Source organism: Pleurodeles waltl, unplaced genomic scaffold (genome assembly GCF_031143425.1).
Source record: "Pleurodeles waltl isolate 20211129_DDA unplaced genomic scaffold, aPleWal1.hap1.20221129 scaffold_68, whole genome shotgun sequence".
In the NCBI taxonomy this organism is placed as follows: Eukaryota; Metazoa; Chordata; class Amphibia; order Caudata; family Salamandridae; genus Pleurodeles; species Pleurodeles waltl.
Window position 1 is genome coordinate 2,770,229 of NW_027150389.1, and position 288,358 is coordinate 3,058,586.

General features: G+C 47.6%; 1 protein-coding gene and 1 long non-coding RNA gene across 2 annotated transcripts in view; one reads left to right on the plus strand and one right to left on the minus strand.

Moving 5' to 3' along the window:
* Window positions 1-19,086: 19,086 nt before the first annotated feature.
* Window positions 19,087-188,640, plus strand: LOC138279158 (vomeronasal type-2 receptor 26-like). The gene is made up of 6 exons (XM_069219379.1): window positions 19,087-19,439; window positions 37,776-37,989; window positions 54,952-55,155; window positions 72,953-73,189; window positions 74,520-74,643; window positions 187,732-188,640. The coding sequence occupies exons 1-6, from the start codon at window positions 19,087-19,089 to the stop codon at window positions 188,634-188,636; spliced, it is 2,037 nt and encodes a 678-aa protein (XP_069075480.1). The 3' UTR covers window positions 188,637-188,640.
* Window positions 188,641-246,372: 57,732 nt separating this feature from the next.
* The window catches only part of LOC138279159 (uncharacterized), a 331,260-nt gene continuing 289,274 nt past the window's right edge, over window positions 246,373-288,358 (minus strand). The window contains exon 5 of the long non-coding RNA XR_011200870.1: window positions 246,373-246,562. This is a non-coding gene — a long non-coding RNA (uncharacterized lncRNA). The remainder of the gene's footprint in view (window positions 246,563-288,358) is intronic.

Here is a 288,358-nt window from a genome sequence, read left to right on the forward strand (position 1 = left end):
CGCTGAACCGCAAGGTGGTGTCTTGAGACCAAGGAACGCACCTTCCCCATAGGTCGTTCCACCTCTTCCTGATGTCATCCCGATTTTATGGGTGCTGTCCCACTGCGTTCACCCTGTCCACTATTCTTCGCCATAGCTCCATCTTCCGTGCAATGGAGGTGTGCTGCACCTGTGATCCGAATAGCTGTGGCTCTACCCGGACGATTTCCTCCACCATGACCCTGAGCTCCTCCTCCGAGAACCTGGGGTGTCTTTGCCGTGCCATGGGGTGGTGTGTGTGGTGATAAGTGTGCTGATATGTAGTGGGGTGTTATGTGAGGTGCGTGGAAGTTATGTGGGTGATGGTCTGGTGTGCCTGTGGATGCTAGTATTGTTGATGGTGGTGTCTCTCTCTGTGCTTCTTTCACAATCGTTGTCGTAGGGGTTTGTGGGTGATGTGGGTGTGTGTTTTATATTGTATTGGGTGTGTGGGAGTGGTGTGTGTATGTGTATCAGGTGTGTGTATTTTGAATTGTCCAATGTGGCTGTGTTTTGTATGTGCGTGTGTATTCTGAGCGCGGTGGTGTGTACCGCCAATAGAATACCGTGGTTGAAAGACCGCCGCGTGGAATTGTGTGTTGTGATATTGTGGGCGTATTTCTGTTGGCGTGGCAGTGGAGGTTTTATTTTCGCCAGTTTATCAGACCTTTGGTGTGGCGGACTTGTGTACGTGTCTGAATTTTGGCGAATTCCGTGCTGTGGGTCATAATAGCTGTGGCGGATTTCCGCGGCAGTGTGTTGGCTGTCTTTTGCATGGCGGTAAGTGGCTTTTACCGCCAATGTTGTAATGAGGGCCATAGTGGATTATGTACTTGGCCTAAGATCCAGAATGGCTGAGTACATGAAAAAGGCCAGTAAAAACCTTCAGGCCAGCCAGGAGCTGCAAAAGCAATGACATGACCAGAAGGCTGTTCTGATCCAGTACCAACCATAACAGAAGGTGTGGGTATTGGAGCCTGTGGCCCAAGAGCACTCCAAGACAAATGGAGTGGACCCCATATAATTGTTGAGAAGAAGGGTGAAGTCACCTACTTGGTTGACTTAGGCACTGCCAGGAGTCCCCTTAGGGTGCTCCATGTCAACCGCCTGAAACCCTACTATGACAGGGCTGATCTCACCCTGCTCAAGGCAACAGCTGAGGGACAGGAAGAAGTGACCCTCTCCCTGATCTCTTCTCCACCACTGAAGCAGATGCCTTACTGGAGGGAGTAGTTTTAGCAGATTGTATGACTGCAGAACAGAAAGACAACTGCATCAATCTCCTAAGCCAATTTTCAGACCTCTTTTCTATTGTACCAGGTACCACATCTTGGTGTGAACACACAATTGACATTGGAGACAGACTGCCTGTCAAAAGTAAAATTTATAGGCAGCCTGACCATGTCAGAGACTGTATTAAACAAGAGGTGCAGGAAATGTTGGATTTAGGGGTGATTGAACCTTCTGAAAGCCCATGGGCTAGCCCAGTGGTGCTTGTACCAAAACCTCACACCAAAGATGGAAAGAGGGAGATGAGGTTTTGTGTAGATTACAGAGGGCTCAATCAGGTAACAAAAACAGATGCTCACCCTATACCCAGGGCAGATGAGTTCATTGATACACTGGCTTCTGCCAAGTATTTTAGCACTTTTGATCTGACTGCAGGGTATTGGCAGATCAGATTGGCAGAAGATGCTAAACCAAAGACTGCATTTTCTACCATAGGAGGGCACTACCAATTCACAGTAATGCCCTTCGGTTTGAAAAATGCACCTGCCACTTTTAAGAGGTTGGTGAACAAGTCCTGCAAGGGTTGGAAGCTTTCAGTGCAGAATATCTTCATGATATTGCTGTCTTTAGCTCAACCTGGGGTGAGCACCTGGTCACTCTTTGGAAAGTTTAGGAGGCCCTGCAAGAGGGAGGCCTCACTATCAAGGCCTTAAAGTGCCAGATAGGGCAGGGGAAAGTGGTTTATCTGGGCCACCTGGTAGGTGGAGAACAGATTGCACCACTACAGGGGAAAATCCAGACTATCATGGATTGGATTCTCCTTACAATTCGGACCCAGGTGAGAGCCTTCTTAGGCCTCACAGGGTACTACAGGAGATTCATCAAGAATTACGGCTCCATAGCAGCCCCTCTTAATGATCTCACTAGCAAGAAAATGCCTTAGAAGGTGTTATGGACAGCTAGCTGTCAGAAAGCTTTTGAGGAGCTCAAACAGGCCATGTGCTCTGCACCTGTCCTAAAAAGCCCATGTTACTCTAAGAAATGAATTGTTCAAACTGATGCATCTGACTTAGGGGTAGGGGCAGTCTTATCACAACTGAACTCTGAAAGACAGGATCAACCAGTTGGTTTTATCAGCAGAAGGTTGACCCCTAGAGAAAAGCGTTGGTCTGCCATAGAGAGGAAGGCCTTTGTTGTGGTCTGGGCACTGAAAAGGTTGAGGCCATACCTGTTTGGCACTCACTTTATTGTTCAGACAGACCACAAACCTCTACTTTGGCTAAAACAAATGGAAGGTGAAAATCCTAAATTGTTGAGGTGGTCCATATCTCTCCAGGGAATGGACTATACAGTTGAACATAGACCTGGGAGTACCCACTCCAATGCAGATGAACTCTCCAGATATTTCCATTTAGACAATGAAGACTCATCTGGACAACGCTAGTCTTATTGTCCTTCATTTGGGGGGGGGGGTTGTGTAGGAAAGTACCATCTTGCATGGCATGTTACCCCCATTTTCACTGTATCTATGTATGTTTTAGCCCCTGTGTGCTAGGCAGGACCCCAGTGCTCATAGTATGTGCCCTGTATGTGTTCCCTGTGTGGTGCCTGTAGGAAAGTACCATCTTGCCTGGCATGTTACCCCCATTTTTCACTGTATATATGTTGTTTTAGTTGTATATGTCACTGGGACCCTGGTAACCCAGGGCCCCAGTGCTCATAAGTGTGCCTGAATGTGTTACCTGTGTAGTGACTAACTGTCTCACTGAGGCTCTGCTAATCAGAACCTCAGTGGTTATGCTCTCTCATTTCTTTCCAAATTGTCACTGACAGGCTAGTGACCATTTTTACCAATTTACATTGGCTTACTGGAACACCCTTATAATTCCCTAGTATATGGTACTGAGGTACCCAGGGTATTGGGGTTCCAGGAGATCCCTATGGGCTGCAGCATTTCTTTTGCCACCCATAGGGAGCTCTGACAATTCTTACACAGGCCTGCCACTGCAGCCTGAGTGAAATAACGTCCACGTTATTTCACAGCCATTTTACACTGCACTTAAATAACTTATAAGTCACCTATATGTCTAACCTTTACCTGGTAAAGGTTAGGTGCAAAGTTACTTAGTGTGAGGGCACCCTGGCACTAGCCAAGGTGCCCCCACATTGTTCAGAGCCAATTCCCTGAACTTTGTGAGTGCGGGGACACCATTACACGCGTGCACTACATATAGGTCACTACCTATATGTAGCTTCACCATGGTAACTCCGAATATGGCCATGTAACATGTCTATGATCATGGAATTGCCCCCTCTATACCATCCTGGCATAGTTGGCACAATCCCATGATCCCAGTGGTCTGTAGCACAGACCCTGGTACTGCCAAACTGCCCTTCCTGGGGTTTCACTGCAGCTGCTGCTGCTGCCAACCCCTCAGACAGGCAGCTGCCCTCCTGGGGTCCAGCCAGGCCTGGCCCAGGATGGCAGAACAAAGAACTTCCTCTGAGAGAGGGTGTGACACCCTCTCCCTTTGGAAAATGGTGTGAAGGCAGGGGAGGAGTAGCCTCCCCCAGCCTCTGGAAATGCTTTGTTGGGCACAGAGGTGCCCAATTCTGCATAAGCCAGTCTACACCGGTTCAGGGACCCCTTAGCCCCTGCTCTGGCGCAAAACTGGACAAAGGAAAGGGGAGTGACCACTCCCCTGACCTGCACCTCCCCTGGGAGGTGTCCAGAGCTCCTCCAGTGTGCTCCAGACCTCTGCCATCTTGGAAACAGAGGTGCTGCTGGCACACTGGACTGCTCTGAGTGGCCAGTGCCACCAGGTGACGTCAGAGACTCCTGCTGATAGGCTCCTTCAGGTGTTAGTAGCCTTTCCTCTCTCCTAGGTAGCCAAACCCTCTTTTCTGGCTATTTAGGGTCTCTGTCTCTGGGGAAACTTCAGATAACGAATGCAAGAGCTCATCCGAGTTCCTCTGCATCTCTCTCTTCACCTTCTGCCAAGGAATCGACCGCTGACCGCGCTGGAAGCCTGCAAACCTGCAACATAGTAGCAAAGACGACTACTGCAACTCTGTAACGCTGATCCTGCCGCCTTCTCGACTGTTTTCCTGCTTGTGCATGCTGTGGGGGTAGTCTGCCTCCTCTCTGCACCAGAAGCTCTGAAGAAATCTCCCGTGGGTCGACGGAATCTTCCCCCTGCAACCGCAGGCACCAAAAAGCTGCATTACCGGTCCCTTGGGTCTCCTCTCAGCACGACGAGCGAGGTCCCTCGAATCCAGCGACACCGTCCAAGTGACCCCCACAGTCCAGTGACTCTTCAGCCCAAGTTTGGTGGAGGTAAGTCCTTGCCTCACCTCGCTGGGCTGCATTGCTGGGAACCGCGACTTTGCAAGCTACTCCGGCCCCTGTGCACTTCCGGCGGAAAACCTTCGTGCACAGCCAAGCCTGGGTCCACGGCACTCTAACCTGCATTGCACGACTTTCTAAGTTGGTCTCCGGCGACGTGGGACTCCTTTGTGCAACTTCGGCGAGCACCGTTTCACGCATCTTCGTAGTGCCTGTTTCTGGCACTTCTCCGGGTGCTACCTGCTTCAGTGAGGGCTCTTTGTCTTGCTCGACGTCCCCTCTCTCTGCAGGTCCAATTTACGACCTCCTGGTCCCTCCTGGGCCCCAGCAGCGTCCAAAAACGCCAAACGCACGATTTGCGTGTAGCAAGGCTTGTTGGCGTCCATCCGGCGGGAAAACACTTCTGCACGACTCTTCAAGGCGTGGGGGATCCATCCTCCAAAGGGGAAGTCTCTAGCCCTTGTCGTCCCTGCAGTATTCACAGTTCTTCAGCCTAGTAAGAGCTTCTTTGCACCAACCGCTGGCATTTCTTGGGCATCTGCCCATCTCCGAGCTGCTTGTGACTTTTGGACTTGGTCCCCTTGTTCCACAGGTACCCTCAGACAGGAATCCATCGTTGTTGCATTGCTGATTTGTGTTTTCCTTGCATTCTCCCTCTAACACGACTATTTTGTCCTTAGGGGAACTTTAGTGCACTTTGCACTCAGTTTTCAGGGTCTTGGGGAGGGTTATTTTTCTAACTCTCACTATTTTCCAATAGTCCCAGCGACCCTCTACAAGGTCACATAGGTTTGGGGTCCATTCGTGGTTCGCATTCCACTTCTGGAGTATATGGTTTGTGTTGCCCCTATCCCTATGTTTCCCCATTGCATCCTATTGTAACTATACATTGTTTGCACTGTTTTCTAAGACTATACTGCATATTTTTGCTATTGTGTATATATATCTTGTGTATATTTCCTATCCTCTCACTGAGGGTACACTCTAAGATACTTTGGCATATTGTCATAAAAATAAAGTACCTTTATTTTTAGTATAACTGTGTATTGTGTTTTCTTATGATATTGTGCATATGACACTAAGTGGTACTGTAGTAGCTTCACACGTCTCCTAGTTCAGCCTGAGCTGCTTTGCTAAGCTACCATTATCTATCAGCCTAAGCTGCTAGACACCCTATACACTAATAAGGGATAACTGGGCCTGGTGCAAGGTGCAAGTACCCCTTGGTACTCACTACAAGCCAGTCCAGCCTCCTACAGTGCCTCTCTGTTCCCTGTTTATGCTCTCTCTGCTTTCTAAATTTGTCACTGCAGGTTAGTGACTAAATTTCCCAATTCTCATTGGCACACTGGTACACCCATATAATTCCCTTGTATATGGTACTTAGGTAGCCAGGGTATTAGGGTTCCAGGAGATCCCTATGGGCTGCAGCATTTCTTTTGCCACCCATTGGGAGCTCAGACAATTCTTACACAGGCCTGCCTCTGCAGCCTGAGTGAAATAACGTCCACGTTATTTCACAGCCATTTTTCACTGCACATAAGTAACTTATAAGTCACCTATATGTCTAACCCTCAATTAGTGAATGTTGGGTCCCAAGTTACTTAGCACTTAGTGTGTTGGCACCCTGGCACTAGCCAAGGTGCCCCCACATCGTTCAGGGCAAATTCCCCGAACTTTGTGAGTGCGGGGACACCATTACATGCGTGCACTGTACATAGGTCACTACCTATGTATAGCTTCACAATGGTAACTCTGAACATGGCCATGTAACATGTCTAAGATCATGGAATTGTCACCCCATACCATTCTGGTATGGGGGGACAATTCCATGATCCCTCGGGTCTCTAGCACAGAACATGGGTACTGCCAAACTGCCTTTCCGGGGTCTGCACTGCAGCTACTGCTGCTGCCAACCCCTCAGACAGGTTTCTGCCCTCCTGGGGTCCAGGCAGCCCTGGCCCAGGAAGGAAGAACAAAGGACTTCATTTGAGAGAGGGTGTAACACCCTCTACCTTTGGAAATAGGTGTGAAGGCAGGGGAGGAGTATCCTCCCCCAGCCTCTGTAAATACTTTGATGGGCACAGATGGTGCCCATCTCTGCATAAGCCAGTCTACACCGGTTCAGGGATCCCCCAGCCCTGCTCTGGAGCAAAACTGGACAAAGGAAAGGGGAGTGACCACTCCCCTGACCTGCACCTCCCAGGGGAGGTGCCCAGAGCTCCTCCAGTGTGTCCCAGACCTCTGCCATCTTGGAAACAGAGGTGTCTGTGGCACACTGGACTGCTCTGAGTGGCCAGTGCCAGCAGGTGTGACATCAGAGGCTCCTTCTGATAGGCTCTTACCTCTCTTGGTAGCCAATCCTCCTTCCTAGGTAGCCAAACCTCCTTTTCTGGCTATTTAGGGTCTCTGCTTTGGGGATCTCACCAGATAATGAATGCAAGAGCTTATCAGAGTTCCTCTGCATCTCCCTCTTCACCTTCCGCCAAAGGATCCACTGCTGACTGCTCAGGACGCCTGCAAAACCGCAACAAAGTAGCAAGACGACTACTAGCAACCTTGTATCGCTTCATCCTGCTGGCTTTCTCGACTGTTTCCAGGTGGTGCATGTTCTGGGGGCAGCCTGCCTCCTCTCTGCAACAGGAGCTCTGAAGAAATCTCCCATGGGTCGACGGAATCTTCCCCCTGCAACCGCAGGAAACAAAAGACTGCATCACCGGTCCTCTGAGTCCCCTCTCAGCATGACAAGCTTGGTCCCTGGAACTCATCAACTCTGTCCAAGTGACTCTCACAGTCCAGTGACTCTTCAGTCCAAGTTTGGTGGAGGTAAGTCCTTGCCTACCCACGCTAGACTGCATTGCTGGGTACTGCGTGATTTGCAGTTGCTCCGGCTCCTGAGCCCTCTTCCAGGATTTCCTTTGTGCACAGCCAAGCCTGGGTCCCCGACACTCTAACCTGCAGTGCACAACCTTTTGAGTTGTCCTCCGGCATCGTGGGACTCCCTTTTCTGACTTCGGGTGGACTCCGGTTCACTTTTCCTCTAAGTGCCTGTTAGAATGCATGGAGGTAAAGACTGATAAGATGTGTGTTGTTAGGGGCCCAACCTTCTGGGAGATACCAGTCTTTATGGGGTTCAAATAAAGGTCTGAGGACAGAATTACATTTTAGGATTGCAAACTTTATCTGAATTCTATGCGAGTGCATGGAGTCTGATCATCAGACGTTTCCTCAAGGTGTGACCAACTGCAAGGGATCTGATTTTTTAGTAGGAAGAGAACTGAGACAATTTATAGAACTAGTTTTTTAGGCCAAAATTAGATGAACACTAAAACCTGTGATTTGTGAGATGTTAGAAAGATTTGGAGGCCAGGATTGAGACTCAAAGGCAAGAGGGAGAAAAACCGAAGTTACTTTCCTTTACATCACCTCATCACTCAGTTTCTTTACCAACTTTAGGTAGGTGGTACGGAGGGGATGAAGGAAGTAGGTTTGATTGTGGAGAGGTGGAGAGGTTTGAAGAGCATTTTGTGTGTGGAGCACGGGTGAGCAAGGCGTTGATTGATGGAGGTGATTTGAGTTACATTTTCAGGCTGCATCCGAGATTGGTGCCGTGCACACTGTACTGTTGGAACCAAGCTACACCTGTCTGATGAGCTAAGAGTGAGACTTCCGGCCAGATGTACAAAGCATTTTTCCAGTCTCAAATGGCACATCAGGCGGTTTGTTACCAAACAAATGCTATTTGCAATCTACCAAAGGCAAAACGTGACTCAGTAACTTATTACTGTATCATATTTTGCTTCTGCTATTCAGTATTAGGGAGTGGCATGTTTGGGGCGTCCTTTCCTATTACCAAATCACACTGGCATGTCTGAATATTTTGCAACCAGAATGCGGTTCAAAAACGTACATACTTTACCAACTCGGTGAAGGGGGTAACCATTCGCAAATAGGAAGGCGTCCCCAAGGGACCCCTTACCCGCTGTGAGTGGGGGTGGTAACATTGTCCCCATCCAGCGTGTTTGATTTCTGCTCCCACATAAGTATCTAAGTCTGGCAAGAAGTAACCCAGCAGATTGATCAATGAATGAAGGGAGACGTTTACAAGAAAGTGGCACAGCGCCACAGTGCGCCACAAGTGGCATCACTATGCTGTGTCACTTCAGAAATGCAGGGATGCACCGCATTTATGAAAATACGGCTCACCCCTGTTTTTCCCCTAGTGCTGAAGCTAAATGTAGCCTCCAACACAGGCATCCCTGCACCATAGTACAAGGGTGTCGTGTTGCAGGGAATGATGGTTTATGTGCAGGAAGGTTTGCCTTCCTACACGTAAACAATCAATAATGGTGATTTGTTACTCCTATGTGTGCTGCAGAATGCAGAGGGGGAGGAGGTGGGGACCACCAGTGCCCCCCTGTGAGCCTGATGCAGAGATGAGTGGCTGGTTCTTCTGAGACCCAGGGAGAGGTTCAGGAGAGACTACAATAACACCAGGGACAGGTCTGAGCTCTGGGTACCTGAAGCAATGGCACTGGCTGCAGTTTTTGTGTCACTTGTCAATTTATTGAAAGTTGGTTGAGCTGTGTGAGCGCCCCACCTATGCCACTGTATCCACCACTAACACATACAAGTGCTCTTCCGATGCCTGTCCAACATCATTGTGAAACTTCAAGAATTCAAACAATGAATTTCAGAAGTAAAGAGTGTCTGTCCATTCAAACTCTTTGGACAATAGTGAAATAAACATTAAAAAAGAACATCAGGCATGTCTACATCTTGTTTTCATTCTCTACAGTCCACAAGTGATTGACCTGGTGTGGGTTTGGTTTAACTCTGGTCACATCTCACTTTAGGCCCAAACCCTTCAATATGGGGGTCCCCACTCCAGGGGTGACAGTAATCCCAGGGGAGGGGGCACTCCCCTGAGGCTCTGTAAGGAATGAGGAGTTACGAGGGGTACCGGTAGTGTCATGCCCGAGTTCCCTGGTAATTCCTAATTTTCCTGTGCTTTTATATCTTGGTTCTTTTCAGCCACTGAAAGGGTGAAAGGAAAGGATGTGATGTGTTCCCTCTAATGTCACTTCAGAGGAACCTTGTATCTGACACCAACGGGAATGAAGAGGCCACTGGTGATCCGGGTCTGAGAGGCAAGGACTGTGGTTCCTAATTATGAAATATGTTCACTCTTTAGAAAGGCAGCTGGTGAATATTTTTTTCTGTCTTTTCATCTATCACACCTTTCCCATCCCTTCATCATTTTGTCTGTCCTAAGAGTAACCAGTGAAAATGGGCACTTGGTGCTGAGACAGACACATGTAAACTGCTACACAAGAGCACAGCTGTAGATTTGACATTCCTTTTCTCTTGACCTCATAACATTTACTTGGCTTTGAGCCTCAAAGGTTCAGAACCACACCAAGAGGCCTCACTGGTTCCCATTGCTTTAGTAAAAAGTGTTGTCACCAAACAAAGCCTTAGAGGCCACTGAGGAGGTGTTTGTGTGAATCAAGAATGTTTTTTTTATCCAGACCCTAAGGCTATAAACACCTGAATGTCCCTTTGCTGCTGCCCCCTCCTGAAGGGCCATTTCAGGCTCTGTCTGGGGAAGGGACCTCTGCACAGGACCAGGAGACAGTCAAGGAAAACAGGGTTTAATGAGACATGTGTACCTAAGCTCTCATCATCCTGTCTATTCCTGCACCAATCTAGAGGGAAAAACACCCACAGGTGTCAGAACCCTGCTTGGAGACTTCAGGTGTAAACATGTTTGTGAGGTGGTTCTTCTCCCAGTGCTTCTGTACATTTTTTAAGAACAGTGTTTGTGTTTTTACTTTAGGATACCTGCTGCCACAGCTGAGGCCCTGAGACACATACCTTAAGCCTACATTTAGCACAGGACACCCATCAACACCTCCCACTGACTCTCTTTATAAGAGCAGCTCCTGGGTTTACATTCACAGAGATGACCACAAGACCCCCAGTCAAGGTCACTCTCAAGGGGGCAGCAGGGAGAAGAAAAGAAGTCTGAGACCAGAAGATACAGGAGCCGCAATCTCAATGTTTGAGGACAGAACACACGACACTGGAGTGAACTAAATCTTCAATGTTTGAGGACAGAACACACGACACTGGAGAGAACTAAATCTTCAATGTTTGAGGACAGAACACACGACACTGGAAAAGTCTTTGTGATCTGGGAACAGAACACACGATACTCTAGTAACTTAAAGCTTTGGTGTTTGAGAACTGAACATGTGACATTACAGGCTGGGACTTCTACAAGGTAAGCTCATAATCTGACTTATCTAAATGTTTTCTCGACATGGCTCCTTCTGTTAGTAACACAGGCTTGGTGGTGATCTCACTACCTTCATTTCTAAATTCAGCAAAGCAATCTCCATATGGCTTGTAGTTGGGGGCCAGAGCCTCACAGGATGATGCTTTATAGATTTAGGGCCTCATTTACGAGGATGGTAGTGCAAGGCTACTCTGCGCCCCCGGGTAAGGGCAGAAATGTGGTGTATCTAAGATATGGTGCATTTCTGTCCTCTCCTCCTGCACTGGTACACAAATTACTGTTGTGCGCCTGCTCAGGTACCCTTGCACCATAGTGCAAGGATGCCTGCGTTGTGGGGACGATTGTTTTTGTGCAGGAAGGGGAGGTGTTTCCCTCTTTCTATCTCTCCCCGTTCCTCCCTTCTACACCACCTCTGAGGTGGCGTGAGAATCTGACGCATTCCCAGCTTTGTAAATCTGGAAATGCGTCAGATTCTTTCTGGTTCCATGGGTGTTGCATGGGAGCACCCCAAGCAACACACACGGAGCATCCCTTTCACGCAGATTTATGCATGAAAGGGGTTGTTGGCTTTGTGTGGCCCAAATATGGGTTGGCTCCGGGCCACCGAAGCATAAAAAAAGATTAAGCTCCGGTGGCGCAGTGTGCTGCTAGAGCATTGTAAATGAGCCCCCTAGTGTGTTGTGACTGGGCTATAGATAGTTATGGCACTTAAATATTGAGATTTGTTTCCAGGACTGGAGCGTTCACACTGGTAGGCCCCATAGAGAGGTGACTGGGGGGGATGTAGTCTATGGAAGGAAGCTGGAGAGCTCCAGGGCTAAACCAGTGCCATTGTAGAGAGTACAAGGGTAGCAGAGTTCCTGGGCACCACAGTATCAGGGTGCCAGAGTACCAGGCCACTACAGTCCCAGGGTACCTGAGAACCAGTGTACCACAGTACCAGGGTACCTGAGTACCAGTTGACTACAATATCAGGGTACACGAGTACTAGACCACCACAGTGCCAGGGTATCTGAGTACCGGTTTACCACAATGCCAGTGTACCTGAGCACCAGCCCACCACAGTGCCAGGGTACCTGAATACCAGTCAACCACAGTGCCAGGGTACCTGAGTACCAGGGTGACACAGTACCACAGAATAGAGAGTGAAGGGAGATGGACAACAGAGGAAGAACACAGGAAGAATGCAAATACAACTTAGAGAACACAGAGGGACAACAAACAGAGAACAGAGAGAGAACAGAGAGAGAGCAGAGGGGACAAGTGGGAGAGCACTGAGAGTGCAGAGCGAGAATTAAGAAAGAACAGAGAGAGAACACAAGGTAAACAGAGAGGGAGGAAAGGAGAATCATGAAAGGACAGAAAGACAACTGATAGAAAATGGAACAGAGGCAGATCAGGAAGAACAGAGAGAGAACAGTGGTAAAACACAGGGTCATTACTGAAATAGCTAATGTCATTCCAATACCTCTTACCTTAGGGGCCCAGATAGAGTCACTGAGATCTCTTACCTTTGAGACTCAGGTACTGTCTCTGAGATCTCTTACCTTTGGGGCCCAGGTACAGACTCAGAGATCTCTTACTCTCAAAACTCAAGTACAGACTCAGAGATCTCTTACCTTCAGGGCCTCGGTACAGTTTCTGAGATCTCTTACCTTCGGATCAAGGTACAGTCTCTGAGATCTCTTCCCTTCAGGGCTCAGGTAAAGACTCTGAGATCTCTTCCCTTCAGGGCCCAGGTACAGTCTCTGATATATCTTACCTCCAGGTCCCAGGTAAAGACTCTGAGATCTCTTGCCTTCGGGGCCCACATACAGACTCAGAGATCTCTTACCTTTGGAGCCCAGGTATGGATACTGCGATCTCTTACCTTCAGGGCCCAGGTACACTTGCTGAGATCTCTCACCTTCAGGCCCTTGTATAGACTCAGAAATCTCTTTCCTTCAGGGCCCAGGAGAAGACTTCGACATCTCCTACCTTTGAGAGTCAGGTACAGACTCTAAGATCTGTTATTTGTGGGGCACAGGCACATGGGTTTCTTTGGCCAGGCATCTTAAAGACTCTGAAATGTCTTATTTTTGTTCATCCAGGAACACTGGTTTATTTGGTATCTCATGGACTAGACAAGACCAGAATCTAAGCCTCAGAGTTCTAATGTTTTGACTCATAATTACATATTTCCTACAGCAAATATTTGGGCTTTCTCACTTGAGGCTGCTTCTGCTAGAAACTCCATGTGCTGCTCTGCGACTCATGAAAGAGAACCTGAAGATTACCAGCTACAATGTGTGCCAATGAGCTGCACTCATCGCCTCGTGACATTTATTCATATTTGCAGCTTTGGGACTGGTCGGATGATGGAAGTGAGGAGATAAAATGTGGGCTCCTGATGAAGTCTTTCAACTGGAGCCTCTGTGATGGATTTGCAAGGCTTGTCCCAAGCCCTACCTCCTTCAGGTACATCATGATTCTTTTCATCTTATTCTCGATGATGCTTCAATGCACTGCCGGAGACGTTTCTGAGCACACACCCCGGTGTAGCCTCCAAACCAGCAAAGATCTGGGCATGTACAAGGCTGGAGACCTCATGATTGGGGCGGTCATACAGCGCCATATGCACAATTTGCAGTACTGGAAAGGATTCAGAGAGTTGAAATATCCATGGAAATGCTTCTGGTGAGTAGGGACAGACCTTTCCTTCATGTACTGAGTTCCTGCAGTTATAACATTGCCATCAGTAAAATTAAACTTGTAGTTTGTGGATTTCAGAAAAATAGTAAAGTAACAGGAAAGTGTGGTTTATCTTTGTGAATCAGCCCGGAGTGTGTCCCAAGCTGTGTCCCGGAAGCCTGACCATGCTGAGTGTTCATGGGACACCACACTGTGCTGCTTGCATGCTGAAACAATGTGAACAGCATGCCTCTTACATGAACACACAGCTTGACAACCTCATTGCAATTTATTACTTCTAGCCATGCAACATCCATGGCTTTTGACACATTCTCACATTTACGAGAACTTGCAAACCTGAGAATGTGTCAAAATGGTACGCCTCACCAGAAGAGGTGTAACAGGGAGACATTTCTATATATCTGCTAATTTTTTACTCTTTCTTCGTGTGCTACGGAATGCGGCAGACATAGAAAGTGGATTAAACTAGGACTAAACAATTTTCTTCTCAATACACCTCACCTGGGGAGGTGAATCTCTTTGCTGCATTACCAGGTTTGGAAAATCTGGGAATGCATCACAAACTATGGGAATTGCATCAGAAAATAAGTGTGCAATGCCCATGGACCTCCTCCCTTGCACAGAGTAATTGTAGACATCAATCTGAGCTGCACTCACTGATTCTAAAGTTTTAAATGCATTCAAAGCCTTGGAAAATGGCTTTACAGGCTTCACAAATATGATTTAGAGATTTGTGTTACCCATGTAACATGTTGCGGGGTGCAAGCATGATGCAAAGCTCTCATAAATATGCCCTTTACTGTACTACACACCAGGGATGAGGCGCTGATACTGTATGTGTTTTGAGATGCTGCAGGGCCGAACCCTTATCACACTACTGTAATATTTGGGACAGTACAAAGCTGAGTTGCAGTGTTATGGTTCACTGTCCCACATTTGACATCCTGTGTGTGGTGATGGCACGCAAGATTGAACATTACACCAAGTCATTCATGGGCTTACCTTTCCCAGGGGCCTCTAGTGCAGAAAAGATTCAGCTTTCCACTCCATTAACACAAATCAACAACAGTGGAACCTGATTTTCAGTTACAATAATCCTCATTCACCTCAGTGTCCCTGATCTCCCCGCACTCTTCTCTTCACTTCCATATAAAGGAGGGCTAGGAGTGAGCATAAGGCACTGTACAAAAACGTGCTTTGCATAATGTGGGTATGCACTTGCCCGGGCTAGGAGCCGGGCTGCCAGGTGAAGGAATGATGCTTCATGCACAGACAAATTATCAGAGAAATGAATATTTACCAAAAGGACATGTGAAACCAATGCACAGAAGACAGTCATTCACATGGTTATTCTGACTTGTAAAATATCTCAAAATGAAGGGGCTTCTACGCTGACCCTAGAATGCATGGGGTTAGCCACTGCTTACCTCATTAGTTAAATATGTACTTCATGGCTCTATAGTGCCTTTTCTGACATTCATATTATATGTTTGCAGTAAAAAAGAATTGTTTGCATTCAAACTTTGCTGTGAGATCACTTATGGCCAGAATTGCACAGGACTTGTGTTGCTTTTGCATCACCCAATCCAACCTATGGCAATTGAAGCCATCAAGTGGGATTTACTAATCCACACCAAACCACCTTGCATGGCTCTGCATGGGTTTAGTAAATCCAGGATAACACAAGGCTGCACATTCCATTACATTCCATTACCTTGCAGCAGAGAGGCATTCCATGCGTGGAGTGTGGACAGTCCCACGCATCCACCCATGGATTTTGGCACAGTCCCAGATTTACAAAGAGTAGTAAATCTAGGAATGAGTTGGAACGGTGCAATTTCCAGACCCAGTGCAGGGTGGAGAAATATATTTTTTTCTCCTTGTTAATTCCTTTTTCTATGTGTGATGCATTACGCATCACACATAGGAAAAGGAAAATGCTTTAAGGATTGTTTTTGTTTAGGAAGGTGTCCCTTCCTGCACAAAAACAATTGAGTTCGTAATGCAGGCACCCTGGCACCATGGCACAAGTGTGCCAGGGTGAGCGCTAGGCAGCACACAGTGCACCAGCAAAAGGTGGCAGCAGAAATGTGCAATATCTTTCTAAATATGGGGTATTTATGATGTCCTTCTTTCAAGCAATGCCTCACAGCACATTGCCTTGCTGGGCTGCTTAGCTCGAAAAGTTAGCTAATCTGCACATATATATATATGTTTCTTGTTGCATGCAGAGAAATGCTTTGTTCTCGGAGTTGGAGGTTTAAATAATCCCAGCATTGCTACTGCCCAAACGCTAACTGTATTGTTTCCTAAAGAGCTGAAAGCCACCATTCTCCTGACATTTATCTCCTCACTACTTCCTCCTACCACATCTGCATCTAGTACCATTGCCTTGTGGCATTGATCCCACTTCCATGTGTTCCTCTCTCATCAGTCTGTACTTTCCTCTTCATCCCAATGCATGTATCCACCTTCTTCTCTTCTCACCCACATACCCCATGTGTACTCTACTCCTCATTCTGTTGTATGTACCCCTCTGCCTCTGTTCTCACCAACATACCCTATCTGTGCACTCTTCATCCCCTTGCATGTAACTCACTTCTTCTGTTCTCACCCATATGCCCAAATCTGGGTTCTCCTCTTCATCTCACTTCATGTGTCCCACTGCTTCTATTCTCACCCACATGCCCCATCTGTGCCCTTCTCTTTAACCCTCTGTATGTATCTCACTGATTGTGTTCTCACCCACATACCCCATATGTACTCTCTTCTTCATTCCACTGCACGTATCTCAATGCGTTTGTTCTCACCCCGTGACCCATCTGTACTCTCCTCTTCATCCCTCTGCATGCACCCACTGCTTCTGTCCTCACCTAGATGCTCCATCTCTACTCTCCTCTACATCACACTGCATGTATCCCACTGCTTCTGTTCTCACAAACATCTGTACTCTTTTTTTATCCCAGTGCATCTATCCCACTGCTTCTGTTCACACCCACATGCCCACATCTTTGCTCTCTTCTCCATCCCACTGCACATATCCAACAGTGTTTGTTCTCACCCACATGCCCCTCTGTACTCTCCTCTTTGTCACACTGCATGTATTCCAGTTTTTCTGTTCTCACCCACAAGCCCCATCTGTACTCTGCTTTTCAACCCTCTGTATGTATCCCACTGATTCTGTTCTCAGTCATATGCCCACATCTAGATTCTCCTTTTCATCTCACTGCGTGTGACCCACATACCCCATCTGCACTCTCTTCTTCATCCCACTGCTTTTGCTCTCCCCCACATGCCCCATCTATACCCTCCTCTTTGTCCTACTGCATGTATCCCACTGCTTCTGCACTTACTCCCATGCCCCATCTGTGCTCTCCTCATCATCCCACTGCATGTATCCCACTACTTCTGTTCTCACCCACATGCCCATTTGTACTCTCTTCATCCCACTGCATGAATTCCACTGAGATTGTTCTCACCCAATAACCCATCTGTACTCTCCTCTTCATCCCTCTGCATGCATCCACTGCTTCTGTCCTCACCCAGATGCCCCATCTCTACTCTCCTCTACATCACACTGCATGTATCCCACTGCTTCTGTTCTCACAAACATCTGTACTCTTTTTTTTATCCCAGTGCATCTATCCCACTGCTTCTGCTCTCACCCACATGCCCACATCTTTGCTCTCTTCTCCATCCCACTGCATGTATCCAACAGTGTTTGTTCTCACCCACATGATCCTCTTTATCACACTGCATGTATTCCAGTGATTCTGTTCTCACCCATAAGCCCCGCCTATACTCTGCTCTTCATCACACTCTATGTATCCCACTCCTTCTATGTTCAACAACATGCCCACATCTGTACTCTCATTTTTATCCCACTGCTTCTGTTCTCACCACATACCACTCTGCACTCTTTTAGAAAGTAGGCATTTTTTTACTTTAACCATTCTGTGACTCCGCCTGTTTGTGTATTCCCTGTCTGGGTCAGACTGACAGTTGAGCTGTTTGCACCTCTCCTCTAGACAATGTCACAAAGGGACCTGGGATGTAGCCTGCATTTCCTGATGGGCTATCTGAGCTAGAGTAGATGGAGGAGTGGTCACTTACACCTGAATGGGCTGTGCCGGCCCTCACATAATGCAGTCTCCAACCCCCTGGTGTGTGTCTGGGCCCAGGCCTGTGCAATGCAGGATCTTGTGAACAACAGAGACTTTCCTTTGAAGTTTGCCTTCTTCAAAGGCAGAAACGGGTATACGTAGTGGACCCCAAACCTCGGACTTTAGATTTCTTCAATATCACTTTTTGATTCAAGAGGAACCTCTACCAAAGAGAAAAGCTGAAGAGCTGAGAAGAAGTGCTGAGAAGTGCTGTCCCTACCTGTGACTGTGCTTTGTTGGGCTATCTTAGAGTTGTTGCTTCTGCCTGTAAAAGGTGTAGGAGGCAGGCCTGGTTTGTGGTGGGTACCTGTAGTACTTACACCATATTCCAGGTACAGTTATCACTTCATTAGTCACATGTAGTCAGTGTCTAGAAGCAAGGCTCTCTAGTGGTAGTGTGGATGAGCAGCCAAGGCCTAACTAAAGAAGAAAACGAGGGACCCTCTCACCTTCGAGTAAGGAATCTACACATCACTGACTTTTTCGATGCTCTCTTGCCCTTGCGGCTTTATTTTTGACACAAAGAGGGTGCTTTGTGTAACATCAACGTTTCCATTGTTTTCTATTGAGTAAGACTCTTAGGCCCAGATTTATACATAGTATTGCGCCACATTTGCGTCATTTATGACGGTGTAAACTTAAAAAGTACAATTGTATTTTGTAAGTTTACGCCAGTTTTATGTCCAAAAAGGATGCAAATGCGGCGCAAAAAAAGTTTAAATCAGGGCCTTATTCTTTTGAAAAGTCATAACTTGACTTGATTTAGATAAATATTGCTTATTTTTCTAAACTGGTGTTGTGTCTATTTGTAGCATTTTCACTGTATTACTGTATGTGTTGGTACAAATACTTTGCACATTGCTTTTGAGATAAGCCTGACTGCTTGTGCCAAACTACCAAGGGGGTGAGCAGGGGTTATCTAAGTGTGTATCTCCATTGCCCTGACTCGAGTGAGGGTCCCAGCTTGGACAGAGTGCAAATTTACTGCCAACAAGAGACCCCATTTCTAACATTGGTGATCAGCAGTGAGGATTATACTTGTCTTTGTACTTGTCATACAGTGATTAAGTGTACACTACTGTTTTCAGTGCAGACCATTACGCAACCATATACTGTTTTTTCTCTCATGTTCTCTGTTGTCCTCCTGGAGGTATTGTGACTTTTTGGACTCTGTTTTTTGGTTACACCTGTGAGGCCTTTGCAGAATGGAAGTCAATGTTTGGCACTTGGAGATCTATTCACTGAGGGAGCTAAAACATTTCTGCAAGGAGAGGGGGCTGGCTGTGAGGAAAAGGTCCCAAAGGTGGGTTCTTGAGACACCTCTGTTTCAGTATGAGATGAAATGCTGGGAAGCAACCATACCAGATGATTCTGAGGAGGAGGACTACTCTGATGAGGAGGGCAGTGGACCTGAAAGGGAACGAATGAGAAAGGAATGGCTCCTAGCTCAGGAACAAAGGCTGAGAGAACTAGATGAAGAGCTTGAAAGGGCTGAGGCTGAGAGAGCCTTAGTTCTGGAAAAAAAAATGTTTGTAGCTCATGAGCTGAGCCGTGAAGACCTGAAGCTGGAAGCCATGAGGACTGAGCCCAATTCAGATGGTGGCGGCAAAAATCATATATCCAGTACTGAAGAAGTGCACATGCCCATAGACTTGGTGCCCAACTGGAAGGAGGAGGTTAGCATACACCAGTAGGCTCAGTGGGTATGAGGTAGCTCCGGTGGTGTGCAGGTCCATGAGGTGGATTGGGGAACTGGCATGGGGAGTCATATTCCTTGTAGTGGGAGGGACACTCTACTGGCTCTAGGTGAGAGTGACAGGGACAGTGGTTCCCCCAGGTGGAGTTCCTGGTTGTGGAGTGTAGAGACACCCCAGAAGAGTGCGGGTTGAGTGTCAGGTACTGTCTCACCAGTCTTAGGAGGGTGATGTGGGGTTTTACTTTCCAAAGCTGAATCACTGGATGGTTGGATGAAGGGTAGTTTGGTTAACTCATGTGAGGGGCTGTGTGATGTGATTGCTGGAGAGGATATGTTCAGTCCTTCTTTTCTAGAGCTACGCCAACAATAGGTGGAGTGTGAGTTCTCTGACCCCAGGGAACTTGCACTTGAGGCAGACCTCTGAATGAGTACCAGGGAGTCTGAAGATGCATTTGGGGGTTATCTTGAAGGGAGTGTCTTAAGTACTTCCCAACAAGGTGGGGTGGGGAAGGCTTGCGGTGTCCCAGGTAGGTCCCAATGTAGTGGGATGGGCGAGGGATCCCATGTCTAGTCTCAGAGGAGAGGGAATGGAGTGGTTGAGTCCCAGGGTACCCAAGATCCAGTCTCAGAAACGGGAGGGTTCCATGCGTGAATACCAGGAGGGGAGCCTAGCCTGTACCATAGAGTCATCTGCTGAGAGACCTCATAGTTTCAGGAGAACTTGAGGTGTTGCTGTAGCCAGCGTCCCACCAGTTCTAGTGTCAGGCAGTGCCACTCCTAGGGAGTGGGTGCAGAAGTCCAGACAGAGAGTTGAGAAGGGGTTGTGGGCACCAGTGGAGAACCTGGAGGGTCAGCTCTAGGTCAGAGCTCCAGAGGAATGACCTTGGTAATACCATTTCTGGGCTGGGGGGAATCCAGGCTCTGCCAGGTGGGCAGGGGTCAGGGGACCGGCACCATCCAGACTCTCATGTAGCCCTTGGAGAAGATGTTTCCCTTGTGAGGTGGTAGGTGTGATCCCCAGGAAGTCCTGGATTGCTAGGCAGTGGTCCAGCATGAGGGTACAGACCTGGGCCTAGAGGGTCAGGAGCAGGGGGTAAACTCTGACCTGATGGGGGGCGGTTTGCCCAATCACTCCAGTTCAATCCAAGGGTACAGATCCTGGATTAAAGGGCTATGTTCAGGGTATCCCCCCTGACCTGGAGGGAGGGGCTACTGCTGACAGTGCCCCTATCATGTTGGATTCTGCAGGGGCACTCCTAGTAGGTGGGGTGCAGGACCCCAGAAGGAAGGATAGGGGGAGGGAAGCCTCACCCCTGGCCCTGGTTCATCCTGACGGTACAGACCCCAGGTTGGAAGACCAGTTGCAGGTTAACATCCCTGCACTGGTGGGAGAATTGAGCAGGACTACTTCCACAAGCACCTTGACAATTCTGGGGGGTCTGTTCCTAGTGAGGGGTGCAGGACTCCAGAAGGAGGGGAGGGCTGCCATGCCCTGACCCCTAACCAGCCTAAGGGCACAGACCCTGGACGGAGGGACAAGTGCCAGGAATCTATCCCTGAACGGGCAGGAGAATTGTGCAGGACTGCTTCTACTTGCAGCCTGACAATTCTGGACTCTGGGGGTGCCGTTTATAGAGGAAGGGTACAGAGCCCCAGAGGGGCGAAACAGTGTCAGACTGTTATCCCTGATCTGGTGGAAGGGAGAGTGGTCAAAGGGTGCCAGGCACCTGGAGCTACTTCCTTCCACTCTCCAGAGTCTCAGTGGTTGATGAGCCCTGAAAGGCCTTTGGACTGCTCTCATCCCTGACAGCTGTCAGGTGCCACTGTGCTTTGCTGTCCTGGTGGACAGAGTTGCCCCTGGGGGGAAGGAGTCACACCCGGGGGTGGAGTGGGCCACACCACTATGTTGGCCCTGGTGGTACTATCTACCCCCTGGGATGCATCTTTGAGCAAAGTAAGGTCAGGTGCTGCACAGATAGTATCCACAGGGAGGGGTTCCCCATGGGTTAGCTTAGAGGGCCCTGTAGGAGGCTGGCCTGGTGTGTGGTGGGTACCTATGGTACTTACACCTTATACCAGGTAACCCTTATTAGTGTAGTGTGGTCATTGCCTAAAAGCCAGGCTCTCTAGGGGTAGCTGTGGATGAGCAGCCAAGGCTTATCTAGGAGACATGTAAAGCTCATGCCACTGTACCACTGTAGTCAGACTTAGTACTCACACACATCAAAGAAAACACTCAGGGGGTCATTACAACCCTGGCGGACAGTGTTAAAGCTGCGGTAAGACCGCAAACAGGCCGGTGGAAAAAGGGAATTATGACCGTGGCGGAAACCACCAACATAGACACCCACTTTAACACTCCGACCGTCACAGCGGTACAGACAAGCAGCACAGCTGTCACCGCCAACAGACAGGCGGAAGACAAAGTACCGCCCACAATATTACAACAGGCCAATCCGCCACCTTTTCCGGGGTGGATTCACCGTGGATAAAAACACGGTGGAAACAGCTTTTGCAATGGGAAAACGCTCACCTTAACACACCCCACGAGGAAGGAGGGCACCATGGAGCCGGAACGCCAAATACTCACTGCGATTGTCTTCCTGCTCCTCTACGAACATCAGCAACGGCGGTGCCGAAGACAACGGTGAGTACTGCACCTACGACATAGGGGTGGGGGGGGGCAAAAGTCAGGCACACACACACGCAACACCCCCATCCCCACCCCGACCCTCGCACACTACAAAACACACACCAATGCATTTCCAAACATCACAGTAACAACCCCCAACCCTCCCGGAAGAATGCAAAGACAAAAGGAAATGAGTACAACCATTGTATTGTATCAAAATAGAGTATGCTCATATATACATAAATATATACACATTCAAATTATATACATCAGGATTAGTAGTGCAGGTATGCACAATTCAATGTCCAAGGACCACTGGGCCCAAAATGCATGGGCAAGGCCCACACACGATACCTGTCCAGAAACGGAGAGAACACTGCAGGGGCATCAGATAGAAATACAACAGGCACCTCAGGTGGAAGGGAAGGGGGGGCACCTTAGCCGGATGACAGCACCACGCCAGATCCACGACGGGGATCAATGCCCATTGATGTATCCTGGGGAGTGCAAAGCCACAGTCTCTCAAGTCTCTCCAGTGGGTGGTTTGCCCACTGTTTTATCCTGGGGAGTGCAAAGCCACAGTCTCTCAAGTCTCTCCAGTGGGTGGTTTGCCCACTGATTGGTCCTGGGGAGTGCAAAGCCACAGTCTCTCAGGTCTCTCCAGTGGGTGGTTTGCCCACTGCTTTATCCTGGGGAGTGCAAAGCCACAGTCTCTCAAGTCTCTCCAGTGGTTGGTTTGCCCACTGATTGGTCCTGGGGAGTGCAAAGCCACAGACTCTCAAGTGGATAACATCCTCCACTGGTTCTGGAGGGGGACTGGTGCCCAGGGTGCTTTATCCTTTTATGGACTCAGGTATTGGATGCTGTTCTTCACTGGTTCTGGAGGAGGACTGGTGCCCAGAGTGTTTCATCCTGTTAAGGACTCAGATAGTGGATGCTGTTCTCCACTGGTTCTGGAGGGGGACTGGTGCCCAGAGTGCTTCATCCTGTTAAGGACTCAGGTAGTGGATGCAGTTCTCCACTGGTTCTGGAGGGGGACTGGTGCCCAGAGTGCATCACGCTCCCCGTGACGGTCCCAGTTCCGTCACTGTCCCAGCCGCACATGGGCTAACAATGCTTGAGTTGGCGGTGCTTGCCCTTTTCAGTGGTGCTTGCAATGGCGGTCTTTGCCCTGTTCAGCGGTGCTTGCCATGGCGGTCTTTACCCTGTTCAGTGGTGCTTGCCCTGTTCAGCGGTACTTGCCATGGCAGTCTTTGCCCTGTTCAGCGGTGCTTGCCCTGTTCAGCGGTGCTTGCCCTGTTCAGCGGGGCTTGACTTTGCTGTCTCTGACCTGTGCAGCAGTGTGTGCCATGGCGGTCCCTCATTGCCCAGCGGGGCTGTGGCTGCCGGGGCCCTCCTGGGCACTGACGCTGGCACTGGTACCCGGACCAGTGACGATAGTGCTGCCCTCCTGGGCACTGACTCTGGCGGTGGTCTCTGGACCAGTGACGATAGTGCTGCCCTCCTGGGCACTGACTCTGGCGGTGGTCTCCGGGCTAGTGACGATAGTGCTGCCCTCCTGGGAACTGACTCTGGCGGTGGTCTCCGGACCAGTGACGATGGGTCTGGCGGTGGTGTCCTGGCCAGCGGGGAGGATGGCAGCCTTCTCCGCCGTGCTGCTCTTCCCAGACTTTGGTGACTTCTTCTGCCCCTTCCCCACCTTGGGAGGAGTCACAGCTGACTCGACACTCCCCCCGGGACCCTTGTGAGCGGCTTTGCCGGCAGGAGTCTTCCCCCTCTTCCGTCGTCCAACTTCTGGTGCTTCACAGGGGGTGGACTGACAGTTCTTTGGCTCCGTGTCACACTGGCTGCCCTGGTGCCCGGTGCACTCCACATACCTGTAACAGGCACAACTGGCACCGGACTTTTTTTGGCTGAGGTGCTAGTACGGGACCTATGAATTGGAGGCGGGTGTTGTGGGACAGAGGTCAAGGTTGCTCAGGAAAAGTTTCTGACGAACACTGGGACAGGTAGCTGGAGGGGGTCTGGGAGTGGAAGAAGAGGAGGTGGTTGTAGGAGGTGTAACTTTAGATGATTTGGGTGCAGGTGCATGTTCTGGAGGCTGTCGTGAGATGGATGGATGTTGGGTGTGTGTGTGCCCGCGTTTGTGTACTTTGGAAGGGGGCGTCACAGACACACTGGGAGAGGACACAGGGGACGTGTAAATGGTAGTGGGGGTGGTGAGTGCAGGTGAGCGGGGTGTGCTGGTGGGTGTGCTGGTGTGGGACATAGTGGCTGTAGTGGTAGTGCATGCAGGTGAGAGTGTAGACGACACTGGGAGGGAGAAGGGAGACGACGAGGAGGGGGACACAGTGGAGGCAGTGGATGTTGCTGTGTCTGTATGTGGGTGATGCTTGTGTGAATGCCTGTGGGATGTCTGGTGCTTATGTTTGCCTGAGCTGCCCTTGTGTGTTGACGTGTGTGCAGGCTGGTCTGATGGTGTGCTTGGGATAGGCTAGGGTACAGGGGATTGGGTCTGGGTGGAGGAAGTTGGAGGGGCGAGGCTAGACACAGGGTCAATGGCTGCCATCAGTGCTGAGGCCAGAGATTGCAGGGTTCGATGTTGGGCAGCCTGACCAGAATGAATGCCCTCCAGGAATGCATTAGTGTGTTGCAACTCCCTTTCTACACCCTGGATGGCATTCACAATGGTAGACTGCCCAACAGTGAGTGACCTGAGGAGGTCAATGGCCTCCTCACTGAGGGCAGCAGGGGTGACAGGGGCAGGGGCTGAGGTGCCTGGGGATGCCTCCACCCTTCTGGATGAGCGGGCACGGAGCGAAGGCTGAGGGGCTGCTGGGAGGGCGGTGCTGGTAGGGGGGGTGGCGGCTGTACCTGTAGAAGTGGGGGGCACAGATGGTGCCACCACCACAAGGAAGCTCCCATCGGAGGACGAGTCCATGTCGCTGGTTGCAGATCCGGTGACCGAAGTGAAGCTCCCCTCGCCCTCCGTCCCACTGGTGTATTCTGAGTCCGTGGTGTGGTCCTCCATGGCCATGTGGGATGCAGCCCCCTCGTGCTCCGGTGCCACTGTACCTCCGCCTGATGATGCTGATGCACAAAAGAACAGGGAGAGCACAAAAAGGGGTGGGGAAACAGAAGAAAGACAGGTTGAGTGCATGGCCTACCGCTACTTTTGGTGGACAATACAGACACAGCATCCCCCTGCACTACGCCGTGCTCTTGGCCTCTACAGATGCAGTTCCTGGGATATGGCCTACATGGGTATGAGTGTCATCTGCACACATAGATGACACAGGGGCATGTATACCTGTACTTGGCACTCTACAGAGGTGGGGTGGAGTGCCACATGGCCTGCATTACGGAGGGGCCTAGCCTACGGAACTCGCCCTGGCCTAGGGAAACCCACAGCCCTCCTCCCCCACCCAGACCCCTCCACTGAGCGCAAAGTCAGCAGAATGAGAGTGTACTCACCCCCCTTGTGTCTGCTGTGATGCCCTCATGCGCCCATCCAACTCAGGGTAGGCCACCGCCAGGATCCGGAATATCAGGGGGGTCATGGTGCGACGGGCACCCCTCCCACGTTGGGAGGCCATCCCCAGCTGAGCCTCCCCGGTCTTCTTGCTCCAGCGGCGAATGTCCTCCCATCTTTTCCGGCAGTGGGTGCTCCGTCTGTGGTGGACCCCCAGGGTCCGGACGTCCTTGGCGATGGCACGCCAAATATCCTTCTTCTGGTGGGCGCTGACCTACATGACATGTACAGGAGAAGAAGAGAAGTCATTAGCAACTGCACCGTCGAAGTGAGTGGCCCACATCCCTGCCCTTGCCACGTGGCACATGCAATCACACTCCTTCATGCTTGCAGAACTCTGCCCCCTTCCTAATTACATCCAGCCCTCTCCACCCAGGCATAGCCCACACAACTTGCACCCTATGTACTCACCTGTTGGTCAGGAGGACCGTAGAGTAGCGTGTACTGGGGGAGGACCCCGTCCACGAGCTTTTCCAACTCCTGTGCAGTGAAGGCAGCGGCCCTTTCCCCAGACGCATGTGCTATCATCTCTTCCAGACCGAGGTCACAGCAGCACTTGCAGTGTAGGTCCTCTCCTGTCGAAGATCAGGTATTGAGTGATTGAACAGATAGAAAATGGCGGTCACGTCCGCGGCGGTGCGTATCATCACCGCCGGCGCACTTTGTCATTGGTTCCTGGGACCCATAATGTCCAATGTTAACCAATGCAGCATTGCGCCGCGGTCTATGACCGCCTACCGCGACGGTGTACAACAGCAGCGCAGTTACCTCACATCCCATTGTCCCACTTTAGAGGTCAGGCATCTGCCATTTCAGGGGCCCACATGGCTTCATTTACAACTGCGTCACACATACCTAGGCCTGGACTCAACACACATACAGGAAGATTTTTGTATTTTGTGTCGTGTTCTGTGTAGCTGTGGGTACATACCTCAGAATTGGTTGACTCTGTGGTCGCTGTTGTCCTTCCTAGGCACCGTCAGCTGGGACATGTGAGGAGATGGCGGAATCCTCCGGTCTACCGACCGCTGGTGGACCTGTTGACAATGAAGGAGCGACATTTAATCATCACCTACAGGTTTGACCGTGCCACAATCCAGGAACTGTGTACCCAGTTGGAGCCAGACCTTATGTCATAAATCCGCCATCCCACAGGAATCCCCCCTCAAGTGCAGGTGCTATCAGTGCTCCATTTCCAAGCAAGTGGGTCATTTCAAACAACAGTGGCCATGGCATCAGGGAAGTCCCAGCCTATGTTTTCCAACGTGTTGTCCAGAGTGTTGTCTGCCCTGCTGAAACACATGAGGAGCTACATCGTTTTCCCTCAGGTGGAGGATTTGGCTACTGTTAAAGATGACTTCTATGCCCTTGGGCATATCCCTAACATCATAGGTGCCATTGATGGGACCCATGTAGCTCTGGTCCCCCCCAACACGGGTGAACAGGTGTACAGGAACCGGAAAAGTTATCATTCGATGAATGTACAGATGGTATGTTTGGCAGACCAGTGTATCTCGCAGGTAAATGCTATGTTCCCTGGCTCAGTGCATGACGCCTACATCCTGCGGAATAGCAGCATTCCTTATGTGATGGGTCAACTCCAGAGGCACCGGGTGTGGCTATTAGGGGACTCTGGTTACCCCCACCTGTCATGAATACTGACCCCAGTGAGGAATCCCAGGACCAGGGCAGAGGAACGCTACAATGAGGCCCATGGGCAGACTAGGAGGGTGATCGAACGCACCTTCGGCCTCCTGAAGGCCAGGTTCAGGTGCCTGCATATCACAGGTGGTTCCCTATTCTACTCACCAAGGAAGGTGTGCCAGATCATCATCGCCTGCTCTATGCTTCACAATCTTGCTTTGCGACGCCAGGTGCCTTTTCTGCAGGAGGATGATCCAGATGACGGTGTTGTGGCAGCTGTGGAGCCTGTGGACAGTGATGAGGAGGAAGCTGAGGAAGAAGACATTGACAACAGGGACTCTGTCATACAGCAATATTTCCAGTGACACACAGGTGAGAACACTTTCTTTACTAGTACATTTACTTTCACACTTCTACCTCTATCCTGTCTGTCACTTTGAAGCAGTATTTGGTAACTGAGTTGTACATTTCCATTACAGTTTCACAGGTGTGGTTACCAACGTGTGTCATCTGCTTGTAGCCTTCATGGACTTGTGATGTGTGACATAGGTATGTTGACATTACATTTTCGAACTGATTTTGTCATTGTCATAGCTAATACACATTTTCAAAATCACAGACTGACTCCAGATTGTTTTGTGCTTCAAGGGTGTTTATTAAAGTGCTAATTATTAGAGGGGGTGGCAAAATGGTGATGGGTGATGGTGGAGGAATGTCCATGGCAGAGTCCAGTCAATTAGTCTCACAGGCGCTTTGCCCATATGGGCATAGGAAATGGAGTTGGGGCTGTTCCAATATGGACAGGGTCAAAAAGTGGGACAGTGGGATGACAATCAGGGTGGTCTCATTTCCTGGCGGGGGTCTTGCCATCTTGCTCTGTCCTGTTCCTGGATGTCAGGGACCACTTGCGGGGTGGTTCTCCGTCTGCAGGGGGTGGGGTGCTGGTGTGATGGTCCTGTGGCAGGGCGTCCTGTCCACTAGCACCGGCGGAGGTGGTGAGCAGTTCATTGTCCAGGCTAGTGTCAGGGGCCCCTTGAGTACCACGGTGTCCCTCATGGTCTTGTGTATGTCCTTCAGCACCCCTACGATGGTGCCCAGGGCGGAGCTGATGGTTCTGAGTTCCTCCCTGAACCCCAAATACTGTTCCTCCTGCAGACGCTGGGTCTCCTGAAACTTGGCCTGGACTGTAGCCATCGTCTCCTGGGAGTGGTGGTATGGTCCCATGACTAGGGCCTCGTGGAGAGTGGGTTCCCTTGGCCTGTCCGCCCCCTGTCGCACAGCAGCCCTCCCAGTTCCCCTGTGTTCCTGGGCCTCCGTCCCTTGGACCGTGTGCCCACTACCACTGCCCCCAGGTCCCTGTTGTTGTTGGGGTGGTGGGTTATCCTGAGTTCCCTGTAGTGGTGGACACACAGCTGATTGACGTGTCCAGGGAACGGAGGTATGGGCCCGCTGGGTGGGTGCTGTGCTGGTGTTACCAAAGGGTGGAAGGTCAGTGTTGGTCTGTGCCTGTGCGAGGGGAACCGACTGTCCCGAGGCCCACGATGGTCCGGGCTGGTCATCTGGATCCAGTTGGCCGGAGCTGCTGTCATCACTGTGGGTCTCTTCTGTGGGTGGGGTAGAGATGTCTGGACCGTCCTGTCTGGTGACGTTACGTAGTGGTCCTGCAGGGGTATAAAAGCATGATTATTGCATCTGTGTGTGTCATGGTGTGCAATGGGTGGGTGAGTGTGTACCCCAGTGCAAGTATTCCTGTGTGGGGGCTTGTGTGATGATGGTTAGGGGGTGTTATGGGTATGTGCAGTGGGCATGCTTTAGTGCTGGGTGTCCATGCTTTGTTGTGTCATGCAGGGCTTGGTGTTGGGATGGGTGGTTTGTGTTATTAGTACATTAGTGAGGAGTTGGAGTGATAGGGGAGGGGGTGAGTGTGGGGGTGTGTGATAGCATGCAGGTAGGGTGGGGGATATGATAGTTAAGATTTGACTTACCAGTGTTCATTCCTCCACCGACTCCTCCGAGGCCCTCTGGATGCATAATGGTCAAGACCTGCTCCTCCCATGTTGTTAGTTGTGGGGGAGGAGGTGGGGGTCCGCCGCCAGTCCGCTGAATCGCGATGTTGTGCCTGGAGACCACAGAACGCACCTTCCCCCGTAGGTCGTTCCACCTCTTCCTGATGTCCTCCCGATTTCTCGGGTGCTGTCCCACTGCTTTGACCCTGTCCACGATTCTTCACGATAGCTCCATCTTCCTAGCTATAGAGGTGTGTTGCACCTGTGATCCAAATAGCTGTGTCTCTATCCGTACGATTTCCTCCACCATGACCCTGAGCTCCTCCTCCGAAAACCTGGGGTGTCTTTGGCGTGCCATGGGGTGGGGTAGGTGATGTGTGGGGTGGTGTATGTGGTGATGAGTGTGGTGATGTGTAGTGGTGTGGGGTGTTTTGTGCGTGGATGTTGTGTGGGTGATGGTGTTGTGTGGCTCTGTGTGGTGGGGTTGTCTATTGCTGTGCTCTCTCTCTGTCGCCTTCGTCTCTAATTTTTGGTCGTAGGGGTTTGTGGGTGATGTGGGTGTGTGTTTTATATTGTATTGGGTGTGTGGGAGTGGTGCGTGTATGTGTATCAGGTGTGTGTATTTTGAATTGTCCAATGTGGCGGTGTTTTGGAGATGTGTGTGTATTTTGAGCGCGGCGGTGTGTACCGCCAATGGAATACCGCGGTTGAAAGACCGCCGCGTGGATTCGTGGGTCGCAATAGCATGGGCGTGTTTCTGTTGGTGTGATGGTGGAGGATTTGTTTTTGCCAGTTTATCACTGACCTTTGGTGTGGCGGACTTGTGTGGGTGTCTGAATTTCGGCGGATTGCGAGATGTGGGTCACAATAGCTGTGGCGGAATTCCGCGGGCGCGGCGGTGTATTGGCGGTCTTCTGCACGGCGGTAAGCTGCTTTTACCGCCAATGTTGTAATGACCCTCTCAGTGTTACAAAAATAAAAGTACTTTATTTGGGTGACACAAATACCAAATACCAGATATACCTAAGAGACTTAGGAGGTAAGTAATACACAAATTATGTACACCAGTATGCAGAAATAGACATAAAAACAGTTAGAAAAAAAGTGCAAATAGTGAAAATCACAATAGTTAGAAATGAGCCTAGGGGGAGCACATACCATATACTAACAAAGTGGAATGCGAAAGTCGGTCCCCCAACTAGGCAAGTGTACTGTGTAGAGGGGAGCTGGGAATACTAGGAAAGCCCAAAGGTAAGTACCACAACCAAACCCAGTGACCAGGAAAGCAGGAGTAAATCACAGTATCTTTCCCAGAACACAGACAGAAACGAGGAGAAGAAATATGCAAAACCCAGAAGAGACCGCAAGACACCAACAGTGGATCCAGGACAAGAAGACCTGTGGAAGACGGGGACCAAGTTCAATAAGCACAGAAGATTCCTGGAAGAACAGGAGCCCCTGCTAACTCGGATGATGGTGCAAAAGAAGAACGAGCTGTGGAGAAAAGACATCAATACTGCACCCAAGAAGACCAAGTTGGGTTCCTGAAGGGTGCAAGTGGTGTCCCACACCAGATAGAGGATTGCAGTTGGATTTGCGTCGTCGAAGTCTGCCAACAAGCCTTGGCACACGCTAAGCTCGTTGTTAGCAGGAAATGTCGCTACCGGTGACCAGGAAGGACCAGGTGACTCTACCCAGGAGGGATAGTCAGAGGGGGCCCTTAGCAACTCAGCGAGCCCACAGAAGACTAGGTTGCACAGACAGGAGTACCACAGCATGGGGATGAGAAGGTTGCAGAAGAGGCCCACGCAGCACTACAACAAAGTTTCCCACACTGTCGGAGAACCACTCAGGAAGCTGTGAATTGCATGATAGAGTGCTGGGGGCCAGAGCTACAAGTTCCAAGTGTCAGAGTACCTTCATTTGATTCCTTCAGGAGCAGATGACTAGTCCTCAATTCCCAAACCAATCTACTCGCAACAAAATAGAATCTCGTTTATAGCACCCGGGAATGGGAAAGGAGAATGGGACAAGAGAGGCTGCCTCAGCAGGTCTGCTTCTTCTTCTATATTGTTCTTGAGGCGAGACCTAAATAAATCACAATCCTTGTTACTAGGAACGCATATTCTTTCTTTAACAACTAAAATTTCCAACAATTAATTCATGTCTTTCTTCTTTTAAGCCTTACACTCTTTACTTGAACTTCCTGAGGAATTTGCCTCTCTCATTCTCTCAACTTATATGTGATTCAATTTGTGGTAAATAGATTACATGCAAGGCTTTTTGAGATTCTGATATATAATCAGTTTGATGTTTGGTCCTGGAATATTAATGTCTCTGTAGGCAAATAATATCAGTTCATATATTGCCTTACTTTCATTTTGTGAAATAATGTTGCTTTATATATATTTATATATATATATATATATATACATATATATATATATATGTGTGTGTATGTATATATATATATATATATATATATATATATATATATATATATAGTATTTATTCTGTCATTAAACTTGGGAAACTGGAATTCTTATTGACTGTCTCTTTAAACTTCCTTCTATGTAACAATACTCTTTGAATGAGGCTTTTCTTATTTATGTTTTCATCAAAACCTTTGAACACATCTTTTACAAGTTTGTAAAATATTCCTTATACTGTTAGCTCCTCCGAATTCAACCAATTTGTTCTGATTTCTGCTAACTGCTCCAACACTTGAAATGTCAAATAAAAAGGTTTTTGACTCCCTTTAAGACCTTTGAATTGCCCTCCTCAAGATTACACCAAAATTTCTAAGCGTACTTCTTATTATGCTGCAGGACGCTTAGAAACATCTCGCTGTTGTCACACTGTAATGTTCATTCAAGACTTACTTAATACTCATTTCAATTCTTTGTACTACGGCGTCTTCATCAGCACTTTTTACCTCAGGGAAAAGCGCTCCAAAATAGTGCTGCCAAACTCCAGTCAGGGCTCAGTTGAAGTGAGCAGTGTTCCAGCGGCGCGCGCCTAATCTGCAGAGCAACACTAGGATGATAACCAATGCCGGCTCATCCTGAAGGCCATCTTGTATTCAGCTTCAGCTGCAATATCTGTAATATAACTCGACACAATAGATTCACATGGGGGCGACTGTAGGAGGCTGGACTGGCTTGTAGTGAGCACCAAGGGGTACTTACACCTTGCACCAGGCCCAGGTATCCCTTATTAGTATATAGGGTGTCTAGCAGCTTAGGCTGATAGATAATGGTAGCTTAGCAGAGCAGCTTAGGCTGAACTAGGAGACGAGTGAAGCTCCTACAGTACCACTAGTGTCACTTGCACAATATCATAAGAAAACACAATACACAGATATACTAAAAATAAAGGTACTTTATTTTTATGACGGGGCGTAGAGCAAGACAAGGAGCCCTCTCAGAAGCAGGCAGCACATGCAGAAGTGCCGGAACAGGCACTTCAAAGAAGAGTAAAATGGTGCTCACCCAAAGTTGCACAAAGGAGTCCCACGCCGCCGGAGGACAACTTAGAAAGTCGTGCAATGCAGGTTAGAGTGCCGTGGACCCAGGCTTGGCTGTGCACAAAGGATTTCTGCTGGAAGTGCACAGAGGCCGGAGTAGCTGCAAAAGACGCAGTTCCCAGCAATGACTTACCTCCACCAAACTTGGACTGAAGCGTCACTGGACTGTGGGAGTCACTTGGACAGAGTTGCTGGAATCAAGAGACCTCGCTGGTCGTGCTGAGAAGAGACCCAGAGTACCGGTAATGCAGTTCTTTGGTGCCTGCGGTTGCAGGGGGAAGATTCCGTCGACCCACAGGAGATTTCTTCGGAGCTTCTAGTGCAGAGAGGAGGCAGACTACCCTCACAGCATGCACCACCAGGAAAACAGTCGAGAAGGCGGCAGGATCAACGTTACAGAGTTGCAGTAGTCGTCTTTGCTACTTTGTTGCAGTTTTGCAGGCTTCCAGCGCGGTCAGCAGTCGATTCCTTGGCAGAAGGTGAAGAGAGAGATGCAGAGGAACTCTGATGAGCTCTTGCATTCGTTATCTAAGGAATTCCCCAAAGCAGAGACCCTAAATAGCCAGAAAAGGAGGTTTGGCTACTTAGGAGAGAGGATAGGCTAGCTACACCTGAAGGAGCCTATCAGAAGGAGTCTCTGACGTCACCTGCTGGCACTGGCCACTCAGAGCAGTCCAGTGTGCCAGCGGCACCTCTGTTTCCAAGCTGGCAGAGGTCTGGATCACACTGGAGGAGCTCTGGGCAAATTCCAGGTGAGGTGCAGTTCAGGGGAGTGGTCACTCCCCTTTCCTTTGTCCAGTTTCGCGCCAGAGCAGGGCTAAGGGATCCCTGAACAGGTGCAGACTGGCTTATGCAGAGATGGGCACCATCTGTGCCCATCAAAGTATTTCCAGAGGCTGGGGAAGGCTACTCCTCCCCAGCCCTGACACCTTTTTGCAAAGGGAGAGGGTGTAACACCCTCTCTCTGAGGAAGTCCTTTGTTTTGCCTTCCTGGGCCAAGCCTGGCTGGACCCCAGGAGGGCAGAAACCTGTCTGAGGGGTTGGCAGCAGCAGCAGCTGCAGTGAAACCCCGGGAAAGGTAGTTTGGCAGTACCCGGGTCTGAGCTAGAGACTCGGGGGATCATGGAATTGTCTCCCCAATGCCAGAATGGCATTGGGGTGACAATTCCATGATCTTAGACATGTTACATGGCCATGTTCGGAGTTACCATTGTGACGCTATACATATGTCGTGACACATGTATAGTGCACACGTGTAATGGTGTCTCCGCACTCACAAAGTCCGGGGAATTTGCCCTGAACAATGTGGGAGCACCTTGGCTAGTGCCAGGGTGCCCACACACTAAGTAACTTAGCACACAACCTTTACCAGGTAAAGGTTAGACATATAGGTGACTTATAAGTTACTTAAGTGCAGTGGTAATCGGCTGTGAAATAACGTGGATGTTATTTCACTCAGGCTGCACTGGCAGGCCTGTGTAAGAATTGTCAGATCTTCCTATGGGTGGCACAAGAAATGCTGCAGCCCATAGGGATCTCCTGGAACCCCAATACCCTGGATACCTCAGTACCATATACTAGGGAATTATAAGGGTGTTCCAGTATGCCAATGTAAATTGGTGAAATTGGTCACTAGCCTGTTAGTGACAATTTGGAAAGAAATGAGAGAGCATAACCACTGAGGTTCTGAATAGCAGAGCCTCAGTGAGACAGTTAGTCATAACACAGGTAACACATACAGGGCACACTTATGAGCACTGGGGCCCTGGCTGGCAGGGTCCCAGTGACACATACTACTAAAACAACATATACACAGTGAAATATGGGGGTAACATGCCAGGCAAGATGGTACTTTCCTACACTCTCCTTGAAAATATGTGTTACAGGCATGGGAGGGGTAGCCTCCCAGAGCCTCTGGAAATGCTTTGAAGGGCACAGATGGTGCCCTCCTTGCATAATCCAGTCTACACCGGTTTGGGGACCCACAGTCCTTGCTCTAGGGATGAAACTGGACAAAGGAAAGGGGAGTGACCACTCTCCTGTACATCACCACCCCAGGGGTAGTGCTCAGAGCTCCTCCAGAGTGTCCCTGGGATTTGCCATCTTGGATTCCAAGTTGGCAGGGCACTTTGGGAGCATCTGGGTTGCCAGTGCCAGCAAGTGATGCCAGAGCCCTCCTCTGATAGGTGCTTACCTGTTAGCTGACCAATCCCCCTTTGAGGGCTATTTAGGGTCTCTCTCTTGGGTGCTTCTCCTGATTCGGATTGCAAGACTTCAGCAGGAATCCTCTGCATCCTTTACTTCATCTTCTTACCAAAGAAACTGCATCTGGACCCTCCAGTAACTCTACAAACTGCAACAAAGAAGCAAATTTGACTTCTGCTACATTGTATCTTCAGCTCTGGCCATCAACTGCAACTGTTTCTAGGTCAGTCATCCTCCGAGGACTGCCTGCCTCCAGCCTGTACCAGAAGAACCAAGGAATCTCCCTTGAAGTGAATGAGTCACATCCGTGCTTCAGTAGGCACCCCTCTGCAGCAACGACTGGCAGCTGTGGTCCCCTCTCCTGAAGAAGTGCATGGATCCAGCAACATAGGTGGTGGAAAGAAGTGGTCCTGACGGTCCTGAAGTCCAGCTTTGGTGGAGGTAAGAGCTTGCCTCCCCACACAAGATAGTACCCACATGCACTGCATGTTTTGCTGTTGCCAAGGCTTGTTGGCATTCTTCCATGAAGTTCTTCATGCACCGTGCAGCTCCCACCCCCAGCACTCCTTCCAGCGACGCACAGCCTCCTGCGTTGTTCTCCGGCGGCGTGGGATCCCTTTGTGTAGTGATGCCTGGGCCTCCTTTTGCACCTTCTCCGTCCCTGTGCTGTGGGACTCCTGTGTGTGCTGCCTGGTCTTCTGAGGGCTCTCCAAGTTGCTGAGAACCCCTTCTCTCTCCCCCTGCTGGTTAGAGGCTACCAGGTACCTCCTGGTCCAGGGCAGCACCATTTTCTGCTAACGGCAAGCTTTGCATGTACCAAGGCTTGTTGGTGGAATCCAGCAACACAAACCAGACTGCAATCATCCATCCAGCGCGGTACATCGCCTGCACCAACCAGGAACCTGCATCCTTCTTCATGGGTGCAGTACTGACTGTTCTTCTTCACCGTTGGTTCTTCTTGTGCACCTTCATCTGGGTTAGCAGTGGTTCCTGTTCTCCTTGGACTCTTCAGTGCTTCTTAGACTTGATCCCCTTCTTCCACAGGTCTTTAGGTCCAGGAATCCATCATTGGTGTCTTGCAATCTCTTCTGGTTCTTGCACTTATCTTCTATCACGTGTTCTGGTGTGTTATAGGAAAGTTACTGTGATTTACTCCTGCTTTCCATGGCTCTGGGGTGGGTTCTATTACTTACCTTCGGTGTTTTCAAATAATCACAGTACCCCTCTAGACACTACAATTGCCTAGGTGGGAAACCGACTTTCTCATTCCACTATTTTAGTATATGGTTTATGTTCCCCTGAGGCCCATTGCTAACTATTGTGATTTTCACAATTTGCACTGTTTTCTAAATGTATTTACAGCTATTTTGCATTCTAGTTTATATAAGGTGCATATTACTTACCTCCTAAGGGAGTATAGTCTCTAAGGTATTTTTGGCATGTGTGTAACCAAAATAAAGTACCTTTATTTTTGTAACACTGAGTATTTTCTTTCATGTGTGTGAGTACTGTGTGACTACAGTGGTATTACATGAGCTTTGCATGTCTCCTAGTTAGGCCTTGGATGCTCATCCACACTCCCCCTAGAGAGCCTGGCTTTTAGACACTGACTACATTTCACTAATAAGGGATAACTAGACCTGCTATAAGGTGTAAGTACTTTAGGTACCCACTACGAAGTAGGCCAGCCTCCTACAAGCAGGTGTTGTTTTTAGCATGGTTTGGTATGGTGTTGTGATCAATGTTATGGATTGTGTTGGTGGTGGTGTTGTTACTGATTTTTAGTGCTTATTTTTTTGTCCAGGTGTTTGTTTTGGTGTTGTTGACACATTGGTGTTGGAGCTGATGCTGGTGTTGGTATTATTTTTGGTACTGGAGTTTGTACTGCTTTTGATGCTGGTGTTGGTGGTAGTTTTTGTGCAGGTGTTGGTTCTGGTGGAGGTCTTGGTGCGGTGATGTAGTTTGTGTTGTTGATGGTGTTGTTGGTGCTGTTGTTATTGATTTTGGTGCTGGTATTGGTGTTAAATGTTGTGCAGATGTTGGTTTTTGGTGTTGTTGCTGGTATTGGTGTTAGGTTGAAGCAGATGGTGGCTTTGTTGTGGGTGTAAATGTTGTTGCTGGTGTTAGTGTTAGTTTGATACCGTTGTTTATTTTTTTGCAGGTATGGATGTTGTTGCTGGTGTTGGTGTTAGTTTTGGTGCAGGTGTGGGTACTGATGTTGGTACTGGTGATGATATTGACACTGGTACTAGATATGCTCCAATACAGCACCATACAAAGTAGTGAAGTTGAGGGGCCTCTTTCATAACATGTACAAACGTGTGGGTGTTTGAGAGGGACAGGCTGCTGCAATGTGTAGTGGTCCAGTATAACTGGCTGGTTCCTTTCCCATGGCCATAGTTTCAAGTCTGGTGATCTTGTAGCTCTTTGACAAGCAAGTTGCAGAGATGCTTTATGTTTTCATGGGGCAGGGTGGGGGGATGTGGGGTGGTGCACTGTTGGACCACAGCACATTTCTCCCAGAATTTCTGACATGGATGGGGGAACATTGAGGTGATCTGCTGCCACATACAGCAGGTGGAAGCAGCACATTTAGGTAATTGGAACCTAGGATGAAACAAAGAGAGCAAGGGAAGCTGCAGAACTGCGCTTGAAATGATCAGCTTCTGACACCACTAAAACAAATACCTCCTGTACAGTTCATTACTCTATATTCCTGCTTCACTGCTAATGTTGAAAGCAGTGACAAAGCTGTAATTTTCTGATGTGCTTCTTGCTCTTTCAGGGGTTCATTTGTGCAGGTTCTGCAGGTCCTGCTCTTCATCTACGCCGTGGAGGAGATTAACAGAAACCCTGCTCTTTTACCAAACCTCACCCTTGGGTACCATATATTTGACTCCTGTGCTAGTGAGATGAAGGCTCTTCAGAGCACCCTGAGCATCATGTCTCAGCAAAATGAGGCAGTTCCAAACTACAGATGTCAGAGCGAAGATGCCCTGGTGGGCTTTATCGGCGACCTGTCCTCTTCAACCACCTACTCCATGGCCCAGCTCCTGGCGCTTCTGTTCTTTCAATGCTTTTCTTAGGACACTGCCAGTCATTCAGTACCAGGGGGCTCAGCTCAAGGCCTCAGAGAGATGTCCTGTAATATGTTGCATCAGAACTGATGCTCAGGACCTAAAACATTCCAAGAGATGTCAAGCCCATAGGGATCTCCTGGAACCCCAATACCCTGGGTACCTCAGTACCATATACTAGGGAATTATAAGGGTGTTCCAGTAAGCCAATGTAAATTGGTAAAAATGGTCACTAGCCTGTCAGTGACAATTTGGAAAGAAATGAGAGAGCATAACCACTGAGGTTCTGATTAGCAGAGCCTCAGTGAGACAGTTAGTCACTACACAGGTAACACATTCAGGCACACTTATGAGCACTGGGGCCCTGGGTTACCAGGGTCCCAGTGACACATACAACTAAAACAACATATATACAGTGAAAAATGGGGGTAACATGCCAGGCAAGATGGTACTTTCCTACACAACCCCCCCCCAAACGAAGGACAATAAGACTAGCCATGAGTCTTCATTGTCTAAGTGGAAATATCTGGAGAGTCCATCTGCATTGGAGTGGCTACTCCCAGGTCTATGTTCCACTGTATAGTCCATTCCCTGTAGGGATATGGACCACCTCAACAATTTAGGATTTTCACCTTTCATTTGTTTTAGCCAAAGTAGAGGTTTGTGGTCTGTCTGAACAATGAAGTGAGTGCCAAACAGGTATGGCCTCAACTTCTTCAGAGCCCAGACCACAGCAAAGGCCTCCCACTCAATGGCAGACCAACGCTTTTCTCTAGGGGTCAACCTCCTACTAATAAAAGCAACAGGTTGATCCTGGCCCTCAGAATTAAGTTGTGATAGGACTGCCCCTACTCCTAATTCAGATGCATCAGTTTGGACATAGAATTTTTTAGAGTAACAAGGGCTTTTCAGGACAGGTGCAGAGCACATGGCCTGCTTCAGCTCCTCAAAAGCTTTCTGACAGTTTGCTGTCCATAATACCTTTTTAGGCATTTTGTTGGATGTGAGGTCATTAAGAGGGGCTGCAATGGAGCCATAGTTCTTAATGAACCTCCTGTAATACCCAGTGAGGCCTAGGAAGGCTCTCACCTGAGTCTGAGTGGTAGGGGGAACCCAATCAATAATAGTTTGGATTTTCCCCTGAAGTGGTGCAATCTGTTCCCCACCAACAAGGTGTCCCAGATAAACCACCTTGCCCTGCCCTATCTGGCACTTTGAAGCCTTGATAGTGAGGCCTGCCTTTTGCAGGGCCTCCAAAACATTCCATAGGTGGACCAGGTGATCATCCCAGCTGGAGCTAAAGACAGCTATATCGTCCAAATATGCTGCACTGAAAGCTTCCAGCCCTTGCAGGACTGTGTTCACCAACCTCTGAAAAGTGGCAGGTGCATTTTTCAAACCAAAAGGCATTACAGTAAACTGGTAATGTCCTCCAATGGTAGAAAATGCAGTCTTAGGTTTAGCATCTTCTGATAATTTGATCTGCCAATACCCTGCAGTCAAATCAAAAGTGCTTAGATACTTGGCAGATGCCAGTGTATCTATAAGCTCATCTGCCCTGGGTATAGGGTGAGCATCAGTTTTGGTTACCAAGTTGAGACCTCTATAGTCTACACAAAACCGCATTTCTTTCTTTCCATCTTTAGAATTGGGTTTTGGTACCAGTACCACAGGAGAAGCCCATGGACTGTCAGAGTGCTCAACCACTCCTAGTTCCAACATTTTCTGAACTTCTTGCTTTATGCAGTCCCTGACATGGTCAGGCTGCCTATAGATCTTACTTTTGACAGGTAAACTGTCTCCAGTATCTATAGTGTGCTCACACCAAGAAGTGGTGCCTGGCACAGTAGAGAAGAGTTCTGAAAATTGTCCTAGGAGATTTATGCAATTATCTTTCTGCTCAGCAGTAAGACAATCAGCCAAAACTACACCTTCCACAAGAGCATCTTGTTCTGTGAAAGAGAAGAGATCAGGTAGAGGATCACTGTCTTCTTCCTGTCCCTCATCAGTTGCCATGAGCAGGGTGAGATCAGCCCTGTCATAGTAGGGTTTCAGGCGGTTGACATGGAGCACCCTAAGGGGACTCCTGGCAGTGCCTAAGTCAACCAAGTAGGTGACTTCACCCTTCTTTTCAACAATTGTGTGGGGTCCACTCCATTTATCTTGGAGTGCTCTTGGGGCCACAGGCTCCAAGACCCACACTTTCTGCCCTGGTTGGTACTGAACCAAAACAGCCTTCTGATCATGCCATTGCTTCTGGAGCTCTTGGCTGGCCTGAAGGTTTTTACTGGCCTTTTTCATGTACTCAGCCATTCTTGATCTGAGGCCAAGTACATAATCCACAATATCCTGCTTAGGAGCTTTTAAAGGTTGTTCCCAACCCTCCTTTACAAGTGTGAGTGGACCCCTAACAGGGTGTCCAAAAAGAAGTTCAAAGGGGCTGAAGCCCACTCCTTTCTGGGGTACCTCCCTGTAGGCAAAAAGGAGGCATGGTAGAAGGATATCCCATCTCCTGCGGAGTTTTTCAGGGAGTCCCATAATCATGCCTTTGAGAGTTTTATTAAATCTCTCCACCAGTCCATTTGTTTGTGGATGATAGGGTGTTGTGAACTTGTACGTTACACCACACTCCTTCCACATGGCCTTTAAGTATGCAGACATGAAATTGCTTCCCCTGTCTGATACTACTTCCTTTGGGAAGCCCACCCTGGAAAATATTCCTAGGAGGGCCTTTGCCACTGCAGGAGCTGTAGTGGTCCTTAAAGGAATTGCTTCAGGATATCTTGTGGCTTGGTCCACTACCACTAAGATAAACCTATTGCCTGAAGCAGTCGGAGGGTCAAGGGGGCCAACTATGTCAACCCCTACCCTTTCAAAGGGAACCCCAACCACAGGCAGTGGGATAAGGGGTGCCTTTGGAGTGCCACCTGTCTTGCCACTGGCTTGCCAGGTTTCACAGGACTTACAAAATTCCTTTGTGTCCTCAGACATCCTAGGCCAATGAAACAGGGGAACAAGCCTGTCCCAAGTTTTCATTTGTCCTAGATGCCCAGCTAAGGGAATGTCATGTGCCAGTGTTAGGAGGAACTTTCTGTACTCCTGAGGAATCACTAATCTCCTGGCAGCTCCAGGTTTAGGATCCCTATGCTCAGTGTACAAGAGGTTGTCCTCCCAGTAAACTCTGTGAGAGTCACTGACATCCCCATTAGCCTGTTTGACAGCTTGCTGTCTGAGACCCTCTAATGTGGTACAGGTTTGCTGTGCCACACTCAGCTCCTCTCTGGCAGGCCCCCCTTCACCCAAAAGCTCAGCAGTGTCTGCTTCCAGCTCCTCTGGTGTAGGTTCTGCACAGGGAGGGAATTCTTCTTCCTCAGAATTAGAATCCACTGTAGAGGGAGGGATAGTAGGAAGTGGTTTGCTTCTACTAGCCCTAGCTTTAGGGAGCACTTGGTCCATTGTTCCAGGATCCAAGCTTCCCTGTCCTTTTTGCTTTTTGGCCTGAGCCCTTGTTAAAGCAAAAATATGCCCTGGGATGCCCAGCATTGCTGCATGGGCCTCCAACTCCACATCTGACCAAGCTGATGTCTCCAAATCATTCCCTAATAGACATTCTACAGGTAAATCTGAAGCTACCACAACTTTCTTTGGACCTGTTACCCCCCCCCCCCCAGTTGAGATTTACAACAGCCATGGGGTGGCTTTGTGTTATGTTGTGAGCATCGGTTACTTGGTACTGGTGTCCAAGTATGTGTTGTTCAGGGTGCACCAGTTTCTCAATCACCATTGTGACACTGGCACCTGTGTCCCTGTAGGCCTGGACCTCAACACCATTTATTAGGGTTAGTTGCTTGTACTTCTCCAAGTTATGGGGGCAAGCAACCAAAGTGGCTAAATCAATAGCCCCTTCAGAGACTAAAGTAGCCTCTGTGGTCTCCCTAATCAGACCAACCCCAACTAAATTACCAAAAGTGAGCCCAGCTACTCCCTTGGATTGGCTATTAGTAGGTTTGTTCCCACCACCACTGCTATTAGTAGGGACACTAGGTGTAGCAGTAGGGGTTGTAGTGGTAGGAGCTGTGGTGCCTTTCTTTGGACAACTGGGATCTGTTGTCCAATGGCCTTTTATTTTACATAAATAGCACCATGGTTTCTTTTCCTTGTTCTGATTAAAGGAGGATTTGGACCCACCACCCCCACCAGAGTGTTTTTGTGGGCCTGATGAAGACTCATTTTTAGATTTGTCCCCACCCTTGTCAGAAGACTTACCATCCTTCTTTTTGTTGCCATCTTTGTCACCCCCTGTATGAACTTTTCTGTTCACTCTTGTTCTGACCCATTTGTCTGCCTTCTTTCCCAATTCTTGGGGAGAGGTCAGATCAGAGTCCACCAAGTACTGGTGCAACAAATCAGACACACAATTATTAAGAATATGCTCTCTCAGGATTAAGTTATACAGGCTGTCATAATCAGTAACTTTACTGCCATGTAACCACCCCTCCACGGCCTTCACTGCCTGGTCAATGAAATCAACCCAGTCTTGTGAAGACTCCTTTTTGGTCTCTCTGAACTTTATCCTGTATTGTTCAGTGGTTAAGCCATAACCATCCAGGAGTGCATTCTTAAGAACTTGGAAATTATTAGCATCATTTTCTTTCACAGTAAGGAGCCTATCCCTACCTTTTCCACTAAATGATAGCCATAGGATAGCAGCCCACTGCCTTTGTGGGACATCCTGTACAACACAGGCCCTCTCAAGTGCAGCAAACCACTTGTTAATGTCATCCCCCTCCTTATAAGGGGGAACTATCTTGTGCAGATTCCTGGAATCATGCTCTTTTGCAGGATGACTATGGGGAATACTGCTGCTGCCACCATGGGTATCTAAACCCAACTTCTGTCTTTCCTTCTCTAATTCAAAAGACTGTCTATCCAAATCCAGCTGTTGCTTTTTAAGCTTCAGTCTGGTTTGTTCCACCCTCAACTTATTGAGTTCCCTCTCTAACATTCTGTCATCAGGGTTGGTGGGAGGGACATTTCTAGAAACAGAGCTATGATGGGAATGAACAGAAGGAGACCTGTCCCTTACAGAAGCCAACCTAACAGCTTGGTTTACAGAAACATTACTACCAGTATGGTGAGAATAAATGCTTTTGCTATGATGTGAGACAACACTATTTCTTTGGTGTGGCTCATCATCATTACCATCTAACCTAGATTGTCTAGTAATGGGCAGGCTAGGAAGTTTCTTTCCTGAATCTTTTCCTGGGGGAGTCCCTGAATCAGATTGGGAACTATTAGGTACTTTTTCAACAGATGGGGCACCTATGGCCTTATCCTGTTCTCTAAGCATGTTTAGTAACAGTTCAAGGAAGGATTCTTCCCTACACTCAAACCTCTCTCTATACAGAGACTCCTTGCTCTTTTCCAGCTAAGGTTGTCATATGCAAGTTTGGACAGATCAACACTTTGGCCTGTGCCAGACATTTTTTAGAGAGAGTTAAAGTGATAGAGAAAGAGAAAAAAGTTTTCAGAACTTTTTGGAAAGACAGAAAAAAACTTTTTAAACTTTTAAGAACTTTTTTGAAAGTTTAGGAGTACTTTTCAGCACTTAGAAAAGAGTGAAAAGAGGAAATGCAAAACTTTTTGGCTATGTGTATATACACTGACCTTGTTTTGTATATTTTTCTCTTATGAAAAGTACAATGACAAGAGTGGTAAGTAGTCTCAAGCACTTATCCCACCACTGCACAACCAATGTAGGAGGCTGGACTGGCTTGTAGTGAGTACCAAGGGGTACTTGCACCTTGCACCAGGCCCAGTTATCCCTTATTAGTGTATAGGGTGTCTAGCAGCTTAGGCTGATAGATAATGGTAGCTTAGCAGAGCAGCTTAGGCTGAACTAGGAGACGTGTGAAGCTACCACAGTACCACTTAGTGTCATATGCACAATATCATAAGAAAACACAATACACAGTTATACTAAAAATAAAGGTACTTTATTTTTATGACAATATGCCAAAGTATCTTAGAGTGTACCCTCAGTGAGAGGATAGGAAATATACACAAGATATATATACACAATAGCAAAAATATGCAGTATAGTATTAGAAAACAGTGCAAACAATGTATAGTTACAATAGGATGCAATGGGGAAACATAGGGATAGGGGCAACACAAACCATATACTCCAAAAGTGGAATGCGAACCACGAATGGACCCCAAACTATGTGACCTTGTAGAGGGTAGCTGGGACTATTAGAAAATAGTGAGAGTTAGAAAAATAACCCTCCCCAAGACCCTGAAAAGTGAGTACAAAGTGCACTAAAGTTCCCCTAAGGACAAAGTAGTCGTGTTAGAGGAATAATGCAGGAAAGACACAAACCAGCAATGCAACAACTGTGGATTTCGAATCTAGGGTACCTGTGGAACAAGGGGACCAAGTCCAAAAGTCACAAGCATGTCGGAGATGGGCAGATGCCCAGGAAATGCCAGCTGCGGGTGCAAAGAAGCTTCGACTGGACAGAAGAAGCTGAGGTTTCTGCAGGAACGAAAAGGGCTAGAGACCTCCCCTTTGGTGGACGGATCCCGCTTGCCTTGTAGAGTCGTGCAGAAGTGTTTTGCCGCCGGAAGGTCGCCAACAAGCCTTTCTAGTCGCAAATCGTGCGTTTGGCGTTTTTGGACGCTGCTGGGGCCCAGGAGGGACCAGGAGCTCGCAAATTGGACCTGAAGAGAGAGGGGACGTCGAGCAAGACAAAGAGCCCTCACTGAAGCAGGTAGCATACGGAGAAGTGCCAGAAACAGGCACTACGAGGATGCGTGAAACGGTGCTCGCCGAAGTTGCACAAAGGAGTCCCACGTCGCCGGAGACCAACTTAGAAAGTCGTGCAATGCAGGTTAGAGTGCCGTGGACCCAGGCTTGGCTGTGCACAAAGGATTTCCGCCGGAAGTGTACAGGGGCCGGAGTAGCTGCAAAGTCGCGGTTCCCAGCAATGCAGCCCAGCGAGGTGAGGCAAGGACTTACCTCCACCAAACTTGGGCTGAAGAGTCACTGGACTGTGAGGGTCACTTGGACAGAGTCGCTGGATTCGAGGGACCTCGCTCGTCGTGCTGAGAGGAGACCCAAGGGACCGGTAATGCAGCTTTTTGGTGCCTGCGGTTGCAGGGGGAAGATTCCGTCGACCCACGGGAGATTTCTTCGGAGCTTCTGCTGCAGAGAGGAGGCAGGCTACCCCCACAGCATGCACAAGCAGGAAAACAGTCGAGAAGGCGGCAGGATCAGCGTTACAGAGTTGCAGTAGTCGTCTTTGCTACTATGTTGCAGGTTTGCAGGCTTCTAGCGCGGTCAGCGGTTGTTTCCTTATCAGAAGGTGAAGAGAGAGATGCAGAGGAACTCGGATGAGCTCTTGCATTCGTTATCTAAAGTTTCCCCAGAGACAGAGACCCTAAATAGCCAGAAAAGAGGGTTTGGCTACCTAGGAGAGAGGATAGGCTACTAACACCTGAAGGAGCCTATCAGCAGGAGTCTCTGACGTCACCTGGTGGCACTGGCCACTCAGAGCAGTCCAGTGTGCCAGCAGCACCTCTGTTTCCAAGATGGCAGAGGTCTGGAGCACACTGGAGGAGCTCTGGACACCTCCCAGGGGAAGTGCAGGTCAGGGGAGTGGTCACTCCCCTTTCCTTTGTCCAGTTTCGCGCCAGAGCAGGGGCTAAGGGGTCCCTGAACCGGTGTAGACTGGCTTATGCAGAATTGGGCACCTCTGTGCCCAACAAAGCATTTCCAGAGGCTGGGGGAGGATACTCCTCCCCTGCCTTCACACCATTTTCCAAAGGGAGAGGGTGTCACACCCTCTCTCAGAGGAAGTTCTTTGTTCTGCCATCCTGGGCCAGGCCTGGATGGACCCCAGGAGGGCAGCTGCCTGTCTGAGGGGTTGGCAGCAGCAGCAGCTGCAGTGAAACCCCAGGAAGGGCAGTTTGGCAGTACCAGGGTCTGTGCTACAGACCACTGGGATCATGGGATTGTGCCAACTATGCCAGGATGGTATAGAGGGGGCAATTCCATGATCATAGACATGTTACATGGCCATATTCGGAGTTACCATGGTGAAGCTACATATAGGTAGTGACCTATATGTAGTGCACGTGTATAATGGTGTCCCCGCACTCACAAAGTTCAGGGAATTGGCTCTGAACAATGTGGGGGCACCTTGGCTAGTGCCAGGGTGCCCTCACACTAAGTAACTTTGCACCTAACCTTTACCAGGTAAAGGTTAGACATATAGGTGACTTATAAGTTACTTAAGTGCAGTGTAAAATGGCTGTGAAATAACGTGGACGTTATTTCACTCAGGCTGCAGTGGCAGGCCTGTGTAAGAATTGTCAGAGCTCCCTATGGGTGGCAAAAGAAATGCTGCAGCCCATAGGGATCTCCTGGAACCCCAATACCCTGGGTACCTCAGTACCATATACTAGGGAATTATAAGGGTGTTCCAGTAAGCCAATGTAAATTGGTAAACATGGTCACTAGCCTGTCAGTGACAATTTGGAAAGAAATGAGAGAGCATAACCACTGAGGTTCTGATTAGCAGAGCCTCAGTGAGACAGTTAGTCACTACACAGGTAACACATTCAGGCACACTTATGAGCACTGGGGCCCTGGGTTACCAGGGTCCCAGTGACACATACAACTAAAACAACATATATACAGTGAAAAATGGGGGTAACATGCCAGGCAAGATGGTACTTTCCTACAATAGCAAGAAAAGTAATGCAAACAGTGAAGAATCACAATAGATTGCAATAGGAGCACATAGGTATAGGGGCAACACAAACCATATACTCCAAAAGTGGAATGCGAACCACGAATGGACCCCAAACCTATGTAAGCTTGTAGAGGGTCGCTGGGACTGTAAGAAAACAGTGAGGGTTAGAAAAATAGCTCACACCAAGACCCTGAAAGGTAGTCATAAAGTGCACCTACTACCCCCAGAGAGCACAGAGGTCGTGATAGGGGGTTTCTGCAAGGAAGACCAACACCAGCAAAGCAACAACAGTGGATTTCCAGACCTGAGTTCCTGTAAGACAAGGGGACCAAGTCCAATAGTGGCGACAGTGTCAAGAGTGGGCAGGAGCTCAGGAAATGCCAGCTGATGGTGCAAGGAAGCTGGCACGTGTTGGAAGAAGCTGTGGATTCTGCAAGAACAAAGAGGGCTAGAAACTTCCCCTTTGGAAGAAGGATGTCCCACGTCGTGAAGAAGCTTGCAAAGGTGTTCCCATGCAGAAAGACCGCAAACAAGCCTTGCTAGCTGCAAAGGTTGTGGTTAGGGTTTTTGAATGCTGCTGTGGCCCAGGAGGGACCAGGATGTCACCACTTGGATGAGGAGACAGAGGGTGCACCCAGCAAGTCAGGGAGCCCTAACAGAAGGAGGCAGCACCCGCAGAAGTACCGGAACAGGCACTTGGAAGAAGAGTGAACCGGAGTCCACCCGAAGACACAAAAGGGAGTCCCACGACGCCAGAGGACAACTCAGAAGGTTGAGCACTGCAGGTGATAGTGTCGGGGATCCAGGCTTGGCTGTGCACGAAGGAAATCCTGGAAGAGTGCACAGGAGCCGGAGCAGCTGCAAATCACGCTGTACTGCAATGCAGTCTAGCGTGGGGAGGCAAGGACTTACCTTCACCAAACTTGGACTGAAGAGTCACTACACTGTGGGTGTCACTTGGACAGAGTTGCTGAGTTCCAGGGACCACGCTCGTTGTGCTGAGAGGGGACCCAGAGGACCAGTGATGCAGTCTTTTGTTGCCTGCTGTTGCAGTGTGAAGATTCCGTCGACCCACTGGAGATTTCTTCAGAACTCCTGGTGCAAGAAGGAGGCAGGCTACCCCCAGAGCATGTACCACCAGGAAACAGGCGAGAAAGCCAGCAGGATGAAGCGATACAAGGTTGCAGTAGTCGTCTTTGCTACTTTGTTGCAGTTTTGCAGGTTTCCTGAGCAGTCAGCCGTCGATCCTTTGGCAGAAGGTGAAGAGGGAGATGCAGAGGAACTTTGGTGAGCTCTTGCATTCGGTATCTGAAGAATTCCCCAAAGCAGAGACCCTAAATAGCCAGAAAAGGAGGTTTGGCTACCTAGGAAGAAGGATAGGCTAGTAAGAAAGGTAAGAGCCTATCAGAAGGAGTCTCTGACGTCACCTGATGGCACTGGCCATTCAGAGCAGTCCAGTGTGCCAGCAGCACCTCTGTTTCCAAGATGGCAGAGGTCTGGAGCACACTGGAGGAGCTCTGGCCACCTACCAGGGGAGGTGCAGGTCAGGGGAGTGGTCACTCCCCTTTCCTTTGTCCAGTTTCGCACCAGAGCAGGGCTGGGGGATCCCTGAACCGGTGTAGACTGGCATATGCAGAGATGGGCAGCATCTGTGTGCATCAAAGCATTTCCAGAGGCTGGGGGAGGCTACTCCTTCCCTTCCATCACACCTTTTTCCAAAGGGAGAGGGTGTAACACCCTCTCTCTGAGGAATTCCTTTGTTCTGCCTTCCTGGGCCAGGCCTGTCTGGACCCAGAAGGGCAGAAACCTGTCTGAGGGGTTGGCAGCAGAGGCAGCTGCAGTTAAACCCCGGGAAAGGTAGTTTGGCAGTACCCGGGTCTGTGCTAGAGACTCGGGGGATCATGGAATTGTCTCCCCAATGCCAGAATGGCATTGGGGTGACAATTCCATGATCTTAGACATGTTACATGGCCATGTTCGGAGTTACCATTGTAACGCTATACATAGGTAGTGACCTACGTATAGTGCACACGTGAAATGTTGTCCCCGCACTCAAAAAGTACGGGGAATTTGCCCTGAACGATGTGGGGGCGCCTTGGCTAGTGCCAGGGTGCCCGCACACTAAGTAACTTAGCACCCAACCTTCACCAGGTGAAGGTTAGACATATAGGTGACTTATAATTTACTTAAGTGCAGTGGTAAATGGTTGTGAAATAACGAGGATGTTATTTCACTCAGGCTGCAGTGACAGGCCTGTGTAAGAATTGTCAGAGCTCCCTATGGGTGGCAAAAGAAATGCTGCAGCCCATAGGGATCTCCTGGAACCCCAATACCCTGGGTACCTCAGTACCATATACTAGGGAATTATAAGGGTGTTCCAGTATGCCAATGTGAATTGGTGAAATTGGTCACTAGCCTGTTAGTGACAATTTAGAAAGCAGAGAAAGCATAACCACTGAGGTTCTGGTTAGCAGAGCCTCAGTGAGACAGTTAGTCATCACACAGGGAACACATACAGGGCACACTTATGAGCACTGGGGCCCTGGCTGGCAGGGTCCCAGTGACACATATACTAAAACAACATATATACAGTGAAAATATGGGGGTAACATGCCAGGCAAGATGGTACTTTCCTACACAGAGGTACTTACACCTTGTGCCAGATCCAGTTATCCCTTATTAGTGTAGGAGAGGTGTTTCTAGCAGCTTAGGCTGATAGAAGGTAGCTATGGCAAAGCAGCTTAGGCTGAACTAGGAGACATGTCAAGCTCCTACTATACAACTGGTGTCACATGCACAATATCATAAGAAAACACAATACACAGATATACTAAAAATAAATGTACTTTATTTTTATAACAATATGCCAAAAGTATCTCAGTGAGAACCCTCACTATGAGGATGAGAAATATACACAAGATATATGTACACAATACCAAAATTATGCAGTAATAGCAAAAGGAAGAAATGCAAACAGTGTAAAGTTACAATAGATTGCAATGGGAGCACATAGGTATAGGGGCAACACAAACCATATACTCCAAAAGTAGAATGAGAACCACGAATGGACTCCAGACCTATGTGAGCTTGTAGAGGGTCGCTGGGACTGTAGGAAAACAGTGAGGGTTAGAAAAATATCCCACCCCAAGACCCTGAAAGATAGGTGTAAAGTGCACCTACTACCCCCTGAGAGCACAGAAGTCGTGATAAGGGGATTCTGCAAGGAAAACCAACACCAGCAATGCAACAACAGTGGATTTCCAGACCTGAGTACCTGTAAGACAAGGGGACCCAATCCAAGAGTCGCGACAGTGTCGAGAGTGGGCAGGAGCACAGGAAATGCCAGCTGAGGCTGCAAGGAAGCTGCCACCGGATGGAAGAAGCTTGGTGTTTTGCAAGAACGAAGAGGACTAGGAACTTCCCCTTTGGATGATGGATGTCACACGTCGTGAAGAAGCTTGCAAAGGTGTTCCCATGCAGAAAGGCTGCAAACATACCTTGCTAGCTGCAAGGGTTGCAGTTAGGGTTTTTGGATGCTGCTGTGGCCCAGGAGGGACCAGGATGTTGCCATTTGGAGGAGGATACAGAGGGGGTGCCCGGCAAGTCAGGGAGCACTCACAGAAGCATGCAGCACCCGCAGAAGTACCTGAACAGGCACTTAGAAGATTAGTGAACCGGAGTCCAAGCGAAGTCACAAAAGGGAGTCCCACGATGCCGGAGGACAACTCAGAAGGTTGTGCACTGCAGGTTAGAGTGTTGGCGACCCAGGCTTCGCTGTGCATGAAGGAAATCCTGGAAGAATGCACAGGAGCCGGAGCAGATGCAAATCACGTGGTACCCAGCAATGCAGTCTAGCGTGGGGAGGCAAGGACTTACCTCCACCAAACTTAGACTGAAGAGTCACTGGACTGTGGGAGTCACTTGGAATGAGTTGCTGAGTTCCAGGGACCACGCTCGTTGTGCTGAGAGGGGACCCAGAGGACCGGTGATGCAGTCTTTTGTTGCCTGCGTCTGCAGGGGGAAGATTCCGTCGACCCACGGGAGAATTCTTCAGAGCTCCTGGTGTAGAAACAGTCAAGAAAGCCGGCAGTATGAGCGATACAAGGTTGCTAGTAGTCGTCTTTGCTACCTTGTTGTGGTTTTGCAGGTGTCCTGAGCAGTCAGCGGTCGATCCTTTGGCAGAAGATGAAGAGGGAGATGCAGAGGAACTCGGGTGAGCTCTTGCATTCGGTATCTGAAGAATTCCCCAAAGCAGAGACCCTAAATAGCCAGAAAAAGGAGGTTTGGCTACCTAGGAAGGAGCATAGGCTACCAAGAGAGGTAAGAGACTATCAGAAGGAGTCTCTGACGTCACCTGCTGGCACTGGCCACTCAGAGCAGTCCAGTGTGCCAGCAACACCTCTGTTTCCAAGATGGCAGAGGTCTGGGGCACACTGGAGGAGCTCTGGGCACCTCCCCTGGGAGGTGCAGGTCAGGAGAGTGGTCACTCAACTTACCTTTTTCCAGTTTCGCGCCAGGGCAGGGCTGGGGGGTCCCTGAACCAGTGTAGACTGGCTTATGCAGAGATGAGCAGCATCTGTGCCCATCAAAGCATTTCCAGAGGCTGGGGAAGGCTACCCCTCCCCAGCCATCACACCTATTTCCAAAGGGAGAGGGTGTTACACCCTCTCTCAGAGGAAATCCTTTGTTCTGTCTTCCTGGGCGAAGGCTGCCTGGACCCCAGGGGGGCAGAAACCTGTCTGAGGAGTTGGCAGCAGCTGCAGTGGAGATCCCGGAAAGGCAGTTTGGCAGTACCTGGGTTCTGTGCTAGAGACCCGGGGGATCATGGAATTGTCTGTCATTGGGGTGACAATTCCATGATCTTAGACATGTTACATGGCCATGTTCGGAGTTACCATTCTGACGCTATACATAGGTAGTGACCTATGTATAGTGGACGCGTATAATGGTGTCACCGCACTCACAAAGTCTGGGGAATTTGCCCTGAACAATGTGGGGGCACCTTGGCTAGTGCCAGGGTGCCCACACACTATGTAACTTTGCACCCAACCTTCACCAGGTAAAGGTCAGAAATATAGGTGGCTTATAAGTTACTTAAGTGCAGTGGTAAATGGCTGTGAAATAACGTGGACGTTATTTCACTCAGGCTGCACTGGCAGGCCTGTGTAAGAATAGTCAGATCTCCCTATGGGTGGCAAAAGGAATGCTGCAGCCCATAGGGATCTCCTGGAACCCCAATACCCTGGGTACCGCAGTACCATATACTAGGGAATTATATGGGTGTACCAGTATGACAATGTGAATTGGTGAAATTGGTCACTAGCCTGTTAGTGACAATTTGGAAAGCAGAGAGAGCATAACCACTGAGGTTTTGGTTAGCAGAGCCTCAGTGAGACAGTTAGTCATCACACAGGGAACACATACAGGGCACATACTTATGAGCATTGGGGCCCTGCCTGGCAGGGTCCCAGTGACATATAAACTAAAACATCATATATACAGTGAAATATGGGGGAACCATGCCAGGCGAGATGGTACTTTCCTACAGTCACTACCTATGTATAGCGTCACAATGGTAACTCCGAACATGGCCATGTAACATTTCTAAGCTCATGGAATTGTCACCCCAATACCATTCTGGTATTGGGGGGACAATTCCATGATCTCCTGGGCCTTTAGCACAGTACCCGGGTACTGCCAAACTGCCTTTCCGGGGTCTTCAATATAGCTTCTGCTGCTGCCAACCCCTCAGACAGGTTTCTGAGCCCTGGCCCAGGAAGGCAGAACAAAGAATTTCCTCTGAGAGAGGGTGTTACAACCTCTCCCTTTGGAAATAGGTGTGAAGGGTTGGGGAGGAGTAGCCTCCCCCAGCCTCTGGAAATGCTTTGATGGGCACAGATGGTGCCCACCTCTGCATAAGCCAGTCCACACCGGTTCAGGGATCCCCCAGCCCTGCTCTGGCACAAAACTGGACAAAGGAAAGGGGAGTGACCACTCCCCTGACCAGTACCTCCCAGGGGAGGTGCCTAGACCTCTGCCATCTTAGAAACAGAGGTGTTGGGGGCACACTGGACTGCTCTGAGTGGCCAGTGCCAGCAGGTGACGTCAGAGGCTCCTTCTGATAGGCTCTTACCTCTCTTGGTAGCAAATCCTCCTTCCTTGGTAGCCAAACCTCCTTTTCTGGCTATTTAGGGTCTCTGCTTTGGGGAATTCTTCAGATAATGAATGCAAGAGCTCACCAGAGTTTCTCTGCATCTCCCTTTTCACCTTCTACCAAAGGATCGACCACTGACTGCTCAGGACGCCTGCAAAACCGCAACAAAGTAGCAAGATGACTATCAGCAACATTGTAGCGCCTAATCCTGCCAGCTTTCTCAACTGATTCCAGGTGGTGCATGCTCGGGGGGTAGCCTGCCTTCACCCTGCACCAGGAGCTCTGAAGAAATCTGTAGGAGACTGGCCTGGCTTGTAGTGGGTACCAAGGGGTACTTACACTCTGTACCAGGTCCAGTTATCCCTTATTAGTGTAGAAGAGGTGTTTCTAGCAGCTTAGGCTGATAGAAGGTAGCTATAGCAGAGCAGCTTAGGCTGAACTAGGAGACATGTACAGTTCCTACTATACCACTGGCGTCAAATGCACAAGCTGCTTTGCCATAGCTACCTTCTACCAGTCTAAGCTGCTAGCAACACCTCTTCTACACTAATAAGGCATAACTGGACCTGGCACAATGTGTAAGTACCTCTGGTACCCACTACAAGCCAGCCCAGCCTCCTACATTGGTGGCAGCGGTGGGATAAGTACTTGTAACTACTTACCACTTTGTCATTGTGTACTTTTCATGAGATAATCATATACAAAACAGTTCAGTGTATGTACACTTAATCAAAAAGGTTTGCTTTTCTCCTCTAAAACGTTTTACAAAGTTCTGAAAAGTTTCCTAAAACTTGTAAAAGTTTTCTAAAAGAAAGAAAACTTTTTTTCTCTGTTCTTTAAAATGTTCTCAAACTTTTTCTTCCTTCTCACCATCTCTAAACCTCCTGCTATCATGTCTGTGGTAGATTCTACTCTTAAAATGGTCAATACAACTTATGACAATTTGAATTACAAGAGCCTAAGGAGTCTCTGCTTAGATAGAGGTTTAGTGATAGGAAAGAACCCTACAAAAGAGTTTCTATTTAACATGCTTATTGTGAATGATGAGTCCCAAGCAGGCACTTCAAATGAGAGGTTAATAGAAGGCTCCCATTCTGACTCAGGGGATCTCCTTGAGGGAGGTGGGGAGGGTTCTGTTCCAAATCTGCCCCCTAGCAGGCCACCTAGTAATGCTGGTGGTAATGGAGGCTTCCATCATAGATGGCGGTGTCTTTATTCCTGGAGGCCAGGTTATTAGAGTCCAGTCAGTTAGGGACAGATCTCCCTCTGTTGTTTCCAATTTATCTTCTGTGTAATTCAAAATATTTCCCTAGTTTAATGGAATATGATGTTGAAATAAAATTATTTTCTGAGTTTTAAATGAAAAAATCTCACCTTAAAAATATTTGAATGTACATTAATCATTATTAAGAGTGGTGTAAAGTCAATCGAAAATATTTAACTACTATTAATAAAATGTAATGTTACATTATTGAATTCATTATTAAAATATTTTATATACAATGTAATAAATATGTTCAATATTTATATATATATATATATATATTTACTACAATAATGGATGTTTATTTATATGTTTAACTATTTTAAATAATTTAATTTCATTCAACATTATTTCCTATGGGGTTTTATTTTAAGTCCCTCCCCTAATTATTTGCTGGTGGAGGGAGTTGTACGACCAGTTCTTGGCCATGTACTGTGGTGGACTCACTAATGTTGTTTGTTTTTACAAGGTACTTGCACTTGGAGTTTGTGAATACTCAAAAAATTGTAAACTTACTCAGAAGTGTAAAGTTACCATTATTAATCTGGGCCTAAATAAGGCCTTAATGTATCCAAAACACCATGATATTATATTCATGGTTTCAGCCCAGTTTATTCAGATTTTCTTTTTTGACAACTACACCTTTCTTTCTCAGTGTTGCCAGATTTCATCTCACTGTTCTTGCCTCATTTGTTTCTTCTTTGCAGATCAGTTATGGGGCTCAGGACCCTGTACTCAGTGACAGATTGAGATTTCCATCTTTTTACCGGACCGTCCCAAGCGAGCTCTCCTTCTTCATTGGAGTTGCTCAGCTGTTGAGACATTTCGGGTGGACCTGGGTGGGGATCCTGACAACGGATGATGACAGCGGGGAGCTAGCGCTGCGAGAACTGAGGGTGGTGATTGGCCAGGTCGGAGGCTGCATCGACTTTTTCCATATGATTCCCCCTTATCTCTCTAGCGCTGACCCCCTGAACCTGGGTAGAGTCATAGAGACTGTGAGGGCATCAACGGCGCAGGTCATCATTCTCTACTGCAGTTCACTAAACGCTGTTCATTATTTCTCCCACACTGAATGGGAAACACTGCCCCCTAAAACTTGGATTTTGTCAGTGGCTATATCTAATTTTTTCGAGTATCAATTTATGTCACATTTATTTCATGGAAGTCTAGCATTTTTAATCCAAAAAGTAGAAATTAAGGGATTTAAAGATTTTCTCCATGATGTTACCCCATCAAAGTTTCCAAGTGATACAGCCCTGGAAAATCTATGGCAGACAAGTTTTCGGTGTCTTCTAATGGATAAAAATAATATCAATGAGACAGACATTCCATCTCATCTTTATTGTTCAGGAAAAGAGACATTTGAAATGTTGGAAGGATATCAGAACATCAACTATAGTCTGATAAATTAGATTCATACTGCTGCCTACTTCTTGACACACGCGTTACATATCATGTATTCATCTGATCCCAGACCAGGATCAGGAGGTGCTGCTTGGAGATTAATGAAGGAACAAAAGCCGTGGAAGGTAAAGTGCATTACATGTAAAATGGAGACAGAGATGCGACTCCTACCCTTTTAGTCTCACGTTAGCCAAGACCTTTTGAATATATTACAATTACACATGTGATATACTTGTTTACAAATACTTCTCTTCATCTATTGGTACGTTGTTGTGTCTTTCACATTTGTGTTCTGACCACTACAGCATGGGGTAGTGGGCCAGCCCAGTTTACCCATTGGTTAACCTCACTGTGAGTGGCGGCATCTTGCCCTCTCAAGAGGAGCACATCTGCACACAAAATAGCTCTCGCTATGCTAGTGGTCACAATAGCAGTGTCTGCTTTTTGAGCAGCAGATTAGTGAATTTACTGAAGTGTAGCTGGCAAGTTTTCAGATAACTTATGTGTGTCATTTGCATGGTTTCAAGGCACTTGTAAGTGACATTCAAATGCTGAATGTGTCACACAAAGGGCCAGATGTCCATAGATTTGGCTTTGCAATATCCTATTTGCGAATTTTTGTGATTCAGAATTAGGAAATCACAAACATTTCTGTACCAATGTGTCTTTGACACATTGTGCATGTCGCAGTGGTTTGCAAATAGACCTACCTCATTAATATTCATGAGGTAAGTCTCGCTTTGCAAACCATTGTGAATCGCAAGAATCACAGGGATGGTGGCTTGCTGGGGTCAGCAGACCACCATGTGTGTGATTGCTTCTTCAATAAAGCATGTTTTTTTTTAAATGCAGCCCATTTTCCTTTAATAAAAACAGGATGCATTCCAAAAAGAAAACAGAAAAGCTTTCTTTTCATTTTTTAGAGCAGGCAGTGGTCCTTAGGATCACTGCCTGCTCTTAAAAATGTTTACACCCACATTCATAAAGGGGAAGGGGTTCCTTGGTACCCATTCTCAATTGTGAACGGATTACCTCCTCCTTTAAGAAGCATTAAAATGTGAATATTTTGCAACCTCATTTAAGTTACAAAACATTCACACATACCAATGCAACTCAGTGTTAGGAACGGACGCCCTAAACACTTCCCTTCCTAATATCGAATTCAGTAACAAGTTATTGTGTCACATTTTGCCTTCTGTACATTGGAAAAAATCTTTTTTTCCTTGTGAGAACAATGCTTTGTACATCTGGCCCCTAGAGTGACACTTTCTCATGAGTAAAACCAAGCAATGAAGTTCACAGAAAAAGGTAAGTATGAGATATTACACCCTTTTAGGTAATGAGGTCTAAAACTTGAAACTGCTGGAAAATCCTAACCTAACCTACTGCCCTATTTTAATATAATGAGTTGCATGTTCATAGTGCAGTATTCAGTTATTCAGTTGCAAGCTGGTATCTCATAGCACTATAAATACACAAATCTCATTTCCCACTCCACCAACCAGGTTGGAATTCTGCTTCTCTCTGATTGCACACACATTCACCCCAGCAGAGATTGCAGGTTTCTAACGTAAAAGAGTCCATCAATCTAACTCAAGGTGACAGTGAGCTGGTAAATTCTAATGCCTGCATGTCTGAAGGTTCACTCCCCCAGTGGTGGGTCAAGCTAGATCCCTCCAGTTTTCCACCGTTGGAGGTGTAATAGAGTAGTGTGTCATACATATAGATTCACACGGGGTGTAATGATGCGCGGTGTGAGCCCGCCCCCATCCAGGCCAATTGTTGCTCTGTAGTAAGTCTCCTCCTCTAAGCGCTACACATTAGATATTAAAGATCCTCACCAGTGAATTGCCTCTCTTTGTAAATCCTGATTGATTTACCAAAAAGGTTAATTGAAAGCCAGCAGGCGCTGAATCATTTAACCCTCTGAAGCATTCCTAATGATGAAATAGAATTCAATATATTAAGAAAAACAGGTAATAAACTATCATATTAATGTTCTTCTAATTATTTTATGCATCACAGTGGATGGGACTGAAACAGACGTTTGTGCTTCAAAATGTTGAGACTAAGTGAAGAGAGCGTCTCCCTCTGAGTACTTCTCTATCAGTGTAAAATGTGTGCAGGGGTATTATATGCAGCAGTTCCACTGGTGGTCACATCTTTAAAGGGACCCTTCCTGTACTTCACACTACCCTCCGTACCCTCAGAGAGTGGCTTGTGCCGGACTCACTGCCGACTGAGGAGGTCACTTTCAGTAATGACTCTGAGGGGGGTCACCAGATTCAAATAATGATTCAGTGGGGGTGCCCGTGCTCCAGTAATGATAAAATGGGGGTCCACAGTAGTCAAAAGGTTGGGAACCGCTGAACGAAAGAATCCGGAAGGGATGATCTTTAAATGTTCTTCCCAAGGGCCTGATTACAACCTTGGCAGAGGGAATTACTCCGTCATGGATATCCCGCCCGCGTACTTCACGTTCCATTATATTCTATTGAACTACAATACAGCGGACGGGATATCCGTCGCATTTGAGATGGAGTAATCCCCTCCGCCAAGGTCGTAATCAGCCCCCAAATGCCGCTCCTGTGTTTATTCTTAAAACCAAATCGCGATTCAGGACCATGTTACAGAATCGCAGTGTGGGTTTGGTACATACAAAATGTTCAGAATTGTCCTTTGCCACAGTAAAATCACTGATATTTCAGGTCCAGCTTGTGCTGGTGCAGGTTCTTTTGCAGTGAGTACTTAGTACATCAATCTTGATCCCATCTTCTATGTGTGTCATTGGAATTCGCACACTTTGGATGAACTTCATATATATATATATATATAGAGGAGAACCCTGATGCAGGACTGCTCCCTCCTTCTTTTCCTTCAAACATATCTTTAGCATTTTCAGCGATGAGCACACTTCTAATGTCTTTGATGTTGAACCATTTTTTTATATGTTGCCATAGTCCCTTGCTGTTTTTACTCAACATTTCAAGTGCATTGTTTTGCTTTTAGTTTATGTTTAGCATGCACTTTGTAAATACAATAGCAAGCAACTTTGCTTAAAGTTCATAGAGAACCAGCTTTTATGCGAAGATTTTGATTTTGTTCATTGATTATATATTTAGGAGCTATAGATTGACATAATTTTAGAGCAGACAGAAAAAAATCTATTTTGCTATCATTTAGGTGTTACAGGGCAGAATATATTTGATTGTGTACCTGAGTGCTCTCCAACCGAAGATGAAGTTATTGATAAATATCAGATGGCTCTGAAGCAGCTTCACATCTGTTTTGAGGGGATGGTCAATGTAGGTGTCCATGAGTGTGATTTTTATTTACAAGGTTACAAGTCGAACCAATGATTCTTAATTAACAGCATTAAATGATTTAGCATCATATAGTGACTTTGAGATTTTTACTTCACAACTATTAAGAGATCAACTCATTTCAATATGACATTTAAAGAAGGCAGAAGAAAGACTATTGCCATGTAAAAATCATACTTTAGATGAGGCTGTACATTTTGCCAAAGGTATTGAAAGTTCATGGAAAAATGCTTAATAACTTGAAAGTTTCTATTTAATGATTCAGGTAGCAGCAATTCAGAAAATGTTCCTGTCTGGTCAAGGAGGTACTTATAACACATCTTAAAATCAGACTTCTCAGGCATCTAAATTTTTTTTTTTTTTAAATGATCACTTTCAACTTTAACAACTGTCCTACTTTAGTACAAGAAAGTTTGGAATGTAACAAGAAAGGCCATTTTGGAAAATATGTACATGTGGTAAGAGAATAAACATTGGGAGTGCATCAGTTGTGAAAATGTGGTTGAAACTGTCTTAGCAGAAATGAAAGTGAATTCATTGATTCAGTTCCTTACTAACAAAGGTGCTCATTACAACTTTGGTGGTCTTTCGAAAAGCTGTTCGAAGACTGCCATATTATGACGTTGTGACGTTTTCCACCCAATTTCGGGCGGCAATCCGACACCGGCGGGCTAGACATCGTCGTAATAGAGGCAGTTTCCACCATCAGCACCGCCACACCAACAGGACGCCCCCTGAAATATTAAGTTCCGCAATAGAGTGCAGCGGTTTCCTGCATGGCGGTGTGTGCTGGTGGTGGAAAGCGCAGGACACTTCCCCTCCCAGATGGCCACCTCACGGAAGCAAGTAAGTTGATCTCCTGAAAGGGTGGTGGTGGGATGGTGGGGGGTTTTGTGTGAATGTGTGTGGTTTCTGCGTGTGTGTATTAATGTGGGGGGTAAAGGGGTGTCTGTCTGTGTGTTTGTGAGTGTGTGTATGCCAAGGGGGGGCATTGTGTGTGTCTGTGAGTGCTTGTATGTTTGTGTGAATGCGAAGGGGATGCCTGTTTGAGTGCAGACATTCAAGTGTATGTGTTTGTTTGAGTGCGTGTGTGTGAGTGAATGGGTGTATCTGAGTGCATGTTTGGGTGTGAGTGTGTGAGGGTGTATGTAAGCAAATGCGTGAGTGAGTGGGGGTACATGAATATAGGTGTGTGGTCGTGTAGGTGTGTGTCTGCCGGCGACAGCAATGAAGATTCCTGTCAACAGGTGCATGATTACTAACATTTTCATGTTGGTGCAACGGCCACAAAATTCTGGCGGACTGCAGAGTCGTAATACAGATTGCGGTTGTAGGAAGGCAGCCTCTTTCTAGCCTTGTTACCCCCACTTGTGGCCTTTTTGTGAGTATATGTCAGGGTGTTTTTACTGTCTCACTGGGATCCTGTTAGCCAGGGCCCAGTGCTCATAGTGAAAACCCTGTGTTGTCAGTATGTTTGATATGTGTCACTGGGATCCTGCTAGCCAGGACCCCAGTGCTCATACGTTTGTGGCCTAAATGTGTTCCCTCTGTGGTGCCCAACTGTATCACTGAGGCTCTGCTAACCAGATCCTCAGTGTATATGCTCTCTCTGCTTTTAAAATTGTCACTGCAGGCTAGTGACTAATTTTACCAATTCTCATTGGCATCCTTATAATTCCCTAGTATATGGCACCTAGGTACCCAGGGAATTGGGGTTCCAGGAGATCCCTATGGGCTGCAACATTTCTTTTGCCACCCATAGCGAGCTCAGACAATTCTTACACAGGCCTGCCACTGCAGCATGCGTGAAATAACGTCCACGTTATTTCACAGCCATTTTTCACTGCCCTTAAGTAACTTATAAGTTACCTACATGTCTAACCCTCACTTGGTGAAGGTTAGGTGCAAAGTTACTTACCTCTTGCTGTGTGGGATCACCTCTGCAAGCTTCATCGCGACGTGGGACATCCGTCTTCCAAAGGAGAAGTCCCTAGCTCTCTTCTTTCTTGCAGAACTCCAAGCTTCTTCCATCCGGTGGCAGCTTCCTTGCACCCTCAGCTGGCATTTCCTGGGCTCCTGCCCACTCTCGACACTGTTGCGACTATTGGACTTGGTCCCCTTATCATACATGTACTCAGGTCCGGCTGTTGTTGCATTGCTGGTGTTTGTTCTTCCTGCAGAATCCCCCTATCACGACTTCTGTGCTCTCTGGGGGTAGTAGGTGCACCTTTACACCTACCTTTCAGCGTCAGGGTCTTGGGGTCGGCTATTTTTCTGACCCTCACTGTTTTCTTACAGTCCCAGTGACCCTCTACTAGCTCACATAGGTTTGGGGTCCATTCGTGGTTTGCATTCCACTTTGCTCCTATTGCAATCTATTGTAATTCTACACTGTTTGCATTACTTTTCTGGCTATTGCTTACCTAATTTTGGTTTATGTACATATATCTTGTATATATAACTTATCCTCATACTGAGGGTACTCACTAAGATACTTTTGGCATATTGCCAGAAAAATAAAGTACCCTTATTTTTAGTACTTCTGTGTATTGTGTTTTCTTATGATATTGTCCATATGACACCAGTGGTATAGTAGAAGCTATACATGTCTCCTAGTTCAGAATAAGCTGCTTTGCCATAGCTACCTTCTATCAGCCTAAGCTGCTAGAAACACCTCTTCTACACCTCTTCTACACTAATAAGGGATAACTGGACCTGGCACAAGGTGTTAGTACCTCTGGTACCCACTACAAGCCAGGCCAGCCTCCTACATTGGCTGTGCAGCGGTGGGATAAGTACTTGTAACTACTTACCACTTTGTCATTGTGTAGTTTTCATAAGAGAATAATATACAAAACAGTTCAGTGTATGTACACCTAACCAAAAACTTTTGCTTTTCTCCTCTTAAACTTTTTACAAAGTTTTGAAAAGTTTCTCTATACTTCTAAAGGTTTTCTAAAAGTTAGAAAAAGTTTTTTTCTCTGTTCTTTAAAAGGTTCTGAAAGGACTCTCTGCTTAGAAAGAGGTTTAGTGATAGGAAAGAACCCTACCAAAGAATTTCTATTTAACATGCTTATTGTAAATGATGAGTCCCAAGCAGGCACATCAAATGAGAGGTTAATAGAAGGTTCCCAATCTGACTCAGGGGATCTTCTTGAGGGAGGTAGGGAGGGGTCTCATCAGGATCTGCCCCCTAACAGGACACCCAGTAATGTTGGTATTAATGGAGGTTCCCATCACAGTAGGGAAGTCTTTATTCCTAGAGGCCAAGTTGCTAGGGTCCAGTCAGTTAGGGACAGATCCCCCTCTGTTGTTTCAAACTTGTCCTCTGTGTCCAAGCATTCCCAACCCACCCACCCTGAGGATAACTTGTTAGAAAGGGAACTCAAGAAGTTGAGGGTTGAAGAGACCAGACTGAAGCTTAAACAGCAACAGCTGGCCTTAGATAGGGAATCCCTAGACCTGGAGAAGGAAAGACAGAGATTGGGGTTTGGACCCCATGGTGGCAGCAGCAGTATTCCTGATAATAATCCTGTTAGAGAGCATGATTCCAGGAATCTGCACAAGATAGTCCCCCCTTACAAGGAGGGTATGACATTAACAAGTGGTTTGCTGCACTTGAGAGGGCCTGGTACAGGGGTACCTCAAAGGCAGTGGGCTGCTATATTGTGGCGATCTTTCACTGGAAAGGGTAGGGATAGGCTCCTTACTGTTAGAGAAAGTGATGTTAACAATTTTGCAGTTTTGAAGGATGCACTCTTGGATGGACCACTGAACAATACAGGATTAATTTCAGAGACACCAGTCCTCACAAGACTGGACAGACTTTGTAGACTGATCAGTGAACGCCTTGGAAGAGTGGTTACATGGCAGTAGAGTTTCTGACTATGAAAGCCTGTATCATCTTATTCTGAGAGAGCATATTCTGAATAACTGTGTGTCTGACTTGTTACACCAGATCTAGTGGACTCAGATCTGACCTCTCCCCAAGAATTGGGAAAGAAGGCAGACAAATTGGTCAGAACAAGAGTGAACAGAAAAGTTAATACAGGGGGTGACAAGGATGGCAAGAAGAAGGATGTTGAGTCTTCTGACAAGGGTGGGGACAAAAGTAAAAATGAGTCTTCATCAGGCCCACACAAATCCTCTGGTGGGGGTGATGGGTCCAAATCCTCTTCTAATAATCAACCTAAAAAGCCTTGGTGTTATTTGTGTAAAGTCAAAGGCCATTGGACAACTGATGCCAGTTCTCCAAAGAAAAACACCAAACCTCCCACTACCACAACCCCTACTGCAAATTCTAGTGCCCCTAGTTATAGCAGTGGTGGTGGGAGCAAACCTTCAAATAGACAATCCAAGGGAGTAGCTGGGCTCACTATTGGTAATGTAGTTGGGGTTGGTCCTGTTAGGGAGACCACAGAGGCTGTGTTAGTCTCTGAAGATGCCATTGATTTGGCCACCTTGGTTGCTTGTCCCCTTAATATGGATAAGTACAAGCAACTTCCCCTAATAAATGGTGTTGAGGTTCAGGCCTACAGGGACACAGGTGCCAGTGTTACCATGGTGATAGAGAAATTGGTGCACCCTGAACAACACCTACTTGGTCAGCAGTACCAAGTGACTCTTAGCCACACCATGGCTGTTGTGGATCTCAACTGGGGGGGGGGGGGTTACTGGTCCAAAGAAAGTTGTGGTTGCTTCGGATTTACCTGTAGACTGTCTACTAAGAAATGCTTTAGAGACATCAGCTTGGGCAGAAGTGGAGTGGGAGGCTCATGCAGCAATGCTGGGCAATCCTGGGCATATTTTTGCTTTGGCAAGGGCTCAGGCCAAAAAGCAAAAAGGACAGGGTAACTTGGATCCTGGCACATTTGACCAAGTGTTCCCTAAAGCTAGGGGTAACAAGGGTATATCCCTACCCACTATCCCTCCCTCTACAGAGGATTCTCCTTCTGAGGGAGAAGAATTTCCCCCCTGTGCAGAACCTTCACCAGATGAGCTGGCAGCAAACACTGCTGAGCTTTTGGGTGGAGAGGACCAAGCCAGGGAAGAGCTGAGTGTGGCACAGCAAACCTGTCCCACATTAGAGGGTCTCAGACAGCAAGCTGTCAAGCAACAAAATGGGGATGACTCACATAGAGTTTACTGGGAGGACAACCTCTTGTACAGAGGCAAAGGACCCAAAACCTGGAGCAGCCAGGAGGTTTTGTCATTCCCCTGCAGTACAGAGAGTTCCTCCTAACTCTTGCACATGACATTCCTTTGGCTGGGCATTTGGGCCAGATCAAAACAACATGGGAGAGACTTGTCCCCCTGTTTCACTGGCCTAGGATGACAGAGGACACTAAAGATTTGTGCAATTCTTGTGTGACCTGCCAAGCCAGTGGCAAGACTGGTGGCACTCCAAAGGCTCCCCTTATTCCACTACCTGTGGTTGGGGTGCCATTTGAAAGGGGAGGGGTTGACATAGTTGGCCCCCTTGCCCCTCCTACTGTTTCAGGCAATAGGTTTATCTTGGTGGTTGTGGAGCATGCTACAAGATATCCTGAAGCAATTCCTCTAAGGACAACTACAGCTCCTGCACTGGCAAAGGCCCTCCTGGGAATCTTTTCCAGGGTGGGTTTCCCTAAAGGGGTTGTATCCGACAGGGGTAGCAACTTCATGTCTGCATACTTGAAAGCAATGTGGAAGGAGTGTGGTGTTACCTACAAGTTCACCACTCCTTATCACCCACAGACTAATGGACTGATAGAGAGGTTTAATAAAACTCTCAAAGGTATGATAATGGGACTCCCTGAAAAACTCAGGAGGAGATGGGATGTCCTGTTACCTTGACTCCTTTTTGCTTACATGGAGGTACCCCAGAAAGGAGTGTGCTTCAGCCCCTTTGAACTCCTCTTTGGACACCCTGTAAGAGGTCCACTCACTCTTGTGAAGGAGGGTTGGGAACAACCTTTAAAAGCTCCCAAACAGGACATAGTGGACTATGTACTTGGCCTAAGATCCAGAATGGCTGAGTACACGAAAAAGGCCAGTAAAAACCTTCAGGCCAGCCAGGAGCTGCGAAAGCAATGGCATGCCCAGAAGACTGTTCTGATCCAGTACCAACCAGGACAGAAGGTGTGGGTATTGGAGCCTGTGGCCCCAGGAGCACTCCAGGACAAATGGAGTGGACCCCATCTAATTGTTGAGAAAAAGGGTGAGGTTACCTATCTGGTAGACCTGGGCACTGTTAGGAGTCCCCTTAGGGTGATTCATCTCAACCGCCTAAATCCCTACTATGACAGGGCTGATCTCACCCTGCTCATGGCAACAGATGACGGACAGGAAGAAGAGAGTGATCCTCTCCCTGATCTCTTTTCCATCACTGAAACTGATGCTTTAGTGGAGGGCGTAGTTTTGGCAGATTGTCTGACTGCAGAACAGAAAGACAACTGCATAAATCTCCTTGGACAATTTTCTGACCTCTTTTCAATTGTGCCAGGTACAACATTCTGATGTGAACACACAATTGATACTGGTGACAGCCTGCCTGTCAAGAGTAAGATTTATAGTCAGCCTGACCATGTCAGGGACTGCATAAAACAAGAGGTGCAGAAAATGCTTGATCTGGGAGTGATTGAACCTTCTGAAAGCCCATGGGCGAGTCCTGTGGTGCTTGTACCAAAGCCTCACTCAAAAGATAGAAAAAGGAAGATGAAGTTTTATGTAGACTATAGAGGTCTCAATCAGGTAACAAAAACTAATGCTCACCCTATACCCAGGGCAGATGAGCTCATTGATACACTGTCATCTGCCAAATATCTTAGCACCTTTGATTTGACTGCAGGGTATTGGCAGATCAAATTGGCTGAGGATGCTAAACCCAAAACTGCATTTTCAACTATAGGAGGGCACTACCAATTTACAGTGATGCCCTTTGGTTTGAAAAATGCACCTGCCACTTTCCAGAGGTTGGTGAACACAGTCCTGCAAGGGTTGGAGACTTTTACTGCAGCATATCTAGATGATATTTCTGTCTTTAGCTCCACCTGGGATGAGCACCTGGTCCACCTTTGGAAAGTTTTAGAGGACCTGCAAAAGGCAGGACTCACTATCAAGGCCTCAAAGTGCCAGATAGGGCAGGGAAAGGTGGTTTATCTGGGACACCTGGTAGGTGGAGAACATATTGCACCACTGCAGGGGAAAACCCAGACAATCATGGATTAGGTTCCCCCTACAACTCAGACCCAGGTGAGAGCTTTCTTAGGCCTCACAGGGTAGTACAGGAGATTAATTAAGAACTATGGCTCCATAGCAGCCCCTCTTAATGATCTCACAAGTATGAAAATGCCTAAAAAGGTACTATGGACAGCTAGCTGCCAGAAAGCTTTTGAGGAGCTCAAACAGGCCATGTGCACTGCACCTGTCCTAAAGAGCCCATGTTTCTCCCAAAAATGCATTGTTCAAACTGATGCATCTGAATTAGGGGTAGGGGCAGTCTTATCACAACTGAATTCTGAGGGCCAGGATCAACCAGTTGCTTTTATCAGCAGAAGGTTGACCCCTAGAGAAAAGCGTTGGTCTGCCATAGAGAGGGAGGCCTTTGCTGTGGTCTGGGCACTGAAAAAGTTGAGGCCATACCTGTTTGGCACTCACTTTATTGTTCAGACAGACCACAAACCTCTACTTTGGCTAAAACAAAATAAAAGTGAAAACCCTAAGTTGTTGAGGTGGTCCATATCTCTACAGGGAATGGACTATACAGTGGATCATAGACCTGGGGGTACCCTCTCCAATGCAGATGGACTCTCCAGATATTTCCACTTAAACAATGAAGGCTCATCAGCTCATGGCTATTGTTATTGTCCTTCGTTTGGGGGGGGGGTTGTGTAGGAAAGTACCAACTTGCCTGGCATGTTACCCCCATATTCCACTGTATATATGTTGTTTTAGTCTATGTTTCACTGGGACAGTGCTCATACGTATGCGCCCTGTATGTTTTCCCTGTGTGATGCTTAACTGTCTCACTGAGGCTCTGCTAACCAGAACCTCAGTGATTAAGCTCTCTCTGCTATCCAAATTTGTCACTGCAGGCTAGTGACTAAATTTACCAATTCACATTGGCATACCGGTACACCCATATAATTCCCTTGTATGTGGTACTGAGGTACCCATGGTATTGGGGTTCCAGGAGATCCCTATGGGCTGCAGCATTTCTTTTGCCACCCATAGGGAGCTCAGACAATTCTTACACAGGACTGCCACTGCAGCCTGAGTGAAATAACATCCACGTTTATTTCACAGCCATTTTACACTGCACTTAAGTAACTTATAAGTCACCTATATGTCTAACCCTCACTTGGTGAAGGTTAGGTGCAAAGTTACTTTAGCCAAGGTGCCCCTACATTGTTCAGGGCAAATTCCCCAGACTTTGTGAGTGTGGGGACACCATTACATGTGTGCACTACATATAGGTCAATACCTATATGTAGCGTCACAATGGTAACTCCAAACATGGCCATATAACATGTCTAGGATCATGGAATTGTATTGGGGGGACAATTCCATGCATCCCCGGGTCTCCAGCATAGAGCCCGGGTACTGCCAAACTAACTTTCCAGAGTCTCCGCTGCAGCTACCGCTGTTGCCAAACCCTCAGATTGGTTTCTGCCCCCCTGGGGCCCGGGCAGCCTGGTCCCAGGAAGTCAGAACAAAGGATTTCCTCTGAGAGAGGGTGTTACACCCTATCCCTTTGGAAATAGGTGTGAAGGGCCTTGGAGGAGTAGCCTCTCCTGGCCTCTTGAAATGCTTTGAAGGGCACAGATGGTGCCCTCCTTGCATAAGCCAGTCTGCACCAGTTAAGGGATCCCCCCAGCCCTGCTCTGGCACGAAACTGGACAAAGGAAAGGAGAGTGACCACTCCCCTGACCAGCACCTCCCAGGGGAGGTGCCCAGAGTTCCTCTAGTGTTTCCCAGACCCTTGCCATTTTGGAGGCAGAGGTGTGAGGGCACAATGGACAGCTCTGAGTGGCCAGTGCCAGCAGGTGATGTCAGAGACCCCTCCTGATAGATGCTTACCTGTCTTTGTAGCCAATCCTCCTCTGAGGGCTATTTAGGGTCTGTCCTGTGGGCATCTCATCAGATAACGAATGCAAGAGCTCACCAGAATTCCTCTGCACTTCCTTCTTCGACTTCTGCCAAGGATCGACCGCTGACTGCTCCAGGACACCTGCATAACTGCGACAAAGTAGCAAGAAGACTACCAGCAACATTGTAGCGCCTCATCCCCTCCGGCTTTCTCAACTGTTTCCAGGTGGTGCATGCTCTGAGGGCTGTCTGCTTTCACCCTGCACTGAAAGCCAAGAAGAAATCTCCCGTGGGGCAACGGAATCTTCTCCCTGGCCAACGCATGCACCAAACCTCTGCATCACCAGTCCTCTGGGTCCCCCTCTCACCCTGACGAGCGTGGTCCCTGGACCACAGGAGCTTGGTCCAAGTGTCTTCAACGGTCCAGTGGCACTTCTGTCCAAATTTGGTGGAGGTAAGTCCTTGCCTCCCCACGCCAGACAGTAATCCTTTGTACTGCGTGAACTGCAGCTGCTCGGGCTTCTGTGCACTTTAGCAAGACTTCCTTTGTGCACAGCCTACCCCAGGTCCCCAGCACTCCGTCCTGCATTGCCCAACTCGCTGTGTTGGACTCCGACGTCGTGGGACCTTCTTTTGTGGCTCTGAGTTGACTGTTGTCCTCAAATCTTCTAAGTGCCTGTTCAGGTGCTTCTGCGGGTGCTGCCTGCTTCTGCGTGTGCTCTCTGTGTTGCTGAGTGCCCCCTCTGTCTCCTCTTCAAAGGGGCGACCTCCTGATTCTTCCTGGGCCCAGGCAGCACCCACAATTCTCTACTGTGACTCTTGCAGCTAGCAAGGCTTCTCCAAAGGAGAAGTTCCTGGCACCTTCCGTTGTTGCAGAATCTTCTGCTTCTTCCACCCAAAGGCAGCCCTTTTGCACCTTCATCCGGGGTTTAGTGGGTTCCTGCCCCCCATGGACACTTGCGTGACTCTTGGACTTGGTCCCCTTCCTTTACAGGTCCTCAGTTCCAGGAATCCTTCTTCAGTGTTTTGCAGTCAGTTGTTGTCCTTGCAGAATCCCCTATCTTGACTTTACTGTCTTTCTGGGGTAGCAGGGTAACTTTACTCCTACTTTTCAGGATCTTGGGGTGGGGTATCTTGGACACCCTTAGTGTTTTCTTACACTCCCAGCTACCCTCTACACACTACACTAGGCCTGGGGTCCATTCGTGGTTCGCATTCCACTTTTGTAGTATATGGTTTGTGTTGCCCCTAGGCCCAATTCTTCCTATTGCATTCTATTATGTTCTACATTGTTTACATTACTTTTCTAACTGTTACTTACCTGATTTTGCTTTGTGTCTATATATTTGGTGTAGATTACTTACCTCCTAAGGGAGTATATCCTCTGAGATACTTTTGGCATATTGTCACTACCTTTATTTTTAGTAGCTCTGAGTATTGTGTTTGCTTATGATATAGTGCTAAGTTATATAAGTGGTATAGTAGGAGCTTTGCATTTCTCCTAGTTCAGCCTAAGCTGCTCTGCTTTAGCTACCTCTATCAGCCTAAGCTGCTAGAACACCTCTAATCTACTAATAAGGGATAACTGGACCTGGCACAAGGTGTAAGTACCACAATGTACCCACTATAAGCCAGACCAGCCTAATACAACATGGACTAGCCATTGGCCTTTAGTTTATTCACAAATAAAATGTTTAGGCACAATAAACATGTGCTTTGTTTTGGACACATTAGTCCTGCCATTATTTTTCACCTAATTTGATGTTCATTGATACTTTGGGATGTTTGACTACAGTATTATCACCATGATTGATAATTCATTTGATGTGGTGCACATGATCCAACCTTGGACCCAGTGCTGAAGTCACCCAGGGCAACGGGAAAGTTACATTGATGGATTTGTGGGATGAATTCCAAATGGTTCTGTGATTGCCTTGGGTGATATTTCTTAAGGTAAGGGGGTTCAGCTTGGCTTGGCCAATGTCAACATCATTTAGGTTTCAGTTCTACCTATGATGTAGGTTGGACTTGTGTATAATGTGTGCAAGGTACGGATTTGTTTATACAGACTTGGAGGGTGTTTTTGTTATCATACCTTTGTAGACATTTTAATGAACATGTGCCCATATTCTTGTGTGTACCTTATGCCTACTTTATCTACACATGTTACAAATGTTGTTACGGCTGTGTCCGCCACTAACACATTGCACACATATGGATGGCACTTGGTATTGTTTGTCCCTGAAATACTTCAAGCCACAGGGCCTATGTACATAGGTACATATATGTTTTGAGGTACGTGCAAAGTGGATTGTGGCGCCAGGGCCCCAACCTTTCAGGGGTCGCCCAGGTGGAGGCATACCTATTCTGCAGAGAATCTTTACTTTGTGAATTTCGGATGTTTCTCACACTGGTTATTTCAAATCCCATTTCTCTAACATTACATGTAAATGTAGTTGATATGTGAGAGTCCATTTACACAGATTGGGCAAAGAAGGTTTCTGTCAGGTTCATGAAACATCCATAAAGATGTATATTTGATATCACAACAGGACCTGGGCATATGAGCAATGTGAGGGTGTTACAGAGATCAATAGGTCTGTATTTGATGAGGATGTGCTGTTGTGTAACACAATTTGATGCACACATCTCAATCCCTGATTCTGAGATGTGCACACATGTTGACTTTTGTAGAATGTGCCTGCGCAGTGTGAGTGACCTGACCAAAGAAGGCATCATGGAGCTATCATCGGATCTTACATTGAGTACAATTCCAGACAGGGGCCCACAATATATGTTTGGTCCAGGGACCACAAACCCCTTGCCAGGTTATTGGCAGGTCCTTAGTTTGCTGAGGAGTCGATGGGAATGAGTATGAGTTTAACTTACCGCTGGTTGCGTACATGATGGTGTCCATTTAGGAAGGAACATCAGTGGCATGAAGTGTATGATTGGCTCCATTGTAGGTCAGGATGTATGTACCTGACTACCGGTAAGTTTCAGGCTTATGTCCCTCCCTTTACACCAGTTCAGATGTGGTGGTTGGACCCTGACAATTACATCGGCGGAAAGGCATTTTGTGATTGGGCTGGTGGTAACACTGGTGCTCTGCCCTCTGAAAGATGCATTGGCCTAGCCTATAGCCACAGTGGTCAAGTTTTCCTGGTGGTGGCGGCGGGCCTGCGGGACTGCGGGGGTCTTTCATCTATGTGACCGCACGCATTGTAATAGGGTGGGCAGACCACCAACGGTGCAACAATGATTCCAACGCCACCTCGTAGGCGGTACCAAGACTTCCAAACTCATAATCAGACCCTAAATCTTTGGTTCATATGTTAACCAATAATTTCTCCCAAACTTCTCGGTAGCGAACTGGACCTTAAATTATTTCATTTGTGTTGGAGAAAATGTACTCTGCAACGAAAAGGCTCCATTACAAGTTGCACAAAACTGGGGTAATGGTGAAATCCCATGTGCGTGAAGAAAGGGTAATCATCGCACCAGACCATTTTTTCTTGTTATAAATACATGCACAATTCACAATTCAGTGGGGGTTTAATGCATATGTTTGCAATCTTTTCAGAGCAGGCGATAAACATATTCGGTGACCTGTGGGTGGGACTGGAAGTTGAGTTGGGGGCTGAAATGGAGAAAGAAAGATGTTTCCTGGTGGGGGCATTGGATGCTCCCACAGTCACAAAAAGGGAGAATGAGGGTTAGGTGCTCCTGGAGCTAAAGCCTCAGATATTTTCCATACAAAATTCAAGGCTGGAAATGGGGTATGGTTCTCCCACATCAAAAAAGCCTGGCGTGGAAAAATCTAACCACTCTAATTCATGCAGTGTTTTGGACCAGATGTATGAAGCAATTTTTCTGGATGGCCATCGGGCCGTTTGGGATTGATAAAATGCTTTAGGCATGTACCAACAATATGTTGCTAGTCCATAACCTATTACCGACTCGTAAAATGTTTGCGACTCGCTATTAGGAAGGGGTGTGCCAAGTGCGTTCCTTCCTTACAGCAAGTTGGTAGTAAGCCATTAGCAAACAGGAAGGGGACCCGACGGGACCACTTCCCCTTTGCGAATGGGGGTGCAAACATTTTTTAAGAGCAGACAGTGGTCCTGTGGACCACTGCCTGCTTTTAAAAAAATGAGATAAATCTTTTCATTTTTCTTTATGTACGGCATCCCATTTTCCTTTAAGGAAAATGGGCTGCATTACAAAAAAAAAACATTCCTTTATTTAAAAGCAATCACTGACATGGTGGTCTGCTGACCCCAGCAGGCCACCATCCCTGTGATTGTGGCCATTCCCATATGGGTCGCATATTGTGACCTTCCTCATGAATATTAATGAGGCAGGTGTCTTGCGATCCATTTGGAAATTGCAAACAATATTAAATACTCTGTTGTACATAGCAGCTTTCGATTTACTAATAGCGAATCACGAAAATATACTGTTAAAAAATCGCAAACCTTAAGCTACATGCATCTGGCTTTTAGTTCCATGAGGAAAGCTTGATCAGAGTGACTTAGAATATGGCCTAAAGAATGAAACCATCAACGTGTAGTTAGGTTTCTGCATCTATGTTTTGGAATGGGAATTATGCATTCTTAATTAATATTGTTTGATGTCTGGACATGAGTTCATTCCTTGATCTAAGGATGCTGCGATGCCGGAGTCTTGTGAAGATATGACAAAGAGTCTGTTTACAATTTTTAGGAGTGCCTTTCTCACAGTCTCAGTTAAGTGTAAATTATTAGTAACTAAACAACTTGGGTATGTTCTAGAATTCGCACCTGAATGTCGTTGTCATCCTTTATTTTGCTCTCAATTATTTAAAAAAATTGGATGCCACACTGTTAGACCTGAATGTGAGCTACTGATCTTGTGTGTTGTGTTTCAGGTGAACAGGTTCCTCCAGAAGATACATTTTAAGACTTCTTCTGGGCATGACATTTTTTTCGATGACAAAGGGCAAGTACCAGCAAAGTATGACATTCTAAACTGCGCTTTCAACCGCTTATCTGTCTTGAAAGTTGTTAAGGTTGGACATTTAGATTTCACAGCACAACCAGGGCAACAACTTATCATCAACGAGAGCGCCATTACGTGGCATGTTAGTGGTGACCAGAAGAATCAGGTCAGTCTAATATTCTTCAGACATTCAACTAATGGCAGTAAGGTGGGGACAATTTCAACTATTTTAACTTAAAATCAACTGTTCCATCCTGTCAGAAGCACCACTTTTAAAGTTTAATCTGAGCAACAAGCTGCGGAACACACACTGCTAAGGACATTCAGTCTAGGCACTCAGGGGCATATTTATGATCCTCGTTGTGTCCCACTTGTACCACACATTGTAATGCAAGTGCAACACAACTTAAACTAGAGATTTATGAAGCCATGCATGGCCACTCTGCATGGCCATGAGTGGCTCCATTAATCTGAAGTAGGGCAACAGAGCTCAAATCACTGGGTTGCCTTACTCTGCCCTAAGAAGGCGTTCCATGGTGGATGAATGAGTGTTCCTTCACAACTCCAATGGTTAATGACGTATTCCCTGATTTACTAGAAGTGGGAGATCAGGGAACGCACCAAAAAGATACAATTTCTCAGGGGAGACGTAACTTGGAGAAGTATTTATTTTTCTCCTCTTTTTATGTGTGCTGCATTCATCACAATGGTGACAGATATCCTGTCCACCAGAATCGAAACTCCATGTTATCTCCTAAGATTTTGATTTCGGCAGTTGGGATGACTGTTACCATTGCGACAGAGGGACCCGTCCGCCGAGTTTTAAATCAGGCCCTTAGTTGTTGCATCAGTCAGAAGAGGGCCTCCGGGCAGCTTTCCTTGGCTTATGAGTAGGCAATAATTGAGTTCACTCTCACCTTATGAATATATATACACCTTACCCTTGCAGGCCCTTTCTTGATGCAAATGTCATAAAAATATTCCTCACTGTGTGAAAATTAACATAGTAAAGTCAGAACCCTGTTAGCACAATCGTATACCGTCCACATTGCATGCCTTTTCTTTTCTTATAAGTGTCTTGTTAAACCTAGTTTAGTCAAAACAAAATCACATTCAAGAATTTGTGTTTGGCTTCCTTACAATGAGAAATGAAATTAAAATTTGATTTATAACATATGTATTGCTGCATAGAACACATTTTAAATATTAGCATGTTTTACCCCACACAGCACATTTTTAATCCATACATATCCGAGGTTTCAGCCAAACAATGAATATTGAATTGATGACTCTCAATGATGTCCAAATGTGCCAAATCTTTGTAAAGCATACTAAAATCAATTAAAAAATCATGTAAACTAAAATGAATATTTTACCATGTTGTGACTAAGCAAATGAGTAGAAACAGACATTAGTGCTTGTGGTGAAGGATGCATGGTGGTCTACCACTGAACAAATTAAGCACAGTTTCTCCTTGATTCTACTTCACTTCACAGACTCCTCGCTCAGTCTGCAGTGAGAGCTGCCTCCCAGGGTCCCGCAAAGCTCCAAGAGAAGGGAAGCCTGTCTGCTGCTTTTACTGTGTGCCCTGTGCCGATGGGGAGTTTTCCAACAGGACTGGTAAGTGAAAAACTGATTTCTTTAAGCCTCACATTAGATAGATGTTAAATATTGGGAAACTTGTTCTGGATGTCAGAAGATGAATAGTGCCTGCAACATAAAACCACCAATAAGATGAGATAAAACAACAAAACGGTTCATATAGTATGCTCAATGTAACATCTGCACCCTGCATTTTTTCCTTGTAGACACGAAGTTATTTTACACATAATCTAATATCACTTATAGAAATAGTATCATAATATCATAAAATAAGTAATATCACTTATAATATAAGTAATATCACATATAGTAATAGTGTCATAATATCAAAAACATCACATATAGTATTTGTATCACAATATAATTGATATCACATATAGTAACAGTATCATTATATAAGTAATATAATGTAAAGTAATAATATCATAATATAAGTAACATCTGCTCCCTGCATTTATTCTTTGTAAACATAGTTATTTTACACACAATCAAATATCTCTTATAGTAACAGTGTAATAATATAAGAAATATCACAATTACTAACAGTACGGTGATATCAGTGATAACAGATATAGTAATAGTATCATAATATAAGTGATATCACTTATAGTAATTGTATCATAATATAAGCATTATCAGCTATAGTAATGGTATCATAATTTAAGTAATATCACTTATAGTAATGGTATCATAATATAGTTTATATCACATATAGTAATAGTGTTATAATATGAGTAATATCACATATAGTAATTGTATAATAAAATAAGTAATATTGCTTATAGTAATGGTATCATGATGTAAGTAATATCACATATAGTAATATTGTCATAATATAAGTAATATCACTGGTAGTAACAGTATCATAATATAATTAATATCACATTTAGTAATTGTATCATAAAATAAGTAATATCACTTATACAAACGGTATCAGAATATAAGTAATATCACTAAATAGTAATGGTATCATAATATAGGTAATATCACTTATATTGATGGTATCATAATATAAGTAAAATCACTTATAGTAACGGTATCATAATATAAGTAACATCACTTATAGTAACAGTAACATAATATAAGTGATAGTAATGGTACCATAGTATAAGTAATATCACTTATAGTAACGATATCATAAAATAAGTAACATCACTTATAATACCGGTATCATAATATAAGTAATTTCACATAGTAATGATGAAAATAATATAAGAAATATCACTTATAGTAACAGTATCATAATATAAGTAATCTTTACAAATTATAGAGTGATACAAAAAAAGCAATACAACATGAAGCATGTGTGAGAAAGTAGCCTCTTTCTTGCATGGTTACCCCAATTCTTGGCCTGTTTTTGACTGTGTCTACTGGGATCCTGCTAATCAGGACCCCAGTAGTTATGCTCTCTCCATTTAAATTTGGTTGTTGGATACTGCTAACACAGTATTCCTCTCATAACTGGCATACTGGTGCTCCCTTATAAATCCACAGTATATGCTACCTAGGTACCTAGGGCTTTAGGTTTCCAAGGGATCCCTATGGGATGCAGAATTTCTTTTGCCACCCATAGGGAGCCCATACAAAGGCTTCTACAAAACTGCCATTGCAGCTTCTATGAAATGGTGCATGCACCCTTTCACTGCCATTTACACTGCACCAGGTCACTTATAAGCCGCCTATATGTCAGGCCTTCCAACCTTGAAGGCACGGTGCAGAGTACCTGTGTGTGAGGGCACCCCTGCACTAGCAGAGGTGCCCCTCCACGTTGTCCAGGACCATTTTCCCAGACTTCGTGAGTGTGGGAACGCCATTTTACGTGTGCAATGGACATAGGTCTCTACCTATGTACAGCTTCACAATGGTAACTCTGAACATGGCCATGGTTGGTATCAAACATGTTGGAATCATACCCCAAGGCATTTGTAAGCATTGGTTTTATGATTCCATGCACTCGGGGGCTCCTTAGACGACACCCAGTACTGCCATTATAGCCTTCTGAGGTTTTCCAGGCAGCCCCAGTTGCTGCCACATCACAGATAGATTTCTGCCCTCCTGTTGCTCAAGCAGCTTGAGCCCAGGAAGCCAGAACAAAAGCATTTCCTTTGGGAGAGGTGTGTTACACCCTCTCTTTTTGTAAATAGGTGTTACAGGCATGGGAGGGGTGGCTTCCCATAGCTTGTGGAAAAGCTTTGAAGGGTCCAGATGGTGCCCTCCTTGCATAATCCAGTCTACACTGGTTCAGGGGCCCCCAGTCCCTCATTTGGCGTGAAAATGGAGGAAGGAAAGGGAAGTGACCAATCCCATGTCCATCATCACCCTAGGGGTGGGACTCAGAGCTCCTCCAGAGTGTGTCTGGATTTTGCCATCTTGATTCCAAGTTGGCAGGGCACTCTGGGAGCATCTGAATGGCCAGTGCCAGCAGGTGAAGTCACAGCCCTCCCCTGATAGGTGCTTACCTGTGGAGCTGATCAATCCCCCTTTCATGGCTATTTCTGGTCTCTCTCTTGGGTTGTTCTTCAGATTAGGATTGCAAGACTCCAGCAGGAATCATCTGCATCCTTTACTTCACCTTCCTACCAACAGAACTGCATCTGGACCATCGAGGAACTCTACAAACTGCAACAATGAAGCAAAGATGACTTCTGCAACAGTGTAACTTCAGCTCTTGCCAGCAACTGCAACTGTTTCCAGGTTGTGAATCCTCAGAAGACTGCTTGTCTTCAGCCTGCATCAGAAGAACTAAGAAATCTCCCTTGAAGTAAAGGAGTCACTTCCCTACTTCAGCAGTGTAGGAAAATACCATCTTGCCTGGCATGTTACCCCCATTTTCACTGTATGTATGTTTGTTTTAGCCTATGGGTCACTGGGATCCTGCCAGGCAGGACCCCAGTGCTCATAGTATGTCCTGTATGTGTTCCCTGTGTGGTGACTAACTGTATCACTCAGGCTCTGCTAACCAGAACCTCAGTGTTTATGCTCTCTCTGCTTTCTAAATTTGTCACTGCAGGCTAGTGACTAATTTTACCAATTCTCATTGGCACACTGGTACACCCATATAATCCCCTTGTATATGGTACTTAGATACCCATGGTATTGGGGTTCCAGGAGACCCCTATGGGCTGCAGCATTTCTTTTGCCACCCATAGGGAGCTCAGACAATTCTTACACAGGCCTGCCAGTGCAGCCTGAGTGAAATAAAGTCCACGTTATTTCACAGCCATTTACCACTGCACTTAAGTAACTTATAAGTCACCTATATGTCTAACCTTTACCTGGTAAAGGTTGGGTGCTAAGTTACTTAGTGTGTGGGCACCCTGGCACTAGCCAAGGTGCTCCCACATTGTTCAGGGAAAATTCCCCGGACTTTGTGAGTGCGGGGACACCATTACACGCGTGCACTATACAAATGTCACAACATATGTATAGCGTCACAATGGTAACTCCGAACATGGCCTTGTAGCATGTCTAGGATCATGGAACTGTCACCCCAATGCCATTCTGGCATTGGGGAGACAATTCCATGATCCCCCGAGTCTCTAGCTCAGACATGGGTACTGCCAAACTACCTTTCCCGGGGTTTCACTGCAGCTGCTGCCAACCCCTCAGACAGGTTTCTGCCCTCCTGGGGTCCAGCCAGGCCTGGCCCAGGAAGGCAGAACAAAGGACTTCCTCAGAGAGAGGGTGTTACACCCTCTCCCTTTGGAAAAAGGTGTCAGGGCTGGGGAGGAGTAGCCTCCCCCAGCCTCTGGAAATGCTTTGATGGGCACAGATGGTGCCCATCTCTGCATAAGCCAGTCTGCACCGGTTCAGGGATCCCTCAGGCCTGCTCTAGCGTGAAACTGGACAAAAGAAAGGGGAGTGACCACTCCCCTGACCTGCACCTCCCCTGGTGCCCTGAGCTCCTCCAGTGTGCTCCAGACCTCTGCCATCTTGGAAACAGAGGTGCTTCTGGCACACTGGACTGCTCTGAGTGGCCAGTGCCAGCAGGTGACGTCAGAGACTCCTTCTGATAGGCTCCTTCAGGTTTTGCTAGCCTATCCTCTCTCCTAAGTAGCCAAACCTCCTTTTCTGGCTATTTAGGGTCTCTCCTTTGGGGAATTCCTTAGATAACGAATGCAAGAGCTCATCAGAGCTCCTCTGCATCTCTCTCTTCACCTTCTGCCAAGGAATCGACTGCTGACCGCGCTGGAAGCCTGCAAAACTGCAACAAAGTAGCAACGACGACTACTGCGACCTTATAACGCTGATCCTGCCGCCTTCTCGACTGTTTTCCTGGTGGTGAATGCTGTGGGGGTAGTCTTCCTCCTCTCTGCACTGGAAGCTCTGAAGAAATCTCCCGTGGGTCGATGGAATCTTCCCCCTGCAACCGCAGGCACCTAAGAACTGCATCACCGGTCCTCTGGGTCTCCTCTCAGCACGACGAGTGAGGTCCCTTGAACTCAGCAACTCTGTCCAAGTGACTCCCACAGTCCAGTGACTCTTCAGTCCAAGTTTGGTGGAGGTAAGTCCTTGCCTCCCCACGCTAGACTGCATTGCTGGGAATCGCGTGTTTTGCAGCTACCCCGGCTCCTGTGTACTCTTCGAGGATTTCCTTTGTGCACAGCCAAGCCTGGGTCCCCGGCACTTTAACCTGCATTGCACAACCTCCTGAGTTGTCCTCCGGCGTCGTGGGACTCTCTTGTGCAACTTCGGGTGAGCACTGATTCACTCCACTTCATAGTGCCTGTTCCTGCACTTCTGCGGGTGCTGCTTGCTTCTGAGTGGACTCATTGTCTTGCTGGATGCCTCCTCTGTCTCCTCACGCAATTGGCGACATCCTGGTTCCTCCTGGGCCACAGCAGCATCCAAAAACCCTAACCACGAGCTTTGCAGCTAGCAAGGCTTGTTTGCGGTCTTTCTGCGGGAAAACACTTCTGCACGACTCTTCACGACGTGGGACATCCATCCTTCAAAGGGGAAGTTGCTAGCCCTTGTCGTTCTTGCAGAATCCTCAGCTTCTACCATCCAGTGGCAGCTTCTTTGCACCCATAGCTATCATTTCCTGGGCATCTGCCCACTCCCAACTTGATCGTGACTTTTGGACTTGGTCCCCTTGTTCCACAGGTACCCTCGTCTGGAAATCCATCATTGTTGCATTGCTGGTGTTGGTCTTTCCTGCAGAATTCCCCTATCACGTCTTCTGTGCTCTTTTGGGAACTTAGGTGCACTTTTCACCCACTTTTCAGGGTCTTGGGGTGGGCTATTTTTCTAAACCTCACTGTTTCTTTACAGTCCCAGCGACCCTCTACAAGGTCACATAGGTTTGGGGTCCATTCGTGGTTCGCATTCCACTTCTAGAGTATATGGTTTGTGTTGCCCCTCTCCCTATGTGCCCTCATTGCATTCTATTGTGACTATACATTGTTTGCACTGTTTTCTACTGCTATTACTGCATATTTTGGTATTGTGTACATATATCTTGTGTACATTTGCTATCCTCATACTGAGGGTACTCACTGAGATACTTTGGCATATTGTCATAAAAATAAAGTACCTTTATTTTTAGTATATCTGTGTATTGTGTTTTCTTATGATATTGTGCAAGTGACACTAGTGGTACTGTAGGAGCTTCACTCGTCTCCTAGTTCAGCCTAAGCTGCTCTGCTAAGCTACCTTTTCCATCAGCCTAAGCTGCTAGACACCCTTCTACACTAATAAGGGATACCTGGGCCTGGTGCAAGGTGTAAGTACCCCTTGGTACTCACTACAAGCCAGTCCAGCCTCCTACACCTATCTCTAGCCTCCCCCCTCCAACGTCCTCCACCCAGACCCAATCCCCTGTACCTCAGACTATCCCAAGCACACCTTCAGACCAGCATGCACACACATCAACACACAAGGGAAGCTCTGGCAAACATAAGCACCACACATCCCACAGGCACTCACGCAAGCATCACACACATGCAGTGCCTCCACCCTCCCAGTCTCGTCTATACTCACACCTGCATGCACTACATCTACAGCCACTACTGCCATCACCAGCACACATACCACCATACCCTGCTCACGTGCACTCACCACCCCCACTACCATTCACACGTCCCCTGTGTCCTCTCCCAGTGTGTCTGTGACGCCACCTCCCAAGATACACAAACGCAGGCACACACATCAACACACAAGGGAAGCTCTGGCAAACATAAGCACCACACATCCCACAGGCACTCACGCAAGCATCGCACACATGCAGTGCCTCCACCCTCCCAGTCTCGTCTATACTCACACCTGCATGCACTACATCTACAGCCACTACTGCCATCACCAGCACACATACCACCATACCCTGCTCACGTGCACTCACCACCCCCACTACCATTCACACGTCCCCTGTGTCCTCTCCCAGTGTGTCTGTGACGCCACCTCCCAAGATACACAAACGCAGGCACACACCCACCCAACAGCCATCCACCTCACAACAGCATCCAGCGCATGCACCTTCACCCAAAGTCACCAAACGAACACTTCCTACAACCACAACCTCTTCCTCCACTCCCTAACCCCCTCCAGCTACCCGACCCAGTGTCTCCCAAAAACTTTTCCTGTCCAACTTTGACCTCTTTCCCACACCTCCCCCACCCCGTCTGTCTCCTAGGGCCCGACTCTCCAGGTCCCAACCTTGCACCTCTGCCACAACATCTCCGGGACCAGTGGTGCCTGTAGTCACCGGAATATGGAGTGCACCGGCCAACAGGGTAGCCAGTGTGGCACAGAGCCACAGCACGGACAGTCCCCCACCTGTGAATCATCAAAAGTTGGCCAGTGCCTGGCGGGAGAGGGGGAAGACTCCAGCCACCAAAGCCACTCCCACGGGTCCCGGTGGGAGTGTGGAGTCAGCTGCAACACCTTCCAAGCTGGGGAAGGGACACAAGAAAGTCAGCAGGTCTGGGAAAAGCAGCACGGCGGAGAAGACCGCCATCAACCCTGCTGCCCAAGAGGCCACCACCAGCACCTGCCCTACTGCCCAGGAGGCCAGCACCTGCCCTACTGGCCAAGAGGCTGCCACCATCATCCCCACTGCCCTGGAGGCCACCGCCATCACCTGCCCTACTGCCCAGGAGGCCACTGCCAGCACCTGCCCCACTGGCCAAGAGGCCACCGCCATCATCCTCGCTGGGCCAGAGAGGACAGCCAGCACCAGCCCCACTGGGCCAGACACGACCGCCAGCACAAGCCCCGCTGTGCCAGAGAGGACCGCCAGCACAAGCCCCGCTGTGCCAGAGAGGACCGCCAGCACAAGCCCCGCTGTGCCAGAGAGGACCGCCAGCACCAGCCCCGCTGGGCCAGAAACGACCTCCAGCACCAGCCCCGCTGGGCCAGAGAGGACCGCCAGCACCAGCCCCGCTGGGCCATGAAGGACCGCCAGCAGCTGAGTTACTGCAAAGGAGCCCGCCGCCACAAGCACAGCTGAACAGGGCACTGCCGCTACAAGCACCGCTGAACAGGGCACCGCCATCACAAGCACCGCAGAACAGGGCACCGCCGCCACAAGCACCGCTGAACTGGGCACCGCCGCCACAAGGACCGCTAAACAGGGCACCGCCGCCACAAGCACTGCTGAACAGGGCGCCTCCGCAACAAGCACCGCAGGCCCATGAGCGCCAAAAGCTCTGACGCTACTGAGGCCACCATGAGCAGGATGAAGCACTCTGGGCACAAAGCCCCCTCCAGAACCAGTGGAGTTTTACATCCACTACCTCAGTCCTTGGCAGGATGAAGCACTCTGGGCACAAAGCCCAGAATCAGTGGAGTTTTACATCCACTACCTCAGTCCTTGGCAGGATGAAGCACTCTGGGCACCAAGCACCCTCTAGAACCAGTGGAGACTGTTATCCACTTGAGAGACTGTGGCTTTGCACTCCCCAGGATGGAACAGTGGGCAAACCACCCACTGTATAGACTTGAGAGGCTGTGGCTTTGCACTCCCCAGGATGGAACAGTGGGCAACCCACCCACTGTAGAGACTTGAGAGACTGTGGCTTTGCACTCCCCAGGATGGAACAGTGGGAAACCCACCCACTGTAGAGACTTGAGAGACTGTGGCTTTGCACACCCCAGGATGGAACAGTGGAAAAACCACCCACTTGTGAGACTTGAGAGACTGTGGCTTTGCACTCCCCAGGATCGAACAGTGGGCAACCCACCCACTGTAGAGACTTGAGAGACTGTGGCTTTGCACTCCCCAGGATGGAACAGTGGGCAACCCACCCACTGTAGAGACTTGAGAGACTGTAGCTTTGCACTCCCCAGGATGGAACAGTGGGCAAACCACCCACTGTATAGACTTGAGAGACTGTGGCTTTGCACTCCCCAGGATTGAACAGTGGGCATGTGGCCCCCTCGTGGATTTGGCGTCGTGCACTCAACCAGCTGAGGTGCCCCCCTTTCCCTCCCCCTGAAGTGCCTGTTTCATTGCTATCTGATGCCCCTGCAGTGTTCTCTCCGTCATGGTCGGGGATCTTGTGCGTGCCTCGCCCATACCGAGTGGGCCCAGTGTTCCACAGACTTCAATGGAGCACTACCTGGACTACTATTCTTGGTGTATATTTTGTTTATAGTGTATATATGTATATTTTTGTGTACTGGATTTTCACATATTACAATGGTTACACTCATTTCCTTTTGTCTTTGCATTCTTCTGGGGGGGTGTAACTGTATTGTATCATGCTGTATTCGTGTGTGTGTTGTGGTGGGTGAGGGTGGGGGTGGGGGTGGGGGTGTTGCATGTGTGTGTCCCTGTTTTTTCCCTCCCCCTCCCCTGTGTCGTAGGTGCAGTACTCACCCTGGTCTTCGCCGCCGGCGTTCGTGCTCCTGGTAGAGGAGCAAGAAGATAAGGGCTGGCAGGATCTGCAGCTCTGGTTCCATGGCGTCCGGATTCCTCGTGGGGTGTGTAGAGGTGAGCATTTTCCCTTCGAAGTCCTGTTTCTGCTGTGTTTTTGTCCGCAGTGAATCCGCCCCGGAAAAGGTGGCAGATTGGTAGGTTGTCATACTGTGGGCGGTACATTGTCTCCCGCCTGTCTGTTGGCAGTGAGCTGCGCTGTTTGGTTGTACCGCCGTGGGGGTCAGACCGTTAAAGTGGCTGTCTTTGTTGGCGGTTTCCACCACTGTCGCAATTCCAATTTGTTTACCGCCGGCCGGTTGCCGGTCTTACCGCCGCTTTTACACCATCTGCAGGGTTGTAATGACCACCTAAGTCCTGATTTCCTTGTCGTGAGTCTAATAATTCATGATCTGCTGACAATGTTACAGTTCTACGATCAAAAACTTGTTCAAACTCATGAACAACATTTCCCCAGTTGTAAAGCAGGGGACTGTCTTTACGCACAAGAGGAATAGCCCAGATAGCTGCATCTTCAGACAGATATGATAACAAGAAAGCTACTTTGGGCTGGGCATCAGGGAAAGTATGTGGTCGGCAGGTGAAGTGTAATTCCACTTGAACCAGGAAAGATTTTCAAGGGGTTGTCTGAGAAACGTTCTGGGGGAGCTAAAGGAATGGCTGAGGGAACATTGAGGGAAATGTTTGTAGGATTACCTCCAGAAGTCTGAGAAGAAGGACCTGGCCAAGACACACCTGTGGGATTTTGTTCCTTCTTCTCTACCTTATCCTGTAACTGACTCACTCTCTCAGCTAGGCTAGGTGCCAAATCTTTTGATGACACCACTACCTGGTCCAGTGTGGCCATGCTGAGAACATACACAAACCAGGAGGATTATTAATTAGTGGGCTCACTATTCTGTCAGAGTCACCATATCCTCGGGGACTGTGCACGTTCCCAACACTTCCACCACAAGACAGCTCCAATACTCTGATTAGAATGTCACAGAGTCTAAGAGAGACCAAGTGGGGAAAAGGGGATTAGTTAGGGAACAGCTGGGAAGGAGACCTGTGGGAAGCAAAAGGTTTAAACACACAATATCAAGATTATATCATATTAATCAGTACTAGGCTATGACTCTAAGCATTGTCATACTGAAGACATGGACAACGTAAGCCTAGAATTAAGTAACTAGGCTTCAAGATAACTGGATACCTGTGAGGGAATCAAGAAAGGTTAAATAAAACTTTCAAATTCAAGTATGGACCTTTGCATGAGGATCAGGAAATAATCTGAATGAATTTCTAAACCACCATATGCATCGTACTTGAGGGACTATAATGCACATACAACAACACATCATGAGCTCTAGCATTTTAGTTTTCTTAAATTGCAGGAACATGAATTGCGCACATTGCAGATTTTAACAAAGGTTGTAAATATCATGAAATGATTGTGCACAATGAATAACATGTTAGACTTGAGAAATGAATCGCGCGTCTTGCCGATTTGAAGGCCACCAAGTAAATGCCATGAAGTGGTAGCGTACAAGGAATAACATGAGTCTAAGCACCGGAAAGGAATCGCGCCTCTGGCCGATTCGAATGTCACCATATGAATGTCAGGAAATGGTAGCGTACAATGAATAACATGAATTTGCACACAACAAATCAATTGCGCGTCTTGCCGATTCGAGTAGCACCATGTAACTGTCAAGAAATGGTAGCGCACAATGAATGTCAAAGTTAAAACACGAGGAATGAATTGCGCGTCTTGCCGGTTCGAATGCCACCATGTAACTGCCAAGAATTGGTAGCGCACCATGAATATCAAAGTTAAACACGAGGAATGAATCGTGCATCTTGCTGATTCGAATATCAACATGTAAATGCCAGAAAAAAACAAGAGCACATTCACAACGCACAAGGTAAAATCGCTCAACCTGAAAAATTAGGCCCAAGAACTTGAAGGCCTTCGTAAACGGGATCGGGGGCCCAGCCCGACCTCCGTCTTACCACCCTGATCAAGGATCACCAAAGCGATGAAGGGCAAAGGCCTGGAAGAACAAAGTAGGCCTCCGGAACAGGAGCTCAGGAAGTTGCTGCTGCTCTGTACCGGGACCTCTGAATAGTGAGCACGTGGAACTGGGCTGGCTCCTTTTTATAGAGTCTAGCCCAGCCCACAAACCACAGCCAGGCATGCTGCAGGGAAAGCTTCTAGAAGGCCCTGGAAAGGGACGACATCCTGACACAGTCTGAAAGCCTGCAGCAGTACATTGCATATGAACAGTATTTATATGCACGCTGAACATAAGTCTTCAGGATTAAACTCTGCAATGCAAAAGGTTAAACAACAGCATATCAGCACAATGCATAAATGATGTTAGCTTGAAATTGCTAGGTTTTTGCATTCTAGTCGCCCGTAGAGCGTGCACTGCCCTGATGTTGACACAAAGGGCCCAAAACCTGGAGCTGCCACGAGATTGGTCATTCCCCTGCAGTACAAAGAGTTTCTTCTCACCCTAGCACATGACATTCCTTTGGCTGGGCATTTGGGCCAGACGAAAACTTGGAAAAAACGTGTCCCCTTGTTTCACTGGCCTCATATGTCAAAGGACACCAAATATTTTTGCAAGTCTTGTGTGACCTGCCAAGCCAGTGGCAAGACTGGTGGCACTCCAAAGGCCTCTTTAATCCCACTTCCAGTGGTTGGGGTGCCCTTTGAAAGGGTAGGGGTTGACATAGTTGGCCCCCTTGACCCTCCTACTGCTTCATGCAATAGATTTATCTTGGTGGTAGTGGACTATGCCCCAATATATCCTGAAGCCATACCTTTAAGGACCACTACAGCTCCTGCAGTGGCAAAAGCCCTCCTGGGAATCTTTTCCAGGGTGGGTTTTCCTAAAGAGGTGGTGTCAGACAGAGGTAGCAACTTCATGTCTGCATACCTAAAAGCAATGTGGAAGGAGTGTGGTATAACCCACAAGTTCACCACACCTTACTATCCACAACCAAATGGTCTGGTTGAGAGGTTTAATAAAACTCTCAAAGGTATGATAATGGGACTCCCTGAAAAACGCGGGAGGAGATGGGATGTCCTGTTACCTTGCCTCCTTTTTGTTTACAGGGAAGTACCCCAGAAAGCAGTGGTCTTCAGCCCCTTTGAACTCCTCTTTGGGCACCCTGTAAGAGGTGTACTTACTCTTGTGAAGGAGGGTTGGGAACAACCTTTAAAAGCTCCTCAATAGGACATGGTAGACTATGTACTTGGCCTAAGATCCAGAATGGCAGTGTGTGAGAAAGTAGCCTCTTTCTAGCCTTGTTACCCCCACTTTTGGACTGTTTGTGAGTGTATGTCAGGGTGTTTTCACTGTCTCACTGGGATCCTGCTAGCCAGGGCCCAGTGCTCATAGTGAAAACCCTATGTTTTCAGTATGTTTGTTATGTGTCACTGGGACCCTGCTAGTCAGGACCCCAGTGCTCATAAGTTTGTGGCCTATATGTATGTGTTCCCTGTGTGGTGCCTAACTGTCTCACTGAGGCTCTGCTAACCAGAACCTCAGTGGTTATGCTCTCTCATTTCATCCCAAATTGTCACTAATAGGCTAGTGACCAATTTTACCAATTCACATTGGCATACTGGAACACCCTTATAATTCCCTAGTATATGGTACTAAGGTACCCAGGGTATTGGGGTTCCAGGAGATCCCTATGGGCTGCAGCATTTCTATTGCCACCCATAGGGAGCTCTGACAATTCTTACACAGGCCTGCCACTGCAGCCTGGGTGAAATAATGCACACATTATTTCACAGCCATTTTCACTGCACTTATGTAACTTATAAGTCACCTATATGTCTAACCTTTACCTGGTAAAGGTTAGGTGCAAAGTTACTTAGTGTGAGGGCACCCTAGCACTAGCCAAGGTGCCCCCAGATTGTTCAGGGCCAATTCCCCGGACTTTGTGAGTGCGGGGACACCATTACATGCGTGCACTACACATAGGTCACTACCTATGTGTAGCTTCACAATGGTAACTCCGAATATGGCCGTGTAACATGTCTAAGATCATGGAATTGCCCCCTCTATGCCATCCTGGCATTGTTGGTACAATCCCATGATCCCACGGGTCTGTAGCTCAGACCCGGGTACTGCCAAACTGCCTTTTCTGGGGTTTCACTGCAGCTGCTGCTGCCAACCCCTCAGACAGGTTTCTGCCCTCCTGGGGTCAAGCCAGGCTTGTCCCAGGATGGCAGAACAAAGGACTTCCTCTGAGAGAGGGTGTTACACCCTCTCCCTTTGACAAATGGTGTGAAGTCAGGGGAGGAGTAGCCTCCCCCAGCCTCTGGAAATGCTTTTATGGGCACATTTGTGCCCAATTCTGCATAAGCCAGTCTACACCGGTTCAGGGACCCCTTAGCCCTGCTCTGGCGCGAAACTGGACAAAGGAAAGGGGAGTGACCACTCCCCTGACCTGCACCTCCCCTGGGAGGTGTCCAGAGCTCCTCCAGTGTGCTCCAGACCTCTGCCATCTTGGAAAAAGAGGTGCTGCTGGCACACTGGAATGCTCTGAGTGGCCAGTGCCACCAGGTGACGTCAGAGACTCCTTCTGATAGGCTCCTGCAGGTGTTGCTAGCCTATCCTCTCTCCTAGGTAGCCAAACCCTCTTTTCTGGCTATTTAGGGTCTCTGTCTCTTGGGATTCCTTAGATAACGAATGCAAGAGCTCATCAGAGTTCCTCTGCATCTCTCTCTTCACCTTCTGCCAAGGAATCGACTGCTGACCGCGCTGGAAGCCTGCAAAACTGCAACATAGTAGCAAAGACGACTACTGCAACTCTGTAACGCTGATCCTGCCGCCTTCTCGACTGTTTTCCTGGTGGTGCATGCTGTGGGGGTAGTCTGCCTCCTCTCTGCACTAGAAGCTCCGAAGAAATCTCCCGTGGGTCGACGGAATCTTTCCCCTGCTACTGCAGGCACCAAGAACTGCATTACCGGTACGCTGGGTCTCCTCTCAGCACGTCGAGCAAGGTCCCTTGATTCCAGCAACTCTGTCCAAGTGACTCCCACAGTCCAGTGACTCTTCAGTCCAAGTTTGGTGGAGGTAAGTCCTTGCCTCCCCACGCCAGACTGCATTGCTGGGAACCGTGACTTTTGCAACTGTTCCGGCTTCCGTGCACTTCCGGTGGGAATCCTTTGTGCACAGCCAATCCTGGGTCCACAGCACTCTAACCTGCATTGCACGACTTTCTAAGTTGTCCTCCGGCGGCGTGGGACTCCTTTGTACAACTTTGGGTGAGCACCGTTTCACTCTTCTTCAAAGTGCCTGTTCCAGCACTTCTGCATGTGCTGCCTGCTTCTGAGAGGGCTCCTTGTCTTGCTCGACGCCCCCTCAGTCCCCAGACGCAAATGGTGACATCCTGGTCCTTCCTGGGCCACAGCAGCACGCAAAAACCCTTACCACACGATTTGCAGCTAGCAAGGCTTGTTGGCTGTATTTCCACAGTAAAACACTTTTGCACGACTCTCCACGGCATGGGGGATCCATCCTCTAAAGGGGAAGTATCTAGCCCTTGTCGTTCCTGCAGAATCCTAAGTTTCTACTGTCCAGTAGCAGCTTCCTTGCATCCACCGTTGGTATTTCTTGGGCATCTGCCCATCTCCGATTTGCTTGTGACTTTTGGACTTGGTCCCCTTGTTCCACAGGTACCCTCGTTTGGAAATCCATTGTTGTTGCATTGCTGGTTTGTGTCTTTCCTGCAGAATTCCCCTATCACGACTTCTTTGTCCTTTGGGGAACTTTAGTGCACTTTGCACTCACTTTTCAGGGTCTTGGGGTGGGCTATTTTTCTAACCCTTACTATTTTCTAATAGTCCCAGCGACCCTCTACAAGGTCACATAGGTTTGGGGTCCATTTGTGGTTCGCATTCCACTTTTGGAGTATATGGTTTGTGTTGCCCCTATCCCTATGTGTCCCCATTGCATCCTATTTTAACTATACATTGTTTGCACTGTTTTCTAAGACTATACTGCATATTTTTGGTATTGTGTACATATAACTTGTGTATAATTGCTATCCTTATACTGAGGGTACTCACTGAGATACTTTGACATATTGTCATAAAAATAAAGTACCTTTATCTTTAGTATATCTGTGTATTGTTTTTTCTTATGATATTGTGCAAGTGACACTAGTGGTACTGTAGGAGCTTCACTTGTCTCCTAGTTCAGCCTAAGCTGCTCTGCTAAGCTACCATTATCTATCAGCCTATGCTGCTAGACACCCTATACACTAATAAGGGATACCTGGGCCTGGTGCAAGGTGTAAGTACCCCTTGGTACTCATTACAAGCCAGTCCAGCCTCCTACATTGGTTGTGCAGCGGTGGGATAAGTGCTTTGAGACTACTTACCACTTTTGTCATTGTACGTTTCATAAGAGAAAAATATACAAAACAAGTTCAGTGTGTGTACACATAACTAAAAAGTTTTGCATTTCCTCTTTTCACTTCTTTCTAAAGTGCTGAAAAGTACCTCTAAACTTTCAAAAAGTTTTAAAAAAGTTTTAAAAGTTTTTTTTTCTGTCTTTCAAACTGGGCCTGGTGCAAGGTGCAAGTACCACCTGGTACTCACTACAAGCCAGTCCAGCCTCCTACACTCAGTATATGAAAAAGGCCAGTAAAAACCTTCAGGCCAGCCAGGAGCTACAAAAGCAATGGCATCCCCAGAAGGCTGTCCTGATCCAGTACCAACCAGGACAGAAGGTGTGGGTATTGGAGCCTGTGGCCCCAAAAGCACTCCAAGACAAATGGAGTGGACACCATCTAATTGTTGAGAAGAAGGGTGAGGTTACCTATTTGGTAGAACTGGGCACTGCCAGGAGTCCCCTTAGGGTGATTCATGTCAACCGCCTCAAACCCCTTCTATGACAGGCCTGATCTCACCCTGCTCATGGCAACAGATGAGGGACAGGAAGAAGAGAGTGACCTTCTCCCTGATCTCTTCTCCACCACTGAAGCAGATGCCTTTGTGGAGGGAGTAGTTTTAACAGACTGTCTGACTGAAGAACAGAAAGACAACTTCATCAATCTCCTAAGCCAATTTTCAGACATCTTTTCACTTGTACCAGGTACAACATCCTGGAGTGAACACACAATTGACACTGGAGACAGCCTGCCTGTCAAAAGTAAAATGTATAGGCAACCTGACCATGTCAGAGACTGCATCGAACAAGAGGTGCAGAAAATGTTGGATTTAGGGGTGATTAAACCTTCTGAAAGTCCCTGTGCTAGCCCAGTTGTGCTTGTACCAAAACCTCACACCAAAGATGGAAAGAGAGAGATGAGGTGTTGTGTAGATTACAGAGGGCTCAATCAGGTAACCAAAACTGATGCTCACTGTAGGAGGCTGGCCTGGCTCGTAGTGGGTACCAGAGGTACTTACACCTTGTGCCAGGTCCAGTTATCCCTTATTAGTGTAGAAGAGGTGTTTCTAGCAGCTTGGGCTGATAGAAGGTAGCTATGGCAAAGCAGCTTAGGCTGAACTCGGAGACATGTAAAGCTCCTATTATACCACTTATATCATATGCACAATTTCATAAGAAAACGCAGTACACAGAGTCACTAAAAATAAAGGTACTTTATTTTTATGACAATATGACAAAAGTATCTCAGTGAGTACCCTCAGTAAGAAGGTAGTATATATAAACAAGTTTAACCAAAATTAGGTAAGTAATAGCAGAAAAAGTAATACAAACAGTGTTGCAATTGGAGCACATAGGTATAGGGGCAACATAAACCATATACTCCAAAAGTGGAATGCGAACAACGAATGGACCCCAGACCTATGTGAGCTTGTAGAGGGTCGCTGGGACTGTAAGAAAACAGTGAGGGTTAGAAAAGTACCCCACACCAAGACTCTGACAAGTAGGAGTAAAGTGCACCTACTACCACCAGAGAGCACAGAAGTCGTGATAGGGGGATTCTGCAGGAAGAACACACACCAGCATAGCACGGACAACGGATTTCCGGACCTGAGTACCTGTAAGACAAGGGACCAAGTAAACTAGTCACGACAGTGTCGAGAGGGGGCAGGAGCCCAGGAAATGCCAGCTGAAGGTGCAAGGAAGCTGCCACCAGTTGGAAGAAGCTTGGAGTGCTGCAAGAAAGAAGAGGACTAGGAACTTCTCCTTTGGAAGAAGGATGTCCCACGTCGCGATAAAGCTTGCAGAGTTGTTCCCACACAGAAAGACCGCAAACAAGCCTTGCTAGCTGCAAGGGTCCAGTAGAGATTTATGGAAGCAACAGGGGCCCAGGAGGAAACAGGATGTCGCCACTTGGAGAAGAACACAGAGGGGGCGCTCAGCAACTCAGAGAGTACTCACAGAAGCAGGCAGCACCCGCAGAAGTACCCCAACAGGCACTTGGAAGTAAAGTAAACCGGAGTCCATGCGAAGTCACAAAAGGGAGTGCCACGATGCCGGAGGACAACTCAGAAGGTTGTGCTCTACAGGAAGGAGTGTTGGGGACCCAGGCTTTTCTGTGCACAAAGAAAATCCTGGAACAGTACACAGGAGCCGGAGTAGCTGCAAATCATGAGGTACACAGCTTTGCCGTCTAGCGTAGGGAGGCAAGGACTTACCTCCACCAAACTTGGACTGAAGAGTGACTGGACACTGAGAGTCACTTGGACAGAGTTGCTGAGTTCCAAGGACCATGTTCGTCGTGCTGAGAGGGCACCCAGAGGACCGGTGATGCAGTCTTTTGGTGCCTGCGGTTGCAGGGGGAAGAGTCCGTCGACCCACGGGAGATTTCTTCAGAGCTCCTGGTGCAGAGAGGAGGCAGGCTACCCCCAGAGAATGCACCACCTGGAAACTGTCGAGAAAGCCGGCAGGATAAAGCGATACAAGGTTGCTAGTAGTCGTCTTTCTACTTTGTTGTGGTTTCGCAGGCGTCCTGAGCAGTCAGCGGTCGATCCTTTGGCAGAAGGTGAAGAGGAAGATGCAGAGGAACTCTGATGAGCTCTTGCATTTGTTATCTGGTGAGATCCCCAAAGCAGAGACCCTAGATAGCCAGAAAAGGAGGTTTGGCTACCTAGGAAGGAGGATTGGCTACTAAGAAAGGTAAGAGCCTATCAGAAGGAGCCTCTGACGTCACCTGCTGGCACTGGCCACTCAGAGCAGTCCAGTGTGCCACAGACACCTCTGTTTCCAAGATGGCAGAAGTATTGGACACACTGGAGGAGCTCTGGACACCTCCCCTGGGAGGTGCAGATCAGGGGAGTGGTCACTCCCCTTTTCTTTGTCCAGTTTCGCACCAGAGCAGGGCTGGGGGATCCCCGAACCGGTGTAGACTGGCTTAAGCAGAGATGGGCACCATCTGTGCCCATCAAAGCATTTCCAGAGGCTGGGGAAGGCTACTCCTCCCCAGCCCTTCACACCTATTTCTAAAGGGAGAAGGTGTAACACCCTCTCTCAGAGGAAATCCTTTGTTCTGCCTTCCTGGGCCAGGGCTGCCTCGACCCCAGGAGAGCAGAAACCTGTCTGAGGGTTGGCAGCAGCTGCAGTAGAAACCCCTGAAAGGCAGATTGGCAGTACCCGGGTTCTGTGCTAGAGCTGGTATTGGGGGGACAATTCCATGATCTTAGACATGTTACATGGCCATGTTCGGAGTTACCATTGTGACGCTATACATAAGTAGTGACCTATGTATAGCGCAAGCGAGTAATGGTGTCCCTGCGCTCACAAAGTCTGGGGAATTTGCCCTGAACGATGTGGGAGCACCTTGGCAAGTGCCAGGGTGCCCACACACTAAGTAACTTAGCACCCAACCTTTACCAGGTAAAGGTTAGACATATAGGTGACTTATAAGTTACTTAACTGCAGTGGTAAATGGCTGTGAAATAACGTGGACTTTATTTCACTCATGCTGCACTGGCAGGCCTGTGTAAGAATTGTCAGATCTCCCAATGGGTGGCACAAGAAATGCGGCAGCCCATAGGGATCTCCTGGAACCCCAATACCCTGGGTACCTCAGTACCATATACTAGGGAATTATTAGGGTGTTCCAGTATGCCAATGTAAATTGGTGAAATTGGTCACAAGCCTGTTAGTGACAATTTGGAAAGAAATGAGAGAGCATAACCACTGAGGTTCTGGATAGCAGAGCCTCAGTGAGACAGTTAGTCATAACACAGGTAACACATACAGGGCACACTTATGAGCACTGGGGCCCTGACTGGCAGGGTCCCAGTGACACATACAACTAAAACAACATATATTCAGTGAAATATGGGGGTAACATGCCAGGCAAGATTGTAGTTTCCTACACAACCCCCCCCCCCAAACGAAGGACAATAAGACTAGCCATGACCTGATGAGTCTTTATTGTCTAAGTGGAAATATCTGGAGAGTCCATCTGCATTGGAGTGGGTACTCCCAGGTCTATGTTCCACTGTATAGTCCATTCCCTGTAGGGATATGGACCACCTCAACAATTTAGGGTTTTCACCTTTCATTTGTTTTAGCCAAAGTAGAGGTTTGTGGTCTGTCTGAACAATGAACTGAGTGCCAAACAGGTATGGCCTCAACTTCTTCAGTGCCCAGACCACAGCAAAGGCCTCCCTCTCTATGGCAGACCAACGCTTTTCTCTAGGGGTCAACCTCCTGCTGATAAAAGCAACAGGTTGATCCTGGCCCTCAGAATTAAGTTGTGATAAGACTGCCCCTACCCCTAATTCAGATGCATCAGTTTGGACAATTCATTTTTTGGAGTAACAGGGGCTTTTCAGGACAGGTGCAGAGCACATGGCCTGCTTCAGCTCCTCAAAAGCTTTCTGACAGTTTGCTGTCCATAATACCTTTTTTAGGCATTTTCTTAGATGTGAGGTCATTAAGAGGGGCTGCAATGGAGCCATAGTTCTTTATGAACCTCCTGTAGTACCCAGTGAGGCCTAAAAAGGCTCTCACCTGAGACTGAGTTGTAGGAGGAACCCAATCTATAATAGTTTGGATTTTCCCCTGAAGTGGTGCAATCTGTTCTCCACCTACCAGGTGTCCCAGATAAACCACTTTCCCCTGCCCTATCTGGCACTTTGAAGCCTTGATAGTGAGGCCTGCCTTTTGCAGGGCCTCCAAAACTTTCCATAGGTGGACCAGGTGATCATCCCAGCTGGAGCTAAAGACAGCTATATCATCTAGATATGCTGCACTAAAAGCTTCCAGCCCTTGCAGGACTGTGTTCGCCAACCTCTGAAAAGTGGCAGGTGCATTTTTCAATCCAAAAGGCATTACTGTGAATTGGTAATGGCCTCCAATGGTTGAAAATGCAGTTTTTGCTTTTGCATCTTCTGATAACTTGATCTGCCAATACCCTGCAGTCAAATCAAAAGTGCTTAGATACTTGGCAGATGCCAGTGTATCTATTAGCTCATCTGCCCTGGGTATAGGGTGAGCATCAGTTTTGGTTACCTGGTTGAGACCTCTGTAGTCTACACAAAATCTCATTTCCCTTTTACCATCTTTGGAATGAGGTTTTGGTACAAGTACCACAGGAGATGCCCATGGACTTTCAGAGTGCTCAACCACTCCCAGTTCAAGCATTTTCTGTACCTCTTGCTTTATGCAGTCTCTGACATGGTCAGGATGCCTATAGATCTTACATTGGACAGGCAAGCTGTCTCCAGTATCTATAGTGTGCTCACACCAAGAAGTGGTGCCTGGCACAGTAGAGAAGAGTTCAGAAAACTGATTCAGGAGATTTATGCAGTGGTCTTTCTGCTCAGCAGTAAGACAATCTGCTAGTACTACACCTTCCACTAGAGCATCTTGTTCTGTGGAAGAGAAGCGATCAGGGAGAGGGTCACTCTCTTCTTCCTGGCCATCATCTGTTGCCATGATCAGGCTGAGATCAGCCCTGTCATAGTAGGGTTTCAGGCGGTTGACATGGAGCACCCTAAGTGGACTCCTGGCAGTGCCTAAGTCAACTAAGTAGGTGACTTCACCCTTCTTTTCAACAATTATGTGGGTTCCACTCCATTTGTCTTGGAGTGCTCTTTGGGCCACAGGCTCCAAGACCCACACTTTCTGCCCTGGTTGGTACTGAACCAAAACAGCCTTCTGGTCATGCCATTGCTTCTGGAGCTCTTGGCTGGCCTGAAGGTTTTTACTGGCCTTTTTCATGTACTCAGCCATCCTAGATCTGAGGCCAAGTACATAGTCCACTATGTCTTGCTTTGGAGCTTTTAAAGGTTGTTCCCAACCCTCCTTCACAAGTGTTAGGGGACCTCTCACAGGGTGTCCAAATAGGAGTTCAAAGGGGCTGAAGCCCACTCCTTTTTGGGGTACCTCCCTGTAAGCAAAGGAGGCAAGGTAACAGGATATCCCATCTCCTGCAGAGTTTTTCAGGGAGTCCCATTATTATACCTTTGAGAGTTTTGTTAAATCCCTCCACCAGTCCATTTGTTTGTGGATGATAGGGTGTGGTGAACTTGTATGTCACACCACATTCCTTCCACATGGCCTTTAAGTAAGCAGACATGAAATTACTTCCCCTGTCTGATACCACCTCTTTTGGGAAGCCCACCCTGGAAAATATTCCCAGGAGGGCCTTTGCCACTGCAGGAGCTGTAGTGGTCCTTAGAGGAATTGCTTCAGGATATCTGGTGGCATGGTCCACTACCACCAAGATAAACCTATTGCCTGAAGCAGTAGGAGGGTCAAGGGGGCCAACTATGTCAACCCCTACCCTTTCAAAGGGAACCCCAACCACAGGCAGTAGAATAAGGGCTGCCTTTGGAGTGCCACCTGTCTTGCCACTGGCTTGACAGGTTTCACAGGACTTACACAATTCCTTTGTGTCCTCTGACATTCTAGGCCAATGAAACAAGGGAATAAGCCTGCCCCAAGTTTTTATTTGCCCCAAATGTCCAGCTAAGGGAATGTCGTGGGCTAGAGTTAGGAGGAACTTTCTGTACTCCTTAGGAATCACCAATCTCCTGGCAGCTCCAGGTTTTTACATCCCTTGCTTCAGTGTACAAAAAGTTATCCTCCCAGTAAACTCTGTGAGAGTCACTGACATCCCCATTTGCTTGTTTGACAGCTTGCTGTCTTAGACCCTCTAGTGTGGGACAGGTATGCTGTGCCACACTCAGCTCCTCCCTGACAGGCCCCCCTTCACCCAAAAGCTCAGCAGTGTCTGCTTCCAGCTCCTCTGGTATAGGTTCTGCACAGGGTGGAAATTCTTCTTCCTCAAAAGTAGAATCCATTGTAGAGGGAGGGATAGTAGGTAGTGTTTTACCTTTACTAACCCTAGCTTTAGGGAGCACTTGGTCCATTCTTCCAGGATCCAAGTCACCCTGTCCTTTTTGCTTTTTGGCCTGAGCCCTGGTCAAAGCAAAAATATTCCCTGGAATGCCCAGCATTGCTGCATGAGCCTCCAACTCCACTTCTGCCCAAGCTGATGTCTCTAAATCGTTCCCTAGTAGACAGTCTACAGGTAAATCTGAGGCAACCACAACTTTCTTTGGACCAGTAACCCCCCTCCCCCCCCAGTTGAGATTTACAACAGCCATGGGGTGGCTAAGAGTGTTGTTATGAGCATCGGTTACTTGGTACTGGTGACCAAGTAGGTGTTGTTCAGGGTGGACCAGTTTCTCTATTACCATTGTAACACTGGCACCTGTGTCCCTGCAAGCCTGAACCTCAACACCATTTATTAGGGGTAGTTGCTTGTACTTATCCATGTTAAGGGGACAAGCAACCAAGGTGGCTAAATCAATAGCCCTCTCAGAGACTAACACAGCCTCTGTGGTCTCCCTAATCAGACCGACCCCAACTAAGTTACCAAAAGTGAGCCCAGCTACTCCCTTGGATTGGCTATTAGTAGGTTTGCTCCCACCACCACTGCTATTACTAGGGGCACTAGGTGTAGCAGCAGGGGTTGTAGTGGTAGGAGGCTGGGTGCTTTTCTTTGGACAACTGGGATCTGTTGTCCGATGGCCTTTTATTTTACATAAATAACACCATGGTTTCTTTTCTTTGTTTTGATTTGAAGAGGATTTGGGCCCACCACCCCCACCAGAGTGTTTTTGTGGGCCTGATGAAGACTCATTTTTAGATTTGTCCCCACCCTTGTCAGAAGACTTACCATCCTTTTTCTTGCCATCCTTGTCACCCCCTGTATGAACTTTTCTATTCACCCTTGTTCTGACCCATTTGTCTGCCTTCTTTCCCAATTCTTTGGGAGAGGTCAGATCAGAATCTACCAGGTACTGGTGTAACAAATCAGACACACAATTATTAAGAATATGCTCTCTCAGAATTAAGTTATACAGGCTTTCATAGTCAGAAACTTTACTGCCATGTAACCACCCCTCCCAGGCCTTCACTGAATGGTCAACAAAGTCTACCCAGTCTTGTGAAGACTCCTTTTTGGTTTCTCTGAACTTCATCCTGTACTGTTCAGTGTTTAAGCCATAACCATCAAGGAGTGCATTCTTAAGAACTGCAAATTTATTGGCATCACTTTCCTTTACAGTAAGGAGCCTATCCCTACCCTTTCTACTGAAAGATAGCCATAGGATAGCAGCCCACTGCCTTTAAGGGACCTCCTGTACAACACAGGCCCTCTCAAGTGCAGCAAACCACTTGTTAATGTCATCCCCCTCCTTGTAAGGGGGAACTATCTTGTGCAGATTCCTAGAATTATACTCTTTTGCAGGATGACTATTTGGAATACTGCTGCTGCCACCATGGGTTTCTAACCCTATTTTCTGTCTTTCTCTTTCTATCTCCAAGGACTGCCTATCTAAATCCAGCTGTTGCTTCTTGAGCTTCAGCCTGGATTGTTCCACTCTCAATCTATTGAGCTCCCTTTCTAACACTCTGTCATCAGGGTGGGTGGGTGAGGCATGTCTTGAAACAGAAGTATAGTGAGAATGAACAGAGGGAGACCTGGCCCTAACAGATGGAACTCTAACAACCTGGCTAACAGAAGTAACACTCCTACTATGATGAGAAGAAACACTCTTACTGTGATGTGAGGTAACACTATTACTGTGGTGTAAAATCACATCAGTACCAGCTATGCTAGGTGGTCTGCTAATGGGCAGGTTGGGAAGGTTCCCTTCTAAATCCTTTGCTAGGGGTGCCCCAGGGTCAGATTGGGAACCATCAGCTAATTTATCAACAGAAGTGCCACCTCTGGTCTTATCTTGTTCAATGAGCATATTAACCAACAGTTCTCTAGAGGGATTCTTCCCTACCCCTAAACCTCTTTCTATGCAGATACTCCTTGCTCCTTCCCAGCTAAGGTGATCATAAGCAAGTTTGGACAGATCAACAGTTTGGCCTGTACCAGACATTTTAGAAAGTGTTTAAGGGACAGAAAAAGAAAGAAAAAGTTTTTAGAACTTTTTAAAGAACAGAAAAATAACTTTTAAAACTTTTTAAGAACTTTTTGAAAGTTTAGAGGTACTTTTCAGCACTTAGCAAAGAAGTGAGAGAAGAAAAGCAAAACTTTTTGGTTAGGTGTACATACACTGAACTTGTTCTGTATATTTTTCTCTTATGAAAAGTACAATGACAAAAGTGGTAAGTAGTTGCAAAGTACTTATCCCACCGCTGCAAATCCAATGTAGGAGGCTGGACTGGCTTGTAGTGAGTACCAACGGGTACTTACACCTTGCACCAGGCCCAGGTATCCCTTATTAGTGTAGAGGGGTGTCTAGCAGCTTAGGCTGATAGAAAAGGTAGCTTAGCAGAGCAGCTTAGGCTGAACTAGGAGACGAGTGAAGCTCCTACAGTACCGCTAGTGTCACTTGCACAATATCATAAGAAAACACAATACACAGATATACTAAAAATAAAGGTACTTCATTTTTATGACAATATGCCACTGTATCTCAGTGAGTACCCTCAGTATGAGGATAGCAAATATACAAAAGATTTATGTACACAATACCAAAATATGCAGTAATAGCAATAGAAAACAGTGCAAACAATGTATAGTCACAATAGAATGCAAATGGGGCACATAGGGAGAGGGGCAACACAAACCATATACTCTTGAAGTGGAATGCGAACCACGAATGGACCCCAAACCGTTGTGACCTTGTAGAGGGTAGCTGGGACTGTAAAGAAACAGTGAGGGTTAGGAAAATAGCCCACACCAAGACCCTGAAAAGAGGGTGCAAAGTGCACATAAGTTCCCCAAAGAGCACAGAAGTCGTGATAGGGGAATTCTGCAGGAAAGACCAACACCAGCAATGCAACAACGATAGATTTCCAGACGAGGGGGAACAAGTCCCTGTGGAACAAGGAGACCAAGTCCAAAAGTCACGATCAAGTCGGGAGTGGGCAGATGCCCAGGAAATGCCAGCTATGGGTGCAAAGAAGCTGCCACCGGATGGTAGAAGAACGACAAGGGCTAGAAACTTCCCCTTTGGAGGATGGATGTCCCACGTCGTGAAGAGTCGTGCAGAAGTGTTTTCTCGCAGAAAGTCAGCAAACAAGCCTTGCTAGCTGCAAAGCTCGTGGTTAGGGTTTTTGGATGCTGCTGTGGCCCAGGAGGGACCAGGATGTCGCCAATTGCGTGAGGCGACAGAGGGGGCGTCCAGCAAGACAAAGAGCCCACTCAGAAGCAAGCAGCACCCTCAGAAGTGCCGGAACAGGCACTACGAAGTGGAGTGAATCGTTGCTCACCCGAAGTTGCACAAGAGAGTCCCACGACGCCGGAGGACAAATCAGGAGGTTGTGCAATGCAGGTTAGAGTGCCGGGGACCCAGGCTTGGCTGTGCACAAAGGAAATCCTCGGAGAGTGCACAGGAGCCGGGGTAGCTGCAAAAAACGCGGTTCCCTGCATTGCAGTCTAGCGTGGGGAGGCAAGGACTTACCTCCACCAAACTTGTACTGAAGAGTCACTGGAATGTGGGAGTCACTTGGACAGAGTTGCTGAGTTCAAGGGACCTCGCTCGTCGTGCTGAGAGGAGACCCAGAGGACCGGTGATGCAGTTCTTTGGTGCCTGCGGTTGCAGGGGGAAGATTCCGTCGACCCACGGGAGATTTCTTCGGAGCTTCTAGTGCTGAGAGGAGGCAGACTACCCCCACAGCATGCACCACCAGGAAAACAGTCGAGAAGGCAGCAGTATCAGCGTCACAATGTTGCAGTAGTCGTCTTTGCTACTTTGTTGCAGTTTTGCAGGCTTCCAGCGCGGTCAGCAGTCGATTCCTTGGCAGAAGGTGAAGAGAGAGATGCAGAGGAACTCTGATGAGCTCTTGCATTCGTTATCTAAGGAACTCCCCAAAGCAGAGACCCTAAATAGCCAGAAAAGGAGGTTTGGCTACTTAGGAGAGAGGATAGGCTAGCAACACCTGAAGGAGCCTATCAGAAGGAGTCTCTGACATCACCTGCTGGCACTGGCCACTCAGAGCAGTCCAGTGTGCCAGCAGCACCTCTGTTTCCAAGATGGCAGAGGTCTGGAGCACACTGGAGGAGCTCTGGGCACCTCCCAGGGGAGGTGCAGGTCAGGGGAGTGGTCACTCCCCTTTCCTTTGTCCAGTTTCGCGCCAGAGCAGGGCTGAGGGATCCCTGAACAGGTGCAGACTGGCTTATGCAGAGATGGGCACCATCTGTGCCCATGAAAGCATTTCCAGAGGCTGGGGGAGGCTACTCCTCCCCAGCCCTGACACCTTTTTCCAAAGGGAGAGGGTGTAACACCCTCTCTCTGAGGAAGTCCTTTGTTCTGCCTTCCTGGGCCAGGCCTGGCTGGACCCCAGGAGGGCAGAAACCTGTCTGAGGGGTTGGCAGCAGCAGCAGCTGCAGTGAAACCCCGGGAAAGGTAGTTTGGCAGTACCCGGGTCTGAGCTAGAGACTCGGGGGATCATGGAATTGTCTCCCCAATGCCAGAATTCCATGATCCTAGACATGTTACATGGCCATATTCGGAGTTACCATTTTGAAGCTACACATAGGTAGTTACCTATGTGTAGTGCACGCGTGTAATGGTGTCCCCGCACTCACAAAGTCTGGGGAATTTGCCCTGAACAATGTGGGGGCACCTTGGCTAGTGCCAGGGTGCCCTCACACTAAGTAACTTTGCACCTAACCTTTACCAGGTAAAGGTTAGACATATACGTGACTTATAAGTTACTTAAGTGCAGTGGTAAATGGCTGTGAAATAACGTGGACGTTATTTCACTCAGGCTGCAGTGGCAGGCCTGTGTAAGAATTGTCAGAGCTCCCTATGGGTGGCAAAAGAAATGCTGCAGCCCATAGGGATCTCCTGGAACCCCAATACCCTGGGTACCTCAGTACCATATACTAGGGAATTATAAGGGTGTTCCAGTAAGCCAATGTAAATTGGTAAAATTGGTCACTAGCCTGTTAGTGACAATTTGAAAGAAATGAGAGAGCATAACCACTGAGGTTCTGGATAGCAGAGCCTCAGTGAGACAGTTAGGCGCCACACAGGGAACACATACATATAGGCCACAAACTTATGAGCACTGGGGTTCTGACTAGCAGGGTCCCAGTGACACATATCAAACATACTGAAAACATAGGGTTTTCACTATGAGCACTGGGCCCTGGCTAGCAGGATCCCAGTGAGACAGTGAAAACACCCTGACAAACAGGCCAAAAGTGGGGGTAACAAGGCTAGAAAGAGGCTACTTTCTCACAATGGAGCAGTTCTGCAGTTGATCCAATGATAGAAGGTGAAGCAGAGGTTGCAGAGGAGTGCTGCTGAAATCGTACAAAACCGAATCTGAGGAAAAACCCAGAGGAAAGACCCAAAATAGCCCTGAGAGGGGGATTGGATACCTTATCAGGTAAGGACCGATCAGGAGGGGTCTCTGACATCATCTGCTGGCACTGGCCACTCAGATGCTCCCAGAGTATCTCACCACATTGGAATCCAAGATGGCAAAACCCAGAGACACTCTGGGGGAGCCCTGGGCACCATCCCTGGGGTGGTGATGGAAAGGAGAGTGTCCACTCCCCTTTCCTCTGTCCAATTTTGTGCCAGAGCAGGGACTGGGGGTCCCTGAACTGGTGAAGGCTGGATTATGCAAGGAGGGCACTGTTTGTGCCCTTCAAAGCATTTCCAGAATACCCCTCCCATGCCTGTAACACCTATTTCCAAAGGCAGAGGGTTTAACACCCCTGTCCCAGAGGAAGTGCTTTGTTCTGCCTTCCTGGGATAGGGCTGCCCAAGCCCAAGGAGGGCAGAAGCCTGTCTGTGAGGTGGCAGCAGCTGGGGCTGCAGTGGAAACCTCAGAGAGCTGGTTCGGCAGTACAAGAGGTCCATATGTGGAGCACCCATGGTGCATGGAATTGCCCCCCCAATGTCAGAATCAGATTGGGGGTACAAGTTCACAATCCTAGACACCTTGCATGGCCATATTCGGAGTTACCATTGTGAAGCTTCATATGTGTATTGGCCTATATGTAGTGCACACTTGGAATGGCATCCCACACTCACAAAGTCAGGAAATTGGTCCTGGACAACATGGGGGCACGTCTGCTAGTGCAGGGGTGCCCTCACACACAGTATCTTTGCACCTAGCCTTCAGGAACTGAAGATTAGACATATAGGTGACTTAAATGTTACTTGGTGCATTGAAAATGGGTGTGAAATAGTGCTTACACTATTTCACTCAGTCTGCAATGATAGTCCTGAAGAAGTGTTTGTATGAGTTCCTTATGGGTGGCAAAAGAAATACTGCAGCCCATAAGGATCTCCTGGAACCCCAATGCCCTGGGTACAAAGGCACCATATACTAGGGACTTATAAGGGGGGTCCAGTGTGCCAATCTGGCGAGAAATAAAGAGTCACTATACTATACTGACAAATTTAGAAACAGAGAGAGCATAAGCACTGGAGTTCTGGTAAGCAGGACTCCAGTGACACAGTCAAGCATACTGACAACACAGAAAAACATACTGACATGTAGGAAAACTATGAGCAGTGGGTACTGACTAGCAGGATCCCAGTGAGACAGTAAAAACACACTGACAAACAGGTAGAAATTGGGGATGACATGCCAAGAACGATGGTACTTTCCTACAGCAGGGCACTCTGAATGGCGGTGCCAACAGGTGACGTCAGAGCCCTCCCCTGATAGGTGATTACCTGTGTAGCTGACCAATCCCCCTTTCAGGGCTATTTTGTGTCTCTACTCTGGGTGTTTCCTCAGATTCGGATTGCAAGTCTCCAGCAGGAATCCTCTGCATCCTTTACTTCACCTTCTACAGACGAAACTTCATCTGGACCCTCAGGGAAATCTACAAACTGCAACAAAGAAGCAAAGCAGACTTCTGCAACATTGTATCTTCAGCTCCTGCCAGCAACTGCAACTGTTTCCAGGTCGTGTAGCCTACGAGGACTGCCTGTCTTCAGCCTGCACCAGAAGAACCAAGGAATCTCCCTTGAAGTGAAGGTGTTACTTCCCTGCTTCAGCAGGCACCCCTCTGCAGTGATGGCTGGTGGCTTGGGTCCACTCTCCTGAAGAAGTGTGTGGATCCAGCAACACGGGTGGCAGACTGAAGTGGTCCCAAAGTTTCTGAAGTCCAGCTGTCCAACTTTGGTTGAGGTAAGAGCTTGCCTCCCCACGCAAGACAGTACCCCAAAGCACTGCATGTTTTGCAGTTGCAAAGGCTTTTGGGCATCCTTCCATGAAGTTCTTCATGCACCGTGCAGCTCCGGCTCCCAGCACTCTCTCCTGGGACGCACAGCTTCCTGAGTGGTTCTCCTGTGGCATGGGATCCCTTTGTGTAACGCTGCGTGGGCCTCCTTTTGCACCTTCTTTGTCCCCATGCTGTGGGACTCCTGTGCACACTTGCTAGTCTTCTGAGGGCTCTCTGAGTTGCTGAGAGCCCCCTCTGTTTCCCATTCCTGGCTGGGTAGAGACCACAAGGTCCCTTCTGGTCCACGGCAGCACTATTTTCTGCCAACCACAAGCTTTGCATGTGCCAAGGTTTGTTGGCGATATACAGTGACGCAAACCAGACTGCAATCATCCATCCGGCGTGGGACATCATATGCACCAACCAGGAACCCGCATCCATCTTCTTGGGTGCAGTACTGACTATTCTTCTTCACCGATGATTCTTCTTTTTCACCTTCATCTGAGTTAGCAGGGGCTCATGTTCTCCCTGGACTCTTCAGTGCTTCTTGGACTTGGTCCTCTTCTTCCACAGGTTTTCCGGTCCAGTAATCCATTGTTGGTGTCTTGCAGTCTCTTCTGGTTCTTGCAAAATATTCTATCATGTGTTGTTGTGTCTTCTAGGAAAGTTACTGTGATTTACTCCTGCTTTCCTGGGCTCTAGGGTGGGTTCTATTATATACCTTTGGTGTATTCTAACACTCCCAGTGCCCCTCTACACACTACACCTGCCAAGGTGGGAAACCGACTTTCACATTCCACTATTTTAGTATATGGTTTGTGTTCCCCCTGGCCCATTTCAAACTATCGTGATTTTCACTATTTGTTCTGTTTTCTAACTGTTTTGACAGATATTTCTGCTTGCTAGTGTATATACTGTGAATATTACTTACTTCCTAATGAAGTATAGTCTCTAAGGTATTTTTGGCATTTGTGTCACCAAAATAAAGTACATTTATTTTTGTAACACTGAATATTTTCTTTCATGTGTGTGAGTACTGCGTGACTACAGTGGTATTGCATGAGCTTTGCATGTCTCCTAGTTAGGCCTTGGCTGCTCATCCACAGCTACCCCTAGAGAGGCTGGCTTCTAGACACTGCCTACATTTCACTAATAAGGGATACCTGGACCTGGTATTTGGTGTAAGTTCCTTAGGTATCCACTACAAACCACACCGGCCTCCTACAACTGTGCCCTGAGGTAAGGGTCCCCTGGGCAGTTATCAGCCTGAGGAGACGGCCATGCTGGGTTAGTTTGTTACAGGGGTTGGCCGCAGGGACTGGCTACAGGCCAGGCTTTGCAATCAAACCCCACTGTGCACTGCCAAAGACAAGGGCCTTCACCATGCACAGCTAATTAATCCACAAATTATATCAAAGATGGCATATTCCAAGCCATCTTTCATAGCCTCACTGCAACATTTGATGAGACAACTGTGCATGGTGAGGGCACAAGTTATAGTTACCAAAGGGCGTGAGTTGTAGTTACTTAAAATAACTCTAACTATAATTGCTGAGTTTCTATGATTTTGTACAAATAAATTCAGAATCTAACTATAACGTCCATGTAACCTTTGTTTTTTTTAGTGAATGTATATATATATATATATATATATATATATATATATATATATATACATATAGGAAAGATGTCTGCACTTATTTACAGAAAGCAGAAAGAAGTCACACTCGACATGTCCACTCCTCAAAAATAGAATATTATTTTCAAAAAATATATATTATCCATAAAGGCAACGCGTTTCAACACCAAACTGTCTTCATCATGGCCAAATTGAAAAAATAGATCGATATATTCAAGCATTGGCAAAGGAAAACAAATTACGCATTTCAGCCAGAATGGTCTTGATCACATGATCAGTAACCATCGTAACTCCCTTATAAGCACTATTACATCACGTCATAAATCAATGCAAGTGAAAAAAGACTTCCAAAACAAACATTGTGCCTAATTCATTTAAATAAAAAACCATCTGAGTATGAAACACAGATTGTTCCAATACATAGTCATACATTTCAAGGTATTCTTTTATATATTAATGCATTTAAAGACGGTACAATTTCTAGTCATAAAAATCTCAACGAGGCATGTAGACAAAACATAACAGAGAGGAAAACTCAAAGGGCAAAATAAACCATCATCATTCATAGTCAAATGACTGACAGTATTCAAGAGATGGCAGGTGGGAGGAACAAGCAGTGTGGACTGATCAAAATGAGGACTTAACACATTGTTTTTGGACAGGATATATAGATGATTTATTTCTTATCTGGGATGGCACAAGAAATACTTTAAAGATTTTTTTTGAATATATTTCAAATAATAATGTAAATCTATCCTTTACCTAGAAGGTTGATGATAAGGAAATATAATTTTTGGTTATTCTTGTCTAAATTAAGGAAGGAATGATTCATACCTCATTATATCGTAAACCTACGGCTGGTAATAGTATTTTACATGGCCGTATCCACCATCCGAGGAAATTGAAGTGGAGCATCACCTATGAGGAGCTTCTGAGGGCCAAACGAAATTGCAGTGATCTACAATTGTATTATGAAGAAGAGAACAGAATGATTGACAGATTTAGGGAAAGAGGCTATCCATCACACGTTGTGCAACAGGCCAGGGAGAAGATTAAACTTTAGTCTAGGGATGAGCTTCTTTTCCCCAGTGTAAGCGGAGCGAAGGATCCAACCAAATCTGTTTAATCACCACTTATGATGCGGCTTCGTACGCCATTAAGAAGATGGTGGGCAAACACTGGCATCTTATTAGTTCTGATCCAGTGATAGGAACCGATGTTCCACTAAACCCCTGTATTACGTACAGAAAATCGCAGTCACTGAAAGATATACTAGTACATAGTTGTACAACCTCTCTAAAAGATCAAGGGAGATGGTTGACTGAACAACATGGGTTTTAGAACTGTGGTCATTGTATGGCTTGTAAAATGAGCTGAAATGTTAAGACATTTAAGTTACCTAATGGGAAGATGAGATACATTAACAAGTTTATAATGTGCAGTAGTGATTTTTGTGTTTATGTACTGAGGTGCCCTTGCGGACTGCTGTATGTGGGCAGTACAATTTCCCCAGTTAGGAAGAGGATTTTTGGAACAAATGAGGGCCATTAGGAATGTTGATCCAAATTATCCTATGACAAGACACTGGTCTATGAAGCACAAACAAAATGCTGATGATTTGTCTTTTTATGGTATTGACAGGGTTGTACTCAACAGGTGAGGAGGACACATTTGCTGCCTGCTTCTGTGGGGGCTCTCTGAGTTGCTGAGCACCCCCTCTGTCTTCTCCTCCAAGGGGCAACATCCTGGTCCCCAGCAGCACCCAAAAACCTCTACCGCGACCCTTTCAGCTAGCAAGGCTTGTTTGCGGTATTTCTGCGTGGGAACACTTCTGCAACCTTCATCGCGATGTGGGACATCTTCGATCCAAATGAGAAGTTCCTCGTCCTCTTCGTTCTTGCAGAAATCCAAGCTTCTTCCATCCGGAGGCAGCTTCCTTGTACCTTCATCTGGGGTTTTCTGGGCTCCTGCTCCCCCGGACACTGTTGTGACTATTGGACTTAGTCTCCTTGCTTTGCAGGTCCTCAGGTCCAGGAATCCATTTTCAGTGCACTGCTGGTGTTTGTTGTTCTTGCAGAATTCCCCTATCACGACTATTGTGCTCTTTTACTGTTTTCTTACAGTACCAGCGACCCTCCACAAGCTCCCATAGGTCTGGGGTCCATTCATGGTTCGCATTCCACTTTTGGAGTATATGGTTTGTGTTGCCCCTATACCTATGTGCTCCTATTGCAACCTATTGTAATTCTACAATGTTTGCATTACTTTTCTGACTCTTACCTGTTTTGGATTTATGTACATATAACTTGTGTATAGTACTTACCTTCTTACTAAGGGAACTCACTGAGATACTTGTGGCATATTGTCATTAAAATAAAGTACCTTTATTTTTAGTAACTCTGAGTATTGTGTTTTCTTATGATATTGTGCATATGATATAAGTGGTATAGTAGGAGCTTTACATGTCTCCTAGTTCAGCCAAAGCTGCTTTTTCATAGCTACCTTCTACCAGTCTAAGCTGCTAGAAACACCTCTATTCTCCTAATGAGGGATAACTGGACCTGGCACAGGGTGTAAGTACCACAGGGTACCCACTATAAGCCAGGCCAGCCTCCTACATATATATATACATATATATTAGAAAAGGGTTTCTCGTTTTCAGTCAGTTTGCACTTGGGCACCCTCAATCTAGTCAGGGTAATGGAGATACACACCTTGGAAACCCCCGCTCACACCCTTGGTGGCTTGGCACAAGCAGACAGGCTTATCTAAAACGTAATGTGTAAAGCATTTCTACCAACACACACAGTAACACAGTAAAAACACCACAAAAGTGACACAACACCAGTTTAGAAAAATAACCAATATCCAACATATGCATACAAAGTTATGAATTTTTACATTAAAAAGAGTCTTACTCCATAGAAATCAATGGATGCGTTGTTTCTACACAAAGTAACTGCTTTGCGTGAAAAATAAAGCTGCACGGGTGAGCATGCGTCAGAAAAGTCAGCTATGCGCCTTTTTTCTCTTCAACAGAAGAGCAATTCGTCAAATTCCAGATGGGCAACCTCGGGTCCACTCAGGTTCACTGTGGTTTTTGACGCCCAGCGATGATGCATGCAAAATTCCAGTGCACGGTGGTGAAGAGATGCACTGAGTGGGTGGTTTGACGATTTTGGCAGCTGCATACGGGTGTTGCATTGATTTCCCAGCTGCGATGCAGGTGGTGTGTCGATTTTTCAGCTGCGAAGCAGGTGCTGTGTCGAACTTTCTGCCGCACGGCTCCTTGCATAAATTTGAGTATTGGTTTCATCAGCTTCTCCTTTCAAGGGCCCAGGACCTAGATTAGATTCCACTCAGCAGGGTAGGAGTCTCAGCAAAAGAGTCCAGGTGCTGGCAGAGGAAGTCTTTGATGGCCCTTACTATTCAGTAGGGGTGGCCCCTCCGTTAGTGCTGAGGATCGTTGCCCCCCCCCCCCCTCCAGCAATTGCAGCTGCAAAACCTTTACAAGAAAACAATAATAAACTGTGTTTCTCATAAAGGGGCAGGGCCATGGGGTGACAACCAGTGAGGGGAGTGCACAGCACTCCTCCTCAGCGCGCATGTGTGTTTGGACGGCTGTCCTAGGCCGGCCAAACACACATGTGCAGTAGACTCTTTCCAGCCCATCACTGCCTGACCCAGGCTTCACCCCACACACACACCAGGACGTTAGAGACTGCATTGTGTGAGGACAGGCACAGCCCTTTCAGGTGTAAGTGCCAGCTCCTCCCTCCCCACTCTAGCCCAGGAGACTCATCAGGATTTGCAGGCTACACTCCAGTTCCCTTTGTGTTACTGTCTACAGGGGATTCACAAACAGCCCACCTGTCAGTGGATTCCACAGGCAGGCAGAGGCACAGAATGGTTAAGCAAGAAAGTGCCCACTATCCAAAGGGGCATTTTCAAACTGACAATCTAAAAACCAACTTTATCAAAAGATGTATTTTTAAATTGTGGGTTCAGAGACCCCCAAACTCCATCTGCTTTCTAACGGAATCTGCACTTTAAAGTTATTTAAAGGCAGACCCCTTGTTAACCTATGAGAGAGACAGACCTTGCAACAGAGAAGACTGAATTCAGCAGTATTTCACTTTTGGGACCTATAACACACATCATTACATGTCCGACTTTTAACACACACTGACCCTGGGCCTATCTTAGGGAAGCCTTACATGTATGGAAAGGAAAGGTTTAGGCCTGGGAAGTGGGTACACTTGACAAGTTGAATTGGCAGTTTAAAGCTGCACACACAGACACTGCAGTGGCAGGTCTGAGCCACGTTTACGGGCTATTAATGTGGGTGACACAACCAGTGCTGCAGACCCACTCGTTGCATTTGATTTACAGGCCCTGGGCACCTCTGCTGCACCTTACTAGGGACTTACGAGTAACTCAGATATGCCAATCACGGATGAGCCAATTACACATACATTTTACACAGGAGCACTTGCGCTTTGGCACTGGTTAGCAGTGGTAAAGTGCTCAGAGTATTCAAAACAGCAAAACGTCCAGCACACATCAACAACCTGGGAAGCTGAGGCAAAACGTTAGGGGAGACCACGCCAAGGATGCCAAATCTAACAATTTACATATTACCTGGTGACAGTCGCCACTGGGTAGTTATCAGTAGGACCAAGTTTCTATACAAAAAGTGTTTTTTTTATTTACTTGCCTATATCTTTGGCACCGCTTGACGAATCTTCACAAAACTTTCCCAAAAAATTTGCCAGTTCCATCAGCTGCTGTTTTGGGGTGTTCCGTCCTGGGGCGGGCGAGAAAAAAGGGGGGGGACCAAAACACATTTTACCCTTTCATTTATCAATAGGGATTTTGAACAGCGATAGAGCAAAAACTACTGGACGGAATTACACCAAATTTGGCAGGAAGGGAGGTCCTTGTCCACAAAGAGTGCTTTCTTGTTTTGGTGTAATTCTGTTGAGTAGTTTTTGAGAAATTAAGTAGAAAACAAGTTTGTATATCTAGGGACGCCAAGGATTCGCAACCCCCAAGGATTTCATGCTGAGATCTGATTGCTGATAACACTTCAACAACAGAAACTGTTGAAGTGTTGTCAGCCATCTTGGGACTCGGCTTCAGCTGAGTCCCCCCAAAAAAGTAAAAAAAATAAAAAGGGCCACGGTACGAACACCCTGACCCCTTAGCTCTGGTGATGGCATCCCAAAGGGACCCACAAGGCAAAAAATCATTATGTTTTTATTTAATGAGCAGAGGCACGGGGCGATCCGAGATTCCACTAATATATATATATATATATTTTAAAAAGAAGCATTGAATTTTCTAAAGAGGGCGGTCTCCTGGCCCCCTCCCACTGCCCCAGGGACGACTGTTGGAGTGTGACCTGTAAAATCAATATTAACATGAAAAGCTTGCAATATATTGTGTAATAAAGCCGGATATAAAATGTGTTAACGTAGAAAATAATGCACATGTTTGAAATGCGCCCACGAGGAGTGGCCATCAAATTAGTATACGATGACTAATGAAACTAATTAATGATGAAATAAAAATGTACTAATGTATGAATTTGTATTGGTATATCATAATTAGAGTCATGTATTAGGGATTTTACTAAACTAAATTACTAGGCCTTAGTTAGCAAGGGTCTGGGCCTAGCTACCGGGTCTCTTGTTAAACTGTGTTTTTCTAATGTGCAATGTGCTGCCTTACTGAAGGACACGAAGCTGTACTTTTCCAGAAGCTAGAGATATTTGTGTGTAACTGTAGTAAATTCTTTCTCATGAGACCTGACATGCTCAAGGAGACTTTTTTGCTGAATGCAACAGTGTAATTCATAACGGGTACAAGGCTGTCTGGAGTTGTAGAAAACAATGGGACTACTGACTGGAGCGTAAAGTGTAACTTTTCTTACCTGACATTCTAGTAAGGTGCGTGGAGAATTATTGGACAGAGATAATCAATAGGGAATTAAGGGTTAGTTCAACAGTTTTGATATAACTGCATGACCCGGGGAAAAATCAGCCTTTGCTATTAGCATTATTCTGACAAGCCATTATTGGGACACTTTTGCCATTATTCTGACATTCTGCCTTGAGCCATACTTTGCCATTGCTCTTATGAGCTTTTGCTGTTTATTCTTCCTGATACTTCAACCATCCTCTATCTACGTTCTTACCTAATACTTACTTCTCCTCCTTATGAGGGAAGAGCTTATTCTTAGCTATGCCATACCGAGACTTGCCCTGTCCTATCCTTGCTGATGGTGAATCGACTGATGTCCTGAGGACGAAGTCTGACGCTGATTGCTGATTCGTTGGGGAGGTAACTACCTGATGATAATTTTAATTGTCTGTTTGCCTTTTCTTTCTAGGTACCAACTGCTCTTTTGATAGAGGCCATAGTTAGATGTTTTCCAAATATGTGTTTCCTAAAATAGTTTTGCTTGAAGCCCAACATGCCGATGCTGATTCGAGGTTAGTTAAGGTGTTCACAAATATCCCACGCAAATAGACAAATGACTGAGTTCTTGCTTTGTTGAACCTTGTATTCTGAGACTTTGCTAAACTGCTTCTTATTAGTAACGTGTTAATGCTTAATGAATATTCTCTATGCATTGGTTAATTGTGTATTAATTATAGAATTTGAAGAGCCTCTAATGAGATTGATTGCTAATGAGATTAACAAGAAATGACTTTAGATTGTAATAAATAGGGAATAAATATCCTAGCACTCAATTACATTTGTGTGGTTATTCATGCTGGAAGGTCATGGTGTGTTCACGTTATTGATTCTTCTTAAATGTTATTGATTCGCTCAATGATTAGTTATTGAGAATATTGATTGAGTTATTGATATATTGATTTTGTGATGACAGAAAGATACCACGTACTGGGAAGTCTTCGAACGTGGTCAAAAGGTTCATCGGCCTAGGCGTGTCTCCTTGTAAGTTTACTTATAAAGGCTCTGACGCGCTATCAGTTTTTGGTAGCAGAGGTAATGGTTTGGCCCTTTGGGGCCCCAGGACGAGGGACCATTGTTTGATAAGATTGTTGGTTCAAAAGGTCCAAAGATCTGGTAGAAATTGATGAGCATAGTTTGGAAATAAGCGAGGTGTATAGGGAAAATTGGGTTTTGGGAAAATGTATTCCTTTTAAATGATGCAAATTAGAGAGATGATGTGCCCTTAAATCTCCAATGACTTTCCCGGAATCTCGGAGCCTGCCGAAGTGAGTTGGGTATGTTTTCGGCGTTCTAGTGATAGTGTGAAAGAAGTAGGTTTTGTGCTTACACATCTTATGCATACCGCAGGTGAATCGTGAGGTTTGTGAGAATTTTAGGCCAGGTAATGTTTTAGTAGGAGTGTGCGTACTCTGCAGTATGAGAGTAGGGAATTCGGCGAACTTCATGTTAGTGTGGCGCGTTGTGATAAAAAAATTGTCCACTTGGTTGTTGGTGATGTACGGACGCTGCGTGGTCTAAGACTCCGGAGGATATTGATAAGTGTATGAAACACTTGGTTTATGTTATAATTTGCACGGTTTAATAGGTCAATCGGGCGTGGTTGACGAGTCGTGTATGAGTCAACGTGAGTAAATGAAAACTTCTATGGAGATTTGGTGAGTCCTAAAGTGCACTACGATAACCCATTGACAAGTTGAGAGTAGAATTTGCTGGTCAAATTTTGCTTGCGAGTGCGGGATCTGAGAAGGAGAGAGTAGAGGCCGAGGCTAAGCAAAAGCTCTGTAAAGGTCTGAAGCAATTGTGTTACCCTTTCCTGTAGTAAACCGGCAAATTTGAGTTTTGTTGGTGCTCGCAATATATTGCATTAGTTTTGTGTGAATTGAGAGTGAGGAAGACAAGCCACAAGACTTTGTCAGCCGCAGTGTGTGTGAGTGTGACGTCATTGTAGCCACGCTGGGATATGTCGGTTAGTGAGAAGGGTCGAGCACGGATTGGCAGCAGTCCGTGAGAGGCAATTGGTTGAGAAGGTAGGCGAAGAGAGTTCTGGGAATTAAAGTCACTTCCTGATTCGATTGTGCTTTAAGGAGCGCTTTGAGGGGAGATACATATATTACCGCGAGTGTAGGGGAGGTTACACCGCCAGAAGATACATCGGCTTACGCCGTAATGGAGGAGAGGGGGGTTGCGCCATGTCTTTGGCTAAAACAATGGTGCAAAGCAACAGAGAAAGAAGGGTGCTTGGCGTTTCCAGAGCATGGAACGTTCAACATAAGAATTTTTGAAAATTTGCAGAGGGTGTTAAATGAGCTAAAGCCACCTCCGAGGCCCGCACAGTTTGAGGCGCTAGCAATTTGGGAACTGATAGCAATATGAGAACAGCAACAGAAATTTGAGAGGAGGATGAGGAAAGCAGAAAAGACACTAGCGGAGGCTAGGTGGGATAGTGCACAGAGAGTTTGGAGGAGAGAAACAATAGATGGAGTTAGGATGTTTCCAGCAATAGCTCAAGAAGGTGAAAATAAAGGAGGGAAAGCTACTTGTGAGACTGACAAAAGCTCTTCTAAAGACAAAGAGGCTAAGACGCCTTGGTCAGAAATGGATGACTCACATGATGATGAGTTCCTTAATCAGTTATTGAATGATCGACCACCGCCATATCAAATAGAAGACAACAGACCCTGTAAGTTCAACTCAGAACAAGGTGTCAGCAAATCCGGTACAGGTTAGTCCTGTCTCAACACCGGTCCCGGTGCAGAGTAGTATTAGTATGTCCACTGCTCCAGAGATGCAGCCTCAGTTACAGCCGCCACAGGTTCAGAGACTTTACCCTGATGTCCCAATACTAGAGACTACCACAAATTTGATGGTGCGGTCAGATCCGGTGTATACAAGGCCAAAGCTGATTCAGACTGATCCAACCCCACCTTTACTGCCCCAGGCACAGCAACAGATGATTCTGAATTACACTTCAGTCACAGGACCGCATTCAGCGATGGCACCAGTAATGAACCAGAATATGTGAGTTAATGCTCCACAGGTTTTGGGAAACAGGCAACCGCCAACCGCCATATCCTTGCCCATTACAGTTGGTCCACCAGTACCATTATATGCACAAGCAAAGCCTAGTGTATGTGATCGGGGAATAATGACCCAAGAAATGACAAGAGGAGGGTTGTTAGGGAGCTCTCAAGGAATGACTCCAGTGGAACCGACATTCGAAAGATCTAGGTCTTTATTAGACTTCAGTCCGATTGGGGCTCCCCCAGATGCCATGAGACAATCGGGTTTGGGACTGCTTACTCCGCAGATCTCGAGTACAACCATACTGCAAACACCGGCAGTGCAGGCTGGGAATATCTCCTTACAGGGTTAAACTGCACAACAGCTGAACGATTGGTTGGACAAGTTAAATTCACCACAAACTACTCCTGCAGTAGCAGGGAGGTCAGAAGGAGATGAATACCTGAATTTTGTGAGGTTGGGCATGGAGGCAAATTAATTAGTGGACGGAAGTATGGGAGTGAACAGGCTAGAATCATACACGGAAGCAGAATTGAGATATTTGTGTTAAAAAATAACCAAAGTGAGCAGGGTGCACCAGAGGTTGGCAAATCTGGCAGATAAATATGGACTACACCTAAAAAGTACTAAACAAATGAAGAGGAGTTACAGGTTAGACTTTGTGTAGGAAAGTACCATCTTCCCTGGCATGTTACCCCCATTTTTCACTGTATATATGTTGTTTTAGTTGTATGTGTCACTGGGACCCTCCCAGCCAGGGCCCCAGTGCTCATAGGTGTGCCTGACTGAGTGACCTGTGTATACTACTAACTGTCTCACTGAGTCTCTACTATCCAGAACCTCAGTGGTTATGCTCTCTCATTTCTTTCCAAATTGTCACTAACAGGCTAGTGACCAATGTTACCAATTCACATTGGCATACTGGAACACCCTTATAATTCCCTAGTATATGGTACTGAGGTACCCAGGGTATTGGGGTTCCAGGAGATCCCTATGGGCTGCAACATTTCTTTTGCCACCCATAGGGAGCTCTGACAATTGTTACACAGGCCTGCCACTGCAGCCGGAGTGAAATAACATCCACGTTATTTCACAGCCATTTTCACTGCACTTATGTAACTTATAAGTCACCTATATGTCTAACCTTTACTTAGTAAAGGTTGGGTGCAAAGTTACTTAGTGTGAGGGCACCCTGGCACTAGCCAGAGTGCTCCCACATCGTTCAGGGCAAATTCCCCGGACTTTGTGAGTGCAGGGACACCATTACACGTGTGCACTACACATAGGTCACTACCTATGTGTAGCTTCACAATGGTAACTCCGAATATGGCCATGTAACATGTCTAAGATCATGGAATTGCCCCCTCTATGCCATCCTGGCATTGTTGGTACAATCCTATGATCCCACGGGTCTGTAGCTCAGACGCGGGTACTGCCAAACTGCCTTTTCAGGGGTTTCACTGCAGCTGCTGCTGCTGCCAACCCCTCAGACAGGTTTCTGCCCTCCTGGGGTCCAGCCAGGCTTGGCCCAGGAAGGCAGAACAAAGGACTTCCTCAGGGAGAGGGTGTTACACCCTCTCCCTTTGGAAAAAGGTGTGAAGGCAGGGGAGGAGTAGCCTCCCCCAGCCTCTGGAAATGCTTTCATGGGCACAGATGGTGCCCATTTCTGCATAAGCCAGTCTACACCGGTTCAGGGACCCCTTAGCCCTGCTCTGGCGCGAAACTGGACAAAGGAAAGGGGAGTGACCACTCCCCTGACCTGCACCTCCCCTGGGAGGTGTCCAGAGCTCCTCCAGTTTGCTCCAGACCTCTGCCATCTTGGAAACAGAGGTGCTGCTGGCACACTGGACTGCTCTGAGTGGCCAGGGCCATCAGGTGACGTCAGAGACTCCTTCTGATAGGCTCCTTCAGGTGTTGCTAGCCTATCCTCTCTCCTAAGTAGCCAAACCCTCTTTTCTGGCTATTTAGGGTCTCTGCTTTGGGGAATTCCTTAGATAACGAATGCAAGAGCTCATCAGAGTTCCTCTGCATCTCTCTCTTCACCTTCTGCCAAGGAATCGACTACTGACCGCGCTGGAAGCCTGCAAAACTGCAACAAAGTAGCAAAGACGACTACTGCAACTCTGCAACGCTGATCCTGCCGCCTTCTCGACTGTTTTCCTGGTGGTGCATGCTGTGGGGGTAGTCTGCCTCCTCTCTGCACTAGAAGCTCCGAAGAAATATCCCATGGGTCGACGGAATCTTCCCCCTGCAACCGCAGGCACCAAAGAACTGCATTACCGGTACTCTGGGTCTCCTCTCAGCACAACGAGCGAGGATCCTTGATTCCAGAAACTCTGTCCAAGTGACTCACACAGTCCAGTGACTCTTCAGTCCAAGTTTGGTGGAGGTAAGTCCTTGCCTCCCCACGCCAGACTGCATTGCTGTGAACCGCGTCTTTTGCAGCTACTCCGGCCTCTGTGCACTTCCGGTGAAAATCCTTTGTGCACAGCCAAGCCTGGGTCCACAGCACTCTAACCTGCATTGCACGACTTTCTAAGTTGTCCTCCGGCGGTGTGGGACTCCTTTGTGCAACTTCGGGTGAGCACCATTTCACTCTTCTTCAAAGTGCCTTTTCTGGCACTTCTGCATGTGCTGCCTGCTTTTGAGAGGGCTTCTTGTCTTGCTCCGTGCCCCCTCTGTCCCCAGACGCAATTGGCGACATCCTGGTCCCTCCTGGGCTACAGCAGCACGTAAAAACCCTTACCGCACAATTTGCAGCTAGCAAGGCTTGTTGGCTGTATTTCCACAGTAAAATACTTCTGCACAACTCTCCACGGCGTGAGGGATCCATCCTCCAAAGGGGAAGTTTCTAGCCCTTGTCGTTCCTGCAGACTCCTAAGCTTCTACTGTCCAGTAGCAGCTTCTTAGCACCCACTGTTGGCATTTCTTGGGCATCTGCCCATCTCCGACTTGCTTGTGACTTTTGGACTTGGTCCCCTTGTTCCACTGGTACCCTCGTTTGGAAATCCATTGTTGTTGCATTGCTGGTTTGTGTCTTTCCTGCAGAATTCCCCTATCACGACTTCTTTGTCCTTTGGGGAACTTTAGTGCACTTTGCACTCACTTTTCAGGGTCTTGGGGTGGGCTATTTTGGTAACCCTTACTATTTTCTAATAGTCCCAGCGACCCTCTACAAGGTCACATAGGTTTGGGGTCCATTCGTGGTTCGCATTCCACTTTTGGAGTAAATGGTTTGTGTTGCCCCTATCCCTATGTGTCCCCATTGCATCCCATTGTAACTATACATTGTTTGCACTGTTTTCTAAGACTATACTGCATATTTTTGGTATTGTGTACATATATCTTGTGTATATTTGTTATCCTCATACTGAGGGTACTCACTGAGATACTTTGGCATATTGTCATACAAATAAAGTACCTTTATTTTTAGTATATCTGTGTATTGTGTTTTCTTATGATATTGTGCAAGTAACACTAGTGGTACTGTAGGAGCTTCACTGGTCTCCTAGTTCAGCCTAAGCTGCTCTGCTAAGCTACCATTATCTATCAGCCTAAGCTGCTAGACACCCTATACACTAATAAGGGATAACTGGGCCTGGTGCAAGGTGTAAGTACCCCTTGGTACTCACTACAAGCCAGTCCAGCCTCCTACACTTTGAGCCTAAGGATTTTGAACATATGAGATCTACTTGGATGAAGGCACACCTTAAAGAAATCCTGGAGAGTGCACAGGTTTGGGGAGCCTTAGAGAAGTGGGAAGGCAGATGGGCGAAGAAAAGAGATAAGAGGAAAAGTGATTGCATGGAGCAGCCAGCAAGGGCCTCACAGGATGTGGGTGCGGTGAAAATGTTACAGATGAGAGAGACGGCTGGAGGGGTTCTTGTCCATGTACCGTGGACTAGAGGTGATATCCTGTCATTTACAAATGACTTTCCCAGGCTAAGGGAGAAACCAATAGAGTGGTATCAGCAGACGGACAGGTTTGTGAAGCTTGCAAAATGTCTCTGGGAAGACCTGAATAATCTCTTTGAGATCATAGTTCCAGCTGATTTGTGGCTAGAGTGCAAGAGAACTGTGGATTGGCCGGCTGCGGAACCGGAAAGGGATAGAGTTACAGGAGCACCGTCTCCTGAGGGGATGAGATACTACTATAACGTGATTGAGTTCTTGAAACAGAGGGTTTCACCACAGAATGTTGATTGGCAAAAGATTGATCGGACATCTCAGGAACCCCAGGAATCAATACATGCCTACTATGAGAGGTTGTTGAAAGCGTTCAAGAACTACAGCGGTACAGAGGTTGTTGAAGCAAAGGACATAAATCACTTGGTGTTCAGATTTGTTGAAGGATTGAGACCTGAAATTAGTCAGATGATTAAGAATCACTTGATTTGCTGGCAAGCAAAGCCGATTGACGAGGTGTTGCAGTATGCAAAATACTGTAGTGACAATATTGAGTTAAAGCAGAGAAAGCTGAAGGAGAAAACAATGGTAATGCAAATTAAGGAAGCACAGTCAGGTATGCAGGGAGGTTGTCTACAACAAATAGTGCAACAGCCGCAAAGAAACAGGATGTTTCAGGCGCAAGTGAGAGGCAGAGGTTGCGGAGGTTTTGTGAACAGAAGCACAGACTTGAATACTATAGTAGTTCAGAACGATGTGCAGGGGATGAAGAAGATGTTACCTTGTCATGCTTGCGGGGGCGTTGGACATTGGAAGCGGGAGTGCCCGATGATGGTGCAGGAGGGTGTTGTTCAACAAAGCAATGATGTCAGTGCATTTCAAAACGTGAAGGGACCAAGGTTGAGAGGTCCTAATCCGAACTTTCAGAATAACATGATTCAGATGCAGGGTCTCCAACCCATGCAGCAGGTGCAGATGCCACGTGTACAGCCGATGCAGATGCAGCAAATGCAACAGCAGTTTCCTATGGTACCTAGACAGCAAATGCAATTGCCCTTAGCACCAATGGAACAGCAACAGGTGATGCTTCCTCAACAGGTCACAGGTCAAAGAATGAGTCAAAGTAACGCAGTACAACAGTTCCCATTACGTGGTGAGAATGGAATTAACGATGAATGGTCGGATGAGAGTTCAGATAGTGAGGAGTGTAGGCTTGCAGCGTCCCTAGAATTAGATCAGAAAGGGCCCTATGTTCAGGGGAAGGTAATGGGTCACAAGGTTTCATTTTTGGTTGACACAGGAGCCACGTGCTCTACAGTCAGAAGTGCAAAGGTTCCGAAACTGCCCCTTGCGGGACGTACAGTCAGGGTGGTAGGCGTGGCAAACCAGCTCCTGACTAACCCGGTTACAGATCCGGTGCAAGTTGAGCTTGGCACTTGTCAAGGATTGCACAGATTTGAGGTTTGTGGTTCGAGTCCCGTGTCCGTATTGGCAAGAGACTTACTGTGCAAGACAAGGTGTTCAATCACCTGTTCCAATGAGAGAATTGAGGTTCAGACAAACAGTGACGATGAAGGAGATGAGGAGCAAGTTTCAGAGCCTGAATCGGAGACCACAGATGAGGCGTATCCTCTGATTAACTTCTTCCCAATGTTCACAGTGACTGATCTCCCAGCAGACTTGCAGGGGACAGTCCAAGAGAAGGTGTGGGACTTGACAGGGAAAGAAGTAGAACTGATAAAAGGAGTGGAACCAGTCAAAGTCAGTGTGAAGCCAAATGCTGTGTTTCCTCAGGTACCGCAGTATCATATGGCGCAAGATGTCCTTATAAAGGTGGCGCAATTAATTGCAGACTTTGTGAAACAGGGAGTCTTGAAGGAGGTGATGAGCATTCCATGTAACTCACCAATAATGGGCCTGAGAAAGCCCTGTGTGAAAGTTCGAATTGTCCAAGACTTGAGAAAGATTAATGAAACAGTGGTTAAAAGTTGCCCAGTGGTGTCAAATCCAGCAGTGAATATATGTTCCAGGTTCCATCTGATGCAGAGTGGTTCACAGTGGTTGATTTGTCCCAAGCGCTCTTTTCTGTGCCTCTTCATGAGGACAGCCAGTTCCTTTTCAATTTCAAATTCCTGGATAAGGTTTACAATTGGTGCCAAATTTCTCAAGGGTTTTTGGAATCGCCTTCCATTTTCAATCACATACTGAAGAAAGATTTTGAGTCATTAGAATTGCCTTTTCAATCGACTCTAGTGCAGTACATTGATGATTTGTTGATCGCATCCAAAACAAGGCATGAGTGCAAGTATGATTCGATTGTCTTACTAAACCACTTGGGAAAGAACGGGCCCAAGGTGTCCCCACAGAAGTTGCAATATTGCCAGAAATAGGTGAAATACTTAGGTCATCAAATTGAGAAAGGGCCGAGGAAGTTATTCAGGGAGAGGTTGACTGCCCTGTTACAGATGAATCCCCCAATGACACGGAGAGATGTTAGGATGTTTCTGGTAATGGTGGGCTACTGTCGTCAGTGGATCCCAAATTTCTCAGTCATCTCCAAGCCATTGGTGAGACTGATGGTCAAGGAAGGGCCAGATGTCATAGTGTTGTCAGAGAAGGAAATGAATGCGTTTAATGAACTGAGGGAGAGCATGTGCAGGGCACCAGCTTTAGGTATGCCTGATTACACAAAGCCTTTTGTTCTGTTTTGTCATGAACGTGATGCATGTTCTTTGTCTATCTTGACCCAAGTCCATGAAGGTGTAAACTGACTTATAGCATATTTTTCAGCTACTTTGGACCTGGTTGCAGCAGCCTTACTGGGTTGTCTGTGTACAGTAGCAGCAGTTGGTCAGAGCCTCACACAGTGTGAAGGCATAGTGATGGCACATCCTTTAACAGTCATGGGCCCTCACTCAGTTGAGATCCTATTAACCCGTACCAAAACGCAACACATGACAAATGCGAGATTGACAAAATATTATTTAAATTGGGGTCACCAAATTTAACGTTGAAAAGATGTGCTGAACCCGGCAACTTTGCTTCCCAATGAAAACACAGAGGTTGAAGATGTTGAAGATGTAGAACATGATTGTCTTGAGGTAACAGAAATGTGCACCAACCCGAGGCCTGATATTAAAGATACCCAATTGGAAGAAAGTGCCAAAATTATCTTTGTTGATGGCTCCTGTTTAAAAGACTCAGTAGGAGTGCTGAGAGCCGGATACGCTGTATGTACGATCTGTGGTATCCTGGAAGCGTCTTGGCTTGAAAGAGTATACTCTGCTCAAGTGGCTGAATTGGTTGCTCTTACCTAGAGCTTGCCATGCCGCAGCCCAGCTGAGAGTGACTATCTATACTGACAGCAGATACGGATTTGGAATTGTCCATGATTTTTGCCAGCTATGGTCACAAAGGGGATTCCTGACCTCTTCTGGTTCTCCAGTGAAAAATGGTGAAAGAATAAAGCGGTTGTTGCATGCGATTCAGTTACCTCATGAAATTGCTGTGGTGAAATCCAGTGCTCATTTGAAATCACAAGACTTTGTTTCAATAGGAAATGGATATGCAGATCAAGTCGCAAGGTTTTGCGCATTGAACTGTATATCGTGTAAGGATCAGTGGGAATTGTTACCTAAAACAGAAAATGAGACATGTACAGGCTACACATTAAGGGTGATTGACACGCTAGAAGAATCAAGATTGTTGCAGGGACGTGCCAGCAAAGATGAGAAGCGTTCTTGGGTTAGGATGCAATGTGTACAAAGACCAGATGATTTGTGGGTTTTAGATTAATGGAAAATGGTTTTGCCGAACAGTCTTCTGTCACAGTTTGCAAGGTTTTACCACGGTCAATAACATATTGGGAGGGATGCCATGATCAGGTTGTTCAAAATTGACTGGTTTAACCCGAAATTCAGGCAAGCTGCAGAAGCGATTTGTCAAAGGTGCATCATCTGTCAACAGATGAATGCGGGGAAAGGGACAGTGGTGAATTTGAGCCACATGGGGAGAGCTGGAGGTCCGTTTAGCAGAATGCAATTGGATTTTATTGAGATGCCTGTGTGTGGAGGTTTGAGATACGTGTTGGTGATTGTGTGCATCTTTAGTCACTGGATTGAAGCATATCCTTCACGTAGGAATGACAGTCTCACAATAGCGAAGCTGCTGCTTAGGGAACTGATGCCATGTTTTGGGTTTCCGATCTCTTTAGAATCAGATAGGGGAAGTCACTTCAACAACGAGGTGGTTCAGCTATTGGTTGCTGCATTGAACATTAAACAGAAGTTGCATTGTAGTTACCGCCCTAAAGCATCAGGACTAGTGGAGCAGATGAATGGTACCCTAAAGTCAAGAATGGCAAAGATCTGTGCAGCCACAAATTTGAAATGGCCCAATGCGTTGCCTTTGGGGCTAATGTGAATGAGAAATATGCCTAGCAAGAAAACAGGACTATCTCCTCATGAAATTCTCATGGGCCGAGCTATGAGACTGCACGCAGTGCCTGTGAATGCTCTTGTGAATATCACAGATGATATGGTGTTGGACTAATGCAAGGGTCTGGCTGACGTGGTCCGCTCTTTTTCTCACCAGGTGGAAGCTACCACCCTGCCACCGATAAATGATCCAGGACACAATCTGAAAGATGGTGACTGGGTTGTCATCAAGAAACACGTAAGGAAGTCGTGTTTGGAGCCACGTTGGAAGGGGCCATAACAAGTAATACTAACGACTACTACTGCTGTGAAGTGTGCGGGAATTCAGAACTGGATCCATGCCAGTCACACGAAAAAGGTGAAGTGTCCAACTGATTAGGAAGTTGAGTTGTCAAAAGTACCAACCACAGAGAAGGTAAGTGACGAAGGAGAAGAGACCCAGAGGGGTGACGGTGAGCCTATCTCAACTGAGGCACCAGGAAAGCCAAGTCAGAAGGAAGTTCTCCCAGAAGCAGACTAATATGGAAATGAAATAGAGCCCATGACAGACCCAGAAGGCGGAGGAGTTGAGGTAGAAGAGAGGCAGATTGTCCAGACTCCTCCTGTCCATCAAGAGAAAACACCACAGAGTCAGAGGAGGGCGAAGGGTTGCCCCTGGAAAGATCAAAGACCAGAGAGACACTGAAAGGAGAGAATTGGCCGGAATTGCAAGTGAAGAAAGGGAAAGTGGTCGTCGAAGACGCAATTAAGGAAGAGGTTGATACAACAAGGAAAGAAGACCTTAGCGAAGGAGAATTGCAAGGTGATCGCAAGTTGAAAACAAAGAGAGTGGCCAACAGAAGGTACGCGGGTCCTTAGTGGGTGTATGCAACATCAGCCGAATGGCAACAAGAGTTCTTGGCATTCTGTTTTGATCGAGAAAATCCAGGTCAGTACTTTGGTACTTGAGTCTGACCAAAGAGACTGAGTTTGCGTGAGAAACAATTTTTTGAACTAAAGGAGAAAATTGAGAAAATAAAATTGCTAACTTACCGGATGTGACACTGTTAACCTGAATTGACTTTTGAAAACTGATTTTGACAAGCTGCTAACCTGAATTGACAAGGATCCTGGGAGTGAATGTGAAAACTATAAATAAATTGCTGAAGAAAGACTTTCGCTTGCTTTAACTTTGCTGAAAAAAAAAAAAGAGTTTTAACCAGCCTCTGTTGGTTGCAGTTTGAACTAATCATCTTTCACTTTCTGATTCTTTACAGATCATGGCTAACACCAGTGTTGATAATAGGGGAAGTAGGCGTTGTAAATGTTTGGGTGTTGGTTTGGGTGTCTTGTGTGTGATGTTCATCATAGTTGTGATTGTGGGAATGCCATTAGTGGGTAAAAGTGGAACTAACAATGCTACAATTCCTGAAGTCACCACTGCACTAACAGCTCGGGAGAGGTTTGAGCAGGATACAAAATATTTGCATGAGGGGACTAACACAAAAGGGGAATTATCAACCAACATTTTCTATCGCTTGCTGAGTGAGTATGTTGACACAATGGATAAGAAGGATTGTTATGTGTGTACACAGATTCCTGTTTTGGTACAAGAAGGGGTTACCTATCATAGTCTGCCATTAACACATGGGATAAATTGTAGTCTGTTACTAACAAGATTCTATGACCAGGAAGAGATTCAGGCCCATATTTATACTTTTTGTCGCTAAACTGCGCTAACGCAGTTTAGCGTCAAAAACTTTTGCGCCGTCTAACGCCATTCTGAAGCGCCATGCGGGCGCCGTATTTATGGAATGGCGTTAGACGGCGCAATCAGACCGGCGCTGCCTGGTTTGCGTGGGAAAAAACCACGTAGACCAGACAGCGCCAGCGTAGGGGGAAAATGGCGTATGGGCGTCTTAAAATGGGGCAAGTCAGGTTACGTCGAAAAAATCGTCGTAACCCGACTTGCGCCATTTTTTTTCGACGCCCATCCCCCATCAACATGACTCCTATCATTGTAAAGATAGGAGTCATGCCCCCTTGCCCAATGGCCATGCCCAGGGGACTTCTGTCCCCTGGGCATGGTCATTGGGCATAGTGGCATGTAGGGGGGCACAAATCAGGCCCCCCTATGCCACAAAAAATAAAATACTTACCTGAACTTACCTTAATGTCCATGGGATGGGTCCCTCCGTCCTTGGGTGTCCTCCTGGGGTGGCCAAGGGTGGCAGGGGGGGTCCCTGGGGGCAGGGGAGGGCACTCTGGGCTCATTTTGAGCCCACTTGTCCCTTAACGCCATGCCTGACCCAGGCGTTAAAAAGCGGCGCAAATGCGCCGTTTTTAGCCACGCCCACTCCCGGGCGTCTCTTTTGCCCGGGAGTATAAATACCACGTAAAGGCCTGGGAGTCATTTTTAAGACGGGAACGCCTCCCTTGCATATCATTAACGCAAGGAAGGGGTTCACGCTAAAAAATGACGCACATTCCGGGAACTTTGGCGCTAGACGCCTCTAACGGCATAGTATAAATATGGCGTTAGTTGGCGTTAGTTTAGCGTCGAATTTGCGTAGAAAAAAACGACGCAAATTCGGCGCAAACGGAGTATAAATACGGGCCTCAGTATTTTTATACCAACCACGACCTTGTGCTTTCTTATGTGCCTATCATAGAGGATTTGAGTAGTGTAGCTAAGTATTGTAGTGTGAAGTTAGTTAAGGGATTCTTTGAGGCGACATTAACAATTAGTACATCTTATACACACCGCAATAATTTGACATGTTTGCTTACATTCTGTAGAGAAAACTTTCTAGATCACACAGTAGATGAAAGAAGGGCATTGAAGGGTAAATTAGAGAAAGGATTGCAGCAGCAAACTTTTGCTAGTAGTGAGGGTTTCAGCGCAATTAGGGAACAAGGGAAATTAGCTTTAGATGCACTACACGTAGGCAAGCTTTGCATATCTAGACCAAAGTCATATTATGACAATGTGTTTGTGGGAATGAGTGAATGCAAGCATGTGTTTTTGTTTCAGAGTAAGTGGACGTTCATGTTAAATGGACAGGATCCAGCGATTCCTGGGATCTATTCTATATGTGGACTTAATGCGTATTACCGTCTTCCAAAGGGATGGTATGGGACATGTTATTTGGGGATAGGTTTTCCAAAGATATATCAACTTGAGGACTTGAAAAGGTTTCTGAAATTGTCTGAATTACATCGTACCAGACAAAAGAGAGATACTGCTGCTAGTGTAGTAGGAGACATGTTTGGGGCGATAATTCCTTCAGTGGGAGTTATCTTAAACTCCTATTGTGGATAACATGCTGAAAAATGTTATAGGGGCTATACTCCCGATGGATATTGAACTTGCTCCGGAGAGGGCTATGACTCTTCAAAATAGGCTTGCTTTAGAAATTCTTTTAGTGAAAAATGGCGGAATTTGTAAGATGCTTAATGAGCGTCACTGCTGTGCATATATATCGGACAATAGTAATGAGATTAGAAGTATGATTACTAACTGAACTAGAGATGGTACAGGAACTGAAAGAGCCAGGTGTTTGGGAAAAGGTTGGAAAAGGACTTCCTTCAGTGGGGAGTTGGTTTAGTAGTATTTGGCATGGGATATTGGCGAAAATAATACAGGGAATATTGATTGTTATAGCTTGCTTATGTGGTTTATGGCTGTCATGTAAAATTTGTAAAAGAATAAAATTGAAAATGGTGAAAAATAATAAGAGGAGGGTAGAAAAACAAAGGGAAGATTGTTTAGGGCAAAATCACAGGGGGAACGATTAAGAGAAGAAATTGAAATGAAGGAATTCTAGAATGTAAAATATAAGGGGAAAGGTGTGTGTGATGACAAGAGTCGTCAGAGGAGGGATTGTTGGAGTGTGACCTTTAAAGTCAATATTAACATGAAAAGCTTGCAATATATTGTGTAATGAAGCCGCATAGAATATGTGTTAACATAGAAAATAATGCACACGTTTGAAATGTGCCCACGGGGAGTGGCCACCAAAATGTATACGATGACTAACAAAACTAATTAATGATGAATTAAAAATGTACTAATGTATGAATTTGTATTGGTATATTATAATTAGAGTTATGTATTAGGGGTTTTACTAAACTAAATTACATGCCTTAGTTAGCAAGGGTCTGGGCCTAGCTGCCTTGCTTCATATAAAACTGTGTTTTTCTAACGTGCAATGTGCTGCCTTACTGAAGGACACAAAGCTGTACTTTTCCAGAAGCTAGAGATATTTGTGTGTAGCCGTAGTAAATTCTTTCTCATGAGACCTGACATGCTCAAGGAGACATTTTTGCTGCATGCAACAGTGTAATTCGTAACAGCTACAATGCTGTCTGGAGTAGGAGAAAACAATGGGACTAATGACTGGAGCGTAAAGTGTAACTTTTCTTACCTGACATTCCTACCGATTGTGAGAAGGTAGCCTCTTTCTAGCCTTGTTACCCCCACTTTTGGCCTGTTTGTGAGTGTATGTCAGGGTGTTTGTAACTGTTTTCACTGTCTCACTGGGATCCTGATAGCCAGGCCTCAGTGCTCATAGTGAAAACACCATGTTTTCAGTATGGTTGTTATGTGTCACTGGGATCCTGCTAGTCAGGACCCCAGTGCTCATAGGTTTGTGGCCTATATGTATGTGTCACTGGGACCCTGTCACACAGGGCCCCAGTGCTCATAGGTGTGCATGTATATGTTCCCTGTGTGGTGCCTAACTGTCTCACTGAGGCTCTGCTAACCAGAACCTCAGTGGTTATGCTCTCTCATTACTTTTAAATTGTCACTAACAGGCTAGTGACCATTTTTACCAATTTACATTGGCTTACTGGAACACCCTTATAATTCCCTAGTATATGGTACTGAGGTACCCAGGGTATTGGGGTTCCAGGAGACCCCTATGGGCTGCAGCATTTCTTTTGCCACCCATAGGGAGCTCTGACAATTCTTACACAGGCCTGCCACTGCAGCCTGAGTGAAATAACGTCCACGTTATTTCACAGCCATTTTACACTGCACTTAAGTAACTTATAAGTCACCTATATGTCTAACCTTTACCTGGTAAAGGTTAGGTGCAAAGTTACTTAGTGTGAGGGCACCCTGGCACTAGCCAAGGTGCCCCCACATTGTTCAGAGCCAATTCCCTGAACTTTGTGAGTGCGGGGACACCATTACACGCGTGCACTACATATAGGTCACTACCTATATGTAGCTTCACCATGGTAACTCCGAATATGGCCATGTAACATGTCTATGATCATGGAATTGCCCCCTCTATACCATCCTGGCATAGTTGGCACAATCCCATGATCCCAGTGGTCTGTAGCACAGACCCTGGTACTGCCAAACTGCCCTTCCTGGGGTTTCACTGCAGCTGCTGCTGCTGCCAACCCCTCAGACAGGCAGCTGCCCTCCTGGGGTCCAGCCAGGCCTGGCCCAGGATGGCAGAACAAAGAACTTCCTCTGAGAGAGGGTGTGACACCCTCTCCCTTTGGAAAATGGTGTGAAGGCAGGGGAGGAGTAGCCTCCCCCAGCCTCTGGAAATGCTTTGTTGGGCACAGATGTGCCCAATTCTGCATAAGCCAGTCTACACCGGTTCAGGGACCCCTTAGCCCCTGCTCTGGCGCGAAACTGGACAAAGGAAAGGGGAGTGACCACTCCCCTGACCTGCACCTCCCCTGGGAGGTGTCCAGAGCTCCTCCAGTGTGCTCCAGACCTCTGCCATCTTGGAAACAGAGGTGCTGCTGGCACACTGGACTGCTCTGAGTGGCCAGTGCCACCAGGTGACGTCAGAGACTCCTTGTGATAGGCTCCTTCAGGTGTTAGTAGCCTTTCCTCTCTCCTAGGTAGCCAAACCCTCTTTTCTGGCTATTTAGGGTCTCTGTCTCTGGGGAAACTTTAGATAACGAATGCATGAGCTCAGCCGAGTTCCTCTGCATCTCTCTCTTCACCTTCTGATAAGGAATCGACCGCTGACCGCGCTGGAAGCCTGCAAACCTGCAACATAGTAGCAAAGACGACTACTGCAACTCTGTAACGCTGATCCTGCCGCCTTCTCGACTGTTTTCCTGCTTGTGCATGCTGTGGGGGTAGTCTGCCTCCTCTCTGCACCAGAAGCTCCGAAGAAATCTCCTGTGGGTCGACGGAATCTTCCCCCTGCAACCGCAGGCACCAAAAAGCTGCATTACCGGTCCCTTGGGTCTCCTCTCAGCACGACGAGCGAGGTCCCTCGAATCCAGCGACACCGTCCATGTGACCCACACAGTCCAGTGACTCTTCAGCCCAAGTTTGGTGGAGGTAAGTCCTTGCCTCACCTCGCTGGGCTGCATTGCTGGGAACCGCGACTTTGCAAGCTACTCCGGCCCCTGTGCACTTCCGGCGGAAATCCTTCGTGCACAGCCAAGCCTGGGTCCACTGCACTCTAACCTGCATTGCACGACTTTCTAAGTTGGTCTCCGGCGACGTGGGACTCCTTTGTGCAACTTCGGCGAGCACCGTTTCACGCATCCTCGTAGTGCCTGTTTCTGGCACTTCTCTGGGTGCTACCTGCTTCAGTGAGGGCTTCTTGTCTTGCTCGACGTCCCCTCTCTCTGCAGGTCCAATTTGCGACCTCCTGGTCCCTCCTGGGCCCCAGCAGCGTCCAAAAACGCCAAACGCACGATTTGCGTGTAGCAAGGCTTGTTGGCGTCCATCCGGCGGAAAAACACTTCTGCACGACTCTCCAAGGCGTGGGGGATCCATCCTCCAAAGGGGAAGTCTCTAGCCTTTGTCGTTCCTGCAGTATTCACAGTTCTTCAGCCTAGTAAGAGCTTCTTTGCACCAACCGCTGGCATTTCTTGGGCATCTGCCCATCTCCGAGTTGCTTGTGACTTTTGGACTTGGTCCCCTTGTTCCACAGGTACCCTCAGTCAGGAATCCATCGTTGTTGCATTGCTGATTTGTGTTTTCCTTGCATTTTCCCTCTAACACGACTATTTTGTCCTTAGGGGAACTTTAGTGCACTTTGCACTCACTTTTCAGGGTCTTGGGGAGGGTTATTTTTCTAACTCTCACTATTTTCTAATAGTCCCAGCGACCCTCTACAATGTCACATAGGTTTGGGGTCCATTCGTGGTTCACATTCCACTTTTGGAGTATATGGTTTGTGTTGCCCCTATCCCTATGTTTCCCCATTGCATCCTATTGTAACTATACATTGTTTGCACTGTTTTCTAAGACTATACTGCATATTTTTGCTATTGTGTATATATATCTTGTGTATATTTCCTATCCTCTCACTGAGGGTACACTCTAAGATACTTTGGCATATTGTCATAAAAATAAAGTACCTTTATTTTTAGTATAACTGTGTATTGTGTTTTCTTATGATATTGTGCATATGACACTAAGTGGTACTGTAGTAGCTTCACACGTCTCCTAGTTCAGCCTAAGCTGCTCTGCTAAGCTACCATTATCTATCAGCCTAAGCTGCTAGACACCCTATACACTAATAAGGGATAACTGGGCCTGGTGCAAGGTGCAAGTACCCCTTGGTACTCACTACAAGCCAGTCCAGCCTCCTACACCGATGAAGACGTCAATTACAGGAGCCAATCAGCTGCATGAGAACTGCGTTTTGTGGAAAATTCTAGTAAGGTGCGTGGAGAATTATTAGACAGAGATAATGATGCACCAAAAATGATCCAATAGGGAATTAAGGGTTAGTTCGACAGTTTTGATCTAACCACATCACCCGAGGAAAAATCAGCCTTTGCTATTAGCATTATTCTGACAAGCCATTATTGGGACACTTTTGCCATTATTCTGACATTCTGCCGTAAGCCATACTTTGCCATTGCTCGTTTGAGCCTTTGCTGTTTATTCTTCCTGACACTTCAACCATCCTCTATCTACGTTCTTACCTAATACTTACTTCTCCTTATGAGGGGAGAGCTTATTCTTAGCCATGCCATACCGAGACTTGCCCTGTCCTATCCTTGCTGATGGTGAATCGACTGATGTCCTGAGGACGAAGTCTGACGCTGATTGCTGATTCATTGGAGGGGTAACTATCTGATGATAATTGTCTGTTTGCCTTTTCTTTCTAGGTACCAACTGCTCTTTTGATAGAGGCCATAGTTAGATGTTTTCCAAATTTGTGTTTGCTAAAATTGTTTTGCTTGAAGCCCAACATGCCAATGCTAATTCAAGGTTAGTTAAGGTGTTCACAAATATCCCACGCAAATAGACAAATGACTGAGTTCTTGCTTTGTTGAACCTTGTATTCTGAGACTTTGTTAAACTGCTTCTTATTAGTAACGTGTTAATGCTTAATTAATATTCTGTATGCATTGGTTAATTGTGTATTAATGATAGAATTGATTGCTAATGAGATTAACAAGAACTGACTTTAGATTATGATAAATAGGGAATAAATATCCTAACACTCAATTAGATTTGTGTGGTTATTCATGGCTGGAAGGTCATGGTGTGTTCACATTATTGATTCTTATTAAATGTTATTGATTAGCTCAATAATTAGTTATTGTGAATATTGATTGAGTTATTGATATATTGATTTTGTGATGCCAGAAAGATACCTCGTACTGGGAAGTCTTCGAACGTGGTCAAAAGGTTAATCGGCCTAGGCGTGTCTCCTTGTAAGTTGACCTATCAAGGCTCTGACGCGCTATCACCACCACCTCCCCAGGGCTTATTTTTTCTGGATGCAGGGGGTCTTTTGGCCCCCGCTCCCACGGGGACCGCCACCACACCAGGGCTTTATTGTAATATGCAAGAGGGCTGCTGCCCTGGGGACCACCACCTCTCTGGGGCGATCTTGTAATTAATGCACGGGGCCCATTGGCCCCCTGCTGCCCAAGGGACCACACCCCCTTCCCAGGCCTATCTTGTAATTAATCAGGAGGGCCCTGTGGCCATCCCGCTGCCCCAGGGACCACCACATGTCAGGGCAAGACTGTAGTTGGATTGTGGGGCAGATTGCCCCCCGGCACCCTGGAGACCACCACACCTGGGGCAAATGTTTTAAAAAATAAAGCAGGTCCCTATGGGACCCCAGCGTCCTTGGGACCACCACCCCCGGGGCTAAGTTCTTGTTGGAGGGGAAGCCACGCGACCCCCTCCAGGAGCCTCTGATGGCCCTGGGGACCACCACCCTCCAGGATCGGCTCCTGCTATGTCCTGGGGTGCCCACCAGGGTCATAGCTGTTTACTGTGGCATGGCCGTAGCACTGCATCTGCAGTCAAGCCCCAGCAAACACTTCAGGTTTTGACAGCAGGACCTTTAAAGCAGGTCGGCTGTCAAAATCCGAACTTTCATTTCTGTCCCCTGCACACATGCAGAGGACAGAGATTAAATACTTCAGCAAGCACAGAGCTGCTGTCAAACAAGCTCTGTGCTTGCAGAAGAATTGGCACTGCAAGGGAAGCCTTAAGGTTTCCCCCACAGTACCAGGTAGCCCATAAGGGCATTGTTATAGAAAAATAAAAAAGTAGATACTGTGGGGGAAGCCCTTAAGGGCTCCCTCGCCGTCCCTCATAGCCTGTACGGCAAAAGGACTGTGCACAGTTTGGGTTTGGGTAGTTGGGGGTTGTTGACCGCAGAGTTTGGCTGCAGCCCAGGTCTTGTGGGCAACCTCCCCTGCGCATGGGCAAAGGATGTACACGGTTAAGTGCTTATAGGGGGTCCGGCCAGGCCTTGTGGCCAACCAACACCACATGCAGCCGAAGGCCGTACGCGGCAGTGGTTGGATGAACGTACAGTAACTAAAATTACTGCACGTTAAAATAATATAGAAATTCACTAAAAAAAACAAAGGTTACAGAGACGTTATAGTTAGGAAATAGAATGAAGAAAACCTTAGCAATTAACTGAAAAAAACAAAGGTTACAGGGACGTTATAGTTACATTCTGAATTTACTCTTACAAAACCATAGAAATTCAGTAATTAAAGTTACTTGAGCTAACTATAACTTGCACTCCCGTAATGCACTGCTTATAACCTAACATATTACATCACTCATGATATGCTCAGTGACATCACTCATGACATCACTCATGACTTCTCAAGAACAGAAGAAGACTCAGAGGCAGAGCAAAACCAAGAAGATTTTCACGTTTACCAGCAGTGCAGCACACACACTCAGCAGCATTTCCCAAATCAGCACACTGCTCTCCACTCCACATGTCCTCAGAGTCCTAGGTCTCAGAGTCCTCCACATCATGGTTTCACTTTAAGGTCGATAACATCCTTCTTCTAGCTGTTGAGGTAGCCCCACCCTGAGTACTTCCATCCTCCTCACTCTGGGTAACTCCACCCCAGTCCAAACTCAAGTGAGATAGACCTGTACTGCATACCTGCTTGTTAACTAAAGTGTCCGGTCTCTGGAGAATCAGAAAAAAAGTTTGAAAAGGACCAATCAACTTCAGAAACAACGATCACCCATTCAGTCCAAGACATTGCAAATCATTGAAATCAAGTTTACTAATTAACCCTTCCTTATTGTCTGCCACCACATAAACCATCAAGCATCACTCACAATTGCTCAATAATATATATCATCACTCATTAGTACAATAGTTAGTAGTTACCTCTTCTATTACAAGCACAGTTGATGCAAACAACACATTGGAATTTGTAACTGGCAGTCTTGTAAATCAATGATCTTTTAGGGAAGACCTCCAAGGTGGTGCAAAAAAATGGATATGCGTGGAAGCGAGGCTGGCATTGTCTCCAGTGTCCTGAAGGGAATGCGGAGGCTTCATATCTGCACAGTGGTCCAACTACAGTCCGGCCATGCATTTGTCTAAAAATGGTGGGGTAGCATAAATAAGACACAAGCATAACGTTTCACTAGCTATATCTGTTTTTTGGGTCAAAGAAAGAAGCTCAATGATAAATAATTATAAAACAGTTTGGTAGCATACTCCGTCAGGGAAGTAGAGTTCATCATCAAATTCAGGTGGTTTACCCAGAAAGTGGTCAGAAAACACACTTGATTATGCTCAACCATCCTCCATCTGTGCTGTTTCATCATGTGGTATGAAATACGTGTTCATTTTGATCATGGTCAATTGCTCCACATTTTGAGGGGAAAGAAAGGTACTTCGCACTGTGATAACTGCACCAGCTGAACTGAAAACACGTTCCGCAGACACACTGGCAAAAGGACAAGCCAGGCTTTCTGAGCACTGGACATTTGGTGCATTTTCACATACCAATACTCCAATGGGTTTTGATACATATAGTCCTCTTTTAGGCCATCTAGATACTCCTGGAACTTCCTCTGAATGGTCATTGGGTTGCCACGTGCTAAACCTCTTTTGCCTTTGCCTCTGCGCTGGACTTAAGACCTGGCACTTAAAACCCAGCCAATGCTGAGGTTGGGGCCAATTCTTCTCCTCCTGAAGTTGTGGGTATTACTTGTGTTCTTGTTGCTGGTGTTGGCTGCTTTGTGACAAGACTGTCCTCTCTGGAATTTCAAGGTGACACCACAGGACTTCTGCCTGGGAAAGGGACTCAAATCATTTCCAGCCATTCTTCTTCGAGGTCTCCAGCTTGCGCAACAATCCCCCTTGTGTATTTTGAAACATCCCCTTCAGAAAAAGTAATGAAAATGGAGAGAAATGTTTTGTACCGTGGATCAAGTAGTGTGGCATAGATGTACTCTTTGGACAAGATGATGCCATTTTGCAGCTTTGCATTAACAACCAAGCAAAGGATTAAGTTCTCAACCAAGCCATGCCCTTCTGCGTTTTCGTTCACACCAGCAAGTGCAAACCATTCAGAGCCCTTCTTTAACTGATCTTGTAGCAGATGCAACAAGGGGATAGTTTGGCCCATCGTACTGTCCTCCTTGCTATCTTCCCATCTGAAAACAAAAGGGAGTAGCATCAGTGTCAATTGCATTCCCTCCTCTTTGAATGGCATAGTTACTCATTTATCAGTACAACTCAAACAGACATTGTAACATGTAATAGGTCAAGTTTCAATGTGTTGGCCTCTATGAGGGCTTTGACTGGAACTCCATTAACATGCTGAATAATCTGGAACTGCTTCCGGGCTTCAAAAGAATGGCTGAAATGGGTGCAGATTCTTCTCCAGGTGGTCACTATTTTTCTGACTATGGGTGTCATTACAACATTGGTGGTAAAAGCCACTTACCGCCGTGCAAACGACCGCCAATACACCGCCGCGGAATTCCGCCACGGTCATTATGACCCAAAGCCCGGAATCCACCAAAATCTAGACACTCACACAAGTCCGCCACACCTAAAGGTCAGTGATAAACTGGCGATAAGAAATCCTGCGCCGTCCCGCCAACAGTAATACGCCCACACTATCACGACCCACAAATCCACGTGGTGGTCTTTCAACCGCGGTATTCTATTGGCTGTACACACCGCCGCGCTCATAATACACACACATATACAAAACACATCCACATTGGACAATTCAAAATACACACACCTGATAAACATACACACACCACTCCCACACACCCAATACAATATAAAACACACACCCACATCACCCACAAACCCTTACGACCAGAATTGCGACTGAAGGCCACAGAGAGACACCACCATCTACAAACGAGCATCCACAGGCACTCAACACCATCACCCACATAACATCCACGCACCTCACACAACACACCACTAAATATCACCCCACACAACACACAACACCCCACACATCACCCACACCACCCCACGGCACGGCAAAGACACCCCAGGTTCTCTGAGGAGGAGCTCAGGGTCATGGTGGAGGAAATCATCCGGGTAGAGCCACAGCTATTCGGATCACAGGTGCAGCACACCTCCATAGCTAGGAAGATGGAGCTATGGTGAAGAATCGTGGACAGGGTCGACGCAGTGAGACAGCACCCAAGAAATAGGGATGACATCAGGAAGAGGTGGAAGACACAACATCGCGGTACAGAGGACTGGCCGCGGACCTCCACCTCCTCCCCCACAACTAACAACATGGGAGGAGCAGGTCTTGCCTATTCTGCATCCCGAGGGCCTCGCAGGAGTAGCTGGAGGAATGGACTCTGGTAAGTCAAATCTTTACTATTACATCCCCTGCATGCCATCACATACCCCCACCCTCGCCCTCACCCCCATTACTCTTACTCCTCACACATGTCCCGATATCACACCACCCATCCCAACACCAAGCAATTCATGCAACACCAAAGCATGGACACCCATCACCAAAGCATGGCCACTGCACATACTCATACACCCCCCTGAACCATCATCACACAAGGTCCTACACAGGAATGCAAGCACTGGGGTACACGGTCACCCACCCATTGCACACCATTGTACACACAGATGCAATAATCATGCTTTTACCCCTCTGCAGGACCCCTACCCAACGTCACCCTACAGCAGGGTCCAGACATGTCCACTCCACCCACGGAAGAGGCCCACAGTGATGACAGCAGCTCTGTCCAACTGGATCTAGACGACCAGCCCGGCCCATCTGGGACCTCCGGACAGTCGGTTCCCCTCACACTTGCACAGACCACTACAGAGCTTCACCCCTCTGGAAACACCAGCACAGCACCCACCCAGCGGGCCCATACCTCTGTCCCCAGGACACGTCAAGCAGCAGTGTGTCCACCACTACAGGGAACCCAGGCTAACCCACCACCCCAACAACACCAGGGACCTGGGGGCAGTGGCAGTGGGCACATGGTTCAGGGGACAGAGGCCCAGGAACACAGGGGAGCTGGAAGGCTGCTGTACGACAGTGGGAGGACAGGCCCAGGGAACCCACTCCCTACAAGGCCCTCTCTAACATCATGGGAGCCTACCACCATTCCCAGGAGACAATGGCAACGGTACTGGCAAAGTTTCAGGAGACCCAGCGGCTGCAGGAGGAAAAGTATTTGGGCTTCAGGGAGGAACTCAAATCCATCAATTCCACCTTGGGCACCATTATAGGGGTGCTGAAGGAACTCGTCAACACCAGGAGGTACACGGTGGCACAATAAGGGGCCCCTGACACTAGTCTGGAGATGAACTGCTCACCACCTCCGCCGGCGCTAGTGGACAGGAGGCACCGCCATAGGAACACCACACCAGCACCCCACCCCCTGCAGAGGGAGAACCACCCCGCAAATGGTCCCTGAGATCCAGGACAAAGACAGAGAACGATGCCAAGACCCTGCCAAGAAATGAGACCACCCTGATTGTCATCCTTTTGTCCCACCTTGTCACCCTGTCCATCCTTAAACTGCCCAGCTCCACTTCCTATGCCCCTTTGGACAATGAACCTGTGAGACTAATAGACTGGACTCTGCCATGGACATTCCTCCACCATCACCCCTCACCATTTTACAACCCCCTCCAATATTGAGCACTTAAATAAACTCCCTTAAAGCACAAAACAACCTGGAGTCTGTCTGTGATTTCGAAATAGTGTATTAGCAATTACAGTGGCAAAATGCTCTTTCAAATGTAATGTCAACATACCTTTGTCACACAGCTCTAGTCCATGAGGAAACAAAGCAGATGTCACACAGTGGGACCCACATCTGTGAAATCGTAAGGGAAAGTGACAACTCAGTGACCATACACTGGGTGAAAATGACAGACAGTAGAGAGGTAGTAGATTTTAATTAGATGTAGCAGGCAGGTTTGTCTTCTTACCTGTGTCTCACTGGAAGTATTGCAGGATCACTGTGTTTCTGTTGTCGATGTCCTCTTCTTCTGCTTCCTTGTCTTCACGGTTCACAGGCTCCACAGCTACCACAACACTTCCATCTGGACCATCCTCCTGCAGAAAAGGCACCTGTCGTCACAAAGCCAAGTTGTGAAGAATACAGCAGGCCACGATGATCTGGCACACCTTCTTTGGTGAGTAGAATAGGGAACCACCTGTCATTTGGAGGCACCGGAACCTGGCCTTCAGGAGGCCGAAGGTCCACTCTATAATCCTCCTAGTTCACCCATGGGCCTCATTGTAGCGTTCCTCTGCCCTTGTCCTGGGATTCCTCACTAGGTTCAGTAGCCATGACAGGTTGGGGTAACCAGAGTCACCTGCAAATGGCGAGGGACAACTGTTAGACACACACTGACTCATAGGGACATCCACAGACCCAGACAACTATTCCCACTGATTTGGGTCCAGGTGCTCACCTAATAGCCACACCCGCCTCTGTAGTTGCCCCATCAGGTAAGGGATTCTGCTATTCTGCAGGATGTAAGTGTCATGTACTGAGCCAGGGAATTTTGCATTAACATGGGAGATATACTGATCTGCCAAACACCATCTGCACATTCATCGAATGGTTTCTGTACACCTGTTCACTCCTGCGTGGGGGTACCAAGGCCATATGTATCCCATCAATGGCACCTATGATGTTGGGGATATGTCCCAGGGCATAGAAGTCACCTTTCACTATAGGCAAATCCTCCACCTGAGGGAAAACGATGTAACTCCTCATGTGTTTCAGCAGGGCAGACAATACTCTGGACAACACGTTGGAAAACATAGGCTGGGACATCCCTGATACTATGGCCACTGTTGTTTGAAATGGCCCACTTGCTAGGAAATGGAGTACTGACAACACCTGCACTTGAGGGGAGATTCCTGTGGGATAGCGGATAGCTGACATCAGGTCTGGCTCCAACTGGACACACAGTTCCTGTATTGTGGCACGATCAAGCCTGTAGGTGATGATCACATGTCTTGCCTCCATTGTCAATACGTCCACCAGCAGTCTGTGCACCGGAGGATGCCGCCATCTCCTCACATGCCCCAGCGGCGTGTGCCTATGGAGGAGAACAGCGAGCACAGAGTCAACCAACTCTGAGGTACGTAAACACAGCTTACTCTGAAAATATTCAGAAATTGAAATTTGCCTGTATGAGTGGTTAGGCAAGGCCTAGGTATGTGTGACGCAGTAAAAAATAAAGCCATGTGGGCCCCTGAATTGGCGGCTGCCTGACCTGTAAGGTGGGACAAAGGGATATGAGATAACTGCGCTGGCGTTGTACACCGTTGTGGTAGGCAGTCGAAGACTGCAGTGCAATTCTGCATTGGTTAACATTGGACCCTATGGGTCCCAGGAGCCAATGACGATGTACGCCAGCGGTGACGGTACGCACTGCCGCGGACGTGATGACCATTTTCTCTCTGTTCAATCACTCGATACCTGATCTTCGTCAGGAGAGGACCTACACTGCAAGTGCTGCTGTGACCTCAGTCTGGAAGAGACAATGGCTCGTGTGTCTGGGGAAAGGGCCCCTGCCTTCAGCACGGAAGAGTTGGACAAACTTGTGGATGGGGTCCTCCCCCAGTACACGCTACTCTACGGTCCTCCAGACAAACAGGTAAGTACACTGTGAGCATGCTTTATGGGCAATGCCTAGGTGGAGTGGGGTGGATAAAAGATGGGGGGGGTGAGAATGAGGCGTGCATGAAACGACGGTGAGTGCATGTGCGTCATGGCAAGGGTAGGGATGTGGGCCAATGACTGTGACGGTGCAGTTGGTAATTACTTCTCTTTTCCCCTGTACAATTGCTGTAGGTCAGAGCCCACCAGAAGAAGAACATCTGGCGTGCCATCGGCCAGAAAGTCCGGACCCTGGAGGTCTACCACAGACGGGGTACCCACTGCCGGAAAAGATGGGAGGACATTCGCCGCTGGAGCAAGAAGACGGCGGAGGCCCAGCTGGGGATGGCCCCCCAACGTGGGAGGGGTGCCTGTCGCACCATGACCCCCCTGATGTTCAGCATCTTGGCGGTGGCGTACCCGGAGTTGGATGGGCGCTTGGGGACATCACAGCAGCCACAAGGGGGTGAGTACACTCTCATTCTGCTGATTCAGTACACATTTTATTTGTCTGGGTGGGGGAGATGGGCCCTGGGTTCCCCTAGGCCAGGGCGAGTTTGCTAGTTAAGTTCCCTTCTTCAGGCAGGCCATGTGGCACCCCACCCCACCTGTGTACAGTGCCAACTACACAGAGTCAGGCTCCTGTGACATCCATGTGTGCAGAAATCGGCCATAGCCTTGTAAGCCATCCCCCAGGGATTGAATAGTGGACCCCAAGTGCGTTGCGTAGTGCGGGGGGCTTCTGTGTCTGTCCTGTCCGCCAACGGTAGAGGTATTGCATGCACTGAACTTGTCTTTCTTCTGTCTCCCCCCCTTTTTGTGGTCTACCTGTTCTTGTTTGCATTAGCATAATCAGGTGGAGGAGCAGTGGCACCGGAGCAGGAGGGAGCTGCATCCCACATGGCCCTGGAGGGTGACACAATGGACTCCGAATTCACCAGTGGGACGGAGGGGAGCTCCATGGCGGGGACAGGAGCTGACATCAGCGATACAGACTCCTCCTCTGATGGGAGCTCCCTTCCGGTGGTGGTCCACCTGTGGCCCCCGCATCTACAGCCACCCCCCACCCCACCAGCACCGCAGCCTTTGCCCCGTGCCCGCTCACCCAGGAGGTTGGGCATAACCTTCGCCCCAGGCACCTCAGCCCCTGCCCCCGTCACCCCTGCTGCCCTCAGTGAGGAGGCCATTGACCTCCTCAGGTCGCTCACTGTTGGGCAGTCTACCATTTTGAATGCCATCCAGGATGTAGAGAGGCAGTTGCAACAGACTAATGCATACCTGGAGTGCATTCACTCTGGTCAGGCAGCCCTTCAGCGAGCTTTTCATACTCTGGCCTCAGCACTGATGGCAGCCATTGTCCCTGTCTCTAGCCTCCCCCCTCCAACTTCCTCCACCCAGACCCACACCCCTGCCTATCCCAAGCACACCATCAGACCAGCATGCACACACCTCAACACACAAGGGAAGCTCTGGCAAACATAAGCACCACACATCCCACAGGCACTCATGCAAGCATCACACACATGCAGACATACCAACATCCACTACCTCCACTCTGTCCCCCTCCTCCTCATCTCCCTCCTCCCTCCCTGTCTCATCTCCACTCAAACCTGCATGAACTACATCCTCAGCCACTACGTCCATCACCAGCACACCCACCACCACACCCCGCTCACGTGCAGTCACCACCCCCACTACCATTCACACATCCCCTGTGTCCTCTCCCAGTGTGTCTGTGAGGCCACCTCCCAAAACACACAAACGCAGCCACACACCCACCCAACAGCCATCCACCTCACGACAGCCTCCAGCCCGTGCACCTTCACCCAAAGTCACCAAACGTACACCTCCTACAACCACAACCTCCTCCTCATCTCCCAAACCCCCTCCAGCTACCCATCCCAGTGTTCCTAAGAAACTTTTCCTGGCCAGCCTTGACCTCTTTCCCTCACCTCCCCCACCCGTCAGTCTCCTAGGGCCCGACTCTCCAGGTCCCAACCTAGCACCTCAGCCACAACATCGGTGGGACCAGTGGTGCCAGTAGTCACCGGATTATAGAGTGCACCAGGCAGCAGGGCAGGCAGTGTGGCAAGGAGCCAGAGCACTGACAGTCCCCCACCTGTCAAGCATAAAAAGTTGACCAGTGCTCAGAGGAAGAGGGGAAAGAAATCAGCCACCAAAGCCGCTCGCAGGGGTACAGTTGGAAGTGTGGAGACAGCTGCGACACCATCCAGGATGGGAAAGGGGAACAGTAAAACCGGCAAGTCTGGGAAGATCAGCATGGCGGACAAGACCGCCAGCAGCCACACTGCCCAGGAGGCGACTGCCAGCAGCAGCCCCGCTGCCGAGGAGGTGACCACCAGCAGCAGCCCCGCTGCCCAGGAGGCGACCACCAGCAGCCACACTGCCCAGGAGGTGACTGCCAGCAGCAGCCCCGCTGCCCAGGAAGCGACCGCCAGCAGCCCGCTGCCACAGACAGGACTGCCAGCAGCAGCCCCGCTGCCCAGGAAGTGACTGCCAGTAGCCCCGCTGCCACACACAGGACCGCCAGCAGCAGCCCCGCTGCCCAGGAGGTGACCGCTAGTAGCCACACTGCCCAGGAGGAGACCGCCAGCAGCAGCCCCGCTGCCCAGGAAGCGACCGCCAGCAGCCCCGCTGCCACAGACAGGACCGCCAGCAGCAGCCCCGCTGCCACAGACAAGACTGCCAGCAGCTGAACCGCTGCCCAGGAAACCGCCGCCAGCAGCCCCGCAGGCCAGGACAAGACCGCCACCAGCTGAACCGCTGTCCAGGACACCGCCGCCAGCAGCCCCGCTGCCACAGACAAGACCGCCACCAGCTGTACCGCTGCCCAGGACACCACCTCCGCAGGATGAAGCACTCTGGGCACAAGGCCCCCTCCAGAACCAGTGGAGAGATTCATCCACTACCTCAGTCCTTGGCAGAATGAAGCACTCTGGGCACAAGGCCCCCTCCAGAACCAGTGGAGAAAGACATCCACTACCTCTGTCCTTGGCAGGATGAAGCACTCTGGGCACAAAGCCCCATCCAGAACCAGTGGAGAGATACATCCACTACCTCAGTCCTTGGCAGGATGAAGCATTCTGGGCACAAGGCCCCCTCCAGAACCAGTGGAGAAAGACATCCACTACCTCTGTCCTTGGCAGGATGAAGCACTCTGGGCACAAGGCCCCCTCCAGAACCAGTGGAGAAAGACATCCACTACCTCTGTCCTTGGAAGGATGAAGCACTCTGGGCACAAGGCCCCCTCCAGAGCCAGTGGAGAGATGCATCCACTACCTCAGTCCTTGGCAGGATGAAGCACTCTGGGAACAAGGCCCCCTCCAGAACCAGTGGAGAAAGACATCCACTACCTCTGTCCTTGGCAGGATGAAGCACTCTGGGCACAATGCCCCCTCCAGAACCAGTAGAGAGATACATCCACTACCTCAGTCCTTGGCAGGATCAAGTACTCTGGGCACAAGGCCCCCTCCAGAAACCAGTGGTGACTGTTATCCACATGAGAGACTGTGGCTTTGCGCTCCCCAGGAACGAACAGTGGGCAAACCACCCACTGTAGAGACTTGAGAGACTGTGGCTTTGCACTCCCCAGGATTGAACTGTGTGCAACCCACCCACTGTAGAGACTTGTGAGACTGTGGCTTTGCACTCCCCAAGATTGAACAGTGGGCAACACACCCACTGTAGAGACTTGTGAGACTGTGGCTTTGCACTCCCCAGGATTGAACTGTGGTCACGGAGCCCCCTTGTGTATCTGGCGTTGTGCACTCAACCGGCTGAGGTGCCCCCCGTTCCCTTCCCCCTGAGGTGCCTGTTTTATTTCTATCTGATGCCCCTGCAGTGTTCTCTCTGTTTTGATCGGGTATTGAGTGTGGGCCTCGCCCATGCATTTTGGGTCCAGTGATCCACAGACTATGATGGGGGAATCCCTTGGACTTATGTTCTTGGTGTATATAATTGTATATAGTCCAAATGTATGTATTTGTAAATATTTTTGATGTATGTAATTGAATATATCATAATTATTCAACTCCTTTCCTTTTGTCCTTGCATTCTTCCAGGGGGTTTGGGGGGTGTAACTGTTATGTATCAATGTGTATTAGCGTGTGTGTTGTAGTGGGTGAGGGTGGGGGTGGGGGTGTTGTGTGTGGTGAATCCGCCCCGGAAAAGGTGGCGGATTGGTGGGTTGTAATAGTGTGGGCGGTACATTGTCCTCCGCCTGTCTGTTGGCGGTTACCGCCACAGTGTTTGTTTGTACCGCTGTGGCGGTCGGAGTGTTAAAGTAGCTGTCTATGTTGGCGGTTTCTGCCACGGTCGTAATTCCATTTTTTTTACCGCCGCTTTAACACCGACCGCCAGAGTTGTAATGACCGCCTATGTCTTCTTTTTTGATAAAGTCCTGCACAACCAGGTTGAATCATGCATTGCGCCACTTTGTAACCCTTTGCGCTACATTATGCCTGTGCCAGGCATACAGTATGTGAAGTTGGCGGTATAAGAGATTTCCTTGCACCATTTGTTTGGCACTTTTAATGCCTGCTCAGAGCAGGCGTTAAAAAGAGGCTTCAATTGCTTACAATTGGCCTCTAGGTGCTTTGTAGGATTAGCATCAGTACTTTTGGTGCTAATCCTGCAGAGGGCCGGACTATCATAAACAATTCTGACGGTAGTCCGCTAACTACCACCACAGTGCGCCGTATTTAAAATATGGCACTCACATTGTTGCATTAGGGTGGTACTAAGGGGTCCAGGAAAAGTGGCCCTGCACTGTGTGCAGCACCTCTTTTCATAAATGTGCTCCAGAGTGGCATATTTAAGAGCCCCTAGAGCCATTCCAGTGCCACATTAGAATCATATTGTGACACTTATGTGGCTTTAGAAGGCCAAAAACACTGTGCCATATTTACAAAGTGGCACAATGCATGCATTATGCCTGCACCAGATATAATGTATGCAAAGGGGGTGTTCCCACATTTAGGGGGGCCTAAGAAATGGCACAAAGAAATTGAAGAGATTTCTTAGCATCATTTTTTCGGCACTTTTAATGCCTGCTCAGGGCAGGTGTTAAAAGGAGGCTCCCATTGGTTACAATGGGCATCCAGGTGCTTTGCAGGACTATCATTGACATTTTTTATGCCAGTCCTGCAAAGCGCTGGACTAGTGTCAAAAATTTGGACGCAAGTTACCTAACTACCACCATGGTGCGCGGTATGTTAGTTAAATATGCCCCACACATGGTGGCGTTAGGGGGACATTAGGGGGCGCAAGAATGCCCAAAGTACTTAAATCCAAATGAATAAATTCAGCAAACAAAGGAGTGATCCTTCCATCTCAAAATCAAAGTGAAAAGTGACCAGGAGATGGACAAAGCATTGGGAGGAGCCTGCTGGACAGGAACAGGAGGTCGGGGTCTCTTGGGCCTGAAGGTTTCTCCGCACGGTGGTCTGTGCATGGATTTTCAGTCTTGGTCTGCCAGCTTCAACTTTTAGGGGCCCTGGAACTGGATAGGACACCACTTGGGAGGGCAGGAGTCTCAGAAGAGATTCCAGGTGCTGGCGGGGAACTTTTTTATAGCCCTGATACTTCAACAACAGGAGGAAAGCTCATTTTCACACCCTTGGAGATTTATTAACAAGCAGGAATGCACAACAAAGTTCACTCTTTGTCTCCTTCCACAGGCAGAAGCAGCAGCTGCACGATAGCCCAACAAAGCACAGTCACAGGCAGAGGCAGCACTTCTCCTCAGCTCTTCAGCTCTTCTCCTTGGCAGAGGTTCCTCTTGATTTCCAGAAGTGATCTAATTTTCAGGGGTTTGGGTGCCCTTCTTATACCCATTTCCGCCTTTGAAGTAGACCTACTTCAAAGGAAAGTCTCTCTTGTTTGAGAGATCCTGCCTTGCCCAGGCCAAGCCCCAGACACACACAAGGGGGTTGGAGACTGCATTATGTGAGGGCAGGCACAGCCCTTTCAGGTATGAGTGACCACCCCTCCCCTCCGTCCTAGCAGAGATGGCTCATCAGTATATGCAGGCTACACCCCAGCTCCCTTTGTGTCACTGTCTAGCCCAACTGTCAAACTAACCCACACAGGGAATCCACAAACAGGCAGAGTTACGGAATGGTTTCAGCAAAATCAAATCAAATCAAATCATTAACATTTATAAAGCGCGCTACTCCCCCGTGCTGGTCTCAAGGCGCTAGGGGAGAGGGGGTGTTACTGCTGCTCGAATAGCCAGGTTTTTAGGAGTCTCCGGAAAGCGGAGTGGTCCTGGGTGGTCCTGAGGCTGGTGGGGAGGGAGTTCCAGGTCTTGGCCGCCAGGAAGGAGAAAGATCTCCCACCCGCCGTGGAGCGGCGGATGCGAGGGACGGCAGCGAGTGTGAGGCCAGAGGAACGGAGGAGGCGGGTGAGGACGTAGAAGCTGAGGCGTCGGTTGAGGTATTCCGCTCCCTTGTTGTGGAGGGCTTTGTGTGCGTGGGTGAGAAGTCGAAAGGTGATCCTTTTGCTGACTGGGAGCCAATGCAGGTGTCTCAGGTGTGCGGAGATGTGGCTGTTGCGGGGTACGTCGAGAATGAGGTGTGCCGATGCGTTTTGAATGCGTTGCAGGCGATTTTGGAGTTTGGCTGTGGTCCCGGCATAGAGGGTGTTGCCGTAGTCCAGGCGGCTCGTGACGAGGGCGTGGGTCACGGTTTTTCTAGTGTCGCCGGGGATCCAGCGGAAGATCTTGCGGAGCATGCGGAGGGTGAGGAAGCAGACGGAGGACACAGCGTTGACTTGCTTGGTCATGGTGAGAAGAGGGTCCAAGATGAAGCCGAGGTTGCGGGCGTGGTCTGTGGGGGTCGGTGTGGTGCCGAGGGCCGTGGGCCACCAGGAGTCGTCCCATGCGGACGGGGTGTTGCCGGGGATGAGGACTTCAGTTTTTTCAGAGTTCAGCTTTAGGCGGCTGAGCCTCATCCAATCTGCGACATCCTTCATACCCTCTTGTAGGTTGGTCTTGGCGCTGGCGGGGTCCTTGGTGAGGGAGAGTATAAGTTGGGTGTCGTCGGCGTAGGAGGTGATGATGATGTTGTGCTTGCGAACGATGTTGGCTAGGGGGCTCATGTAGACATTGAAGAGTGTCGGGCTGAGTGATGAGCCTTGAGGCACACCGCAGATGATCTCGGTGGGTTCTGAGCGAAACGGAGGGAAGTAAACTCTTTGGGAACGGTTTGAGAGGAAGGAGGCGATCCAGTCCAGGGCCTGGCCTTGGATCCCGGTGGAGCGGAGGCGGGTGATTAGGATGCGGTGACAGACAGTGTCGAAGGCAGCCGAGAGGTCAAGGAGAATGAGGGCGACTGTTTCACCGTTGTCCATCAGGGTTCTGATGTCGTCAGTGACTGAGATGAGGGCGGTTACCGTGCTGTGGTTGGTTCGGAATCCGGTTTGTGAAGGGTCGAGCAGGTTGTTGTTTTCCAGGAAGGTGGTCAGCTGTTTGTTGACGTTCTTCTCTATTACCTTGGCTGGGAAAGGCAGAAGAGGGATGGGGCGGAAGTTTTTCAGGTCGCTCGGGTCAGCCGTAGGTTTCTTTAGTAGGGCGTTGACTTCAGCGCGTTTCCAGCATTCGGGGAAGGTAGCAGAAGAAAAAGAAGAGTTGATGACGGTCTGGAGGTGCGGGCGATGATGTCGTCGGCTTTGTTAAAGATGAAGTGAGGGCAGGGGTCCGAAGGGGCGCCGGAGTGGATAGAGTTCATGATGGATTTGGTTTCTTCAGTGTTGATGTGGGTCCAGTTGTTGAGGGTAATGGCTCGGGGTGCGGGTTCGGTGGTGTTAGGTTGGGTCTGGTGTACGAAGCTGTCGTGGAGGTCGCTGATCTTGCGATGGAAGAAAGTGGCGAGGGGGCTCATGTAGACATTGAAGAGTGTTGGGCTGAGTGATGAGCCTTGAGGTACGCCGCAGATGATCTTGGTGGGTTCTGAGCGAAACGGAGGGAGGTAAACTCTTTGGGAATGGTTTGAGAGGAAGGAGGCGATCCAGTCCAGGGCCTGGCCTTGGATCCCGGTGGAGCGGAGGCGGGTGATTAGGGTGCGGTGACAGACGGTGTTGAAGGCAGCCGAGAGGTCGAGGAGAATGAGGGCGACTGTTTCACCGTTGTCCATCAGGGTTCTGATGTCGTCAGTGACTGAGATGAGGGCGGTTTCCGTGCTGTGGTTGGTTCGGAATCCGGTTGGTGAAGGGTCGAGCAGGTTGTTGTTTTCCAGGAAGGTGGTCAGCTGTTTGTTGACGGTCTTCTCTATTACCTTGGCTGGGAAAGGCAGAAGAGAGATGGGGCGGAAGTTTTTCAGGTCGCTCGGGTCAGCCGTAGGTTTCTTTAGTAGGGCGTTGACTTCGGCGTGTTTCCAGCATTCGGGGAAGGTAGCAGAAGAAAAAGAAGAGTTGATGACGGTCTGGAGGTGCGGGCCGATGATGTCGTCGGCTTTGTTAAAGATGAAGTGGGGGCAGGGGTCCGAAGGGGCGCCGGAGTGGATAGAGTTCATGATTGATTTGGTTTCTTCAGTGTTGATGTGGGTCCAGTTGTTGAGGGTAATGGCCGGGGGTGCGGGTTCGGTGGTGTTAGGTTGGGTCTGGTGTCCGAAGCTGTCGTGGAGGTCGCTGATCTTGCGATGGAAGAAAGTGGCGAGGGATTCGCACAAATCCTGTGAGGGCGTGACGGCGTTGGCTTTGGGGTTGGAGAACTCCTTGACGATGCTGAAGAGTTCTCTGCTGTTGTGGCTGTTTTTGTCCAGTCTGTCGGTGAAAAAGTTCCTTTTAGCAGCGCGGATCAGGCTGTGGTGTTCGCGGGTAGCGTTCTCGAGGGCGCAACAAGTTTTCTTTGATTCTTTGAGGGTGTCAGAGAACCATAGAGGTTTTTTGGTGTTGGTCTGTCGATGCGTGCGTTTGAGGGGAGCAAGGTTGTCTGCGCAGTTGGAGATCCAGTTTGTGAGGCTGAGGGCTGCGCCGTTGGGGTCGGTGGTGAGGGTGGGTTGGTTGGCGGCGAGTGCAGAGAAGAGTTGTTGTTCGGGGATCTTGTTCCACTGTCGACGAGGGATGGGTTGAGTGCGGAGGTGGCGGGTCTCGCGTCGGAATGTGAAGTGGACACAGCTGTGGTCGGTCCAGTGTAGAGCGGAGGTGTGGCTGAAGAAGAAGTGTTTGCTGGCGGAGAAGATAGGGTCAAGCGTCTGTCCGGGGATGTGGGTGGCGGTGTTCACCAGTTGTTTGAGGCCGAGGTTGGCGGGGTTGTCGAGCAGGGTGATGGTGTTGGGGTTGTTGTTTTGTTCCAGATGGAAGTTGAGGTCGCCTAGGAGGATGTAGTCCGGTGAGGCGAGGGCGTGCGGGGAGATGAAGTCGGCGATGGCGTCGCTGAAGGGGGCACGCGGTCCGGGAGGACGGTAGACGAGGGATCCTCTGAGGGTGGTCCTCGGGTCGGTGCAAATCTGAAAATGCAGGTGTTCAGCGGCGAGGGGGGTGTCTTCTGTGGAGGTGGTGACGCTGATGGAGTCTTTGAAGACGATGGCGATACCTCCTCCTACTTGGTTGGTGCGGTCTTTTCTGGAGATCTTGTAGCCTTCGGGGATGGCGGTGGCGTTCATCCAGGTCTCCGTGATGAAGGTGACGTCCGGTGCTGTGGCGTCCAGGAGGTCCCAGAGTTCAACGGCGTGCTTGTGGACGGAGCGAGCGTTGACCAGGATGCACTTGAAGTGGTTGATGGCGCGTGGGCTTGTGGTCGTGGTAGTAACGTGGTGGAAGATGCGTTTGCAGAAGTTGCGGGTGAAGGGTCCATGAGTGAGTTTGGGGTGAGCTAGGAAGCAGGTGTTGAAGAGTCCTGGGTTGAGGGCGTGGAGGGTGGTGGAGTTGTAGCGGATCAGCGGGGCTTGAGAGAGCTGGGGACCAGGGGTCGTGGCGCTAGGCACGGGCCAGGCACAGACAGGCGCAGATGGGCTTGCCTCTGGCGCGCCAGCGGCGCGCCAGCGGCGTGCCCACCATATGAGGTAGGAGGGGGGTGGGGGGGTCAGCTGGGGGCGAATGGGAGCTGGGGGGCGGGGGCGTGCATGAGGTCGCGGCGGGAAAGCGCGAGGGAGGGGGGACAGGTAGAGTGAGAAGAGCTGGGGGAGGGGGGTTTAAGGGTGGAGGGGGGTGAGTGTTAGGAGGTTTAGGAGATTAGGGAGAGAGATAGGAGTAGGGTTGTGAAGATAGGGGAGGGGGGGTTGTAGAGGTGGGTGAGGGTGAGAGGTAGAGTGAGAGGATAGAAAGATAGGCAATAGAGGGGGTGGCGGGAAGGGGGGGAGAGATAGAGAAATTGATAGAGAAAATGGATAGATAGAGAAATCGATAGATAGAGAAATAGATAGATAGAGAGATAGGTAGATAGGAGGAGGTGGAGAGTGAGGGAGTTAGATAGTGAGATAGAGAGATAGAGAGATAGGTGGATAGGAGGAGAGAGGGAGGTATATAGCGAATGGGTTAGATAGGGGTGATAGAGAGGTGGAGGCGAGTGAGGGAGGGGGATGAGGCAGGAGCAGGAGGGCAGGCGCGGGGAGAAGAAGACGGAGGAGGCAGAGGAGCCGAAGACAGAAGATAGAAGACAGAATACAGAAGAACAGAAGACCGGAAGAACAGAAGAACAGAAGACCGGAAGAACAGAAGAACAGAAGAACAGGAGTCCAGAAGAACACAGAAGAGCAGAAGTTCACAGAAGAGCAGAAGATCACAGATGAAGATACGAAGAACAGAAGGCAGAAGACAGGCAGAAGACCTCAGAAGAAGATGCAGAAGAAGAGAGGCGACAGGAGAGGCAGAGAAGCACACAGAAGAAGAGAGAAGACGGGGAGAAGAAGAGTACAGAAGAAGATTACAGACAAGGAGCGAGGAGGAAGAACAGAGAAGAAGAAAAGAAGAAAAGAAACAGGAGCAGGAGAGAGGGTGAGTAGCGCAGGGCAAGGCGAGGGGCTGGGAGGTGGGGGGTACTTACTGTGAGGTGGGTCTCAGGAACTCAGGAACCTGGAGGAGCTGGAGGAGCTGCAGCGGCAGGGGGAGCGACCTACCCTTGGGTCAAAATGCCTACTTTCTGAAAGTTACATTTTCAAACACACAATCTCAAAACCAACTTTACTAAAAGGTGTAGTTTTAAATTGTGAGTTCAGAAACCCCAAACTCCACATGTCTATCTGTTCCCAAAGGGAATCTACACTTTAATCATATTTAAAGGCAGCCTCTATGTTAACCTATAAGAGAGATAGGCCTTGCAACAGTGAAAAGCGAATATGGCAGTATTTCACTGTAAGGACATATAAAACACATTAGTTTATGTCCTAAAATTTAGGCCTGGCAAGTAGGTACACTTGCGAAGTCAAATTAGAAGTTTGAAATTACACACAAAGACACTGCAGTGGCAGGTCTGAGCTATGTTTACAGGGCTATTAATGCAGGTGGCACAACCACTGCTGCAGGCCCACTAGTACCATTTGCATTACAGGCCCTGGACACCTCTAGTGCACTCTACTAGGGACTTACAAGTAAATGAAATATGCCAATCATGGAAAGCCAATTACATATGCATTTTATACAGGAACACTTGCACTTTAGCACTGGATGGCAGTGGGAAAGTGCCCAGAGTAACAGAAACAGCAAAAACAGAGTCCAGCACACATAAACAACCTAGAAAACAGAGGCAAAAGGTTAGGGGAGACCACACCAAGGATGCCAAGTCTAACAACCCCCACTGCTAAACCACTGTAACACTGAACAATGTCATGCTCCAGGCTCGTCCCCATGAGCTGTATCCACAGTCATCTCCATCACACTGTTTGTAGGAGGCTGGACTGGCTTGTAGTGAGTACCAAGGGGTACTTGCACCTTGCACCAGGCCCAGTTATCCCTTATTAGTGTATAGGGTGTCTAGCAGCTTAGGCTGATAGATAATGGTAGCTTAGCAGAGCAGCTTAGGCTGAACTAGGAGACGAGTGAAGCTCCTACAGTACCACTAGTGTCACTTACCATAGGAAAACACAATACACAGATATACTAAAAATAAAGGTACTTTGGCCCATATTTATACTTTTTGACGCTAAACTGCGCTAACGCAGTTTAGCGTCAAAAAGTTTTGCGCCGGCTAACGCCATTCTGAAGCGCCATGCGGGCGCCGTATTTATTGAATGGCGTTAGCCGGCGCAAGCAGACCGGCGCTGCCTGGTGTGCGCGAGAAAAACCACGTACACCAGGCAGCGCCGGCGTAGGGGGAAAATGGCGCATGGGCGTCTTAAAATGGGGCAAGTCAGGTTACGTCGAAAAAATCGTCGTAACCCGACTTGCGCCATTTTTTTTCGACGCCCATCCCCCATCAACATGACTCCTATCATTGTAAAGATAGGAGTCATGCCCCCTTGCCCAATGGCCATGCCCAGGGGACTTCTGTCCCCTGGGCATGGTCATTGGGCATAGTGGCATGTAGGGGGGAACAAATCAGGCCCCCCTATGCCAAAAAAAATTATTAAAAAAAAATAAAAAAATACTTACCTGAACTTACCTGAATGTCCCTGGGGTGGGTCCCTCCAGCCTTGGGTGTCCTCCTGGGGTGGGCAAGGGTGGCAGGGGGGGTCCCTGGGGGCAGGGGAGGGCACTCTGGGCTCATTTTGAGCCCACTTGTCCCTTAACGCCATGCCTGACCCAGGCGTTAAAAAGCGGTGCAAATGTGCCGTTTTTAGCCACGCCCACTCCCGGGCGTCTCTTTTGCCCGGGAGTATAAATACCACGTAAAGGCCTGGGAGTCATTTTTTAGACGGGAACGCCTCCCTTGCATATCATTAACGCAAGGAAGGGGTTCACGCTAAAAAATGACGCACATTCCGGGAACTTTGGCGCTATACGCCTCTAACGCCATAGTATAAATATGGCGTTAGTTGGCGTTAGTTTAGCGTCGAATTTGCGTCGAAAAAAACGACGCAAATTCGGCGCAAACGGAGTATAAATACGGCCCTTTATTTTTATGACAATATGCCAAAGTATCTCAGAGTGTACCCTCAGTATGAGGATAGCAAATATACACAAGATATATGTACACAATACCAAAAATATGCAGTAGGTCTTAGAAAACAGTGCAAACAATCTATAGTTACAATAGGATGCAAAGGGGACACATAGGGATAGGGGCAACACAAACCATATACTTCAAAAGTGGAATGCGAACCACGAATGGACCCCAAACCTATGTGACCTTGTAGAGGGTCGCTGGGACTATTAGAAAATAGTAAGGGTTAGAAAAATAGCCCACCCCAAGACCCTGAAAAGTGAGTGCAAAGTGCACTAAAGTTCCCCAAAGGACAAAGAAGTCGTGATAGGGGAATTCTGCAGGAAAGACACAAACCAGCAATGCAACAACGATGGATTTCCAAATGAGGGTACCTGTGGAACAAGGGGACCAAGTCCAAAAGTCACAAGCAAGTCGGAGATTGGCAGATGCCCAAGAAATGCCAACGGTGAGTGCAAAGAAGTTGCTACTGAACAGTACAAACTTAGGATTCTGCAGGAACGACAAGGGCTAGAAACTTCCCCTTTGGAGGATGGATCCCCCACGCCGTGGAGAGTCGTGCAGAAGTGTTTTCCTGTGGAAATACAGCCAACAAGCCTTGCTAGCTGCAAATCATGTAAAAAGGGTTTTTGGACACTGCTGTGTCCCAGGAGGGACCAGGAGGTCGCCAATTGCGTCTGGGGACAGAGGAGACATCGAGCAAGACAAGGATCCCTCTCAGCAGCAGGTAGCACCCGCAAAAGTGCCAGAAACAGGCACTACAAGGATGTGTGAAACGGTGCTCACCCGAAGATGAACAAAGGAGTCCCACGTCGCCGGAGACCAACTTAGAAAGTCGTGCAAGGCAGGTTAGACTGCCGTGGACCAAGGCTTGGCTATGCAGAAAGGATTTCTGCCGGAAGTGCACGGAAGCCGGAGTAGCTGCAAAAGTCGTGCAAAAGTTCCCAGCAATGCAGTCTGGCGTGGGGAGGCAAGGACTTACCTCCCCCAAACTTGGACTGAAGAGTCACTGAACTGTGGGAGTCACTTGGACAGAGTTGCTGGATTCAAGGGACCTCGCTCGTCGTGCTGAGAGGAGACCCAGGAGACCGGTAATGCAGTTCTTTGGTGCCTGCGGTTGCAGGGGGAAGATTCCGTCGACCCACAGGAGATTTCTTCGGAGCTTCTAGTGCAGAGAGGAGGCAGACTACCCCCACAGCATGCACCACCAGGAAAACAGTCGAGAAGGCGGCAGGATCAGCGTTACAGAGTTGCAGTAGTCGTCTTTGCTACTTTGTTGCAGTTTTGCAGGCTTCCAGCGCGGTCAGCAGTCGATTCCTTGGCAGAAGGTGAAGAGAGAGATGCAGAGGAACTCTGATGAGCTCTTGCATTCGTTATCTAAGGAATCCCAAGAGACAGAGACCCTAAATAGCCAGAAAAGAGGGTTTGGCTACTTAGGAGAGAGGATAGGCTGGCAACACCTGAAGGAGCCTATCAGAAGGAGTCTCTGACGTCACCTGGTGGCACTGGCCACTCAGAGCAGTCCAGTGTGCCAGCAGCACCTCTGTTTCCAAGATGGCAGAGGTCTGAAGTACACTGGAGGAGCTCTGGACACCTCCCAGGGGAGGTGCAGGTCAGGGTAGTGGTCACTCCCCTTTCCTTTGTCCACTTTCGCGCCAGAGCAGGGCTAAGGGGTCCCTGAACCGGTGTAGACTGGCTTATGCAGAAATGGGCACAAATGTGCCCATGAAAGCATTTCCAGAGGCTGGGGAAGGCTACTCCTCCCCTGCCTTCACACCATTTTCCAAAGGGAGAAGGTGTAACACCCTCTCTCAGAGGAAGTCCTTTGTTCTGCCATCCTGGGACAAGCCTGGCTTGACCCCAGGAGGGCAGAAACCTGTCTGAGGGGTTGGCAGCAGCAGCAGCTGTAGTGAAACCCCAGAAAAGGCAGTTTGGCAGTACCCGGGTCTGAGCTACAGACCCGTGGGATCATGGGATTGTACCAACAATGCCAGGATGGCATAGAGGGGGCAATTCCATGATCTTAGACATGTTACATGGCCATATTCGGAGTTACCATTGTGAAGATACACATAGGTAGTGACCTATGTGTAGTGCACGCATGTAATGGTGTCCACGCACTGACAAAGTCCGGGGAATTGGCCCTGAACAATGTGGGGGTACCTTGGCTAGAGCCAGGGTGCCCTCACACTAAGTAAATTTGCACCTAACCTTTACCAGGTAAAGTTAGACATATAGGTGACTTATAAGTTACATAAGTGCAGTGAAAATGGCTGTGAAATAATGTGTGCATTATTTCACTCAGGCTGCAGTGGCAGGCCTGTGTAAGAATTGTCAGAGCTCCCTATGGGTGGCAAAAGAAATGCTGCAGCCCATCGGGATCTCCTGGAACCCCAATACCCTTGGTACCTCAGTACCATATACTAGGGAATTTTAAGGGTGTTCCAGTAAGCCAATGTAAATTGGTAAAATTGGTCACTAGCCTGTTAGTGACAATTAGAAAGAAATGAGAGAGCATAACCACTGAGGTTCTGGATAGCAGAGCCTCAGTGAGACAGTTAGTAACTACACAGGTAACACAGTCAGGCACACTTATGAGCACTGGGGCCCTGGCTGGCACGGTCCCAGTGACACATACAACTAAAACAACATATATACAGTGAAAAATGGGGGTAACATGCCAGGCAAGATGGTACTTTCCTACTCAACCCCCCGCCCCCAAACGAAGTACAATAAGACTAATCATTCCCAGATGGGTCTTCATTGTCTAAGTGGAAATATCTGGAGAGTCCATCTGCATTGGAGTGGGTACTCCCAGGTCTATGTTCCACTGTATAGTCAATTCCCTGTAGGGATATGGACCACCTCAACAATTTAGGATTTTCACCTTTCATTTGTTTTAGCCAAAGTAGAGGTTTGTGGTCTGTCTGAACAATGAAGTGAGTGCCAAACAGGTATGGCCTCAACTTCTTCAGTGCCCAGACCACAGCAAAGGCCTCCCTCTCAATGGCAGACCAACGCTTTTCTCTAGGGGTCAACCTCCTACTAATAAAAGCAACAGGTTGATCCTGGCCCTCAGAATTAAGTTGTGATAGGACTGCCCCTACTCCTAATTCAGATGCATCAGTCTGGACATAGAATTTTTTAGAGTAACAAGGGCTTTTCAGGACAGGTGCAGAGCACATGGCCTGCTTCAGCTCCTCAAAAGCTTTCTGACAGTTTGTTGTCCATAATACCTTTTTAGGCATTTTCTCGGATGTGAGGTCATTAAGAGGGGCTGCAATGGAGCCATAGTTCTTAATGAACCTCCTGTAATACCCAGTGAGGCCTAGGAAGGCTCTCACCTGAGTCTGAGTAGCAGGGGGAACCCAATCAATAATTGTTTGGATTTTCCCCTGTAGTGGTGCAATCTGTTCCCCACCAACAAGGTGTCCCAGATAAACCACCTTCCCCTGCCCTATCTGGCACTTTGAAGCCTTGATAGTGAGGCCTGCCTTTTGCAGGTCCTCCAAAACTTTCAATAGGTGGACCAGGTGATCATCCCAGCTGGAGCTAAAGACAGCTATATCGTCCAAATATACTGCACTAAAAGCTTCCAGCCCTTGCAGGACTGTGTTCACCAACCTTTGAAAAGTGGCAGGTGCATTTTTCAATCCAAAAGGCATTACTGTAAATTGGTAATGTCCTCCAATGGTTGAAAATGCAGTTTTAGCTTTAGCATCTTCTGATAATTTGATCTGCCAATACCCTGCAGTCAAATCAAAAGTGCTTAGATACTTGGCAGATGCCAGTGTATCTATGAGCTCATCTGCCCTGGGTATAGGGTGAGCGTCAGTTTTGGTTACCTGGTTGAGACCTCTGTAATCTACACAAAACCGCATTTCCTTCTTTCCATCTTTGGAATGGGGTTTTGGTACAAGTACCACAGGAGAAGCCCATGGACTTTCAGAGTGCTCAACCACTCCCAGTTCTAACATTTTCTGAACCTCTTGCTTTATGCAGTCTCTGACATGGTCAGGCTGCCTATAGATCTTACTTTTGACAGGCAAGCTGTCTCCAGTATCTATAGTGTGCTCACACCAAGAAGTGGTACCTGGCACAGTAGAGAAGAGTTCAGAGAACTGACCTAGGAGATTTATGCAGTGGTCTTTCTGCTCAGCAGTAAGACAATCTGCAAGTACAACACCTTCCACTAGAGCATCTTGTTCTGTGGAAGAGAAGAGATCAGGTAGAGGATCACTGTCTTCTTCCTGTCCCTCATCAGTTGCCATGAGCAGGGTGAGATCAGCCCTGTCATAGTAAGGTTTTAGGCGATTGACATGGAGCACCCTAAGGGGACTCCTGGCAGTGCCTAAGTCAACTAAGTAGGTGACTTCACCCTTTTTCTCAACAATTGTGTGGGGTCCACTCCATTTATCTTGGAGTGCTCTTGGGGCCACAGGCTCCAAGACCCACACTTTCTGTCCTGGTTGGTACTGAACCAAAACAGCCTTCTGGTCATGCCATTGCTTCTGGAGCTCTTGGCTGGCCTGAAGGTTTTTACTGGCCTTTTTCATGTACTCAGCCATCCTTGATCTGAGGCCAAGTACATAATCCACAATATCTTGTTTTGGAGCTTTTAAAGGTTGTTCCCAACCCTCCTTGACAAGTGTGAGTGGACCCCTAACAGGGTGTCCAAAAAGAAGTTCAAAGGGGCTGAAGCCCACTCCTTTCTGGGGTACCTCCCTGTAGGCAAAAAGGAGGCATGGTAACAGGATATCCCATCTCCTGCGGAGTTTTTCAGGGAGACCCATAATCATGCCTTTGAGAGTTTTATTAAATCTCTCTACCAGTCCATTTGTTTGTGGATGATAGGGTGTAGTGAACTTGTACGTTACACCACACTCCTTCCACTTGGCCTTCAAGTAAGCAGACATGAAATAGCTTCCTCTGTCTGATACCACCTCTTTTGGGAAGCCCACCCTGGAAAATTTTCCCAGGAGGGCCTTTGCCACTGCAGGAGCTGTAGTGGTCCTAAGAGGAATAGCTTCAGGGTATCTTGTGGCATGGTCCACTACCACCAAGATAAACCTATTGCCTGAAGCAGTAGGAGGGTCAAGGGGGCCAACTATGTCAACCTCTACCCTTTCAAAGGGAACCCCAACCACAGGCAGTGGAATAAGGGGTGCCTTTGGAGTGCCACCTGTCTTGCCACTGGCTTGACAGGTTTCACAGGACTTACAAAACTCTTTTGTGTCCTCAGACATTCTAGGCCAATGAAACAAGGGAACAAGCCTGTCCCATGTTTTCATTTGTCCTAGATGCCCAGCTAGGGGAATGTCGTGAGTCAGTTTTAGGAGGAACTTTCTGTACTCCTGAGGAATCACTAATCTCCTGGCAGCTCCAGGTTTAGGATCCCTATGCTCAGTGTACAAGAGGTTGTCCTCCCAGTAAACTCTGTGAGAGTCACTGACATCCCCATTAGCCTGTTTGACAGCTTGCTGTCTTGGACCCTCTAATGTGGGACAGGTCTGCTGTGCCACACTCAGCTCCTCTCTGGCAGGCCCCCCTTCACCCGAAAGCTCAGCAGTGTCTGCTTCAAGCTCCTCTGGTGTAGGTTCTGCACAGGGAGGGAATTCTTCTTCCTCAGAAGTAGAATCCACTGTAGAGGGAGGGATAGTAGGAAGTGCTTTACTTCTACTAGCACTAGCTTTAGGGAGAACTTGGTCCATTGTTCCAGGATCCAAGCTTCCCTGTCCTTTTTGCTTTTTGGCCTGAGCCCTGGTTAAAGCAAAAATATGCCCTGGGATGCCCAGCATTGCTGCATGGGCCTCCAACTCCACATCTGACCAAGCTGATGTCTCCAAATCATCTCCTAGTAGACAGTCTACAGGTAAATCTGTGGCTACCACAACTTTCTTTGGACCAGTAACCCCCCCCCCAGTGGAGATTTACAACAGCCATGGGGAGGCTTAGTGTGTTGTTGTGAGCATCGGTTACTTGGTACTGGTGACCAAGTAGGTGTTGTTCAGGGTGGACCAGTTTCTCAATTACCATAGTAACACTGGCACCAGTGTCCCTGTAGGCCTGAACCTCAACACCATTTATTAGGGGTAGTTGCTTGTACTTATCCATGTTAAAGGGACAAGCAACCAAGGTGGCTAAATCGATAGCCCCTCAGAGACTAACACAGCCTCTGTGGTCTCCCTAATCAGACCAACCCCAACTAAGTTACCAATAGTGAGCCCAGCTACTCCCTTGGATTGGCTATTAGTAGGTTTGCTCCCACCACCACTGGTATTAGTATGGACACTAGGTGTAGCAGTAGGGGTTGTAGTGGTAGGAGGCTTGGTGCTTTTCTTTGGACAACTGGGATCTGTTGTCCAATGGCCTTTTATTTTACATAAATAGCACCATGGTTTCTTTTCTTTGTTTTGATTTGAAGAGGATTTGGGCCCACCACCCCCAACAGAGTGTTTTTGTGGGCCTGATGAAGACTCATTTTTAGATTTGTCCCCACCCTTGTCAGAAGACTTACCATCCTTCTTCTTATTGCCATCTTTGTCACCCCCTGTATGAACTTTTCTGTTCACCCTTGTTCTGACCCATTTGTCTGCCTTCTTTCCCAATTCTTGGGGAGAGGTCAGATCAGAGTCCACCAAGTACTGGTGCAACAAATCAGACACACAATTATTAAGAATATGCTCTCTCAGGATCAGGTTATACAGGCTGTCATAATCAGTAACTTTACTGCCATGTAACCACCCCTCCAAGGCCTTCACTGAATGGTCAACAAAGTCAACCCAGTCTTGTGAAGACTCCTTTTTGGTCTCTCTGAACTTTATCCTGTATTGTTCAGTGGTTAAGCCATAACCATCCAGGAGTGCATTCTTAGGAATGTAAAATTATTGGCATCACTTTCTTTCACAGTAAGGAGCCTATCCCTACCTTTTCAACTAAATGATAGCCATAGGATAACAGCCCACTGTCTTTGAGGGACATCCTGTACAACACAGGCCCTCTCAAGTGCAGCAAACCACTTGTTAATGTCATCCCCCTCCTTATAAGGGGGAACTATCTTGTGCAGATTCCTTGAATCATGCTCTCTTGCAGGATGACTATGGGGAATACTGCTGCTGCCACCATGGGTTTCTAAACCCAATCTCTGTCTCTCCTTCTCTACTTCTAAGGTCTGTCTATCCAAATCCAGCTGTTGCTTCTTGAGCTTCAGTCTGGTTTGTTCCACTCTCAATCTATTGAGCTCCCTTTCTAACAATCTGTCATCAGGGTGGGTGGGAGGGACATTCCTAGACACAGAAGTATGGTGAGAATGGACAGAAGGAGACCTGTCCCTTACAGAAGGCACCCTAACAGCATGGCTAACAGTGTAATGTGAGAGCACCCCATCTGTATGGTGTGACTCTACATCAGTACCAACTATGCTAGACTGTCTAGTAATGGGCAGGCTAGGAAGTTTCTTTCCTGAATCTTTTCCTGGGGGAGTCCCTGGATCAGATTGGGAACCATTTGCTACTTTTTCACCAGATGTGGCCCCTATGGCCTTATCTTGTTCTCTAAGCATGTTAAGCAACAATTCCAAAGAAGGATTCTTCCCTACACTCAAACCTCTTTCTACACAGAGACTCCTTGCTCCTTTCCAGCTAAGGTGGTCATATGCAAGTTTGGACAGATCAACATGTTGGCCTGTGCCAGACATTTTAGAAAGAGTTTAAGTGACAGAAAAAGTGAAGAAAAAGTTTTTCAGAACTTTTAGAAAGAGAAAAAAAACTTTTTCAACTTTTTAAGAACTTTTTAGAAAGTTTAGAAGTACTTTTCAGCACTTAGAAAAGAGTGAAAAGAGGAAATGCAAAACTTTTTAGCAATGTGTACACACACTGAACTTGTTTTGTATATTTTTCTCTTATGAAAAGTACAATGACAAGAGTGGTAAGTAGTCTCAAAGCACTTATCCCACTGTTGCACAACCAATGTAGGAGGCTGGACTGGCTTGTAGTGAGTACCAAGGGGTACTTGCACCTTGCACCAGGCCCAGTTATCCCTTATTAGTGTATAGGGTGTCTAGCAGCTTAGGCTGATAGATAATGGTAGCTTAGCAGAGCAGCTTAGGCTGAACTAGGAGACGAGTGAAGCTCCTACAGTACCACTAGTGTCACTTGCACAATATCATAAGAAAACACAATACACAGATATACTAAAAATAAAGGTACTTTATTTTTATGACAATATGCCAAAGTATCTCAGAGTGTACCCTCAGTATGAGGATGGCAAATATACACAAGATATATGTACACAATACCAAAAATATGCAGTATAGTCTTAGAAAACAGTGCAAACAATGTATAGTTACAATAGGATGCAATGGGGACACATAGGGATAGGGGCAACACAAACCATATACTCCAAAAGTGGAATGCGAACCACGAATGGACCCCAAACCTATGTGACCTTGTAGAGGGTCGCTGGGACTATTAGAAAATAGTAAGGGTTAGAAAAATAGCCCACCCCAAGACCCTGAAAAGTGAGTGCAAAGTGCACTAAAGTTCCCAAAAGGACAAAGAAGTTGTGATAGGGGAATTCTGCAGGAAAGACACAAACCAGCAATGCAACAATGATGGATTTCCAAACGAGGGTACCTGTGGAACAAGGGGACCAAGTCCAAAAGTCACAAGCAAGTCGGAGATGGGCAGATGCCCAAGAAATGCCAACGGTGAGTGCAAAGAAGTTGCTACTGGACAGTAGAAACTTAGGATTCTGCAGAAATGACAAGGGCTAGAAACTTCCCCTTTGGAGGCTGCATCCCTCTCGCAGTGGAGAGTCGTGTAGAAGTATTTTCCTGTGTAAATACAGCCAACAAGCCTTGCTAGCTGCATATCATGCAAAAAGGGTTTTTGGACGCTGCTGTGGCCCAGGAGGGACCAGGGGGTCGCCAATTGCGTCTGGGGACAGAAGGGACATCGAGCAAGACAAGGAGCCCTCTCAGCAGCAGATAGCACCCACAGAAGTGCCAGAAACAGGCACTACAAGGATGCGTGAAACAGTGCTCACCCGAAGTTGCACAAAGGAGCCCCACGTCGCCGGAGACCAACTTAGAAAGTCGTGCAATGCAGGTTAGACAGCTGTGGACCCAGGCTTGGCTGTGCACAAAGGATTTCCGCCGGAAGTGCACGAAAGCCGGAGTAGCTGCAAAAGTCGCGGTTCCCAGCAATGCAGTCTGGCGTGGGGAGGCAAGGACTTACCTACACCAAACTTGGACTGAAGAGTCACTGGACTGTGGGAGTCTCTTGGACAGAGTTGCTGGATTCAAGGGACCTCGCTCGTTGTGCTGAGAGGAGACCCAGGAGACCGGTAATGCAGTTCTTTGGTGCCTGCGGTTGCAGGGGGAAGATTCTATCGACCCACGGAAGATTTCTTCGGAGCTTCTAGTGCAGAGAGGAGGCAGACTACCCCCACAGTATGCACCACCAGGAAAAAGGTCGAGAAGGCGGCAGGATCAGCGTTACAGAGTTGCAGTAGTCGTCTTTGCTACTTTGTTGCAGTTTTGCAGGCTTCCAGCGCGGTCAGCAGTCGATTCCTTGGCAGAAGGTGAAGAGGGAGATGCAGAGGAACTCTGATGAGCTCTTGCATTCGTTATCTAAGGAATCCCAAGAGACAGAGACCTTAAATAGCCAGAAAATAGGGTTTGGCTACCTAGGAGAGAGGATAGGCTAGCAACACCTGGAGGAGCCTATCAGAAGGAGTCTCTGACGTCACCTGGTGTCACTGGCCACTCAGAGCAGTCCAGTGTGCCAGCAGCACCTCTGTTTCCAAGATGGCAGAGGTCTGGAGTACACTGGAGGAGCTCTCGACACCTGCCAGGGGAGGTGTAGGTCAGGGGAGTGGTCACTCCCCTTTCCTTTGTCCAGTTTCGCACCAGAGAAGGACTAAGGGGTCCCTGAACCGGTGTAGACTGGCTTATGCAGAAATGGGCACAAATGTGCCCATGAAAGCATTTCCAGAGGCTGGGGGAGGCTACTCCTCCCCTGCCTTTACACCATTTTCCAAAGGGAGAGGGTGTAGCACCCTCTCTCAGAGGAAGTCCTTTGTTCTGCCATCCTGGGACAAGCCTGGCTTGACCCCGGGAGGGCAGAAACCTGTCTGAGGGGTTGGCAGCAGCAGCAGCTGCAGTGAAACCCCATAAAAGGCAGTTTGGCAGCACCCGGGTCTGAGCTACAGACCCGTGGGATCATGGGATTGTTCCAACAATGCCAGGATGGCATAGAGGGGGCAATTCCATGATCTTAGACATGTTACATGGCCATATTCGGAGTTACCATTGTGAAGCTACACATAGGTAGTGACCTATGTGTAGTGCACGCATGTAATGGTGTCCCCGCACTCACAAAGTCCGGGGAATTGGCCCTGAACAATGTTGGGGTACCTTGGCTAGTGCCAGGGTGCCCTCACACAAAGTAACTTTGCACCTAACCTTTACCAGGTAAAGGTTAGACATATAGGTGACTTATAAGTTACATAAGTGCAGTGAAAATGGCTGTGAAATAATGTGTGCATTATTTCACTCAGGCTGCAGTGGCAGGCCTGTGTAAGAATTGTCAGAGCTCCCTATGGGTGGCAAAAGAAATGCTGCAGCCCATAGGGATCTCCTGGAACCCCAATACCCTGGGTACCTCAGTACCATATACTAGGGAATTATAAGGGTGTTCCAGTAAGCCAATGTAAATTGGTAAAATTGGTCACTAGCCTGTTAGTGACAATTAGAAAGAAATGAGAGAGCATAACCACTGAGGTTCTGGATAGCAGAGCCTCAGTGAGACTGTTAATCACTACACAGGTAACACAGTCAGTCACACTTATGAGCACTGGGGCCCTGGCTGGCAGGGTCCCAGTGACACATACAACTAAAACAACATATATACAGTGACAAATGGGGGTAAACTGCCAGGCAAGATGGTACTTTCCTACACTGGTTGTTTTCATATATTGTTATTTCATACTAAACATGATCCCCCACCTCCTGCGGAGCTGTTACTGTTTTTTGTTTTACAGTTTTTGTCGGAACTAAAGTGCCATCTATCTCGGGCTGTTAGAGGGAAATCTGTTAATAACATAGAGGCCATGACTGAAGTTCAAAGTTCTGGTTCAAACACCAGTAGCATTTATTTTGTAAAAAACAAAAAAAACTGTGGTCAAGAGTTCAACATTGACGTAAGCAACTACAAGCAGTACTGATAAGATAATGAGGTGCCTCTGGAAAGAAGCACGTGCACTTGTTGGCCTCATGGGTGGGTAAGTTACACTGACGTCATTCACCATATCTATCTTTCTGCACAACAAGAGATTATGGGGGTCATTGCATTGACCGCCAGGGGTGTTTTGACAGAAGCACCGCCAATCAATCAATCGATCAATCAAGGATTTATAGAGCGCACTAATCACCCGTTAGGGTCTCAAGACGCTGAGAGGGGGAGCTACTGGTCGTAGAGCCATGTCTTGAGGCGTTTCCTGAATGTCAAGAGGTCTTGGGTCTGGCGAAGGTGGAGCCGTAGGGAGTTCCAGGTCTTGGCGGCTAGGTGAGAGAAGGATCTTCCTCCGGCGGTGGTGCGGTGGATGCAGGGGATGGAGGCGACGGTGAGGCTGGCGGAGCGAAGATTGTGGGTGGGGGTGTGGTAGGCGAGTCTGTCGTTGAGGTAGGCTGGCCAACAGGTTGGCGGTGCTTCCCATGGCATTACGACCGCGGTCGCACCGCCGGGGCCGGCGGTATTCCGCCACAATGGCCCCGGCGGGTTTTAATCCACCAGCAGCGCTGCCCAGGGGATTACGAGTCCCCCTACCGCCAGCCTTTTCCTGGCGGTTTGGACTGCCAGGAAAAGGCTGGCGGTATGGGGAGTCGCTGGGCCCCTGGGGGCCCCTGCACTGCCCATGCCACTGGCATGAGCAGTGCAGGGGCCCCCTGACAGGGCCCTGTGCAGCTTTTCACTGTCTGCTATGCAGACAGTGAAAAGCGTGACAGGTGCAACTGCACCCGTCACACGGCCGCAACACTGCCGGCTCAATTTGGAGCCGGCTCCTGTTTTGCGGCCGAGATCCCCGCTGGGCCGGTGGGCGGAAACTAGGTGCCTGCCGGCTGGCCCGGCGGGGATCTCCTAATGGCCGCAGCGGGGGTGTAGCCACACTGGCGGCCGCCTGGTGGTCCGATATTGGCGGGTGGCTTCAGCCGCCCGCCAAGGTCGTAATGAGGGCCTATACTGTATGTTGCGTGCTGCTCATGGTAGCCCTGCCTTGCAAATACTTATCTGACCCTTACACAGTTCCCCTTACCACGATATGAATGACTTGTGGTTTTTACGACAGCTGTGCTAAGGCAGGATTTTGTTCCCCCCTGTTCGCGCCAAGTGAACATTTTGAAAGCAACAGTTGGTGCAGCTTTGAAGAAAAACTCTCATTCTAATGTGGCTTGAGCCTCTTGTGTGTTTCAGCACAGCTAACTTAACATTGCAGCATGAGTATAGGTTTCCTAAGTAATAAGTGTTTGTTTGTCCTAAATATGACCTGCCTTTTCTATTGAACCCACAGTATGTCTTTTTTTTTAACATGTCATGTACTAAGCCTTTCACTACTTACATTGGTTTACAACTATCTAGCCTAAAATGTTTGTATTGGGATTTGGGAACATATGTTTGTTTGTATGTGATGTATTCCTATTCTTCCTACATCATTCCCCCCTCTAGTTGATTATTCAACTACTTTTCCTACCTTTCCATCTACTAATGAAAATAGGGGAATCACCACATACCCACTACTCTGTCCCTCCCAATTTAGCTGTCATCCTTTTGCAACATGCTATTATTACCTAAAAAATAAGACACATCGAAAGCAACAACACAATCAAAGGCAACAAGGCCTTGAACAACCCCAACATCCAGGACGCCACCCATTTGATCCATCCCTCGAACCACCCATCAGGGGCACCCCCCTCATCGATCATTTTCTTTTGTAGATCATGCAATGTCTGAATGGCCTGAGTTAATGTCCCATTGTCCGCATCATTGGCCGGCACATAAAGATCCAATTTTCTTACACACCCCTCCTTCCATGGCCGTCATTAAATCAAATACATATCTGTGTTGCATTAATATCAGCCTAAGGGCTCGGAGTTCTTCCTTGATAGCATTGAACCCATCTTCAGTTGTATTTATGGTCTTCATCAATTCAAAGTGCGTGATCTGCAGCCAGCGTGCAGTTGCCTTCGCCTGAATGAATGGTAGGATACTACTAAAAAAGATTTGGGCATCATTAAATAGTCTATGTTCCTGTGGAACGTCTTTCCACACTTCAGTACCAAGAAACTCAGCAGCTCGTTTTGTCCGGTAATGGTGAAGCAAGGTTGTTGGACGGCTCATGGGATGGTCATGTAACTGAGAGATGTCCACACCTGGTATCACCAGGGAGGGGGTGTGCAAAGTCACTAGGGAGCAGAGGCCATTCCAGTTCGGGAGTAGTTGCATGTGGAGCCGGGCCCCACACATCCAGTAGTGATCCATCAGGCTGTAGGTGGTGATGTTGCAGTTGAGGTTACTCCCCACCTTCACTGTCCCATTCCCTCTGAAACAAAGAGAAAACTGTGTTAATTTCATTGCTATTCTAGGTTGTATGGTAGTCCCTGCCCATGTATATCTCTGTATGTTCGCATCCCATATTTCCTGACATTGGCCTATTATCTTATTAAAGCTTAGTGGACCTTGTGTCTCAGTACCATTTATCATGGGCAAATACTGATCCTGTGATACTAAGAACTGGCCTGCCTCTGCAATCAGGGGGCAGGGGTTTAGCTTGTGCAGTAACAGGTCTAACGTGAGTTGGCTGTAGCTGTGCTCTCATTCTGAATACAAATAGGTGCAGGAGATAATGTGTAATGTTTGGGGATACCTCTTTTGGGAGATGCAATTTATCTACTCCAGCAGCACGTGTAACCTGCTTAGAAAATAACTTTGCAACTTTGGTTAGCTCAGACATGTATTCATTCATTTCAGTTTGTACAACTTCAGGTGCACTCTCAGTCTCCAATTATGTCTAGTTGATGGCACAAATGTGCTCATTGTTCTACTTGTCACTATTTGATGGGGAGTTAAATCATGATCTGATCCTAGGGTATTTCTCAAAGCAAAGAGGACTAACAGACTTGGCATCACAGTGAACACAAGGTCCTGCTTCAATCCACCTTGAGAATGGGCAGACTACAACTATAAGATAGCGATAATGATTGCATCTGCCAATCATATCAATGTAGTCAATGAGCAGTTCCTTAAAGGGACCTTATGCACTGCTGCCCTGGGGATTATGACCGCCAGGCGGAAGCCTGGCGGTATGTTGGAGGGCCCGGCGGTATGGCCGTGGCTATTGCGCCACGGTCATAATAGCTGGCGGAACACCGCCAGCCTGTTGGCCGTGATACCGCCAGTTTACCGCCGGCCGCCAGGGTCGTAATGACCTCCATATTGTCTCTAGCAGTATGTGAAGGAAGATGTAGCTGGTTTAGAGCTATCAGTAGCAATGCTTGGGGCATGACAGGCTTCCCTGTTGATATTTGTCTGTATATTAAATCTGTTCCTGTCTGTGTGCATCCTCTGGCTTCCCACAACTGTTTCTCATGCTCTGGTGCATTTTCTTGTATCTCTCTTATATGCAAGTGAGCTGTCTCTGTGTAATGTCTGGATGCATTCAAAGGGTCTGAAGGTGTCAATGTTTCACTAGCTAACAAAGCTGTGGTATGTGTATCACTAACAGGGCGTGTTGCTGGATCAGTGGCTGCCCAATCAGCCAGGGCATTTCCATGGGACACAAAATCCTGACCATTAGTGTGGGCTGCGCATTACACTACTGCAACTGCATGTGGCAGTGTTAAAGCTTGATTCAAGCCCTCTAAAAGGGGGCGTTGCATGACAGGGCTTCCATCAGACTTGAGAAATCCCCGTCTATTCCACCGCATAATGCTGGAATGCACTGTTGTAGTGACATAGGCTGAATCAGAGTATGCCGTTATTGTTTCTCCTTCCCCTTGTTTGAGGGCTGCCCCTAAAGCTCCTAATTCAGCAGCCTGGGCTGAATATTGAGATGGCAAAGTTATCTGTTCGGTTATCTGCAGTGTGTCTGAAGAGTTGTGCTGCATCGCTCTGACCACTGCAGCACCTGTATGTCTTACCCTCGTATGTCCATTGATAAATTTGACAATGGCTGTCCCCTCTCATGGAAACAGGACTTGTGGCCCCAGTGTCAATGAGAAATGTGTACTCCTTGCCATTTATGGCTACCATCACAGTGGGTTCCTCGTCTGGCCTGTGGGTTACCGATAAGACTCGACACATGAGACTTCTCCTTGGGCACCTTCATTGGGCATATCCTCCCATGTAGTTTTGCTGTTATGGGTTCCCTCCCCTGACAGTTACCCCTCCTTGTAAGTTCTGGTGCTGCAAGGTGGGCTGCACTGTCTGCTGTGGCCCATACTGTATTTGGGGCACTGATTGCTGTAACTGCTGAGGCTGTATCTGTGGTTGAGGCTGCAGTTGTATTTGGGGCTATGGGAGATATATCACGTGGGGACTTGTGGCAGGTTGTGCTACAATGCCACCAGGCAGTACCATTTGTTGGCCATAATTTGCCCCTGTCTGGTTGCTAAGTTAATCTTCCTTTTTAAACCTACAGTCTCTAAGGAAATGTCCTGTCATTTTGCAATAGTGGCATGTATGTCCACTCTGGAATGTGTTTACTCTATTTCCCCCAAACCTTCCTCGCCTTCCTCTTCCATTATTTCGGTTATTGCTTCTCTGTGCACACTGGTAGGGTTGCATTGGGGTGCCTGAAGGAGGCATTCCCAGGGACACTGCAGCTAACTGGGTGGTGGCAGTGGCAATTCCTTCCTCTGTTTTCTTGGCTAGTTTCTGCTGGACCAATTTAGCTGCTGCTTTCTCTATTTTATCTTTCTCGCTCTTTTCCTTTTCTTGTCTCTTCTTACAAAAATGTATGGTGTGCTTGTATCTCTGTCCATAGTTTGGCCTCCAAGGCCACTTTATTATCTAATTTATCCTGCACTTCAGATGGCAGACGCTTTTTCACTATATTGAAAAATAGTATTGCATTCTGTCCAGTTACATCCCAACTCTCCCCCACTTCCTGTGTCCATTTTCCCTTCATTCTGCTAAGGAATTGGGCTGGGTCCTTATTTGGCTGCATTGCTTGTGCCATAAGGCACCCAATGTCTGGCCTGTCTGGATACATTTTCCTCAGTTGTTTCCAAACAATTCCCCTTACTCTATTAAACGGTGCCCCATCACATTTTGGGTTAGTCAATGTCACATCCTTTACTCATGCCTTTGTGAACAGTGTGTCTGTCTCATCTCCTATAAGGGAACTTAGTAAACTCTCAATGTCCCCTATTGCAAGAGTAATCCTTGCAGTATGTTTCTCCAGAGCTGCTATCCATTTCCCAGCACCCTCAGCAAGTTGTGGCAACTGTTTTTTAAGATTTTCTTTGTCCATCTGGGGCCATGGTATATATTGAGGCGCCCCTGGGCCCTTGATTATCAAGAGCAGTTGTGACAGGACTGTAGTCCTATTCCCAGTAGGGTGACAAGAGTCATACTTACAAGCATATCTCCGCCACACCCTTAAACGTTTCTGCATATAGGGATAATCCCAGTAAGGATCCCCTGTGCCCTAAACAATGCACATTTCTGCATTAGCCATGTCTCAGGGTTCAAAGGAACCATCTTGCAGCCATGGTGTCATCTGTGATGCCAATCCTTCTGTCCAACCTGCTAGGTTGTCAGTAAAAGGGACAACATTATACCAACTATTTTCATACTGAGCTAGTATTTCACTGGGCGTCAAATTATTGCCAGGACATACAGGGAATGCATGTGCCATGTCTTTCCTCAGTGTCATTTTTCCTGCCATATCAATTGTTCCCTTTCTCTCATATGGGCATGCATGCGCCCCATCAAATACTAATCCCTGTAATTCTCTTGGCTTCTTTTGTAAAGTCTGTCCTGTCTTATTGTTTTCTTCTCCCTCACAGGCATATTGTGACTGTTCCTTGTTATGGTCCTCAAGAAGGGACATTCTTTTAACATGTTCAGTGATGTCATCTAATTCTCCCTCTGATCCTTTGTAGGATTTTTCTAAACCCATATCTTCTTCACCTAAGCTGCTATGTGTGGAGACTGTGTCATCTAGTCCTTCTTGTTCAATTATTTGTGGCCTAGTGAGGGCCCTTGACTGCCTCAGGGGCCCTTCCTCCTTTTCCCAAGTCATTCTTTGGTCTACCCATCCATCTTCCTGCTCTGTGACCCACTTGCCTACACTATTCTCTTCTGCTCCTGAGTGCATGAACCTCCAGTACTCTGTGGGTGGACTTTCTGGTGTGAAAGCTAACCTTCTTGTTTCATTTTTAATATCGGTACTCAGTTTTTTCAAAACACCTTCCTTTTTTCTAGCCCCATCCATTCTCTGTGCCTCTCTTGATCCCTCATTAGGTATACTTTCATTTTTCCTAGTGGGGGACATCTCGTCCTCTAAATGAGGTGTAATTGTGGCATCTACTGTCCCTATGTATTTAGTACTGTCCCCACCTGACATTTCCTGTGGTGTACTGGCCATTTGAGGACATGGAGATGGGTGAACATATTCTCTATGTTTAGAAAAAATTATAATGGTGGGCTATACTCTGGGTCTGTATATCCCACAGCAGGAGGATGTGAAGAGGTGGGTAGTGAGTGTGGGGCACCAGGTTGCAATGTATACCTGCCCTGCACCTTTGCACTGCCTAATCTTAATTGCACATCTTGATAGGGGGTGGAGGAGCCAAAGGGAGGGTCTGAGGCTTTGTATTTGACTCATTCATATTTGTTTCACAAAAGACCCTCCATAGGCCTAGTGTGATTTTCCTTTTCTCTAGTTTCTTTCAATGAATTTACTCTGTAGGAAGGTGGCCATGTGTTCTATTGTTGTATTATCAAATGTGCCCTCTGTGAGGCCACATATGTGCAAGTTTTAATGTTGCTTTGTGCCATTCCTTACAGTATTTTCCTATCCTGTCCCTGACTCCTGAGAACACTTTAACCATGTGTTCTAAAGGAGACCTCATGTCTGTTTAGTGAACTTAATCTTTTGTACTATATGTTTTACACTCTAAATGGGCTTCTATTTACTTCCTAGGGTATTTCCAGACTTCACATAAACTGTTATTAGGCTGTGAAGGTGAACATCAGATATATATATATATATATATATATATATATCCCTAATCTCTGAAAGACTTTGTTCATTTATATATAGATATATATGGTAGGTGCATTTATGTGTGGCCCAAGTGGTTTGTTTGCCTGACACAACAAACAATAATGTTATTGTGATATATATATACATGTTTATGTCTATACATGCATATACATACACAGTAAATTTTAATATACATACACAGTAATTCTTAATTTCATACTAGGGCAAACAAAATACTACTGGTCACTTCCCTCCGGATTCATAGAGGGGACAACTTTTCACTATTTTCAACTACAAATTGTGACTTCCAGACTTAAGGTCTGGGTTAGGTTGACATGAGTGTTCTTTAGAACATACACTGATTGCTCAGCCCCAAGTCCACCACTACTCCTGACCACTTTTGACTTACTTAGTCACGCTCCCTGTATCTTCCGGACTTACCACCGGGATCCCTTAATATCATCTCAATTCATACACAATCTTGCATGCAAACACAAAAATTACCTACATTACAGTGTCAAATGTAAATGTCTTCATAAAATAAAAGGAACAGACCTCGTACTTTGTCCACCTTACCACCATCACCTGAGTCCCATCTGTCCCCGTGAAATCAAAGATTTTTACTTAAATGTAGGCATCTCCCTTACCTCTTTAAAATGTGCACAAATCACCTCGTGGAGACAGGCAGGGCCCCCAGTCCAGCCGTTGGTGAGATCAAAGTAGAGCTCCTGGCTGGCTCGCCAATATGTTAGAGAGAAATCTGTTAATAAAATAAAACAAATCATTTTGACAAAATAATGTAAGTTTAATCGATTTTCAGCTGGGAACAATAGGCAGCCTCACATAGAGGCCATGACTGAAGTTCAAAGTTCTGGTTCAAACACCAGTAGCATTTATACTGTAAAAAAACACAAAAAACTGTGGTCAAGAGTTCAACATTGACGTAAGCAACTACAAGCAGTACAGATAAGATAATGAGGTGCCTCTGGAAAGAACCACTTGTTGGCCTCATGGGTGGGTAAGTTACACTGACGTCATTCACCATCTCTATCTTTCTGCACAACAAGAGATTATATGTTGCGTGCTGCTCATGGTAGCCCTGCCTTGCAAATACTTATCTGACCCTTACCACAATATGAATGACTGGTGGTTTTTGGGACCCCTATGCTAAGGCAGGATACACCCTTTTGTTCCACCCTGTTCGTGCTAAGTGAACATTTTGAAAGCAACAGTTGGTGCAGCTTTGAAGAAAAACTCTCATTCTAATGTGGCTTGGGCCTCTTGTATGTTTCAGCACAGCTAACTTAACAATGCAGCATGTGCATACGTTTTCTAAGTAATAAGTGTTTGTTTGTCCTAAATATGACCTGCCTTTTCTATTGAACCCACAGTCTGGTGGTCATTACAACCCTGGCGGTTGGTGTTAAAGCGGCGGTAAGACCGCCAACAGGCCGGCGGTAAACATTTTGCAATTACGACCGTGGTGGAAACCGTCAACAAAGACAGCCACTTTAACACTCCGACCACCACGGTGGTACAAACAAACAGCACGGCGGTCACCGCCAACAGACAGGCGGGAAGCAAAGTACCGCCCACAGTATCACAACCTACCAATCCGCCACCTTTTTCCAGGGCAGATTCACTGCGGATAAAAACACGGCGGAAACAGGATTCCGAAGGGAAAACGCTCACCTCTACACACCCCACGAGGAACGAGGAAACAATGGATCCGGAACTCCAAATTCTCCATGCGAAAGTCTTCCTGCTCCTCTACCAGGAGCACGAACGCCGGCGGCGAAGACCACGGTGAGTACTGCACCTTTGACACAGGGGAGGGGGGAGGGGAAAAAACAGGGACACACACACGCAACACCCCCACCCTCACCCACTTCAACACACACACACTAATACATATTGATACATCAGAGTTACACCCCCCAATCCCCCTGGAAGAATGCAAAGACCAAAGGAAATGAGTGTAATCATTGAAATATATTAAAAGCAAGCACGCAAAAATATATATATATACACCATTAACAAAATATACACCAAGCATAGTCGTCCAGGTAGTGCTCCAATTAAGTCAGTGGAAAACTGGGCCCACACGGTATGGGCAAGGACCACACAAGATCCCCGACCATGACGGAGAGAACAATGCAAGGGCATCAGAGAGCAACAAAACAGGCACCTCAGGGGGAGGGAAAGGGGGTGCACATCAGCCGCTTGAGTGCACGACGCCAAATCCACGAGGGGACCACATGCCTACTGTTCAATCCTGGGGAGTGCAAAGCCACAGTCTCTCAAGTGGATAACAGTCTCCACTGGTTCTGGAGGGGGCATTGTGCCCAGAGTGCTTCATCCTGCTAAGGACAGAGGTAGTGGATGGATCTCTCCACTGGTTCTGGAGGGGGCATTGCACCCAGAGTGCTTCATCCTGCTAAGGAAAGAGATAGTTGATTGATCTCTCCACTAGTTCTGGAGGGGGCATTGTGCCCAGAGTGCTTCATCCTGCTAAGGACAGAGGTAGTGGATGGATCTCTCCACTGGTTCTGAAGGGGGCATGGTGCCCAGAGTGCTTCATCCTGCCCGTGATGGACTCAGTAGCATCAGTGCCCTTGGCGCTCATGGGCCAGCAGTGCTTGAGACGGCGGTGCCCAGTTCAGCGGTGCTTGAGACGGCGGTGTCCTGTTCAGCGGTGCTTGAGACGGTGGTGCCCTGTTCAGCGGTGCTTGAGACGGCGGTGTCCTGTTCAGCGGTGCTTGAGATGGCGGTGCCCTGCTCAGCAGTGCTTGGAGCGTCGGGGTCCTTTGCAGTGACTCAGCTGCTGGCGGTCCTTCATGGCCCAGCGGGGCTTGTGCTGGCGGTCCTTCATGGCCCAGCGGGGCTTGTGCTGGCGGTCCTCTCTGGCCCAGCGGGGCTTGTGCTGGCAGTCCTTCATGGCCCAGCGGGGCTTGTGATGGCGGTCCTTCATGGCCCAGCGGGGCTTGTGCTGGCGGTCCTCCATGGCCCAGCAGGGATGATGGCGGTTGCCTCCTGGGCAACAGGGCTGGTGGCGGTGGCCTCCTGGACAGCTGGGATGGTGCTGGCGGTGGCCTCCTGGGCAGCTAGGCCAGTGCTGGTGGTGGCCTCCTGTGCAGGTGGGCTGGTAGAGGTGGCCTCCTGGGCAGCTGGGCTGGCGGTGGCCTCCTGGGCAGCTGGGCTGGTGGCGGTGGCCTCCTGGGCAGCAGGGCTGGTGCTGGCGGTGGCCTCCTGGGCAGCAGGGCTGGTGGCGGTGGGCTCCTGGGCAGTTGGGATGATGGCGGTCTTCTCTGCCGTGCTCCTCTTCCCAGACTTGCTGAGTTTCTTGTGCCCCTTCCCCACCTTGGAAGGTGTCGCAGCTGACTCCACACTCCCACCTGGACCCCTGGAAGAGGCTTTGGTGGCTGGAGTCTTCCCCCTCTCCCGCCGGGCACTGGCCAACTTCTGATGCTTCACAGGTGGGGGACTGTCTGTGCTGTGGCTCCGTGCCACACTGGCTGCCTTGGTGGCCACTGGTCCCAGAGATGTTGTGGCTGAGGTGCTAGTTCGGGACCTTGGAGACGGACGGGGTGGGGGAGGTGTGGGAAAGAGGTCAAGGTTGGACAGGAAACGTTTTTTGGGGACACTGGGACGGGTAGCTGGAGGGGGTTTGGGAGTGGAGGAAGAGGTTGTGGTTGTAGGAGGTGTTCGTTTGCTGACTTTGGGTGAAGGTGCATGCGCTGGAGGCTGTCGTCAGGTGGATGGCTGTTGGGTGGGTGTGTGCCTGCTTTTTGTGTATCTTGGGAGTGGGCATCACAGACACACTGGGAGAGGACACAGGGGACGTGTGAATGGTAGTGGGGGTGGTGACTGCACGTAAGCGGGGTGTGGTGGTGGGTGTGCTGGTGATGGAGGTAGTGGCTGTAGAGTTAGTGCATGCAGGTGTGAGTGTAGATGAGACAGGGAGGGAGGAGGGAGGCGAGGAAGAGGGGGACACAGTGGAGGCAGTGGATGTTGGTATGTCTGCATGTGTGTGATGCTTAAGTGAGTGCCTGTGGGATGTGTGGTGCTTATGTTTGCCTCAGCTTCCCTTGTGTGTTGACGTGTGTGCATGCTGGTCTAGAGGTGTGCTGGGGATAGGCTGGGGTACAGGGGATTGGGTCTGGGTGGAGGAAGTTGGAGTGGCGAGGCTAAAGACAGGGACAGTGGCTGCCATCAGTGCTGAGGCCAGAGTCTGAAAAGCTCGCTGAAGGGCCGTCTGACCAGAATGAATGCCCTCCAGGAAAGCATTTGTTTGTTGCAACTGCCTTTCTACACCCTGGATGGCATTCAAAATGGTAGACTGCCCAACAGTGAGGGACCTGAGGAGGTCAATGGCCTCCTCACTGAGGGCAGCAGGGGTGACTGGGGCAGGGCCTGAGGTGCCTGGGGCGAAGGTGATGCCCACCCTCCCGGGTGAGCGGGCATGGGGAAAAGGCTGAGGGGCTGCTGGGAAAGTGGTGCTGGAAGGGGGGGTGGCGGCTGTACCTGTAGATGGGGGGAAACAGATGTTGTCGCCACCACTAGGGAGCTCCCATCAGAGGACGAGTCTGTGTCACTGGTGTCAGCTCCTGTCCCCGCCGTGGAGCTCCCCTCGCCCTCCGTCCCACTGGTGAAGTCCGATTCCGTAGTGTGGCCCTCCATGGCCATGTGGGATGCAGCCCCCTCGAGCTCTGGTGCCACTGCTCCTCTGCCTGATGATGCTAATGCACACAAGAACATGGAGACCACAAAAAGGGGGGGCGACAGAAGAAAGACATGTTGAGTGCATGCATTACCGCTACCGTTGGCGGACATTACAGACACAGAAGCCCCCTGCACTACGCCGCGCTCTTGGGCTCCACTGTTCAATTCCTGGGAAATGGCCTACTAGGCTATGGACGACATCTGCACACATGGATGACACAGGGGCATGACTAGGTGTACTTGGCACTCTACAGAGGTGCGGTGTGGTGCCACATGGACTGCCTTACGGAGGGACCTTGCCTATGGAACTCGCCCTGGCCTAGGGAAACCCACAGCCCACCTCCCCCACCCAGACCCCTCCAGTGTGCGCAAAATCAGCAGAATGAGAGTGTACTCACCCCCTTGTGGCTGCTGTGATGCCCTCAAGCGCCCATCCAACTCCGGGTATGCCACCGCCAGGATCCTGAACATCAGGGGGGTCATGGTGCAACGGGCACCCCTCCCACGTTGGGAGGCCTTCTCCAGCTGAGCCTCCGCTGTCTTCTTGCTCCAGCGACGAATGTCCTCCCATCTTTTCCGGTAGTGGGTGCTCCGTCTGTGGTAGACCCCCAGGGTCCGGAAGTCATTGGCGATGGCACGCCAAATATATTTTTTCTGGTGGCCGCTGACCTACATGAGTTGTACAGGGGGAAGAGAAACTTATTACCAACTGCACCATCAAAGTGATTGGCCCCCATCCCTACCGTTGCCATGTGGCACATGCACTCACTGTTGTTTCATGCACGCCGCACTCTCCCCCTTCCTTCTTACATCCACCCCTCTCCACACAGGCATAGCCCATACAGCATGCTCCCAGTGTACTTACCTGTTTGTCTGGAGGACCGTAGAGTAGCGTGTACTGGGGGAGGACCCCATCCACCAATTTCTCCAACTCTCAGATGAGAAGGCAGGGGCCCTTTCCCCAGTCGCACGAGCCATTGTCTCTTCCAGACCGAGGTCACAGCAGCACTTGCAGTGTAGGTCCTCTCCTGTCGAAGATCAGGTATCGAGTGATTGAACAGATAGAAAATGGCGGTCACGTCCGCGGCGGTGCGTACCGTCACCGCCAGCGAACATCGTCATTGGCTCCTGGGACCCATAGGGTCCAATGTTAACCAATGCAGCATTGCGCCGCAGTCTTCGACCGCCTACCGCGACGGTGTACAATGCCAGCGCAGTTACCTCACATCCCATTGTCCCACTTTACAGGTCAGGCAGCCGCCGTTTCAGGGGCCCACATGGCTTAATTTTCAACTGCGTCACACATACCTAGGCCACTTTTTAGATTATGATTGGTGTTCTGTGTAAGCTGTGGGTACGTACCTTTGAGTTGTTTGACTCTGTGCTCGCTGTTGTCCTTCATAGGCACCGTCCGCTGGGACATGTGAGGAGATGGCGGCATCCTCCGGTGTACCGACCGTTGGTGGACCTGTCGACAATTTAGGTAAGACATGTGATAATCACATACAGGCTTGACCGTGCCACAATCCAGGAACTGTGTACCCAGTTGGAGCCAGACTTAATGTCAGCAATCTGCCATCCCACAGGAATCCCCCCTCAGGTGCAGGTGCTGTCAGTGCTCCATTTCCTTGCAAGTGAGTCATTTCAAACAACAGTGGCCATAGCATCAGGGATGTCCCAGACCATGTTTTCCAACGTGTTGTCCAGAGTGTTGTCTGCCCTGCTGAAACACATGCAGAGCTACATCGTTTTCCCTCAGGTGGAGGAATTGCCTACAGTGAAAGGTGATTTCTATGCCCTGGGACATATCCCAACATCATAGGTGCCATTGATGGGATACATGTGGCTTTGGTCCCCCCCACAGGAGTGAACAGGTGTACAGAAACCGGAAGAGTTATCATTCGATGAATGTACAGATGATATGTTTGGCCGACCAGTACATCTCCCATGTGAATGCCAAGTTCCCTGGCTCAGTGCATGACACCTACATTCTGCGGAATAGCAGCATCCCTTATGTGATGGGTCAACTCCAGAGGCACCGTGTGTGGCTATTAGGTGAACACATGGAAGCTAGTCAGTGGGAATGGTTGTCTGGGTCTGGGGATATCCCTCCAGGTTAGTGTGTGTCTAACAGTTGTCCCTCGCCATTTTCAGGTGACTCTGGCTACCCCAACCTGTCATGGCTACTGACCCCAGTGAGGAATCCCAGGACAAGGGCAGAGGAACGCTACAATGAGGCCCATGGGCGAACTAGGAGGGTGATCGAGCGGACCTTCGGCCTCCTGAAGGCCAGGTTCAGGTGCCTCCATACCGCTACCGGAGGGATACGAAGTCCCAGGATCCATCTTGCCTTGCTGTCTGCTGGGGGAGCGGCCCCTTCATCGCGGGCGCTTATAGCGTGCCGCACATCACCACTGCGCGGGACGCACCCGGGCAAAGCCCGGGCCAAGGGCAGGCCCATCCTGCGCCTGTCAGCGCCTGGAAGAGGCTGGGCTGGGCCAGCCCCCTAAGAAGGAAGTATTCATTTCTGCTGGCACGGTACGTGGTTATTGGGTTTCTACATGTTTATTGACAGTAGTGTTTGCAGTGGTTTGCTATAAGAAAGGGTGTTGAACTGTAGCTCTTGGGCTAACCAGCCTTTTGAGTTCTTCCCATCTTTCACTGCATGCCACTACTAGTGGGAGTCTAAATGCTGGGCCAATATTCCTGAGTGTGTATTTAACAGAGATTTATGATATGGGGAAGCGGAAGGCTGCTGATGTACCAGCACCCCCATCAGGGGTTAAGAAATCCAAAAAACGGCCTGATAAGACCTTGGTTGGGTGTTGTGCCACAAACTCAAACCAATTTAAAACAATTGACTCTTTGTTTGAAGAGGTTAAGGCAATATTGAGGAGTCCTTCCATTGCTGCTCTCTCCAATCTAGATACCTCTCCGCCCAAGAAGATTCCTGACCTTTTTAAGAAAAACTATCTATGCCCAGGATGGAGGTTGAGGTGGATTTGCATCCCCCTCCCAAATTTCAGGATATACTCCCCTCTCCTCCAAAGAAGTCTTCGTCATCCTTAGCATCCGTGGAAATAGCAGGACGACTTAATGCTGAGGACGTCTTACCCTTAGCTCCATGTCACTGTCTATTATTGATATTCCATGCTCCAATAGGTTTTCGGTTCTCTCCTCTAGCAACATAAGACCGGAATGCCCTCAAATTTTAACCGCAGATGGAACTAACAAGGGGATCCAGGCTTGCAAGGTGGGCAGTAATGAAGATTCCCAATTGGTAATCATCTCCCATAAACTGGATGATATTAAGTCATTATTGATAACACTTCTGAATAGAATTTCCGATCATAAAGACCAGAGCGGAGATCCCAAGGGTATTTCGGCCGATGAGGTTGCTCCTAAACACGATCCGGTAATAAGCACCAACGTTCCAAGTTTATCTAATTGTAACGGCAAAATGACCTCCATTCCTATTTGCAACCGGGGCAGGGGAACTAATGACAGGCCATCCTGCCAGCCCATTAATAATACTAATGAGCGAACCTTTAAACCTGGTGACAATAAATACGATTGCTCTGTTGGGCAGCGGGATTCAGATACTGTTTGTCCTACAGTTTCGAACAAAGTCCATGGGAGATTTCTTAGAGCAGGTTTTCATGCAAGTCCCTCTCGAGCTTCTTCCTTTGATTTCGTGAGACCTATACAATCGCTTGATCCGAAAGGAACACATGGACGAAGGAGGGATGGTAACTGCTTATACTTAACTGGGGTATCCAGATTGCCACAGGGTAACATAGAATCCAAGGATTCTCTCATTAATAAAGTAATCTTTTGGATACGTACACAAAGGAATTGTCTTTCTGTCATCCTGTCTGATATACAAGAGGTCCGTAGACATAATCAACTGGGGTTGGATTTGGATTTTATATCTATACTCCTTTATGATAGTAGTATTGTCAACAACCTCATATCCTTTGATGCACTGACCAGTTCTCTAAGTTTCAGTAGGAAGTCGGTCCTTAGACTCTGTAGGTACCCTCCTGGAGACATGTTGTACAGGGTCTGCTGCTCAACTGGAAATCAGGCAGATGGAGTCGCTATTCTACCAGCTATCCATTTATCATCCAAGGCTGAGAATCGTTCTCCTTCACTTTCCGATTTGGATTGACTATCTTCTTCTCATGCAAAAATGCCAATTACAACAAATGGAGAATGTCAGGAAGAATATAAAGGGAGTTTAATGACTGTATCTCAAACAAGAACTCAATTGGTGATCTCAAAACCAAAACTTAATGTTATGTCCTGGAACATTGCGGGAATAGAATCAAAGCTAGATGATCCAGAATGGTCGGGCTTTGTTAACAATTACGATGTCTGTTTATTTCAGGAAACCTGGGTGTGGAATTGTACCATCTAGAGGGTTTCACGTCTTATTTCTCTCCTGCCCAATCGGCTACTAGAGGATTTGGAAGATGCATAGGAGGACTTATGATCTCACTGAATAATAGCCTAGATTGTGATCATTCTGTGATTGAATTTAACTCTCATGATTTGTTGGGTATACAGCTCACATTTTGTCCCGGCTTTAGGTTAACTGTATTAAATGTATATGCAAGGTCTGTTCCACGTACCACTGAATCTGAGATACTCACACATCTGTCTGAGTTTGTAGAGTCCTTAGATCCTTCAGATTTTTTGATGATTGCAGGTGATTTTAACTGTTCTTTTGCACCTGATGGCACTATTATTACCTTAATTAGTGAGGAAGATGAATTATTGGGTATCCCTCAACCCAAGGAAATGGTTCCATCTCCTGCCTCGTGTGCATCTATGCAGTTGGCCTCACTCTGTTTAAAATATGGCTTGAGAGAATGCAACGGTCGCACTAGATCTGATCTAAATCGTGCTCTTACATTTAAGCAAGGGCTTTCCTTTAGCACTATCGATTACATTCTGGTGGATATCAGGCTATGGTCAAGTACACTAGATATGGAAATCATTTCTCGCCATGACAGTGATCATAATCCCTTGTGTCTTGTACTAACCAACTAAGCTATTCTAAAAATGCAACACACAGAGATTACTAATGTTCCAATCCCTCGACTGAATCACAGACAAACTCGTGTTAGCTGGCAAAATGCGGCAGCAAATCCATATTAGATTAGGGATATTTATTTATAATTTCTAAATCTCTTTTCGGTTTTTGGGGAACAAGAGGTCGCTACTATACCTATTCTGACAATTCATACAGAATTGGTGGATACCATACGGGGTGTTTTCTATAAAGAAACTCGCCTAAAGCGGTCATCTGATATCATCTCTTCTAACGAATGCTATAACAAGGATTGCGCTCTAGCAAGATCTAATTTAAAAGAAGATATTGTGGATGCTAGATCTAAATATGCTAAGGCCCTGAAGCAAGCAAAAACAAGTTGGGAAGACGGAACCTGGCAGAGGTTATTGGTTGCAGTTAAAAATAAGGATGATGTTTCTTTTTGGAGACTGCTCTCTTGCAGATCGAGAGGGGGAAATGACTCCACCAGCTCATCTATTCAACCTGATAGATGGGTGACCCATTTCTCTGAAATGTATGCCTATCCTGTATTGCATGACCCTAAGGTTATCAGATATGATGATGATGTAGCTTCTACAAATAGCTCCTCTGAGAGCATTGTCTTTTCTATAGCTGAAACAACTGATGCTATTAATTCTCTGAGGCCAGCTAAAGCCCCTGGCCCTGATAAGATACCTGGGGATCTGTTTCAATCTGAACCCACTATATGGGCATGGTATATCAATTTATTGTCCAATGCCATAGCAGCAGGTGGTCCCATTCCTGATTCATGGCATGGTGCAGAAATAATCCCTGTTCACAAGAAAGGCGATGTAGGTTTGCCAGCGAACTATCGACCGATTAGCCTTATTGATATTCTCCAAAAGATCTTTGCAAAACAAATTTTGGACAGACTTACGGAATGGGTTTTGAAGAATCAGATTTCATCCTCTCTACAGGCTGGATTTCGTTCAAAAACTACCACTATGGACCAAGTCTTTAGGTTGTCACTATTATTCTGGAAGTATGTCACCTTAGCCAGACAGAAATTATATGTGGCCTTTGTAGACCTGAGATCTGCTTTTGATCTTGTGCCAAGAGAGAAACTGTGGGGAGTTCTGAACAAAATTGGTACCCCAGAGAACTTAGTACATTTAATCCAAAGATTGCACAAGAATACTTATGCTCAAGTAAGATGGGGTAACCAGGGGGAACTCACTGACAGAATAAATATCAGGAGAGGGGTACAACAGGGTTGTGTCCTTGCTCCGACTCTTTTCATCTTGTTCATCAATGAGGTAGTGCAAGTTATTGCTAATTGCCAAAATGATGCGCCCTCTTTGAATAACACAAAAATCCAGATTCTGCTATTCGCTGATGATTCTCTCTTGATCTCCCGAACACCGATGGGCCTACAGGTATTAATGGATAGGTTTAGCTTGTTTTGTGATGACTTTGGGTTCGAGCTTAATCACACCAAAACTAAAGTTATGACCATGAGACGTGGTCCCAACAAAGGATATACCATACTTCACAAAGGGACTCCATTGAGTAAGGTTTGCTCCATTGATTATCTGGGGGTCAGAATTAGTAAAGATATGCAGTGGGAGGCCCAGATTAATAAAAGCTCAGCCCTCCTGTCACATAGATCTGGGGCAATTCTGTGCTTCCACAAGTCGACCATTTAGAGAGTAGTCACTCCAGCTGTAAAAATTAATCGGGCAAAGGCTCAGAGTGCTGTGGCTTACGGGGCAGAAGTCTGGGGATACTCAAATGCTGGCAAACTTTCAATAGGAGAAAATAATTTTGTGAGATCACTCTTGGCTTTTCCACGTAATACTCCTTTGTTACCAATGTTTTGGGACCTCTGACTTGCACGTATCTCAGACATTATAGCTTTGAGACCGCTGCTTTTCTGGGTACGTGTTTGGACTACTCCTGAGCTACTCACATATAAGGAATCCATCCAAGATATTTTAGACAGACCCAACGTGCTTACTATTCCTTGTTTTAAACACATATCAAAATGGTTTCACATTCTGGGTCTTAGTAACTACTGGAGCCATCCTTATAACCTAAGGAAAGAGCAGAAGAAGCATCTAAAAACAGCTTATTGGGCGTATGTCAGGGGAAACTACTTGCTTCATTAGTCTCATGGCAGATTGACTTCTCAATTTCTTGACACCAAGTGGCATCCGTGTTTTGAACTGTTTATGGATCTTATTACTGATCCATTAAGCAAGAGTTTGTATATTCAGTTCAGATATGGATGCCTACCTCTTAAATCTTTTGGCAATAGGTGGGATTCTGCTCCGAGAACTGATTTATGCCCGAGTTGTAGCACTTCTCCGGAAACCATTGTGCATTTTATGTTCATATACCCAGCATATAGGATTGCTTGTCAGAGGTGGTTACGCCCAGTTTGTAAGAACATGGGGATCAGATGTTGTATAGATGCTTTAAGGATTATGATGAGGGACACATCCTGTCCTCTGTTCTGTGCAGTTAGCAAGTTCCTTGCGGCTACATGGCATATACGAATTTGCCAGTCAAAAAATTCTTCTTGATTATTATGAGGCCCTATGATTAGGGTGTTAGTTCGCTGGATGATATTTTGGCTATGTTGAGGAACAAGGTTTAGGTAGTTATGCATTGTGTTAAGAGAAATACCTCCTTGATTTTAGTATTTATGTTTTTATACCTTTTATGTATTTTTGAATGTAAGATATTTAAGATTTTAAATGTTATTCTTGTATTGTGTGATTTATGATATGATGGTTTAAATTAACCGAATAAAGCGATGTGTTGATGATGATGATGACAGGTGGATCCCTCTTCTACTCACCAAAGAAGGTGTGCCAGATCATCGTGGCCTGCTGTATGCTTCACAACTTGGCTTTGCGATGACAGGTGCCTTTTCTGCAGGAGGATGGTCCAGATGGCGGTGTTGTGGCAGCTGTGGAGCCTGTGGACAGTGAAGACGAGGAACCAGAAGAAGAAGACATGGACAACAGGGACTCAGTGATCCAGCAATATTTCCAGTGAAACACAGGTAAGAATACAAACCTGCCTACTACATGTACTTAAAAACTACTACCTCTCTACTGTCTGTCGTTTTCACCCAGTGTATGGTCACTGAGTTGTCACTTTCCCTTACGATTTCACAGATCTGGGTCCCACAGTGTGACATCTGCTTTGATTCCTCATGGACTAGAGCTGTGTGACATAGGTATGTTGACATTACAAGTGAAAGAGCTTTTTGCCACAGTAATTGCTAATACAGTATTCTGAAATCTCAGACTGACTCCAGATTGTTTGGTGCTTTAAGGGTGTTTATTTTAGTGCTCAAAATTGGAGGGGGTAGCAAAATGGTGAGGGGTGATGGCGGAGGAATGTCCATGGCAGAGTCCAGTCTATTAGTCTCACAGGTGCATTGCCCAAATGGGCATAGGAAGTTGAGCTGGGGCAGTTTAAGTATGGACAGGGTGACAAAGTGGGACAGTAGGATGACAATCAGGGTGGTCTCATTTCTTGGCGGGGGTCTTGGCATCGTTCTCTGTCTTGTTCCTGGATCTCCGCGACCGTTTGCGAGGTAGTTCTCCCTCTGCAGGGGGTGGGGTGCTGGTGTGGTGGTCCTGTGGCGGAGCCTCCTGTCCACTAGCGCCGGCGGAGGTGGTGGGCAGTTCATCGTCCAGGCTAGTGTCAGGGGCCCCTTGTAGTGCCACAGTGTCCCTCCTGGTGTTGAGTACTTCCTTCAGCACCCTTACGATGGTGCCCAGGGTGGAATTGATGGTTCTGAGTTCCTCCCTGAAGCCCATATAATGTTCCTCCTGCTGGCGCTGGTTCTCCTGAAACGTGGCCAGTACCGTTCCCATCGTCTCCTGGGAGTGGTGGTAGGCACCCATGATGGAGGAGAGGGCCCCATGGAGAGTGGGTTCCCTGGGCCTGTCCGCCCCCTGTCGCACAGCAGCCCTCCCAGTTCCCCTGTGTTCCTGGGCCTCCATCCCCCGGACTGTGTGCCCACTACCACTGCCCCCAGGTTCCTGTTGTTATTGGGGTGGTGGGTTAGCCTGTGTTCCCTGTAGTGGTGGACACACTGCTGATTGACGTGTCCTGGGGACGGAGGTATGGGCCCGCTGGGTGGGTGCTGTGCTGGTGTTTCCAGAGGGGGGAAGCTCTGTGGTGGCCTGTGACTGGGTGTGGGGAACCGACTGTCCTGAGGTCCCCGATGGGCCGGGCTGGTCATCTAGATCCATTTGGACAGAGCTGCTGTCATCACTGTGGGCCTCTTCTGTTGGTGGTGTGGATATGTGTGGACCCTCCTGTCTGGTGACGTTGGGTTGGGGTCTTGCAGGGGTATAGAAGGATGTTTATTACATCTGTGTGTGGCATGGTGTGCAATAGGTGGGTGACCGTGTACCCCAGTGCTTGCATTCCTGTGTGATGATGGTTTAGGGGGGTGTATGGGTATGTGCAGTGGCCATGCTTTAGTGATGTGTGTCCATGCGTTGTTGTTGCATGAGTGGCTTGGTGTTGGGATGGGTGGGTTGTGATGTAGGGAAATTTGTGAGGAGTTAGAGTGATGGTGGTGAGGGTGAGGGTGGGGGTATGTGCTGGCATGCAGGTAGGGTGGGGGATGTAATAGTTAAGATTTGACTTGCCAGAGTCCATTCCTCCACCTACTCCTGCGAGGCCCTCAGGATGCAGAATCGCCAAGACCTGCTCCTCCCATGTTGTTAGTTGTGGGGGAGGAGGTGGGGGTTCGCCGCCAGTCCGCTGAACCGCAAGGTGGTGTCTTGAGACCACGGAACACACCTTCCCCCGTAGGTCGTTCCACCTCTTCCTGATATCCTCCCAACTTCTTGGGTGATGTCCCACTGCGTTGACCCTGTCCACTATTCTTCCCCATAGCTCCATCTTCCTTGCAATTGAGGTGTGCTGCACCTGTGATCCGAATAGCTGTGGCTCTACCGGGACGATTTCCTCCGCCATGACCCTGAGCTCCTCCTCCGAGAACCTGGGGTGTCTTTGCCGTGCCATGGGGTGGTGTAGGTGATGTGTGGGGTGCTAAGTGTGCTGATATGTAGTCGTGTGTAGTGTGAGGTGCGTGGAAGTTGTGCGGGTGATGGTGTTGTGTGCCTGTGGATGCTAGTACTGCTGATGGTGGTGTCTCTCTCTAGCCTTCGTTCATGAATTTTGGTTGTAGGGGTTTGTGGGTGATGTGGGTGTGTTTTATATATTGTATTGGGTGTGTGGGAGCGGTGTGTGTATGTGTATCAGGTGTGTGTATTTGGAATTGTCCAATGTGGCTGTGTTTTGTAAATGTGTGTGTTTTTTGAGCGCGGCGGTGTGTACCGCCAATGGGATACCGCGGTTGAAAGACCACCTCTTGGATTCGTGGGTCATGATGGTGTGGGCGTCCTTCTGTTGGCGTGACGGTGGAGGTTTTTTTTTCGCCATTTTATCACTAACCTTTGGTGTGGTGGACTTGTGTGGGTATCTGAATTTTGGCAGATTCCGTGCTGTGGGTCATAATAGCTGTGGAGGTTTTTCGCGGGTGCGGCGGTGTGTTGGCGGTCTTCTGCACGGCGGTAAGCGGCTTTTACCGCCAATGTTGTAATGACCGCCTCTGTCTTTTTTTTAACATGTCATGTATTAAGCCTTTCACTACTTACATTGGTTTACAACTATCTCTAGCCTAAAATGTTTGTATTGGGATTTGGGAACTTATGTTTGTTTGTATGTGATGTATTCCTATTCTTCCTACATCAGGGCAATGATGACCTGTTTATACAGAGATACTTGATTGTAAAAGTATCTGCCATGATTTCTCAGTACTATCTAAATATCAATAAACATGGTTTTGAAAAGAAAGGAATAGATGTCCAGGCAGTTTGTTGATTAAAGACAATGTTTTTCTAAATTGAGGACTCAGATTTAACTCTGTCTTCAAGTAGTTCCTCAATGATTCAATTCAGTCCTTCCCCATGCATCTGATCTCTCAGTAGGAATGCTATCTCGGTACCCAGTACAATTCTAGTCAGAGAATAAGGTTCCTGTTTCCATCTGAATACCCTTATGGGAAAATTGAAGAGACAAGAGAATTCAGAACATCTTCCAATTGACCTGAAATGAGATCTGAGGTTCAACATTCCCTGTGATAAGCATTGTCGCCTGGTCTGAGAGACCATAAATGATTCCCTATGTATTGAGGTGTGATCTAGGTTCCAAGAACTTCTTTTGTTTGGGACTAGTGTCAACAGAGCAATCTGCAAAGATGGATTTAGTAATTACTCTTTTAAGCTGCCTGGAGGATTGTTCTGACGTGCTGATGCTGCAGTAGACAGGCAGTGACAGGATGTGGTCTGCTTGAGGCCTTTTATAGTTGTCTGGTAGCTCCAATGCATCCTTTGGAACTCCACTGGCCTTTTCAATCATATGTTTTCGTACACTGAGGAACAAATCTGGCAGGAAGTTTAACAAGTCATCTTTTCTGTGTTTTTTTACGACTCCATATCTCCTGATGTTACTTCAGAGTGAGCCGTCTTCCATATCATTAATCATGCATTTTTTCGAAACTAGACATCCTGTCCACAGTCTAGCACCTTCTGCATTTGATCATTGACTGCCTTCAAAGGTTTCTCAGTTGAGGCCATCTATGTCTCTTTCTTTCCAGCCTATATCCTTGCCCTGAGCACAACAATGGCCAAACCCACGGATTTCACCATTTATGGAAGCAATAAGTAGGATAATGGATGCAATTTTTTTCATGTTGAGTTTCATGATGAATTCTCATGTAAATTTAAGCATCTATCATGATGTTTTTCTAGTCACCTGTTTATTGCCTAGAAGTGCTTCTGGAAACAGAAGCTGAAGTGCTGGACATTGCACAGACATATGTTGCAGCTGAGAAAGGTTCCAGGGCTGTGGCAGGTAATCAACTATGTTTGTATGTGCGGGCATATATTGTTGATATGCTTTTACAATGAACGTAATGGTCTTTGATGCATGGTAGTCAATCCCATGGACTCATTATTAGTAATTTCTGACTACTTTTGTATCCATAGTCAAATTATTCTTGAAATAATGTGAAAATAAATGTTTTATCACACTACTAAATACGCATTTCTAAATAGTTTGAAACAGCAGAAATGACTGATTTTGATTGCTTTTTATTGTAGACATGGAAAACTGCATGCAGTGCCCTGAGGACCAGTGGCCGAATGTCAAGAAGGATGGATGCAACAAAAGGGTCATTGTTTTCCTCTCACATAGTGACATACTTGGCATGGTTTTGTTCACTGTGGCCATTATCTTCTCTGCTGTCACTGTTGGAGTGCTGGGAATCTTTCTCAGACACCGGGACACCCCAATAGTGAAGGCTAATAACCGTGATCTCAGCTACACACTCCTCACTGCCCTAATTTTGGCTTTTCTATGCTCCCTCCTATTTATTGGACGGCCTGCGACATGGACCTGTCTGATCCAACAAGCTGCATTTGGGATTATTTTTACTGTTGCTGTGTCTTGTGTTCTAGCAAAAACCATCACTGTTGTCATTGCCTTTAATGCCACAAGGCCTGGGAGCAGATTAAGTAGGTGGCTGGGATCCCGCGTGTCCGGCTCTATTGTCCTCTTCTGCACACTAGGAGAAGTGACAATCTGTCTCTCTTGGCTGCTCACAGCTCCACCTCACCCTGGCACTGACACACAGTCTGAGACTGGGAAGATGATCCTGCAGTGTGACCAGGGATCTGTCACTGCCTTCTACAGTGTGATTGGTTACATGGGACTGTTGGCCTCGGCCAGCTTCATTGTGGCCTTCTTAGCCAGGAACCTCCCGGATAAATTCAATGAGGCCAAGCTCATCACATTCAGCATGCTGGTGTTCTGCAGTGTCTGGGTCTCTTTCTTTCCAGCCTATATCAGCACTAAAGGCAAGTACATGGTGGCCGTGGAGATCTTTGCCATCTTAGCTTCTAGTGCTGGACTGTTGGGCTGTATATTCATCCCCAAATGTTACACCATTCTGTTCAGGCAGGATATCAACACCAGAGAACACCTAACTTTACATACTCATTTGTAGTTTCATGTTGGATCTGAAATTGACCAAATTCAATATTAAACATTAAAAGGCTGTATGTCTGGAGGGTTTTAAAGCAATTTATCATGCGTTTGTAGAACCATTCGACTGCTTGCAGTAAAGCATTAGTACCTCCAGTAATAGAAGCTGGGTTTTATGGATAGTAGCTGTGGATGATTTTGGGTCCTTTCTGTAGTTGCAATCTTCAATGGTTTTATTTGTTTTAATATCATTTTGGTGTCTGACTTTAGTTTGATTTCCACAAATGAACATCTGCACCATCCCGAAAGAGGGGAATTGTTAAAGATTTCAAAGTCACCAGAAGAGGAGCCCTCTGCACCACAGGCATCAAGCATATGCAACCCAGACCATGCTCAGCATAGCATCCGTTCAGTGGTGGCTGGGGACATTTGAAAGTGGTGGGGCGTACAAATTGTGAATGAGTGTCATGTTACAAGCAAGTAAAGCAAGAAAGCCTGATGGACAAAAAGGAATTTGGGGGGTTCTTCCCCCCAAGAAAAGTTTAAAAAAAGAGAAGCAAATGGAGCATTTCAAAGCACATTTGAGAAGGTGAAATGGTTTATAAGGCAGTTGTGAACATGTAGTCAAAAGTATTTAAACACATTAAAAATTGTCCCTTTCTCTCACTGCATTAAATATGGTCAACAGTTACTGTAGTCTGCAAATTGTAAAATGTAAAATTGTAAAATGTGACAAATAGGGTTTTTAATTATCTTACGTGCACACAGAGCTGTCTCTCTGTACAACATCTGAAACTGAAAGATCTTATGCCATATTGATGATCTCATAACAAGACTGGTCATTGTAGAATGATTCCCGGGCACAGATGCATCCGTGTGATGAGTGACAAGAGTGAGGCGCCAATCCCAGGACACAAGACCCGCCCTCTGTACCCGCTTACAGGACATCTGTTAGAGGTGGGCGAGCCAAGGAAATAACAGGGAGGGCTGAGCCAAGGGTCTGGCTTGTCTCCTGCACGTGCCCAGCCCCGAACATATTTGCTATGTAAATGATGGAACAAACAGGATGCAAAATATGAAAGTCTCGTAAAAATTAAAAAAGTGTATTCCTCTAAAATATAGAAACTTTAATAAGGCACATAAGACCGCTGGTACTTATTAGAAGGTTAGTTTTGTAAAACTGGTAGTCTGATCTCACACATTTGAGAGTGCTATCTAAAGCAATATTGAAAGAAAAAGAGTTCAGGTAAAATAAATATTTACCCAAGGTTACACAATTTAAGCAGGGAAGACCTAATTTAGCAGCTTTTCTGGTTTCACTTTGTTTGTCTTTCCTCAAGTTAAGCTTTTGCTTTTAGCTCAGTTCATTTTTTGTCATTTAAATGCAGCACAAACTCAACCCCAAGGCTGGATGCTTTATATTAGCACCAGTTATATTACACATGGTCACATGCATTGTTTATAGGGATAGGGCGGGGTCAAGTGATGTGGCCAGAGTCACAGGGTGGATGGCAAACGCTGGCTCTCTAACCTGGTTCTCCAGTGCCACAGTCTGCAGCTCCAATGGTAATGACACCTCCTGGATGGAGGGAGGGAGGCAGAAGCCAGAAGAAAGCTCGGCTCCTCATGGGCCCGAGGTCCCAGAGCCTAGCTCAAGGTGAGCCAGGCTTCAGGCTGAGGCCAAGCACAGATTTTAAGTGGCTCACCCACCAGTATACTTTAAATTTCAGTATGACAGCAGACATCTGGCAGCTCGGGGCTGTATGCCGAGACCTGACTGATGCTGTGAGTGCTGCCCAAGCACAGGGTTGGGTAAGACACACAGGAGGAGAGCACCATCTCTGGAACTGGGATCTGGCTTCAGGCGTGGATGGGACTGGGTCAATGAGCAGCTGGACACCTGGCCTCCACTGTGCGATGGGAAGGGAGACACACAGGAGGAGAGCACCATCTCTGTCACCGGGATCCAGCTTCAGACATGGATGGGACAGGGTCATCCAGCAACAGGACACCCGGCCTCTACTGTGCGATAGGTAGGGAGACACACAGGAGGAGAGCACCATTCCTAGCACTGGGATCCAGCTTCAGGCGGGGATGGGACAGGGTCATCCAGCAGCAGTCGGCCTCTACTGTGCGATGGGAAGGGAGACACACAGGAGGAGAGCACCATCTCTGGCACTGGGATCCAGCTTCAGGCATAGTTGGAACGGGTCACCCAGCAGCAGGACACACGGCCTCTACTGTGCGATGGGAAGGGAGACACACAGGAGGAGAGCACCATCTCTAGCACTGGGATCCAGCTTCAGGTGTGGATGACACAGGGTCATCCAGCAGCAGGACACCCGGCCTCTACTGTGCGATGGGAAGGGAAACACACAGGAGGAGAGCACAATCTCTGGCACCGGGATCCAGCTTCAGGTGGGGATGGGACAGAGTCATCCAGCAGCAGGACACCCGGCCTCTGCTGTGCGATGGTAAGGGAGACACACAGGAGGAGAGCACCATCTCTGGCACTGGGATCCAGCTTCAGACATGGATGGGACGGGGTCATCCAGCAGCAGGACACCCGGCCTCTACTGTGCAATGAAAAGGGAGACACACAGGAGGAGAGCACCATCCCTGGCACTGGGATTCAGCAACCGGCTTGGATGGGACGGGGTCACCCAGCAGCAGGACACCCGACCTCTATTGTGCGATGGGAAGGGAGACATGCAGGAGGAGAGCACCATCCCTGGCACTGGGTTCCAGCTTCCAGTGTGGATGGGACAGGGTCATTCAGCAGCAGGACACTTGCCCTCTACTCTGCGATGGGAAGGGAGACACAGAGGAGGAGAGCACCATCTCTGGTACCGGGATCCAGCTTCAGACGTGGATCGGATTGGGCCATCCGGCAGCAGGACACACGACCTCTACTGTGCAATGAAAAGGGAGACACAGAGTAGGAGAGCACCATCCTTGGCACTGGGATCCAGCTTCCAGTGTGGATGGGACGGGGTCATCCAGCAGCAGGACACACGGCCTCTACTGTGCGATGGGAAGGGAGACACACAGGAGGAGAGCACCATCTCTGGCACTGGGATTCAGCTTCAGGCAAGGATGGGACAGGGTCACTCATCAGCCGGACACACAGCCTCTACTGTGCGATGGGAAGGGAGAAACACAGGAGGAGAGCACCATCCCTGGCACTGGGATCCAGCTTCCAGTGTGGATGGGACGGGGTAATCCAACAGCAGGACACTTGCCCTCTACTGTGCAATGGGAAGGGAGACACGCAGGAGGAGAGCACCATCCCTGGCACTGGGATCCAGCTTCCAGTGTGGATGGGACAGGGTCATCCAGCAGCAGGACACTTGCCCTCTACTCTGCAATGGGAAGGGAGACACAGAGGAGGAGACTGTTGGAGGCTGGCCTGGTTTGTAGTGGGTACCAAAGGTGCTTACACCTTATACCAAGTCCTGTTATCCCTTATTTTTGAAATGTAGTCAGTGTTTGTAAGCCAGGCTCTTTAGGGGTAGTGTGGATGAGCAGCCAAGGCTTAACTAGGAGACATGCAAAGCTCATGCAATACCACTATAGTCACCCAGTACGCACACACATGAAAGAAAATACTCAGTGTTACAAAAATAAAGGTGCTTTATTTTGGTGACCCAAGTGCCAAAAATAGCTTAGAGAAAAACAGTGCAAATAGCGAAAATCACAATAGTCAGAAATGGGCCTGGGGAACACAAACCATATTCTAAAATAGTAGAATGCGAAAGTCAGTTTCCCACCTAGCCAAGTGTAGTGTATAGAGGGGTGCTGGGACTCTTAGAAAACCCCAAAGGTAAGTAATAGAACCAATCCCAGAGCCTAGGAAAGCAGGATTAAATCACAGTAACTTTCCTAGAACACACAAGAACATGAGAAAGAAGATTATGCAAGAACCAGAAGAGACTGCAAGACACCAAAAGTAGATTCCTCGACCTGAAGACCAGTGGAAGAAGGGGACCAAGTCCAAGAAACACTGAAGAGTCCAGGGAGAACAGGAGCCCCTGCTAACCCCGATGAAGGTGTAAAAGAAGAACCACTGGTGAAGAACAACAGTCAGTACTGCACCCAAGAAGTCGGAAGCAGGTTTCTGGTTGGTGCAGCTCGCAGGTAGCGGAAAATGGCACTGCCCGGGACCAGAAGGACCTGGTGGACTCTACCCAGGAGGAGGAGACAGAGGGGGCTCTCAGCAACTCACAGAGCCCTCAGAAGACCAGACAGAGCTCACAGGAGTCCCACAGCATGGGGACAAAGATGGTGCAAATGGAGCCCCACCCAGCACTAGATGAAGCGATCCCACACCACCGGAGTACTACGCAGGAAGCTGTGCATCGCAGGATAGAGTTCGGGGGCAGAAGCTGCAAAAGGCATGAAGAACTTCATGGAAGGATGCCAATAAGCATTGGCAACTGCAAAACATGTGGTGCATGGGGGTACTGTCTGGCATGGGGAGGCAAGCTCTTACCTCCCCCAAAGTTGGACAGTGGGATGTCTGGACCGTCGGGACAACTTCAGTCCACCACCCATGTTGCTGGATCCACGCACTTCTTCAGGAGAGGGGACCAAGCCACCGGTCATCGCTGCAGAAGGGTGCCTGCTGAAGCAGGGAAGTGACTCCTTAACTTAAGGGGAAATTCCTTTGTTCTTCTGGTGCAAGCTGAAGACAGGCAGTCCTCAGAAGATGCACAACCTCGAAACAGTTACAGTTGCTGGCAGGAGCTGAAGATGCAATGTTGCAGAAGTCGTCTCTGCTTCTTTGTTGCAGTTTGTAGAGTTCCTGGAGGATCCAGATGCAGTTTCTTCAGTGAGAAGGTGAAGTAAAGGTGCAGAGGATTCCTGCTGGAGTCTTGCAATCTGAATCTGAAGAACCACCCAAGAGAGAGACCCGAAATAGCCCTAAAAGGGGGATTGGTCAGCTACACAGCTAAGCACCTATGAGGGGAGGGCTCTGACATCACCTGCTGGCACTGGCCACTTATATGCTCTAAGAGTGCCCTGCCAACTTGGAATCCAAGATGGCAATACCCAGTGACACTATGAAGGATCTCTGAGCACCACCCCTGGGGTGGTGATGGACAGGGGAGTGGTCATTCCCCTTTCCTTTGTCCAGTGTTACTCAAGAGAAGGGACTGGGGTCCCTGGACTGGTGTAGACTAGATTATGCAAGGAGGGCACCATCTGTGTCCATCAAAGCATTTCCAGAGGCTACGCCTCCATAGACTGTAACGCATATTTCCAAAGAGAGAGGGTGTAAAACCCCTCTCCCAAAGAAAATGCTTTGTGCTGCCTTCCTGGGATCGAGCTGCTTGAGCAACAGGAGGGCAGAAACCTTTATGTGAGGTGGCAGCAGGTGGGGATGCCTGGAAAACCTCAAAAGGCTGGTATGCAGTACTGGGGGTCCACAGTGGAGCCCCCAGAGTGCTAGGGACTGTACAACCATACTAGAATCTGTATTGGATACAATTCCCAGTTGTTAGACACCTTACATGGCCATATTCGGAGTTACCATTGTGCAGCTGGACAGAGGTATTGACCTAAGTCCAGTGCACATGTAAAACAGCATCTCTGCACTCACGAAGTCCGGGAAAATGGCCCTGGACAATGTGGGGGCACCTCTGCTAGTGCAGAGGTGCCCTCACACACAGGTACTTTGCACCCAGCCTTCAGGGTTGGAAGACCTGACATATAGGTGACTTATAAGTGACCTGGTGCAGTGAAAATGGCTGTCAAAGGGGGCATGCAGCATTTCACGCAGGCTGCAATGGCAGTCCTGCTGAAGCCTTTGCAAGGGCTCCCCATGGGTGGCAAAAGTTATACTGCAGCCTATAGGGATCCCCTTGAGCCCCAATGCCCTGGGTACCTAGGTATATTTACTAGGGACTTATAAAAGGGCACCAGTATGCCAATTTGGGATAAAATACTGGGTTACAAGTATGTAGTGACAAATTTAAGAGGAGAGAGAGCAGAATCTCTGGGGTCCTGGTTAACATGATCCCAGTAAGATAGTCAAACACACTGATATCAGGCAGTAATTGGAGGCAACATGCCAAAAGAGGGTACTTTCCTACAAGGTGCAAAAGAGGAACCACCTGTGAAGAACAACAGTCAGTACTGCACCCAAAAAGACAGATGCAGGTTCCTGGTTGGTGCACATCATGTCCCATGCCGGATGGAAGATTGCAGTCTGGGTTGCGTTGCTGCATTCCGCCAACAAGCCTTGGCACATGCAGTGCTGGGGGCTGATTTTGTGAATGGGGGCCGGTTTTGCAGTGGTCGGGGCTGGTTTTGTGACTGGGGGCGGCTTTTGAAGTGGTCGTGCTGGTTTTGTGACTGGGGGCCGGTTTTGCAGATGTGGGGGCTGGTTTCATAACAGGGGGCCGGTTGTGCAGAGGTGAGGGCTGGTTTTGTGAGTGAGGCTGATTTTGCAGAGGTGGGGTCTGGTTTCGTGACTGGGGGCTGGTTTTGTGACTGGGATCCGGTTTTGCAGTGCAGGGGGCTTGTTTTGTGACTGTGTCGTTTTGCAGTGATGGGGGCTAGTTTCGTGACTGGGGGCTGGTTTTCCAGCAGTGGAGGCTGGTTTTGTGGAGGTGGGTGCTGGTTCCATGAGAGAAGGGTGGTTTTGCAATGCTGAGGGTTGATTTTGTGACTGGGGACCGGTTTTGCAGTGTTCAGGGCTGGTTTTTGTGACTGGGTCCGGTTTTGCAGTGGTGGGGGCTTGTTTCGTGACTGAGAGTTGTTTTTGCAGTGGTGGGGGCTGATTTTGTGACTGGGGACCGGTTTTGCAGTGTTCAGGGCTGGTTTGTGACTGGGGACCGGTTTTGCAGTGGTGGGGGCTGGTTTCATGACTGGGGTACGGTTTTGCAGTGGTGGGGGCTGGTTTTGTGACTGAGAGTTGTTTTGCAGTGGTGGGGGCTGGTTTTGTGACTGAGGGTCCGGATTTGCAGTGCTGGGGGCTGGTTTCTTGACTGGGGCAGTTTTGCAGAGGTGGGTCCTGGTTTTGTAACTGAGTGTCGGTTCTGCAGTGCTGGGGGCTGGTTTTGTGACTGGGGTCCAGTTTTGCAGTGCTGGGGGCTAGTTTAATGACTGAGGTGGTTTTGCAGTGTTGCGTCTTGTTTTATGACTGGGGTCCAGTTTTGCAGTGCTGGGGGCTGGTTTTGGGACTGGGAGTGGTTTTGCAGAGGTGAGGGCTGGTTTTGAGACTGAGGGTCCGGTTTTGCAGTGCTGGGTGCTGGTTTTGGGACTGGGGTCTGTTTTGCAGTGCTGGGGGCTGTTTTGTGCATGGGGGTGGGTTTTGCAGTGGTTGAGGCTGGTTTTGAGACTGAGGGTCCGGTTTTGCAGTGATGGGGCTGGTGTTGTGACTGGGGTCCTGTTTTGCAGTGGTTGTGGCTGGTTTTGGGACTGGGTCTGTTTTGCAGTGCTGGGGGCTGTTTTGTGACTGGGGGTGGGTTTTGCAGTGGTCGGGCTGGTTTTGTGACTGGGGTCCGGTTTTGCAGTGATGGGGGCTGGTTTTGTGAGTGGGGGCGGTTTTGCAGTAGTGAGGGATGGTTTTGTGACTGGGGTCCGGTTTTGCAGTGATGGGGGCTGGTTTTGTGACTGGGGTCCGGTTTTGCAGTGATGGGGGCTGGTTTTGTGACTGGGTCCGGTTTTGCAGTAGTGGGGGCTGGTTTCATGACTGGGGACAGTTTTGCAGAGGTGTGGCTGGTTTTGTGACTGGGGGAAGGTTTTGCAGTGGTGGGGGCTAGTTTTGTGACTGGGGTCTGGTTTTATGGTGCTGAGGGGCTGATTTCTTGACTAGGGACCGGTTTTGAAGAGGTGGGTGCTAGTTTTGTGACTGGGGTCAGTTTTGCAGTGGTAGGGGCTGGCTTTGTGACTGGGGGCCGGTTTTGCAGAGGTGGGGGCTGGTTTTGTGACTGGGGGCCGGTTTAGCAGTTGTGGGGGCTTGCTTTGTGACTGGGGGCTGGTTTTGCAGTGGTGGGTACCTCTTTGCAGTGGCGGGGGCCGGTTTTGCAGATGTGGGTTATGGTGTTGTGACGGGGCAGTTTTTGCAGAGGTGAGGGCTGGTTTTGTTACTGGGGTCCGGTTTTGCAGTGCTGTGGGCTGATTTTGTGACTGGGGGCCAGTTTTGCAGTGGTCGGGCTGGTTTTGTGACTTGGGTCTGTTTTGTAGTGGTCGGGCTGGTTTTGTGTCTTGGGGTGGGTTTTGCAGTGGTTGGGGCTGATTCTGTGACTGGGGTCCAGTTTCGCAGTGATGGGGGCTGGTGTGGTGACTGGGGGCAGTTTTGCAGTGATGGGGGCTGGTTTTGTGACTGCAGACGGTTTTGCAGTGGGGGAGGCTGGTTTTGTGACTGGGGTCAGGTTTTGCAGTGATGGCAGCTGCTTTTGTGACTGGGGGCCAGTTTTGCTTGCTGGGGCTTGTTTCGTGACTGGGGGAGGTTTTGCAGAGGTGGGTACTGGTTTCCTGTCTGGGGGTCGGTTTTGCAGTTCTGGGGGCTGGTTTTGTGACTGGGGTCCAGTTTTGCAGTGGTGTGCCTGGTTTCATGACTGGGGACAGTTTTGCAGAAGTGAGGGCTAGTTTTGCGACTGGGTGCTGGTTTTGCAGTAATATGGGCTAGTTTTGTGACTGGGGGTGGGTTTTGTTGTGGTCAGGGCTGGTTTTATGACGGGGGCCGGTTTTGCAGTGATGGGGGCTAGTTTTGTGACTGGGGTCCGGTTTTGCAGTGCTGAAGGGCTGGTTTCTTTACTAGGGGCCGGTTTTGCAAAGGTGGGTGCTAGTTTTGTGACTGGGGTCTGGTTTTGAAGTGGTGGGGGCTATCTTTGTGACTGGGGGCTGGTTTTGCAAAGATAGGGGCTGGTTTTGTGACTCTGGGCTGCTTTAGCAGTGGTGGGGGCTGGTTTGGTGACTGGGGGCTGGTTTTGCAGTGGTGGGGGCCGGTTTTGCAGTGGCGGGGGCCATTTCTTCAGAGGCGGCGCTGGTTGCGTGACTGGGTGCCGATTCTGCTGAGGTGGGGGCTGTTTCCGTGACTGGGGGCCAGTTTTGCAGAGGTGGGGGCTCGTTTTGTGACTGAGGGACAGTTTTGCAGTGAGGGGACTGGTTTTGTGACTGAGGGTCAGTTTTGCAGAGGTGGGGGCTGGTTTTGTAACTGAGGGACAGTTTTGAAGTGGTGGGGGCTGTTTTTTTAGTGGTGGTGGCTGGTTTTGTGACTGGAGGCCGGTTTTGCAGTGAGAGGGCTGGTTTTGTGACTGAGAGTCAGTTTTGCAGAGGTGGGGGCTGGGTCTGTGACTGGGGTCGGTTTTGCAGTGGGGGAGGCTGGTTTTGGGACTGGAGTCTGGTTTTGCAGTGATGGGTGCTGGTTTTGTAACTAAGGGACAGTACTGAAGTGGTGTGGGCTGGTTTTTCAGTGGTGGTGGCTGGTTTTGTGACTGGAGGCCGGTTTTGCAGTGAGATGGCTGGTTTTGTGACTGAGGGCTCAGTTTTGCAGAGGTGGGGCTGTTTTTGTGACTGAGGGACAGTTTTTCAGAGGTAGGGACTGGTTTTGTGACTGGGGGCCGGTTTTTTTCAGTGGTGGCTTCTGGTTTTGTGATGGGGCTGGTTTTGCAGTGGTGGGGGCTGGTTATGTGACTGGGGCGGTTTTGCAGAGGTGGGTCCTGGTTTTGTAACTGAGTGTCGGTTCTGCAGTGCTGGGGGCTGGTTTTGTGACTGGAGGCCGGTTTTGCAGTGAGATGGCTGGTTTTGTGACTGAGGGCTCAGTTTTGCAGAGGTGGGGCTGTTTTTGTGACTGAGGGACAGTTTTTCAGAGGTAGGGACTGGTTTTGTGACTGGGGGCCGGTTTTTTCAGTGGTGGCTTCTGGTTTTGTGATGGGGCTGGTTTTGCAGTGGTGGGGGCTGGTTATGTGACTGGGGGGCGATTCTGCGGAGGCAGGGGCTGTTTTTGTGACTGGGGGCTGAATTTGCAGTGGTGGGGGCTGTTTTCATGACTGGGGGCCAGTTTTGCATAGGTGGGGGCTGGTTTTGTGACTGAGGGACAGTACTGAAGTGGTGTTGGCTGGTTTTTCAGTGGTGGTGGCTGGTTTTGTGACTGGAGGCCGGTTTTGCAGTGAGATGGCTGGTTTTGTGACTGAGGGTCAGTTTTGCAGAGGTGGGGGCTGGTTTTGTAACTAAGGGACAGTACTGAAGTGGTGTGGGCTGGTTTTTCAGTGGTGGTGGCTGGTTTTGTGACTGGAGGCCGGTTTTGCAGTGAGAGGGCTGGTTTTGTGACTGAGAGTCAGTTTTGCAGAGGTGGGGGCTGGGTCTGTGACTGAGGGACAGTTTTGCAGAGGTAGGGACTGGTTTTGTGACTGGGAGCTGTTTTTTCAGTGGTGGCTTCTGGTTTTGTGATGGGGCTGGTTTTGCAGTGGTGGGGGCTGGTTTTGTTACAGGGGTCCGGTTTTGAAGAGGAGGGCGCTGGTTTTGTGACTGAGTGTCAATTTTGTGGAGGACGTGGCTGGTTTTTGTGATGCGGGCCGGTTTTGCAGTGATAGGGCTGTTTTTTGTGACGGGGCTTGTTTTGCAGTGGTGGGGGCTGGGTTTGTGACTAGGGTCCAGTTTTGAAAAGGAGGGGGCTGGTTTTGTGACGGGGCTGGTTTTGCTGTGCTGGGGGCTGGTTTTGTGACTGGGAGCCGGCTTTGCAGAGGAGGGGACTGGTTTTGTGCCTGGGGTCTGGTTTTGCAATGCTGGGGGCTGGTTTTGTGACTGGGAGCCGGCTTTGCAGAGGAGGGGACTGGTTTTGTGACGGGGCTGGTTTTGTGACTGGGAGCCGGCTTTGCAGAGGAGGGGACTGGTTTTGTGACGGGGCTGGTTTTGCAGTGCTGGGGGCTGGTTTTGTGACTGGGAGCCGGCTTTGCAGAGGTGGTGCAATATTGGCCCCCCAGTAACAAAGGCAGCAGCCAGCTCATACTTGCCCCCCCACCCTCCTATCCCCTACTCAGGGGCCTGTCGGACCAAATTGCCAGGGTTATTTTAGGTTGCCAGTCCCGGCCTGGCTTTGTCCAAGTGAAATGTGAGTGATTCGTACTGGGGGACCTGTTGTAAATCAACCATTTAGGGCTTTAAACCCCTTTATATTGATAAAATCCGATGTGGCCTGCCCTGCTGCTCACTGCCTGAAGATTAGATGGGTTGATGGGGAACAATGATGATCACATCTCTGACTCCCACTTCAGTGATACTCTGCTTTTCCAAAATAATATTTCTCTATAAAGTCACTGTGCTTCTCCGTGGCGGACCTACTTTACTCAAGGTGTGTGTTCTACTTAATGAAGACCGATTATTCAAGGGACCAGAGTGTTGAGGGATGCATTATTCCCACGTTATTTCACAGCCATTTACCATTGAACTTAAGTAACTTATAAGCCACCTATATGTCTAACCATCACTTGGTGAAGGTTAGGTGCCAAGTTACTTAGTGTGTGGGCACCATGGCACTAGCCAAGGTGCCCCGACACCGTTCAGGGCAAATTCTTCGGACTTTGTGAGTGCGGTGACACCATTTCACGCGTGCACTATACATAGGTCACTACCTATGTATAGCGTCACAATGGTAACTCCAAACATGGCCATGTAACATGTCTAAGATCATGGAATTGTCACCCCAATGGCATTCTGGCATTGGGGAGACAATTCCATGATCCCCCGGGTCTCTAGCACATCCCGGGTACTGCCAAACTGCCTTTCCCGGGGTTTCACTGCAGCTGCTGCTGCTGCTGCTGCCAACCCCTCAGACAGGCTTCTGCCCTCCTGGGGTCCAGCCAGGCCTGGCCCAGGAAGGCAGAACAAAGGACTTCCTCAGAGAGAGGGTGTTACACCCTCTCCCTTTGGAAAAAGGTGTCAGGGCTGGGGAGGAGTAGCCTCCCCCAGCCTCTGGAAATGCTTTGATGGGCACAGATGGTGCCCATCTCTGCATAAGCCAGTCTACACCGGTTCAGGGATCCCCCAGCCCTGCTCTGGCGCGAAAATGGACAAAGGAAAGGGAAGTGACCACTCCCCTGACCTGCACCTCCCAGGGGAGGTGCCCAGAGCTCCTCCAGTGTGTCCCAGACCTCTGCCATCTTGGAAACAGAGGTGTCTGTGGCACACTGGACTGCTCTGAGTGGCCAGTGCCAGAAGGTGACGTCAGAGGCTCCTTCTGATAGGCTCTTACCTCTCTTGGTAGCCAATCCTCCTTCCTAGGTAGCCAAACTTCCTTTTCTGGCTATTTAGGGTCTCTGCTTTGGGGATCTCACCAGATAACGAATGCAAGAGCTCATCAGAGTTCCTCTGCATCTCCCTCTTCACCTTCTGTCAAAGGATCGACCGCTGACTGCTCAGGACGCCTACAAAACCGCAACAAAGTAGCAAGACGACTATTAGCAACCTTGTATCGCTTCATCCTGCCGGCTTTCACAACTGTTTCCAGGTGGTGCATGCTCTGGGGGTAGCCTGCGTCCTCTCTGCACCAGGAGCTCTGAAGAAATCTCCTGTGGGTCGACAGAATCTTCCCCCTGCAACCGCAGGCAACAAAAGACTGCATCACTGGTCCTCTGGGTCCTCTCTCAGCATGACGTGTGTGGTCCCTGGAACTTAGCAACTCTGTCCAAGTAACTCCCACAGTCCAGTGACTCTTCAGTCCAAGTTTGTTGGAGGTAAGTCCTTGCCTCCCCACGCTAGACTGCATTGCTGGGTTCGCCGTGATTTGAAGCTGCTCCGGCTCCTGTGCACTCTTCCAGGATTTCCTTCATGCACAGCCAAGCCTGGGTCCCCGACACTGTAACCTGCAGTGCACAACCTTCTGAGTTGTCCTCCGGCATTGTGGGACTCCCTTTTGTGACTTCACTGGACTCTGGTTCACTCTTCTTCCAAGTGCCTGTTCAGGTACTTCTGTGGGTGCTGCCTGGTTCTGTGAGTGCTCCATGACTTGCTGGGCACACCTTCTGTCTCCTCATCCAAGTGGCGACATCCTGGTCCCTTCTGGGCCACAGCAGCATCCAAAAACCCTAACTGCAACCCTTGCAGCTAGCAAGGCTTGTTTGCAGTCTTTCTGCATGGGAACACCTCTGCAAGCTTCATCTCCACGTGGGACATCCATCCTCCAAAGGGGAAGTTCCTAGTCCTTTTCTTTCTTGCAGAACTCCATGCTTTGCCAACAGGTGGCAGCTTCCTTGCACCCTCAGCTGGCATTTCTTGGGCTCCTGCCCACTCTCGACACTGTCGCGACTATTGGACTTGGTCCCCTTGTCTTACAGGTACTCCGGTCTGGAAATCCACTGTTGTTGCATTGCTGGTGTTTGTTCTTCCTGCAGAATACCCCTATTACGACTTCTGTGCTCTCTGAGGGTAGTAGGTGCACTTTACACCTACCTTTCAGGGTCTTGGGGTGGGCTATTTTTCTAGCCCTCACTGTTTTCTTACAGTCCCAGCAACCCTCTACAAGCTCACATAGGTTTGGGGTCCATTCGTGTTTCGCATTCCACTTTTCGAGTATATGGTTTGTGTTGCCACTATACCTATGTGCTCCTATTGCAATCCATTGTAACTTTACACTGCTTGCATTACTTTTCTTGCTATTACCTGCATAATTTTGGTTTGTGTACATATATCTTGTGTATATATCTTATCCTCATACTGAGGGTACTCACTGAGATACTTTTGGGATATTGTCATAAAAATAAAGTACCTTTATTTTTAGTATATCAGTGTATTGTGTTTTCTTATGATATTGTGCATATGACACCAGTGGTATAGTAGGAGCTTTACATGTCTCCTAGTTCAGCCTAAGCTTCTTTGCCATAGCTACCTTCTATCAGCCTAAGCTGCTAGAAACACCTCTTCTACACTAATAAGGGATAACTGGACCTGGCACAAGGTGTAAGTACCTCTGGTACCCACTACAAGCCAGGCCAGCCTCCTACACCTCTCTGCTGCCACTGTTCTTTCACTTGCTGCGCGCTTCCCGAGGTACCTCTTTTTTTACTTTTAGAGAGGAAGCTCTCACAGAATATCCGAACAAAAAGTATTGTGTGGACACAATATTGTGCCACAAATAACAAGGACCAAAATATCGATAAGGTAAGTGGCAAAAAGTCAGTATAGATATTTACTATTGTAAAATCCACATCTACATACCTTGAAGATATAAATATATATATATAGTCAAGGTATGTATATTTGAAGTTATATACAGTGACACTTTACTTACCTACAGAAACATACCTTCATAATATTTTTGTCCTTGTTATTCTTGACATAATATTTTGTCCCACTATATTTGTGCTTCGATATTCAGTGTAAACACCCTCTAAGACAGCATGTGTCTACAATCTGTTTCCCCTCTTCCAATTGTCTATGCTTTTTATGACTCCATCCCATTTCCAGCCATCGGTATTCTTGCCCAAACCTGCCCTCCCTATGCCCCTTATGCTGCTTGCCCCCTCCCCCTACCTGCTGCTATTTTCTTTGTGTCCTGCCACCCTCCTACCTCCGTTTGCCATCTTCCACCAACTCCATCTCCCACCTCCCCTGTAGTGGTTGACTGTCTCACCATACTCCTCATTCTGCTATTGACTCCCTATGCCTGCCCCACTCTGGCTCTTCCATCAGCCACAAAAACATTAACAAAGCAATTAGCTCTTGTTGAACTCTTTAACTATGCTAATGTGCTTTTACAGATGTGGGCTTCTGGGCAACATGGCTTAAACAAAAAGTGCTATGACGCTGTCAGCACTATCCACAACACAGCACTTTGTTTTTTTTTCCTTTAGACCAAGTCACACAGCAGCCTGCATTGCTCTGCAACAACTCTAAAAAAGATTGACAGCACCATTAGATCTTGTGTAGGTGAAATCCCTTATCTTTGCCAATGCTTGTTTTTTCATTTTTTTACTCCCCAGTCCTTTCAAAGCTGCATGTTACCAGATTCACAAGATTACTGAATACCGGCGCAAAACTATTGTGGCATAAGAATATCAAGGACACAATATCGAGGGACAACATAGCAAAGGTAAACGCACCTAGGGAAGTATAGATTTACTATTCGTAACTCCACATGTACGTACCTTGTAGATATATCTACGTAGATACGTATAGATGGAGTTTGATATAGAAAATCTAAACTTACTTATGTGTCAATATTTTTTTCTATATTTTGCCCTTAATATACTATCTCATTGAATTTCTTTGTCAATGCTCAGAGTGCACACCGATTCACAACATGTGCATTGTTCATTAATGCCCTGTTTAACACAATAATCAGCTGGAGACTGAAAAATCAATAGCCTGCATCACCCTTACACTGCCCAATCTGTGTTGCAGTGCAAGAGGACCGTGCAGCCAAGTATGTCATGATATTGATCGACAGTGGTGTTTCATCCTTCCGAGGTTCTCCACTGGAGATTTTGTTGCAACCACATTGGCATGAGGGGTGATTTGGAGGTTGTGTTGTAGACTCCTGTTGTAGTAACGATACTGCAGGATTTTGGGCGGCAGCACCTCCGAGTATGGTGGACTGAGTCTGATCCCACACCATGTGACAGCCGTCAGCCTAATCCTTCAGGCTAACTAGAAGCACCTCATCAATACCAAAGGTAAGAGTGATTTGTGGCAGTCGATCACATGACACTGGTGGAACAGATCGTATTGCTTTCTCTCAGTTATGCAAGTCTTATACATGCAAACGCAAACAGAAGCAGGATCTCGGTTCAATATATATTTTATTGAAGCAACTGTGTTCTACCTAAAAAGGCTTGTGATTGCGATTATGAGAATAATGAAACACAGTGTTATTCCAGCAGTGACCAGGAAAGTGTCACATAAAGTTCCCACCATATTGTCACAATAGTGTCACTAATATCCCTACCTGCACTACTAAGTTTCTACATGAAAGCAAGTAGCAATGGTAGCCCTAATCTGGCCTTCTGGACCAGGGAAGAAAGCTCAACCCCCATACCTGCGTTCAAAGGTGCAAAAGAGGTCTGTTTGTCTGCTGGGAGTCCTCCCACATAGACGAAAAGAAACCAAAGGGTTTAAGCAGAAACTGTGGCTTTGTGCAGCATGAGATGGCAAGCTGGCTGGAATGCCCCCTCCACCCTGGTGTGGGCAGTGTGATGTTTTACAATAGCATATCTAAGAACTGCCCTGATGTGACAACACATCTTTTTCTGTGTAGGGTAGACAATGTACTCTTTGGCCAGCAATACCCGGTAAATATCGTGTACAGCCTTGGGTTGAACATAGAGTGAAAATGTAGCACAAAGAAATGAATAACACATTCTGTGTGGAAGATCAACTGATGAATAAAAAAAATCTCCACTAAAATGAAGTTTTGCTGAAATAATAAAAGTAATAGAAGTGAAATGTAGCGAGGTGGGATGCCACAGGCTACAGGCCCAGGACTAAATAATGTGCCAGTGTAAATGCTAAAATAACCTAACAACACCCTCCCTATTGTCAGATCAAAGGTTCAGAGGTCTATTATAAAACCTAATACAAAAATCCCCTTTCCTACATCAAGTAGGAATAGGCACCTGGACACGTATCATGTCACTTGCCTGTGGCTTCAGGTTCCTGCTTGTTCCAGACTAATTAAGTGACACAGCAGCTGTCTGAGTTTTCCGAACCAGGTTTTCCCACTCACCATTCTTCCCGCCAACAGAAGCCCGCCCCACCCCGAGCCCTACTTAATGCAGGTTGCAGTGCGACTATATCAGTAGGCACCTGGACTGATAGCCTGCCACTTGCCTGTGGATTTTAGTTCCTGCTTGTTCCTGACGGATTGAGTGACACCGCAGCTGCCTGGGTTTTCCAGCCAAGGTTTTTCCCGACTGGGTTTTCCTACTCACCGTTCTTCCTGCCGTAAGAAGCCCCACCCACCCCAGCACTTACTTAATGCAGGCTGCAGCAGGACTGCGCAGCCAAAGGCAAACCAGTCTGCGTCTGTCAGCCTCTGGACTGCAACTAGCTCCATGACCACTGATCCTCCCTAACCCGGAAGATACACCAACCCATGTTCCACATTAGGACCGTTCACCAGCACCCACTGCCACTTTACTTGCCACAGCATACACACCAGCCCACGGACCAGCCCCAACCAGAACACACCACAGACACCACCTGAACAAAAACACCAACTCGCAAGCGCCCTTCTGAACCCCAGCTCACTACGCAAGCATTCCACCGAATTATGGGACTTCCTTATCACCCTTGTACCTAAAATTGTCTTCCTCACAGAGTCCTGGCTCAATCCCACATTCACCCCAAACATTACCACAGCGATCCCCGATGGATATAAAATCATCACCAGGACCGCACCAACACTGCACACCTCCTCGACAGTTTGAGCAGCCGCGGATTTGCCCAGATCGGCCAGGACCCTAGACACACTGCAGGACACACGCTGGACCTCATTTTCACCTCCAGCAACTGCGCCAAAAACAGTCATGTCACATAACTCACATGGAACAATCACTCCCTCGTCCACTTCAGCATCTCCAGCCCCCGCACCTCCACCCCCAAGATGACCAGCTCCCCCCACCGGAGGTGGAACAAAAATGTGAGAACCAGCTTGGCAGATGCCCTCTGCACCTCCAACCCCTACTACCACCACCAACCTCGAACAGGGAGTGAAAAACCTCAATGCCTGGATCACCAATTGCGCTAACAGCATCCTCCCCATCAAGAGCAGCAACCAGAGAAAATTCTCCAAAAAGACCAGCTGGTTTGCCCAAGAACTCAGAGCAGTGAAACAAGACAGCCAACAACTGGAGAGGAACTGGCGCACCAGCAAGCATGCCTCCGACAGGCCAGCCTTCAAGACATCCCTCAACCTCTACCACCGCCATCTGAGGGCAACAAAGAAGACAGCCCTTGCTGCATGCATCAAAACCAGTGCCAAGAACACCAAGGAACTTTTTAACATCGTAAGGAATTCTCCAACCCGGATGCCAGCAAAAACAACATCACACCCTCACAGGAATTTTGAGACAACCTCACCCACTTCTTTCTTGACAAGATAGCAACCATAAATTGAAACTTCAAACCCGAGACCACACCTACGGACTTCCTCAATAGACCCGCCAGGACTGTCAATGACACAAACCGCACACTGACCACCTGGAACAGCTTCTTCACCCAGAACATCATCTCCATAAAAACCATCAACTCGGGAGCTCCCACAGACCCATGCCCGCACCACATCTTTGACCTTGGAAACCAGAGGATCAGCCAGGAACTCACCACCCAGCTCAACACCTCTATCACCGCCGCAACATTTCCTGATGCCTGGAAACATGCCAAATTCAGATCACTACTTAAAAAACCCTCAACCGACACCAGTGAACCCAAAAACTACCAGTTAGTCTCCCTGCTGTCATTCCAAGCATAGGTACTGGAAAAGATCATCAACAAGCAAGTCATGACATACCTGGAGTGGAATCAGCTGCTCAACAGATCTCAATCTGGCTTCTGCAGCAATCACAGCACCAAAAATGCCCTGAAAGCAGCTAACGACGGCATCCCTACCCTCCTCGACTGAGGAGAAACAGCAGCTTTCATCCTTCTTGACCTCTCAGCAGTCTTTCATAGCTTATCCCACCACACGCTGATCCAAAGACTTCACCACATCAGCATCTAATGAGACGCACTCATAAGGATCACCTCCTTCCTCACAGTAAGAACCCGGAGGATCCACCTCCCACCTTTCATCTCTGAACCCCAGGAGATCACCTGGAGTGTCCCTCAGGGATCATCCCTCATCCCAACACTCTTCAACGCATAGATGACCCTGCTGGCCACCATCATCAGATCCCACAATCTCAACATAATTTCCTATGCAGATGACACCCAACTCCTGCTCTCACTCACCAACGACATCTCCACAGATGCTGACTGGATGAAGAACAACTGTCTGCAGCTGAACACAGACAAAACAGAAATACTGATCTTTAGTAATAGAAGCAATACATTTAATGACTCCTGGTGGCCATCAAACCTAGGGCACCCACCCTCTCCATCTGACCATGCCAGAAGCCTCAGCATCATCATTGACAACAAGTTCACCATGAAATCAGAGATCAATGCCGTCTCCTCTGCCTGCTTCCTCACTTTACTAAGATCTTAAAGTGGCTACCCCTACACAAGAGACGCACAGTGACACAGTCCCCCATAAATAGCTGAATAGACTACAGCAATTCCCTCTATGTAGGAATTGCCACACACCTCCTACAGAGACTACAGACCATGTAGAATGCCACAGCCAGACTCATCCTCTGCTTTCACTGACAAATCAACATCACACCCCACCTCAGGCAACTCCGCGGGATCCCTGTACAGAAGAGATGCCAATTAAAGCTGCTGACCCAAGCACACAAGGCTCTACCCAACCAAGAACTGCGTTCATTAATCATCGCCTAAACTTCCACCAACTGTACAGAGCACTACGCTCTGCCTCCCTTTCACTTGCCCATACTCCCCGAATCTACGGACGCAGAAGTGGAGAACACTCATTCTCTCACAGCAGCGCAGAAACCAGGAAAAGCCTCCCCACGCAGTGCTGGACCATCACCTCACTTCTGGAATTCTGAATGGCCCTTCAGACTTGGCTGTTTGAATAAGCCTCCTAAACCTGCAATCATGTGGATAACCTATCAGATTGTTAGCCGCTTTTTATCAATCCTGATTGATTGAATCACTAAAAGCTAGCTAAAATATATTGAATAAGATAAAATGTTCATTTCAACAAGCAAAGCATACCAAATTTGAACCTAATTAAAATGGTCAACATAGAATTTCCAAAACGCGAACATTAGTTTAGGCCAAATGTCAGCAAATCAACAATAATCATGATCTTTTAAAAAATCGCCAATATCATCAATTGTTATTGACTCCATGTAGGAAAGTACCACCTTGCCTGGCATGTTACCCCCATATTTCACTGTATAGATGTAGTTTTAGTCTATGTGTCACTGGGACCGTGCCAGGCAGGGCCCCAGTGCTCATAAGTATGTGCCCTGTATATGTTCCCTGTGTGATGCCTAACTGTCTCACTGAGGCTCTGCTAACCAGAACCTCAGTGGTTATGCTCTCTCTGCTTTCCAAATTTGTCACTAACAGGCTAGTGACTAAATTTACCAATTCACATTGGCATACTGGTACACCCATATAATTCCCTAGTATATGGTACTGAGGTACCCGGGGTGTTGGGGTTCCAGGAGATCCCTATGGGCTGCAGCATTTCTTTTGCCACCCATAGATAGTTCTGACAATTCTTACACAGGCCTGCCAGTGCAGCCTGAGTGAAATAACGTCCACGTTATTTCACAGCCATTTACCACTGCACGTAAGTAACTTATAAGTCACCTATATGTCTAACCTTCACCTGGTGAAGGTTGGGTGACAAGTTACTTAGTGTGTGGGCACCCTGGCACTAGCCAAGGTGCCCCCACACCGTTCAGGGCAAATTCCCCAGACTTTGTGAGTGCGGAGACACCATTACACGTGTGCACTATACATAGGTCACTACCCATGTATAGCGTCACAATGTTAACTCCGAACATGGCCATGTAACATGTCTAAGATCATGGAATTGTCACCCCAATACCATTCTGGTATTGGGGTGACAATTCCATGATCCCCCGGGTCTTTAGCACAGAGCCCGGGTACTGCCAAACTGCCTTTCCAGGGTCTCCACTGCAGCTGCTGCTGCTGCCAACCCCTTAGACAGGTTTCTGCTCTCCTGGGTTCCAGGCAGCCCTGGCCCAGGAACACAGAACAAAGGATTTCCTCTGAGAGAGGGTGTTACACCCCCTCCCTTTGGAAATAGGTGTGAAGGGCTGGGGAGGAGTAGCCTCCCCCAGCCTCTGGAAATGCTTTGATGGGCACAGATGGTGCCCATCTCTGCATAAGCCAGTCTACACTGGTTCATGGATCCCCCAGTCTTGGTCTGGTGGAAGTTGGACAAAGGAAAGGGGAGTGACCACTCCCCTGACCAGTACCTCCCAGGGAAGGTGCCCAGAGCTCCTCCAGTGTGTCCCAGACCTCTGCCATCTTGGAAACAGAGGTGTTGGGGGCACACTGGACTGCTCTGAGTGGCCAGTGCCAGCAGATGACGTCAGAGGCTCCTTCTGATAGGCTCTCACCTCCCTTGGTAGCCAATCCTTCTAACTTGGTAGCCAAACCTCCTTTTCTGGCTATTTAGGGTCTCTGCTTTGGGGATTTCTTCAGATAACTAATGCAAGAGCTCAACCAGAGTTCCTCTGCATCTCCCACTTCACCTTCTATCAAACGATCGACCGCTGACTGCTCCAGGACGCCTGCAAAATGGCAACAAAGTAGCAAGACGACTACCAGCAACATTGTAGCACCTAATCCTGCCAGCTATCTCGACTGTTTCCTGGTGGTGCATGCTCTGGGGGTAGCCTGCCTTCACCCTGCACCAGAAGCTCCGAAGAAATCTCCTGTGGATTGACAGAATCTCCCCCCTGCTAACGCAAGCACCTAAAGACTGCATCACTGGTCCTCTGGGCACCCTCTCATCCTGACGAGCGTGGTCCCTGGAACACAGCAACTCTGTCCATGTGACTCACATAGTCCAGTGACTCATCAGTCCAAATTTGGTGGAGGTAAGTCCTTGCCTCCCCACTCTAGACTGCAAAGTTGTGTACTGCGTGATTTGCAGCTGCTCCGGCTCCTGTGCACTCTTCCATGATTTCCTTCATGCACAGCCTAGCCTGGGTCGCCAGCGCTCCGTCCTGCAGTGCACAACCCTCTGAGTTGGCCTCCGACGTCGTGGGACCCTATTTTGTAACTTTGCATGGACTCCGGTTCACTATTCTTCTAAGTGCCTGATGGGGTACTTCTGCGGGTGCTGCCTGCATCTGTGAGGGTTCTCTGAGTTGCTGAGCACCCTCTCTGTCTCCTCCTCCAAAAGGCAACATCCTGGTTCTTCCTGGTCCTCAGCAGCACCCAAAAACCTTTATTGAGACCCTTGCAGCTAGCAAGGCTTGTTTGTGGTATTTCTGCGTGGGAGCACATCTGCAAGCTTCATCGTGACGTGGGACATCTGCCTTCTAAAGGAGAAGTTCCTCGTCCTTTTCTTTCATGCAGAATTCCAGGCTTCTTCCATCCAGAGGCAGCTTCCTTGCACCTTCATCTGGGGTTTCCTGGGCTCCTGCCCACCCTGGACACTGTCGCCACTATTGTACTTGGTCCCTTTCCCTTGCAGGTCCTCAGGTCCAGAAATCTGTTGTCAGTGCACTGCTGGTGTTTGTTGTTCTTGCAGAATCCCCCTATCACGACTATTGTGCTCTTTTGGGGTAGTAGGTGCACTTTACTCCTACTTTTCATGGTCTTGGGGTGGGGTATCTTGGACACCCTGACTGTTTTCTTACAGTCCCAGTGACCCTCTAATAGCTCCCATAGGTCTGGGGTCCAATCATGATTCATAATCCACTTTTGAAGTATATGGTTTGTGTTGCCCCTACACCTATGTTTGCCTATTGCAACCTATTGTAATTCTACACTGTTTGCATTACGTTTCTGACTGTTAAATACCTGATTTTGGTTTGTGTACATATAACTTGTGTATATTGCTTACCGTTTTACTGAGGGTACTCACTGAGATACTTTTGGCATATTGTCATAAAAATAAAGTACCTTTATTTTTAGTAACTCTGTGTATTGTGTTTTCTTATGATATTGTGCATATGACACCAGTGGTATAGTAGGAGCTTTGCATGTCTCCTAGTTCAGCCTAAGCTGCTCTGCCATAGCCACCTTCTATCAGCCTAAGCTGCAAGAAATACCTCTATTCTACTAATAAGGGGTAACTGAACCTGGCACAAGGTGTAATACCTTTGGTACCCACTACAAGCCAGGCCAGCCTCCTACATTGGTGGTATAGCGGTGGGATAAGTACTTGTACCTGCTTTACCACTTTGTCATTTTGTACTTTTCATTAGAGAATTATATACCAAACAGTTCAGTGTAAGTACACTTAAACCAAAAAGTTTGTTTTTCTTCTCTAAAACTGTTTACAAAGTTCTGAAAAGTTTCTTTAAACGTCTAAAAGTTTTCTAAAAGTTAGAAAAAGTTTTTTTCTCTGTGCTTTCCAAAGTTCTAAAACTGTTTCTTTCTTCTCCCTATCTCTAAACCTTTTGCTATCATGTCTGTGGTAGATTCCACTCTCAAAACTGTCAATGACATTTTGAACTACACGAGCCTAAGGAGTCTCTGCTTAAATAGAGGTTTAGTTATAGGAAAGAACCCTACAAAAGAGTTTCTGTTTAACACGCTTATGTGGATGACCAGAACCAATCTGGCCCATCCAATGAGAGGTTAGTAGAAGCTTCCCAGTCTGACTCAGAGGAACCCCTTGAGGAAGCTGGGGAGGGTTCTGATAAGGGTCTGCCCCCTAGCAGGGCACCTAGTAATGCTGGTAGTAATGGAGGTCCCAATCACAGTAGGGCATCCTTTATTCCTAGAGGCTAGGTTACCACGGTCCAGACAGATAGGGACAGGTCCCCCTCTGAAATTTCCCATTTGTCATCTGTGTCAAAGAATTCCCAACCCACCCACCCTGAGGATAACTGGTTAGAAAGGGAACTCAAAAAGTTGAGGGTTGAAGAGACCAGACTGAAGCTTAAACAGCAAAGCTGGCCTTAGATAGGGAATCCCTAGACATTGAGAAGGAAAGACAGAGGATGGGGTTAGGACCCCATGGTGGCAGCAGCAGTATTCCTGATAGTAATCCTGTTAGAGAGCAAGATTCCAGGAATCTGCACAAGATAGTCCCCCCTTACAAGGAGGGGGATGACATCAACAAGTGGTTTGCTGCACTTGAGAGGACCTGTATGGTACAGTTGGTCCATCAAAGGCAGTGAGCTGCTATTTTGTGGCTATCTTTCACTGGAAAGGGTAGGGATAGGCTCCTTACTGTTAGAGAAAGTGAAGCCAATAACTACACAGGTTGAAAGATGCACTCTTGGATGGATTTGGCTTAACCACTGAACAATACAGGATTAAGTTCAGAGACACCAGAAAAGAGTCTTCTCAAGACTGGACAGATTTTGTGGACTGTACAGTGAAGGCCTTGGAAGGGTGGTTGCATGGCAGTAACGTTTCTGACTATGAAAGCCAGTACAATCTTATTCTGAGAGAGCATAGTCTTAACAATAGTGTGTCTGATTTGTTGCACCACTACTTGATAGACCCAGATCTGACCTCTCCCCAAGAATTGGGAAAGAAGGCAGACAAATGGGTCAGAACAAGAGTGAACAGAAAAGTTCATACAGGAGGTGACAAGGAAGGCAAGAAGAAAGATGGTGAGAAATCTCAGGATAAGCATAGGGATAAGGGTAGAACCAGAGATCATTCTTCAAATCCTAAACACTCTTCAGGGGGTGGGGATAAATCAAATTATTCCTCTTCTTCACAACCAACACACATTAAAAAGCCTTGGTGCTTTGGGTGTAAAAATAAAGGCCATAGGCCAGAGGATAAGTCTGGTCCAGGTAAACCCCATGAGCCTACCACCACTAATACATCAAACTCTAGTACCCCTAGCAGTAGTGGTAATAGTGGTGGGACTGCTGGCAACAGTCAAAATAAGGGTGTACCTGGGTTCACTTATGGATCCATTATAGAAACTGGAGTAGTCAGTCCCAAGACAGTTTCTGTCACACCTGGTGACATTGGCCTTGCCACACTGGCTGCTTGTCCCGTTAAAATGGATAAGTACAGGCAGACAGTTGCAATAAATGGTGTTGAGGCCCAGGCCTACAGGGACACAGGTGCCAGTATCACTTTGGTGACTGGAACCCTAGTGTCTCCTGAACAACACATCATTGGACAACAGTACAAGATTATTGATGTCCATAACTCCACTAAGTTTCTTCCCTTAGCTATAGTTCAGCTTAGTCGGGGTGGAGTTACTGGCCCTAAGCAGGTGGTAGTATCACCTAGCTTACCTGTATACTGTCTCTTAGGTAATGACCTAGAGGCCTCAGGTTGGGCTGAGGTAGAGTTTCATACCCATGCAGCCATGCTGGGCATCCCTGAGGAATTGCTTCCTCTCATTTCAGCTGAAATGAAAAAGCAAAGGAGAGAAAAAGGCCTGAAAACTCAGGATCCTTCTCCAACAAAAGGTAAAAAGGGCATCACAGTATCCCCTACCCACCCTGCCATTCAGGATTCCATTCCTGTGGTAGGAGAAACCTCTCCTGGGGTGGCACCTGTACCAAGGAAACCATCAGCTGAACTCCCTGAGGTAAAAGTACCTCTCTGTGGGATAACTCATATTGGTGAGGAAAAGGGCACCATTGTGGTTAACATGGGGCATCCCTCTAACCCTCCCAGAGAAACTTTAGCGCAGAAACCCTACACTACCTCACAACACTTAGGACAACAGCCCTGTCCTAGTGTGGATCTCATAGGACTGCATCCCTGCCCTGCTCCAACTCAAGAGAAATAGCAACACTGTTTTCTCTTACAGCCATATGGACAAAGTTTTTGCCCATTTATGGCTTTACTGAGACAGCATCCCTGTCTGGCATTGTCATCATTAGATATAGGTCCAGTGGACAATTCCCACTGCTCTAAACTGAAACATACTAATAGGAACTCTGAAAATATAACTTCACATTGTTGGCTAGCTAAAAAACTTCAAACAGGGTGGTTTACATCCCCTCAGGAGGTAACCATATAGTGGATGATAAAGGGAGTAACCAAGCTACTGCAGAGCTACTCTCTACTTATCACCACTTAGACAAGAAAGAACACTCAACTGGCCAAGTTAGCCTCATTGTCCTTCGTTTGGGGGGGTTGTGTAGGAAGGTAGCCTCTTTCTAGCCTTGTTACCCCCACTTTTGGCCTGTTTGTGAGTATATGTCAGGGTGTTTTTACTGCCTCACTGGGATCCTGCTAGCCAGGGCCCAGTGCTCATAGTGAAAACCCTATGTTGTCAGTGTGTTTGTTATGTGTCACTGGGATCCTGCTAGCCAGGACCCCAGTGCTCATAAGTTTGTGGCCTATTTATGTTCCCTGTGTGGTGCCTAACTGTATCTTACTTACCTAATTTTGGGTTGTGTACATATAACTTGTGTATAGTACTTACCTTCTTACCTTCTTACTGAGGGTACTCTCTGAGATACTTTTGGCATATTGTCATAAAAATAAAGTACCTTTATTTTTAGTAACTCTGTGTATTATGTTTTCTTATGATACTGTGCATATGATATAAGTGGTATAGTAGGAGCTTTGCATGTCTCCTAGTTCAGCCTAAGCTGCTTTGCCATAGCTACCTTCTATCAGCCTAAGCTGCTAGAAACACCACTATTCTACTAATAAGGGATAATTCGACCTGGCACAAGGTGTAAGTACCCCTTGGTACCCACTAGAAGCCAGGCCAGCCTCCTACAACAGGTGGCTGGACGGTCGCACTGTGGAGCGTGAGGCCTGGACACGGTTCAAGCTTTCTGGCAGCTTACAGTTGGTCAACCGCAGAGCTTTCTCCCGTGATGTCTCTGCACCCCAGTAGCTGACTTGTGTTGATGGATGCTCTCTCTGGTACTGGCATGAGTCCTCAGTCTTATCGCTCTTCTCCCTTTTTTTTTTGCACACCTGTGGGGGTTGTTGTTTACGTTGTGACCTCGTGCCACTCTACTCCTCTTCTTCATCTTCTTCTTCTTGAAGTGGCCCAGTGACACCTTGCCACACTCTTCTCCTTGACTTCCACGACATGGCATTGGGCCACTCTCTTCTCCTCAAATCTCCCGACTAGGCCTCTCATTGTTATGTTCTCTTCACAGGGACCTCCCTGGCCACATCCTGTCCTGTCCGTAGGACTTAACTCTTGTCCTGTTAATAGGATGTGATTTTTCTGGTGGAGCTCACACAGATCCGGTCCCTTCCTCAGAGATTATCTTGGTGCTCTGCTCCCTGACTGGAGGGTCACCTTTTTTACTTCTTGTCTTCACTCGAAGGCATATCGCTTGTGCCTCAAGACTGTGCAGCACTTGCTCCTGCCTCTGTTCAGGTTTCCTTGGCTAAGTCAGTCACTCCACTTGTCATGCTCTGTGATGGACCATTCTTCCGATTAGCATTGCTTTTTCCTTGCGGAAAGCTCTCGCTCTCCAGGGCTCCTGCTCATGCCATCAGGTTTACTGGTGCGACCCCCTGTGCACCTCTCACTTCACATTCTCAGTACTTTGTGGGCACCCTCTGCTGGCACTTTTTGTGATCATTTTGCCCTTTTGCTGCAGTGGTTGTCCACCACTAGGAGCATGAGGTTTTATCTTCTCACTTGCAGTGATGGCAGGTGGCCAACATGGGGTGTGTGCGCGCAGCGCACAGTGTTCCTCATGGCTTGCTAGCTCTATAGCAGGGCTTGCAACCTTTTTAGGTTTTGGTGCTGTGTGCTGGTCTGATTTTGGTTTCATGGTCTTGGATTTCTCTGGGCTCTTGGCAGCTTTTAACTTCGTGGGGCTCTTTGTAGGGTTATTAGTCTGTCTTCTTGTAGATGACTCCCTTTGTCTTTAGTTTTGCTGGGGTGGAGTTTTAGTGACAGATGGGTGGCGCTACAGCCTCTGCTCCTCATTGCTGACCATCCACCGGGTGAGTAGCTTCTGCCAGCTGGCGCGCTACCCATTCACTGAGTGTCTTTGGGTCCTTCTCCGTGGGTTGTGCAGAGGTTGCTTATCTCTTGGCTTCCTCTTCAGCAGACACCTTAATTGGTTTACGATACTTTGTGGACTGGAAGAAATATGCATTCTCTCCTGTCCACTTCCATGCCTATAGGCTTTGTTCTGCTCTCTGCCAGGCGGGTGCATGTACCCCCTAGTACAGCGACCACAGGGATACCTTTTGGTCTTTGTAGCAGTCAGATGGCCTACTAATATCTTTGGTCAGCTACCATCGCAAACTCCTGCTGCAGTCACTCGATCTTGTGTGGTGCAACAAGCAACCGCTAGGGGCCCTGTAACAGCCTTCTCAATGCTACAGGAGTTTCTGCTCTCACTTACTCTTCAACTGGCTTGGGAAGGGGGGCACTGCAGGCAATACAGAAGATGGCAGGGGAGGCAGTTTCCATTGGCACTGCTGCCGCCTCACTGTGGGTTCTGTCTCTTTGGTCATGCAGGCATTACAGGAGCCGATGCGGGGGCAGACACAGCCTCTTCATTGTCCCAAAGCCTGCTCCAGGGTAAGTGCTGACTACGTAGCATGTGGGTGCTGCAGTCAGGTGGTGGACATCATACTTTTGTGTGTGGGGTGGCTATGATTGGCATCAGCAGTGCACCATTCTTCCTGTTAGTGCCCCGGTGATGCCTGTTGCTTTGTCGCCTGAGTGCTTCAATGGTGCCACAGGAGGCAAGCAGTCATTTTCCTTCCCCGTGGTGCAGCAAACATTCACCTGGGAGCGCGCTGCACTCACAGCCCCGTCCTTACTCTTCTTTCGCTCCCCACATGCAGGCTCCAATGAGGGCTCCTCTGAGTTGGTGCAAGGCACCTCTGGTGGTGGGGGGCCTCTAGCAGCTTGGTAGCACCTCTAGTGTGGCTTTGTTCAGCTGGGCAGGAGGGCTGATGGTAGTTAACATCCCAGGGGCTGCCTTATTAGCATTGCATCCCCCTCTCATAGGCAGAGGCAGCCTTCTTCCCACTGTGGGCCGTGTCTTACCTGCTCGCCATGTTCACTTTGCTGCAGGCAGCTATGTCTCACGACGAACGCAGGCTATCCTTGCTTTTCTCACTGCGGGTACAGCAGCTGCATCACTGTCAGTGCAGTCTCATCAACTCATACATATATATCCCGGTTCACTTGTTTATCGCAGCCCTCCACTCTGCCCACACAGCTCACCTCATTCCCGGTGCATCGTTGGACACTGGCTATGGGTCCGTTGCTGCCTTACAGGGGTAATGGCAGGCAGACACAGTGGTAGAGTTAAAGGGTAACTGGCCCAGGGCACGTGCGCCCGCCCCTTTTATTGGCAGGGTCAACTGACTAATAATGCCTGTGAAGGGTGGGTGTAAAGTGAGTGTGGAAGCCAGCCCTCACCAGAGTGGCTGGTGGAAACACTAGAATGTGTCCAGCAGGACACTACAATGTCCACTCACTTAAGGCAGTGAATATTACTAAACACAGCAAGGGCTTGATATCAAATAAGAAATAAAGACAACTAAGGTACCTCCAAAGCACCTTTCCTCACTCCACAACACTTCCCAACACAGCAAATAGGGGTGGCAGAGGGCCCAGTCCCACCACTTCCCCTTCTTTAAATAGGCAGAGCTGGAGGAGCCGGTCTTCCTGACCAGGGTGCTAGGGGACAGGCAGTGCTTAATTTGTAAAAAGACTGAGTGCCAGTACCCAGAGTTCTTTTTACAAGCCCATGGCCTATGTTTTTAAATGTTTGCACACCGAATTCATAGTCTTGAATCCACCTCAAGCCTCTTTAAACCATCACCAGACACACCCTGCCAAAGAGAGAGCTCTTGCAGGTTCCTGCTTTCCCGCTTTGTGATGGTTTTACCTTCTTCATCTTCCACCTTTTCCTTGTGTTTGCTCTTCTCTCAGGAGCTCAGGCAATACTTGATGAGCTGTGCAAGAGCTGCAGGGCTGAGGTTCTGCATAGCTGCCCACTGCTGCCCCTCCACTTGGCCATCACGCTGTTTCCAGAGACCAACTCAAAGCTAACTCTTGCTATGAAATTCCACTACTGCATAACTTCACATAAACTCAGAGCATACCGATCATGCCACAGCTCTGCCCTGGGGAAACAGCCATTACAACGTGGTCATTACCACTCATCACCGTTCCACAAATCCATTACCACGCATGTGCCTTTACCAGGCATGACTTTACCACGAATAAACCTTTACCACACATGCCTTTACAACGAATTTCGTTCTAAAGGTACGAGTGGTAAAGGTATATGTGTAGTAAAGGTTTTAAAGGTAAGTATTACTTTTTTTAATTTTGTAAAGGCATGAATGGTAAATGCATATGCGTGGTTTCACAGGTGAGTAAAGATAAGTATAAAGGGCCTGATTACAACCTTGGCGGAGGGTATTACTCCGTCCCAAACGTTACGGATATCCCGTTCGCCGTGTTACAAGTTTCATAGGATATAATGGAACTTGTAATACGGCGGTCGGGTTATGCGTCACATTTGGGACAGAGTAATCCCCTCCACCAAGGCAAGCACGCATTTATAGCATAACTCGTCTGCACCTGACCGCGGGTGGTGCCGCTAACGGACGCGCATCACTGTAGGAAAGTACCATCTTGCCTGGCATGTTACCCCCATTTTTCACTGTATATATGTTGGTTAATTGTATGTGTCACTGGGACCCTGGTATCCAGGGCCACAGTGCTCATAAGTGTGCCTGAATGTGTTACCTGTGTAGTGACTAACTGTCTCACTGAGGCTCTGCTAATCAGAACCTCAGTGGTTATGCTCTCTCATTTCTTTCCAAATTGTCACTAACAGGCTAGTGACCAATTTTACCAATTTACATTGGCTTACTGGAACACCCTTATAATTCCCTAGTATGTGGTACTGAGGTACCCAGGGTATTGGGGTTCCAGGAGATCCCTATGGGCTGCAGCATTTCTTTTGCCACCCATAGGGAGCTCTGACAATTCTTACACAGGCCTGCCACTGCAGCCTGAGTGAAATAACGTCCACGTTATTTCACAGCCATTTGACACTGCACTTAAGTAACTTATAAGTCACCTATATGTCTAACCTTTACCTGGTAAAGGTTAGGTGCAAAGTTACTTAGTGTGAGGGCACCCTGGCACTAGCCAAGGCACCCCCACATTGTTCAGGGCCAATTCCCCGGACTTTGTGAGTGCGGGGACACCATTACACGCGTGCACTACATATAGGTCACTACCTATATGTAGCTTCACAATGGTAACTCCGAATATGGCCATGTAACATGTCTATGATCATGGAATTGCCCCCTCTATGCCATCCTGGCATAGTTGGCACAATCCCATGATCCCAGTGGTCTGTAGCACAGACCCTGGTACTGCCAAACTGCCTTTCCTGGGGTTTCACTGCAGCTGCTGCCAACCCCTCAGACAGGTTTCTTCCCCGCCTGGGGTCAAACCAGGCTTGTCCCAGGATGGCAGAACAAAAGACTTCCTCTGAGAGAGGGTGTTACACCCTCTCCCTTTGGAAAATGGTGTGAAGGCAGGGGAGGAGAAGCCTCCCCCAGCCTCTGGAAATGCTTTCTTGGGCACAGATGTGCCCAATTCTGCATAAGACAGTCTACACCGGTTCAGGGACCCCTTAGCCCTGCTCTGGCGCGAAACTGGACAAAGGAAAGGGGAGTGACCACTCCCCTGACCTGCACCTCCCCTGGGAGGTGTCCAGAGCTCCTCCAGTGTGCTCCAGACCTCTGCCATCTTGGAAACAGAGGTGCTGCTGGCACACTGGACTGCTCTGAGTGGCCAGTGCCACCAGGTGACGTCAGAGACTCCTTCTGATAGGCTCCTTCAGGTGTTGCTAGCCTATCCTCTCTCCTAGGTAGCCAAACCATCTTTTCTGGCTATTTAGGGTCTCTGTCTCTGGGGAAACTTTAGATAACGAATGCAAGAGCTCATCAGAGTTCCTCTGCATCTCTCTCTTCACCTTCTGCCAAGGAATCGACTGCTGACCGCACTGGAAGCCTGCAAAACTGCAACATAGTAGCAAAGACGACTACTGCAACTCTGTAACGATGATCCTGCCGCCTTCTCGACTGTTTTCCTGGTGGTGCATGCTGTGGGGGTAGTCTGCCTCCTCTCTGCACTAGAAGCTCCGAAGAAATCTCCCGTGGGTCGACGGAATCTTCCCCCTGCAACCGCAGGCACCAAAAAGCTGCATTACCGGTCCCTTGGGTCTCCTCTCAGCACGACGAGCGAGGTCCCTCGAATCCAGCAACTGTGTCCAAGTGACCCACACAGTCCAGTGACTCTTCAGTCCAAGTTTGGTGGAGGTAAGTCCTTGCCTTACCTCGCTAGACTGCATTGCTGGGAACCGCGACTTTTGCAGCTACTCCGTTCCCTGTGCACTTCCGGCAGAAAACCTTTGTGCACAGCCAAGCCTGGGTCCACGGCACTCTAACCTGCATTGCTCGACTTTCTAAGTTGGTCTCCGGCAATGTGGGACTCCTTTGTGTAACTTCGGGTGAGCACCGTTTCACACATCCTTGTAGTGCCTGTTTCTGGCACTTCCCTGGGTGCTACCTGCTGCTAAGAGGGCTCTTTTTCTTGCTCCACGTCCCCTCTACCTCCTGGTCCAATTTGCGACCTCCTGGTCCCTCCTGGGCCACAGCAGCGTCCAAAAACGCTAAATGCATGATTTGCAGCTAGCAAGGCTTGTGTGCGTTCTTTTGGCGGGAAAACACTTCTGTACAACTCTCCATGGCGAGGGAGATCTGTCTACCAAAGGGAAAGTCTCTAGCTCCTTTCGTTCCTGCAGAAACCTCAGCTTCTTCTGTCCAGTAGAAGCTTCTTTGCAACCACAGCTGGCATTTCCTGGGCATATGCCCATCTCCGACTTGCTTGTGACTTTTGGACTTGGTCCCCTTTTTCCACAGGTACCCTAGATTGGAAATCCACCGTTGTTGCATTGTTGGTTTGTGTCTTTCCTGCATTATTCCTCTATCACGACTTCTTTGTCTTTTGAGGAACTTTAGTGCACTTTGCACTCACTTTTCAGAGTCTTGGGGTGGGCTATTTTTCTAACCCTTACTATTTTCTAATAGTCCCAGCGACCCTCTACAAGGTCACATAGGTTTGGGGTCCATTCGTGGTTCGCATTCCACTTTTGGAGTATATGGTTTGTGTTACCCCTATCCCTATGTGTCCCCATTGCATCCTATTGTAACTATACATTGTTTGCACTGTTTTCTAAGACTATACTGCATATTTTTGGTATTGTGTACATATATCTTGTGTATATTTCCTATCCTCTCACTGAGGGTACACTCTGAGATACTTTGGCATATTGTCATAAAAATAAAGTACCTTTATTTTTAGTATAACTGTGTATTGTGTTTTCTTATGAAATTGTGCAAGTGACCCTTGTGGTACTGTAGGAGCTTCACTCGTCTCCTAGTTCAGCCTAAGCTGCTCTGCTAAGCTACCATTATCTATCAGCCTATGCTGCTAGACACCCTATACACTAATAAGGGATAACTGGGCGTGGTGCAAGGTGCAAGTACCCCTTGGTACTCACTACAAGCCAGTCCAGCCTCCTACATTGGTTGTGCAGCGGTGGGATAAGTGCTTTGAGACTACTTACCACTCTTGTCATTGTACTTTTCATAAGAGAAAAATATACAAAACAAGTTCAGTGTGTGTACACATAGCTAAAAAGTTTTGCATTTCCTCTTTTCACTCTTTTCTAAAGTGCTGAAAAGAACTTCCAAACTTTCAAAAAGGTCTTAAAAGTTTAAAAAGTTTTTTTCTGTCTTTCTAAAAAGCTCTGACAAACTTTTTTCTCTTTTTCTATCACTTTAACTCTTTCTAAAAATGTCTGGCACAGGCCAAAATGTTGATCTGTCCAAACTTGCATATGACCACCTTAGCTAGAAAGGAGCAAGGAGTCTCTGTGTAGAGAGAGGTTTGAGTGTAGGGAAGAATCCTTCCTTGGAATTGTTGCTTAATATGCTTAGAGAACAAGATAAGGCCAAAGGGGCCACATCTGTTGAAAAAGTAGCAAATGGTTCCCAATCTGATCCAGGGACTCCCCCAGGAAAAGATTCAGGAAAGAAAGTTCCTAGCCTGCCCATTACTAGACAGTCTAGCAGAGTTGGTAATGATGAAGAGCCACACCATACAAATAGTGTTGTCTCACATCATAGCAAGAGCATTTATTCACACCACAGTGGAAGTGATGTTTCTGTTAGCCAAGCTGTTAGGGTGGCTTCTGTAAGGGACAGGTCTCCTTCTGTTCATTCTTCTGTGTCTAAGAATGTCCCTCCCACCAACCCTGATGACAGATTGTTAGAAAGGGAACTCAACAAGTTGAGAGTGGACCAAACCAGACTGAAGCTTAAAAAGCAACAGCTAGATTTGGATAGACAGTCTTTTGAACTAGAGAAAGAAAGACAGAAGTTGGGTTTAGATACCCATGGTGGCAGCAGCAGTATTCCCCATAGTCATCCTGTAAAAGAGCATGATTCAAGGAATCTGCACAAGATAGTTCCCCCTTATAAGGAGGGGGATGACATTAACAAGTGGTTTGCTGCACTTGAGAGGGCCTGTGTTGTACAGGATGTCCCTCAAAGGCAGTGGGCTGCTATCCTATGGCTATCATTTAGTGGAAAAGGTAGGGATAGGCTCCTTACTGTGAAAGAAAGTGATGCCAATAATTTTACAGTTCTTAAGAATGCACTCCTGGATGGTTATGGCTTAACCACTGAACAATACAGGATAAAGTTCAGAGAGACCAAAAAGGAGTCTTCACAAGACTGGGTTGATTTCATTGACCATTCAGTGAAGGCCGTGGAGGGGTGGTTACAAGGCAGTAAAGTTACTGATTTTGAAAGCCTGTATAACTTGATCCTGAGAGAGCATATTCTTAATAATTGTGTGTCTGATTTGTTGCACCAGTACTTGGTGGACTCCGATCTGACCTCTCCCCAAGAATTGGGAAAGAAGGCAGACAAATGGGTCAGAACAAGGGTGAACAGAAAAGTTCATACAGGGGGTGACAAAGATGGCAACAAAAAGAAGGATGGTAAGTCTTCTGACAAGGGCGGGGACAAATCTAAAAATGAGTCTTCATCAGGCCCACAAAAACACTCTGGTGGGGGTGATGGGCCCGAATCCTCTTTTAATCAAAACAAAGAAAATAAACCATGGTGCTATTTATGTAAAGTAAAAGGCCATTGGACAACAGATCCCAGTTGTCCAAAGAAAAGCATCAAGCCTCCTACCACTACAACCCCTACTGCTACCCCTAGTGTCTCTACTAATAGCAGTGGTGGTGGGAGCAAACCTACTAATAGCCAATCCAAGGGAGTAGCTGGGCTCACTATTGGTAACTTAGTTGGGGTTGGTCTTGTTAGGGAGACCACAGAGGCTGTGTTAGTCTCTGAGGGGGCTATTGATTTAGCCACCTTAGTTGCTTGTCCCCTTAATATGGATAAGTAGAAGCAGCTACCCCTAATAAATGGTGTTGAGGTTCAGGCCTACAGGGACACTGGTGCCAGTGTGACTATGGTCATAGAGAAACTGGTCCACCCTGAACAACACCTACTTGGTCACCAGTACCAAGTAACCGATGCTCACTACAACACACTTAGCCACCCCATAGCTGTTGTAAATCTCAACTGGGGGGGGGGTTACTGGTCCAAAGAAAGTGGTGGTAGCCTCAGATTTACCTGTAGACTGTCTACTAGGAAATGATTTGGAGACATCAGCTTGGTCAGATGTGGAGTTGGAGGCCCATGCAGCAATGCTGGGCATCCCAGGGCATATTTTTGCTTTACCAGGGCTCAGGCCAAAAAGCAAAAAGGACAGGGAAGCTTGGATCCTGGAACAATGGACCAAGTGCTCCCTAAAGCTAGGGCTAGTAGAAGCAAACCACTTCCTACTATCCCTCCCTCTACAGTGGATTCAACTTCTGAGGAAGAAGAATTCCCTCCCTGTGCAGAACCTACACCAGAGGAGCTTGAAGCAGATACTGCTGAGCTTTTGGGTGAAGGGGGGCCTGCCAAGGAGGAGCTGAGAGTGGCACAGCATACCTGTCCCACATTAGAGGGTCTGAGACAGCAAGCTGTCAAACAGGCTAATGGGGATGTCAGTGACTCTCACAGAGTTTACTGGGAGAACAATCTCTTGTATACTGAGGCAAGGGATCCTAAACCTGGAGCTGCCAGGAGATTAGTGATCCCTCAGGAGTATAGAAAGTTCCTCCTAACTCTTGCTCACGACATTCCCCTAGCAGGACATCTGGGACAAATGAAAACTTGGGTCAGGCTTGTTCCCTTGTTTCATTGGCCTAGGATGTCTGAGGACACAAAAGAGTTTTGTAAGTCCTGTGAAACCTGTCAAGCCAGTGGCAAGACAGGTGGAACACCAAAGGCACCCCTTATTCCACTGCCTGTGGTTGGGGTTCCCTTTGAAAGGGTAGGGATAGACATAGTTGGCCCCCTTGACCCTCCTATTGCTTCAGGCAATAGATTTATCTTGGTGGTAGTGGACCATTCCACAAGATACCCTGAAGCTATTCCTTTAAGGACCACTACAGCCCCTGCAGTGGCAAAGGCCCTCCTGGGAATATTTTCCAGGGTGGGCTTCCCAAAGGAAGTAGTATCAGACAGGGGAAGCAATTTCATGTCTTCATACTTAAAGGCCATGTGGAAGGAGTGTGGTATAACTTATAAATTCACTACACCCTATCATCCACAAACAAATGGACTGGTGGAGAGATTTAATAAAACTCTCAAAGGCATGATTATGGGTCTCCCTGAAAAACTCCGCAGGAGATGGGATATCCTTCTACCATGCCTCCTTTTTGCCTACAGGGAGGTACCCCAGAAAGGAGTGGGCTTCAGCCCCTTTGAACTTCTTTTTGGACACCGTGTTAGGGATCCACTCACACTTGTAAAGGAGGGTTGGGAACAACCTCTAAAAGCTCCTAAGCAAGATATTGTGGATTATGTACTTGGCCTCAGATCAAGGATGGCTGAGTATATGAAAAAGGCCAGTAAGAACCTTCAGGCCAGCCAAGAGCTCCAGAAGCAATGGCATGATCAGAAGGCTGTTTTGGTTCAGTACCAACCAGGGCAGAAAGTGTGGGTCTTGGAGCCTGTGGCCCCAAGAGCACTCCAAGATAAATGGAGTGGACCCCACACAATTGTTGAGAAAAAGGGTGAAGTCACTTATTTAGTTGACTTAGGCACTGCCAGGAGTCCCCTTAGGGTGCTCCATGTCAACCGCCTGAAACCCTACTATGACAGGGCTGATCTCACCCTGCTCATGGCAACTGATGAGGGACAGGAAGAAGACAGTGATCCTCTACCTGATCTCTTCTCTTCCACAGAACAAGATGCTCTTGTGGAAGGTGTAGTTGTGGCTGATTGTCTTACTGCTGAGCAGAAAGACCATTGCATAAATCTCCTAGATCAATTCTCTGAACTCTTCTCTACTGTGCCAGGTACCACTTCTTGGTGTGAGCACACTATAGATACTGGAGACAGCTTGCCTGTCAAAAGTAAGATCTATAGGCAGCCTGACCATGTCAGGGACTGCATAAAGCAAGAGGTGCAGAAAATGTTAGAACTAGGAGTGGTTGAGCACTCTGAAAGTCCATGGGCTTCTCCTGTGGTACTGGTACCAAAACCCCATTCCAAAGATGGAAAGAAGGAAATGCGGTTTTGTGTAGACTATAGAGGTCTCAACCTGGTAACCAAAACTGATGCTCACCCTATTCCCAGGGCAGATGAGCTCATAGATACACTGGCATCTGCCAAGTATCTAAGCACTTTTGATTTGACTGCAGGGTATTGGCAGATCAAATTATCAGAAGATGCTAAACCTAAAACAGCATTTTCAACCATTGGAGGACATTACCAGTTCACTGTAATGCCTTTTGGATTGAAGAATGCACCTGCCACTTTTCAGAGGTTGGTGAACACAGTCCTGCAAGGGCTGGAAGCTTTCAGTGTAGCATATTTGGATGATATAGCTGTCATTAGCTCCAGCTGGGATGATCACCTGGTCCACCTATGGAAAGTTTGGGAGGCCCTGCAAAAGGCAGGCCTCACTATCAAGGCTTCAAAGTGCCAGATAGGGCAGGGTAAGGTGGTTTATCTGGGACACCTTGTTGGTGGGGAACAGATTGCACCACTACAGGGGAAAATCCAAACAATTATTGATTGGGTTCCCCCTACTACACAGACTCAGGTGAGAGCCTTCCTAGGCCTCACTGGGTATTACAGGAGGTTCATTAAGAACTATGGCTCCATTGCAGCCCCTCTTAATGACCTCACTTCCAAGAAAATGCCTTAAAAGTTATTATGGACAGCAAACTGTCAGAAAGCTTTTGAGGAGCTGAAGCAGGCCATGTGCTCTGCACCTGTCCTGAACAGCCCTTGTTACTCTAAAAACTTCTATGTCCAAACTGATGCATCTGAATTAGGAGTAGGGGCAGTCCTATCACAACTTAATTCTGAGGGCCAGGATCAACCTGTTGCTTTTATTAGTAGGAGGTTGACCCCTAGAGAAAAGCGTTGGTCTGCCATTGAGAGGGAGGCCTTTGCTGTGGTCTGGGCACTGAAGAAGTTGAGGCCATACCTGTTTGGCACTCACTTCATTGTTCAGACAGACCACAAACCTCTACTTTGGCTAAAACAAATGAAAGGTGAAAATCCTAAATTGTTGAGGTGGTCCATATCCCTACAGGGAATGGACTATACAGTGGAACATAGACCTGGGAGTAGCCACTCCAATGCAGATGGACTCTCCAGATATTTCCACTTAGAGAATGAAGACTCATCAGGTCATGGCTAGTCTTATTGTCCTTCGTTTTGGTGGGGGGGGGTTGTGTAGGAAAGTACCATCTTGCCTGGCATGTTACCCCCCTTTTTCACTGTATATATGTTGTTTTAGTTGTATGTGTCACTGGGACCCTGGTATCCAGGGCCCCAGTGCTCATAAGTGTGCCTGAATGTGTTACCTGTGTAGTGACTAACTGTCTCACTGAGGCTCTGCTAATCAGAACCTCAGTGGTTATGCTCTCTCATTTCTTTCCAAATTGTCACTAACAGGCTAGTGACCAATTTTACCAATTTACATTGGCTTACTGGAACACCCTTATATTTCCCTAGTATATGGTACTGAGGTACCCAGGGTATTGGGGTTCCAGGAGATCCCTATGGGCTGCAGCATTTCTTTTGCCACCCATAGGGAGCTCTGACAATTCTTACACAGGCCTGCCACTGCAGCCTGAGTGAAATAACGTCCACGTTATTTCACAGCCATTTTACACTGCACTTAAGTAACTTATAAGTCACCTATATGTCTAACCTTTACCTGGTAAAGGTTAGGTGCAAAGTTACTTAGTGTGAGGGCACCCTGGCACTAGCCAAGGCGCCCCCACATTGTTCAGGGCCAATTCCCCGGACTTTGTGAGTGCGGGGACACCATTACACGCGTGCACTACATATAGGTCACTACCTATATGTAGCTTCACAATGGTAACTCCGAATATTGCCATGTAACATGTCTATGATCATGGAAGTGCCCCCTCTATGCCATCCTGGCATAGTTGGCACAATCCCATGATCCCAGTGGTCTGTAGCACAGACCCTGGTACTGCCAAACTGCCTTTCCTGGGGTTTCACTGCAGCTGCTGCTGCTGCCAACCCCTCAGACAGGTTTCTGCCCCCCTGGGGTCAAGCCAGGCTTGTCCCAGGATGGCAGAACAAAGGACTTCCTCTGAGAGAGGGTGTTACACCCTCTCCTTTTGGAAAATGGTGTGAAGTCAGGGGAGGAGTAGCCTCCCCCAGCCTCTGGAAATGCTTTCTTGGGCACAGATGTGCCCAATTCTGCATAAGCCAGTCTACACCGGTTCAGGGACCCCTTAGCCCTGCTCTGGCGCGAAACTGGACAAAGGAAAGGGGAGTGACCACTCCCCTGACCTGCACCTCCCCTGGGAGGTGTCCAGAGCTCCTCCAGTGTGCTCCAGACCTCTGCCATCTTGGAAACAGAGGTGCTGCTGGCACACTGGACTCCTCTAAGTGGCCAGTGCCAGCAGGTGACGTCATAGACTCCTTCTGATAGGCTCCTTCAGGTGTTGCTAGCCTATCCTCTCTCCTAGGTAGCCAAACCCTCTTTTCTGGCTATTTAGGGTCTCTGTCTTAGGGGAAACTTTAGATAACGAATGCAAGAGCTCATCAGAGTTCCTCTGCATCATTCTCTTCACCTTCTGCCAAGGAATCGACTGCTGACCGCGCTGGAAGCCTGCAAAACTGCAACATAGTAGCAAAGACGACTACTGCAACTCTGTAACGCTGATCCTGCTGCCTTCTCGACTGTTTTCCTGGTGGTGCATGCTGTGGGGGTAGTCTGCCTCCTCTCTGCACTAGAAGCTCCGAAGAAATCTCCCGTGGGTCGACGGAATCTTCCCCCTGCAACCGCAGGCACCAAAAAGCTGCATTACCGGTCCCTTGGGTCTCCTCTCAGCACGACGAGCGAGGTCCCTCGAATCCAGCAACTTTGTCCAAGTGACCCCCACAGTCCAGTGACTCTTCAGTCCAAGTTTGGTGGAGGTAAGTCCTTGCCTCACCTCGCTAGACTGCATTGCTGGGAACCGTGACTTTTGCAGCTACTCCGGTCCCTGTGCACTTCCGGCGGAAATCCTTTGTGCACAGCCAAGCCTGGGTCCACGGCACTCTAACCTGCATTGCACGACTTTCTAAGTTGGTCTCCGGCGACGGGGGACTCCTTTGTGTAACTTCGGGTGAGCACCGTTTTACGCATCCTCGTAGTGCCTGTTTCTGGCACTTCTCCGGGTGCTACCTGCTGCTAAGAGGGCTCCTTGTCTTGCTCGACGTCCCCTGGTCCCTCCTGTGCCACAGCAGCATCCAAAAACACTAACCGCACGATTTGCAGCTAGCAAGGCTTGTTGGCGTTCTTTCGGCGGGAAAACACTTCTGTACGACTCTCCACGGCGAGAGGGATCCGTCCACCAAAGGGGAAGTCTCTAGCCCTTTTCGTTCCTGCAGAAACCTCAGCTTCTTCTGTCCAGTAGAAGCTTCTTTGCACCCACAGCTGGCATTTCCTGGGCATATGCCCATCTCCGACTTGCTTGGGACTTTTGGACTTGGTCCCCTTGTTCCACAGGTACCCTAGATTGGAAATCCACCGTTGCTGCATTGTTGGTTTGTGTCTTTCCTGCATTATTCCTCTATCACGACTTCTTTGTCTTTTGGGGAACTTTAGTGCACTTTGCACTCACTTTTCAGGGTCTTGGGGTAGGCTATTTTTCTAACCCTTACTATTTTCTAATAGTCCCAGCGACCCTCTACAAGGTCACATAGGTTTGGGGTCCATTCGTTGTTCGCATTCCACTTTTGGAGTATATGGTTTGTGTTGCCCCTATCCCTATGTGTCCCCATTGCATCCTATTGTAACTATACATTGTTTGCACTGTTTTCTAAGACTATACTGCATATTTTTGGTATTGTGTACATATATCTTGTGTATATTTCCTATCCTCTCACTGAGGGTACACTCTGAGATACTTTGGCATATTGTCACAAAAATAAAGTACCTTTATTTTTAGTATAACTGTGTATTGTGTTTTCTTATGATATTGTGCAAGTGACACTTGTGGTACTGTAGGAGCTTCACTCGTCTCCTAGTTCAGCCTAAGCTGCTCTGCTAAGCTACCATTATCTATCAGCCTATGCTGCTAGACACCCTATACACTAATAAGGGATAACTGGGCCTGGTGCAAGGTGCGAGTACCCCTTGGTACTCACTACAAGCCAGTCCAGCCTCCTACAATCACCACATCTAAACATATTCACTTTCCTTCGTCAATCTCCAAGGATACGGCATTCAACAGACAACAGAGTTAGTAAAATTTCATTTATTCGACATGCGAAGGAACCCGTTTCAGCATTGCTGCCTTTGTCAACCTGGCGGCCGCCATCTTGAAGCCAGTATTTATATCACTGTTATAAAAAATATATATATATATATATATATATATATATATATATATATATATATATATATATATATGTGTGTGTGTTGGGTATGGGATTTTGGGTGGTAAGTGCATTTTTAGGGTTTAGGGTGGGTAGGAGATTTATGGTGATAAAGGCATTTTATGGTTTAGGGTGGGTATGGGTTTTTAGCTGGTAAGGGTGTTTTTATGGTATGGGTGGTTATGGGCTTTTGGGTGGTAAGGGGTGTTCAGGTTATAGGGTGGGTATGGGTTTTGGGGTGGTAAGGGCATTTTTAGGGTATAGGGTGGATATGAGTTTTGGGTGGTGAGGGGTTTTAGGGTTTAAAGTGGATATGGGTTTTTGGTTGGTAAGAGATGCTTAGGGTAAGTATGGGTTTTTAGGTGGAAAGAGCGTTTATAGGCTTTAGGGTGGGGATGGATTTTTGGATGGTAAGGGGTTTTAGGGTTTATGGTGGGTATGGGATTTAGGGTGGTAAGAGATTTTTAGGTTTTAGGGTGGGTAGGGATTTTTGGATGGTAAAGCCATTTTACGGTTTTAAAGTGGGTATGGGTTTTTGGGTGCAAAGGGCATTTTTAGGTTTTAACATATTTATGGATATTTGGTAGCATGGGGTTTTAGGGTTTAGGATAGGTATGGGATTTAGGGTGGGAAGGGTTTTTCAGGGTTTAGAGTGGGTATTGGATTTAGGGTGGTAAGGTTATTTTTAGGGTTTAGGGTGGGTTAGGTTTTTTGGGTGGTAAGGGTGTTTTAAGGTGCTAGTTTGGATATGGATTTTGGGGTGGTAAGAGCATTTTTAAGTTTTAAGGTGGGTATCCGTTTCTGGGTGGTAAGGGTTTTTTAAAGTTTAGGGTAAGTATGGAATTTAGGGAGGTACAGGGTTTTTAGGATGGGTTTAGCATTTGGGGTCACAGGGGTATTTTTTGGGTGTATGTTTAGTGTTTTTGGGTGGACATGGGTTTTCGTGTGGTAAGGAGTTTTTAGTTTTTAGGGTGGGTATGGGTTTATGGGTGAGAAGGGCATTTTTATGGTATGGGTAGGTATGGGTTTTTGGGTGGTAAGGGGTGTTCAGGGTATAGGGTGGGTATGGGATTCTGGGTGGTAAAGGTATTTTTAGGGTATAAGATGGGTATCGGTATTGGGGTGCTGAGTGGTGGCTAGGGTGGGTATGGGTTTTTAGATGGTAAGCAATCTTTAGGGTAGGTTTGGGTATTTGGGAGAAGGGCATTTTTAGGTTTTAGGGTGGGTATGGGTTTTTAGGTGGTAAGGGGTTTTTAGGGATTAGGGTAGGTATGGGTTTCTCGGTGGTAGGGGTTTTAGCTTTTAGGGTGGGTATGGGTTTTTGGGTGATAAGGGCATGTTTATGGTATGGGTTTTTGGGTTGTAGGGGGTGTTTAGGGTTTAGGGCGGAGGATGGGTTTATGGGTGGTAAGGGTTTTTTGTGATATATATATATATATATATATATAAATATATATATATATATATATATATAGGATATGATTTTTTGGGTGGTAATGGCATTTTTAGGTTTTAGGTTGTATATGGGTTTTTGAGTGATAAGGGCATTTTTAGGGTTTAGGGTGGGTATGGTTTTTTTTGGGTGGTAAAGGGTTTTTATGTTTTCGGATGGTTATGGGTTTTTAGGAGGGCATTTTTAGGGTTGAGCCTGTGAGTGCATGCGCCAGTGCATACACCTGGCATGAGAGACACTGTTGTGTTCAGTAGAGGGCTTGGAGCCCGTCTGTCGTTCACCATTTGTTGGTTTGTGTGGCACTCTTCTTTATCGCCTTGTAATTCGTCAAGGCGTGTCTGGCACCATATCAGTTCCTCTGTGTGGAGCAGGGATAAAGCACTAATTGATTTCAACTTAATTAGTGCCCTACCGCTGCTCCTGAGGTGATCGAGGTACTATTTTGTTCTAGCTTCCAGTGCCCTGCAAACAAAAGGCTTGTGATGGCAAAAATGTGTCCTGCAGGACAAACAAAATTGCATAGTTTTATTTTTCAAAGCTCACTTTATTTTGTTTTGTTAAGTCATCTTTCTGTTTCCACTTGTGACTTTTTTTTTTCTTTTTGCTCATGGGCTCTGTTGTCAAAAGATGACAATTAACTTGTTTGAAATATGCAAGACCAATTGTTATGATATGGGTGGATATGGGATTTTGGGTGGTAGGGGTTTTTTAGGGTATAGGGTGGGTGTGGGATTTTGGGTAGTAAGGGCATTTTTAGGGTATAGGGTGGGTATGGGTATTTAGGTGGTAAGGGGTGTTTAGGGTGGGCATGGGTTTTTGGATGGTAAGGGATGTTTAGGGTAGGTAAGGGTTTTTAGGTGGAAAGGGCATTTTTAGGTTTCAAGGTGGGTATGGGTTTATTGGTGGTAAGGGGTGTTTAGGGTTTAGAATGGGTATGGGATTGAGGGTGGTAAGAGTTTCTTAGGGTTAAGGGTGGGTAGGGGGTTTTGAGTGGTAATGGTATTTTTACATTTTATGGTGGGTATGGGTTTTTGGGTGGTAAGGGCACTTTTAGGTTTAAGAATTGGTATGGATTTTTGAGTGGGAAGGGGTTTAGTATGCGATTTAGAGTGCTGGGGGATTTTAGGGTTTAGAGTGGGTATGGGATTTTGGGTTGTAATGGTGTTTTTAGGTTTTAGGGTGGGTATGAGTTTTTGAGTGGTAAGGGCATGTTCAGGTTTTAGGGGATTTATGGATTTGTGGTGGTAAGGGTTTTTTACAGTTTAGGGTGGCTATGGGATTTAGAGTGGTAAGGGGTTTTCAGTGTTTAGAGTGGGTACATGATTTAGGGTGGTAGGGTATTATATGGTTTAGGGTGGGTATGTGTTTTTGGGTGGTAAGGGTGTTTTAAGGTTTTTGGGTGAGTATGGGTTTTTGGATGGTAAGGGCATTTTTAAGTTTTAGGGTAGGTATGGGTTTTTAGGTGGTAATGGCTTTTTAGAGTTAAGGGTAAGTATGGGGGTTTAGGGAGGTAAGGTTTTTTTAGGATTTAGGGTGGGTTTGGGATTTAGGATAGTAAGAGTATTTTTATGGTACATGGTGAGAAGGGTTTTGGGGTGGCAAGGTCATTATATATATTTTAACTACTGGCAATCACCAGTAGGTAGTTATAGTTGGGACCATGCTTATGTTTGACGAATCTTCAAAAAAAAATTCACAAACATTTATAGTGCGTACCTTGTAGTACTTGCACCTTGTGCCAGGTCCAGTTATCCCTAATTAGTAGATTAGAGGTGTTCTAGCAGTTTAGGTTGATAGAGGTGGCTATAGCAGAGCAGCTTAGGCTGAACTAGGAGACATGCAAAGCTCCTACTATACCACATATATCATATAGCACAAAATCATAAGAAAACACAATACTCAGAGTTACTAAAAATAAAGGTACTTTATGTTAGTGACAATACGCCAAACGTATCTCAGAGGATATACTCCCTTAGGAGGTAAGTGATATACACAAATTATATGCACACAAACCAAAAAGCAGGTAAGTAACAGTTAGAAAAGTAGTGCAACCACTGTAGAACACAATAGAATGCAATAGGAGACAATAGGCCTAGGGGCAACACCAACCATATACTCCAAAAGTGGAATGCGAACCACGAATGGACCCCAGGCCTAGTGTAGTGTATAGAGGGTCGCTGGGAGTGTAAGAGAACACTAAGGGTGTCCAAGATACCCCACCCTAAGACCCTGAAAAGTAGGAGTAAAGTTACCCCACTACCCCAGAAAGACAGTAAAGTCGAGATAGGAGATTCTGCAAGGACAACAACTGACTGCAAAACACTGAAGAGGGATTCCTGGACCTGTAAAGAAAGGAGACCAAGTCCAAGAGTCACGCAAGTGTCCAGGGGGGCAGGAGCCCATTAAACCCTGGATGAAGGTGCAAAAGTGCTGCCTCTGGGTGGAAGAAGCCGAAGATTCTGCAACAACGGAAGGGGCCAGGAACTTCTCCTTTGGTCAGAAGATGTTGCACGGCGTGCTGGAGGATGCAGAGTTGTTTCCAGGCAGAAAAAACGCAAACAATCCTTGCTAGCTGCAAGAGTTGCGGTTGAGGATTTTGGGTGCTGCTGAGGCCCTGGAAGGACCAGGAGGTCGCCCCTTGGAGGAGGAGACAGAGGGGGCGCTCAGCAACTCAGAAAGCCCCGCAAAAGCAGGCAGCACCCGCAGAAACACCTGAACAGGCACTTAGAAGATCTGAGGACAGCAGTCGACTCAGAGTCACAAAGGAGGGTCCCAAGACGTCCAAATCAACGAGATGGGCAATGCAGGACGGAGTGCTGGTGACCTGGACTAGGCTGTGCACGAAGGAAGTCTTGCAAAAGTGCACAGAAGCCCGAACATCTGCAGTTCATGCAGTACTCAGGATTACTGTCTGGCGTGGGGAGGCAAGGACTTACCTCCACCAAATTTGAACAGAAGGGCCACTGGACTGTCGAAGACACTTGGACCCAGCTCCTGTGTTCCAGGGACCACGCTCGTGAGGATGAGAGTGGACCCAGAGGTGATGCAGACGTTTGGTGCTTGTGTTGGCAGGGGGAAGATTCCGTCAACCCACGGGAGATTTCTTCTTGGCTTCCAGTGCAGGGTGAAGGCAGACAGCCCTCAGAGCATGCACCACCAGGAAACAGTTGAGAAAGCTGGCAGGATGAGGCGCTACAATGTTGCTGGAAGTTGTCTTGCTACTTTATTGCTGTTTTGCAGGAGTCCTGGAGCAGTCAGCGGTCGATCCTTGGCAGAAGTCGAAGAGGGAAGTGCAGAGGAACTCTGGTGAGCTCTTGCATTCGTTATCTGAGGAATAGCCCAGAGGAGAGACCCTAAATAGCCAGAAAAGGAGGTTTGGCTACCAAGAGAGGTAAGCACCTATCAGGAGGGGTCTCTGATGTCACCTGCTGGCACTGGCCAATCAGAGCAGTCCAGTGTGCCCCCAACACCACTGAATCCAAGATGGCAGAGGTCTGGGACACACTGGAAGAGCTCTGGGCACCTCCCCTGGGAGGTACTGGTCAGGGGAGTGGTCACTCCCCTTTCCTTTGTCCAGTTTCGCGCCAGAGCAGGGATGGGGGATCCCTGAACCGGTGTAGACTGGCTTATGCAGAGATGGGCACCATCTGTGCCCATCAAAGCATTTCCAGAGGCTGGGGGAGGCTACTCCTCCCCAGCCCTTCACACCTATTTCCAAAGGGAGGGGGTGTAACACCCTCTCTCAGAGGAAATCCTTTGTTCTGCCTTCCTTGGATGCCCAGTTCCCAGGAGGGCATAATCCTGTCTGTGGGGTTGGCAGCACCAGCAGCTGCAGTGGAAACCCGGGAAAGGCAGTTTGGCAGTACCCGGGTTCTGTGCTAGAGACCCGGGGGATTATGGAATTGTCTCCCCAATACCAGAATGGTATTGGGGTGACAATTCCATGATTCCAGACATGTTACATGGCCATGTTCAGAGTTACCATTGTGACGCTACACATAGGTAGTGACCAATGCATAGTGCACGCGTGTAATGGTGTCCCCACACTCACAAAGTTCGGGGAATTTGCCCTGAACGATGTGGGAGCACCTTGGCTAGTGCCAGGGTGACCACACACTAAGGGCCAGATGTAGCAAAGGTTTTTACCCATTCTATGTTACATGGGAAAAAGTGTTCGTACATATGGCCCTAAGTAACTTGGCACCTAACCTTCACCAAGTGAGGGTTAGACATATAGGTGACTTATAACTTACTTATGTGCAGTGAAAAATGGCTGTGAAATAACGTGGACACTATTTCACTCAGGCTGCAGTGGCAGGCCTGTGTAAGAATTGTCAGAGCTGCCTTTAGGTGGCAAAATAAATGCTGCAGCCCATAGGGATCTCCTGGAACCCCAATACCCTGGGTACCTCATTACCATATACTAGGGAATTGTAAAGGTGTTCCAGTAAGCCAATGTAAATTGGTAAAATTGGTCACTAGCCTGTTAGTGACAATTTGGAAAGAAATGAGAGAGCATAACCACTGAGGTTCTGATTAGCAGAGCCTCAGTGAGACAGTTAGTCACTACACAGGTAACACATTCAGGCACACTTATGAGCACTGGTGCCCTGGTGAACAGGGTCCCAGTGACACATACAACTAAAACAACATATATACAGTGAAAAATGGGGGTAACATGCCAGGCAAGATGGTACTTTCCTACAGTGACACTATGCCAAAAGTATCTCAGAGGATACCCTCACTTAGGAGGTAAGTAATATACACAAATTGTATGTACACAAACCCAAAACAGGTAAGTAACAGTAAGAAAAGTAGTGCAAAAAATGTAGAATCACAATAGGATGCAATTAGTAGACATAGGCCTAGGGGCAACACAAACCATATGCTCCAAAAGTGGAATGCGAATCACGAATGGACTCCAGACCTATGGGAGATTGTAGAGGGTCGCTTGGACTGTGAGAAAACAGTAAGGGTGTCCAAAATACCCCACCCCAAGACCCTGAAAGTAGGAGCAAGGTTACCCTACTACCCCAGAAAGACAGAATAGTCGTGATAGGGGATTCTACAAGAACCACAAGCACCAGCAAAACACTGAAGATGGATTCCTGGTCCTGATGACCTGTAAAGGAAGGTGACCAAGTCCAATAGTCACGAAAGTGTCCAGGGGGGCAGGAGCCCAGGACACCCCAGATGAAGGTGCAAGAAGTCTGCCTCTGGGTGGAAGAAGCCAAAGATTACAACTACGCAAAAGGGAGGCAGCTTGGATATGCCGGTTACAAGCAGTAGAATTGGGACACAACACAGATCATGAATTCCATTACTTTTTATAATACTACGGGTTCATATGAGGCCCATTTGCAATTAGCACTTATTTAATATAATGTTTTTTTGTACAACAAATTAGTCTTTGCTTAAACTTCATGTATGACATGTATATGAGGTCTCAGCATAGGCATCCATAGAAAATTTATCATTCTTACTGACCAATTCTATATGATACCATCTGATTGTTGAATGGCATTTTTTTGGAAATCCCTTAAGTTCTTTTGATGTATTTTTTTACTGACCAATTCTATATGATACCATTTGATTGTTGAATGGCATGTCTTTGGAGATCCCTTAAGTCCTTTTGATGTATTTTTCTATGGCTATATCTTTAATAATTGTACGTATTTATTTTTTGTGCAACAAATTAGCCTTTGCTTAAACTTTATGTATGACATGTTTATCAGGTCTCAGCGTAGGCCTCCATAGAATATTTCTCATTCTTACTGACCAATTCTATATGATACCATTTGATTGTTGAATGGCATCTCTTCGGAGAGCCCTTAAGTTCTTTTGATGTATTTTTCCATGTGTAGGAGGCTGGACTGGCTTGTGGTGAGTACCAAGGGGTACTTGCACCTTGCACCAGACCCAGTTATCCCTTATTAGTGTATAGGGTGTGTAGCAGCTTAGGCTGATAGATAATGGTAGCTTAGCAGAGCAGCTTAGGCTGAACTAGGAGACGTGTGAAGCTACTACAGTACCACAAGTGTCACTTGCACAATATCATAAGAAAACACAATACACAGATATACTAAAAATAAAGGTACTTTATTTTTATGACAATATGCCAAAGTATCTTAGAGTGTACCCTCAGTGAGAGGATAGGAAATATACACAAGATATATGTACACAATACTAAAAATATGCAGTATAGTCTTAGAAAACAGTGCAAACAATGTATAGTTACAATAGGATGAAATGGGGACACATAGGGATAGGGGCAACACAAACCATTTACTCCAAAAGTGGAATGCGAATCACGAATGGACCCCAAACCTATGTGACCTTGTAGAGGGTCGCTGGGACTATTAGAAAATAGTGAGAGTTAGAAAATTAGCCCTCCCCAAGACCCTGAAAAGTGAGTGCAAAGTGCACTAAAGTTCCCCCAAAGACAAAGAAGTCGTGATAGAGGAATAATGCAGGAAAGACACAAACCAACAATGCAACAACTGTGGATTTCCAATCTAGGGTACCTGTGGAACAAGGGGACCAAGTCCAAAAGTCCCAAGCAAGTCGGAGATGGGCATATGCCCAGGAAATGCCAGCTGTGGGTGCAAAGAAGCTTCTACTGGACAGAAGAAGCTGCAGTTTCTGCAGGAACGAAAAGGGCTAGAGACTTCCTCTTTGGTGGACGGATCCCACTCGCCGTGCAGAGTAGTGCAGAAGTGTTTTCCCGCCGAAAGAACGCCAACAAGCCTTGCTAGCTGCAAATCGTGCGGTTAGCGTTTTTGGATGCTGCTGTGGCCCAGGAGGGACCAGGAGGTCGCAAATTGGACCAGGGGAGAGAGGGGATGTCGAGCAAGACAAGGAGCCCTCTCAAGAGCAGGTAGCACCCATAGAAGTGCCAGAAACAGGCACTACAAGGATGCATGAAACAGTGCTCACCCGAAGTTACACAAAGGAGTCCCACGTCGCCGGAGACCAACTTAGAAAGTCGTGCAATGCAGGTTAGAGTGCCGTGGACCCAGGCTTGGCTGTGCATGAAGGATTTCTGCCGGAAGTGCACAGGGGCCGGAGTAGCTCCAAAAGTCGCGGTTCCCAGCAATGCAGCCCAGCGAGGTGAGACAAGGACTTACCTCCACCAAACTTGGACTGAAGAGTCACTGGACTGTGGGGGTCACTTGGACAGAGTTGCTGGATTCGAGGGACCTCGCTCGTCGTTGTGATAGGAGACCCAAGGGACCGGTAATGCAGCTTTTTGGTGCCTGCGGTAGCAGGGGGAAGATTCCGTCGACCCACGGGAGATTTCTTCGGAGCTTCTAGTGCAGAGAGGAGGCAGACTACCCCCACAGCATGCACCACCAGGAAAACAGTCGAGAAGGCGGCAGGATCAGCGTTACAGAGTTGCAGTAGTCGTCTTAGCTACTATGTTGCAGTTTTGCAGGCTTCCAGCGCGGTCAGCAGTCGATTCCTTGGCAGAAGGTGAAGAGAGAGATGCAGAGGAACTCTGATGAGCTCTTGCATTCGTTATCTAAAGTTTCCCCAGAGACAGAGACCCTAAATAGCCAGAAAAGAGGGTTTGGCTACTTAGGAGAGAGGATAGGCTACTAACACCTGAAGGAGCCTATCAGAAGGAGTCTCTGACGTCACCTGGTGGCACTGGCCACTCAGAGCAGTCCAGTGTGCTGGCAGCACCTCTGTTTCCAAGATGGCAGAGGTCTGGAGCACACTGGAGGAGCTCTGGACACCTCCCAGGGGAGGTGCAGGTCATGGGAGTGGTCACTCCCCTTTCCTTTGTCCAGTTTCGCGCCAGAGCAGGGGCTAAGGGGTCCCTGAACCGGTGTAGACTGGCTTATGCAGAATTGGGCACATCTGTGCCCAAGAAAGCATTTCCAGAGGCTGGGGGAGGCTACTCCTCCCCTGCCTTCACACCATTTTCCAAAGGGAGAGGGTGTAACACCCTCTCTCAGAGGAAGTCCTTTGTTCTGCCATCCTGGGACAAGCCTGGCTTGACCCCAGGGGGGCAGAAACCTGTCTGAGGGGTTGGCAGCAGCAGCTGCAGTGAAACCCCAGGAAAGGCAGTTTGGCAGTACCAGGGTCTGTGCTACAGACCACTGGGATCATCGAATTGTGCCAACAATGCCAGGGTGGCATAGAGGGGGCAATTCCATGATCTTAGACATGTTACATGGCCATATTCAGAGTTACCATTGTGAAGCTACATATAGGTAGTGACCTATATGTAGTGCACGCGTGTAATGGTGTCCCCGCACTCACAAAGTTCAGGGAATTGACTCTGAACAATGTGGGGGCACCTTGGCTAGTGCCAGGGTGCCCTCACACTAAGTAACTTTGCACCTAACCTTTACCAGGTAAAGGTTAGACATATAGGTGACTTATAAGTTACTTAAGTGCAGTGAAAATGGCTGTGAAATAATGTGTGCATTATTTCACTCAGGCTGCAGTGGCAGGCCTGTGTAAGAATTGTCAGAGCTCCCTATGGGTGGCAAAAGAAATGCTGCAGCCCATAGGGATCTCCTGGAACCCCAATACCCTGGGTACCTCAGTACCATATACTAGGGAATTATAAGGGTGTTCCAGTAAGCCAATGTGAATTGGTAAAATTGGTCACTAGCCTGTTAGTGACAATTTAGAAAGAAATGAGAGAGCATAACCACTGAGGTTCTGGATAGCAGGGCCTCAGTGAGACAGTTAGTCACTACACAGGTAACACATTCAGGCACACTTATGAGCACTGGGGTCCTGACTAGCAGGGTCCCAGTGACACATACAACTAAAACAACATATATACAGTGAAAAATGGGGGTAACATGCCAGGCAAGATGGTACTTTCCTACACCATGGCTATAACTTTAAATTGTAATATGTATAACCTTCTGCTTGCCTGTGTACACGCTATTGACAATGTTTTTCCACACTTTTTTTTCACTCCTTTTCAACAAGAAAAATATTTCTTTCTTATGAACAATTTTGTGTTGTCACCCACTTTCATTGCTTGCTGTGACACATTTTTCCAATAACCTGCTCGTTGCATGGGGATACGCACCACCTTCTACTATAATACACCTCTACTTACTCTGGTTTCTTGTACTTATCCCTTTCCTTTTCTGTCTCACTTTCTATTTTTGCCCACTTTCCTTGTTCCTTTTTACCTTTCTTTCTGTCCATCAGACATCTGGGATTTTGATTTCCAATTTAATATATTTCTTGGAAGATACGGGGCTTCCCTTTGCGTGTTATACACTGCACACGCTTTTCCACCTTCCAAGATGGCCCATAAACTTAGTCTTCCTTTTTTCCTTAGAACATAGTGAATATATACGAACACGACGACTGCTAAATGCAGTCAGTCGTTTATTTTCACACATTCTTGCCGGATACGGCGGAAGCTCACGGGACTTGGAGTACTTGGAATACTCCCATGGCGCCAGCATTCGACGGAAATCTTCTTACTAGTCTCTGCACGTCGACGAGGACGTCACTGTCTCGCACGCGACGCCGTCTGACGTCATACAGGCAATAAGAGGTCCTCGACGACGTGCAGACGTCAGTACCAATCATTTTTTACGTGCATGAGAACAACCAGGCAATGCAATGAAAGAGCAAGGCAACATCCATTATATTGTAAAAATACACCACATTGTATGAATAACTGTAAATCTTTTTATGTACATATATATATATATATAAAACTCTCTCTTTTAAAATATATACACACACCAAGTATATACATAAAGATATATACACATATACATATATATATATATATAAATATATTATATATACATCTATTGCACCCTCAAAGACCAAGAGGAGCGCACTCAAGGATTACTTGGCAAGACCATAAAGGCAACGGGGAGGCGGGTGTAACCGTGAGGAATCCACAGGTAGCTAATGTATCCACCAGAAAAGTCGTTACCGAAGGTAAGTAACTCGTTCTTCTGATGGATACAACTACCTGTGGATTCCTCACCTCATGAATAGAGTCCCAAAGCAGTACCACGCCCGGCGGTGGGTGCCTAAATGGTCAAACCAAGAAATCCTGCAGCACTGACCGTGCAAAATGGCCGTCCCTTCTAACCTCAGAATCTAAACAGTAATGTTTTGCAAAAGTGTGAAGGGACGACCAAGTTGCGGCCTTGCAGATGTCGACCACAGGAACACCTCTGGCTAAGGCCGAAGTGGCCGACTTAGCTCTGGTGGAATGAGCTCTAATGCCCTCAGGAGGATCCTTCTTTGCCAAAGAGTAACATATTTTAATGCAAAGAACAACCCACCTGGATAGTGTTCTCTTGTGGACTGCCTTTCCTCTCCTCTTGCCCACGTATCCAATAAACAGCTGATCCTCCAGCCTGAAATCCCTTGTTCTATCGATAAAGAAGCTCAACGCTCTCTTTGGGTCCAGACGGTGCAGTCTTTCTTCCTCTTTGGAAGGATGAGGCGGAGGATAGAACGTGGACAAAGTAATTGCCTGAGCCAAATGGAAGGGTGAAACAACCTTCGGGAGGAAAGCAGCCTTGGTCCTCAACACCACCTTATCCCCATAAAAAGTTGTATAAGGGGGTTTTACTGATAAGGCCTGCAACTCACTCACTCTCCTTCCTGATGTTATAGCTATCAGGAAGACTGTTTTTAAAACCAAATACCTCAAGGGGCAAGAATGCATAGGTTCAAAAGGGGACCCCATAAGGAAAGTCAGGACTAAGGACAAATCCCATTGCGGCATAACGAATGGCTTTGGAGGATATTGATTTAGAAGACCTTTCAAGAATCTGATAACAATAGGGGATTTAAATAAAGATGGTTGGTCTGGAAGACATATGAAGGCTGACAAGGCCGATAAATAACCTTTAATGGTAGCCACTGCACAACCTTTCTGCGCCAGAGATAGAGCAAAAGACAAAACGTCCGATAGATGAGCATGTAAAGGATCAATCTGCCTCTCTCCACACCACGCAACAAATTTAGACCACCTATTAGCGTAGATAGATTTAGTGGAGTGTCGCCTGGCCGCTAATATAACATCCACTACCTCAGTACTTGGGAAGCTCACGCGCCTTTCCCCCCTTTTTTAAATCTTACCGCGTACACGACTAGTAGTCACTCTTTATTTTAACCGGCCCCTGACACTTCTTCGACTGCTCGCTCAAATAACTTTTGACATACTGCACAGGTAAGGGCAGCATATTGGCGTGTACCAGCACGGCTACATTTCTTTGAAGGGCGGTATTTTGCTTTTTATTAGCATTACTAGCTTTGGCACTTTTTGTCTTTATCCTCGAGGATGCCTCTCTCCCTCCTCAAGGTCATTTATAATGTTTGGTATGATCAACACTGGCAGATATTTACCTTCCCATTATTCTTGTCTTTTTCATGCGACCAGTGGTTCCTGTTCTTTATTATATATTAAGACAATCATTATTTCGGTTTTTCCACTAGGCTCACTATATGCCTTTGTGTATTTACACTTTGCAAAATTACTTTCGCAACATCTGGAATACTATCTTGGTATGTTTTTCGACTTATTTTTTCAAACTTTTATTATCTTTTGCACTTATGTGAGTCTTGACTCTTGGCGGAGGAATTCTTTGTTTGAACTTTCAACACCTCATGTGCACTTATTATTTTTTACGAGGAATCTGTTTCATCACGTTGTCTGCATGTGTTTTTCCCTTACCTATACTCAATTCACGTTGCACTTTTTGGATTCTCCTTGGTGCTTATCTCCTCTCCTTGACGGTTCCTTTGACCATGTACGATTTTATTTTTGATCTAGACTAACTTAATATTTAAAACTTCTTTGCATTGTACTTTTGATGTATCATCATAAAATGTTTTTGTTCAGTCACTAGTATGTAGAATAGCACTTTATATGTCAATATGGTGTTTTCTGGTGATATATTGATATTATTATATTATCCCTTCATTTTTTCATGGTTATATGTTCCTTTGCAGCCCTGAGGAAGCCCATCTGTATGGGGTGAAACGCGTTGGCTGCTTTTTCCTTATGAACCTCATGTTACAACAAGCTCTTTACGTCAATAAAATATCTTCAGAAGGCAACTGAGAGAAGTCTCGCTTTATTATCATTTCAACAGCATTGGACTCTTCCTGCTCACTGTGGTTGCTGGATGCTCTGGGGTGGTGCACCCCCTGAATGTTTTTGACTTTGGAGACGTATCTGCATGATTTTATCTTTGTTACCTCTTTTATGGATATTTTGGGGCATATTTATACTCTGTTTGCGCTGAATGAGCGTAAAGAATTTTGAGGCAAATTCAGCGCAAACCGTGCACCATATTTAAACTTTGACGCCCGCAGACGTCAAAATTCCTCAGTGTGCGTCATTTTTTGGATGCGGGAAACTGCCTTACGTTAATGACATGCAAGGTAGGCGTTCCCACCCAAAAAATTACTTTAAGGTCTGTGTGCCTTATTTATACTCCTGCGTCATTTTGACGCACAGGAGGGGGTGGGCCTTAAAAAATGGCGCACAGCCTGATGTGTGCCCTTTTTTAACACCTGGGGAGGTCAGGCGTTAAGGGACCTGTGGGCTCACTTCCATGGTCTCTGACAGTGGAAGGAGTCCAAAGGTGCCCTTCCCTGCCCCCAGGGACAGCACCTGCCAGCCTCGCCCACCCCTGGAGGACACCCGTGGATAGGGGGACCCATCCCAGGTAAGTACAGGTAAGTTGAGGTAAGTATTTTTTTAAAACATTTTAAATTGGCATGGGGGCCCCCCTCCATGCCACTGTGCCCAATGAAAGAAGTCCCCTGGGCATGGCCATAAGACAGTAGTCATTTCAATGGGAGCTGTGTGTCAAAAAATGGCGTAAGTCCGGTTTGAGACATGATTTTTGCCTCAAACCTGAGTTGCACCATTTTTTGACGCACAACCCCCATTTTCCCCTACGGCGGCGCTGCCTAGTTTGAGTCATTTTTTTTTAGTCTGACCAGTCCGGAGCGCCAGCTAACTTAATTCCTTAAATAAGGTGCCCGCATGGCGCGTAGGAATGGTGTTAGCCGGCGGTAAAAAATTTGACGCAAACCGGTGCTGGTTTGCGTCAAAAAGTATAAATATGGCCCACTGACCAAAGTATAAATATGGGCCTTTATATCCTAATACAGATATTCGATGATGACAAATAACTTAGCCTAACATTTGAATGTATAAAGACATGGTCAATGCGAAGGGTACCTGGGAGCTAAGTGACAGGTGTGCACTGACCCTTAAATGCAAACTGGGCTTGCCTCACCCCTGTTGGATGCTTGCCTTTCAATCAAAACTATCTTCCAGGGTTCTTCCTAGTTTCTTACTTTGAAAGCAGATATATTAGTAAGTGGCGGTTTTGATGATGCAGATGTTAAATGCTCCTTGTGTGACTATTGTAAGCACTGCCTTTTGTAAGTAACACAACTGCTTTACGCACATGCGGATTGTGTAGCATTTCACTTATAATGTGAAAATATAACATGAGATTTTTTTTTCCTGTGGTGGTCATGCCTCATTGCTTTCTGTGCCCACCTGTGCTACTCTGTACTTGTAAAAGGCATTTCAGTGTTATTGGTTGTGCTTTCATGCTGTTGGTTGGCAGCTTTATAAAACTCATTTCACTCTTTCCTGGTCCAACTCTATCAGCACCTATCAGGAAGTTGCTACCTACATGCACATTTTTTAAAAGCAACTTGTCATATAATGATGAGCTACATTTTGTCATATCACACCAGTCATATTGCGGGCACTCTGTGTGAATCCAGAAACAAGCATCTTGGGACCGGTTTCAGGACTTCACCGTTCATTAGCCAGGCTAGCTTGAAACAAACGATGGATGGAATGTGGAACCAATCAAACATTCACCCCCAGTCACAGATCTGGGTTTAATCCATCAATTCTTTTGGTTTCCATGCCACCACCCTAGTTTGAACACAGCCATATGCAAATCAGTCTTGACCCTGTTCCTCATGGGAACAGTCCAGCCCGAACTGCTATGCCAGGTCCTCCCTGGACCGGAAACAATGATCCTGGGACCGTTTTTTGTTTTTAGGCACTATATTTTGACATTAAAATATCTGCTGGTAATTTGTCATTAATGTATTTGCTATATGTCTAAGAGCACTTTGTAAATCACATCACTTTTAGAGCTAAAACACTTTTGTTTTTAATTAGCAGTTATTATTACACTACTAGAATTAACCTATCCACTTAGAACAGGAGTGTGAAAGCCAGACCTATGAGCTATACTATGATGGTTGAATTTGTTTCTGGTATTCGATTAGATCAGATTCTATTCACTATCTGTGTTAGAATTGTGTTCTTGTGATCTGACCAGTAAGTCCTTTGGTGACTATGACTATGTCTGTAGAGCTGATGAAATCAGGGCCTCCAGAATTCAAAGCGCTGTGGAACTATGATTTGTTGGATAGTTTCTAAGCACTGATAACAATATTTAACAAAGTTTGGATGAATGTCCAAAGTCCACTCTGAAATGCAGTCTCTGGCTGCTGAACCTATCTCTCTGAGAGCGAATAAATGAAGGAGACGAGTCAGGACTGCAATGCTCTTTCTACTTTATTGGTGAATTGACACAGGGGACAGCAGAATCACGAGAAGCTCCTAGAGAATAATTTATTGAGTAAAAGAAAAAGAAGATGATCCCTTGCGTAGAAATTTGGAAAGTAAGTGTTTCCAGTAATCAGCGTAGTAGAAGAATTCATCAAATGACCTCAGGGTCCGGGCTGCCCTGCAGAAAGAGAAAAACAGACAATGCTGAATAACTTACTCCTGGATAATGTAAACGCTGACCCTCTAAGCAGACCACTGTAAAACTAACTGGTGTTGTGTTAGCAGACGTCTTTGGCAATGGTGCGGACACTGCACATCCATAGGGGCTGAATGGCCAAGCCGCCTCACCTTTTGCCGCTCTAGAAGGGTGTCTCTCAGGCTGAGCAAAGGTCAGCCTGACAGACACTCTTCATTTTCAGGCCAGACAGCCAGGAGCTAGACATGCACTAAATTCACAGACTCCTGGCTGCTTGAGCTGAACTTTTCTGGGCTGAGATGCTCATAGCTGTTGTGGGTGTGATCTCCTCAGAAAGGTCCTCGAGGCTCTCCCCAGAGGTACCAAAGGGTAGCGTTACTCATTGCCTCTGACCTGGGCGCTTCAGTTTAAAGCCCTAAAGCGTCCAGGGTGAGTGTCAACGAATGACATCTCATCACAGACTGGGGTGGGGTCAACAGTCTCACTATGATGAGGTTGAGACTTCTGCCTTCCCTTATTGGCTGACTTAAGGTTAATCAATGATGGAAGGCCTCAGTCCCAAACCCCCTGATACATCAGAAGAAGAGATGCAATTAAGTGTTTTTTTCTTTTTTAAATTAATATTTGGTGTGTGCATGCATGTATGTTTGAATATTTGGTAATGAGTGTTGCCAATGGATATGTGTATCTGTGCGAATGAATGGGTGTGAGTGACTGTGTATGTGTGCATGTGTGTGAATGAATGGGTGTGAGTGACTCTGTATGTGTGCCTGTATGTCCCATCCGCCTCCCTCCCTCCTAAATTTACTGACCTCCACTGGCATGGTGCGCCATCATAAGCTGACATTGATTTGTGCCCGCATCAAGTCCTTGCATTATACAGGGAATGATAGTTCAGAAAGACATTTAGTGGAATATCTCAGGGAATTTGTCCAGATTTTGGAGTTGGTTTGTTACCAGGTTTCTTAATAATTTGTAATTGATCGGTACCTTGTAGTGGTGCATGCTGCCTCAGGGCACTAATAAGAGATTGCCCCTTTAGCTCACTCTCCCGTCTGGTGATTACCATCCTGTAAATTAGTTTACTTGGTGTCGATTGCACTTATTAAACTGATCACTGAGTGAGTTTGGCTCAGTTTGACGTGGGGAAAGGACATGATTGCGCTGTATTACATGAATACGGTGCATTCCTGCCCTTTGGTATTGGCATAGGGCAGCTCCGCAAGAAGAATCGCAGCAATGCTCTACTCCAATTCCCCACAACTAGGCCCCTTGGAACCTCACAGTGGTTGGGGCCGGACATTCCAGATTGCAAATCCACTCCAGTGTTGCCAGTGGAAGCTGAGAGTCCGGTCACATGGCCAGCTATGTATGTATATACAGTATATGATAGCACAGATGAGACGCAGAGAGCTACGGTATGGGTGGCCCCCTGTGCATACTGTCCTCCACCTCGTCCTGATATCCTTCCACTGCTTATTCCTTTCTCCGTTCGGTAAAGAAGCCATTGTTGTTAGGTTGGTCTTTATCTGGTTTGGATTATTAATTGGGGTGGGGGGGTGGGGGTCTTTTGGATTATTAATTGGGGTGGTTATGAGTCTACAACAAGGAATAAGGCCACAAACGTATTAAGGTAAAATACACTTTCAGTGATTGAAACCTGGCCTCAGCCCCCCGGCACCTAGGGTGTTAAACAGTAACAAAACATTTACAAAGTCAAAACACTACAGAATAAAAATCCCACAACCGATTTAGAAATAGAGAAAACATAAGGGGTATAACTTCACCAAAACTTCAGGCATCCATTAAAATGAACAAGACACATGACTTTTTTCAAGATTTAAGGCAAAAAGTCCCAAGTAAATGTAAAGAAAATGACCAATCAGAGCTCATTGTTCCTGGGTGACTGGGTCCTAGGCTTGATTTCAATCCGGCTGTGTTGGAATGTGAGTCAGATACACCAAGCAGGTTCATCCTCGTCAAAGATATTGTTCTGACAATCTCTGAAATGATAGTCAAAGTCCTCCAGTGCAAATGTCTTCTCGAAGCTGGATAGCTGCTGTACGAGGTCCCCGTGAAGCCACTGATTTTGACGAGAAAGCTTAGAGCTGGAAAAATTCAAATTTCACGGCCGACAAAGTCATCATGTTGAGTTGATTCTTTTGATACTTTTGCTGAGGCAAGACTTCTACCATCAGACTTAGGGCCTGATTTGAATTTTGGTGGACAGGTACCCAGTCCCAAATGTGATGAATATTCCATCTGCCTTATCACAAGTGCACTATATACTAATGTGTGATGGAGTACCAGCCCACCAAACCATAAACCGGCCCTTAACCTTTTCCGCAGTGTTCAAAATCCTCCAGTTGGGCAAGTCAGCAAATGTAGCCGATGAAGTTGTATTGAACAGCTGTGAGGTCCCTTCAATTCTCTGGAGGTCTTGGAAGTCCCAACATTTCAAAGTTTCTACAGAAGACATCAGTTAAGGGGTAGGCCTTACTCCAGAAGAGGCCACAAACATGCTCTAGTCAAGATAAGTTACTGCTGGTCAGCTGGGTTTCAATAAAAAGGCCTCTTGCAGTTTCTTGTATCTCTGTAGCCACACTGGATGGCAGCTGACAGACCCTCGGAACCCAGCTCTTAGTCGTAGGTACAAACAGGAGTAGTCCCACCCGTTCTGCTTTCCACATTTGTCCCAAATAGTAAGTGCAGTCCTCTTCTGTTCTTATGCAGGTCCGGAGAGTATTCTGATAAGCCGTGTGTAAGACGCCAGCTTTGTAGGGTTCACCAGGAAGTGGATGGGGGTGACTACTGAATAGTCCTAACCAGTGAGGGAGGAGTGTCCATGAGCGAGCCATCCTACTTTTACAGCACATTCTGTATGTCTTACTGCACACTATCCACAGTGCAGTATTCTGAGGCAATTCCAACACAGCAGAATGTTTCTGTGCCTGAATGGAGCATGTGTACCAGCTAGGAGTGTGTTTAGGGAAATTAGCTTCCCCCTCCTTTTCGGGTACATCAAACTGGTTTTAGGAGCAACTTCCCCTCCAAATCATCAGCCAACGAAAGGAGTGAAGGGGTTGTTTCATGGAAGATGGACATAATTCATTGCCTCCAGGTTCCGGACAAAGCGGACCCAGATTATGGCTCCTGTCCCTTTGCCCCCTTGTCTGTGGCCTTTCCGGGGCGTCTGTTTCCACCTGTGCAAATTTAAGAAGTGTACAGAACCAGCACTGTTTCTCAGGGGAGATGCTTTCCAGGACATGGTAATTAAAGGTTTAAACAGTACAAATGCTGGATCAACAAATCCTGTGGCACTCGTAAGTCTCCTAAGTAAGTAGGACTCAAGTCTATGTGTCAAACAGTGTGGATGTTATTGCTATGATGTCTGTCCAGGCAGCCTTCAGCACCAGGCAATCCCACACCACATGGAAAGACCCCACTTCCAGTGTACCACATCTTGAGTATGGTGATGAAGCAGTTGGAAAATATATGTGCTATTTGCCAGGGCATAAGGTAAGTCTGGTGGAAGCAGTTAAATTGTGTGTAGCGAATGCATGGCTTTCATGAAACATATTGGACTGTTTGCCTGAGAGTGGCACATTAGGATGGCAGGACCAATGCTCTCATGGACCAGTTTCTGGCCGGGAATTGTAAAATAGTAAAGCAGTGTAGAAGGCTGTGACAAGGTGGCGTACATCACCGTAAGTAAGGGCCATGTGTAGGAGTGGCGAGGATGGTTCTCTTTGTGCATTGTTCCATCCACCCCTCCCCCAGTGTGCTGTAACTTCCCTGTGTACCACATGGTATATGAAGAAGTGGCTAGCACGGATATTGTAAAGGACCTAGGAAGAGAGTAAGAAGCCATCCTCGTAAAGGTCCCAAAGACGTAACAATCCAGCATGGCCCAAAATTGTTAAACAACTTTCTGGTTGCCACTCAAAGTTAACAGATATTGTTTGCTCCATTTTGACCCGCACCACTGGGTAGTCATATAGGGCACAAAGCCATCTCAAATACCCATGATCAAACTGCATGGCCTTGAGGGCAGCACATAGGTATCCCCAACGCAGGGTATCAAAGGGCCTTCTCAATATTGAGTGGGACTCCAGGTCCAGCGTGGCTATCCTTCATTAGGCTGAGGAGGCAGCGAATATTGAGGAAGGTGCTAAAGCCCGGGATAAACCCACTCTTCTCAATGTGTATGAGGTGTGTGTGATAATAGGTAACAAATCGTTTGAGGAAGCCGTGCCTAGTACTATGTAGTCAAGATTCAAAATTGACAGGGACAGTAGGACCTCATGCCTAGACTGGTAGACAGTAAGGGCTTCTCTCAGGCTATCTGGCAGAGTACCCCTGTCTCATGCCTCTTTATAGACCTCTAGGAGTCAGGCAACCAGGGTGGGGGAGAAGGTAGCAAAGTACTCAATGGAGAACCCAACCGTTCCTGGGGTCTTAGCAGGGGAAATTTGTGAAATAGGTAATAAAATCTCTTCAATTTGCAGGGGCATCAAGTTCTGGGCACTGGAGTGGGTCTAACCATGATGGGGAAGATTATAGAAGAAGGCACCTAAAGTGTCTGTAGATGGGGTGAAGGGCTCTGAATACAGTGTCCGGTAGTCCCTCTTTCTTGGCATGGTTACCCCAGTTTCTGCCTGATGTCAGTGTGCTTGACAGTGTCTCCTGGAATCCTGCTAAGCAGGACCCCAGTAAATATGCTATCTCCTTCTAAATGTGGTTCCTTCTAGCAGAAATCCTGCTGTGGTCATATTATGGCAGATGGCTGGTAGCCGCAGCGACGATCTTTTGGCGGCCATCGCCGTGGCAGTAGGCAGTTTTTACCACCATTGTTGTAATGAGAGCCTATATTCTTAACGCAGGGCATGGGAGATAGCGCTTATGTTATATGAGCGATTTCCGCAGTAATGGTACTAGCGGGAATGATAGACTCAATATAAAAGTGATTTCCCAGATGGTAGCATTCCTTTCAGAATAATGGAACGTAAATCGGGGATAGCATTGAATATACAGGCATTATGGACGATCAAGATGGCGCTGAAGGAAAGAGCCAAATTGGTTGATAGAGAGAGAAGATCGTTAGTCATCTATCTATGTTATTGCGAGGAGACGTATTTAGAGATGAGTCGAGAACGGATGAATCAACAAACACAAGAAAGCATACTCGCAACGTGATATACGGACAAGATTATTCTGGTGAGTGTCGGGAGTAATCTGTAACGGTTTGGTAAATAATCCTAACGTAGACAGGGACGCTGATTTCAAATAGGATATATTGGTGAATGGCGGGAGTAATCGGCAAGAGTTGAAGTACTTGCTCCACATTTGAAGATATATAACAATGTGATTGAGGGAGTGAAGTTCCCGGTAGAGAATGGGGACTTAATAAATAGTGAAGTATATATAAAAAAATAACAGTTCAGACCACAGCAAAGCACACATATTTAAACACGCGAATAAGAAGTCTGATGTAAGAAGTCCATTAGTGAATAGTACAGTAATCTTCTTTGTGTTCTAGTAAAGGATTTATTTGGATCAACAAATACTTCAGAAAGTTGGATCAATCATAGGCAATATATAGTGATAGCATTTGGAATATATATGTATTCATACACAGCCAACACGTGTTTCGTAACACAGTGACTTTTTCAAGGCTGTAAGAGATATAGCATACATAAGTACATTACAGTATTAGCACATAGAGATAGACATAAAGAGAATGGTATACAAAAACTCAGCCATGACAGAGGTGAATAGACATGTAGTAGTGGAATGGTGTACAGAAGAAAAATGTGAAATATAGCGTCTGTAGAGAGCAGTAGGCAAGGTAAAAGATTGAGATACCTCAGGAACCATGTTCGACTAGATATGTGATGTGAAACAACTGTAACGGGAACAGAGAGAAAAAAAACAACTAAGATGGAAATCTTGGTAGATACTGCTTGTCGTAAGGTTCGTAGAGTAGACAGTTGCTAGTATAAATACCTGTATCCAAGTTAGGTGAGCTAAGAAGTTTGAAGTACCGGTAATTCAGAACGATTGTAACCAAGGGAATGTATCATCCGCGTATAATAGAGAGAGTCATCAAAGAAACAGAAATTATGGGACCATGGTAAGTTCTATATTCAGAAAAAGGACGCACGATCAGTACTGGGAAAACTTGTGAAGTAACAAGAATAACAAGGCGTAAGGTTAGGAGTAGCACATGATATGGGTTTAACTGACTGTGTATTATCTTCAGTTGGATCTTATGTGATCTAGATTCAATGAAACTTAAAAGAACTAAGTTTGTAAAAAAAGGGGGAACCATAGGTTATCAAAGTAAGCAAATTAGTGTTTCCGAATTAGAGATTGTGAGTACTGTTTCGCGGGACGCGCTGGAACTTTCCTGAGGCAGAGGAGGAGGTGGGCAGCAGCTGTGTGCTGCATTCAATCAGGGCAGGAGCCCTTTAAATTCACGTAAGCGCTCCCGCTCCGCGGGACGCGCGCGGGCGGCGCCCGGGCCAAGCCCGGGCCAAGGGCGGGCCCGTCCTTGCCCGTCATTGCCAGGAAGAGGCAGGGCAGGGCCACCCCCCTGACATTTACCTTAAACTGTGGTCCCAGATAACCACTTTCCATTGGACTGCCCGAAGGACAAACTCAAGCCTATTCACACTGTGGTGGGGTAGCTTTCCCCCAAAGCTCTAGGCCTCTACCTAGTCAGTGGTCAATTTCCAATATTAACCTGCCTTTGCTCGCCCCGCTGTGATTTTACTTGATTCTCCCACTAAATTCAAGGCCCCTGGTTCTTAGCAAAATGGGTCGACGACGCGGGGGGGTTGGACGGGAAATTGCACTCTAACCAAACCCTGGACGGCTTTTTACAAAAGGCCGTTGGGGAACTTGAAAGAGAAATAGAACTAGTGCAACGTCGTCTTGCTGCCCCTCCTTCTGCATCCATTAGCTCAGCCCATGATAGCCCAGTCTCACAGCCCCACCCGCGACTAGAGCTCCAGTCTGTCCCGATTATCCATTCCCCTTCTCCGTCCAAAATTCCTCAAGAGATCCAAGATGATACTCCAATTGCACCTGCCATTTGTGCCGCACCAACTTCATTGGTCCAGTGTCCCCCAATAGAAGGTCCCCTTACTTTAACTGAATCTAATACCAAAGGGAAAAGGAAGCGTAGGGAACCTGTCCTCAAAAATAAACGATCTAGAACCTCGAGCCCCTCTAATCTGGCCCAATCTTCTATTAATGAAATGGCATCAATCTCCTTACACAATACCAATAACTCCCATGCAAACGAGTTTATTAGGGATCTCATAAGAGATGAGCTCTCTAAACTACTTCTTCCTATCTCCAACCGTCTTCAAATAATTGAGGACAAACTTGAAAGTCTTACGAGCAGTCAGCTACCAACAATTTCTTTACCTGTAGAAATTCATCCTAATCATGACTCTACTGTTGCCATTAGTCACACAGGCCAAATTCCCAAAACTTTTCCTCCTATTCTAAATCACGTTTGGCCTAGTTCTGCTAAAACCCCCAGCATCCTGACGAACAAACCCCATATGGCCTTAGCTCCCTTATTAAAAGGAACCGCCTCATGGAACAATCCAGCAACTAATTCAGGAGATGGCCCCCCCTTTAGGGAATCCTCACAGCCAGCATACCAGAAGAAGAATAAGAGTAGGGACTCTCAAGAACCCAAAGTGCTTCATCTACCACCTGAATCATGTCCTTATGTTCTTATTATATCAAATGTTCCTGAACTCAAACCTCATTTTTCCGAATCCTTCACCGAACTCAAAAATAAGGTTATCCACTGGTTGCACGTGAATGCGGGGTTTGCTTTTTCCATGTCATCTTCAATATTGATGGTGAGAAGGGTAGGGTGGGTGGTCCCTCTAGCGAAGATCGGTCTTGGGGATTGTATCGTCATTAATTTTAATTCTCCCGATCTTGTCCAACGACTTTCTTTAAATGCCAACAGACTTTACCCTACAACTGGCAAAACTTCTCTTTGCAGGTTACAAGTGTTCTATCCTCCTTCTATGTCGTCCTGGAGTACTCAATCACCACCATTACACGGGGCCGGCTCGGCTACTCACACACTGCCTACCCCCGTAATTGGTTCTAGACGTCCTCTATCCTCTCTCTCCGAGGCAGACTGACTAGGAGATGCCTTTCAGGATGCGGTATTGTCTAACTGCGAAGCTAAGTCCATTTGCCCTATTGGTCTTAACATCTCGGCTGATTTTGTTGTCCGGGGTTCACCCAATAGTTTAATATGCCAAGCATCTGAGGAATGCATTTCTAATCAGTCAAACGCTCCCTATACCTTGGGTCACATCTGCATGGCCAACCCATCAAATCCAAACACTATTGAGGATATACCCAGCGAGGTTTCAAAGACTCAGAGTGAGAAATCTTCTGATCTTAATCCACCCGAGGGAAGCACCATGGTCCTTAACAGTCCCTCCCCTAGTATTCTATATGCCCAGAATAAAGTTGGGTCCTCATGCCCAGAGGATCTCGATAAGGTGCTCAGCTGGAATATAGCTGGATTGGAAAGCAAATTACACAGCCCAGGTTGGGGTAACCTTATTGATGATCACTTGATTTGTCTTTTTCAAGAAACATGGGCATTAGAACCCAAATATAGACTCGGTTTTAAAAGCTTTTGGGTTCCGGCCCGTAAGTCATCTTCTGGGAGACCTTCGGGAGGGTTGCTCGTGTGGCTAAATATTTCTCTCAGGTGCAAGATAGAAGAATTAGACACTGGTTGCCCGGACTTGCAAGCCCTATTGTTAATGATTTCTGAAGAAAAACCCCTCCTTTTAATTAATATCTATAACAGGAATGTGAGTCCCCACTTTGAGTCTGACGTTCTGTCAAACTTGGACTATGTTCTTAAAAGTAATTCCCCCTCTTTTGTTTTAATTGGAGGAGATTTTAATGTTACCTTCGAACCTAATCCTTTAGTCCAAGGAATCTGTAAAGAAGAGGATGCCCATTGGGGCATCCCCCAGTTAGTCTCCAACAAAAAACCAAGATTGAACAAATCTGCACGTTTTTTGGCTGACATCGCACTAGCTCATGGCCTCCGAGCCTGTAATGGCCGCTCACACTCGGATGCTATTTTGCGACCCACTTTTAGGCGCGGAGAACATAGCAGTCGCATTGACTACATACTTCTTGATATCCGTCTTTGGTGTTACATGGTAGATATGAGGGTAGATGAGCAGCCTGTGAGCGACCACGACCCCCTGATTCTATCAACCAGAGGTCTTTTTCCTTCGTTTATAGTGCCTCACTCTAGGTCCAATGTGTCCCAACTGGCCCTAACCAATAATAGACGCAATCTAAAATGGGAATCTGTTATCTCCTCCCCTAAACATTTAGCATCTATCTACAGCTTGCTTGCAAATCATATGGAGTGTATGATCCGGTTAGATGAGTCCGAGGAGGGCGATAGCCTTCTTACAGCCCACACTGATCTGTTCCAATCTTTAAAACAATTTTTTACAAAAGAGACTGTTAACAACTCCAATAAAAAACACAATGCCCCTTGGTTCAATAATTCCTGCAGAACAGCACAACTAGCTCTCCTGGATGCAATTAAAGAAGGCCATGCTGCGACGCTGAGAATAGCCAGGGCCGCTTATAAGAAGGAATGCTCAAAGGCACGCAGAAGTTGGGAGGAGGCCAGATGGGCCACTATCCTGGTTTCAGCCTCATCTAATAATACTTCCAAGTTTTGGAAACTAATAGCTGATAATGACAGTGACTCTCCAGCCGTGCCTGGCTCTACAATCCTCTCAGCAACTTGGGTAGAGCATTTTGGGCAACTTTATGGAGGTCCACCAGAAGTTTCTCTGTGGCCCCCCAATGATTCAACAAACCAAGAGATCATTCCAATTTCTTTTTCTCTTTCCGAAACTAGAGCTGCAATAGACTCCCTGAAATGGGGGAAGGCTCCTGGCCCAGATAAAATTCCAGGTGATCTATATAAATCTAGACCTGATATATGGGCTCCCTACCTCAATTTTATCTGCAATACTATTGCAGCAGGCGCTCCAGTTCCATCTACTTGGAAAGGGGCAGAAATTGTACCGATCTTCAAAAAAGGAAATCCAAACATTCCGGCTAACTACCGTCCAATTAGTCTCCTCGATAACTTCCAAAAAATTTATGCGAAACATCTTCTGTCCCACCTTGAGGAATGGATTATTGAGTCTGAAGTCCTTTCTGATTTACAAGCGGGTTTCAGACCCGCTGTGAGCACAGTTGACCAAGCTCTAAGATTTATGTCAATAAAATGGAAGAATGTCGACCTGGGGGGGGGTAACCTTTACGTGGTCTTTATAGACCTAAGAGCCGCATTTGACCTGATCCCCAGGAATCTGCTGTGGTCAACATTATTAAACATGGGAGTGCCATTTGGCCTCCTGAAACTCATAGCCCAGTTGCACCAAAATACCTTTGCCCAAATCAGGTGTGGACAAGGGGGCGAGCTGACTGACCCTGTAGCTATCAAAAAAGGAGTTAGACAAGTCTGTGTTTTGGCACCTACTCTTTTTCTGCTCTACATTAATAATTGCATCCACTACCTAGAGAACTGCATAAATGATTCTCCAAAACTAGGTGGGAAAAAAATCCCCTGCCTGCTTTATGCAGATGATACGATCCTACTATCAAAATCGCCAATGGGAATTCAACACCTAATTAACCAGTTCTGTGCTTACTGTAGTGATTATGGTTTAGATGTAAACATTAAGAAAACTAAATTTATGATATTCACTACCTCGAAAAAACGACTGCGTTCTAACATTGAGATGAATTCGACCCCATTGGAGAAAGTTGAAGAGTTTGATTATTTGGGTTTCAGATTATCTACATCAGGCAAATGGAAGGCAGCCATTGACAAAGGGGCTCTGATCATAAGCCAAAGAGGTGGGGCCTTAGTCCGCAGATCTAGAAAGGCACCGAGCCCCCCTCTGAACATTCTTGCGGAGATTTATAATGTTCAAATCAGAGCAGCAGCCCTATATGGAGCGGAACTTTGGGGGTCCAATAAAAACCTGGACATTCTGCAAACTAAGGAAAATATCTTCCTTAGGCAGGTGTCCAGGCTAGGTACGGGCACTCCAATGACCTCTTAAAGGCTTGATCTTGGTTTAAATGGCATTAAAACCATAGCGGCCTTAAGACCCCTCTCCTACTGGATTCGTCTATGGAAATCTGCTGAACTAGAACCATATAGGCTGGCTATAAGAGAGTTGATAGCCGCCCCTAAGGCATTGGAGAGAATCCCTTGGCTGAAAGAGATGAAAATTGCCTGGGACAAAATGGGTCTTCCCCATTATTGGAATCACCCGGATCAAATCCCTGACAAGGCTAGGAGATTTGTTACGAACAGATATTGGGAGAAAGTTAACGAAGATTCCCTGCACCAAAAGAGGGCGGGTAGGTTAACAATGGATTTTCTCCAAATTAAGCATGAACCCTGGGCTGAGATTTTCCTGAACCTCCCTATCCCTCCGTATGCCCGTGCTCTATACCTGCAGTTAAGATATGGCACATTGCTTACCAAAGGTTTTACGGCCCATTGGCCATCTAACTTCGCTACAAATGATAGGTGTATCTTCTGTCAACATTGTAAAGAAACATCAGAGCATGTATTATTCTTCTGCCCTTTGTACAAGACACCAAGAAAGAGGTGGATTATTCCCCTCTGTAAAAACATGTCATTGCAGGACAGAGTAACAGCCATTAGAATCTGTACGCATGATTTTTCTCCCAGGGTTGCCATTCCAGTTACCAAATATTTATCGGAGGCCTGGTACATCCGTCGCAAGTTCATTGCACCCAAAGGCTCCTGAGCCATTTCTATACTTGTTTTTAGAAGGATTTTAATCTTCTCTTTTTATCCTTTTTGTATTGTTTTTAGTTGGAAATTTCCATTATGAATTTGTTGCCCTCCTTATGACTACCAAGACTGCACAAGCTCATATAGCCTTCTCATATAGTTTTCCTGTTGTTTTCTTTGATTGGTACTCTGATAATGTCTTCTTTTAGTCCAATCAGACTATCTTTTGTCTTTTTATCTTTTGGTTGTGCATACTGGTCCTCCAGACAAAAAGTCTTATATTTTAGTTTTTAGCTCTGTCCCTTTTTTTACTATATCTATTCATGTTTCATTTTATTGTATTTATATATTTGATGAAATGTTTTGTTTTGTTGTTCTTATTGTTACACTGTTTTGACGTCTACTGGTTTTACATTGTTATCATGTTTTTACTACATCCTTTTTTTTTTTTTTAAGTATGATTGTTATTATTATTTTAAATGGACTAGATTTCTAGACCGAATGAACTTAATAAAAATAATACTGTTTAATTTACAATACCAATGGTCAGAAATGTATTCATATAAGAGAAGGAGATCGGCGGAACTGATGTGAATTAGGAAACTGAGGGGGTACCGTAAAGTATAAGTCATGCTGTCTCAAAGAGTAGCGCATTCATGGCAGGAAGTAGGCAGGTAATGTGGAAAGGTAGAATAGAAGAACGCTAGCGCCGAAATCGGTCAGCATCTTATGTGTAATAATACTAAAGTTTTACAAAGTATTGAGGCCATTTTGCTAAATATAACTAAATCGACACGCCATTTATAGTACAAGCAGTCCCTTACAAACGTGAAATAATAGAAGACTTGTGTCACATTTTCAAATTACTCCTAGAAATTCCTAGTTCAGGCTGATGTTTCAGAGGTAGGGGTGGGGGCAGTTCTCTCACAGCTTAATACAGAGGGCCAGGACCAACTAATTTCTTTCATCAGCAGAAGGTTGACCCCAGGAGAAAAGCCTAGGTCAGCCATAGAGAGGAAGGTCTTTGCTGTGGTCTGGGCCTTGAAGAAGTTGAGATCATACCTCTTTGGTACTCACTTCATTGTTCAAACAGACCACAAACCTCTCTTATGGCTCAAGCAAATGAAAGGAGAAAACCCTAAATTGTTGAGGTGGTCCATTTCCCTACATGGTATGGACTTTACAGTGGAACATAGAGCTGAGAGTAACCACTCCAATGCAGATGGACTCTCTAGAAATTTCCACTTAGACAATGAAGACTCATCTGGTCAAGGTTAGCCTTATTGTCCCTCATTTTGGGGTGTGTGTAGGAAAGTTCCCTCTTTCTTGGCATGGATACCCCTATTTTCTGATTGATGTCAGTGTGCTTGACTGTGTCTACTGGGATCCTGCTAACCAATACCCCAGTAGTTATGCTCTCTCCTTTTAAATATGGTTGTTGGATACTGTTAACTCAGTATTTCATGCACAATTGGCATACTGGTGCCCCCTTATAAGTCTCTAGACTATGGTACTTACGTACCCAGGGCATTGGGGTTTCAGGGGATCCCTATGGGCTGCAGCATATATTTTGACACCAATAGGGAGCCCATGCAAAAGGTTTATAGGACTGCCACTTGTAGGAGGCTGGACTGGCTTGTAGTGAGTACCAAGGGGTACTTGCACCTTGCACCAGGCCCAGTTATCCCTTATTAGTGTATAGGGTGTCTAGCAGCTTAGGCTGATAGATAATGGTAGCTTAGCAGAGCAGCTCAGGCTGAACTAGGAGACGTGTGAAGCTACTACAGTACCACTTAGTGTCATATGCACAATATCATACGAAAACACAATACACAGTTATACTAAAAATAAAGGTACTTTATTTTTATGACAATATGCCAAAGTATCTTAGAGTGTACCCTCAGTGAGAGGATAGGAAATATACACAAGATATATATACACAATAGCAAAAATATGCAGTATAGTCTTAGAAAACAGTGCAAACAATGTATAGTTACAATAGGATGCATTGGGGAAACATAGGGATAGGGGCAACACAAACCATATACTCCAAAAGTGGAATGCGAACCACGAATGGACCCCAAACCTATGTGACCTTGTAGAGGGTCGCTGGGACTATTAGAAAATAGTGAGAGTTAGCAAAATAACCCTCCCCAAGACCCTGAAAAGAGAGTGCAAAGTGCACTAAAGTTCCCCTAAGGACAAAGCAGTCGTGTTAGAGGAATAATGCAGGAAAGACACAAACCAGCAATGCAACAACTGTGGATTTCCAATCTAGGGTACCTGTGAAACAAGGGGACCAAGTCCAAAAGTCACAAGCAAGTCGGAGATGGGCAGATGCCCAGGAAATGCCAGCTGCGGGTGCAAAGAAGCTTCCACTGGACAGAAGAAGCTGAGGTTTCTGCAGGAACAAAAAGGGCTAGAGACTTTCCCTTTGGTGGACGGATCCCTCTCGCCGTGGAAAGTCGTGCAGAAGTGTTTTCCTGCCAAAAGGATGCCAACAAGCCTTGCTAGGTGCAAATCGTGCGTTTGGCGTTTTTGGACGCTGCTGGGGCCCAGGAGGGACCAGGAGGTCGCAAATTGGACCTGAAGAGAGAGGGGACGTCGAGCAAAACAAAGAGCCCTCACTGAAGCAGGTAGCAACCGGAGAAGTGCCAGAAACAGGCACTACAAGGATGCGTGAAACGGTGCACGCCGAAGTTGCACAAAGGAGTCCCACGTCACCGGAGACCAACTTAGAAAGTCGTGCAATGCAGGTTAGAGTGCCGTGGACTCAGGCTTGGCTGTGCACAAAGGATTTCCGCCGGAAGTGCACAGGGGCCGGAGTAGCTGCAAAGTCGCGGTTCCCAGCAATGCAGCCCAGCGAGGTGAGGCAAGGACTTACCTCCACCAAACTTGGACTGAAGAGTCACTGGACTGTGGGGGTCACTTGGACAGAGTCGCTGGATTCGAGGGACCTCGCTCGTTGTGCTGAGAGGAGACCCAAGGGACCGGTAATGCAGCTTTTTGGTGCCTGCGGTTGCAGGGGGAAGATTCCGTCGACCCACGGGAGATTTCTTCGGAGCTTCTGGTGCAGAGAGGAGGCAGGCTACACCCACAGCATGCACAAGCAGGAAAACAGTCGAGAAGGCGGCAGGATCAGCGTTACAGAGTTGCAGTAGTCGTCTTTGCTACTATGTTGCAGGTTTGCAGGCTTCCAGCGCGGTCAGCGGTCGTTTCCTTATCAGAAGGTGAAGAGAGAGATGCAGAGGAACTCGGATGAGCTCTTGCATTCGTTATCTAAAGTTTCCCCAGAGACAGAGACCCTAAATAGCCAGAAAAGAGGATTTGGCTACCTAGGAGAGAGGAAAGGCTACTAACACCTGAAGGAGCCTATCAGCAGGAGTCTCTGACGTCACCTGGTGGCACTGGCCACTCAGAGCAGTCCAGTGTGCCAGCAGCACCTCTGTTTCCAAGATGGCAGAGGTCTGGAGCACACTGGGGGAGCTCTGGACACCTCCCAGGGGAGGTGCAGGTCAGGGGAGTGGTCACTCCCCTTTCCTTTGTCCAGTTTCGCGCCAGAGCAGGGGCTAAGGGGTCCCTGAACCGGTGTAGACTGGCTTATGCAGAATTGGGCACATCTGTGCCCAACAAAGCATTTCCAGAGGCTGGGGGAGGCTACTCCTCCCCTGCCTTCACACCATTTTCCAAAGGGAGAGGGTGTCACACCCTCTCTCAGAGGAAGTTCTTTGTTCTGCCATCCTGGGCCAGGCCTGGCTGGACCCCAGAAGGGCAGCTGCCTGTCTGAGGGGTTGGCAGCAGCTGCAGTGAAACCCCAGGAAGGGCAGTTTGGCAGTACCAGGGTCTGTGCTACAGACCACTGGGATCATGGGATTGTGCCAACTATACCAGGATGGTATAGAGGGGGCAATTCCATGATCATAGACATGTTACATGGCCATATTCGGAGTTACCATGGTGAAGCTACATATAGGTAGTGAACTATATGTAGTGCACGCGTGTAATGGTGTCCCCGCACTCACAAAGTTCAGGGAATTGGCTCTGAACAATGTGGGGGCACCTTGGCTAGTGCCAGGGTGCCCTCACACTAAGTAACTTTGCACCTAACCTTTACCAGGTAAAGGTTAGACATATAGGTGACTTATAAGTTACTTAAGTGCAGTGTAAAATGGCTGTGAAATAACGTGGACGTTATTTCACTCAGGCTGCAGTGGCAGGCCTGTGTAAGAATTGTCAGAGCTCCCTATGGGTGGCAAAAGAAATGCTGCAGCCCATAGGGATCTCCTGGAACCCCAATACCCTGGGTACCTCAGTACCATATACTAGGGAATTATAAGGGTGTTCCAGTAAGCCAATGTAAATTGGTAGAAATGGTCACTAGCCTGTTAGTGACAATTTGGAAAGAAATGAGAGAGCATAACCACTGAGGTTCTGATTAGCAGAGCCTCAGTGAGACAGTTAGTCACTACACAGGTAACACATTCAGTCACACTTATGAGCACTGGGGCCCTGGGTTACCAGGGTCCCAGTGACACATACAACTAAAACAACATATATACAGTGAAAAATGGGGGTAACATGCCAGGCAAGATGGTACTTTCCTACACAACCCCCCCCCAAACGAAGGACAATAAGACTAGCCATGACCTGATGAGTCTTCATTGTCTAAGTGGAAATATCTGGAGAGTCCATCTGCATTGGAGTGGCTACTCCCAGGTCTATGTTCCACTGTATAGTCCATTCCCTGTAGGGATATGGACCACCTCAACAATTTAGGATTTTCACCTTTCATTTGTTTTAGCCAAAGTAGAGGTTTGTGGTCTGTCTGAACAATGAAGTGAGTGCCAAACAGGTATGGCCTCAACTTCTTCAGAGCCCAGACCACAGCAAAGGCCTCCCTCTCAATGGCAGACCAACGCTTTTCTCTAGGGGTCAACCTCCTACTAATAAAAGCAACAGGTTGATCCTGGCCCTCAGAATTAAGTTGTGATAGGACTGCCCCTACTCCTAATTCAGATGCATCAGTTTGGACATAGAATTTTTTAGAGTAACAAGGGCTTTTCAGGACAGGTGCAGAGCACATGGTCTGCTTCAGCTCCTCAAAAGCTTTCTGACAGTTTGCTGTCCATAATACCTTTTTAGGCATTTTCTTGGATGTGAGGTCATTAAGAGGGGCTGCAATGGAGCCATAGTTCTTAATGAACCTCCTGTAATACCCAGTGAGGCCTAGGAAGGCTCTCACCTGAGTCTGAGTGGTAGGGGGAACCCAATCAATAATAGTTTGGATTTTCCCCTGAAGTGGTGCAATCTGTTCCCCACCAACAAGGTGTCCCAGATAAACCATCTTACCCTGCCCTATCTGGCACTTTGAAGCCTTGATAGTGAGGCCTGCCTTTTGCAGGGCCTCCAAAACTTTCCATAGGTGGACCAGGTGATCATCCCAGCTGGAGCTAAAGACAGCTATATCGTCCAAATATGCTGCACTGAAAGCTTCCAGCCCTTGCAGGACTGTGTTCACCAACCTCTGAAAAGTGGCAGGTGCATTTTTCAAACCAAAAGGCATTACAGTAAACTGGTAATGTCCTCCAATGGTAGAAAATGCAGTCTTAGGTTTAGCATCTTCTGACACTTTGAGCTGCCAATACCCTGCAGTCAAATCAAAAGTGCTTAGATACTTGGCAGATGCCAGTGTATCTATGAGCTCCTCTGCCCTGGGTATAGGGTGAGCATCAGTTTTGGTTACCAAGTTGAGACCTCTATAGTCTACACAAAACCGCATTTCTTTCTTTCCATCTTTAGAATTGGGTTTTGGTACCAGTACCACAGGAGAAGCCCATGGACTGTCAGAGTGCTCAACCACTCCTAGTTCCAACATTTTCTGAACTTCTTGCTTTATGCAGTCCCTGACATGGTCAGGCTGCCTATAGATCTTACTTTTGACAGGTAAACTGTCTCCAGTATCTATAGTGTGCTCACACCAAGAAGTGGTGCCTGGCACAGTAGAGAAGAGTTCTGAAAATTGTCCTAGGAGATTTATGCAATTGTCTTTCTGCTCAGCAGTAAGACAATCAGCCAAAACTACACCTTCCACTAGAGCATCTTGATCTGTGGAAGAGAAGAGATCAGGTAGAGGATCACTGTCTTCTTCCTGTCCCTCATCTGTTGCTATGAGCAGGGTGAGATCAGCCCTGTCATAGTAGGGTTTCAGGCGGTTGACATGGAGCACCCTAAGGGGACTCCTGGCAGTGCCTAAGTCAACCAAGTAGGTGACTTCACCCTTCTTTTCAACAATTGTGTGGGGACCACTCCATTTATCTTGGAGTGCTCTTGGGGCCACAGGCTCCAAGACCCACACTTTCTGCCCTGGTTGGTACTGAACCAAAACAGCATTCTGATCATGCCATTGCTTCTGGAGCTCTTGGCTGGCCTGAAGGTTTTTACTGGCCTTTTTCATGTACTCAGCCATCCTTGATCTGAGGCCAAGTACATAATCCACAATATCCTGCTTAGGAGCTTTTAAAGGTTGTTCCCAACCCTCCTTTACAAGTGTGAGTGGACCCCTAACAGGGTGTCCAAAAAGAAGTTCAAAGGGGCTGAAGCCCACTCCTTTCTGGGGTACCTCCCTGTAGGCAAAAAGGAGGCATGGTAGAAGGATATCCCATCTCCTGCGGAGTTTTTCAGGGAGACCCATGATCATGCCTTTGAGAGTTTTATTAAATCTCTCCACCAGTCCATTTGTTTGTGGATGATAGGGTGTTGTGAACTTGTAAGTTACACCACACTCCTTCCACATGGCCTTTAAGTATGCAGACATGAAATTGCTTCCTCTGTCTGATACTATTTCCTTTGGGAAGCCCACCCTGGAAAATATTCCCAGGAGGGCCTTTGCCACTGCAGGAGCTGTAGTGGTCCTTAAAGGAATTGCTTCAGGATATCTTGTGGCATGGTCCACTACCACCAAGATAAACCTATTGCCTGAAGCAGTAGGAGGGTCAAGGGGGCCAACTATGTCAACCTCTACCCTTTCAAAGGGAACCCCAACCACAGGCAGTGGGATAAGGGGTGCCTTTGGAGTGCCACCTGTCTTGCCACTGGCTTGACAGGTTTCACAGGACTTACAACATTCCTTTGTGTCCTCTGACATCCTAGGCCAATGAAACAATGGAACCAATCTGTCCCAAGTTTTCATTTGACCCAGGTGCCCAGCTAGGGGAATGTCATGTGCCAGTGTTAGGAGGAACTTTCTGTACTCCTGAGGAATCACTAATCTCCTGGCAGCTCCAGGTTTAGGATCCCTATGCTCAGTGTACAAGAGGTTGTCCTCCCAGTAAACTCTGTGAGAGTCACTGACATCCCCATTAGCCTGTTTGACAGCTTGCTGTCTGAGACCCTCTAATGTGGGACAGGTTTGCTGTGCCACACTCAGCTCCTCTCTGGCAGGCCCCCCTTCACCCAAAAGCTCAGCAGTGTCTGCTTCCAGCTCCTCTGGTGTAGGTTCTGCACAGGGAGGGAATTCTTCTTCCTCAGAAGTAGAATCCACTGTAGAGGGAGGGATAGTAGGAAGTGGTTTGCTTCTACTAGCCCTAGCTTTAGGGAGCACTTGGTCCATTGTTCCAGGATCCAAGCTTTCCTGTCCTTTTTGCTTTTTGGCCTGAGCCCTTGTCAAAGCAAAAATATGCCCTGGGATGCCCAGCATTGCTGCATGGGCCTCCAACTCCACATCTGACCAAGCTGATGTCTCCAAATCATTCCCTAATAGACAGTCTACAGGTAAATCTGAAGCTACCGCAACTTTCTTTGGACCAGTTACCCCCCCCCAGTTGAGATTTACAACAGCCATGGGGTGGCTTTGTGTTATGTTGTGAGCATCGGTTACTTGGTACTGGTGTCCAAGAATGTGTTGTTCAGGGTGCACCAGTTTCTCAATCACCATTGTGACACTGGCACCTGTGTCCCTGTAGGCCTGGACCTCAACACCATTTATTAGGGTTAGTTGCTTGTACTTCTCCAAGTTATGGGGGCAAGCAACCAAAGTGGATAAATCAATAGCCCCTTCAGAGACTAAAGTAGCCTCTGTGGTCTCCCTAATCAGACCAACCCCAACTAAATTACCAAAAGTGAGCCCAGCTACTCCCTTGGATTGGCTATTAGTAGGTTTGCTCCCACCACCACTGCTATTAGTAGGGACACTAGGTGTAGCAGTAGGGGTTGTAGTGGTAGGAGCTGTGGTGCCTTTCTTTGGACAACTGGGATCTGTTGTCCAATGGCCTTTTATTTTACATAAATAGCACCATGGTTTCTTTTCCTTGTTCTGATTAAAGGAGGATTTGGACCCACCACCCCCACCAGAGTGTTTTTGTGGGCCTGATGAAGACTCATTTTTAGATTTGTCCCCACCCTTGTCTGAAGACTTACCATCCTTCTTTTTGTTGCCATCTTTGTCACCCCCTGTATGAACTTTTCTGTTCACTCTTGTTCTGACCCATTTGTCTGCCTTCTTTCCCAATTCTTGGGGAGAGGTCAGATCAGAGTCGACCAAGTACTGGTGCAACAAATCAGACACACAATTATTAAGAATATGCTCTCTCAGGATTAAGTTATACAGGCTGTCATAATCAGTAACTTTACTGCCATGTAACCACCCCTCCAAGGCCTTCACTGCCTGGTCAATGAAATCAACCCAGTCTTGTGAAGACTCCTTTTTGGTCTCTCTGAACTTTATCCTGTACTGTTCAGTGGTTAAGCCATAACCATCCAGGAGTGCATTCTTAAGAACTTGGAAATTATTGGCATCATTTTCTTTCACAGTAAGGAGCCTATCCCTACCTTTTCCACTAAATGATAGCCATAGGATAGCAGCCCACTGCCTTTGAGGGACATCCTGTACAACACAGGCCCTCTCAAGTGCAGCAAACCACTTGTTAATGTCATCCCCCTCCTTATAAGGGGGAACTATCTTGTGCAGATTCCTGGAATCATGCTCTTTTGCAGGATGACTATGGGGAATACTGCTGCTGCCACCATGGGTATCTAAACCCAACTTCTGTCTTTCCTTCTCTAATTCAAAAGACTGTCTATCCAAATCCAGCTGTTGCTTTTTAAGCTTCAGTCTGGTTTGTTCCACCCTCAACTTATTGAGTTCCCTCTCTAACATTCTGTCATCAGGGTTGGTGGGAGGGACATTTCTAGAAACAGAGCTATGATGGGAATGAACAGAAGGAGACCTGTCCCTTACAGAAGCCAACTTAACAGCTTGGTTTACAGAAACATTACTACCAGTATGGTGAGAATAAATGCTTTTGCTATGATGTGAGACAACACTATTTCTTTGGTGTGGCTCATCATCATTACCATCTATGCTAGATTGTCTAGTAATGGGCAGGCTAGGAAGTTTCTTTCCTGAATCTTTTCCTGGGGGAGTCCCTGAATCAGATTGGGAACTATTAGGTACTTTTTCAACAGATGGGCCACCTCTGGCCTTATCCTGTTCTCTAAGCATGTTAATTAACAGTTCCAAGGCAGGATTCTTCCCTACACTCAAACCTCTCTCTATACAGAGACTCCTTGCTCTTTTCCAGCTAAGGTTGTCATATGCAAGTTTGGACAGATCAACACCTTGGCCTGTGCCAGACATTTTTTTTAGAGAGTTAAAGTGATAGAGAAAGAGACATAAGTTTTCAGAACTTTTTGGAAAGACAGAAAAAAAAACTTTTTAAACTTTTAAGAACTTTTTGAAAGTTTAGGAGTACTTTTCAGCACTTAGAAAAGAGTGAAAAGAGGAAATGCAAAACTTTTTAGCTATGTGTATATACACTGACCTTGTTTTGTATATTTTTCTCTTATGAAAAGTACAAGGACAAGAGTGGTAAGTAGTCTCAAGCACTTATCCCACCACTGCACAACCAATGTAGGAGTCTGGACTGGCTTGTAGTGAGTACCAAGGGGTACTTGCACCTTGCACCAGGCCCAGTTATCCCTTATTAGTGTATAGGGTGTCTAGCAGCTTAGGCTGATAGATAATGGTAGCTTAGCAGAGCAGCTCAGGCTGAACTAGGAGACGTGTGAAGCTACTACAGTACCACTTAGTGTCATATGCACAATATCATACGAAAACACAATACACAGTTATACTAAAAATAAAGGTACTTTATTTTTATGACAATATGTCAAAGTATCTTAGAGTGTACCCTCAGTGAGAGGATAGGAAATATACACAAGATATATATACACAATAGCAAAAATATGCAGAATAGTCTTAGAAAACAGTGCAAACAATGTATAGTTACAATAGGATGCATTGGGGAAACATAGGGATAGGGGCAACACAAACCATATACTCCAAAAGTGGAATGCGAACCACGAATGGACCCCAAACCTATGTGACCTTGTAGAGGGTTGCTGGGACTATTAGAAAATAGTGAGAGTTAGCAAAATAACCCTCCCCAAGACCCTGAAAAGTGAGTGCAAAGTGCACTAAAGTTCCCCTAAGGACAAAAGAGTCGTGTTAGAGGAATAATGCAGGAAAGACACAAACCAGCAATGCAACAACTGTGGATTTCCAATCTAGGGTACCTGTGGAACAAGGGGACCAAGTCCAAAAGTCACAAGCAAGTCGGAGATGGGCAGATGCCCAGAAAATGCCAGCTGCGGGTGCAAAGAAGCTTCGACTGGACAGAAGAAGCTTAGGTTTCTGCAGGAACGAAAAGGGCTAGAGACTTCCCCTTTGGTGGACGGATCCAACTTGCCGTGGAGAGTCATGCAGAAGTGTTTTTTCGCCAAAAGGACGCCAACAAGCCTTGCTAGGCGCAAATCGTGCGTTTGGCGTTTTTGGACGCTGCTGGGGCCCAGGAGGGACCAGGAGGTCGCAAATTGGAACTGAAGAGAGAGGAGACGTCGAGCAACACAATGAGCCCTCACTGAAGCAGGTAGCTCCCGGAGAAGTGCCAGAAACAGGCACTAAGAGGATGTGTGAAATGGTGCTCGCCGAAGTTGCACAAAGGAGTCCCACGTCGCCGGAGACCAACTTAGAAAGTCGTGCAATGCAGGTTAGAGTGCCGTGGACACAGGCTTGGCTGTGCACAAAGGATTTCCGCCGGAAGTGCACAGGGGCCGGAGTAGCTGCAAAGTCGCGGTTCCCAGCAATGCAGCCCAGCGAGGTGAGGCAAGGACTTACCTCCACCAAACTTGGACTGAAGAGTCACTGGACTGTGGGGGTCACTTGGACAGAGTCGCTGGATTCGAGGGACCTCGCTCGTCGTGCTGAGAGGAGACCCAAGGGACCGGTAATGCAGCTTTTTGGTGCCTGCGGTTGCAGGGGGAAGATTCCGTCGACCCACGGGAGATTTCTTCGGAGCTTCTGGTGCAGAGAGGAGGCAGGCTACCCCCACAGCATGCACAAGCAGGAAAACAGTCGAGAAGGCGGCAGGATCAGCGTTACAGAGTTGCAGTAGTCGTCTTTGCTACTATGTTGCAGGTTTGCAGGCTTCCAGCGCGGTCAGCGGTCGTTTCCTTATCAGAAGGTGAAGAGAGAAATGCAGAGGAACTCGGATGAGCTCTTGCATTCGTTATCTAAAGTTTCCCCAGAGACAGAGACCCTAAATAGCCAGAAAAGAGGGTTTGGCTACCTAGGAGAGAGGAAAGGCTACTAACACCTGAAGGAGCCTATCAGCAGGAGTCTCTGACGTCACCTAGTGGCACTGGCCACTCAGAGCAGTCCAGTGTGCCAGCAGCACCTCTGTTTCCAAGATGGCAGAGGTCTGGAGCACACTGGGGGAGCTCTGGACACCTCCCAGGGGAGGTGCAGGTCAGGGGAGTGGTCACTCCCCTTTCCTTTGTCCAGTTTCGCGCCAGAACAGGGGCTAAGGGGTCCCTGAACCGGTGTAGACTGGCTTATGCAGAATTGGGCACATCTGTGCCCAACAAAGCATTTCCAGAGGCTGGGGGAGGCTACTCCTCCCCTGCCTTCACACCATTTTCCAAAGGGAGATGGTGTCACACCCTCTCTCAGAGGAAGTTCTTTGTTCTGCCATCCTGGGCCAGGCCTGGCTGGACCCCAGGAAGGCAACTGCCTGTCTGAGGGGTTGGCAGCAGCAGCAGCTGCAGTGAAACCCCAGGAAGGGCAGTTTGGCAGTACCAGGGTCTGTGCTACAGACCACTGGGATCATGGGATTGTGCCAACTATGCCAGGATGGTATAGAGGGGGCAATTCCATGATCATAGACATGTTACACGGCCATATTCGGAGTTACCATGGTGAAGCTACATATAGGTAGTGACCTATATGTAGTGCACGCGTGTAATGGTGTCCCCGCACTCACAAAGTTCAGGGAATTGGCTCTGAACAATGTGGGGGCACCTTGGCTAGTGCCAGGGTGCCCTCACACTAAGTAACTTTGCACCTAACCTTTACCAGGTAAAGGTTAGACATATAGGTGACTTATAAGTTACTTAAGTGCAGTGTAAAATGGCTGTGAAATAACGTGGACGTTATTTCACTCAGGCTGCAGTGGCAGGCCTGTGTAAGAATTGTCAGAGCTCCCTATGGGTGGCAAAAGAAATGCTGCAGCCCATAGGGATCTCCTGGAACCCCAATACCCTGGGTACCTCAGTACCATATACTAGGGAATTATAAGGGTGTTCCAGTAAGCCAATGTAAATTGGTAGAAATGGTCACTAGCCTGTTAGTGACAATTTGGAAAGAAATGAGAGAGCATAACCACTGAGGTTCTGATTAGCAGAGCCTCAGTGAGACAGTTAGTCACTACACAGGTAACACATTCAGTCACACTTATGAGCACTGGGGCCCTGGGTTACCAGGGTCCCAGTGACACATACAACTAAAACAACATATATTCAGTGAAAAATGGGGGTAACATGCCAGGCAAGATGGTACTTTCCTACACCACTGCAGCCTGCGTGAAAAGGTGCAAGCACCCTTTCACTGCCATTTTAAACTTCACCAGGTTACTTATGAGTCACCCCTAAGGCAGGCCTTCCACCCAGAGGGCAGGGTGTAAAGTACCTGTGTGTGAGGGCAACCCTGCACTAGCATAGGTGCCCCCACGATCTCCAGGCCCATTTTCCCAGACTTCGTGAGTATGGGGACACCATTTTATATATGTACTAGACATAGGTCACTATCTATGTCCAGCTACGTAACGTTAACTCTGAATATGGTCATGTTTGGTGTCAAACATGTAGGAATCATACCCCAATGCTAGTCCAATATTTGGTTCTATGATTTCATGCACCCTGGGGGCCCCACAGTGGACCCCAGAGTGCCATACCAGCCTTGTGAGGTTTGGAAGGCAGCCCCAGCTGCTGTCACCACACAGGCAGGTTTCTGCCCTCCTGCTACTTGATCTTATCAAGTGCAGGAAGGCAGAACAAAGGAGTTCCTTTTGGGGAGGGATGTTACACCCTCTCCCTTTGGAAATAGGTGTTGCAGGCTTGGGTAACCTCCCCCAGCAACTGGCAATGCTTTGAAGGGCACATTTGGTGCCCTCCTTGTGTAAACCAGTCTACACCGGTTCAGGGACCCCCAGTCCCTACTCTGGGGAGAAACTGGATAAAGGAAAGGGGAGCGACCACTCCTGTGTCCATCACCACCCCAGGGGTGGCGCTCAGAGCTCCTCCAGAGTTTCCCTGGGTTCTGCTATGTTGATTTCCAGATGGGCAGGGCACTCTGGGAGCACCTGATTGGCCAGGAAGGTGACATCAGAGCCCCCTCCTGACAGGTGGTCACTCAGCTAGGTGACCAATCCCCCTCTCAGGGCTATATATAGGCTCTCTACTGGGTGTTTCTTCAGTTTCAGATTGCAAGACTCTAGCAGGACTCCTCTGTGTCCTTTGCTTCCACTTCTTACTGAAAAAACTGCAACTGGACCCTCCAGGAACTCTACAAAGCTGCAACATAGAAGCAATAAGCCTTCTGCAACATTATATCTTCAGCTCCTGCCAGCAACTGCAACTGTTTCCCGGTCGTGCTGCCTCAGAGCGTAGCCTGTCTTCAGCCTGCACCAGAAGAGCGAAGGAATCTCCCTTGGGGTGAAGGAGTCAACCCCTGCCTTTGAAGGCACCCTCTGCATTGATGAGCGGTGGCGTGGATCTTCTCTCCAGTGGCGCTGCCTGAATCCTGCAACACAGGTGGTGGACTGAAGTGGTTCCGACTGTCCTCTTGTCCAGCTGTGCAAGTTTGATGGAGGTAGAAGCTTGCTTCCCCATGCAACTCAAAAATAGAGTGTTTTGCAGCTACCAAGGCTTGTTTGTACTCTTCCATGAAGTTCTTCATTGCCTGCAAGCCCAGGCCTCCAGCACCCTATCCTGTGATGCACAGCTTCCTTAGTGGTTCTCCGGCGACGTGGGATCCTTTCTTATGGTGCTGTGTGGGCATATTCTGCAAATCCTTCTGCAAGTCCCATTCTGTGGGACTCCTGTGCACTGCCTTGTCTTCTGTGGGCTCTCTGAGTTCCAGAGAGCCCCCTTTGACTTCCCCACATGGGTAGAGTCCGTCTGGTCCTTCCTGGTCCCAGGCAGCACCATTTTCTTCTAACCGCAAGGCTTTCATGTTCCACGGCTTGTGGGTCGACTTCAGTGATGCAAACTAGACTGCAAGCTTCCACCCGGCGTGAGACATCATTTGCACCAACCAGGAAACCAACTCCGTCTTCTTGGGTGCAATCCTGACTGTTATTTTTCACCAGTGGTTCCTCTTTTGCACCTTCATCCGGGCTAGCAGGGGCTCTTGTTCTTCCTGGACTCTTCTGTGCTTCTTGGACTTGGTCTCCTCCTTCCACAGATTTTCGGGTCAAGGAATTGCAGTCTCTTCTGGTTCATCCATAATCCTGATTGTCGTTTTTGTGTGTTCTTAGGGAAAGTTCCTATACTTCACTTCTACTTTTCTGAGGTCTGTGGTTGGTTCTAGTACTTACCTGTAAGGTTTTCTAGTACTCCCAGCACCCGTCTACACACTACACTTGCCTAGATGGGAAATCAACATTTGCATTCCACTTTCTTAGTATATGGTTTGTGTTCCTCCTAGGCCACTTCTACCTATTGTGTTTTACCGTAATTGAACTGTTTTCTAAGCATTTCTATGGTTATTTCTGTGGTCTAGTGTATATAATAAGAGCATTACTTACCTTCTAAGGGAGTGTAGTCTCTATGGTATTTTTGGTATATTTGTGTCACCTAAATAAAGTCCCTGTCTTTTTGTAACACTGAGTATTTTCTTTCATGTGTGTAAGTACTGTGTGACTACAGTGGTATTGCATGAGATTTGCATGTCTCCTAGATAAGCCTTGGCTGCTCATCCACAGCTACCTCTAGAGAGCCTGGTTTCTAGACACTGCCTACATTTAAATAATAAGGGATAGCTGAACCTGGTATAAGGTGCAAGTGCCTTAGGTACCCACTACAAGCCAGACAAGCCTCCTACAGCTAGTAAAGTCTTGTTGATTTCCAACTGTGTGTTAACAATATGGCCATCATGTATGCGGATGGCTCCTACCAGAGTTTGCGAGTAGCCATCTCTAAGCAACCACATTAAAAGTTGTCCCTATTGGTAACTTTCGGTGTGCTGTCGGGTCAGATAATGTTTCTGGTCTTGTTTCAGAAGGTATACTTCAGTGCTGTAGTGGTCCTCTCACAGTTGGTGATGTCTCCACACTAATTTGCAGCAGACACCTGTCAAGCTACTGAAGTTCACCTTCCTGCATCCTAAGCTCCATGTGGAGGGCCTGTTGCCCTCTACAAATTACAGCAATGCAGTAGCCATTGACTTCCACTTTATGCACAGCCTACTCCATTGCTCAATGAGAGGCAGTCCCCACATTCAGTGGAAATATTATGTGTTGTGTGTAGGAGGCTGGACTGGCTTGTAGTGAGTACCAAGGGGTACTTACACCTTGCACCAGGCCCAGGTATCCCTTATTAGTGTATAGGGTGTCTAGCAGCTTAGGCTGATAGATAAGGATAGCTTAGCAGAGCAGCTTAGGCTGAACTAGGAGACAAGTGAAGCTCCTACAGTACCACTAGTGTCACTATATCATAAGAAAACACAATACACAGATATACTAAAAATAAAGGTACTTTATTTTTATGACAATATGCCAAAGTATCTCAGTGAGTACCCTCAGGATGAGGATAGCAAATATACACAAGATATATGTACACAATACCAAAAATATGCAGTATAGTCTTAGAAAACAGTGCAAACAATGTATAGTTACAATAGGATGCAAAGGGGACACATAGGGATAGAGGCAACACAAACCATATACTCCAAAAGTGGAATGCGAACCACGAATGGACCCCAAACCTATGTGACCTTGTAGAGGGTCGCTGGGATTGTAATAAAACAGTAAGGGTTAGAAAAATAGCCCACCCCAAGACCCTGAAAAGTGAGTGCAAAGTGCACTAAAGTTCCCCAAAGAGCACAGAAGTCGTGATAGGGGAATTCTGCAGGAAAGACACAAACCAGCAATACAAAAACGATGGATTTCCAAACGAGGGTACCTGTGGAACCAGGGGACCAAGTCCAAAAGTCACAAGCAAGTCGGAGATGGGCAGATGCCCAGGAAATGCCAGCTGTGGGTGCAAAGAAGCTGCTACTGGACAGTAGAAGCTGAGGATTCTGCAGGAACGACAAGGACTAGAGACTTCCCCTTTGGAGGATGGATCCCCCATGCCGTGGAGAGTCGTGCAGAAGTATTTTGCTGAAGAAAGACAGCCAACAAGCCTTGCTAGCTGCAAGTCGTGCATTGAGGGTTTTTGCGTGCTGCTGTGGCCCAGGAGGGACCAGGATGTCGCCAATTAAGTCTGGGGACAGAGGGGGCGTCAAGCAACACAAGGAGCCCTCTCAGAAGCAGGCAGCACCCACAGAAGTGCCAGAACAGGCACTACGAAGAGGAGTGAAACGGTGCTCACCCGAAGTTGCACAAAGGAGTCCCACGCCGCCGGGAGACAACTTAGATAGTCGTGCAATGCAGGTTAGAGTGCTGTGGACCCAGGCTTGGCTGTGCACAAAGGATTTCCGCCGGAAGTGCACAGAGGTCGGAGTAGCTGCAAAAAAGACGCAGTTCCAAGCAATGCAGTCTGGCGTGGGGAGGCAAGGACTTACCTCCACCAAACTAGGACTGAAGAGTCACTGGACTGTGGGAGTCACTTGGACAGAGTTGCTGGAATCAAGGGACCTCGCTCGTTGTGCTGAGAGGAGACCCAGAGTACCAGTAATGCAGTTCTTTGGTGCCTGCGGTTGCAGGGGGAAGATTCCGTCGACCCACAGGAGATTTCTTCGGAGCTTCTAGTGCAGAGAGGTGGCAGACTACCCCCACAGCATGCACCACCAGGAAAACAGTCGAGAAGGCAGCAGGATCAGCGTTACAGAGTTGCAGTAGTGGTCTTTGCTACTTTGTTGCAGTTTTGCAGGCTTCCAGCGCGGTCAGCAGTCGTTTCCTTGGTAGAAGGTGAAGAGAGAGATGCAGAGGAACTCTGATGAGCTCTTGCATTCGTTATCTCAAGAATTCCCCAAAGCAGAGACCCTAAATAGCCAGAAAAGAGGGTTTGGCTACTTAGGAGAGAGGATAGGCTAGCAACACCTGAAGGAGCCTATCAGAAGAAGTCTCTGACGTCACCTGCTGGCACTGGCCACTCAGAGCAGTCAAGTGTTCCAGCAGCACCTCTGTTTCCAAGATGGCAGAGGTCTGGAGCACACTGGAGGAGCTCTGGGCACCTCCCAGGGGAGGTGCAGGTCAAGGGAGTGGTCACTCCCCTTTCCTTTGTCCAGTTTCGCGCCAGAGCAGGGCTGAGGGGTCCCTGAACCGGTGTAGACTGGCTTATGCAGAAATGGGCACCATATGTGCCCATGAAAGCATTTCCAGAGGCTGGGGGAGGCTACTCCTCCCCTGCCTTCACACCTTTTTCCAAAGGGAGAGGGTGTAACACCCTCTCTCTGAGGAAGTCCCTTGTTCTGCCCTCCTGGGCCAAGCCTGGCTGGACCCCAGGAGGGCAGAAACCTGTCTGAGGGGTTGGCAGCACCAGCAGCTGCAATTAAACCCCTGAAAAGGCAGTTTGGCAGTACCCGGGTCTGAGCTACAGACCCGTGGAATCATGGGATTGTGCCAACAATGCCAGGATGGCATAGAGGGGGCAATTCCATGATCTTAGACATGTTACATGGCCATATTCGGAGTTACCATTGTGAAGCTACACATAGGTAGTGACCTATGTGTAGTGCACGCGTGTAATGGTGTCCCCACACTCACAAAGTCCGGGGAATTTGCCCTGAATGATGTGGGAGCACTCTGGCTAGTGCCAGGGTGCCCACACACTAAGTAACTTAGCACCCAACCTTTACTAAGTAAAGGTTAGACATATAGGTGACTTATAAGTTACTTAAGTGCAGTGAAAATGGCTGTGAAATAATGTGTGCATTATTTCACTCAGGCTGCAGTGGCAGGCCTGTGTAAGAATTGTCAGAGCTCCCTATGGGTGGCAAAAGAAATGCTGCATCCCATAGGGATCTCCTGGAACCCCAATACCCTGGGTACCTCAGTACCATATACTAGGGAATTATAAGGGTGTTCCAGTATGCCAATGTGAATTGGTAAAATTGGTCACTAGCCTGTTAGTGACAATTTGGAAGGAAATGAGACAGCATAACCACTGAGGTTCTGGATAACAGAGCCTTAGTGAGACAGTTAGTCATAACACAGGTAACACAGTCAGGCACACTTATGAGCACTGGGGCCCTGGCTGGCAGGTCCCAGTGACACATACAACTAAAACAACATATATACAGTGAAAAATGGGAGTAACATGCCAGGCAAGATGGTACTTTCCTACACACACACCCTCCTCCCCAAACGAAGGACAATAAGACTAGTCATTACCAGATGGGTCTTCATTGTCTAAGTGGAAATATCTGGAGAGTCCATCTGCATTGGAGTGGGTACTCCCAGGTCTGTGTTCCACTGTATAGTCCATTCCCTGTAGGGATATGGACCACCTCAACAATTTAGGATTTTCACCTTTCATTTGTTTTAGCCAAAGTAGAGGTTTGTGGTCTGTCTGAACAATGAAGTGAGTGCCAAACAGGTATGGCCTCAACTTCTTCAGTGCCCACACCACAGCAAAGGCCTCCCTCTCAATGGCAGACCAACGCTTTTCTCTAGGGGTCAACCTCCTGCTGATAAAAGCAACAGGTTGATCCTGGCCCTCAGAATTAAGTTGTGATAGGACTGCCCCTACTCCTAATTCAGATGCATCAGTTTGGACTTATACATTTTTAGAGTAACAAGGGCTTTTCAGGACAGGTGCAGAGCACATGGCTTGCTTAAGCTCCTCAAAAGCTTTCTGACAGTTTGCTGTCCATAATACCTTCTTAGGCATTTTCTTGGAAGTGAGGTCATTAAGAGGAGCTACAATGGAGCCATATTTCTTTATGAACCTCCTGTAATACCCAGTGAGGCCTAAAAAGGCTCTCACCTGAGTCTGAGTAGTAGGGGGAACCCAACCTAAAATAGTTTGGATTTTCCCCTGAAGTGGTGCAATCTGTTCTCCACCAACCAGGTGTCCCAGATAAACCACCTTCCCCTGCTCTATCTGGCACTTTGAAGCCTTGATAGTGAGGCCTGCCTTTTGCAGGGCCTACAAAACTTTCCATAGGTGGACCAGGTGACCATCCCAACTGGAGCTAAAGACAGCTATATCGTCCAAATATGCTGCACTAAAAGCTTCCAGCCCTTGCAGGACTGTATTCAACAACCTTTGAAAAGTGTCAGGTGCATTTTTCAATCCAAAAGGCATTACTGTGAATTGGTAATGGCCTCCAATGGTTGAAAATGCAGTTTTAGCTTTTGCATCTTCTGATAACTTGATCTGCCAATACCCTGCAGTCAAATCAAAAGTGCTTAGATACTTGGCAGATGCCAGTGTATCTATTAGCTCATCTACCCAGGGTATAGGGTGAGCATCAGTTTTTGTTACCTGGTTGAGACCGCTGTAGTCTACACAAAACCGCATTTCTTTCTTTCCATCTTTGGAATGAGGTTTTGGTACAAGTACCACAGGAGAGGCCCATGGACTTTCAGAGTGCTCAACCACTCCCAGTTCTAACATTTTCTGCACCTCTTACTTTATGCAGTCTCTGACATGGTCAGGCTGCCTATAGATCTTACTTTTGACAGGCAAGCTGTCTCCAGTATCTATAGTGTGCTCACACCAAGAAGTGGTACTTGGCACAGTAGAGAACAGTTCAGAAAACTGACCCAGGAGATTTATGCAGTGGTCTTTCTGCTCAGTAGTAAGACAATCTGCCAGTACAACACCTTCCACAAGAGCATCTTGTTCTGTGGAAGAGAAGAGATCAGGGAGAGGGTCACACTCTTCTTCCTGTCCCTCATCAGTTGCCATGAGCAGGGTGAGATCAGCCCTGTCATAGTAGGGTTTCAGGCGATTGACATGGAGCACCCTAAGGGGACTCCTAGCAGTGCCTAAGTCAACTAAGTAGGTGACTTCACCCTTTTTCTCAACAATTGTGTGGGGTCCACTCCATTTATCTTGGAGTGCTCTTGGGGCCACAGGCTCCAAGACCCACACTTTCTGCCCTGGTTGGTACTGAACCAAAACAGCCTTCTGGTCATGCCATTGCTTCTGGAGCTCTTGGCTGGCCAGAAGGTTTGTACTGGCCTTTTTCATGTACTCAGCCATCCTTGATCTGAGGCCAAGTACATAATCCACTATATCTTGCTTTGGAGCTTTTAAAGGTTGTTCCCAACCCTCCTTAACAAGTGTTAGTGGACCTCTCACAGGGTGTCCAAAGAGGAGTTCAAAGGGGCTGAAGCCCACTCCTTTCTGGGGTACCTCCCTGTAAGCAAAAAGGAGGCATGGTAAAAGGATATCCCATCTCCTGCGGAGTTTTTCAGGGAGTCTATAATCATGCCTTTGAGAGTTTTGTTAAATCTCTCCACCAGTCCATTTGTTTGTGGATGATAGGGTGTAGTGAACTAGTATGTCACACCACACTCCTTCCACATGGCCTTTAAGTAAGCAGACATGAAATTGCTTCCCCTGTCTGATACCACCTCTTTTGGGAAGCCCACCCTGGAAAAGATTCCCAGGAGGGCCTTTGCCACTGCAGGAGCTGTAGTGGTCCTTAGAGGAATTGCTTCAGGATATCTGGTGGCATGGTCCACTACCACCAAGATAAACCTATTGCCTGAAGCAGTAGGAGGGTCAAGGGGGCCAACTATGTCAACCCCTACCCTTTCAAAGGGAACCCCAACCACAGGCAGTGGAATAAGGGGTGCCTTTGGAGTTCCACCTGTCTTGCCACTGGCTTGACAGGTTTCACAGGACTCACAAAACTCTTTTGTGTCCTCAGACATTCTAGGCCAATGAAAGAAAGGGAACAAGCCTGTCCCATGTTTTCATTTGCCCCAAATGTCCAGCTAGGGAAATGTCGTGAGCAAGAGTTAGGAGGAACCTTCTGTACTCCTGAGGAATCACCAATCTCCTGGCAGCTCCAGGTTTTGGATCCCTTGCTTCAGTGTACAAGAGGTTGTCCTCCCAGTAAACTCTGTGAGAGTCACTGACATCCCAATTAGCTTGTTTGACAGCTTGCTGTCTTAGACCCTCTAGTGTGGGACAGGTCTGCTGTGCCACACTCAGCTCCTCCCTGGCAGGCCCCCCTTCACCCAAAAGCTCAGCAGTGTCTGCTTCCAGCTCCTCTGGTGTAGGTTCTGCACAGGGTGGGAATTCTTCTTCCTCAGAGAGGGAGGGATAGTAGGTACTGATTTACCTTTGCTACCCCTAGCTTTAGGGAGCACTTGGTCCATTCTTCCAGGATCCAAGTCACCCTGTCCTTTTTGCTTTTTGGCCTGAGCCCTGGTCAAAGCAAAAATATGCCCTGGAATGCCCAGCATTGCTGCATGAGCCTCCAACTCCACTTCTGCCCAAGCTGATGTCTCTAAATCATTCCCTAATAGACAGTCTACAGGTAAATCTGAGGCAACCACAACTTTCTTTGGGCCAGTAACCCCCCTAGTTGAGATTCACAACAGCCATGGGGTGGCCAAGGGTGTTGTTATGAGCATAGGTTACTTGGTACTGGTGACCAAGTAGGTGTTGTTCAGGGTGGACCAGTTTCTCTATTACCATTGTAACACTGGCACCTGTGTCCCTGTAGGCCTGAACCTCAACACCATTTATTAGGGGTAGTTGCTTGTACTTATCCATGTTAAGGGGACAAGCAACCAAGGTGGCTAAATCAATAGCCCCCTCAGAGACTAACACAGCCTCTGTGGTCTCCCTAATCAGACCAACCCCAACTAAGTTACCAATAGTGAGCCCAGCTACTCCCTTGGATTGGCTATTAGTAGGTTTGCTCCCACCACCACTGCTATTAGTAGGGACACTAGATTTAGCAGTAGGGGTTGTAGTGGTAGGAGGCTTGGTGCTTTTCTTTGGACAACTGGGATCTGTTGTCCAATGGCCTTTTATTTTACATAAATAGCACCATGGTTTCTTTTCTTTGTTTTGATTTGAAGAGGATTTGGGCCCACCACCCCCACCAGAGTGTTTTTGTGGGCCTGATGAAGACTCATTTTTAGATTTGTCCCCACCCTTGTCAGAAGACTTACCATCCTTCTTCTTATTGCCATCTTTGTCACCCCCTGTATGAACTTTTCTGTTCACCCTTGTTCTGACCCATTTGTCTGCCTTCTTTCCCAATTCTTGGGGAGAGGTCAGATCAGAGTCTACCAGGTACTGGTGCAACAAATCAGACACACAATTATTAAGAATATGCTCTCTCAGGATTAAGTTATACAGGCTTTCATAATCAGTAACTTTACTGCCATGTAACCACCCCTCCAAGGCCTTCACTGAATGGTCAACAAAATCAACCCAGTCTTGTGAAGACTCCTTTTTGGTCTCTCTGAACTTCATCCTGTACTGTTCAGTGGTTACGCCATAGCCATCCAGGAGTGCATTCTTAAGAACTGTAAAATTATTGGCATCACTTTCTTTCACAGTAAGGAGCCTATCCCTACCCTTTCCACTAAATGATAGCCATAGGATAGCAGCCCACTGCCTTTGAGGGACATCCTGTACAACACAGGCCCTCTCCTTATAAGGGGGAACTATCTTGGGCAGATTCCTGGAATCATGCTCTCTTGCAGGATGACTATGGGGAATACTGCTGCTGCCACCATGGGTTTCTAAACCCAATTTCTGTCTTACTTTTTCCACTTCTAAGGATTGCCTATCTAAATCCAGCTGTTGCTGCTTGAGCTTCAGCCTGGATTGTTCCACTCTCAACCTATTGAGCTCCCTTTCTAACATTCTGTCATCAGGGTGGGTGGGAGGGACATTCCTTGAAACAGAAGTATGGTGAGAATGGACAGAAGGAGACCTGTTCCTAACAGATGGCATCCTAACAGCTTGGTTAACAGAAACATCACTTCTACTATTGTGAGAAGGAATACTCTTGCTATGATGTGAGACAACACTATCAGTATGGTGTGACTCTACATCAGTACCAACTATGCTAGGCTGTCTGGTTAGGGGCAGGCTAGGAAGTTTCTTTCCTGAATCTTTTTCTAGGGGAGTCCCTGGATCAGATTGGGAACCATTAGCTGCTTTTTCAACAGAAGGGGCACCTCTGGCCTTATCCTGTTCTATAAGCATGTTAACCAACAGTTCTCTGGGGGGATTCTTCCCTACACTTAAACCTCTATCTATGCAGAGACTCCTTGCTCCTTTCCAGCTAAGGTGATCATAAGCAAGTTTGGACAGATCAACAGTTTGGCCTGTGCCAGACATTTTAGACAGTGTTTAAGTGATAGAAGAAGTGAGAAAAAAAGTTTTGCAGAACTTTTGGAAAGACAGAAAAAAACTTTTTTAACTTTTTAAGAACTTTTAGAAAGTTTAGAGGTACTTTTCAGCACTTAGAAAAGAAGTGAGAGAAGAAAAGCAAAACTTTTTGGTTAAGTGTACATACACTGAACTTGTTTTGTATATTTTTCTCTTATGAAAAGTACAGTGACAAAAGTGGTAAGTAGTTGCAAAGTACTTATCCCACCGCTGCACAACCAATGTAGGAGGCTGGACTGGCTTGTAGTGAGTACCAAGGGGTACTTACACCTTGCACCAGGCCCAGGTATCCCTTATTAGTGTATAGGGTGTCTAGCAGCTTAGGCTGATAGATAATGGTAGCTTAGCAGAGCAGCTTAGGCTGAACTAGGAAACGAATGAAGCTCCTACAGTACCACTAGCGTCACTTGCACAATATCATAAGAAAACACAATACACAGATATAATAAAAATAAAGGTACTTTATTTTTATGACAATATGCCAAAGTATCTCAGTGAGTACCCTCAGTATGAGGATAGCAAATATACACAAGATATATGTACACAATACCAAAAATATGCAGTATAGTCTTAGAAAACAGTGCAAACAATGTATAGTTACAATAGGATGCAATGGGGACACATTGGGATAGGTGCAACACAAACCATATACTCCAAAAGTGGAATGCGAACCACGAATGGACCCCAAAACTATGTGACCTTGTAGAGGGTCGCTGGGACTGTAATAAAACAGTAAGGGTTAAAAAAATAGCCCCCGCAAGACCCTGAAAAGTGAGAGCAAAGTGCACTAAAGTTCCCCAAAGAGCACAGAAGTGGTGATAGGGGAATTCTGCAGGAAAGACACAAACGAGCAATGCAACAATGATGGATTTCCAAACGAGGGTACCTGTGGAACAAGGGGACCAAGTCCAAAAGTCACAAGCAAGTCGGAGATGGGCAGATGCCCAGGAAATGCCAGCTGTGGGTGCAAAGAAGCTGCTGCTGGACAGTAGAAGCTGAGGATTCTGCAGGAACGACAAGGGTTAGAGACTTCCTCTTTGGAGGATGGATCCCCCACGACGTGGAGAGTTGTGCAGTTGTGTTTTCCTGAAGAAAGACTGCCAACAAACCTTGCTAGCTGCCAGTCATGCAGTAAGGGTTTTTGAGTGCTGCTGTGGCCCAGGAGGGACCAGGATGTGGCCAATTGCGTCTGGGGACAGAGGAGGCATCAAGCAAGACAAAGAGACCTTTCAGAAGCAGGCAGCACACGCAGAAGTGCCAGAACAGGCACTACGAAGAGGAGTGAAATGGTGCTTGTAGGAGGCTGGACTGGCTTGTAGTGAGTACCAAGGGGTACTTGCACCTTGCACCAGGCCCAGTTATCCCTTATTAGTGTATAGGGTGTCTAGCAGCTTAGGCTGATAGATAATGGTAGCTTAGCAGAGCAGCTTAGGCTGAACTAGGAGACGTGTGAAGCTACTACAGTACCACAAGTGTCACTTGCACAATATCATAAGAAAACACAATACACAGTTATACTAAAAATAAAGGTACTTTATTTTTATGACAATATGCCAAAGTATCTTAGAGTGTACCCTCAGTAAGAGGATAGCAAATATACACAAGTTATATGTACACAATACCAAAAATATGCAGTATAGTCTTAGAAAACAGTGCAAACAATGTATAGTTACAATAGGATGCAATGGGGACACATAGGGATAGGGGCAACACAAACCATATACTCCAAAAGTGGAATGCGAACCACGAATGGACCCCAAACCTATGTGACCTTGTAGAGGGTCGCTGGGACTATTAGAAAATAGTAAGGGTTAGAAAAATAGCCCACCCCAAGACCCTGAAAAGTGAGTGCAAAGTGCACTAAAGTTCCCCAAAGGATAAAGAAGTCGTGATAGGGGAATTCTGCAGGAAAGACACAAACCAGCAATGCAACAACAATGGATTTCCAAACGAGGGTACCTGTGGAATAAGGGGACCAAGTCCAAAAGTCACAAGCAAGTCGAAGATGGGCAGATGCTCAAGAAATGCCAACGGTGGATGCAAAGAAGCTGCTACTGGACAGTAGAAACTTAGGATTCTGCAGGAACGACAGGGGCTGGAAACTTCCCCTTTGGAGGATGGATCCCCCACGCCGTGGAGAGTCGTGCAGAAGTGTTTTCCTGTGGAAAAACAGCCAACAAGCCTTGGTAGCTGCAAATCATGCAAAAAGGGTTTTTGGATGCTACTGTGGCCCAGGAGGGACCAGGCTGTCGCCAATTGTGTCTGGGGACAGAGGGGTGGAGAACAAGACAAGGAGCCCTCTCAGCAGCAGGTAGAACCCACATAAGTGCCAGAAACAGGCACTACGAGGATGCGTGAAACAGTGCTCACTGAAGTTGCACAAAGGAGTCCCACATCGCCGGAGTCCAACTTAGAAAGTCGTGCAACGCAGGTTAGAGTGCCGTGGACCCAGGCTTGGCTGTGCACAAAGGATTTCCGCTGGAAGTGCACGGAAGCCGGAGTAGCTGCAAAAGTCGTGGTTCCCAGCAATGCAGTCTGACGTGGGGGGGCAAGGACTTACCTCCACCAAACTTGGACTGAAGAGTCACTGGACTGTGGGAGTGACTTGGACACAGTTGCTGGATTCAAGGGACCTCGCTCGTTGTGCTGAGAGGAGACCCAGGGGACCGGTGATGCAGTTCATTGGTGCCTTCGGTTGCAGTGGGAAGATTCCGTCGACCCACGGGAGATTTCTTCTGAGCTTCTAGTGCAGAGAGGAGGCAGACTACCCCCACAGCATGCACTACCAGGAAAACAGTCGAGAAGGCGGCAGGATCAGCGTTACAGAGTTGCAGTAGTCGTCTTTGCTACTTTGTTGCAGTTTTGCAGGCTTCCAGCGCGGTCAGCAGTCGATTCCTTGGCAGAAGGTGAAGAGAGAGATGCAGAGGAACTCTGATGAGCTCTTGCATTCGTTATCTAAGGAATCCCCAGAGACAGAGACCCTAAATAGCCAGAAAAGAGGGTTTGGCTACTTAGGAGAGAGGATAGGCTAGCAACACCTGAAGGAGCCTATCAGAAGGAGTCTCTGACGTCACCTGGTGGCACTGGCCACTCAGAGCAGTCCAGTGTGCCAGCAGCACCTCTGTTTCCAAGATGGCAGAGGTCTGGAGCACACTGGAGGAGCTCTGGACACCTCCCAGGGGAGGTGCAGGTCAGGGGAGTGGTCACTCCCCTTTACTTTGTCCAGTTTCACGCCAGAGCAGGGCTAAGGGGTCCCTGAACCGGTGTAGACTGGCTTATGCAGAATTGGGCACAAATGTGCCCATGAAAGCATTTCTAGAGGCTGGGGGAGGCTACTCCTCCCCTGCCTTCACACCATTTTCCAAAGGGAGAGGGTGTAACACCCTGTCTCAGAGGAAGTCCTTTGTTCTGCCATCCTGGGACAAGCCTGGCTTGACCCCAGGAGGGCAGAAACCTGTCTGAGGGGTTGGCAGCAGCAGCAGCTGCTGTGAAACCCCAGAAAAGGCAGTTTGGCAGTACCCAGGTCTGAGCTACAGACCCGTGGGATCATGGGATTGTTCCAACAATGCCAGGATGGCATAGAGGGGGCAATTCCATGATCTTAGACATGTTACATGGCCATATTTGGAGTTAGCATTGTGAAGCTACACATAGGTAGTGACCTATGTGTAGTGCACGCATGTAATGGTGTCCCCGCACTCACAAAGTCCGGGGAATTGGCCCTGAACAATGTGGGGGCACCTTGGCTAGTGCCAGGGTGCCCACACACTAAGTAACTTTGCACCTAACCTTTACCAGGTAAAGGTTAGACATATAGGTGACTTATAAGTTACATAAGTGCAGTGAAAATGGCTGTGAAATAATGTGGGCATTATTTCACTCAGGCTGCAGTGGCAGGCCTGTGTAAGAATTGTCAGAGTTCCCTATGGGTGGCAAAAGAAATGCTGCAGCCCACAGGGATCTCCTGGAACCCCAATACCCTGGGTACCTTAGTACCATATACTAGGGAATTATAAGGGTGTTCCAGTATGCCAATGTAAATTGGTAAATTGGTCACTAGCCTGTTAGTGACAATTTTGGAAAGAAATGAGAGAGCATAACCACTGAGGTTCTGGATAGCAGAGCCTCAGTGAGACAGTTAGTCACTACACAGGTAACACAGTCAGGCACACTTATGAGCACTGGGGCCCTGGCTGGCAGGGTCCCAGTGGCACATACAACTAAAACAACATATATACATTGAAAAAATGGGGGTAACATGCCAGGCAAGATGGTACTTTCCTACACTACCACCAAGATAAACCTATTGCCTGAAGCAGTAGGAGGGTCAAGGGGGTCAACTATGTCAAGCCCCTAGCCTTTCAAAGGGAACCCCAACCACAGGCAGTGGAATAAGGGGTGCCTTTGGCTTTGGAGTGCCACCTGCCTTGTCACTGGCTTGACAGGTTTCACAGGACTTACACAATTCCTTTGTGTCCTCTGACATTCTAGGCCAATGAAACAAGGGAACAAGCCTGTCCCAAGTTTTCATTTGCCCCGAATGTCCAGCTAAGGGAATGTCGTGGGCTAGAGTTAGGAGGAACTTTCTGTATTCCTGAGGAATCACCAATCTCCTGGCAGCTCCAGGTATTGGATCCCTTGCTTCAGTATACAAAAGGATGTCCTCCCAGTAAACTATGTGAGAGTCACTGACATCCCCATTTGCTTGTTTGACAGCTTGCTGCCTTAGACCCTCTAGTGTGGGACAGGTATGTGTGCCACACTCAGCTCCTCCCTGGCAGGCCCCCCTTCACCCAAAAGCTCAGCAGTGTCTGCTTCCAGCTCCTCTGGTTTAGGTTCTGCACAGGGTGGAAATTCTTCTTCCTCAGAAGTTGAATCCAATGTAGAGGGAGGGATAGTAGGTAGTGTTTTACCTTTACTAACCCTAACTTTAGGGAGCACTTGGTCCATTCTTCCAGGATCCAAGTCACCCTGTCCTTTTTGCTTTTTGGCCTGAGCACTGGTCAAAGCAAAAATATGCCCTGGAATGCCCAGCATTGCTGCATGAGCCTCCAACTCCACTTCTGCACCAGCTGATGTCTCTAAATCATTCCCTAATAGACAGTCTACAGATAAATCTGAGGCAACCACAACTTTCTTTGGACCAGTAACCCCCCACCCCCAGTTGAGATTCACATCAGCCATGGGGTGGCTAAGAGTGTTGTTATGAGCATCAGTTACTTGGTACTGGTGACCAAGTAGGTGTTGTTCAGGGTGGACCAGTTTCTCTATTACCATTGTAACACTGGCCCCTGTGTCCCTGTGGGCCTGAACCTCAACACCATTTATTAGGGGTAGTTGGTTGTACTTATCCATGTTAAGGGGACAAGCAACCAAGGTGGTTAAATATATAGCCCCCTCAGAGACTAACACAGCCTCTGTGGTCTCCCTAATCAGACCAACCCCAACTAAGTTACCAAAAGTGAGCCCAGCTACTCCCTTGGATTGGCTATTAGTAGGTTTGCCCCCACCACCACTGCTATTACTAGGGGCACTAGGTGTAGCAGCAGGGGTTGTAGTGGTATGAGGCTTGGTGCTTTTCTTTGGACAACTGGGATCTGCTGTCCAATGGCCTTTTATTTTACATAAATAGCACCATGGTTTCTTTTCTTTGTTTTGATTTGAAGAGGAGTTGGGCCCACCACCCCCACCAGAGTATTTTTGTGGGCTTGATGAAGACTCATTTGTAGATTTGTCCCCACCCTTGTCAGAAGACTTACCATCCTTCTTCTTGCCATCCTTGTCACGCCCTGTATGAACTTTTCTGTTCACCCTTGTTCTGACCCATTTGTCTGCCTTCTTTCCCAATTCTTGGGGAGAGGTCAGATCAGAGTCTACCAGATACTGGTGTAACAAATCAGACACACAATTATTAAGAACATGCTCTCTCAGGATTAAGTTATACAGGCTTTCATAGTCAGAAACTTTACTGCCATGTAACCACCCCTCCAAGTCCCTCACTGAATGGTCAACAAAGTCTACCCAGTCTT

Excerpts from the sequence above, each read along its gene's own strand:
- LOC138279158 (XM_069219379.1), top strand. The coding sequence starts at position 19,087 with ATGAAATGCTGGGAAGCAACCATACCAGATGATTCTGAGGAGGAGGAC. Across the intron at positions 55,156-72,952 it reads TGAGGGTGGTGATTGGCCAG|GTGAACAGGTTCCTCCAGAA; the intron begins GTCGGAGGCTGC and ends GTTGTGTTTCAG. Across the intron at positions 74,644-187,731 it reads GGAGTTTTCCAACAGGACTG|ACATGGAAAACTGCATGCAG; the intron begins GTAAGTGAAAAA and ends TTTTTATTGTAG.